The sequence below is a fragment of the Choloepus didactylus genome, chromosome 20 (genome assembly GCF_015220235.1).
Source record: "Choloepus didactylus isolate mChoDid1 chromosome 20, mChoDid1.pri, whole genome shotgun sequence".
NCBI lineage: Eukaryota > Metazoa > Chordata > Mammalia > Pilosa > Megalonychidae > Choloepus > Choloepus didactylus.
In genome coordinates this window covers 30,715,124-31,003,481 of record NC_051326.1, presented here as the reverse complement: position 1 = coordinate 31,003,481, position 288,358 = coordinate 30,715,124, and the positions used below count along the sequence as shown (strand labels likewise).

The 288,358-nt window shown below is 40.9% G+C and overlaps 1 protein-coding gene across 8 annotated transcripts; it reads left to right on the top strand.

The window, feature by feature from the left end:
* The first annotated feature begins 84,706 nt into the window (after positions 1 to 84,706).
* EBF2 (EBF transcription factor 2) lies at positions 84,707 to 268,764 on the top strand. 8 transcript variants are annotated; one of them, XM_037812900.1, is made up of 17 exons: positions 84,707 to 84,915; positions 87,477 to 87,633; positions 88,756 to 88,819; positions 89,145 to 89,200; positions 89,727 to 89,800; positions 95,920 to 95,988; positions 213,194 to 213,275; positions 229,190 to 229,331; positions 230,847 to 230,977; positions 231,925 to 232,051; positions 250,945 to 251,033; positions 252,390 to 252,455; positions 252,530 to 252,707; positions 253,548 to 253,550; positions 254,361 to 254,546; positions 262,623 to 262,790; positions 268,405 to 268,764. In XM_037812900.1, exons 1-17 carry the CDS (start codon positions 84,785 to 84,787, stop codon positions 268,434 to 268,436), a joined length of 1,755 nt encoding a protein of 584 aa, XP_037668828.1. In that variant the 5' UTR covers positions 84,707 to 84,784; the 3' UTR covers positions 268,437 to 268,764. The 8 variants fall into 8 exon arrangements, with proteins under 8 accessions (XP_037668828.1, XP_037668831.1, XP_037668830.1 ...); XM_037812903.1 differs by having other exon boundaries at positions 229,190 to 229,307; positions 262,689 to 262,790; positions 268,405 to 268,436; XM_037812902.1 differs by having other exon boundaries at positions 262,689 to 262,790; positions 268,405 to 268,436.
* The last annotated feature ends 19,594 nt before the right edge of the window (positions 268,765 to 288,358 follow it).

Genomic DNA, 288,358 nt, shown 5'->3' with positions numbered 1-288,358 from the left:
ATTAAAGAGATTCTGGGGACTGCCCAGTCTGTGGGCTGTGATGTTGATGGACACCACCCTTATGACATCATAGATGACATCAGCAGTGGTGCAATAGAATGCCCAGCTAGTTGAGAACTTCAAAGGAAAATATTTCAATAAAACATTATTTGACAGCCAAAAAGATAAAAAAAAAAATGAAATGAACCCTTGAGTTTGTCTTCAGGGTCAGTAATAAAGAAGGTGAAGGCGGCGGTGCGGTTCGGGGGATAGTCCTGGGTTGAGAGGAACCCCAGGGAGGTAGAGTGGCAGCATTACTAGACAGAACATGAAAATAGCTGAGTCCTTGGGACTGTGGCAGGGAAGGAAAACAAAGAACATGGGTAAGTGGCATGGGCCTGAGAACTGGCTCTGGGAATTCCACAGGAAAAGAAAAAGCTTTGATGGCTTGTAACCCAGTAATCCTGCTTCTGGGAATCTATCCTGGGAAATTATTCCAAAAGGAAAAAAAATCTAAATCACTTGAATCTCCCCACCCTGAAAGGCCTGGCCTGTGCATACAGATGTGACCCGACCGATGGTGATAGCCGTATCCTTGGACCCACTGGCCCCACCTGTGTAACTGGGGGCCCTCTAGCACCTGCCTTGGAGCCTTCCCAATTGTTTCTATGAGTTCCCTGCAAGTGTCTCACATGTGCTAAGGAACAAATCTGCTTCTGTTCTGCTCTAGCTTCCTTGGGGGGAGTCCTTGACCTGTGAGCCATTGGAAGGTGGTAACTTGTGTCTGCACCTCCTGCTCCGGCCCCATGAAAATGCTGCATCTGGGCATTTTCGTGGGCAAGGCAAGCTGTGCTGGTGCTCCCCTGCTTCCCTGAGCTCCTCCAGCTGCTGCTGCAGCAGGTTTACATCTGGACCAGGAAGTGGCCCTGCTCTGCTCTGGGTCTTGTAAGACCTTTAATAAACAAGATGCTTCTGCTTCTGCCTGTTCACCTTCTCTATAGAAGGTCAGAACCAGTGCCTCTGACCAGCTGTGGCCATTTTTCTTGTCTTCCCATCTATCTCCCCACTAGGCCAGAACAGGTATACTCCATGTTGCCTGTCATCTCATGCAAATAGTTGCTTGAAAAATTGCCAGCACTTTACCCTCAGTTTTTCAGGTTTCTTGGCTCTGAGTGATGCACTAATATATTCATCACAATATTTGGTACAGTAATGAAAAACCACAAGCAATCCAAAAGTACCCTAGTGGAGAGATGGTTGGGTAAATTATGTGGTATAGCCTCTCATGAGATACACAGAGCCAGTAACAATTATAAAGACCCATAACAAAATAAAAATTGCTATGATTTAATTTGAAATAAAAAAATGTATTACACTTTGCTATGATTTCAACTACATAACAATGACCTATGCCAATAAAGGAACTTGAGCAAAGGAAAAACAGTTCAACTTATTGGAGTGGTGAGAGGGTGGGTAAATGTTTCCCTTTTTAAAGAGTTCTATTAATTTATCTATAATATCATTTATTTAATAAAGCATTAAAATTATTAGATCAAAGTAATAAAATGCTCAATCCCACTTTGAGATCCCAGCTAACCCTCATGTGGGTGGAGCTCTCCTTTGCATGCACCCCAGGTTGCCTCTGGTCCAACCCTTGGGCTCCAGGGGACTCATCCTCCCCAGAAATACTGGGTTGGCCATACTGACCTCCCAGGGAGCATTTCCAGCTTGAAATTCTAGAAGCTGTCCAAAGGCCCTTGTTGTCTATAGTGGATCATGTAATCCCAAGGCTTCAGGAGACAAGACGTGGAATGTCTTATCCTCCCTATGGGATCAGAACATTGCCATCTGATAATTGGCTTCTTCCAAATCATCTGATTTCCTGCAACTTGAGGGTGTCTAGAAGAGAAAACATTTTGATTGATTGTTAAGAGATGAGAACTCTTTTGTTGGCACTTTCACCTATTTGCTGTGTGAGCTTAGCATCCCTTTCCTGTTGGCTACTAAAACTACTTCTCCCTGCTGCTGGCCCTTTAGGGCGGGCTTACACACTGGTACCCCATGAACAGTAGGACAAACGAGATAAGATGTCCCCACTACCCTTTGGGAATCGCCTTTCTCAGAATCTGCTTTTTTCCAGTTGATCTCGCAGCTGGGTTTTCTGCTTGCCAGGCCTCTTTGCCCTCATGTTTCACTTTAGACTTTCTCCCTAGCTCTGTGTGTTGCCCCTCCATTTCTGCACACCAAGATCCTGGCAGCAGTGTGGCAAGCCAAGCCGGCCGGGCCCTTGAGACCACCGAGCCTCAGCTGGAGAGGGTAGGAATCACCCTCCTGGAGTCCCACTTCCGAACTCATGGCCTTTGGCTCCAGGAATTCCCATGGGATTATACAGATAGAGTCGTGCATCCGTTCACAGTGATTTCCAACATGCTGGGCATTTGTGTTTTGGTGCACCTTTCCTGTACGGCCTGTTTGGACCCGTGGCTGCCTCTGGACTCTACCTTGTACATTTTATAATTGCCCGTTGGCTCTGAATGCTATGCTGGGGGCCTGAGGAGCTGGGCCAACACTGGCTGGGATCCCTGTGTCCCACCCCTGTCCAGGGGGGGACTGGGCACTCGGACTGCAAGTGACCCTCTCTGCTGCTCCTGTTGTGAATCAGTATTTACTTTGTGGGTCTTACTGAAAGCTTGTGGTTTTAAACTGGTTCGTGGGGGTGAAGTTGTTTAAAGCCTTTGGAAGAAAGTGCAGAGTCTTGCTATTTTTATAAAGGGACTGCTTGTATAATTTGGACACTGTGCTTTCAAACAGTATGATTTTACAGGAGATGCACTCAGGGATGTTGCCGACAAGCGCATCAGTTCCTCGCCGTCAGCACTGTGGTTTTGAGCAGAGGGCCTTGTTTCAAGAGCCAGTTCTGCTGCATTCCAGGCGTGTGATGTGGGCCTCGTGTTTCCTCACCTGTAGAATGGAAATAACAACACCTGCCTGACAAGCTTGTTGTGAGGATCAGATGAGGTGCTGTGAAAGTAGAGTAAAAAGGTAGCTACCCTAATTATCCGTGCTGTGTCCTAAGCATGGTAGTCATTACACGGAGACTACAGCTAGGGTTAAAGGGCCATACATGACTTGACCCCATGCCTGCAAAGATCTTCTCGCAGAAAGAAAATAACTGTGGAAAGCACCAGTGCTCACTAACAGGTATTGGGGGTGGGGTTGGGGGATGCCGCAGGAAAAGGGTTAAAGATACAAGATAATATCCAAAGAGTCCTGGCTCAGAGAGGATTTTCTGGAAAGGGGAGGGGAAAATAGGGATACTCCGTCCTGCTCATGTGCCCCAGGACATCTCAAGCAAGAGCTTACAGCAGAGCTGATGAGGCAAACATGCTTCATATAGGAAGTTCCATAAGCAGCGGAAGGGACCAATCCCCTGGCAACTAACCATATTTGTTCTAGCAGCATCACCACTGGCGATTACAGGTTTGAAGCTAGGATCTCCAAACATCTTGTGAGAAGAAGCTACTTCCCATAATGTTAAACCCTTGAGATCACATCGTGGGGATGGGCTGAGTCCACCTCTTTCATTTAGATCCTTGTGGTGGTGGGGAAACAGGGAGCACAAGTCACCGGCACTCTTTTTGGCTGGTAGGGGAAGAGGCCGAACCCACCTCATGGTTGACTGTACTCACCTCTGCAGCTGAAGAACCCCCCCTTGCCCCCAAACAACAGGGAGGGGAGAAGGAGCTCCGTGGCAGCCCCACTTGGAGGTCTGGCGAGTGAGCCATCAGAGTGAGCAGATTTGAATTTGTTGGTTGCAAGTCTTTGTAACAGTGCCCTGCCTTGTTTTAATGATTTTTGATCTACTGAGCTCCTTGCAACTCGCTGAACTTGTTTTCTCACCTGTAAAAGGTTGTGAAAATTTAATTTAAAAATATATGTAAAGAACTTGGTAATGATTTGAGATACAGTAGCTGTTCATCATTATCACTGGCAGCAGCTGCTGTTTCTGTACCATCTATGAGATAACTGAGTCATCTCAGCCTAATCCTGAGCCAAATGGTGGGACCTGGAAGTGTGTGAGGCTCTTTAGTGCCACCATCTGGGAGGGGACTGGAATAAGTCTTGCTGCCCAAGATAGCAGGATCCAGTGTACAGGGGATCAGAACTGACAGCTGCTTTCAAGTTATAGTTCCTGCACCTTCTTTCCCTTACCTCCCATCCTCCATGTTGATACATCAAAGAACTGGACTTCTGCTTGGTTTCCTCGTTGAATATTCTCGTCCCCCAGGAGTACTGCAGGCACTCACTTGGCAGGAACCCTACTTCTTACTTCTTGTTTCCCAGGGGTTCTCATGAAGGGGTGATACTACCCTCTTAGGGGCAACTGGAACTTTGTGGGGGCATTTTGTCCCAATAAAGGGGAGCCATACTGGCATGTAGTGGGGTAGGTCAGCTATGTAAGGCATCCTGGAAAGGATGGGACCATTTTGCACAACAGAGAACTAATAAGCTGAGCTCAGACCTAACTCCTTTTTAGGTAAAAACAAAAGATTTTTTTCTCAAGGTTTTAATTGACTGTGAAGTTTTTTGAATGATACTAGCATGCAAATAGAGGAAAGATTGCACTTTGTTTCATCGAAAGCTTTACTAAGAGTTATTCATCATGTTGGAAAATTGCCATCACCAATGACAAGACTACTCATGGTATTTGAGACATCAGTAAAGTTTACATGTATCAGTCTGTGATTTATAACAGCTGCATTCACGAAAGCTGCAAGCATATGACACTTTAATGTCTCCTAATGTAATTGTGTGTGAACATTCACATATTAAAGTTATATTATTTTATATTTTACCTTCCTTTTTACTCTCAAGACATTATGTTGACTTTTAAAAAATCATGTGTAGGTAGTTTATATAAGCTATTAATTTCATTTTAGATTAGTAAAGGGAGAATTTTAAAATATTTATTATAAAAGGGGGATTGGGCCTAACGGGACTGAGAATCAGCAGTTCATTTCCTATAGTCACTGACAAGCAACCAGCCACAAGACAACATATCTCTGGAAGTAAGGTGTTATTGGCTGACTTCAGGTACTGCTTGTCTTTAGAACTTTGTGTGGCCATCTCTACCTACATCAAATGGTAAATCCTCATATCACACCTAAATCTGTTGACTCCTTGGACACAACCTGAATGTGATCTGGCCAGTGCAGCCAGGTAGAGATTTGTACTACTGTTCTAAAGGTTGGGAAATTCTATTACTAGTATCCCTATCTTTCATGAGGGGCATAGGCATAAACAAATGAAGATTGAGATCATTCCTAAGTGTTCTGGTTTGCTAAAGCTGCAGTTTATGCAAATACAAGAAATGGATTGGCTTTTATAAAGGGGATTTATTAAGTTACAAATTTACAGTTCTAAGATCATAAAAGTGTCCAAACTAAGGCATCAACAAGAGGATACCTTCACTGAAGAAAGGCCGATGGCATCTGGAGTACCACTGTCAGCTGGGAAGGCAGGTAACAGGTGTCTGCTGGTCCTTTGCTCCTGGGTTCTGGTTTCAAAACGGCTTCCTTCAAGATGTCTCTGGGCTTCTGTCTCTCTTAGCTTCCCTCTCTCAGTTCCTTTGCCTCCTTGCTTGTTCTCCCAGGGCGTTTCTCTCTAAGCATCTGGGGGTCCTCTCTTAGCTTCTCCAGGGCAAACTCTGGGCTTCATCTCTTGGCTTAGCATCTTGAAATGTCCTTCTGTCTGCATCTCCCAATGTTTCCAAGTGTCTGGGTCTATATGGGCTCTCAGTTCTCTTAAGGACTCCAGTGGTCTAATTAAGACCCACCCTGAATGGATGGGGCCACACCTCCATGGAAATAATCTAATCAAAAGATCTCACCCACAGTTGGGTGGGTCATATCTCCATGGAAACAACCTAATCAAAAGATCCCACCCATAATAAGTCTGCACTTACAAGACTGGATTAAAAGAATATGGCTTTTGCGGGGGACGTAATAGATTCAAACCAGCACACTAAGCAATAATGTAAAATTGAAGCTATATTTTCAGCATTCAACAAAAAACGATTGATTACAGCAAAAGTCCTGGGCATCTCATGAGTAGATATTTGGGACTGCACTGTTTTTACTTCACAGTCTTGCTTCTGACTGACCTACATCTGTTTGAGAACATGCACATATCAGATTTCTTCTAAATAAGGAGGGCAGGAAGCATTATAGTGTATAGGGTCTCCTCAGCAAATATTCCTTTATTACTCAAACTTCTTTAGATCAGCCCCAAAGTCTTTCTTGATAGTGTATAATATTATAAAATTGTAAATGAGCTCAAACTTGGTTGCTAAAAATCAATATAAAAAATAGTATGTGTAATGTGAGACCTTGGAGATGGCTAGTTTTCACTTGGATAATATAGTCTTTACATTTCCCCCCATGCCAATATTCCATCACTCAAAGTCTTTCTAGCTCTGTGCTCAGAACTGATGCCACATGGATGAATAAGATCCTTGGCCGCAAGGAAATCTCACAGGGTAGATGTATCAGCAAACAAAAATGGCAGTGCAGTGTTGTGCTGGTTTGAAACTGTTATGGAACTTCAGAAGAGCCATGATCTTTTAATCCAATCTTGTTGGGTGAAACTTTTGATTGAGTGTTTCCATGGAGATGTGACTCAATCAACTGTGGGTGATACCTCTGATTAAATTATTTCCATGGAGGTGTGGACCCTACCCATTCAGGGTGGGTCTTGATTGGTTCACTGGAGTACTTAACTGAATTCAAGAGCTGACACAGATATTTGTTTAGAGATGTTTGGAGACATTTGGAGATGCTAACCCAGAGTTTGCCCTGGAGAAGCTAAGAGAGGATGCCCAGATGCTTAGAGAGAAATGCCCTGGGAGAAAGAAGCAAGGATGCCCAGGAGCTGAGAGAAAGGAGCAAAAACAGAAGCCCAAGCAAGGATGCAGAGAAGCTAAGAGAGACATTTTGGAGAAAGTCATTTTGAAACACAACCCAAAAGCAAAGGACCAGCAGACGCCAGCCACGTGACTTCCCAGCTGACAGTGGTTTTCTGGATGCCATCAGCTTTTCTTCAATGAAGGCACCCTCTTTTTGATGCCTTAGTTTGGACACTTTCGGCCTTAGAACTGTAATGGTGACCTAATAAATCCACTTTTATAAAAGCCAATTCAATTCTGGTATTTTGCATAATGGCAGCATTAGCTAACCAGAACAAGTATGATGGATATTTTCTTAGAAGAACTGTGGACCACAAGAAACTGACTCCAGAAAGGATGCCCAGGAAGGCTTCTCAGAGTAGGAGCATATGGCAACCTATGAATGGGAAGGGCTTGCGAGGGCTCTCTCTCTCTCTCTCTCTCTCTCTCTCTCTCTCTCTCTCTCTCTCTCTCTCTCTCTGTCTCTCTCTCTCTCTGTCTCTCTCACACACACACACCCACACCCACACACACACTCACACACCTCTCTATCTACTCTAGTTCTTGAAACCCTAGAGCTCTGTGTTATAAAACATGAAAGAGATGGTTTGGGGCAGAGAAATTTCATGAGCTAAGCAACTATTGTAAACAGACCTAAGCCAATTTGGTTGTCTTCAATTATGAATAAGTCTTTTTGGTAGATACCAGCAGCCTCAAAAGTTGAAAGTAAGTGAGAGCTACAAGTGTCCTTGCCTTTACCATCAAGTAGTACACAAGTATTAGACTGAATTCTGCAATACATATAAATGTTTCTTAGCAAGTAGGTACAAAAATAGTCATACCCATCTACTCTGTAAATTTGAAGTTCCAGCTCTCTATCCCTTTCTACATCCCAACAAGTACCTTGCATGAAGTTTTACTTGAGGCAAATGTGATGCTGTTTGAGTGACAGGTTTCAACCGATGTTCTAATTGTGAGGAGACAGAGTCTCCTGCTAATGGCCTGTCCCAGATCTGTCAGATTAGGAAGTTGCGGGTGCTGCTCTGAAGGATATAGTCTTAGGGGCTGAAAAAATTCTTACATCTGTTCATGCCGAGGTGGAAGTGCCTATCTAATATATCCAACCAATCCATGTATCTTGAATACTACCTATTCTCTGATTTAAAATACTTTTTAACATTATGATGCTAATTAATAAACTCACTAGTGCTGACTGAAGTTAAGAAAACAGTAGTAGCTGCTTTGGGTGTGTGGTCTCCTGGTTCTTTAACATGTTAACTAAAAGATCTGGAGGGTATATTCTTGACTAGGGTAACTCAGATGTTAACTGACTGTCCCCAAGCTGTAAAATAAATCCAGTGAACACACATATATCACATACATCACACTTGCCATGCCAAAATATTTTTAGAGTAAACACAACAGCTCTCAAACCTTAAGAGAGCCTAGTTAAGACTCTTAAAGAATATCTGATTAAGGGGGAACTAAGTTGTGATATGTCCACAGGAATCAGCTCTACTCCCATGTAGCTGAAAGATGGAACAAATGCATTATATTATAATTAAACACTGGAGAATGTAGGTTGCAATCATTCTGTTTTTTTTGTTTTAAATCATTTTGAAGTAATTATAGATTCACAGGAAGTTGCAAAGATAGTACAGAGAGGTCACAGGCACCTTTTATCCAGTTTCTCCCAATGGTTACGTCTTATGACTAGCACGATAGCAAAGCCGGGAAATTGGCATGAGTACAACGTGCACATGTAGTTCTGTATTAGTCTGCACTCTCCAGAGAAACAGAATCCCCCCCCCCTTCTATATGCACGTATAGGAATTGGCTCACGTGACCATAGGAATTGGCAAGGCCACAAGTTGGGAACTCCAGTGAAGGTTTGAATAATTTCCCCAGGAGAAGCTGGTTGGGTGAAGTAGAGATGGAAATTCTTCTGACTGCTGAAATCATCAATTCTCCCTTTAAGTCCTTCAACTGATTGGATGATACGTCTCTCATTGTTGAAGGCAATCTCCTTATTTGATGGTAGATGTCATCAGTCATGAATGCGATCAACTTACTGATGGTTTAAGTCCACAAAATACCTTCACCGTAGCAATCAGACCAGTGCTTGCTGGACCAAACCACTGGACACTGTGGCCCAGACAACTGATGCATGAACTTAACCATCACAAGTTCTGTGCCAAGGTCAAGATACGGAACTATTCCATCACCATAAACATCTTCCTCCTACTTCCCCTTTATAGGCACCCTCACTCGTCATCCCTACCCTCTGGCAACCAGTAATCTTTTTTATTTTTTAATCCCTGTAATTTTGTCATTTTGAGAAGTTTATATAGATAGAATAAGCTTATTCATATATAAGTTTATATAAATAGAATAAGGTGAGCAAGTTGAGTTGTTTTTAAAGCTAGTCATCTTCTCAGTAACATGAAACATTATAGAAATGCTTCAGTAGGGAAAGAGTTGTATCTAAAACCCACTTGAATCCTCTGGCAAGATGATTATTGAGATACCTCTTGATCAGAAAAAGAGCTGGTGTAGATTTCAAAAGACATGACTTTTGTCCCCCGTATAATTCATGTATAATTTTGGAGAGACAGAGGGCTGCCCACCTACCAAGGGGAATGTCCTCCCTTGGCCATGTTTTTCTTCGGGCTCCACTCCCCTCTCCTGTCACTTGGCCACTGTCTTTTGCCTCCATCCCCCTTTCCCTCTCCTCTCCTCTGTTCTCCTCTTGCCCCTCCCCCCTCTCGCTTATTTCTCGTGCAGAACACGTAGTTGTTTCTTCGCTTCCTAGTCTCCTAACCTCTGCCCTCAGAACCTGCTCCTTTTGAACCCCTTAGTCCCTCAGGATACTTTTATAATCCAAAAGTTCTTGTTCCTGAGAGGAGCTCTGGTGGCAGTTGCCAAGATAATGCCTTTTCCACCTGCTACAAGAAATTTTTTTCAAATCTCTCTAGGTAATTCTGAGGTGCAGCCAGGGATGGGAACCACTGCCCTATAATGAATTGCGTCACTGGTGCTCAGTCTGGGAGAAAACTCTGGACCTAAAAAATATCAAGAGCCTCCCATGGGAGCAGAAAATTCACGTGATCAACTTGCATTCAACTGAAATTTATATTCCTGTGATCCATTTGTAGAAACCGTACTAGCAGCAACAATATAAAATAGTCCTTGGATATTGGCTTTGGCAGCTGAGTCCGAAGAATTCTGCTGAAGTGTAAAGTAATTTTTATTTTTAAAGAATGCAAATGTTTATAAAGGGTTTTCACTTAGCAAGGGTAGTGGGAATAATATTTTGAAAATACTAAACTGACATGGTTTTCTTTCCCCTATAAGTCATGTTCCCTCACAGCCTTCCACCACTGAGGCTAAGCCACAGCCTGCAGGGAAGGTGAAGGTGGGCAGTCCCTGGAATAAAGAGGCCGTTGATGGGTGCTGATTTTCAAAGCTGACTTTGTTGATTCCACATTAAAGTAATCGTCTTGAAAGCCAGACCTTATGGAGAGAGAAAATGTTTATTTTCTGAATTTTATAAGCTCTCTTTATATATTGGGAATTAGAGCTGGCATTCAAATATGTAAGCCTTCGCTAGAGAAGACTAGGGTTATTTCATGTATTCTGGTTTGCTAGTGTTGCCGTTATGCAAAACACCAGAAATGGATTGGCTTTTATAAAGGGGATTTATTAAGTTACAGATTTACAGTTCTACAGCCATAAAAGTGTCCAAATTAAGGCATCATACAAGAAGATACCTTCACTGAAGAATGGCCGTTGGTGTTCGGAAAACCTCTGTCAGCTGGGAAGGCACGTGGCTGGCATCTGCTGTTCCTTTGCTCCCGGGTTGCATTTCAAAATGGCATCTCCAAGTGTCAGCAAGCAGCTCTGTTGGCTTCCAAGCCTCTAAGGCCGGTGTATCCTGGCTTAGCATATCCCAGGGCATTTTCCTCTCTCTGCTCTCTGTGTGAGCTCCTTTTAAAGGACTCCAGTAAACTAATCAAATCTCCGTGGAAACATTCAATCCAGAGGTTACATCCTAATCAAAAAGATTAATCAATCTGCCCCCACAAGATTGCTTTAAAGAATATGGCTTTTTCTGGGAGACATAATATATGCAAACGGGCACAATAAGGAAGGTGCTGACTGGATAGGAAGAAGAAGATAGGAAGTAAAATAACCATGCACCTGTGTCCTGGCTTTTCCCCTGAAAAAGGGGCCCTGTTAGAGAGCTCCAGGTAGTTTGGAGGAAATTCCAGAGAAGTGGCTTTGTTCCTTGTTTTTCCAGCTATAGACTGGGAAAAGGTTATGCCCAGAGAACTGCTGCATCCAACATGGGGCCACCCAGTTGGTGAGTTAGAAAGGGCTGAATGAAGGACCTTGACAAAGACAGGGCTAGAGACCGCACCATCCGGCTGGCATTCCCAGGCTCCCATGTGGCACAGAAAGGGCCCAGACTTCCCTGTGTGCTCCTGGTGGAGCAGGTAGAAGGTGGCCAGGAGACAGGTTATGGGGTCATCCAGGGCAGCCGCCACACCCTAGCAGAGGCTGTGGGAGGACAGCAGGCCAGGCGATGGAGGACATTGGTGAGATTCAGAGCGTCTACAGCAGCAGCCAGAGTTAGATCAAGCCAAGTGGGTGGAGTGGAAATGGGGGATGGGGAGGAGGAAGACGCAAGCAGGGCACCCAGGACCAGGCGGGATAAGAAACTTTGATAAAGAGACCACCGAGGAACCAGAGGATTGCCTAAGGATCTGCTCTTGAATCTGAGATCTCTCCTCCTGCAGCTAAGCTTCAGCAAAGCTCCTGTCAGCTTTTCCCTGCACCCACAGAAGGGCAGAAGTCCTGAAAGACATTTGACCTGAAAGAGACCAAAGTAACCCAATCAACACAGTGTTAAACTGTGAGATACTGAGATGTATTTCATTGGCACATTTGTAAACCTTTGTCCTCCAACTTTCAAACTTTCTTCTTCAAGAAAAAATGGAATAACATTATAGAAAATAGAAAAGTAACCACTTTGGGCACCTCTGAATTCCCTGGATGTTTTCCAGCTCCCTATACCATGCGGGTGATTTCTTCTGACTTCTATATGGCATCAGCTCACCAACTTTGCCAGACTTTTCTGAGCTTCTCTGCAGTGCTCATTCCTTGGAATGCCTGGCTTATGATTGTTTTTGCTTTTTGACGTTTAGTTACTTCCCTCACATGTTTCCCAATAATATCATGCAAGCAACATTTCCACTTTTTGTTTTTGTTTATTTTAATGGGCTAACATAGGGGTTAGCAAACTCTTTCTGTAAATGGCCAGATAGTAAATATTTTAGGCTTTGTGGGCCATACACTCTCTATCGCAACTATCCAATTTTGCCGTGGTAGTGCAAAAGTACCCACAGTCAACAGGCATGGCTGCATTTAAATAAACTTTATTTATGGACTCTGAAATTTGAATTTCATGTATAAAATTTTCAAAATGCATTATTCTTTTTCCTCCTAAGGCAGCCATACATTGTAAACCTTAAGAACACGACAGTCACATTACTTCTTTAGAAAGCCCCAAGTTTTCCAGGAGCATTCCCGGAGCTTAGGCTGAAGGAGGAGTCCTGAGGTGTCAAATATTAAAGCTTTCTCCACAGCCACAAGTTCCTTTGATGTCTGGGTTATTGAACACAAACTCACTGGATAACTTGTCTCGTACATAGTCTATTTCTGTTGCTTAAAGTGTTGGCTGTGCCTTCTATTCGACGAACGCTCTGACTCTTCTTTATCAGAATCTCTTTCTGTCTTCATATGTTCTGGAGTATAAGAAAGGCCATTGTGAACCCGGTGGGGACACCCACTTTCACAGCTGCTCGTTCAGGCTCGCCTGTAAGAAGTCGTTATTCTGTGTCAGGGTGAGGGCAGCCTGGGTGGATGGCAGCTTCCTCTTGCTCAAATCAGCAGGCCAGCGGGGGCCGGACAGGGGCCTGGCCTAACCGAAGCTAATCCTGGCCGTCCTGGTGCCCCTCCCACCGGGGCTTGGTCACTTCAGCCTCTCTCCACCGACACAGTGGGCATTGGATTTCATATGATTTTCACATGTCATGAAATATTATTATTCTTTTGTTTTTTTTCCCCAACCATTTGGAAACATAAGCACTTTTCTTAGCTCGTGGGCAGTACAAAAACAGGCAGCCAGCCAGATTTGGCCCATGGAGCATAGTTTTCCAATTCCTGGGCCAATGTATAGCTGCAAATGTTTTCTATAAACTAACGCACTTTACCACATCCCTAATTTCTTCCAAAATAAGATGGGAGATAGGATTTTTAGGCGGAGGCAAGGGCATGAAAAAAATCTATCACTTTTGGTCTAAGTCCTAATATTTGATTAAGAAATAAATCAGATGTTGTGGGATTAGTGCTATTTCCTCTTTTTTTTTTAAATCCTGTTTCTGCCAATGGTGATGTTAGAAAAAGTCTATGTTGATTAGGAAATAATGAGATCATTGCAGTTATCACTGACACATGATGCCTGTGAGAGTGACCTTCGCCAGCCGCCAGGGCCTTGGAGGGAATGGAAAGTTGGAGGATTGATTGGTTTCCTGTAATGCTCTTTTACAACATGTGCTGCTGTTTGTACCATGGAAAGCTTGTGTGACTTTGTGTGTGTGTGCATGGATGATTGTGTGTGTGCGTGTGTGTGAGAGAGAGAAAGAGAGCGCGTGCAGAAAGTTGTTCTAGGGGTGCGTTTTCTTTCCTGCAGAAACTAAACCAATCTTTGCTTTGTTTCAGTTCACCATTGGGCAATGCGCAGATCACCACTATTTATTACTCACCATTACTCACTCTTGGCCTGTGGACTTCTCCACCAGAAGTTAAGTTGGCTGCTGTGGTCAGTAATTAGGAGACAAGGCTGACAGTAATAGCATCCCAGAGTGTCAAGATATTACAGAGATAAAAATTGGGGAGTATCCATCTGCAATGGCTGGGAAGGGAGGAACAGTTTAAGAAGAGAGAAGAAAATACCATTTGGCTAGGAGCCTTTGGTACAGTTCCCACTTTATCACAGAAATGCATCTAAATCTTATTCTTTTCTGAAGATGTGCCGAATAGCAAGTTTTTAGGGGTTGGGAGCCTTATTCTTTAAATGGGAAAAATAATGTTTCCTTGGCCACCCTAAACACCAACTATTATTTTTTCTGAAAATTAAAAAAAAAACAAAATCACTAAAATACTCTTAGGCACCTATATAAAAGCCCACTAAGAATTTCTGAATGAAATAAAGCATTTTAAAGCATCAGTTATGTAACAATTACTCATTAGTGGGTTTCTTTGTGGGAAGAATACATATTACTGAGTGATATCACTTACAAATTATGTTTTCCCTTTACATGGCTGTGAACATGTACTGCAATGTAAGTCAATAATGAAATAATGTATGAAAGCATTGAAAGTTCTACCTACACTGCATCCAGGTTGGGTAGTGCCCTCTGGTACTCAGGGGAAGCTAACGTGGGGACCACAGAGGGCTAAATTGCTAGGAGAGGGTGGGGAAGGTTATAGCTCTCTACCAAGTATAGCCTGGGCACTGGGGTTACCTAATGTGCTCCCTGGTTAAGGCATAAAATTCCTTGTAGTGGATTTCAGATTTGGCTAGTAAATTTTGGGTGAATATTTTTGCAAAAAGTAGTATATTTTGTGAATATGAAAGTTCAGTTACTAATACCTTTTCTAAGAAAATACATAAAAAGACTAATCCTTGTTAATTATCGTAAACTAGTATTGACAGTCAGCTTAATGGCTGCATTTGGAAGGAATTCTATTAAGAATAGGGCCAATGGTATTACTTTGAAAGTTATTACAAGTAATGAACTACCCCTGCTCAGCCTACTGACATTTTGAAATAAGGTAGAATGCCTCTTAGAATACAGGTAGTAACAAATCCGTACTATGATTGCAGAGCCTGGAGATGGAAAGGATGTGTGTGTGTGTGTGTGTGAGAATGAGAGAGAAAATGAGAGAATAAGAGAGAGAATGAGAGAGAGAATGAGAGAGAGAGAATGAGAGAGAGAGAATGAGAGAGAGAGAGAGAGAGAGAGCCAGGGAGGACTACATCCTGGAAAGCACAATCGTTCCCCACAAGTGAAACAACCATAAGTAGAGCCAGAGACACGGAAAGCGAAAAGCCCTGGTAGCAGGTCTTCAGGATTATATATTTTTATGTATTTCAATTGTTAATTAAATCAAAGAAATAGGCTGTGACAGAGTGGATGAAAACTTCCTAGATAATGGGAATTGGCAGTGGCCAAGTACCTCATGCTAACATCCAACTGAGAGTCCAAGAAATCCTTGTCATGGAGAAAAACATATTTCCTTACTAAGTTGAATTGAGTCAAGGTTTTCTGTTAATAGCTGTCCATGACAGCTTAAGATAGGGAAAGTAATCACAGCAACAGGAAAATCAAAACCTTTATTTAAGGCTGAAATGTGTATATCTGAATAATCTAAATCGGTGGTGTGAGAAACAAATATAAGAAGTTCTTGTAAAACATAAAGGAAAAAAAAACCCATGAGGAATGACTAAAGTGGTAAATACAGAGGACAGAATTTATATATCCAATCTGTGGTTTATAGGAGCTTCTGAAGAAACAAAAGCAATATTCCAAGACAAAATTTAGGAAAGATTTCCTTGGTTGAAACAAAAATTGTGTGCAAATAGAAAAGGATCACTGTATTTCAAAATGTGTCTATAAACAGCATCTCACATTTTGGAAAAAGATTTGAATTACAAGGATAAAGAACAGTATTTTATATTCCTTCAGATTTAAAAACTGGTATCTTAAAAAGGAACAACACCAGACTGGTCACAGACTTCTCTTTTGCAAAACTGAATGTCAGGAAAAAAAGAATTTCATAATACATAGTAAAGCTGTATTTCATTGGAGAAGGCAACACAAAGACATTCTTTGATAGTCAGAACTCACGAAATATACCATTTATGTATTCCTTTTGAAAAAAATTGCTCAGTACTGCCAAGTTAAAGATAAATTAAAACTAAAAACTTAAGAATGGGTAAATCACCCTGTTAAAAAAAAAGGTCACCAGGTGAAAACTTTGCTCTAAAACACATTTGTGAATTCAGATATCTGTCTCTTAAATAATTTTTGTTTTTATTAATTAATACTCATGGAAAATTTGGAAACTTTTGACATATAAAAAGAAGAAGTAAAAAACATTTATATGCCTTCCACCAAGAGAAAACCATTGTTTATCTTTTAGTTGAGGCACTTTCATACGTTTTTTCTTATATTAAATCCCTATTTATGTTGTCATCCATCTAAGACTCGTGAATGCTCCTATGTTAACTGCTTAAAAACAAGTACATGTATCATTAAAATAGATTTTAAGGGAAGGATATTCTGTATTCATGGATTGGAGGGCTATACACACACACACACACACACACACATACACACACACACACACACACACATATATATATTTAAATTCATTTTATTGAGATATATTCATATAACATGCAGTCATACAAAACAAAGCGTACATTCAATTGTTCACAGTACCATTACATAGTTGTGCATTCATCACCAAAATCAATCCCTGACACCTTCATTACCACACACACAAAAATAACAAGAAGAATAATTAAAGTGAAAAAGAGCAATTAAAGTAAAAAAGAACACCGGTTTCCTTTGTTTGTTTGTTTGTTTGTTTCCTTCCCCCATTTTTCTACTCATCCATCCATAAACTAGACAAAGGGGTGTGTGGTCCATATGGCTTTCCCAGTCACATTGTCACCCCTCATAAGCTACATTTTTATACAATTGCCTTCAAGATTCATGGGTTCTGGGTTGTAGTTTGATAGTTTCAGGTATTTACTGCTAGCTACTCCAATTCACTAGAACCTAAAAAGGTTGTCTATATTGTGCATAAGAGTGCCCACCAGAGTGACCTCCCGGCTCCTTTTGGAATCTCTCTGCCACTGTAGCTTATTTCATTTCCTTTCACATCCTCCTTTTTGTCAAGATGTTCTCCATCCCGTGATGCCGGGTCTACATTCCTCCCCAGGAGTCATATTCCATGTTGCCAGGGAGATTCACTCCCCTGGGTGTCTGATCCTACCTAGGGGGGAGGGCAGTGATTTCACCTGCCAAGCTGGCTTAGCTAGAGAGAGAGGGCCACATCTCAGCAACAAAGAGGCATTCAGGAGGAGCCTCTTAGGCACAATTACAGGGAGGCCTAGCCTCTCCTTTGCAGCAACAGTCTTCCCAAGGGCAAGTCCTGTGATAGAGGGCTCAACCCATCAAACCACCAGTCCCCTGTGTCTGTGAGCACATCAGCAACCATCGAGGTGGGGCAGCCCAATACCCCTGCATTCTCCACCAGCTCCTCAAGGGGGTTCTGCATATTTTTTTTTCATTTTTTTAAATTAATTCTTGTGCCAGTTTGAATGTATTATGTCTCCCAAACGCCATTATCTTTGATGTAATCTTGTATGGGCAGGCATTACCAGGGTTGATCAGATTGTAACTCTTTGAGTGTTTCTTTGGAATGCGCCCCACCCAGCTGTGGGTGATGACTCTGGTTGGATGGTTTCCATGGAGGTGTTGCTCCACCCATCCAGGGTGGGTTTAAGTTGATCAGTGGAGCCATATAAATGAGCTGACATAATGGAAGGAACTCAGTGCAGCTGTGAGTGATGTTTTGAAGAGGAGCAAGCTTGCTAGAGAGGAACGTCCTGGGAGAAAGCCATTTTGAAACCAGAACTTTGGAGCAGACACCAGCCACGTGACTTCCCAGCTAACAGAGGTTTTCCGGACGCCATTGGCCATCCTCCAGTGAAGGTACCCGATTACTGATATGTTACCTTGGACCCTTTATGGCCTTAAGACTGTAACTGTGTAGCCAAATAAACCCCCTTTTTATAAAAGCCACTCCATCTCTGGTGTTTTGCATTCTGCAGCATTAGCAAACTAGGACAACTCTTTTTTTAAAAAATTCAACTGTATATAAAAAAACAAATTTGACAAAACATACCATAAAAAACCATTTCAAACAAACGATAACAAGGGAGTAAGAAAAAGACAACTAACCTAAGATAACTACTTTACTTCCAACATGTTCCTACTCTACCCCAAGAAAGTAAACTAATATAGCAACATTTCTGTGAAATTGTTCCTACTATACCCAGAAATTCTGTTAATTAATCAGAAATTAACAGATCATAGTCACTCCTGGGCATTCCCAGAATGTTAAATTTACCCACAATAGCTTATCTGTTCTTATTGGATTATTATTCCCCCTTCCTTAATTGCTCTCTATCACTAGTTCCCCTACATTCTACATTATAAACCATTTGTTTTACATTTTTCAATGTTCACACTAGTGGTAGCATATAATATTTCTCTTTTTGTGCCTGGCTTATTTCGCCCAGCATTGTCTTCAAGGTTCATCCATGTTGTCATATGTTTCATGACATCGTTCCTTCTTACTGCTGCATAGTATTCCATTGTGTGTATATACCACATTTTATTTATCCATTCATCTGTTGAAGGACATTTGGGTTGTTTCCATCTCTTGGCAATTGTGAATAATGCTGCTATGAACATTGGCATGCAGATATCTGTTTGTGTCACTGCTTTCAGATCTTCCGAGTATATACCGAGAAGTGCAATTGCTGGATCAAAGGGTAATTCTATATCTAGTTTTCTAAGGAATTGCCAGACTGACTTCCGGAGTGGCTAAACCATTATACAGTCCCATCAACAATGAATAAGAGTCCCAATTTCTCCACATCCTCTCCAGCATTTGTAGTTTCCTGTTTGTTTAATGGCAGCCATTCTAATTGGTGTGAGATGGTATCTCATTGTGGTCTTAATTTGCATCTCTCCAATACCTAGTGAAGCTGAATATTTTTTCATGTGTTTCTTGGCCATTTGCATTTCCTCTTCAGAGAACTATCTTTTCATGTCTTTTGCCCATTTTGTGCTTGGGCTGTCTGTACTATTGTCATTGAATTGTAGGATTTCTTTACATATGCAAGATATCAGTCTTTTGTCAGATACATGGTTTCCAAAAATTTTTCCCATTGAGTTACATTTTTAACAAATTCCTTTGAGGGACAGAAACTTCTAAGCTTGAGGAGTTCCCATCTATCTATTTTTTCTTTTGTTGCTTGTGCTTTGGGTGTAAAGTCTAGTAAGTGGCCATAAAGGCTATATATTTTTAAGATGTCAATTCCACCCAAAGTGATTTACAGGTTCAATGCAATCCCAATAAAAATTCCAGCAGCCTTCTTTGCTAAAATGGAAACACCAATCATCAAATTTATATGGAAGTGTAAGGGGCCACTCATTGCCAAAGCCATCTTGAAAAGGAAGAATGAAGTTAGAGAACTCATGCTTCCTGATATTAAAACTTATTACAAAGGTACTGTAATGAAAACAGCATGGTACTGTGACAAGGACAGATGTATTGACCAATGGAATCAAATTGAGAATTCAGAAGTAAACTTTCACATCTATGGCTAATTGATCTTTGACAGGGTGCCAAGTCCATTCAACTGGGAAAGAATAATATCTTCAACAAATATTGCTGGGAGAACTGGATATCCATATGTAAAAGAATGAAGGTGGACCCCTACCTCACACTTTATACAAAAATTGACTCCAAATGGATCAAACACCTAAATATAAGAACCAAAATGACAAAACTCTTAAAAGAAAATGTAAGGAAGCATCTACAGGACCTTACGTTAAGCAATGGTTTCTTAAACTTTACACCAAAAACACAATTAACAAAAATAAAAACAGATAAGTAGGACTTCATTAAAATTAAAAAGTTTTGTGTATCAAAGGATTTCATCATGAAAATAAAAGACAACCTAAGGAATGGAAGAAAATATTTGGAAACCACATACCCAATAAGGGTTTAATATCCAAAATATGTAAAGAAGTCATATAACCCAATAAAAAAAAGACAAACAACCAAATTTAAAAATGGGCAAAAGACCTGAATAGACATTTCTCTAAAGAAGGTATATGAATGGTCAAAAAGCACAGGAAATGATGCTCAACATCATTAACTATCAGGGAAATGCAAATCAAAATCACCATGAGCTATCATTTCACACCCACCGCATGACTGCTATTAAAAAAAAGATAACTACAAGTGTTGAAGCATGTGGAGAAATAGAAACACTCATTCATTATTGGTAGGAATGTAAAATTGTGTACCTGCAGTGAAAAACATTTTGGCAGTTCCTTCAAAAGTTAATATAGAATTACCATATAACACAGCTAATGACATTTGTATGTATAAACCTCAAAGAATTGAAAGCAGGGGCTTAAACAGATGTTTTCACACTGATGTTCATAACAACATAATGAACAGTTGCCAAAAGATGGCAGCAACCTAAGTATCCATCAACAGATGAATGGATGAACAAAATGTGGCGTATACATACAATGGAATATTATTTAGCCATAAAAAGGAATGGAGTTCTGATACATGTGACAGCATGAATGAACTTTGAAAACATCATGTGAGTGAATAAGCCAGACACCAAAAAGTCAAATATTGTATGATCTCACTCTAATGCAATAATTACAATAAGCAAATTCATAAAGTCGGATACTAGAATATGGGTGAACACGGGTTGGGGTGGGGGTAGGGAATGGGGAATCAATACTTAATTGTTAGAGAGTTTCTGTTTGGGATTATGGGAAATTTAGGTAATGTATGGTGGTGATGGTGGCACAATATTTTGAATGTAATTAATACCACTGAAGAATATATGTGACTGTGGATAAAGGGGAAATTTTAGGTTGTATGTACAATACTAGAAAAAAATTTTTAAAAAACATGACTGTGCAATACAGTGAACCCTAATGTAACATATGGACTAGAATTAATATTCTTTCATTAATTGTAACAAATGTACCATACTAATGCAAATTGTTAATAATAGGGAAAACCGTGCATGTTTGTGGCAGGGGGTGGGGGTGGGTGGAGTGGGGTATACGGCAATCTGTATTTTCTGCATAAATCTACAATTTCTCTAATGAAAATATTTTGAAAAACAAAAGTACCCAGTAAAACAACTTGAAAGACCTGAACTTTAGGGCTATCAGCAGTTGTTTCTGCATGGTGAGATTATGAAGGTTTTTTCCTTCCTTCTGCTTTTTTTTTTTTTTTTTTAATATTTTTCAAGTTGTTTAACAAAAAAATATTAAGAACAGGTAGTGAAAGAGTTTAGTTATCTGTAGATGAAATACTCATAACAAAGAGGGATAAGGTGGTCTAGCACTCAGAGACTCCAATTAAGCTGATTTAACCAGTCATGGTCTGTGGGCTGGGAGCTCCTGGATTTGCCAGCCTCAGAATGATCAGCTTCTCCACTTTCAGCTTGGGTTCTAAATGGATGCTGCAGCATTTACACATGGGGGTTCGTTTTTTTGCCCTTGTCTAGTGGTAGAGGAGCAGACCTTCTAATTATGCCACAACATTACATGATTCTATCAGCTCCTACAGGGGAGGTAGAATCACAGATTCTATGCTTGGTCAGCACCTCTGACACCATGCCCCAACTCCCAGATGTGACCTGCAGTGGGCAACTCCCAAACCACTCTCCCATTAGGTGGATGTTTGAAAGGAAAGGCCCTGCATGGGTCCTTCTCTGGGCTTGAGCTGTCTTCCTACCCCTGTCACCACCAGCCTGCATGTGCTTTTAGTGGTCAGAGTAGGAGATAAGGGGTGGTGGAGCGTGTTGGGGGGAGGGGGGTGTTTCTGTTTACTAAAGCTGCTGGAAAGCAATATACCACAAATGAGTTGGCTTTTACAATGGGAACTTATTAGCTTACAAATTTATAGTTCTAAGTCCATGAAAATGTCCAAATTAAGGCATCAACAGGATGATACCTTCTCTGAAGAAAGGCTGCCTGCATCTGGGACACCTCTGTCACATGGGAAGGCATATGGCCGGCATCTGCCCTGGGTTTCATTGCTTTCAGCTTCCGGCTTCAGTGGCTTCCTCTCTCAGCTTCTGTGGATATGTCCTTGTCTCTCTCCTTCTCTGGGGCTTCTCTCTATGAGCGTCTCTTAATTTCATCGCTTATAAAGGACTTCAAGTGAGAGGATTAAGACCCATCTTGAATGGGGTGGGTCACATCTCAATTGAAATAACCTAATCAAAAAGTCCTACCCACATTAGGTCTGCACCTCCAGGAATGGAGTAAAAGAACATGGCCTTTTCTGGGTATATAAATTCTCCAAAGTAGCACAAGGGAGTTGAGTAGAAGAAGCGAGAGACATGCATCAGGAGCTGGTGGAGGCATTAGCGAACATGGGGACTGAGAAACTGGTCCTAAATTGAGGGTGCAAGGTAATCAGTTGAGAGAAATCTTATCATCTTAATTAGCCACAAATGTGTAATAAGAACATATTGTGTGCAGGGTTCTCTACCAGGATCTCATGCTATGTGGAGGTGAAGGGAGAATGTTGTAGCAACAAGGAGGAAATGATACAGATGAGAAGGCAGGGCACATGCTTAAAAAAGGAAAGGTATCCTTTCTGCACCTTCCCACCGTGCCGCCTGGCATCTCACAACATCATCCAGCAATGGGAATGGCAGGAGTAACATGAATTCCGGGTTCTAGGAGAAAGAAACTGAGGCATTGCCAGGGAGAATGGCTTGCTCAGAACCCTGAACAGCAGAGCAGAGAACCCAGAGCCTGAGACTTTCACCTTAGCAGTCTCTGTGCATCCATTTATGCTTCTGTGAATATCAAATGTTGTGCAATGTTGGATGGAAGGAAGGCTCAAGTAAAACAGGAACCAGTGAGAAAGAAAGAGCTTAATTATTCACCCACTCTGAGCTCATGATAATCACTGCCACCTGGTGTTACAAAGGATTCCACAGAAAAACCTCTAGTTGCTTGCAAAATGGAGCACAACAGCAATTCAAATTCCTGGCCTTATCTCTCACTGCCACGCTGCTCATTGGAAATGGCACTAACTTGCAAAATTAGAAGGCCTGGCATATCTTCATTATTTCTCTGGTTTCTCCTTCTCATTACAATGCTTTCCCCAGCCCTGCAGGAAAATAGCATTGCCTGCAGCACTGCCCGAGGGTGCCCAACATGAGGCTGCTGCCCTGGGAAGATTGCTGGCTTTGCACAGTAGGCTTCCACGGGATTCTGGAAATACAGGGCCACAGTGACTCAGGAGGTCAAAATAAAACTCTTGGGTCTGCCCTAGCTGGCCTTAGAAGGGAAATGGGAAGAAAGAGGAGTTCAAAGTTCCCATTCCAAGGCCTAGAGTGAGATGATTGTCTCCAGTCAGGACCAATTGTTCAATGTACGTGTTTTAGATTCCTGGGCCACTCAAGCAAATACCATGCAATGGGTTGGCTTAAATAATAGGAATTTATTTGCTCATGGTTTTAAGGCTAAGAGAAAATCTAAAGGCATCATTAAGGAGATGATTTCTTCCCAAAGACCAGTATTCTGGGGCTGGCTGTCGGTCATCCTTGGTCCTAGGTTCTTCTGTCACGTGGCAATGCACATGGTGGTCTCTCCCTCTTCCTTCTCTTCTAGGTTCTGTTGATTTTTTCACTATGTCTGAGTTTCATTCCACTTATAAAGAACTCCAGTAATAGGATTAAGACCTGTGCTGATTAAGGTGGGCAACACCCCAACTGAAATAACCTCATTAAAAAGGCCTACTTACAATGGGTTCACACCCACAGAAATGGATTAAGAATAAGAACTTGTCTTTCTGGGGTATTTCTGGCTCCAAACCACCACAGTATACTCATTGGAATTATTCAATAAACATTTATTGAGCACCTACCATGTGGGAGGCACCGAGCTATGTGTCAGAGATACAAAAAATAAAAAGTCATGGTCCCTCTTCTCAATGAACTAGTCTCTGGTCCTAATGTAAAATTGGCTTCTGACCTCCTTGCTCTCCCACCACCTCTTTCCACCCACATTCCAAATCAACTCTGAAAGTGTATAAGAAAAGGGCTTTGCCGAATATTAGCTAATATTTATTGAGTTCTTAATATGTGCCAGGCACTGTGCTGAGTGTTTTACAGCTATCTTTCAAATTCTCACAGAAATATGAGGTAGATGCTATTTATTACTATTCCTATTTTACAAATGAGGAAACTGGGGCCCAGAGATATTCAGAAACTGGCCAAAAGACAGTAGTGATCTGGTACATAGCCCTCTCTTATCTGTCTTGCAAGGTTGGGAGTTCATAGATCAATAGGCTCTAGGGCTGGTCAGCAGGAGGCACTCAGACACGTAAATAAGCTGCCCCTCCTGCAGTCCGAGTGGGGACAGACCTAAAGGAGCAGACCCAACTGATGTTCATGGAAGGAATTCCAGTGTAGCGTTTCCGAGTTAGGGGTCCTGTGATAGGCTGTGGTTCAGGCAGGCAATTCTGTTAGGGAAATCCAACCATAGGTGACGGGCAGGCATTGGGGCATATGGAAAGTTTAGGAACAGAGAAAATGTGAACATTGAGCTGGACTATCAGATGTTCACCAACAGAGATATCTGGGACAGGTAATCCCTGGGGGCACTGGTGAGCAAAGCAAGGACCCTGCCCTAGAAGGCCTGCAGTAGCAGGCAGAGTATTGAAGCAGGAGCTCAGGTCTTAGAGATTTAGGGTTCCAATAAATGGCACCGCTTTTCCCCACATGAGTTTGAGTATAGTTGACAAATAGATAGGAATCAGGCAGACAGAGGTCGAAATATTACCTTTCCCATTGGTAAAGCCAATATTGAAGAATGTGGCGTGTGCCTGCAGGTAACCGAGTGTCCTAATACTGAACCCCAGAAGAAAGTGAACTTACCCCCTAGCCACAGCAGCACTTGACCACCACTGGCCTCTTCCATAGGGGACAGGTCCATTTTACCACACAGAAGAAAGTGGAGCAGAACTCATGCTGGTACCCAAGAAGAGGGACTAGCCATGCCAACTATGCCCAACACATCTATTAGTCCCAAATTAATTACCTTCCTCCTGAAAAGAGAGGGCAGCAATGCCACACAGTGGGTTTTTCTACATATACAGAATGATCAGAATTGGGGAAAGATTTTCCCTCCTTCCTGTCTCTTGTTAGCATAGAACACTGAGGAACAAGATATAGACACCATCGCCAGAACTGAGTTGCAAAGTAAGGGATAAGTTATAGAAATAAGCCAGGGGTCCAGTTACTTGACCTGGAACAAAGCTCAGGAAGTTGATGACAGTGTTGCAAAGTAAGTTTTTACATACTGGACCAAATTCCCAACCAGGAAAATCACTAATTACAGCAGCCTCATGACTTGTTGCTCTTTGTTCACTCTTGCCCCACATTGATCTGTTTGCCACAGAGCAGCCAGAAAGAACTTTCAAAAATTAGATCCCATCACTCACTTGCTTAAAGCCCTTCAATAGCCATCTGCTTCGTGGCCCACGAGACACCACACAATCTTCCCCTGCTCAACTCTTCTAACTCATTTCCTACCCTTCTCTATCCTTTTGTTAACTTCAGCCATTGTGGTGGGTTGGATTAGGTACCCCCATTTAGGCACGTCCCTGGTCTTGATCTACATTCCTGTGGGTGTGAACCCAGCATAAATAGGATCTCTTGAAGAAGTCGTTTTAGTTAAGGTGTGACCAGGCTGAATGAGGTTGGGCCTTAATCTAGACTACTGGAATCCTTTATAAGCAAAAGAAAATCAGACATGGAGAGAGAAAAAGCCACTGGGATGGGATAGAATCAGGAAGTCAACAGAACCTGGAAGAGAAAGGAGAGAACATTGCCATGTGATGGGAAAGCCAAGGACCCCAAGGATTGCTGACCATCCAGGATGCTACTGACCGTGGGAGGAAGCAAGCCTTCCAGCCTCTGAGATTGTGAGTCAGTAAATTCCTGTTGTTTAAGCCAAAACCAATTTGTGGTATTTGTGATAGCAGCCTAGCAGACCTAAAACAGCCACTCTGGCCTTATTATGCACAATATATTCCTGTCTCAGGACTTTTGCAGGAGTTGTTCTCTTGGGCTCTGTTCTAGTTATCTGTTGCTGCATAGCAGGTTACTCCCCAATTGAGTGGCTTAAAACAACACACATTTTATTGTCTATCATGATTTTGTGGTCAGGAATTTGGCCAGGGCTCAGCTGGGCAGTCCTTCTGTTCCAGGTGGTGTTGATTTGGGTCAGAAGCTGCTATTCAGCTGGTGACTGGTCCAGTCCCCAGGGTCTAGGATGGCTTCACTGACATGTCTATGACCCAGCAGTGATGTCTGGAAGGCTGGGCCCAGCTGGGCCCCTCTCCCTTCCTGTGACGTCTCAGGGCCTCTTCACGTGGTCTCTCCAGCACGGTACTTCTTACGGCTCAGGGCTCTCCGAGGAGGGTTCCCAGAGACAGGAAGTGGAAGTCACCAGTAGACCCTTCCCTGTTCCACTGGTCAAGGCAGTCACGGAGCCCAGCCAGATTCAGGGGAGGGGCATAGACCCCCTCTCTCCATGGGAGAGAGACAGAAGACTTGTGGCCCTCTTTAATTTGTCACAGCTGAAAACGCTCTTCTCCCAAATCTCCACTTGGTTCTTTTTTACAATTCAGGCTTCAGCTCAGCATCATCCTTGACCATGGCAGATAAAGCAGCACACCAAACTGCCCACCTCGCCCACTCATGCTCTCATGCTGTATACCAATTATCCTCTTTGATTACCTTCATTGCTCTCATCCCCATTAGAAATCAGTTTGGTTATTTGTCTTTCTCCACTACAAGTTGAGCTGCATGTGAGCTGGGATGACGTCTTGTGCACTATTTTATCTGAGGATCTGGAATAGTGTCCAGCACATAGTTGGCACTCAAAAACATCTGCCGAGCGAAAGAGTGGTTATGGAAATGAGCAGAGGGATGGGTTGATTGGGATGTTTGCTTAGCAACCCTTTTCTCTGAGATCTGAAGAGTGCTGGCATTAAAGTCACCCCACACCCTACAGCCATTCCCCAGTGAGGGGAAAACCCCTTCAGCTGACCTGACTGTGCAGCCTGCTGAGAGCAAGCAGAAGACGCTTGCTAGCAGGAGCTGGCAGGAGCTAAGATAAAAAAGAGGAAGTGGGGGTATTTCTCTGCACCACCTACCACCAAGGCTGAGTCTAAACAGTAACTTTAAACCAAAGTCAGGCAGAGAAAGGGGAGACACTAGGGAGATGAACAGAGGAATATCTGAAAGAAAAGGAAAAGGAAATGACACTGAAAATTTAAGAAATCAGCTGTGACTGATTTGACAATTAAATGAATAGATTAAAATATCAGAGGCTTCATAGCCAGAAGCCACCCTAAAGCCATACACTGAACTGTTTGGAAACTGGTGCTGCCCTGGCTGCTGCAGACGCGATCCCATAGCTTGAACCACTGAGCCCGCTGGCACTGGACACTGGACCCTGCCAGTAGAACGACGACCACCGAGACCCCAGCAACTGCCCCCTGGGAGGCTTCCCTGCTGTCCTTGCTTATCTGCATCACTAGCTCTTTTCAAAGTCTGAAGTGGGTACCTCTTTTGGCCAAGCCAAGGCACATTCCCGTGCCCTACGGGCCAAGGTGAGTACCTGGCATTTTCAGCTTCTATAGGGAGATCTTTGCCTCTCATCTGGACTCACAAGGTCAGAATTCCTGAGGGGAAAGGGTTAGACACAGCACAGTTAGAAATGGCAAATGGCGGAGAGGGTATGAGAAGGGACTGCAAATCCTGGTTATTGTAAGAATTCAGCATAGGAAGACTTACAGGGCATGATCTCCCCCAACCTTGTGGAAGGGGGCAGCTGCCAAAAAGCACGCTACAGCTGACTGGGGATGGCAGAGGAGAGACTCCTTGGACATCAACCGCTTGAAGAGGGAATAGTAAACCCCGGAGAACCCAGGGAACTAAGACCAATGGCCCCAAATGTCCTCAAAACAGGATGCTGCCTTGACACTTCTAGGCACCAAACACTACCCATTCCAAATCCCACTGAGATTCTGGGTAGGGCTAAACATCTACCAGCCAGCAACTCTCTAGGCTGGTGGCTCTTAACCTAGCCTGTGTGCTGATACCAACTGGAGAGCTTGAAAACATACTGATGCCTGGGGCCCACCCTGGAAATTCGGATTCAATAAGTCTGGGGTGGGGCACTGGGATTTTTGAAAGCTTCTGTGATAATTCTAATGGCAGCCAAGGCTGAGACTCACTTCTCTGAGTGAGGAAGGGCTGGAGCAAGGGCTGGAGGATACCTGTAGATGTATATTTGGGGCAGGGGTGATGGGATTGGGCTAATGCAAGAGCTGATACTCTCTGATTTGGTCACTTCACATTGGAGAGAATTGAGTGTTTTCATCCGGCCTTAGGGAGATATTTAAAGAAGTCAGGAGACCTCACTCTTGCTGCCAGTGCTTAGGGGACTCTGTTGAGGGTGGCTGGAGCTTGCTTCACCTTGGTCTTGGAGCATGGGGCTGAACCTGCAGATGGGGGCAGTTCCTCCATCTCTCTCGAGAGGCAGACTGTAGGGAGAGGAAACCAGAACACACATGTTCTGAAGTTTTGTCCCTTTATGCCTCTGTTCCCCAGTGGGATTACTGAATCCAGAACCTGCTTCTGACACGCAGGACTGAGTTACCTCTTAACCGATGTGCTCAGGCAGTTAAATGTTCTGTTTTAGCAAATATTCTGATTACAGAGAGCTATTGCAGGTGACTCACATAGGGATTGCTTGCTTTTCAAGCCTTAAAAGCTATTTGGATAAAAATGATTTCAACCTTCTTTAATGGTTCTGAAGGAACTGTGGCATTTTACAGTGCCTTGAATTATCTTAGAATGATTTGGTGTGCTTGTTAAAAATCTAGATATCAAACCTCAATTCAGACCAGTGAATCTGAATCACTGGGATTAGAGACCAGGGATCTGGATTTAAAAACACACTCCCCATGTGGTTCTTACGTGCCCTACCTGAGCACCACTGCTTTAGGTTCATCAGTTTGGACATTAATAATCAGTGAATTGAAGCTAGAGAAAGTAGGAGATTGAGCCTAAATTGTTCTGATTCTCTGGTATATGCTGGAAATGATTTCCTTCAATAAATATTATCAATTTTTTAACTTGTAATTTGGACATTTACCAAAAAATGGGGAATACAAAGTTCAATTACATCGTGTCGTAACAAAGTACATGCTTGTCTACCTGAAATTATATTTGTATTCCACAAAAGCTCCAAAATATTTTCACCCAAATGATTTCATATCTTCAAGAAATTCACCTTCTTACCTGATTTTAGCAGAGTCATCTGTCCCTGTAGGGTTCCAAATATTTTCTAATATCAGTATAGACGTCATTCCCTTCTCTATTTTGTTTTTTTCACCTCCATGATAGGCAGCTTATTCCCCACCAGGTGGCCAATGAACTGGGCAGAGATGAAATCAAGAGTGCCACCCAGCAGAAAAAAAATTGACAGCTCTATCAATTGCATTCGTTTATTTTTCTGAGGATATTTTTTTATCCTCAGAAATGACTATTAAATTGGAAACGCTCTGTACTATTCAGATTGTTTTAAAGAAAAACATGTTTTCAAATGTAACGGTGCAAGACAGCAGAGGTGGGGGCAAATGGTATTGATGGAGCCCCATTTCCTGAGGTGTGGGTTACTGGTCGGGTAGAAGCACTGGCCCAGTTGCAGTGGCCCTTCCACAAAGTACAGCCAGGCAGTGTACAGCACAATATCCCCAGATGCATGGCAAGCTCAGGCCTGATTCTGCTAACAGTCAAAACTTGGCTATTCCAGTCAGCAGGAGATTTCACACCTTTCTTCTCATCTAAATAAGCATTTAAAGTTATAAAATTCCTTCTGAGTATTGCTTTAACTGTTTTTATGTTACATCTTATGTTTTTATGTTTAACTTATTTTCCCAATATTTGGGGATTTAGCAGATATCTTTCTGTCATTGATTTTTGTGGAAGCTGAGTGCAGCTTGTTGCCTTTCCCTGGAAGCCACAAATAAATTATACGCTTGGGACCAGATATAGTGGCTGGCTCCTAGGGCAGGATGATAAATGTTGGCTGACTCCCTTCTTGGAGCATCTCAGATAGTGGGCTGCCCGGGCATTCCTCTCCTTTTGTCTTGAGCACATGTGAACATTCCCAGACTCAGTAATGTGAGTTTATGGCACCTGGCCCACCCCCCAATGCTATATCTGTTCTTGTTAGGGAGAGAGCAACATTATTCCACTACGAGGTGTGCACAGATCAGATCTTTTCCCTGTGTCGGCGGTGAATCAGGAACCGCTGGCCATGGGGGACTGATGGCCATGAATAGAACTGAGCTTGCTTTGTTTCTCCTTTATGTGAGTGAGATCTTTCCATCAGCGGTTGAGAGTCATACATTTGCTGGCGACCACGACATCTGCAAACCATAGAGTGGAGTGGGATCCCAGAACTGTGGCAGACCTTGTTGTGCTCTTACTACTCACCATGGGATGAAACCCCTCTCTTGGAGGTGATAATGGGTGTCCCTCCAACTGATGGTTTGGCACAGTGAGCAGGGTGCTGGCAGCCTGACAATTATATTTTTATCTTTAAAAATTTTTTAATTTTTTAAAATTAAGTTTTATTGAAATATATTCACATACGATACAATCATCCAAAGTGTACAATCGCTTGTTCACAGTATCATCATATAGTTGTGCATTCATCATCACAATCAATCTCATCTTACTTTTGGGAGCTAGAAAAATCTGGGTTGAAATTCTACGCAGAATTTCCACTGGTTAGATCATCCAGATTATTAGGTACATTTTATGTTTGCCACTTTACCACAGGAAACATTGTTGCAAAACTTTCTGCCACTACATAACAAAGTCCCTTTTCTTCAATTATCAGTAATATTTCCTTCACTTTTCTTTAAGCCCTTACTGACAATTTCCTCATTTACCTCAAGATATTTCATATTTCCCTTGTGACTTCTTCATTGTCCCATTGGTCCTTTAAGAGTTGGTGAATTTTCCAGTTCTTTCTTAATATTGACTACAAGCTTCATTCCATTGTGATTGGAGATACATTGTGTGATTTCAATATCATCTAATTTACTAAGACCCGTTTTGTGGCCTAACATATGCTTTATCCTGGAGAATTACCCACATGCACCAAAATTTTTGCTATTGGTAAATGTGCTTTCTATATATCTGTTAGCTCTAGTTTGTTTATAATATCGTTCAAGTCTTGTATTTCTATGTTAATCTTCTGTTTTGATCTTCTATTTGTTATTGGAAGTGGTGTATTGTTGTCTCCTACTATTAATATAGAACTTTCAAGTTGGTTAATATTTGCTTCTTATATTTGGGTCTTTGCCATTAGATACATATATATTTATAATTGTTACATCTTCTTGTTAAATTGACTCCTTTAACAATATACAGTGAACTTCTTTGTCCCTTGTGACTGTTTTTGAGTTAAAGTCTGTTTTATCTGATATTAGTATAGCCACCCCGGATCTCTTTTGGTTGCTATTTGCATGGTATAATTTTTTTCATCCTTTCACTTCCAACCTGTTTGTGTCTTTAAATTCATGGCTAGTCTCTTGTAAACAGCATATGGTTAGGTCATACTTTGTTATCCATTCTGCCAATCTCTGCTTTTTCATTGGAGAATTTAATACATTTACATTTAAAGTAACTACTGATAAAGCAGGGCTTTCTTGTGGCATTTTGCTATCTGGTCTTTGTAATTCTTAGAACTTTATAGTCCCTCAATTCTTCCATGTCTACTTTCATATTTATTGGATTTTTTTATTGTACCACTTTAAGTCCTTCTCATTTACTTCTGTATATATTTCTCAAATATTTTCTTTGTGACTACCATGGAGCCTAAATTTAAATTCCTAAATATATAACAATCACATTATATTTGATACCAATTTAACTTCAATAGCATATACATACACTGTTCTTATATCCCTCTGTCCCTCTACCTTTTTGTTGTAATTGTTACAAATTATATTTTTATACATTGTATGCCTGAAACCATAGATTTATCATTACTGTTTTGTAGATTACTTTGCATTTTTATGGTATTCTTTTTTAATTTTTAATTTTTTTACTGTGGAATATAACATATTTACATAGACATGATACATTTCCAAGAAAAATTTAACAAGTGGTTAGAAAATTTCAAAGAATGTTATGGGTTACAGTTCCACAGTTTAAGTTATTTCCTTATTGTGAAATATAACATATGCAAAAAGGTGATAAGTTTCAAAGTATTATTTAACAAGTAGTTATATAGGAAATTTCCAAGAATGGGTTATGGGCCACAGCACCATAGTTTCAGTTCTTTCTTATTGTGAAATATAACATATATACAAAAAAGTGATAACTTTCAAATTACAATTGAATAAGTAACAATATAGCAAATTTCAAAAAATGTTATGGGTTACAGTTTTTTTTTTTTTTTTTTAAATCATCATTTTATTGAGATATATTCACATACCACGCAGTCATACAAAACAAATTGTACTTTCGATTGTTTACAGTACCATTACATAGTTGTACATTCATCACCTAAATCAATCCCTGACACCTTCATTAGCACACACACAAAAATAACAAGAATAATAATTAGAGTGAAAAAGAGCAATTGAAGTAAAAAAGAACACTGGGTACCTTTGTCTGTCTGTTTCCCTCCCCTACTTTTCTACACATCCATCCATAAACTAGACAAAGTGGTGTTTGGTCCTTATGGCTTTCCCAATCCCATTGTCACCCCTCATAAGCTACATTTTTATACAACTGTCTTCGAGATTCATGGGTTCTGGGTTGTAGTTTGATAGTTTCAGGTATCCACCACCAGCTACCCCAATTCTTTAGAACCTAAAAAGGGTTGTCTAAAGTGTGCATAAGAGTGCCCACCAGAGTGACCTCTCGGCTCCTTTTGGAATCTCTCTGCCACTGAAGCTTATTTCATTTCCTGTCACATCCCCCTTTTGGTCAAGAAGATGTTCTCCGTCCCACGGTGCCAGGTCTACATTCCTCCCTGGGAGTCATATTCCACGTTGCCAGGGAGATTCACTTCCCTGGGTGTCTGATCCCACGTAGGGGGGAGGGCAGTGATTTCACCTTTCAAGTTGGCTTAGCCAGAGAGAGAGGGCCACATCTGAGCAACAAAGAGGCATTCAGGAGGAGACTCTTAGGCACAAATACAGGGAGGCCTAGCCTCTCCTTTGCAGCAACCGTCTTCCCAAGGGTAAAACTTATGGTAGAGGGCTCAACCCATCAAACCACCAGTCCCCTATGTCTGTGGTCATGTTAGCAATCATGGAGGTGGGGTAGGCGAATACCCCTGCATTCTCCACAGGCTCCTCAAGGGGGCACTACATCTTTTTTTTTTTTTTTTTTTTTTTAACTTTCCCTTCTTTTTTCAAATCACCTGTATGAAAAAAAAAGTTAAAAAGAAAACAAACATACAATAAAAGAGCATTTCAAAGAGACCATAGCAAGGGAGTAAGAAAAAGACAACTAACCTAAGATAACTGCTTAACTTCCAACATGTTCCTACTTTACCCCAAGAAAGTTACATAATATAGCAACATTTCAGTGAACTTGTTCCTACTACAACCATCAGAAATTAACAGACCATAGTCATTTCTGGGCATCCCCAGAACGTTAAATAGCTTATCTGTTCTTCCTGGATTATTGTTCCCCCTTCCTTAATTGCTCTCTACTGCTAGTTCCCCTACATTCTACATTATAAACCATTTGTTTTACATTTTTCAAAGTTCACATTAGTGGTAGCATATAATATTTCTCTTTTTGTGCCTGGCTTATTTCGCTCAGCATTATGTCTTCAAGGTTCATCCATGTTGTCATATGTTTCACCAGATCGTTCCTTCTTACTGCCGCGTAGTATTCCATCGTGTGTATATACCACATTTTATTTATCCACTCATCTGTTGAAGGACATTTGGGTTGTTTCCATCTCTTGGCAATTGTGAATAATGCTGCTATGAACATTGGCGTGCAGATATCTGTTCGTGTCACTGCTTTCCGATCTTCCGGGTATATACCGAGGAGTGCAATCGCTGGATCGAATGGTAGCTCTATATCTAGTTTTCTAAGGAACTGCCAGACTGACTTCCAGAGTGGCTGAACCATTATACAGTCCCACCAACAATGAATAAGAGTTCCAATTTCTCCACATCCCCTCCAGCATTTGTAGTTTCCTGTTTGTTTAATGGCAGCCATTCTAACCGGTGTTAGATGGTATCTCATTGTGGTCTTAATTTGCATCTCTCTAATAGCTAGTGAAGCTGAACATTTTTTCATGTGTTTCTTGGTCATTTGTATTTCCTCTTCAGAGAACTGTCTTTTCATATCTTTTGCCCATTTTATAATTGGGCTGTCTGTACTATTGTCATTGAGTTGTAGGATTTCTTTGTATATGCAAGATATCAGTCTTTTGTCAGATACATGGTTTCCAAAAATTTTTTCCCATTGAGTTGGCTGCCTCTTTACCTTTTTGAGAAATTCCTTTGAGGTGCAGAAACTTCTAAGCTTGAGGAGTTCCCATTTATCTATTTTCTCTTTTGTTGCTTGTGCTTTGGGTGTAAAGTCTAGGAAGTGGCCTCCTAATACAAGGTCTTGAAGATGTTTTCCTACATTATCTTCTAGGAGTTTTATGGTACTTTCTTTTATATTGAGATCTTTGGTCCATTTTGAGTTAATTTTTGTGTAGGGGGTGAGGTAGGGGTCCTCTTTCATTCTTTTGGATATGGATATCCAACTCTCCCAGCCCCATTTGTTGAAAAGACCATTATGGCTCAGTTCGGTGACTTTGGGGGCCTTATCAAAGATCAGTCGGCCATAGATCTGAGGGTCTATCTCTGAATTCTCAATTCGATTCCATTGATCTATATGTCTATCTTTGTGCCAGTACCATGCTGTCTTGGCAACTGTGGCTTTATAATAAGCTTCAAAGTCAGGGAGTGTAAGTCCTCCCACTTCGTTTTTCTTTTTTAGAGTGTCTTTAGCAATTCGAGGCATCTTCCCTTTCCAAATAAATTTGATAACTAGCTTTTCCAAGTCTGCAAAGTAGGTTGTTGGAATTTTGATTGGGATTGCATTGAATCTGTAGATGAGTTTGGGTAGAATTGACATCTTAATGACATTTAGCCTTCCTATCCATGAACATGGAATATTTTTCCATCTTTTAAGGTCCCCTTCTATTTCTTTTAGTAGAGTTATGTAGTTTTCTTTGTATAGGTCTTTTACATCTTTGGTTAAGTTGATTCCTAGGTACTTGATTTTTTTAGTTGCTATTGAAAATGGTATCTTTTTCTTGAGTGTCTCTTCAGTTTGTTCATTTCTAGCATATAGAAACATTACTGACTTATGTGCATTAATCTTGTATCCCGCTACTTTGCTAAATTTGTTTATTAGCTCTAGTAGGTGTATCGTTGATTTCTCAGGGTTTTCTAGATATAAGATCATATCATCTGCAAACAATGACAGTTTTACTTCTTCTTTTCCAATTTGGATGCCTTTTATTTCTTTGTCTTGCCGGATTGCCCTGGCTAGCACTTCCAGCACAATGTTGAATAACAGTGGTGACAGCGGGCATCCTTGTCTTGTTCCTGATCTTAGAGGGAAGGCTTTCAGTCTCTCACCATTGAGTACTATGCTGGCTGTGGGTTTTTCATATATGCTCTTTATCATGTTGAGGAAGTTTCCTTCAATTCCTACCTTTTGAAGTGTTTTTATCAAAAAGGGATGTTGGATTTTGTCAAATGCTTTTTCAGCATCTATTGAGATAGGGTTACAGTTTTATACATTTCAGTTATTTCCTTCTAGTTATTCTAGTACCCTAGCAAGTAAGAAAAAGAAAATTATATACAGATTCAGTATTCATAATCCTTTGTTAAATTCTATCTTGTCTGTTGTTACCCCTTCCTCTAGTTTAATCACTTTCCTGATCTTCAGGTATGGCTTGGCAGTGACCACCCTAACTTGTTTATGTTGAAAAGGGGTGTCAACATTATGGGAAAAGGGGATGCAACTGGTTGATGTTCTTGAAGAGGCTGTTACCTCTGGATTTTGGGACTTAGCTAGCATAGGAGCTCTCTGGAGGATTTAATTTTCTGAAAAATAAACTTAGTGAGTGAAACTTTTATAGAATCTTAGATAGCGACCCAGGTATTCTTTAGGCTTTTCGGGACTACTGTTGATTTGGGCTTATCATACTGTGGCCATTTGGGATATCTAGCCAAAACTTGCATAAGAGAAACCTCCAGAACAGCTTCTTGACTCTATTTGAAATTGCTTAGCCACCAAAACCTTATTTTGTTGCCTTTCCTTTCCCCCTTGTGGTCAAAAAGGCATTTTCAATCTCTTGATGCCAGGGTCAGGCTCATTTTTGGAATCTGTGTCCCACATTGCCAGAGAGATTCACTCACCTGGGGGTCCCTGTCCAAGTCAGGGCGATGATGATGAACTTATTTGCAGAGTTGAGCTTAGAAAGTCCACATATAAGCAACAAAAGAGGTTCTCTGGAGGTGACTCCTAGGCATAATTATAGGTGGGCTTATAACCAAAAGTTTCATAAGAGCAAGCCTCATAGCATATATTCTGTCTACGATAATCAATCAGTATCTCCGATTATCATCATTTAGTTGTACAATCCTCATCACTCTCCATTTTTAAAAATTCTCATGACTGAAAATACCCTATATCTCTTTTCAGCCCTTAATTATTTGTCCCTGGTATTTGTGTTGTACTAGTAAGGTATTCCTTTTAATTATAGTCCCTAGTATGCAACAGGTAGATTTTTCTTATATACCACTCTGTTGTCCACTCTTTGTACCAGTGTCAAACCTTAGAAGTATATCATGCAAGCACCTATCTATATTTGTAGTGCTGATCTGTGGGATACATGCTTTTAAACAACCCTTTTCAATCCTGTTCACCTTCAATGCAGCTCTGATACTTATAAGTCTATTAACAATCATCACCCCTATCCATTACCATACTTTTAAATTCACCCTCATTACATATCTGAATATTAGGTATTGTTCCCCCTTCACTAGCTTCTGTCTATCTCTAGGTCCCCATTATTCCACATTATAAGACATTGATTTTACATTGTTCAGGGAGTTCATAGTAGTGGTAACATACAATCTCTCTCCTTTTGTGTCGGACTTATTTCACTCAGCATTATGTTTTCAAGGTTCATCCATGTTGCCATATGTTTCAGAACCGTGTTCCTTTCTATTCCTGCATTGTATTCCATTGTATGTATATGCCACATTTTGTTTATCCACTTGTCTGTTGCAGGACACTTGGATTGTTTCTATCTCTTGGCAATTGTGAACAATGCCGCTATGAATATTGATGTACAAATGTCTGTTCATTCCACTGCTTTCAGATCTTCTGGGTATATACCAAGAAGTGAAATTGCTGGATTGTAGGGTAATTCCATATCTAATTTTCTGAGAAATTGCCAAACTGTCTTCCACAGTAGCTGTATCATACATTCCCACCAGCAATGAATAAGTGTTCCAATTTCTCCACATCCTCTCCAGTATTTGTTTCCTGTTTGTTTAATGGCAGCCATCCTTATTGGTGTGAGATGGTATCTTATTGTGGTTTTGACTTGCATTTCCCTAATAGCTAGTAAAAATGAACATTTTTAAATGTGTTTTGTAGCCATTTGTACTTCCTCTTCAGAAAAATGCCTTTTCATATCTTTTGCCCATTTTATAATTGGGCTGTTTGTACTACTGTTGTTGAATTGTAGGATTTCTTTATGTAAGCGGGACATCAGTCTCTTATCAGATATGTGGCTTCCAAATATTTTGTCTCATTAAGTTGGTTGCCTCTTCACCTTTTTTTGACAAAGCCTTTTGAGGCACAGAAGCTTTTTATTTTGAGGAGTTCCCATTTATCTATTTTTTATTTCATTGCTTGTGCTTTGGGTGTAAGGTCTAAGAAGCTACAGCCTATTACTAGGTCTTGAAGATGTTTCCCTACATGTCCTTCTAAGAGTTTTATTTTGCTGTCTCTTATATTGAGGTCTTTGATCCACTTTGAATTACTTTTTGTATAGGGTGTGAGGTAGGGGTCCTCTTTTATTCTTTTGTATACGGATATCCAGTTCTCCCAGCCCCATTTATTGACGAGACTGTTCTGTCCCAGTTCAGTGGATTTGGGGGCCTTATCCAAATCAGTCAACCATAGATCTGGGGGTCTATTTCCAAACTCTCAATTTGATTCCATTGATCAATGTGTCTATTTTTGTGCCAATACCATGCTGTTTTGACCACTGTTGCTTTGTAGTAGGCTTCAAAGTCTGGAAGTGTGAGTCCTCCCACTTCATTCTTCTTTTTTAGAATGTTTTTGGCCATTTGAGGCTCCTTTCCCTTCCAAATAAATATTATAACTAGCTTTTCCATGTCTGCAAAGTAGGTTGTTGGAATTTTTATTGAATTGCTTAGTTGGGTAGAATTGATATCTTAATGACATTTAGCTTTCCTATCCATGAACATGGAATAACTTCCCACCTCTTTAGGTCCCCTTTGATTTGGTATCCATTTAAGTCTCAGTCCTACAGCAACTGTTCTTTGGCAAGCCCTGTGGAATAAATATTTTGCCTATGCATAATATAGCTCTTTGCCATGGACCCATGGGGAACCTCCCCTGCAAACTTCTGGTGCCTCTTTCTCCCTGGACTCTGTCCTGAAAACTGCAGCCACTTCCACAGTCCTACACTCAAATCTCTACTTCCTCAACTCAGTGAGACTAACAGGCTTTGCTCAGGTGTCTCTCCTTGCACCATGGTCAGGAATGTTCTCCTAAGCAAAAAGCCAAGGAAAATGTGGGACTTGCCCTGTGTTTTCTTTCTCTCAAGGATCAGAGACCTTCCCTGAAAATTGGCAATTATCCTAGTTTTATAGTTGTTTATGTTAGGAAAGCAATTCCACCTCCAGCTGCTTCATTTTTGTCTAAAGTGGAAGTCTTTAGTTGAAAAAGCATTTGAGTCTCTTTTAATGTAGGAGTGTTTCCTCCAACTTTTTATCTGCCCCCTTCCCCGGCAATTTGTTTGTTGAAGGAACCATATTATTTTTCTGATATTTTTCACATTTTGGATTTTAATATCTGCATCTCCATGGTGTGGTTTAGTGCAGTTTCTGGTTTCTTTAAAGTTGTAGGTGTCCTTAGAGACTTTATGGGATTCAGTTTTGACGTTTTTGGCAAGATTACTTCATAGTGGTGGTATATTATTCTAGAAAGGTGCACAATGTCTGGTTTTCTCTCAGTAATGTTATCAACTGTTTTATTTAATGTTAAGTTCATTGGCTCCTTAGAAGTATACCCAAGCATACCCTCTTTTTTTTTTTTAGTTTACAAAGTTGATACCAAAATATATATACAGATTTGGTATACTGAGTTTTGGATTTAACAATATGGAGTAAGACTTTTACTTGTTTTGGGATCTAAACCATTTAAACAAATTCTTTTTATTACAATGACACAGAAAACACCAACATATCAAGGGACTTGTCTTTTATTTCCTATTATTTATCATGCTAGATATTACCTACACTTCTCCTGGTCTTTTGTAAATGATAGTGATCCTTCATTCAAATAGTCTCATAGCCCCAGAACTGGTGTGGAAACTAAATAGAGAAGGATTTTACACCAAACCTTTATCTGGACCTCTGCAAGTACATTGGGATGATTGTTGTGAGTTAAGAAAAAACATGTATTATTTCACTTATAGTAAAACTTAAGGGTCTACCATGATATCTAATTATGGTCTTTTATCTTATTTGAGATGCTGATGAATAAATATTTCCTCTAATTTCTCATATGTATATAAAACTATATGTATATATCTGTCTTAGTTGACAAATACCATTCATTGGGTTGGCTTATATAACAGGAATTTATTGACTCATCGTTTTGGAGGCTTGAAGTCCAAAATCAAAGTTTCCACAGGTCATCCTTTTGCCCATTCTGAAGCATTCTGATGGTATCCTGCCAGCGATCCTTGGGGTTCCTTGTCTTGCACCTCTGCCTCCAACACAGGGCAATCAGCTTCATTTTCTGGCTTATTTTTATTTCTGGCTTCTACTGTCTTTTGGCTTCTACTGACCAATTGTGTCTGGATTTCCTCTCTTTATAAGGCTCCCAGTCATACAGATTAAGACCCATCCTGATTCAAATTTGGCCACCTTAACTAATAATAACATCTTCAAAAGGTCTTCTTTAAAAATGGGTTCATACCTACAGCAACACAGATTAAATTTGGACATGTCTTTTGTGGGGGACATGATTCAATCCCCAAAAATAAATATCCCTAATATTTTATTAGATATCTGTAGCTATCTATTTGTATGTTCCTATCTATCTATCTATCTATCTATCTATCTATCTATCTATCTATGGGTCTGTCTATCTGTATTAGTTTCCTATTACTACTGTAATGTAATTGTGACTTAAAACAACATAAATTTATTATCTGACAATTCTGGAGGTCACATGTCCAAAATGGATTTTGCTGGCTGAACAGGACCACAGCAAACAGGACCTTGGAGACTCTAAGGGGGGATTTGTTTCTTTGCCTGTTCCTGTTTCTAGAGGCTGCCTACATTCCTTGGCTCATGGATGCATCCTCTGTCTTGGAAGTCAGCAGCGTAGCATCTTCTCTTCTCTCTCCTTCTCTTCTACACCTTCTGTCATCCAAACTCTGCCTTTGATCCCACCCCTAATAAGGACCCTTGTGATTATATTAGGCCCACATGTATAATCCAGGATAATCTCTCTCATCATAAGACCCTTAACTCAACCACATCTGCAAAGTCCTTTTCACCATGTAAGGTAACATATTTATAGGTTCTATGGAGTAGGATATGGACATCTTTTGAGGGCCATTATTCAGCCTACCACACCATCTAGCATCTGTCTACCTATCTTTTCATCTATCCCTATATTTATCTATATAGCATATTTCATGGAAAGGGGCCTGGATATTGGCTTGTCTGGTTTAAGAAGAAAGGGTGATAATTTTGATTATTGATTGGCCATGCCTCTTCTTTCCCCTCCAATGTCTTAGCCGTGAAACTCCAAAGAGCATGATCTGGATTTCTTATTCCTTCCCACTTCACATCAATTATAATAAATACATTTCCCTTACCACTTGTATACAAAGTGAATTGGTCTCTTGAAAATGAATGCTTTCTTTCTAAATAAATAAATGATTTTCCTCTGAGGAGAAACTCAATAAATAAAGAGAGATGTGGAGAACAAAAGATTATACTCACAGTCTATTAATGTTAACATCAATTTTGTTTGATTTTCATGAGAAAGATAGATGGTTATGCTTTGGAATTGGGTTTAGGGAAGGTCATAGAGTCCATGGAGGTAATTTTCCTGAGGCTTCCTTAACAACAGGTTATTAAAAACCTTTCTTAAACATCATAGGAAGTGACTGTATAATAGTCTCTATAGATTCACATAGGTTCCTTAACTATCTCATTAATGGTGGACATTTAGGATAAGTGGAATTACTGGCCCCGAAGTTATGAACCTATAAAAACATGATACCTATTATCAAACTGGTTTCCAAAGAGGTTATTCTAAGGCACACTCAGTCAAATGGGTTAGGTGTGTCCATCACCACCCAGCCATGCCTGCACTGAGTACTGTCACTGAAGAAAGGATTAATGTATAACATGGGCTAATACACATACCAAATGCTTTCTAGATCAGTGTGGGACACAGGCACATTCTAGAGCTTTGGCTTTTCTTGTGAGCACAGTATATCAGAAAGATAATGGGAAGCCATTAGAGAAGCCATTAAAGTGTTCTAGCTAGGTTGAGGATATTTTTTCATTCTCAATTTTTCTTTTAATCATTTGTCTTTCTTAGTCTATCAAATTGCCTATTGGATCAATGGGAGTCCACTTACAGCAATCACTCTATTTTATTTTGAAAGAAATTTAGTGGTGGGAATTCCATGCTTACTGAATCATTGGAAGGACTGGGAGAGTGAACCCCAGGGAGCTGTCACTAGAAACTCTGAGTTCAATAATAGTTTGTCATGGCTGGTCAGGAGGTCACCAATGTCAGAGCCAAACTGCTTTTGGTGCCAGGATGCTGGGGACAGGACACTGCAGTGGAAAACTCAGCCTCTCTACAACTATACTGGTGAGGATTTACAGGTAACACAGCAGAAAAATGTCCTCTATTTCATTTACTCTTTCCAAATCTCCCTGAGTGCAACCAAATGGTAGAAACGAATTCCCATCTAGCTGCAAGGAAATGTAGCACAGGAAGGCATGCAAGGAGGCAGAAGTCCATGCTGGGCTGGTTAAATCTCAGTGTCTGCCACCCTGTTCATCTCCTTTGCCTGATTAACTTTTCTGTCTGTGATATATTTTTATCCTTTGATTAAAGTAATCCAATATTTGCCTTTTTTTTTTTTTTTTTTTGGTAAATATAGTTCCTAGTTTGCCACTTACATTTTAAAGTTTTTAGGTTGAATTTTTTCATTGGCATATTTTACTTGTTTTTACACTTAGAAAGTCTCTCCTCACTCAGAAATCATATATTCATTTACGTATATATATTAACCCCCCTCCCTCCCTCCCTCCATCCCTCTCTCCCACCCTCCGTCTCTCTATCCCTCTCTCTTTCTTCTTTCTTTCTTTTAAAACTCTTTAACCCATCCTGAATTCATTCTGGTTTATGACATGAGAGGAGGATTTATATGATTTTTTTCTTTTGTTAACCAAACATCTTAGTAATTTTATTAAATAAACTAATTCTTCAAGAGGGAAAGAGAGAGGACATCATCAACATGGCAATGTAAACAGCTATTAAAAACTTCTCTCCAGAGATTCAATGAAAAAAAGGATAATTCTGAATTGTTTGAAACTCTGGAGGAGGATATAAACTGGAGAAAGACCCTGCAAATGCTGATTTGAAGAAAGAGAAGAAATATCAGGTAGGAATCTTCTGTCCTCCATCAGCCAGTCCTCTCCCCTCCCCCTCACTTGGTCTCAGGGTGGGAAAGGCACAGAATCAGCAGACAGAACACCTCCCACCATGGATATAGACTATAAAATCTCTCATAGCAGTGAGACATACCCTCCCTGTTTGAAATCCAGGGACAGGTGAGGATATTTCAAGGCCCAGATAGTGAGGGACAAAGAGACTGCAAAAATGTGAACAGAGACTGTTTCCAGCCCTGGGTCTGAAAGTCTTTCCCCCACCCTTGAGGGAAGCAGCAGCTGGCATCCATTTCTTTGCCTTGGAGACAGCTGGAGTACTGGGTCAGCTGAGGGCGTGCTTTGCCACAGGTGGAGCCCCACATAAAGCCAGGTTTTGGCTGCCAAAGTGAGGACAAAGTGATCCCATAGTTTCAGTTCACCTGTGTAGACACAGCCTGTGCTTGGGGGCAAAGTAGTTCTGAGGAGGATTAAGTTACTGAACAGCACCAACAGACAGCCTGGAAGGTGCAGGAGAATTAAAACACTTTTAAAAGGATGCTCCAGACGCTTTCTTAGGAGCACAGGAGCTGGTCTACACACTCTGTACAGAAACCCATCCCTTTTTGGCTGAGAAATACAGAAGACCCAACTGTTAAAGCAGGGCTCTAAAACAAACTGAGGTCTTGCTAGCCAATGGAAAACACAGAACCACTGGAAGCCAGCAGATTTGTATTACCACATACAGTGAACTTGATGGGGTGCCCAGTGCCTACTTCCCATCCCTGTGGCAGGCCATAGTGAGCACCTGATTTTGGGGGGAAGTCTGGGGGCAGAGCCAATCTGACAACTGGCCATGGAGAGAAACAAAGAAAAGATAGAGATCAAACACAAACCAACAAGAAAAACTTAGGCAAAAGAGAGAAAATAACCTCCAGAATAAAACAATCAAGAAAATCAATGCCTAGACAGCAAAAAGTCATGAGCCACATTGGAAACACGAAGATACGACCCAGTCAAAGGAAGAAACTAACATCTCAACTGAGATTCTGGAGTTGAAACAACTAATTAAAGATGTTCGAACAAATCTTCTAAATCAAGTTAAAAGGAGTTAAAAGAAAATGTGACAAAAGAGATGAAGGATCTAAAGAAGACACTGGGTGACAATAAGGAATAATTTCATAAGCTTAAGAAAACAAATGGCAGAACTTATGGGAATGAAAGTCACAATAGAAGGGATGAAAAACACAATGGAGACATACAACAGCAGACTTGGAGAGGCAGAAGAAAGGATAAATGAATTAGAGGATGGGACTATCTGAAATCCTACACACAAAAGAACAGATAGGGAAAAGAATGGAAAAATATGAGCAGGGTCTCAGGGAACTGAATGACAACATAAAGTGCAGGAATATATATGTTATAGGTGTCCCAGAAGGAGAAAAGAAGGGAAAAGGGGGAGAAAGAATAATAGAGGAAATAATCAATGAAAATTTCCCAACTCTTATGAAAGACATAAAATTACAGGTCCAGGAAGCACAGTGTACCCCAAACAGAATTGATCCAAATAGACCTACTCCAAGACACTTACTAATCAGATTTTCAAATGTCAAAGACAAAGAGAATTCTGAAAGCAGCAAGAGAAAAGCAATCCATCACATACAAGGGAAGCTCGATAAGACTAAGTGTGGATGTCTCAGCAGAAATCATGGAGGCAAGAAGGCAGTGGTATGATATATGAGATACTGAAAGAGAATAACTGCCAACCAAGACTCCTATACCCACCAAAACTGTCCTTCAAAAATGAGGGAGAACTTAAAATATTTACAGATAAACAGATAAACAGACACTGAGAGAGTTCGTGAACAGGAGACCTCCTCTACAAGAAATACTAAAGGGAGTGCTACAGACAGATAGGAAAAGACAGGAGAGAGAGGTTTGGAGAAGAGTGTAGAAATGAAGTTATCAGGTGATAGAAAGAGGACAGAGATGGGGCATTTGATGTTGAAGGAGTAGAGAATGATCAAGAGGATTGATTGTATAGATCCAGAAAAGGATAGCAGAATACTGTGTGATGGTAACACAATATTGGAAGTACACTGAAAAAAGATGACTGTGAGTATGGTTGAAAGAGGAAGGTTAGGGGTATATATGACACCAGAAGGAAAGATAGAATATAACTGAATGAAACCTAGAGTGCCCAATGAGTGTGATTAAATGTACAAATATAAGAATGTTGTTACATGAGGGAGCGGCAAGGAGGAATGAAGTTGTGAGGTATGCAACCAGGTGAATGGACCCTGAAGACAGTAGTTGAGTGAAATAGGTCAGAAATGAAAAGACAAACATTGTAATGCCTCACTAATATGGACTAACAATAATGTGCAAACTCTGAGAATTCAATCTGGGAGCATGGGTTATCAGGTTCCTAGATTGTAAGCTCTTACAGCAGTCACATCTATTTATGAGTTGTAAGTTATTTCTAAATTCTGAGATGTTGAGCTGCTTGTGTGTGATGTGGTCAGTTCCTGGGGCATTGAATGTCTGTGTGGCACCTGGGACTTTGAGCCAGAGTGTGGCAGCTGTGAGTGTTGGCACTGCCCCATGCAGCAATTGTTAAAGAGGCTGAAAAGGAGATCAGACTTCAATTGGAGATATGAAGGAAATGGATTGGTTGAGATTAGAGTAGATTAGATTAAAGGGTAGAAGATGATATTAACCGTGTTTTAAAACTTCTGTGTGTGACCAAAGGAAGAGATGTTTATTTGGTGCAAAATCTATATTTTCTGTAGCATACTATATTAATTTAACTTGTATGGTCAGTTTATGCAAACATGATAATTACATGGAAACTTGAATAGGAGTGAGATCTTGTTGGTTTGTACAGGTTAGCATGAAGCCCCGATACAACCCAGAGTAACTTGAGCAGAGAATAAAAAGTATTTTTTATTTTCTTGAGGGACTGGGGGGAAATGTGGAAGTACTAAACTTCCCCTGCCAAGGAATTCTTGATATTCTCACAAGCATGGGGACTACCAGTTTAGTAGGTCGAGCCCCCGATCTTGGGGCTTGCCATTATGAAGCTTGTTACTGAAAAGGAGAGGCTAAGCCTACTTATAATTGTGCCTGAGAGTCACCCCCAGAGAACCTCTTCTGAAACTCAGATGTGGCCTCTTTCTCTAAACCCACTTAGCAGGTAAACCCACTGCCCTCCCCCACTACATGGGACATGACTCCCAGGGGTGTGAATCTCCCTGGCAACGTGGGACATGCTCCCTGGGATGAGCCTGGACCCTGCATCGTGGGATTGAGAAAGCCATCTTGAACAAAAAAGGGATGAGAAATGAAACAAAATAAAGTTTCAGTGGCTGAGAGATTTCAAATGGAGTTGAGAAATCATTCTGGAGGTAACTCTTATGCATTATATAGATATCCCTTTTTAGTTTTGGGGTATTAGAATAGCTAGAAGGAAATACCTGAAACTGTTGAACTGCAACCCAGTATCCTTGATTCTTGAAGACAATCGTATAACTATATAGCTTACATGGTGTGACCGTGGGATTGTGAAAAACCTTATGGCTCACACTCCCTTTACCCAGTGTATGGACAAATGAGTAGAAAAATGGGGACAAAAAGTAAATGAATAATAGAGGGGAAGAGGGGTATGGGATGTGTTTGGTGTTCTTTTTTACTTTTATTTTTATTTTTGGAGTAATGAAAATGTTCAAAAATTGATTGTGGTGATGAATGCACAACTATATGATTATACTGGGAACAATTGTTCTACACGTTGGATGATTGTATGGTATGTGAATATATTTCAATAAAATTGCATTTAAAAAAAAAAAAAAAGAGAAGCACTGTTCCAAAGAAGCAGATTCTGTGTCTCTAGTCGCTCTTGGCAACTAGTTATTCTTAAACAGGGTATTCAGAGAGAGAGTCTCAATATTTCAAAAGACCTATGAGAAATCAGTTTATCCATTACAAAAAGTTTATCCATCGTAAAACTCAAAATATTAATAATTTTTTTACTTTTCATTTGAATTTTTTCAACTCAATTCATTGTAATTTGGCAAACATTTATTGAACATCTGTATAAAAGGTTCTGTGCAAGGCTGTGGATCCTTCAGGATGGTATCTAATATTGGCTATCACATGGAAAAGCAAATAGAGTATAACCAGTATTTAACGATTGATGAATAAATTATTTCAAAGTATGAAATCTGTGAAAGAAAAGTGATCACATGAGAAAAGGTTGCCAGATTTCTTGAAAGCATTCTCAGACGTCAGGAACATAGTCCTATTTATTTTTATATACTTAGCACCTAAGCAGTGCCTGGCATCGGGCAAGCCTTCCAGTAGTTTATTGAATAAAATTGAATTGAAAAGAAATTCTTGATGATGAACAAGGTTATGAACCACAGTATTGCATACTCCCTTTTCTAGGGATGGAGTTTTTAAGCCCCTTTGGGGAGGCGGTGAACCAAAATGTTTTGTATTTGAGAATATTTTTCTAGGGAGAAGATCTGTTTGTTTTTGTTTTTTGTTTTTTGTGTTTTACAAAATTCTCAGAAGATTCTGTATAGGATTTTGCAAAAGAAAATTTTATTCACCTAATCACTCCTTAAAACCTGGATTTCAGGAAGGCAGGAGATACTATATATGTCACTAACAGAGAAACATCACTTGGTTCCCGTGAGGAGCTTGAAAAAATGCTTTCTCCCATCCTAAGTGCTTCAGAGGTTGTGGTACAAAAAGGACCCCAGATGGAGGATAAGTGCTAACAAAACTTGCCAAATTGATTAGCGAGCTGGAAGCATCACCTGGTCTCGTGTGTTCTGTAACAGTAGCTGCATTATCTGCCATTTTAGGCTAGAAATGTCCAGGAAACTTCTCTTTGGGATGTCACCCCTCTGACAGCCACATGTCACCCACAGAGACATGTGCTTCTGAGAAAGGTCAATCTCGGTACGTGTCGGTCCTGGCTTGAGAAAACCGAGCATGTCCCAGCATTGCGAGCTCCGGGTGCCCGAGCCGCCGTCCGGGGTGCGCAGGCTTAGGGTGGTCCAGTTTACAATTGCTGCTCTGGCGCGGTGGTCTGGTCACGCTGCAAACGCGTCTGTCGACACATCCACACCCAGACCTGCCCGGCAACTGTTGCAGTGGGAACAATGGGAACTTCTCTTAAAAAATAAAAACAAAACAAAAAAATAAATAAAAAAATAAATAAAATAAATAAAAAAATAAAATAAAAACAAAACCGAATCAGAACTCGCAACTAAAGTTTTGAAGAAGATAAAGCCAAACGGTCTTTGATATGCAGTTGTATCTTCAGAATAAAGGAAAGGAATATCCGAATAGATTTTTCCTACTAAAATCACTTGCCCCACAAAGGCAGCTCCTAGAGAAACCTCAGAGAACACAAGCAGGCTATCTTGTGTTCAGTGACCCGCCAGGCTCTGCTGTGCTTAGAGCAGAAAGGGTGTGGAAATGTCCACTAGATGGCGCTCCAATCCAGGCGAATTGTCTCCAGTCTCGGCAAAGAGGCAGATTTTGGTATTAATGCCAATATCCTGGAGGCAAATTAGCACAGGGCCAATTGATTCCTCACCTAGATATTTCCGTTTCTACTAGAATAATCCCCTTCTCTCTGCTACCCCACGCTCACCTTTTAAAAAACAAGCTACCGAAAAGAAATACCAGTGTTCCCTCATTTATGTAACATGTAACTGTGTTTCTAAAAAGGTGCATGTAAACCGTACTGTTTCCACATAATGATTTTGTCTTGTTAATTACATTGCACATTTAAGGAAATTATCTTAAAATTATTGGCAGCGATCCCTACCGCCTCAGCTGTGTAGTGGAAGGAGCTCTGGATTTAGAGCTGGGAAAGGCAGTTTAGGAACCGTCCTGTGGTGTGATATTAACCAGGTCTTGGGGTCACAGTTTCCTCCCCAAGGTTAACAATAATACTTAACTTACTACTTATGAAAAAAACAATAATCACAAAAAAAGATCTCTCCTTTATCAGCTGGAAGTGCAGGCTGAAATATTCATTGGTGAAAGGACATGTGGAATTTATTTTAAAATATTCCAGGGTGAAAAAAGGGGATAGATGAAAGAAAGATGAGCCAAGTTCTGGAGATGAGTGAGGGCTCATTGGACTATTGTGTCTACTTTTGTGTATATTTTAAATGTTCCGAAGTGAAAAGTGAAAACAAATCCTTCGGTTACGAGGTTGTTTGGTGTAATGGTGAAGCAAAATGTTCTAAGTACTAAACAATTATAAGATAGTTGTATTTTCTGGGCTTCAGTGTCTGTAAAAGGAGGGATCTGGCCTGGCTGAACTACTGACAGGTGCTTTCACCAAGTACATTTCATGAAAGGCCAACCCCAGCCTATTTGCAGAGGCCTTCCCCCCACTCTATCTAAACTACCCCCTCACTCTTATATTTATTTTCTTCATGGTATTTATCACTATCAGAAATATTTCTCTTTTATTTGTAAGTTAATCATCTGACTCCTCATCTAGAATGTGATTACTGTGGGGCAACGGCTGGTATGTGGTGGAGCATCAGTAAACATATGTCAAATGCACAAGTGAATGCATTTTTTTAAATGCTATTTTTTTAAATTAAAGAAGCTGTAGGTTTACAGAAAAATCATACAGAAAATACAGAGTTTCCATCCTGCTCCCCTGTTGTTAACTCCTTTCATTAATGTGGTGCATTTGTTACACTGGATGAAAGAATATGATTATAATTGTACTACTGACTCCAGGCCATAGTCTACATTAGGGTTCACTGTGCAGCACAGTCCTATGTTTGTTTGTTTTTAAATTTTTTATTCTGGGAACATACATACAACCTAAAATTTCCACTTTTAACCACATTCAAATATATAATTTGGTAGTGTTAATTACATTAACAATGTCTTGCTACTGTCACCAGCATCCATCACCAAAACTTTTCCATCACCCCCAAACAGAAACTCTGTGCCATTTAAGTGTTAACTCCCCATTCCCGACCCCCACCCCAGCCCCTGGTAATCTGAGGTCTAGTTTCTGACTCTATGACATTGCTTTGAATGCACTTTTAAATGCATTAGACACACTCATCCTACAGTGGTTTATTTTGTAAAGGAAAGAAATCCTCTGTCAATTACAATTATCCCTATGAGCTATAAATATTATAAATGTAGAATAGAAAGTTTTCAGCCAGAAGGCACATGCAGCGATGGAGGGGCAGTGCCATTACACACACACATTGCCAGCCATCCTTGCCTTCTTGGCCACTTCTCACATACATGTGTTGGCACCTATTAAAGAGTTCGATTGGCTTTAGGAACCTGGTTGTTTTCACTGGGTGACAATGCTTGGCAGATTTAAAGGTCCGGTTGCATATACATGCTCCAGCCATGATCAAGCTACCCAGTGCTGTTAAGATCTTCTACATAAATTTCACCAAGAACTTACATCATCTGAAAGATTAAAGACTCAAAAAAATAGAACAATCTTGTTCATAGTATGGTGCCAGGTAAGAGTAGAGAATTCTCCTGGATTTTAGAATTGTCTCTTCTAAAGAAAAAGACACTAATCAGAAATATTTGCCATTGCCACAATAAAAAAAAATTAGTGTCATACTGTGTTTATTTATGTTTTCTTCTACATTTTTTTCAAACAAACTTTTTATATTAGATTAATTTTAGATTTACAGAAAAGTTGCAAAGATATACCCTTCTGCCTGTTTTCCCTAATGTTTTCATCCTACATTACCATGGTACATTTGTCAAAACCAAGGAACCAACATTGTGGTACATTACTGTTAACTACACTCCAGGCTTTATTTAGATTTCACTAGTTTTCCCATTTGTGTGCTCTTTCTGTTCCAGGATCCCACCCATTACATTTAGTCATTGTGACTTCTCAGTCTCCTCTGGTCTGTGACAGATTCTCAGTCTTTCCTTGTTTTTCATGGTCTTAATGGCTTTGAGAAATACGGGTCAGATATTTTGTAGAATTTCCCCCAATCTGGGTTTGTATGGTGTTTTTCTCATGATTAGACTGGGGTTATGGGATTTTGGAAAGGACACCACAGAGGGGAAGTTTGCTTCTTATCACATCCTCTCAGGGGGCCATGAGCTCCTCACGGTGTCAGTGGAGATGTTAACTCTCATCCCTTGGTGAAGTTGCTGTTTGCCAGGCTTCTTCACTGCAAAGTTCCTCTTTTGCCCATTCTCCATTCTTTGGAAATGAATCACCAAGTCCAGCCACACTCAATAGAGGGGAGGATTGACAGGGGGTGGTATCTACATATATTATTTGGAATTCTTCCATAAGGGAGATGCGTCCCTTCTCCGATTCGTTTATTATTCAATCATTTATTTATATCAGTATAGACTCATGTATATTTATTTTATACCATTGTCACAATTTTGCCCACATGTAAACAGACGCTGGGATGCTAAGTTGTTAAGTTGTTAATTTCAAGCGTTAATGGAAATGCTTCTTAAGGCAAGAACTGGATTGGTCCAGCTGCTCTGAATGGGTTCCAGGCACATAGCAGCGCCATCCTCCTTCATCTCGACCTTTGGCTCCTTGCCTTCTGGGGGCTGAGCTCTTAGCAGTTCCTTTCGGACATACCCTGGCCCGGGGTATCTTACTGGGCTCTGTCTCCTTTAGCACTGCCCTCATGCGTGGTTCCCCTTTGGCTCTCTCCCTGCTCCCCCCACAGACTCCACGTTGAAGGAGGGTCCCTGCTCTTGACACACATGGACAGTGTTTCTCCACTGGCCTGAGCCCCAGGGGATGAATCTACCCACTTTCCTGTTCCCCAGCCTGGAGTCCACAGCCCATGTTCAGACAGAACGTCGCTCCGAGATCTCTGTCTCAAAGGGTTAACTAATTTACCCCAAACACCCTTTAGGTTTTGGGGAGTGATTCCTAGATTTTAATATTTTAATGAACAAATACATTAATTTGATTTATTGTTGCCCCTCTTGGTTTTATAAACTATAGTCATAGAATCTTAGATTTCTCCTTTCAGAATATCTGTAGTAGTAACGACAGATATTTTATTTCCTGCATGCATTTCTTTAAGCATTTATTAATTACTGTACTTACTCTGCCCTACCCCTTAGGCCAGATATTATGGTGGTTACACTGGCATAGACCTGAGTGCAAGAAAGTTGAAATCCAATGGGGGGGAGTGGCAAACCCATAAAAATAACCATAACAAAGATGAACATAAGAGTGATGTTTCAAAAATGATAAACTGATCAGGTCACTTTTCAGGAAAATCTTATGGTGGTTTCCATTATCTTCAGGAAGAAAAATTATACTTCACATGCCCTCCAAAGTCCTCCAAGGTTTCTCACTGCTTTCCCTCTCACCTTCTGAGTACAGGCCAGGGAGAACTTCTTTCAGAGGGTGAAAGGCAGCACGACCTTGTGCCTGCAGTTCCTGACACCACAAACACCCTCAGCTCTTTCCTGGCCAAGTGCCAAGCACACATCCTCCGTGGCTCAGTCAGCATCCTTCCTCAGAGCTGCTCCCCACCTGGACCAGGTTAGATCCCCTGCCTTGTCCTCCCAGAGCATCCTGACTTGGTCTTTTTCTAACACTCATCCCACTTCATGGTGACCAGCATTAAAGCCCATATGTCATCCCTCACACAGAGTCTAGGCCAGAGTATGAGTTCCATAAATGTTGTGGAATGAATAAATGAATGAAAAGAATGAGAGATAAGAGGATCAGAAATTTGAACAAAATGTTGCTAAAGTTTCAAGAAAAGAGAAAGGGCATTTAGTTGGAGGGATCAGGAAAACGTTCCTGGAGGGGCACTGGTCCCCACACTGTGAGATGGATGGTAAGGCTGAATGAAAGAGTCAAGACATTTCTGATAAGAACCAGCACAAGAAAGAGGGTAGAAGCAGGAAAGAAGGGATGAGTTAGGGCAATAGTGAGTGAGCCAAGAGGTGAGGGAGTAGAGGAAAACAAGACGTTATGCCAAGGGAGCCAATTTTATGGGACCAGTGGTGTTTCAGTTTGCTAAAGCTGCTGAAATGCAATATACCAGAAATGGGTTGGCTTTTAACAATGGGAATTTATTAAGTTACAGGTTACAGTTCTAAGGCCATGAAAATGTCCAAATGAAGGCATCAAGAAGAGGATACCTCCTCTGAAGAAAGGCTGCTATCAACCAGGGTTCCTCTGTCACATGGGAAGTCATGTGACCAGTGTCCGCTGGTCCTTTGCTCCTGGGTTTCGTCACTTCAGCTTCTGATTCCAGTGGCTTTCTCTGTGAGCATCGGTGGGTTATCACTTAGCATTTCTGGGGCATTTCTCTCTCTCTGTTCTCTCCAAATGTCTGTGTTTTATCCTGTCATAAAGGATTAAGACCCATCTTGAATGGGGTGGGTCACATCTCAATTGAAACAACCTGATCTAAAGGTCCCACCCGCAATAGGTCTGCACCCGCAGGAATGGATTAAAAGAACATGGTGTTTTCTGGGGTGCGTAATAGCTCCAAACCAGCACAAGTGGCTAGATGAACTTAATAACCATTTAATACTATTTAAAAGTGGAACAAGTTACCTCATAAATAGTGAGCGTCCCGTCACTGCAAACATTTAATCAGAAACCAGGTAACAACCTATCCAAAAACGCTGTGATAGGAATTCCTATAGTAGATTGGAGTTTGGACAAGACAATAACGTTAAAGTCTCCTTTCAATTTAAGACTCTGTGACTCTATGATCTCACTTTATTCTGAGGTCAAACAGGAAGATCAGCTGTAGGAAGACTGAAGTAGTGGCTTCACTTCCCACAGGAGCTAACCTGCAGGCAACCACCATTTGGACATGCGAGACAGAGGTCAGGCAGGAGATACAAATGGGACATCATTTTCTTAGAGAGAAGTGATGGTTGAGACTGGGCATGAACGAATTCACTTCACATGGAAAGAGAGGAGAAGAGGACGGAGGGCAGCAGCAGGGGGATGCTTGCTTTGGGGCCCAAGATGAGGAAGAGGAGTAGGTAGGAAGAGCAGGGAGCATGGATGGAGGGCAGGACACCGCAGTTTCATGAAGGCACAGGGGAGATGCAGGGTCAGGTCCACTGAGAACAAGTTGGTGTTTGTGCTGAGTGCATCATGGCTGAACTTTGCAAAAATGGTTTCAGGAGAGCCGTGGGAGAGAGGCCAGATTGAGGACAGTGAGGGAAGTGAGTAAGGAAGTAGGGACCATGAGGGCGACTGTGGTTTCTGGATGTTTCTTAGTGAAAAGCAGAGAATAGAGCAGACGCTTGTGGAAGAAGCCAAGTGAAGGGAAAGGTTACTTTTTGTTTCATTTTAGTAGAGCGTAAACACAGTCAGAGGGATACATGCGGGAAAGAGGTTGAATCAGGAGAGGAGAGGCTATAGAAGGACAGTGGAAAGGGGACGGTTGACAGCTCGTGGTCCCAGGAGAGGTGAGAAGAGCTGGTTGAGAGTGTAGCATTGGCAAAGAGGACAGCTGCTGTCTTTTGCAGAGTCTGGAACTTTAGAAAGGAGGGAAGTGAGGATTCAGAGACTTTACGGTTGATGAGAGTAAAACAGGACTGTTATCTTCATGAAACAGAAGTTATCTATGAGGGTTGGGAATGGAGGGGTGCCAGGCATCTTGAGACGAGTGGACAAGATCTGGAAGATCTTAATTGAGTTGTCAGGAAATGAATTCAAGAATTATCAAGTGTCAGTGAGAGCTCAGCTGAAGTTAGCAGGAACTGGTAAAGAACACAGGCAGCAGGAAAGGAGGAGAGGAAATGAGTCCACAGAGGCCACCCTGGGATGGAACCATCCACAAGGAAGGTGGAGCAGAGGCTTGAGTGAGTCCCACTATGAGTGATGGACTAGAAGCTACAAGAAGGAAGACAGCATGTTCTTAAAAATGAGAAAGGGGAGAAAGTGTGTCTGCAGTCCTTGTGTCTGGGGCTTCAGCAGTGACTCAGGACAATGCCAGGGGATTCAGCAGCAACACCAGATGGTGTTCTCCATCCCAGAAAGCATCTGCAGCAGAGGGACAGTCTGACAGGCCCTGGCAGTCGGCTGACTCTCCAGTCTTTCATGGTGCCAGGAACCAACATCCTAGTGAGAGGAGGATGAAGGTGGCATGCCAGGGGTGAGCCAGGAGGACGGTTTGCAGAGCACAGGTGAGCCACACCTTGGGGGATCACAGAACTATCTGTGTGTTGGAGGGGAGGTGGGAGTTATCTGAGAAGGTCTGTAATTCCCCTATAAGGTTGAAGCCAGAGAATATGGTCTTTTAAGATTCCTATCATGACCGTTTCTACTCTCAAGTTGGTATGGCCTGAGGTACAGGAAACAACCTCATAGAATTGCAGTGAGAGGCAAATGTGATAAGATGGGCAAAGCATGAGCATGAGTCTGGCATGTGGTGGGTGCTTTTTCACTATTAGTCCCCTTCCTACTAAACACTCGGAATCATGCTAGGTCTTGTAGAGAAACAAAAGAAAAATAACAGATGGTCTCTGCTTTCAAAGAGCTTCCACTCTAGTGGAAGAGGAAGCAAGCATGCAACACACTGACCTATCCCATATTGCTGAGAAGATGGTGCAGAGTCCAACCTCCACAACTGTCTACAGCAGCCCTGACTGGCACAATTACATGATAGTTACAAACAAAACCACATAATACCAAGACACTGAAATGGATACAACAAGAATTCACTGGAGAGAGATTGGAAAGGGCTCAATAACTTTCAAGGGCTTCAGAAGAGGTCAGGTTTGAGGTGGGCCTTGAAAGAGGAAAGTGGGATTTCGAAAGCTGAAGAATACGATGGTATATATTCACAGCGTGAGGATTAGAATTGGTCCAGATGCAGTTTGTTTTAATGCATCTGGCATATATCTAATAATAATAATGATAGTAGACATGTACTGGGTGTTTCCAGGGTAGCAGATACAGTGCTAAGTGCTTTACATGTACAATCTCACCTCAGCAATCCTAGTAGGTAAATTGCAGGATTCTTTTGGCTGAAAGTAACATAAATCTGACCCAAACCTGCTTTAAAAATAAGGAATTTTCCTATCTTGTGTAACTGGATACCTAGAAGTAGGGTGGGTTTCAGGCAAGGTTTCATCAAGGCTCTGGTTCTACTTCTTGTTTCCCAGTGCAAATGAGTACTGCCCTTCCAATCCATCAGCTTTGCCTTCAGGCTGGCTTCCCTCAAGATTGCAGCATATTTCCTCTCCAGGAGAACAGGGAAACCAGCTTTCCGTGGTTTTGTCCTAAAAGCCAAGAAGCATCTTTCATATAAGCCTCAAGCAAGTTTTTCCTTGAGTCTCATTGGCCTTAAGAGTTTGGTCTTAGCCATCCTTAAACCAGTTAGAGTATCTGATGTAGTAGTTTGGGTGGGTCTGAGATTTTGCATTTCTAACAAGTTTCTGGGACCACCCTTTGAGATCTGCTGGTTTAGACTAGTCTACAGTGATGGCAAGAATACTGAGGAGTCAATTACAATGCTTTCCATGGACCATCATCATCTCCTTTTTACACATGAAGAAACTGAGGCTTGGAGAGTTCAGGTATCCTGTCTAAAGTCATCTAGCCAGTTGGTGGCAGAGCTAGTCAGATGCAAAAGCCTGTGCAATTTACCACCAAGCCATACTACCGTCAAGGAGGAGACCCTTCAAGTCACAGAAGACATAAGCAGTAGAGCATGAGACAGGCTAGGTAGGCTGTCATTATATTATGGAGTTTCTAAAAAGCCAGACAAAGGAGCTTAAACTCAAAACTGTGGGCAGTAGGGAGTCAACATAGGCTCTTGAGGAGGAGTGGTTTCTAAAGAATGCTTTGAGGTGAAACTTTTACTTTTTTATGCAATTAAGTTAATAGTGACATTAAAAGTCTTTTTTGTTCCTGAATTATAATAAAACTTTACCACATTCTCTATTTTAGTGGAGATCTGACTGTGAAATGAAAGGTTTATCCTTCTGTATGAATTAATTTTCACTCGCAAGCAATAGGAAATGGCTCTAGCTACTTTTAGCAAAAAAGGATCCAGACATGTGGAATCATGGGGAGGGCTACAGAGAACCAGAGCTTGAAGCTAGGCAGCCAGGAATGGTGCCCAAAACCACACTGTGAAACTGGTCTGGGAAGGAAACCACTTTTGCTGCCACTGAGCACCAGCCATTGCCATGTGCATGGCTGCTACATTCTGTGCCAGGAGCACAGACTTACTGACATGCTGCCACTGGCAGCCACATTGCCTCTTCTGCAGCAGAGACATGATCAGTCTCTCTTGCCATGCTACCACTATGGACAGACCCTCTGTCCTGTGCCTGGGTCATGTGCCCCAGTGCCCAAGTCCAAAGCACGTGCATCCATTGGCAGAGCCCAGGCCAATGACCTGCCCTAGCTGCAAGGGAGGCTGGGAAAGGGGGTAGGGCATCTTTAGCTTCTACTATGGAAAACAGATTCTGTCTCCAACCAACTCTTTTAAGAAGTGAAATTCCCAAGTGGAGGAAGGGGATCAGATGTTGAAGAGCCAAAATAGATGACAGGCATGCCTGGTGCTCTCCCCCCACAGCTTGCCTGCAGTCCTTTGGTGTCACTCACCAGAGCAGGTAAAGACTTCCAAAGGGGGGGCTTCCCCAGGAAGAAAGACCGAGGGATGAGGAAGAACAGTGCTTTAAGTAGGAAGATATTGAAGGCCCCCTGTAGATGACCTTACTATATGCTCTTTTCAGTCCACATTGAGAAGCCTGTGAATCCTGGGTCTGTGTATTCTTGGGAACCTCCAAAACTGGCACGGGCGAGTTGGATTTGGCAAACGTGCATGCCTCTGGCAGCCGCAACTCACAAGCTCAGCGGCATGCACCAAGTGTCTGGGCTCCTTCCCAGGACACACCCGACACCAACACACACTTGCTGCCTTGCCAGTTGTAAATCTCCCTGGGAGAGTTGGGCATAAACACAGGCTTTGGCTAAGGGTCCTACTTTCTGAGCTGAGGTCTGTGGCCTTTGGTTTTTGTATTTCCCCAGCTTGCATGTCTGTGATCTTGGCATTGCCCTATGCTTTTATTTCCATTCTACAAGTAGCCACCAGCCTCTAGTTATGTCCAGCCATGTGCAAGGAGCTGGGTGACTGAGGAGGAGGGACATGTGGTGGACAACATCATGTCCCCTACTCTTTGCTGGGAAAGGCAAACGATTCATTTGGATTGGTGTGTGCATTCCAGCATCAGAGAATAAACCAAGGCAGAATATGATCCAGTTTCTTTTTTGCTCTGCCTTTGGTCTCTGTAGCTGATGACTTCAGAAGGTGCCGTAGCTACCGAAGTTCTTTGTAAGTCATCATCTAGCTACATTTGGGCAGTTGGTGTCCTTTCCCCCAGCTATTTCCATTAGTCTCCAGTAGTTTTGCATGGAAACATTCTTTGGGGCAAGAGGAAGGTGGGGGCTGGTGGTGGAAGGCAGGGCAGAGTAGGTGAGGGGTGGAAGGTGAGGTGTCATGCAACAGTGACAATTTTGGAGTTAGCCCCAACCCATCTCTGATTACCAAAGATCTGAGTTTCAGGATTTTAAGGGTGGACTCCTTAGAGGCCCGTGTCTCAAATCCTCCTTGTACCTTGACCCAAGAATCTGAATGGCTCAGGAAAATAAGTAACAGGCAGGCTGGGGCTAATTGTCTTACCTCTGCCCTGCACATGCTGTGTGACCTTGAGGGAAGCATTTGACCTCTCTGGGTCTGTTTCCCTCTCTGTAAAAATGGGGTTAATAGCATTGACCTATCTCAGAGAGTTAGCACAGGAGGCATCTCTAATAAAACTTGTCATAAAAGCCTTTATTCCCCCAAGGCTCAGTGGTCCAGGAAAGAGCGTGTCTGGAGACTGAACACCAGCCTGGGAAGGCAGGGGCTGCTTGGAGAGTGAAGATGGCTCTGTGAGCTCCACAGCAGGGAACAGGTCGCCCCCACACTGGGCAGGCTGCCCTAAGGCCCTCACAGAGCACCAGTGCAGAGTGCAGGAAGGGTGGCGTGGGCCTCTAATGCCCAGCCCTCCCTGATCACCAGAACGTCTATATCGACTCACAGGAGAAGTGAAATCAGCTTCTTCCATTCTCTGTTTACCAAGTCCAAGAGTCTTTCCAACACACGGAAGCTGATGCAAGTAACAAAAGAAAGTCCAAACTTGCTGGGAGGTTGTCTTTGTACAGAGAACAATGGTCAGAGAAAGAGCCATGCAAACTGAGCTGACCACAGCTCCCCAGGAAGAACGGCCTCTGCCAGAGCTGTGCGTGTGTGTGTGCATGTGTGCATGTGTACATGTGTGGATGCGTATGTATAGGTGAGTGTATGTGTGTATGTGCACACATGTGGAGTGGATGTGTGTGCATACATGTGGATGTGGATGTGTGTGCATGTATGTGTATGTGAATGTATGTGGATGTGTGTGTGGATGTGTGTGTGCCTGTGTGTGCACTTGGGGAGAGTTGGAGGAGAAGCGCATGTTCACATGCCTTATCTCAGGTCTTCACAGGGTTGTGTCCAAGTCAAAAAAGTCATCAGTCCAGGACGAGCAAACTTGGCTGAGCACTGAGGCTGGCCGTGTGCTTGTACATGTGTGCTGGGATGGATGTGAAGATGATGTGTGAGATGTGGGTCAGAGACCTGCAGCCGCTTCCCTGGAAGCTACTGGGCCAACCATCCCATTCTCATAATCCAAAATTGTCCAGCCTGGTTACTTTTTTGTGCTTAAAATCTTAGAGATGCCATTAATGTGCTGCTACCTGTCTCAGTGTGTTTTTTATTTTTGAAAATTAACCATGGTTTACTTATGAAAATCAATTAAATATTTTTTAGTTCATCTTATCACGGTAGTTGTTAAAAATATGTTTTTCAGAGAAACCTTCTGAATTTTGTGACCTTTTTACAGCTGTGAGATACATTTTTTTCTAGTAGTAATAATTGAGGTTCATCAGATAAATCCAAAGACAAAAAGTTGGCAGACTTAAGAGCTCAGTCTCTGAGCCAGACAGGTGTGCTTGAATCTAGTGGCTCACTAGAGCTGTTTCGGCCTTTGGGAGGTTACTTGGCCATTCTAAACCTTCATTTTCTCATTTATAAAATGGGCATGTGAATAGTAACTGGCTCCTGGGATTGTTGTGAGGATTGAATGAGATACTGCAGAGCTCCCCCTGTGTGCCAATGTACAGTTTGCTCTGTGTGTCCCAGGCGACTCCAGCCACCAACATTAGACCATAAGCAATGTCTGGAGGGCCAGTTATATAATTTGCACACACAGTGTGAAAAGAAAATGTGGGATCCCTTGTTAAAATAATATTATGAATTTCAAGACAGAAATAGCAGAGCATTAAACCAAGTGTGGGGTGCCCTGCGGAGGGTGCCCTGTGGGGCTGCATGGGTCTCCTGCCCCCAAAGCGGGCGTGGATGTGAGTGAAGGGGCACCTGCTGCACTGTTGTGTGCTGAGTGCCGTCACGTGGTCTGAAACCCTGAAATTGCTGGCATCAGCCAGCCCCCAAATGGGCAAGGGGCCCGTGGGGCCACAGACAGTGGTCATGCTCCGTGTCCCCCAGGTGCCGGAGTGTGGATGGCCTGGTGTGGGAAGATGGGAGAGGCGGGGCGGGGACAAGTGCTACTGATGTGCCCAGATTCAGGTGGGTCAAAATCTGTGTTTACCCAAATCGAGTTCTTCTGTCTGCGGCTGCTGGGCCCTTTCACTGCCCCCTGAGCTGGCAGCAAGGCAACCTCTCTAACACGCAGGTACTTTCTAAGACAAATTCGAATTTTATCCTAGTTTGAAATATTTGCTATGAAAAAAAGTTTGATTGAGTTCAAAATATATAATTATGAGAAAACTTGACCTTGACCTTTATATTTGTCAATGAAAGACATTATAGATGCTTTAAATATAATTTCAACCACTGTACATTTTTCGGTGGTTGTAAAAGTTGTTTAAAAATTTTGTTGCCTATTTGTGTGAACAAAATTTCTCTTCAGTGATGGATAGCAAGAATTTGAGAGCTCACTTTTATAAAAAAAGGTTTTGTCAGGAATTGCGCATAGCCATGTCAAGCATAAAACTTGATATTTAAAAGATACGGTCAATGAAAACAAGCTCAGGTTTGTCATTAAATATTTTGTGAAGATTTCATTTTGGAGTTTTATAAAAAATCAGTATTTAATATCTATCAAATTACTCTGCATTTTATTTTTATCTTAATTATGAAATGAAAATTAAGTGTAATGGATGGTTTCGATACCATACCAGGCAGGGGTGGTGGTGGAATTGTTTACCCCAGTTTACCCCAGTGTGTCATATCTACATTGTCATTTTCTTTGGGTGTCATAGAGTGCAAAGAGATGCATAAAAAGAACTTATGGGCACAGTCCATAATATTAGTAATGTCATAAATATATTTTTCAAACTTTTTATTGTAGTAGCATATACACAACTCAAAATTTCCCATTTTAACCACTTTCAGATGTACAGTTCAGTAGTATCAATTACTGCTAGTGTTAATCACCAATATCCACTACCCCAACTTTATCATCATCATTAGTGTGTTATTGTCATCATTAATATACAGATATCATGGATAAAGTTCTGAACCAGTTGTCAGAAACTGTGAGCCCATGCTTCTGTCATAAATGACCTAACGACTCCAAATGAGTCAGTTTATTTTTTTTTTAATGTCTGCTTAAAATGAATACTATTATGTGCTCATCCTGCCCAACATGCAATATTCAGAGACTCAAATAAGAAACTCGACATCAAAGCTCTGTGAGAAATTTGGACACTGTGCAGGGTCCTGTCATTTCACTTCCTCTAACTCAGTGCTGTCCCCTCCCCATGTGGCTATTTAAAATTTAAATTAATTAAATGGAAATAAAATTAAAAACCCACTTTCTAGCCACTTTCCGAGTGCTCAGCAGCCACCTGTGGCTAACAGCCATGATGGGACAGCACAGCTTAGCTACGCACTGCTCCTTAGCACTAAATGTTCACCCTTGCTCTTCCTGCCTCCTGCCCTACTTGGGTATTACATAAGCAAGAGTAAGTTTTTCTATAGTGTTATAGAAATATAAATAAATATTATAATGAATATAGAACACTGAAAATGCTGAGCTCTGCTTCCCTTGGTAAGGGAAGATGTCCTTGCTAATGGGATATGCACCTCAACAGGTTTGCCCTGACCTACCCACAGGCTCTTGCCAGATCTCCAGGCATTTTCAGATGGTGGGAAGGGCTGGGATATTATAAGCAATAATGGAGGAACAGAGAGCGAACAAGGATGAAATCCAGAACTATAGTTTCACGAATGTGATGATCCTGCCACACTGGCTGACATCTTGATTTTTCTCAACTAACTAAATGCAAATATCAAACTTTTTAATTTAAATCATTCCCATGGACCCTCTGCTTCTATTATACTGGTTAAATAAGTCCTGAGTGGTAGGAATCTAAAACTTTTACCATAGCCATCTAACCCCCATAATTGGGCTTCTTCTACCCAAACTATAGCTAAGAACTCCATAGCTGGAGGTTCTGGACACAGTGTGGCTAGCAAATAAAGTTTAGGCATCTGTTAGAGTCATTACTGTTGCTACAAGGATGCCTTGGTGAAGAAATATAGTACTAGTACTGTGCAGTGTTTTCAATTATTGTTAAAATAAACCCATGCTACTTCCCTGTTTCATATAGGATATAAGATTATAGGCCAGGGTTTATTTGCATGGATGCCTTAAGGGGAGAATCTTCTCCTTGATCCATTCTGGAACAAAATAGTATTTCTTTTGGCTGTTATTATACAATGAAATCATTTGGGGGCAGTTTAAGGAAACCCTGGCTTTCTCCATTACCTCTGGGAAAGATTCAAAATAGATTCATATACTCTGTGACCTCCCAATGATTACATTTTCTTTTTTTTTTGTAGACAGAAGTTGCAAGGACAAAAGCTGATAAAGTGTAGTTAACTACATAACTAAAAGTTCTTTTACACCCTTTTTAAAGATCATGGTGTTAGAAACACTTGCTGACAAAATTATGACACACAAGGTGTGCCAGTTTGGATGTATCATGTCCCCCAAAACACATCTTCTTTGATGCAGTCTTGTGGGAACAGATGTATTAGTGTTGATTAAGTTGGAATTCTTTGAGCGTTTCCGTGGAGATGTGACTCAATCAACTGTGAGTGAAACGTTTGATTGGATTATTTCCATGGAGATATGGACCCTGCCCATTCAGGGTGGGTATTGATTTAATCACTGGAGTCCTATAAAAGAGCTCTTAAACAGAAGGACCTCAGAGCAGCAGCTGAGAGTGACATTTTGGAGAGTAACTCAGAGAGACATTTTGGAGACAGCCGCTGAAAGCAGACTTTTGCTGATGTTTTGGGGATGCTAGCCCAGTGTTTTTTCTGGAGAAGTTACAAGAGGACAAAAAGTCCCAAGAGCAACATTTTGAAGAAAGCACAGGAGCTGAGAGAGGAGCTGGAACATAACCTTGGTTCAGTAGATGCCAGCCATGTGCCTTCCAGCTAACAGAGGTTTTCCGGATGCCATTGGCCTTCCTTCGGTGAAGGTATACTCATGTTGATGCCTTAATTTGGACATTTTTATGGCCTTCAGACTGTAAATTTGTAATCAAATAAACCTCCTTATAAAAGCCAATCCATTTCTGGTATTTTGCATAATGGCAGCATTAGCAAACTGGAATACAAGGCTTATAAAAACTTAGAAATATTTAGAAATAACATTGACTTGGGTATATCTTTTAAAAACCATAAATATACTTTAAGTGAATAACAGACTTAGAAAAAGCACCAGTTTTCCTCTTACTTCCCTATCTGATATCTACTAGGTTGAAGTAAAGCACAAGTATTTTAACATAAATCCAGGGAGCCAATATTTCATAATGTACTATTTCTGACCCTTTCTTGGTCTATAGAATTACTGGTCTAACAAAAAGTCCAACTTTTAAAACCTACCTCTGCTAATTGCTTAGCTTCAACATACCCCTTTGTCTTCTTTATGACATGGGTTTTCATTAGATAAATGGGAATAATTTATTTTTCCATATCTTACATCAAGGTTGTGAAGTCAAATATGGCATATAATAGATGAAAAACTGCCCTGAAAACACTAGAACATGCAACACAAATGCAACTTAAATTTGTTCTCAGTTTTCTTTGCTTTGTAATACTACCTATTCTTCTTGGTTACTTAACAGATAGAAATTCAGCCAGTGGTTCCTGCTGCTACTTGAATGTGGTTATGTACTTTGTCTGGAAAACTGGCAGAGGGTAGAAAGAACAGTAGCTGAGGCGGTGAGGTTGCCTTTCTCATATGTACAGATGAAGAGCTCACACTCGCTCTCAACTTCATAGAACTACTCCCCCAGAATGTCACACACAAAATGAGTCCCTGTGAGGAGAATGGAACTCCAGGGCACGTGTGCAAACTCCACCCTTCACAGCTGTCTGAGGACCTGGTTCTTCAGGGCAGCAACACTGCTGGCAGTGGAGGCAGTGGAGGTCTTGGCAAAGGGGACGTGGAGACATGAGCATGAGATTTTTCTTTTTCTTTCTTTATTTTTCTTGTTTTTTTTTTGCATAAATCCTTACATCCCTTTGAGGGGTGTCCCAGTTCTCATGTAACACTCAAAAGGAGCACTTGAGTGTCCAAGAGTGATCCCTCACATATCACCAGAACCAACCAACTTGATCAAACACACCCTAGGCACAGTTAGGTCATCTTTGCTCAGCAATTTGGATCACACAAAAGAAACTGAGGAAGACACGCTGTTTCTCTCTGCTCTTCAGTTTTGACAGGGTCACTTGCTGTGAGGACACTTGAATCTGCCAAACTTCTTATTCCCTAGACTATCTTTACTTACTTGGTGCAATCTTGCCTTTAAGCAAAAGAGAGTATGAGAAGCTAAAAAAGGGAAGAGGTGAGAGAAAAGGCCAAGGGGTATACATCCCTAAGGAAAGCTGGGAAAAGAGGGGCAAACAGGCCAACAGCTTAAGAGCAGAGCTCAGGCATCCTTTTTAATAGAGCGGATGCAATTCCCAATGGAACATCTGAGGGTAAAGAACTTGAGATGTCTTTGCAGTTTGCCGAAGAGCTGGTGATCCAGTGTGCAGTATATATCGTTCTGTGCTGTCCTTCAGGACCAACATATTAACTCTCCAAGTTGCTTTGATGGTTGGCTTATGATAGCTCATAGCTATGTCCTTCTCAGTTAATTATTCTTGGCAAGAGGAAGAAACCTTACCCAAGGTGGTACCCTTTCCAGGGGAGACCCACAACCCATGACTGGCTGATGCAGGGGTACAAAGGCCTGGCCCCTCATTTTGATTTACGACATCTCTGAAGGGCCATCCCAGCTGCAGCACACCCTGAGGCAGGTCGCTTCTCACCCTCTGCTCAATTCTACTTCCTTGACTCCTTCACAAGTTTTGTTTCTGAGGGTACTCTCCAATAAAAGTTTTACATACTAATCTTAGCATCTCAGAGTATGTTTTTCTGGGAACCCAACCCATAATAGTAGATACTGGGAGTGGTCCTAGGAAGCAGCTTCTAAAAATGGGAATTTTGAGGTGGATCACCTGTTGGCAAGCTGCCAGTTAGGGCCATGTCTTTGTTGGCAGGTGGGACATGGCAAGACCACCCTCCTGGCATGCTGCAGCTATGCAGTTGTTAGAAATTTCACTGGTAGTGAAAATGTTTAAAGAATATTACTGGTGAGTGCAATAACTCAGGCCTTTGAGAGGTACCAGGGAAGTAGTAATTCCAAGCTCTTTGGAATTGGATCACTGTGGCCAGAGACAATTGATGAAAGGCAGATTAATCACTAATTAAAGGCCAAGTATGGAGCCAGAGAGCCTCCGTGGCAGTATGTCCTGCATATAGAGGAGAGAAAAGGCTAAGGATCAGACCTAGGACTTAAGTATAAGAGTAGCAGAGCTCCAGAAGTCAAGAGTCCTGGTTGTGAAGGAATGGAACCCTGAGAAATGGATGGTGATATCTACACTTGAACATCTTGAATTCCTAGAATCATTGAACATTCTGGGCCTGAAGAAGTGTTATAGGCGACCACTTGCCAATTGCTTGAAAACAATATAGAGGCTCCTCCCCTTCAAGACCCCACATGCTCCTCTAAGATCTCATCCCACCTTCAGTCCTGGCCACCAAACCATTAACTATGGCGGGCTTCCAAAAAACCTAGCCAGGGAACTTCTGAGCCTGCTATGAGAGGAAAGGACTATGCCTCAAAGGAGTTGCAGGGCCTAGCCATGTTGATGAAGTAGCAGGAGCCAGGAGAGTTTATAGAGGAATGCATCCAGAGGGTACTGTATCAAGGGGAGTGGAACATAAACTTAGATAAAGGAGAATTTGTAGACATAGGGGCACACTGTAGTATTGAATACCTTGCAAAGGACTTAAGACTCTGGGATTCTCCTGGGAGACAGTGCTGACACACTTAGGGTAAGTTTTGAAAGTTTGTAGAAAGTAATGGCTGATGTTAAATGAATTGGAAATGCCAGCAATGCCATGAATGATAGTGGAAGAAGGAATCAAAAGCCTCAGCAAATGGATGTGCTAGGTAAGGCCGGAGAGTGTGCCAGCCAACTATATTCTGTAGGAGGGCCCAGAGGATATTCTGTTCACTAAGTAAAGAAAATGAGCTGAGATGTTCACCAGCATCACTGAGAAATTCAGGGGAGGCTGTGTCCTGTAGGCCAGGGCAGATGGTAGGAGATGCTGTTAGGTAACTGGGCTCCCATAGTAAAGGGGATGCTAGGATCCCTAAATAACAGAGGCCAAGTGGTGGCACTTAAACATCAGAGAGTTAGAGGCAATTATCATAATTAGCAGCAAAGTCAGACTGGCCACCAGAGAGCCTGATCCATGGAGAACTACAGAGATAGTTAATAGAAGTTGGCATCTCTAGGGACAAATACATAAGCATCCAACAAAGGTATTGTTCAATACATAGAATAAATAGAAACACCAAGGATGGATGGTCAGAAGGCTGAGGTGGGGCCAACCAAATAAAAGTCATGATCCCTTACCTGGTTTCCAGGCCTGAGCCAGTTTTCAGACCTAGAACTCAGTTAGGCATTAGCCCAACAGTTTAAAGTGCCCACTCACCGAGGCTGACCTGGCTACTGCCACTGCCAAATGTCCAAACTGCCAGCAACAGAGACCAACACTGAGCCTCCAGCACAGCAGCTTCCCTCAAGGAGACAAAGGTACTGCTTGGTGGAAAGTGGCCAGTAATTCATCTTGACTGGAACGGACACATAATTGGGGTATTGATTTGCCTTTCCTGCTTGCAGTGCTAAAGCCATCACAACTCTGTTATGGTTTACACAGCATTGATCCACCATCACGGGATCCTGCAAAACATCACCCCAGACTAGAGGACCTGCTTTTCAACACAGCAGGAGTGCAGTGGGCACATTAGCATGGGATCTACTGGTTCTTTCATATACTCCACCACCCAGAAAGCTGCTGGCCAGATAGAGGGATTGAATGGCCTTTTGAAGTCACAGCTGAGGTGTCAGCTTGGAGCTGATGTCTTGTGAGGATGGGGTGCCATTCTCCAGGAATCAGTATACACTCTTTTTTTTTTGAATGGAGAGAATATTATTAGCATGTTATACATCTTAAATTATAACACACACACACACACACAGATGAATGGTGTGTCATTTCCATTTACCAGTCCTCACTCGCTGTGTATTTTTTAGCAGCTGTCTTCCCCATTTTAATCTGGTTTGCACTGTTGCAGATAAATGCAGAGCAAGTTGCCTTGTCGCTCTCTATTTCTTCCTCCTCCAAGTGATCAATATCGTTTTAATTCACAACCTAGAAACTTTAGGAAATGAGTCAGTTTGACCTGTGAGTCACAGACGCTTGATCAAAAATGCCTGAAGTCGTGGGGGTGAGGTGGGGGTAAAGTCAGAAATAAAGTTTCTGATCTTCAAATTCAAGTTCAGCAAACTAGAGGAGGGGTGTTACCCTGTGGTTGGTGGGGTGGTTCCTGTCCGGAAGGAGCTCCATGGTGGGTGAGGGGTGGGGATTTAGGATGACCACACAACCAGGGTTGCCTGGAACAGTTCAAGTTTATGTCTTTTGTTCTGGCTTCTTACTTGGTCCGTGTGCCTGTGCCTTTTCACCCTGAGAAGGGTCATGGTTAGACAATATAGGATCCTGGGGAGTTCTTAGGGGCCAGAGATTGCATTTTATTTATCTGTGTTTCCCCAGTGCCTGCTTCTACTAGGTCAAAATTAAATTTCATAAATGGCTGCTGCTGGGTGATTGGGTTGGGGAGTGAGTGAATAAGTGGACTCTGAACTTCCTCTCCTGGTCTCCGAATTTCTACTTCCTGTTCATCTTTTTTTTTTTTTTTTAATTTTCATTTTATTGAGATATATTCACATACCACGCAGTCATACAAAACAAATCGTACATTCCATTGTTCACAGTACCATTACATAGTTGTACATTCATCACCTAATCAATCCCTGACACCTTCATTAGCACACACCCAAAAATAACAAGAATAATAATTAAAGTGAAAAAGAGCAATTGAAGTAAAAAAGAACACTGGGTACCTTTGTCTGTTTGTTTGTTTGTTTCCTTCCCCTATTTTTCTACTCATCCATCCATAAACTAGACAAAGTGGAGTGTGGTCCTTATGGCTTTCCCAATCCCATGGTCACCCCTCATAAGCTACATTTTTATACAATTGTCTTCGAGATTCATGGGTTCTGGGTTGTAGTTTGATAGTTTCAGGTATCCACCACCAGCTACCCCAATTCTTTAGAACCTAAAAAGGGTTGTCTAAATTGTGCGTAAGAGCGCCCACCAGAGTGACCTCTGGCTCCTTTTGGAATCTCTCTGCCACTGAAGCTTATTTCATTTCCTTTCACATCCCCCTTTTGGTCAAGAAGATGTTCTCTGTCCCACGATGCCAGCTCTACATTCCTCCCCGGGAGTCATATTCCACGTTGCCAGGGAGATTCATTCCCCTGGGTGTCTGATCCCATGTAGGGGGGAGGGCAGTGATTTCACCTTTCAAGTTGGCTTAGCTAGAGAAGAGGGCCACATCTGAGCAACAAAGAGGCATTTGGGAGGAGGCTCTTAGGCACAATTATAGGGAGGCCTAGCCTCTCCTTTGCAGCAACCGTCTTCCCAAGGGTAAAACCTAGTATACACTCTTAATCAATGACTATTATGTTGTGCTGTGTTGCCAAAAGATAAAACACATAGGGCTGGGAAATAAGGTATGGAAGTAGGAGTGGCTCTGTTTTCTTCATTCTCGGTGACCCAGTTAGGGAATGTATGCTTCTTTTCCCCACAATGCTAGGTGGGCTTAGAGATCCTGGTTTCTAGAGGGGAAATGCTTCCACCAGGGACCTGGCAAGAGTACCTTTAAACTTTAGGGTATGGCTACTGTTTGGCCATTTTAAACTCCTTGCACTACAAGACCAGCAGCCAAAGAAAGTAGTCACTACACAAGTTGGGGTAATTGACCCTTATCATGATGAGGAGATGGGGCTGCTGTTACATGATCTGGGCAGGGAAGAATGTGCTTGGCTCCAGGTGATCCAGTGGCAGTCTCTTTGTACCTTCCTGCCCAATTCTGTGATAAATGGAAAAGTTCAGCAGCCATAGCCTGAGAAAGGCATGCTCACCAGAGACACAGACTTCTTATGAATAAAGTTCTGGATCACCCACCAGGCAAGTTTTCCAGGCCAGCAAAAGCCACTGTTTGGGAATGAGAATCTAGAATGGGTGGTAGAGGAGGGAGTTGATAAGTATCAATTGTGGCCTTGAGACCAGCTGCTACTTCTTCTTGTAAGTTTTCCCAGTAAAAGAGACCATCCATAAACCTGTAAAGCTTTCCCAAATCGGGTCAATGTACTCTATGAAGGAGATGATTCGAGTGGCACAAGTAGAAGACTGTAGTGGATGCTATGTTGAGCTACCCCTATGCAAGCTCTCATCTTCCTGGCTGCTGGGCATGTGTTGGCTGTTGAAGTTTCACAGCAGCATCTTTCTGAGGGAATTGACCTCAGAGGAAGGGAGCTGCCTCACTCAGGGTTAGCCTCCTTCCCACGGTCAGCATACACCCCATGACCAGTTGATGAAGGAATACAAAGGCCTCGTTTCTGTGCCTAGATTTGGCACATCTCTGAATGGCCATCCTAATTTTAGAGGTCCCCATGGACTATTGCAGTTCATGTCTCCCTCTGCCCAGTCCTGCTTTTCTCACTTACCCTCATTTACTGTTTCCAAGAGTGATCCTTAGTAAACTTCCTGCTCACCAGTCTCCATCTCAGAGTTAGCTTCACAGGGAATCCCAGCCTACTACCTAGACATATTATTTTGTCCATCAATCTTACACCCCACCACTTTTCTTCTTTCTTTCTCCTCTTTCTTTCCCATTTCACTTATTCATAGGGTGATCATACATCCAGGTTTGCTGAGGAAAGTCCCATTTTACTCCTATTCATCTGGTGACCCATATGGCCAGTATCACCTTTCATTCTCAAATGGATCCTGATTTAGACTATAAATTATGTGGCCATCTTACTCATCTCTTCTTCATCACATACACACTCTTTCACTTAATACATTTTGCTAGATGTTGGGAATACCAAACTGAATAAGAAATTCCAGCCATCTGATCCCATGCTCCAAATTTCTATTGAAATTGCCAAAAGACTATAATAATAATAATAATAAATACATTGCCGGAAACTAGAGAAAGGTGCCATTCTCATACAATAAATTTCAAGGAATAGCTCTAAGATATATTACAGGGAAGACAGGATTGAGGAAAGGGTCTGCCTAGACAAGTGCTTCCTTTGCGTTCATTTCATGCATTTTCTTCAGATAAGAAGTCATCTAGGGACTAGTGGAAGGTCACCCCACCAGCCCTCCCTAACTCAGAGCCGCCAGGCCTGGAGGTGATGGTGGGGGAGCTCTCAGTCCTACCTGTGCCTCAGAGCCGTGCACCCGGCACAGCAAGACTCTCAGGTGAGAGGGCTGTTTCACACGGTATTCATCTGCTTGGGGATGCAGCCTAAACATGGTGTGGGCACTGCAGAGATTGGCCCTAATGAGGGTGGAGCAGTCTCTAAAGGAAAGGTCACTGCCCTGGTTAACAGTGAGTTGTCATAACAAACATGAAAATAAAACTCTCAGGCTGCCTCTAGCTGCAGTGCCTTCTATTCTCTGGACTATTGGAGCTTGAATCTAGAAAAGGCAAATGTACAATAATTCTAAATATTTTCTTTCTTTCCTCATTGAAGGCTGGTGGACATGAACAAACATCCATACAAGACTCCATGACAACTCCTGTTACCTGAGAACATAATGGAAATACCTAAAATGTGTCATTATCACATTTTATAGATGAAGAAACTGAAGTATAGAGACGTTAAATAGCTTGCCCAGGAAACTCAAATTGATTCCCCTCTGTAAGAAGAAGCAACACTGGGTATGCAAAGTCCTTACACATATAAAGAGAAATGGTACTTTAAAAGGAAGAGATCAATCTGATGAGCCAGCATAGAATTACCAGGGGAAGGGGAGATCTTTTAAATGACTATTTGTCATCTCAGTTAGAGTAGAGAAAGCATTGGGGGATAAATACTTAATGCCAACATTCTGTAAAAGGATTCTAAACAATTCTTATGATTATTACTAAACAGAAATGCAATGGAGGCAGTGACAACTGTTGTAAAAAAATGATAATATCCATATTATCATTTCCAAAAAAATTTACTCAAAGAGATACTTTGGTCAACTGAGAAAGGTGTCTAAATGAAGAACTCAAGAGTGTTTAGGATATTGTTAAAGCAAGTTTTCTGAAAAAATGGTTGCAAACCAATGCCAAAATTCTATTCACACTTGCCCGAGGAAGTTTCCTGAGCTAACCATTTCAAGACATTTCTCTTGGAAGAGAAGTTTATAGAAGAAGTGGTACAATAATGGGAACTAGTTAATATTTTAAGGCTCTTCTCAAGACTGTTGACTTCTCAGCAAGAACTCTTTATCCCAGTAATGTCTATCAGAAAATTGCTCAAGAATGCTAATTATTTCCTAGGAATTGTAAATTACATCACACACATAATGAAAATTCTGTCCTAGACTAGAAATGGCAAAATTTTTTTTCTTCCCTTGTTACAAAAGATTTGGTGATGTGATGGCTAAATTGGCTCACTCTGTAGGGAAGATAAAATCTGAATCACTACCTTAGAGCATGTTACAAGTTAAACTCAAGATAGATTAAGTGCATGAATATGAAAGATAAAACTATAATTTAAAGATAGGGGGATTTCTCTGTGATCTTGAGGTGATGAAAGATTTCTTAAAATAAGACCCCAAAGCACAAAAATGGATTGAATTGACAATATAAAAATTAAGCATTTCTGATCAACAAAAGATGACACTAATAAAGTTATGGACAGACACCAGATTAAGAGATACTATCTGTAACAATTGGCCATGGATTAATATCTAAACATACAAGGTACTCTTGCAAATTATCAACATCAACAACAGCCACAGCTAAAACAGCGATAGCAACCTCAAAGGCCCGCAACGCAGTGGAAAAATGAGAAAGGCTATGAATAGGGGGTTAGCTGGAAGGGAGCCCAGATGGCTAAAAAAGTGTCTGGAGAGATGTGCAACCTCACTAGCAGTAAAAAGCATGCAAATAACACAACAGCAAAATATAACTTTATACCTGGCAGATTGGCTGATATTAGAGAGTTAGATAATACCAAGTTATTGGTGAGAAAATGGGGGAACAAGGATATTCATGCACTTTTGGTGGAAGGGTAAGCTGGTATCATTTTGAGGAATAAAAACAAAGCACAAAATGCAATATTCAACATTGGTAATGAAAAGAGAAATTATTTCAGATATAGAAAAGAAAACTTATAGCAGAAAACCGAGCACAGCTTTATGGTAATACATTTTTTTTAATTATTAAATTCAGTTTTATTGAAATACATTCACACACCATACAATCATCCATGGTATACAATCCACTGTCCACAGTATGATAACATAGTTATGCGTTCATCACCACAATCTATCTCTGAACATTTTCCTTACATCAGAAAGAACCAGAGCAAGAATAAAAAATAAAAGTGAAAAAAGAACACCCAAATCATCCCCCCCATCCCACCCCATTTGTCCTTTAGTTTTTATCCCCATTTTTCTACTCATCCATACACTAGATAAAGGCAGTGTGATCCACAAGGTCTTCACAATCACACTGTCACCCCTTGTAATCTACATTATTATGTAATTGTCTTCAGGAGTCTAGACTGCTGGGTTGGAGTTCGGTAGTTTCAGGTATTTACTTCTAGCTATTCCAATACATTAAAACCTAAGACGTGTTATCTATATAGTGCATAAGAATGTCCTCCAGAGTGACCTCTCGACTCCATTTGAAATCTCTCAGCCACTGAAACTATTTCGTCTCATTGTGCATCCCCCTTTTGGTCAAGAAGATACTCTCAGTTCCATGATGCCGGGTCCACATTCATCCCCGGGAGTCATATTCTGCATTGCCAGGGAGATTTACAACCCTGGGAGTTGGGTCCCACGTAGTGGGGAGGGCAGCAAGTTCACCTGTCGAGATGGTTCAGTTAGAGAGAGAGAGGGCCACCTCTGAGCAACAAAGAGGTACTCAGGAGGAGACTCTTAGGCACAATTATATGCAAGTTTAGCCTCTCCTTTGCAGTAACGAGCTTCATAAGGGCAAGTCCCATGATCGAGGGCTCAGCACATCAAACCACCAGTCCCAATGTCTGTGACAACATCAACACCAGTCCAGGTGAGGATGTCCAACACATCCGCACCTTCCCCCAGATCCTCAGGGCTGGGGAGGGGGAGGCTGTAAATATATTTTTATTATCTGCCCAAATTACTCTGGGATGTGTCACTATTTCACTCCAGCCTATACTAATCTACCGTATCTCATTTCCTATTCAAAGTTCCATGCAATTGTGGTGTTTGAACAAATCGACTGTAGAGTTGTACTGTTGAGAAAATTTAGATCCTGTACCAAATAGATATCTCTTCCCTTGGTCTCATATGGAAGTTGAAGTTTTAAAACACAGTCAGTTTCAACCTTTACCCTTTGGCCTGGCTTGCCCTGGTCTTAACCAGACCTGCTTCATTCATATCACTAATTGAAGTCTGGGCTCTTTTTCAGCTTTTTTTTTTTTTTTTTTTTTTTTAACAGTGGCTGTATGCACTAATACTGACATTCACATCTGTATGGTAATACATTTTTGAATGAGAGTGATATCATTAAACTTCCATGAAAATAAAAATAACCCAAATATATGCAACAAGAGATAAAAAATCTCAATAAACCAATAATGATCAAACAAATTAGATAAATTATCAAATGCTCCTTGCCTAAGGGCAAGTTCTATTAATTAATGAAAAACATAAATCTATGCTATTTATACTAATCCTGAATAAAGAAAAGGATAGAATTATTTTACAGAGCTTGTATAACCCTGAGATTAAAACCTGATGAGCCAGTTAGGTTTGGGTATAGGAAATGTAAACTGCTCTAAATATCATCAGCAGAAAATAATTTAATAGAGGAAATTTGGTGTTTGCAAAATGGTCAAAAGTTGGAGAGGCTCTAAGCAGGGCCTTTAGGAATCACCCACAGAACACTAAAGAAGTAAATGTACAGAACAGGGAGGCACAAAAGAAGGGGTGGGAATAAATAACGGGCATCAAGCAATCAAATATATCACATGCCTGCAAAGACAGAAATAACAAGAGAAAACTGTAGATCAATCTCCAACTTCCTCACTGGGATATAAATTTCATGAAGGCATGGATTTGGGGTTGCTTCCCACAGTGCCCCAGCATGATAGGTGCTCAATAACTTTATATTGAATGAAGAAATGATTAAATGATAGACTACTTTGGGTTTATTATAGAAATGCAGGGATAGCTTAACATTAGTAAATGCATGCATATAATTCATCACAACAGAAAGAAGAAAAATCCTATAATCATTCTAATAAATGCTAAAAAATGTATTTCATACAATTCAGCATCTATTTATGATCAAAATTTTTAGTAACTTAAGAATAGTGAAATGTACTTATTTGATAATATCTGACACCAATAGTCACATCATACTTAATAATGGCACATTGAAATACTACTGGTAATATTCAGGTATAAGACAAGGTTTGTTTCCAACACCTCCAATATTTGCCTTTGTATTGGGGTCCTAGACAATGCAATAAAACAAGTAAAATAAATAATATTTTGTATGATATATGAATAATAGAATATGATAATATATACATACAATGGAAAGAAAGAGATAAAAATTTAATTATGTAGATGATATAATGTCTACTTGGAAAGCCTAACTGAATTAACTGAGAAGCTATAAAAACTAATAAGAGGTAAGTACGATGACTGATTGCATAATAAATAAACAACTTCCCTATATTTCATCAATCATCAATTAGGTACTATAATAGAAAAAATATATCCACAAATACTTAAAAATAATTTAAACAAAAGTTGTGCAGGGCTTACATGAAGATACTATAAAGTTTTATTGCAGAACATAAAAGGAAATGAGTACATTGAAAACCATGCTATTTTCCTAGTTTCTAAATTAATAACAAATTTTCAAAACCAATAAAAATCTCAGTATTTACTTAAGATATACACACATATATATATATAGCGACATTCCAAATTTCAGGGGAAATTATGGATTACTTAACAAATGCCAAAGCATTTGGTGACAGAAGTTTGATTTCCACCTCATAACATCAACCAAAATAAATTCCATATGGCATATCACAGACACATAAAAATTAAAACATATTTTGAAAAAAAAGAATGAATTAATTAAACATTTAAATGTGCCTATAACTAACCTTCTACTCAAATTAGTTTTCTAAAATATGGGGCTTATTGTTCAAAGTGGAGCCAAGACCATAACAAGCAAATCTATTTTTTTTTTCAGGAAAAAAACTTTAAATGTAAACACGGAAAGCATAAGAAAATATAGGTCAATATTCAAATTCTCTGGATACGGGAAAGGATTACTTAAGAATGACACAGAAGGAGTATATTATAAAGGAAAAGATGGATGAATTTAACTAGATACAATTTGTGTATGTTTTGTGACTTGTTTTGTGTTAGGCTTGATTGATTGCTTGACCGAACTGCTATTCTCAAGCCCCCTCTCTGAGGCCTCTCACCATAGATGATCCAAAGCTGGGTACTTGCTTTCTCAGCTACTTTTTGGCTATAGATGACCATGTTACTTACGGCAAAGCAGACATAAAGGCTGTTTCTGGAAAAGCTTTTATTTTGTTGAAGAAAGGAACCAAAGCTGCTTGTACCTCCGGTCCTTTTGCTCTCTGTCTTGAATGTATGCTTTGATGCCTACCACTGCATCAACTATCTTACCACTATGAGACAGTAAGGATGAGTTTGAAAGCTCAACAAGCAAAAGAAGGTGGATGAAGAGGGAAAGAACCAGATAAATATGGCATCGGTGAGTGCTAAGCCTAATCTGGAACCATCTATCCCTAGATTTACCATTATGCCAAGTAATTAAGTATCTTGTTTGCTTAAGCTATTGTTAGTTGCTTATTTTGTACCTGCAGATGAAAACATTCTAAATGATATACAAATATCTGGCGCTAAAAAACTGCCATAAATGAAATTAAAGGCCAACAAAGAATTGGGAAAATACTTGCAACATTTCATGTATTGCTGGTGGGAGTGTAAATTAATTTAGTTTTATTCCAGGGCAATTTGTCAATTTTGTATGCAAGTCTTCATCACATGCATACACCTTGATTTTACAATTCTAATTCTAGGAATTTCTGTCAAGGAAATAGTTATAATTGCATGCAAATCCTACAACTACAAAGATGTTCATCATAGTTTTGTTTATCTTAGTGAAGACTTAGAAACAACTTAAATGTCAAACAGATTAACAAATTATGGTATATCTTTTCTGGATAATGAACTACTATGATAATATTAAATGTTACTGTAAAAAAATAATGATATGGAAAAAATGCTGTATCAAGTGGGCCAAAGTTTACAAATCAGTATATAGTCTATGCCCTCATTTATGATATATAGAAATATGCATAAAAGAAATATTGGGGGGAAACCCACCCAAATACTAACAATGGCTATTTCTGGTGATGCAATTAGGGGTGGTTATGCATTTCTTTTGTTGTTATTGTTTGTTTATTATATTTTCTACAATATGCATGCATTTTGCCTTTGTATGCAGGGTGCAGTTTAAAAAGGGTTTCTAAGAGATTTCGGTCCTGTGGGAATAGAAAATTTTGGAACGTACTTTCCCACTCCGCCCCCCTCCCTTACCCTTTTCCCGCCCTTCTCCAGGTTCACTTCCTCTAGCTTGCCTTCCCTTCAGCTTCGTTTAATGCAGACTCTGGAAAGTACTACCCCGGGAGTTCAGCTCTGGGGAGACCGAGACCAGTAGCGCCTACTTTCGCAAAGGGCACAACACGAGGAGGTGCTCTCTGCTCTCTCTGAAAACCATTAATTGACTGGAGTTTGTCGCACAAACCAAAGGGCCTTTCAGAACTCCTCGCGATTTCCTTCAATTGTCTGGCGATTCCGTCGATCCCAGCACGCCCGCCCGCCTGTAGCAGCTGCTCAGCTATTCGCATTCGCTTTCTGGACGGGACCTGTCACCGGCCGTGCGGATAAAGCGTTGATGAGCCCCGGGAAGTGGAATCCTAGGCCCCGCTCGGTTGTCTTCCGTGTCTTCTAATATCTACGGCCACTGAATAGGTTTCAAAGTACTTTTCCAGATACAATTCCATGTAAAAATAGAGTGCCGCATTATCCTTGTGCCAGGCCAAGGAGCTGCAGAGTAAATCAGGATCCCTGCCTCAAGATGCTCCCCGGCAGTGGGGAAGAGAATCACCCCCAGGAGGCACAACGACCCAGTGAGGTCCAATAAGCTCATTTTACAGATGCAGATACTGGAGGGAAATTATCATGCTCATTTTACAGATGCAGATACTGAAGGAAAAAAAAACATTCATTGAACTTCTACTTCGTGCCAGATACTTTCACTTAAGCTATCTTTTTTGCGGGTAAGGCAAGTGACGCGCTGGGTAATGTCTATTTTAACAGTAAGGGAACCGAGGTTCAGAGGAGTAATTTCAAATGCCCAAGACCATGCCAGTACATGCTAGGCTCTTACCTGGCTCTGGGGACACCAAAGCCACGCTGCCCTGCGGTGTGGAGAGAACTGAAGCGACTAAACGTGCGCTGGGTCAGACCTGTGGAAAGTGCAGGAGTTGTTGAGGGTTTCGCGGAGTTTAGTCCAGCGCCCCCTACGTGGCGCGGCCAGCATTGCCCTAAAAGCTGCTCAAAGCTTTTCTTACCCTCTCTCCCCTGGGATAGTCCTGTCCAGGGCAACCCCAAGCCTCGTGACCCAGTCTCCTCTGCCCTCTCCTTGGGGAAACCAGAGTAATGGAAGATGCGTCGCCCCTTCGAAGGTGAGACGGAGCTGCCCAGCCCGGCGAGCAAGCTCTGTTTTCCCACCTGGCTCTGAGTTTTCCGTGGGTGCCATGTCCCGTGCAACCTTGGCCCAACGCCGGGAAATGCTTGTCCCTTTCTTGGGAGGGGTGGAGGTAGGCGCTGTTTAATTAGCCAGAAGTGGTATTTCTAGACCATGGGACGTATTACTTGAGGCGATCCCACAGTTAGAAGTTCAGTTTACACCGTTAAAGACAACTAGATAACATGCATTTCACTCAAGTGCGTATTCCCGATTTTCTCTTTTGCCATCTGAAACGTGTGGCGTAGGTGTAGGTGACGGCGATGTGTGTGTGTGCGCAAGTGTGTATATGTGCAGGGATCGCCTGGTACCAAATGGAATGAAATTCTAGCTGGTGTCATATTTTTATCTGCTCTCCCCAACCCACCCCCCACAACCTGGGAGGAGGTGACTGGGGAGACAAGTGTATTACAGAGAAAAAAGTGGGATCTGGAAGCTGGGAGTGTGTTTCTGGAGATTGGAGAAAGAGGTGACTTGAGGAGGGGTGAGTAGGAACCTTTTGTCACCCTTCCCCATCAGGAAAGGACAGCCCCTGAGCCCAAGGGTCGCGAGTCTGCGCGCCAGGCCTGGATGAGCGGTGTGTGTACATGTGTGTACGTGTGAAATGTGGCAGCGCCGGCCGCGGTGGAGTGTGCGCTCGGCAAAAATATGAATAATCAACACATCGCTCACACCTCCGTCGCAAGCCGGGAGGGAGCTGGGAGGTCCCGCGGGCTTTACTCTGCCGGCTGGCGGGGGTGGGGGCCACCAGGAAAAAGGAGGCATTTCACAGTAACTTCAGATATCTTTTCCTTTGATTGATGTGTAAAACTGAAATAGGAGAGAAGAAAAAGTCACATTTAACTTTTTTTAAAAGGCCTTATACTGCATGCCATTGCCTCATGTTACAAGTTGGAAGACTGGCGTGTATCTTTGTTCTCTACTCATCAGCTGAGACGCCACTTACGGTCTCCGGTCTTCATTTTGCTCATCTGTAAAATGGGGGCAAATAAGTCCCAGGTGGTGTGTTGTCACGGTTATGAATGAGAAAATCTGTTGTAGTGCCTGGCACCGAGGAAGTGCGCGATAAACATCCTGCCTCATTTATACATCCCTCTGTCTTGCCTTGCGACGAGACCTGTTCGATTGGGCCTCTTAATGAGGGCCCATTTGTCTCTAGATCGCTGCGACTTAAGTACTGAGATGCCACCGCCTTGATGCCTGGGCTCCTGGAAGGGGCTGCAACCGTCCATTAACCCCAACATGGTCCCAGCCGGAGGTTTGAAGCACACGCCATCCCCACCCAGCCGGGAAATATCCAGGTTCGAGTGGAGGCTGCACCAGGCACTTGGCTCTCTCCCGACCACCTGCCCCCCCAATACACACCCCTCCCCGTCAGCCATTCACTCGCTGCCCACCCGCCTAGCGCGCACGCCCGCGCTCCAAATGCGCTCCAAGCGCTTCTAGAATTGGTTCTCTTGACCTTTCCGCTTCTCCGCTTCTGCTTGGGCTTCCTCGCTCCCTGTACACAGGGAATACGGGAATGGAAAGGAAGGAATTTCCAAGGGGTAGTACTGAGGTGAGGAAAAGGAGAAAGGAGAAGAGAAAGAAGATAAAAGAGGAGGAAAAGGAGGAGGAAGAGACTTTCTCGAGATGCCAAGTGTTAGAGTCGAGTCGACTCTGGTTCTTTCAGTCCATTTTGAGGAAACTCCCTCTACAGGGACCCAAGTGGCCTGAGTGTAACAGCATGTGTCTACAAAATGTTCTCCCACATCTCAGTATTTCTGCTGCTGTTCCCGCTCGAATTCTCTTCACTATAAAAATAAAACCAAGAGTGAACCCACTTCTTACGGAACTGTCCTAAAAGGGAACTGTTCGGTGTCGGTAGCAGAGTTCCCATGAGATATTTGTTGTCCATTTATGAATAGTTTCTTTTTTCCCCCTTCCTCTCTAGGGAATCCCCATTTATGGAGCTCACAAGTTTAGTTTCCGTAGGAAAGATGCCAAAGTTGAAACTTGGAGTGGGAGTTAATAAAGTTGGATATCATTTCATGAAGAATTGTGAGCTAAATATTCGAATGGACTCTGAGCTAGCTAGCAAAGCCATTTATTTCTACTCCAGCAAATAAAAAGTAAAGTTCCAGCCAAAAAAGGAACAACAACAACAACAAAAAAGGGAAATACATGCCCAAAAAGTGGCCAGTGGGACCTCCATTCATTTCATTTGCAAAATCCAGATTTGCTGTCCCTGTGGATCGAATTCCCGGGTACTAGCTGGACTCTGTACTTCCCGCTGCGTAGATTGAGCTGCCACCGGTGTGTGTCTCTGCGGGTGAGAGTGATGGTCTTGGCGAGGGGGGTGTGGTTCTCACACCGACGAATTCATCCCAGGGCCCCGCCTAACGAGAACCCGGTCCTGTAAGCGATTTCTAAGAAAAAATTCCGAAATTCTGACCCAGAGAGACGCGCGGCTCCTGGGACAACTGGACCGGACGAGATTAGAGAAACCCGTTCTTAAACCCAATTAGGAGAAAATTAAGCATTTCTCACCGCGGGGCAGATGTGAAACTTGCAAAAGAAAAAAACCGAGGGATTCATTTTTGGGAAAAGAGTGAACAAAGGAAGGGACAGTGTAAAAGACGGAATACCACCAACCCTACCACCCTCCGTTTTGTGTAAATAGATTTTCGTGAAGAGTTTTAATTCTCATCTTGGATTTTTTTCGACCTCAGCGAGACACGGAACGAAACTTGCGGAAACGAGCCCGGGAGGCGTGCGCGGGTTCTGCGCCCCTGCGGAGCTAGGCTTCCCCGGGCTGCAGCCGCGCCTGAGAGACCCCGTGCGACTCTGGGCGGATTTTGTGTTGCACGGACGAAAAGGAGATTTGTTCCGATGTAGCCCGAGGCAATAGAAATGGGAGCGACCCTCCGGGCGCAGCCGCCTCGGTTCACTCCATCACTAACTAACGCTCTTTTGGCACGGGTGGCCAATTCTGCGTCCACTCCCTCCCAAAAACCTTCACACACAAAAATTAAGTCTAACCGGGCTGGCAGAAATGCTTCCCGCTCCCCGAAAGCCTAAGCCCCGCCTCGCGGAGGCCGAAGCTGGTCCCCACCCCAGCGCTCGCAGGGGATCTTCATCTCGGCCCAGAGGAAACTTAGACGCCCCCGCTTGCGACCAAAGGGGGCCCGCATAAGCTCCGCGGCGGTTCTCCTTGAGCACCCCGCGCTGCGGCGGGGAGGGCGCCCCTAGCGCAGCCGGGGAGCAGAGGCACCACCCCCGGCAGGATCAAAATTTCGGGGCCGCAGCAACTCAAACTGCCTCCCGGCGAGGGCGCCCACTGTGCGCGGCCGTCTGCTTTGGGGACGGCCGCAGGGAGTCCAGAGAAAGGACCAATTCATTCGCTTCCTGAGGGGCATCATTTGGGTGGCAGCTGTTGAGGGCGAGAAGAGCCGTCGTCTCCGACCCGTGCTCTGCCCTTTAACCCCCGCCAACACCCGCCTGAGGGGCAGAAGGTCCGGAACAGGCCTGGGTCCACTGATGTCTGACGACCCCTCTGATTGCACTCTCCACCTTTCCCCGGCAGCGCCAAACTCCAGCCGACCGGAGGCCCCTTGAAAAAAAATGACTGTGCTCATTGCCACGTCCTGAGGAGCTCACCCTGGGCGCCCACCCCAGACAAGGATTGGGAGGAAAGCTACTCCAGGTTCGGAGAGAAAAGGGCGAGGGCCGGGGTGGAAGACTTGGGTGGTTAATTTATACAGGGGCCAAAATTATCCATAAAACGTACATATAACAGAGAATTGCAGAGTGCAACAGGGTAGTAAGTTTCGTCCCTACAAATTTCTTTCCACCCTCCCTCCTCTTTCTTTGGACAACTCCTATCTACTTGGCGTTCACCACGGACCCTTTCCCTTTTTGACGCCCGATTGTCCTGCATTGCTCCCCGCCCCTTTCTTGCCCATCTGGGCGGACCAAGCCAGAGCCCTGGGGTCCGGGTGCCCCATTCAACACAATCTAAAGGCGTGGGTTTCACGTTCTCCTCCCCCTAAATCAACCATCCCAGTCCCTAGGCTTCGGATCTGCGCAGAGGCGGACCGCGCACTGAGGTGCGGTTTTCAAGCGAATCTCAGCAGTAAGACCTGAGCATCCTGGGCGCGACTCCGGCCGCGCAGTCTGGAATCGCGGTTTGAACCCGGGGTGGGGTGGAGGCGCCGACGGGTCCCTTTCTCAAAAGAGCGGCATTTTCTGAAAGTGTGAGCTTCCTGTACGGCCAGGCAAGTTGCAAGGCGCTGTGTCCTCTAGCGGCAGACGCTCGCAGTTCATTGTGAACGCTCACCTACACGTAAGGGGATCTGGTCCGGAGTCAAATCACGCTCAGATTTGAGTCCTAAGTGGGGGGAAAGTCTCCGGAACGTAATCCAGGCTTTCGCAACGGCCCTTTCCGTAATGAGGCCGGGAGATTCTGGCGCAGTCGCTCTAACTACTGAACAGCTGATTGTCTCCTCCCGGCAGATGGTCTTTGAGCACAGATTTGCATTCATTGTCTTCAAATCTGTTTTCGCGCTGGTGTTCTAGATTTCAGCAGCAGATCTATGTACAGATCAGAATACAAAAGGAGAAGCAAGAAAATAACACCCAGCTAGGAGGATTTTTAATAGGCACGGCGAGCTGCCTGGCGTAGTTAAAAAGCCGTCTACGGTTTCAGCTGTTTGGCCGAGCTGCTGCCGCCTCCCGGCCACCAGCCCGCGGCGGGCACCGCGGCAACCGCGCGCCGTGGGCGAAGTTTACGCGACTCCCCCGCTGTTCCCCCTCCCCTCCTCTGCCCCCTCCCCGGGACTTTGGGAACTCCGGGTGGCGCGGAGGAGGAGGAGGAGGAAGCGGGGGCGGCTCCCGGGAAAACGCCCCGGAGGATCTCGCACTCAGCCTGCCATGATCCGTCAGCAACCTCTCATCTGCACTGGTAAGACTCCCACTCGTTCCTGCTCCGGGGCATTTTCCTTAGCTCCGTGACCGTTTTATTTATTTGAACAGCACTTGAGCCTCGTTCTTTCTCCCCCCGCCATCCCACTCTGCTTTCATTCGTTTTATATCCTTTCAACAACTTGCAAACTGCACACAAAAACTGTGTCACCATGTAACTCCAGGTGGCTGGGGAGAGCCGTTCAGGGTACTGGGTTGCTCTGAGGAACGTTTGCACAAACATGTGGCCACACTTCCCGTTTCTTCACGAACAGGTCGATTTGCAAACAGACCTAAACCCGGAGAATGAATATGCTTCGCGGCAGACTGCATAAACCTGCAACTAGAGGCAGGACCAACGGGGACTTCCGGCTCTCGCGTTCAGGCAGAGCAGGTGGGATCCCAACTCGGAGATCCCACTACCTCGCTTCACTGCAGGGTTTGGGGGGTCCCCCATCCCGCGCACGCACATGGGGTCCAAAAAAAGGCGCCGCACCCGCAGCTTTCTGTCCCCTTTCACCTCCCAGACTCGGAGCAACGCCGAGCGTGGTGCGCGCAGCGGGAGGACGTCGGCCCGGCCTGCTCAGCGCTGGCCAATCCCGAGCGTCCATGCAAATGAGGCTCCTTTTCGGGCCGCGGCTCCGCCTCCGGCGGTCGGGGCCGTAGTAACCCATTCATGGGGCCCGGGCTCGGCTGCAGCCCGGCTCTGCGGCGCTCGCAGCCACCGCCTCCTCTCCGCTCCGGGTCTTCCCCTTCCTTTTACAACTGATCCTGTTGGGATTTTTTTTTTCCTTCTAAATTGGAGCGGTGGGGAGGAGTAGGGAGGGGGGAGGCAGAAGGTAGGGGAGAGATTAGGCAGCCATCAATCTCTTCCTGTTTCTCCCAGAACAGGTGATGCTTCTAAATTGTGATCACTTTCTGGATGCAGAGCTGAGGCTGGAAGGATGCGAGCGACTTAGGGCAGAGGGACTGAGGAGACTGATCTGAACTTGCGGAGGATAAAACACAAACTTTGCCTACATCAGTCCGCCACCTTGCGTGTGAAGCAAAGGACGGGTTATCATTTTTTTTTTTTTTTTCCAAGAGAGACTCAAACTTCAGCACTCGATCCCATTTCTTGGATTGCTTTGGAGGGAGACGGTTTTTTGGCCGCGTTGGAAACAGTCAGGACTGTGTTATTGTAACTCATTTTTAAAGCGACAGTAGAGGATTAGACTTTTTAAATGTTTGGGATTCAAGATACTTTAGGAAGAGGACCAGCTCTGAAAGAGAAATCGCTGGGCGCCGAGATGGATTCGGTCAGGTCCTGGGTCCGGAATGTCGGCGTGGTGGATGCTAATGTCGCGGCGCAGAGGTAACGAGACGACCGCACAATTATTATGCTCTCCGAGTCTCTCCCTCAATCTCACTGTCCCTCTTTCTGCCTCTCTCTGTCCCCCTCCCAAGCCTCTACCCTGCTCCCCATCATTCTCTCCCCCCACTCCTCCCCATCTGTCACCCTGGCCCCACACGTTGGGACTTGCCCTCGGGCAGGCAGGTCGCTGCAGCCAGGGGAACACTTACCCGGCAGCCAACTGGAGATTTTGAACTGCCTGGGTCGTTTGTGTTTCTCCCCACTCCTTCCCTACAGACCACTCTTCCGGAGGAAAAATAACAAGATTGCATCCAACATCTCGCAGCTCAGCCCCTAGTCCTCCGAGACCCGCCTGGCCCCAAGCGGGGTGTGAGGACAGGAGCTGGGCGCCACGGCCTCGGGAAGGGAGCCGGCTTCCCGGGGACTACCGGTTTCACCACGCCGCTTGTGAGCGCCTCTCCTCCGGCATCTTGACGGGCGATTCCTGGAGGCGGGGAGACCCGCGGCCAGATGGTGGCGGCGGCGAGAGGAGCGGGAGAGGCCGGGGCGGCTCCCCGGGAAGGCGAGGAGGCCCGGAGCTCAGGGAGGAGGGGGAGTGGGAAACAGGCTGGGAGGGTCGGACATAAAACAGTGGGTCAGGCGCAGGGGGCCAGGGAGGAGGCGAGAAAAGAGATTAAAGAAAAAAGAAAAGACGAAGAAGTAATCGTGGAAGGAGCCTTAGAAGAAGAAAGAGGCAACGGAAGAGGACAGGGAGTCCTAGGGAACATCAGCCATTAGTTTTGCGGGTCTGTGAAGTTGACTTTGTTTCTAGAGCGTCTGCGTACTGGGATAGTGAAAGCCTTGTACATGGGGCCACCCCAGGAAGACATCTGTCCCCTCCCCCGCCCCCCACCATAGAAATGGGATTTATGGCCTACATAGCCTTCTCTGCGAGTCAGCCCCCTTACCCCTAAGAACCCACAAACTTCTTCCCACGACCGTCGCCTCCCCGTCCACTATCCTTGCCCTCCACCAACATCACACGGAGAAATTACCCCTTTCCCAGACAAGCCACGGCTCCAGGTGTCCCGGGTAGAACGAACACGCCGCCAACCTTGTAGGAGAAGCAGCGGCAGTGGCATCGCTCCGGAGCCGGCGGCGGCTCCCGCCCCTCTGCTCTAGCCACGGACGCGCGGGTATCCCTCGCGCAGACTGCAGACTGCGACCTCCGGTTTGCGCAGCGGGTCTGGGAACTCCTGCCGGAGGCCCAGAGAAATTAGACAGCTCCGCGCAGCCGGCTTCACGGCGCATTTCCTTAGTCCGGCTCTTTAAAGACGTCTCCCTCACCTTCCTTCCCTAGATTAAATGGTTTGTTAAAGTTGTAACAGGTAGCCTGGGTGGGAAGATTCTAGCCAAAAAGCTATACTTCTCAGAAAAGTGAAAGTGCTCCCTACCCGGAGCGTAAAGCCGGGAGACCCCAGCGCTGCGTGGCAGCTCCGGCCATCGGTGTGCTCGCCTGGACCCGGAGTCTCGGGCTAAGTGTGGCCTGGCGGCCAGTTTGGCCGCGGCCGTGGCAGGTCGGTGGGGAGAAGTGTGTGCACACACTCGATACGCTCGAGGGTGCCTGCCTGGACCCCCAACTTTAGTTTTGCAGTCAGCAGGTTTGGCGGCCGCCGCCGCGAGACGCGGCTTGAGAGGGGATCCCCTCAGCCCCAGGCGAGGACGCTCTTTGCCTTTTAATAACATCTTCGCTTCTCCAAGCCCAGCGGCTCTCGGTTGTATGTGTGGGGTGGGGTGGGGTTGTTTCCACCGTATCAGGTCGTCCGCGGTGACCCGCTATCCCCATGCTGGTCGTGGGGATTTGCCCCACTGCTGTCCCGAGCGCAACTTTTCGGAAGAGCGAGGAAAGCGGGGATGGAGTCTCCGGATCTAGGACGGAGAGACCTGGGCTTTGGGCTTTCCGTCTCTCCTGCTTCTGGGCGGGGTGGGGGGTGGAGGGTTGGGGTCTGTCTCACCGCCTTTCAGAGTTTGCTTGGGGGGTTTTCGGGGGCGGTGGCACCAGGATAGGTAATCAAATGAAGATGAAGGAAAAGGGTCACGTCTTCAAAAGTAAACGAGATACTTAAAAACCCTAACCCGGGGTCCCAAATCCCGGTTCTGAATCAGCCGGCCGAGCCTCCTGAGGGAGAGGATGGAAGATGGAGGCGGCTGGAAGAGACAGGACACGGGTCGCTGCCTCGGGGAACCGCTCCGGGCCTCGGTCCACGGCCCAGGCCCTTCAATCTCCACTAAAGGCCGGCGGGTGAGCCGCCCGACGCTGGCACGCAAGGTGGCTGGTCTACGGGGCGGCGGTGCAGAACCGTCAGGGGACTCGGCTCCGCCACCAAAACCCTGCGGCCAGGGCGATTCCTCCCAGGAGTGCCCGCTTACTATTCTGAATTGGGAAAAGGCCTGACGGGACCAGGTGTCTGAACCCAGCACTGGCCCCTTACCCCTTTGTGGTGCTTTGTGGGCATGTTGATAACGTCGTGTTCTTTCTCCCCTTTCCGGTGTCCGGTGCTCCCGTGTCTCTTCCTGCGCAGCGGGGTCGCCCTGTCCCGGGCCCACTTTGAGAAGCAGCCTCCCTCCAACTTGAGAAAATCCAACTTTTTTCACTTTGTCCTGGCGCTCTACGACAGGCAGGGGCAGCCCGTGGAGATCGAGCGCACGGCCTTCGTGGACTTTGTGGAGAACGACAAAGTAAGCGGAGACCCCCCTCCCATTCCCCTCCGCGGCCTAATAACTCCCTCCTTGCAAAGCACTAAAGATTCCATCTGTCACTCGCGACACTTTTTCCGCTCACATCATCAGGGATGATAAATAGAGGCTTCTCACTTCCATCCTCTAAATCACTCAGGTTTTCTCGCATCTTCTCTTGCCGCTGCTTCCGCACCCGGCGCTGCGAAGAGCTGGAGCCGCTCTGCCCACCGAGCGTCCGGGTCGTTAGTAGCTCCCGGTTATAGACTGACCACGGAGCAAAAGCCTTTCCGACCAGAGCATAGTTAAAAAGTGTACCCAAAGCCACCCTGCCCTTTTCTCAGTTACCTCTATTATTTTGCACCTGCTGGCATCGGCAAAGTGAGGTGAAATGGCACTCGGTGGAAACCCACAGCCCAGCTTCTGCCCGCCTTCCCAACCCAGCCTCCCCCTCCCCAACTCTCACTTTCCAAGGCAGCGCCTGCTCAATCCCAAGCCCAAGTTTTGGGGGCTGGAACCGAACTCAAATGAAGGACAATTAACTAAGCCAATGTGTGACCAAAGGAAAGCCCCTTGCCCTCTCTGGGCCTCAGTCTCCACATCTCTAAAATGCAAGCGTTAGAGCAGAGGCTTTCCGAGGTTCCTTCTGCCGGTGTCTTCTTGAACACTGGGTCTCTGAGTTGGTGGTCCCCCCAATTCCGATTCTGGTGGGATAGAGACTGAATGCTGCCCTTTAAATGATGGGTCCCTTCCCCTTTTTGCCAAGAGATACAGTGGGACCTCATAAGCACAGACTAAGGCCGAATGGGTTGGGTGGGGGGCTGTTTAAAAGCAGCATTGGCTACTGTCCTAGTCGTTGCAGCTTGGGGGTCCTACTTCTGAAGACAGTTTTGAGGGTGAGGGACATGGGCAGGGAAGGTCAAGTGGCCGGGAGCCATGGCAAGTTTCCAGAGTCAGCCAGAGGCGGGCAGATGCTCTTTGACCCTGGGCCTGGGCAGGGGTTGTTCAAAGCTGCTGTTCTGGCAGGAGCAAGGAGGTGGGAGGTGGTGTGAAGACCAGCTCTCTCCTTTTTCCCTTCTTTGGGGGGCTGGCAAGCTGGGGAATAGAAAGCCGCTGTCTTTTCAGGAACAAGGCAATGAGAAGACCAACAACGGCACCCACTACAAGTTACAGCTCCTCTACAGCAACGGTGAGCCCCCGGCCCTGATTCCACCTGGTGGTGAGCCGGCTGCCGGCTGAGCGACTGTAATTTTCAGTGACAAGGAAGGCAGTTGACCTTGTCGGGGTCGCTGGCCGGGGGCCTTAAGGGTGGAGCCCGGGAGCACAGGGCTGCGGGAAGCTTGGTTAGCGCAGGGGGGAGTGGGAATGTGTGATCTCTGCCCCCAGCACCGCTCGGCCTGAGCGCTCGCAGCCGGCAGCGGCTGCCTGGGCCTCGGTCCCATGGCGACCACAGGTTTGGGGGACCCGGGAGGGGCTCCGCAGCCCTTGACTTGTGCACCCCCTTCCCCCTGCAGGCGTCCGCACGGAGCAGGACCTCTACGTCAGGCTTATTGACTCGGTCACCAAGCAGGTGAGCCCGGCGGGTCACTGGGCTCCTCTTCCCGCACGGGGCCCGTCGCCCTTCTCCCCACTGCCCCCCAACCTTTTTCTCCCTCCTTCCTTCCTCCCTTTTTCCTCCGCTTTCCACGATCTCTAGGGTCCGACTTTACAACCCCCTCCACACCAACTCGCACATTATCCGCTTTGGAAAAAAAATTTTCCCCTGTCTGCCAAATGTCCTTTTTCTATCCGACTGAGAGATACTGGGGGGTGGCAGGAGGCGAACGAAGGGATGAACTGAGGCAACAATTATTGGGAATTTCAGCCTTTTCAAACATTCCCTTTTGCTAAGAAATATTTCCTCCCCGGGACAAATGTATTATTATTGCGCTTGAATTAACCCGTCAGCCGTTCGGTTTTATGCTGTGCCCTGGAACTCAAAGTGGTAGCAGAAAATGAGGGGAAAAATGATTTTGTGCTTGCTCTAAAGTGCTCTCTTTCTTTGCCCCTCCACCCCTTTCTATATCTTCCGTTCCTGCCTCCCACCTCTTTCGCAGCCCATAGCTTATGAGGGACAGAATAAGAATCCAGAAATGTGCCGAGTTCTTCTTACGCACGAAGTGATGTGCAGGTAAGAGCCGCCTTTTCCTCCGGGCTTTGCTGGAAAGCCAGGCAGGTGAGCGGCGCCCGCCCAGCTCGCGTGCGCTCCCGGGGCTGACTTTCCTGTGCGCAGGGAGGAAGGCCGCGCCGGCGGACTGGCCCTGGGGGCCGAAGTCACTAGAATCCTCCTCCCTTTAAGGCAAGTTTCTTAAGTCGCATCGATTAGGACTCGGAAAGCTAACACAGACCGACTCAGGATTCTACCCCCTCCGGTGTCGCAGGAGTTTCCTCCGCCTAGTGGAGAGCCTCCGCGGCCCTTCGGTCGGCGGCACAGCCTGGGGCCAGGTCGCCCCAGGCCAGGTTTGGAATCGGGGACTTTCCCCAAAACTATGTTGGCTGGGGCCCCGCGGCTGCTCGGTTCCCGCGGGATCTGCCCGCCCGGAGTAGATTCCTAGGCGGGGCCACTTGTGGAGTTACCGATTCACGTCGATTCAAAGTACTGGAACGACTCGCAATCCCCGCGAGCGACCACCCGACGGTCCCGCCGCATTTTTCCGAGGCGCTTCCCACCCCCCGCCATGTCTGTGATTCGGGATCCTTTCCTTCCTGCCGCGCAGTTGCCTAAGATTCCGGGTGTCAGAGGAGTTTCTGAGGTCAGGCAGAACTACTGGGTAGAAAGATCAGTGGGGTCCCCACCAGGGGGTGGGAGGGACAGGGAGGGGATCCCGTCAGACAATCTAGTGTCTGCAGCAATAGCTGGGTTCTGAGGACAAGTTGTGAAGGGTGCAGCCTACTCTCCTTTCTACGCCTTCCCCCCATCTTCCTTTCCCCTTCCTTTCAGAGACACAGTCCTGCTATTTTCAGCCTGCAGATTGTCCTGTTTTGCTTGACTAGGAAAAATTTTAAAAAATTAGAAGGAATTCACCTACACACTTATTCATTCTTTCAGCAAATGTTTATTGAATGCTAATATGTGCCAGGAATAGGACTGGGTGTCGGGGATCCCACAGCAAATGAGAAAGAATATAAAAAAAGAAACTCTTTGAAGAGCGTGGCTATTTTACTATAAAAATTTAAATGTCTAGTCCACACCCGTTTTTCTTCTTCCAAAATCTCTGACTGGAGGGAGAGCTTCAGTTCTTCCTTACCCTGTTATTGCTTCAGTGAATCCTTCCAACTTTAGACTTGCTAGTTTTGGGTAACTGCAGACAGTCTGATTTGATACAGATTGTTTTATGGGCAGCTCCCAACAGGCAGCCCCTATCCCTTCCCCAATCTCACCAGAAAGAAACCATAACAATCAGACATGTTTGTCTTGGTTTTGACCAAGTATTAGAAAAACAAACTTGCCAAATGTAAAGTTCAACTTTGCCAGTGGCCTCAGCTGAGAGCAATTGAGGCTTCTTTTGCCTGAGTAGCTGGGGTGAAGCATTGGGGGTGGAGTAAGCAGACTGGTACTCTCTTATCCCAGGGACACGCAGGGATGCCCCTCGGTAGATCACCTCAGAAAGAAAATACATTTTCAAGAGGTACTTCCATGTAATACCTAGATTAAATAGACAGAACGCTTTGATTTGGTTGGTTAATCTAAGGGCAGGTTTTCCTTCCTCTCTACACTTTTAAATATATGTGCTTGGAGAGATTATCTTCTTAAAACAAAACAAAAAACTGGCCCGTTGTCTGACAAATATGCCTATCATTTTAAACAATATTTACACACCCCATCCAGCTGTAGTTAAGGCTGACATTTTTATTTTTTTAGCCCAATCAAATCCTCCTCACTTTACGCTGTTTAAGTAGCAGCATCAATTTTTAAAGCCTCTAGTTTAGTCTGCATTAGTAACACAATATAAAAATTTAATGTACTGTAACTTCTCTGCATTTGAGACCTGCTATTTTCTTCCCAAACTAGAATTTAAAACAAATATTAATTATGTGTAAATAAATGATCCACTGGATGGTACTATATTTGCAGTGTGTGCGTGTGTGTGTGTGTGTGTGTGTGTGTGTGTGTGTGTGTGTGTGTGTCATGGGAGATGAGGTAGGCTGTGCGGCAAATACTAGATGCATCTAAAAGGGAAGTTTTCATTCAATCTGTCAGTTAGAGCTGGTTGATTCTCTAGTAAGGAGAAAAGTTCCTTCTCCCACATTTTTAGAGGCAGTTTTGGCAGTCGATGTTTGAGAGATGAAGCAGATGCCCAGTTCCTCAGCAGCTATTGCATATACTTAGTCTCATTTACATGGCTCTCTTGGGCATACCTGGAGACTTCCCCCAATGTTTTTTTGTCCTGTGATCTTTAGTAAAAGGCTCATCATTTGGTGTTTAGCTTTGAGGGGCGAACCCAGAAAGGGGACAAAACAAATCAAAAGAAGATAAATAACTTTTCTCTCCCTTTCCCAAAGGTCTTTGCTCCTCTCTTCCCTGCTTTAGTTCATTTTGCCAATTATTTGCAAGGAGAAATCTAGTTGTTATGTCGCTGCCAGCCACCTCTGCGCCCTCAATGCTCAGAGGGTTAAAAGATATTATAATTTGAACAGAAGTCGTCTCAAGGCCTACAGCTGGCTAATAACAGAGTTGTATTGAGCGCGAGCAAACCCCACAGCTGTGACTTTTCGCCACAAGGCGCAGGCTAGACAGGGCCCTAATCAGATGGACCAGCCGGGCAGTGGGGCCAGTGTCTTTATCAGCCAGATGGTGTGAATTTAGACACTTTTGTTATGCAATCGCAGGGAGGAGTTGGGGAGAAGAAAACAAAACAAAAGCCACCATGCTGTGCGCTTATTTGAGTTTGAAATTAGAGACAGATTTTTGAAAGTTGAGGGTTGAATTTTAAAAGCCATTTTGAGAGGAAAGGGACACATTAGCTTGTCTTGAACAGGCGTTGGGCTGACCGGACACCCCCGTGTTCATGGCTGGGGCTTTCCTCCCCCACCAGGCCATCTCTCATCCCTCTTCTTTTTCCCTTTCTGAAAAATCCAGGTAAGAGTCAGGATTGTGATAAAATTCCTTCCTCTTTCTTTCCCCAATTGTTTTATTCTCTGTCTTTCCCTCTTAAAGACTCAGTGTGGAAATAGGGAAGATGAAAGGGGCCTGTAAATAAATTGAAAGCATGTCAGGTAAAAGGTTCTCCAAAAAGTACTGGAATAAAATACACTAAACCAAGTCAAACAGAGAAACAGAGGGACAGCCTTCATTTTCATTCATTAGAATAAAAGGGCACTTCTGCGCATTCTCTGTGGTAGTTAGGAACACAATCTTAACCCATTGCCAAGTTCACTTTGTTTTATTATTCTTTTCCTATTTTACAGTCATTTTCATTAAAAAAAAAACACACTGATCAGGAACTTCAGTCTTAGAGATTTGCTTGTTAGAAAATAACAAAAAGCCTTTCAACTAAAGTAGCCAAATCTGAGGTTGGCCGCTTGGGCTTTGTCTAAACAGCAAAAGGAAGGGAGAAATGAGTTTGTAATACGAGTAATTCAGGGACCCAATTCCTTAGCATCAAGTGTCCCCATACCTGGTCCCAAAGTGACTGTTTGGGAGTGTGGATTCATGAATACTTTTAACTCGGCACTTCGCTTTGCTCATTTTAATATTGCTAGTTTGAGCACTGAATGCCATTTAAGGAATAAAATAACAACTAGGACATACAGATGAGACCTTTTCTTTAAAAAGTTGAAGAGAAAATAATTAGCTTTGGCTAACCAAGAGACAAAGAAATTTTAAGAAAGGTTGAAATGTGGCAAATACAGCCAAGTCCTGTTTTTATACCTTTTCTACTATATAGTTCAACAGTCAAGTGAACATCCCCTACTACTGTTCTATGCTGAATATTAACATTAGAGATTATATTTAAATGTTACTGTTGGAAAATGAAAGATTAGGTCCTGAAGTTTCTCTGCATTTTTCTTTGAATACCATTTCCTTCCTTGAGTTGATTCCCCCACATTGTGTTACACTGGCTCCAGGCTTACATTTTTATCTGTTTTTCTTCTCCAGAGGAAATCCCCATGGATAGCAGCTAAATTCAGCTGAGCAATTTTGCAAACTTACTTGGCTTTCTCAGAATCATTCCTACCCAAACTAAACAGATTGGCACATTCTGACAGTGTGGTCTCTTCTAATTAAATTGTACCCAGCATCTCACCCGTATTTGGAGTTAGGTTGACATGCTAGGGATGTAAAAGGAGAGTCTAGCTTGAACGTCTAGAGGTAACTAGTATGTATAGCTTTTTTGAAATTGTGTTGCTAATAAAAGAGGTTTGCCTGAGCTGCAGAGGTGTTGCATTGACATAAGCAGTGCACCAGAAATAGGAGAGGTAGGAGATGGAAATAGGTGGGGGTAGGGAGTAGGGAAGAGAGACAAGCACTCTGGGAGGTGGGAGAGCAGCTGGCCAGCATTTTTATTGGTGTTAATCTTGGGTTGGATTGAAATTTTAAAACTTAAGACCTCATATAATTTCAAAGGCAAAATATTATTTCAGAAAGTCTTGGAGGCTGACTCTAGTGTTTAAGAAAGTTCAGACAATTTTTCTTTGACTTCCTACTAATTTGATTAAGTTTCTTGAAACCTCATCATGCCCATTTGGTGAAAAGTTTTAACATCTCTCAAATATATTTTACTTTCTGAGAATGTTAAATTGTTCACTGAATAATCCACACATCTCTGCATGTGAGTGATGGGCTCTTTAAATATTTTAAATCTTTATTAAAATTTTTAATTCTGTGGAGGATCAGAGAGTACAAATGGACAGCAGACAGCCACAAAGCACATCTATTACTGGGCTGGTGTTAGGCCTTTGGGTTCTTGCTGCCACAGAGTGTGCTGGGAATCTCATAGCCTCACAGACTTCTTAAACCTGGCTTGGACTCTTGAGATGATCTAGCCCAGCTGTTTCATTTAACATATAAGGGAGGCAAAGGCCACAGGCATTAAAGAGACTTGCCTAGATTCACATTGCTTGTTAGCTACAGAGTCGAGTTAGCTGCTAGAGCCCTGTTTAGAAGTTAAGCAACTTTCTATTGCACTGCGTCGGTCTTTAGCAAGAGAAACCATCATTGCAGGAATAGTGCTCACATATAGTTTGGTTATTGTTGACATTTATTAGACATGTTCTCCAATTAGTATAGAGAGTAATATTTTTCTTATAAACCATCTCAAAGTTACATCCTTATTTAACTTCAGTTGATAGTGGACCACACACTTGACTTGAACTGTGAGGTTTTCAGTAGTCTGTGGTCTGGACAGGCAGCAGTCCAGCAACTCAGGGAGGTGATTCCCCAGGGTTTCTCCACCACCAAGTTTCCTTTGTCCTTTCCACATTTGTCTAGGTATTTTGCACCTACTCTTTTGGATTGTAGTGTTTTGCTCTCTGCTCAGGCCCTTCTGAGTGTTTCCTTTCTGTTATTGCTCTAGGGGCTTCTCTATTTCTTCCTTTCAGATAATCCTACTAACATTTATTGAGCTTCTGTTGGGTACTCAGCATCCCACAAGGTAGAGTTTTCAAGACTGGGACTCCCAAGCTGCATCCCATTTCTGTTCTGAACTTGGTGAAAATGACTGGAGACACCATTCTATGACTTCCTGCCTCATTTTCTTTCTCTTTTAAAATGTATATCTTGGTCTGGTCTTCCTTCCTCTTTAGTAAATGACGGAAATGAATGAATGAATATATGTTTATAAAGCACACTGTGTTATCTGGAGAAAGACGTTTTGTAAATAAGGTTTATAATAATCAAGGCAGCTACTTGTGGTCTATTTTATACATTTTCCTTCCCTCTCTTACTTCAAATATTTATTGAGACCAAAGACCTAAAATAAACAATCTTATGGCTTTATAATCATTGATCACCGAGCTTGAAGTGACCTTGTAGATCTTAAAATCCAAGTGTTCATGGTTCAGATTATAAATACTGCTGTTGGGAAAGTTGTGATTTGCTGAGAATTAGCCAACTCGTAAGTCATAGAATGAGAATTTGAATGAGTATCTTTTGGCTCTAAGTTCAGAGACAATTTTTTTTTTTTTTAAATGTGGCCACAAATTCTGTTCTCAGCTTATAATTGGGAGGCTATGCTCTTGCGTTGTATGCTCATTGTATTTTCTTGCCTTAATAAATCCATTTTACTCTTTTGGTTCCTTCTTCTACAGTCGATGTTGTGAAAAGAAAAGTTGTGGAAACCGAAATGAGACTCCATCAGACCCTGTCATCATCGACAGGTAGGGGGAAAATGTGATTTTTATCATTTTTGTTTTTTTTCCCTTTGCGAATCTCAGCTCTGAGTACTAATCATTTGTGGCTTTGTCATAAAGTTGGTTTCATGTTATCTTCAAGGCGTCAAGTTAGTCCAACATGTGTTATCTCTCTCTGGTTGGTCTTTCTTGGAAGAAGTCAGAACCTTCTTTTTTGAACATGTGCCTCTAAAGTTATGATGGCATTTTATTTCCAGGTTCAGTAATTTCAGCTTAATGAGGAGACTGTGGATGGTAAAGGAGGCCATCTTTCCTATCTGGCAGGGCACGGGCATGATCGGGTGCCTAGAAGGAGCCGTTGTCCCAGTTTAAGCGTCAACTCCCATTGTCAGTGATTGCTGCTGGGCTTGAAGAGTATCCATTTAGGGGATTATGACAAACTCTCCATCGTGTTGAGTGAAATTCCTTTCTACCATGAAGGATTGCATTCTGGGTTCTATGTTATACTCAGAGTGGTCAAGATTCTTTGGGAAAGGATACTAATTCATTGAAATATGTTTTAAGCATCCTCAGCTGTCTGTTTTTGTGATTGGAAACAGAACTTACAAACTATCTAAGAAATACCAAATTAACTTCCAATAATCATGTAATTTTAAAGAAACCTCATATTCCCACCCCTAATTTTTTCTCTTTCATTAAAAAACGGAATAATTCCCTGTTGCTTCTTTCTGTGGGTTTTTGGGTTTCTAGCCAGGTTCTGAAATGGATTCAAGAGACCACAGTCTCCAAAGTTGTTATTCCAATATTCCAATGAATTCTCAATTGGGAGAATGGAACATCTGGCATTGTTCCCAGAAAGTCAGCCTGGTTTCTTCATGGAGAGTATAGAATAGTCCTAGGAAGGAGGAGTCTGAAATTCTGACCCTGTCCTAGCTACTGACCTTGGACAGAGCACTCCGCATCTCGGTTCTTCAAAGGTGTAATGGTAGGTTGGAGGGTATTGAAGGCTGCTGTATGTTTCAGGGGGCTACTGAAATAGCAATGGCAGGTTTGTAGTATTCTCTGAGATGCTCAGAAGAGGATGATAACCAAATATGAAATGTTTGTTAGATGTGTTTAGTTTCTTTGCCATTTTAGGAGGTTTAGGAGAGTGCAATTTTAGGGAGTCATTTGGAGTTTCTCCAGTTTTTCTGAAAGTGCATAGAAGCTTAAAATTAGAGCACTGCAAGAACTTTTTGGGATCAGCCATCCTCTTCATTTTATAAATGAAAAAACTGAACCCTAGAATGGTGACACGACTACTCATAGTTACACAACTGATTGGGGCAGAGCTGGCACTAGAATACACTGCCTCAGCATCTCTTCTCCAGCACTCTATCGTAATAACGTGAGTTGGATGTGCTGATTGACACATGACATTATTTACCTACTTTCAAGGATAATCTTGGCATCCTCTGGAGAATTTGAGGGTAGCCTAGATGTAGTTCCAGATTTCTAGTCCTTCCTAGTGTGTAGACTGAGCTCACTAATCTTCATCTAGTCTTTTTCACTAACTTTAACTCCCCTTTCAAGAAACTGCTCTAACTTCTTGATTGTTACATCTTTTCTTGTAATAAACACCCCATAAACCAGCTTTAGAAATGTGTGCAAACCCTTAAATGCTAACCTGCACCTTATAACTCATCAGCACACATCTTAATGGCTCTGCGTTTACCAACAGTTCTTAGTTTAAGAAGCTGCCTATAATCTGCATCCACGGATAATGTTGAATATGCTTCTGTTTTCTTCCTGTGCAATAGAAATGTTACATGTGTAAAAGAAAGTACAGTCTTTTTGCATCTTTGGAGAGAAAAGATTTTCATGTTAGGTGCCTTCATTGTTAGTGCTAGAATGCCTTTAATTCTTCCGAGGAGGTGGAAATTGTATCTTGGCTATGTACTATGGAGTTTTATGTGACTGTGGCATTTATTTTTACTATTTTATGCACAATAAAACAGCCCAGTGATGTCTCTGCATCCCCTGAAATATGTGTTACTTCCGAAATGTTGCACGTCTACACATGGAAACATACATACCAAAGGGTACTGTAAATTGACCAGTATCAGGTTTTAAGAGAACGTATTTTATTATAAACAGATGCATTTGTTCAGTTTATTCATTGTAGGGCTTTTGTTTGAAAAATTTGTTCCCTCACTGAAACCTTGACTTATTGCTCCTGAATGTTTTGGGGGCTACCTTGGCTTTCTTGCCTTTATTCACAGAAGTAAAAGGGGACAAAGTCAGGTTTTTATTTGTTGCAGGTAGGATGGGTGGTTTGTGTCACCCAGGAGTTTGGCTGAGCTGTGCATCTGGTCCCTGGGTTCAACATCTGCCAACTTGGTGGTGGCAAGTTTTCCATGAGCACCAAAAGGGTGCAAAGTAGTCTATTTTGGATTTCCTCTGAGTAAATCTAGAACTCTCTTCTTTGTCCTTGTTCCTATAATGCCAGCTAATTGTCTCTTCCCCCGTCTCACCTTGTCTAACCAGATGCAGTTAATTTACACAGTCTCTCTTCAGTTTTCTGACACGACAGGCACGCTCCACTCTGGCTCTAGGGAAGCCTGCTTATTCCTTTGGAATAGTGCATGTTCAGGGAAGGCTCAAGAGTAGTTTCCAAACTTTGTACCACCAAAGACCCCTTTTATTTTTTTTCCTTGGTTAACCAAGGGCTTGGCAAGATTTCGCCTGCCAAACTGTGGTTCACAAGTAATAACTCAGTTGCAATTCCATTTTTATTTATCAAAGACATAGATTGGGAAAGAAAATTGTCATGCCAGAAATGCCTTGGATGTCATCAATGGCCAATCAGAGTTTCTCGTTAAAATGAGACAACCAGTATCACCATACAGACTTGATAGACTTCTAGCTAAAAAACAAAACAACTTGACTTTTCAGTTAGCCTATGTGATCACATCTCAGGCAGATATCCGATTTCCAATGGGCTGCTTAAAATATTAAGGATAGCTTTTACTACCTTGTGGCCTCTTAATTGAAAACCAGTGGATTCTACAATTTAGCGTTCCCTATCAGTGACTTAGTTCTCCATTTCCCAAGAATTAGCCCTTTTGGATTTTTTTTTTTCTGCTAAATTGCTCCTTGCCTTGATATCTCTAGAGACATAATTTTATTTATTTATTTATTTTTTTATTTTCAGTTATCTTTTCAGCGTGCTTTTGTGAATTCTTGTGCAGCCACACCCATCTCCACAAAGCCAGGCCAACACACAACCCAGCAGGACATGCTGCTGATTCATGGGCCTCCAGCAGTGCCTTCCTTCTATGTAAAAATATGTATGTGTGTGTAGTGGAAGTAGCATTTATTAACTTTTAGTTTAAAAATCCAAAGTCCCTGTCAGAAAAAAATGAAACAGAATGAAACATAACTTAAAACAACAATAAAAAAATCCTTACTGTGGTCTTTAGCCTAAATCCTTTCTACAAAGACTGGTATGGTAAATAAAAATAAAAAGGCTCAAACAGATTTACATTTTGTGGTTTCAACCTTGTTTGTCTTGGTCTGTGCTCTCTTCAAACTCTCTTCTTTATGTGAAAGCTCCTTCTGATTATCTGCTGAGTCTTTGGAGTTCAGGATAGTCTGGTGGTATGTGGGAAGAGTGTTTTAGGGATATGTGGAAGAAGGAAAAAGGCTCTTATGGGTCCTGTCCTTTCAGCTCCATAGAAAGTCAGATGGTTAGAGAGGGGAAAATTTTCTTTTGAGTCTATATAGGCTGCCCCTGCCCCTGTGCACATTGGTAGGGTATTTTGTATGAAAGGGCAGACCCTGTCTGTTTCTCACATGGTAAATAGCCCAGTCTTTTGTCTTGGGACATTGGTTTCACATATTTCTGAGCCGTGTTCCCAGAATGACCATTTTAAGTGTTTGGCTGATGGGTTTTGTTTATTTTCTTTTCCAAGAAGTCAAACAAACAATGTTTACTCAAAAATATCTGGGTGCTTAGTTGCCAGTGAGGGGTTTCCTGACTCCTCCTCCTCCTCTCCCTCCTCCTTTCCCTTCTCCTTTCTCCCCTCCTCCCTCCCCTCCTCATTAATGACGCTTTCTACTGCCTCCATCTTGGAAGGCATCTTCACCTGCTGCTCTCGCCTCTGGCCCTGGCTTCTTGTTTGCACATCCTCTGCCATCTGGCACAGCCTCTTCCTGCCTCTCTCTGCCTCACGGACTAACTTGTTCCATTGAAGCATATGTTTGCATCCTCTTTCTTCTGAGTCATACATGTTATTCTTCTCTCAAGTTTATCACTTAACTTCAGTGAAGTGTTATTTGTGGGATGGGAAATTTCGGAGCCTAGCTATGGGCATAATGTCCTTACGCACATGCTGTGCAAGCTAGAGAGTAGTTCATGAATCCTGAACACTGGAGTTTTTTCTTTTTGTTAATTTATCAAACTACTTCCATATTAATCCATTCTTGATCTGTGGTGTAGACTCTCCTTTTAATCCCACTATCCCTTCCAGCATACAGTTAGTGTTTGGGTAGTAGTTGGAGTTGAACTCTAGGTGAGATATATGTCCACAAAGCACAGTGGATCCCTGTGGTCCTTGGCCATGCAAGAAGGTTTTCAGATTGTGACCACTCCCTCCCTTTCCCTGGAAATGGGCAAGCTAGACATATCAGTAGTGACATCTCCTGAATACAAAATTCTGGCTCTGAGAAGGATGGGTAAGACTGATGATAAATATTTATCTAACATTTACTTTGTACTTGTGTGCAGGGACATTATGCTAAGCAATTTGTATTAATCAAATAATTTTCTTAATTAACCTTTAGTGATGATAAAAGTCTCCATTTTATGGGGGAAAATTAATCTTAAGGAGTTGGCTAAGGTCACATAGCCAGATGCAGTGGTGAAACTGGAGTTTAATACATGGAGGAAATTATAGGGAGATTTTGGTATATTAGAAGGAAAACCATTCCAGAATTTAGAGCAGTTGAAAAGTGGCAAGGAAGAGTGTAATGTCAGTGAAATTATTTGAGCATGGTCTAGAAGAAATCTTTGTGGGAACATTAGGGAGGGTATTTGTTCTCTGGGAAGTGGTGAGCACTGTTTGCCCCTTAAAATTTGTGACATTGTACAAGTTACATTCAGCTGAGTGACTGGTTTGAGGGAGTATCAATCCCCTGTGTGACTGAGAGACAGTGTGGTACAGCAGACAGAGCCTTGGATTGACATCAGGACTCCTGCTTCTGGACCCAGATCATTCACTAACTAGCTGTCTAATGTTACACTGGTCGTGTAGCCGCCTCTCTGGACCTCAGTTTCCCTTTCTGTAAATGAAGGGCATTTGGTTAACAGCTGACCTTTACATTACGTTCCAGCTTTAATTTCTCTAATTCTAGCTGAGGGCCCAGATTTGGGCATGCTAATTCATCATCTTGCTCATCAATAATTTACAGGAGCTATTAATATATGCCTTCTCTGCCCAGACTCCCCATCTCTGAGCTTAGGGAGCGTACTGTTGTGAAGAGTCTACAAAAGCCTAGCCTGGGGCTTTTTTTTTTTTTTCCTTTAGTGAAAATTCCATTCCCATAGGGAGGATCCAGATTTTCTCATTGAAAACCACAGAGTATCTATCCAATGTGAATGCATCATTCTTTCATGTTCTCCTTCCTTTGTTTTCTACCAATATCTTTGCTAGTTTCTTGATCATTCCAGGGGAGATAAAGGTAGGAGAAGGGGCTCTGCTACTTGCTGGTCTAGACAAAATGTCCCTTTGGATTGAAGAATGTTACTGGACAACAGCCTGAGCCAAACAGTAAAAAAAAACAAACTCAATTTCCTTAGGGAAAGTCACTTTCCTCCTCATGGTTAAAAGGACGATACTGCAGAGTTATGATGTTGACTGCCATAGTTGGGTTAGTTTGTAAGAATTATATGTATTCCATTCAACTGGCCAGTCTATCTGGATTTGAAGAGCTTTAAGATATGACACAAGCTAGCTTAGTTTTCTATAAAATTGTTTCATTCAATCATTTGTTCATTTATTAATTCCTTCTTTTGTTCAGTTATTAAGCAAATATTTGTGAACTCCTGGCACTGAGATACCAGCAGGGAATACAACAGGCATGATTCCTATTCTCATTAGTTCACAGCTTAAAAAAATCACAGAAATAACAAGATATTTACAAATTGCAAAGTGCCATGAAGACTAAGTAAGTGGATGGTAGGTAGGTTCCAAATTTCTAGCCTCATCATGGCTCTTCTGTTCCATCAAACAGACCTTGACTATTTCTTCTTTTCCTCCCTTGCATACATCATTTCTACATGGAATACCTTCCCCAAACTCTCAGCCAATATAAATCCTATCCCCCTCTTAAGGCCCGGTTCAGATTCTGCCTCATCAAAGATATCAGCTCTTACAACCAAAGTCTTTTCACTTGACATTTATCACATAAACTCATTCCGTTTAGGATATATGTCTATCATTATCTTTTTACCTGTTGGTGCTTATCTTACATGCCCAACCATATTATAACTCTTGGATGTCAGGCAACATACACCATTTAATTTTTGATTGCAGTATTTATTAGCTATACGATGCATTAATAATACTATCTCTCTCATTGAGTTGTTGCATTAAATACATTAATGTATGTAAGGCTCCCACACAGTGCATGGCACAAAGTAGAGGCTTACAAAATCATAGTAATTACTATTCTGTAACTTCCGCTGTGTCTATTAAGTGGCTTGGATACTATAGAAGCTCAGAGAATATTGATAGATCAATCTCTGACTGCCAAGCATAGTCACTTAAAGAATTTGAATGACTGAGTCCTTTGCCAGTTCATATAAGACCTTTCCTGTGGCTACCTGGATTTGACAACTGCTTAGTAATCTTGCCCACAGGCAGACAGGTATAAAACAGTGCCAAGAGCAGAATATCTAGGGTTGTAAAGCAGGTTGAATACTTATTAATTCAGTGCATATTTGTTGGGGGCCTCTTATCATGGACTTCATAAGGTGCTGTTAGGGATAATAAAATTAAATAGACACAGATTACTATAAAGAACTTATAGTTTTGAAGGAAAAACAAAGGATGTGCAGAAATAATGATGATGAAATGTAGAATATAAAATGTGCCATAAAAGAGGTAGAGACTAAAACCATGGGAGATCTGACTAAGGGATGCTTTCTGGAGGTGGTAAATAATTGAGCTGAGCATTGAAAGATGGCTGTAACTTGGACATACACAGGTGAGATCAAAGGTCATTATAAGAGGAGGTAAAGTATGTAGGAAAAGGCCATGGGAAAAAAGGGACTGTGAATGTGTTATTAGTCTACAGGGAAGAATTTCCTAAATCTCTTTGTAGTTTTACAGGTGCATGGATAGGTGTGAAGGGGGAGAGGAGGAGAAGTTGGAAAGATTATTTGAGTCTGGATTTTGGAGGACTTTATATGCCCATACAAAAGCATTCTGACATTATTTCTTGGCCATGGGAAGACTTCAAAGGATTTTGAGTAGTGCAATTTCATGGTCAGGGCAATATTTTGGAGAGATAAGTTTGAGGAAAGATCAGAAAACAGAGAATAGAAGTAGGGGAATCTATTAGGAAGACATTATAATAGTCCATGAATGCTTTTATTTTTGTGACTTATTTTCCTGCCAAGGCTTGGGTATTATTTCCATCAGTCTTGGGTATTATTTCCATCAGGAATTGGAAAAATGGGGACAGAATTCCAAAATTTTGTGACTTTCTATAAAAATATCCCAGTGTCTAATTTAGTTTCTTTTAACTTCTCCTGGACATCCCCTCTTCTGCCACCACCAGCAGTTTGGAGTCAGTTTTAACCTGCCAAATACACCAGAATCAGTTATTGGAGGTGAAAGGCCTGGTTTCTCACCTTTCTGCATTGTGTTTCCCCTTGCCCAGTACACCCACCTCGCCAAAGCGTTTGCTGATGTTGCCACTTGTCCCCATGAGTACTTGTCCTTTGTTCACTCGGAGGCTCAGCTCCTTTGCAAAGAGCTGCTGTTGTACCATCTGGCAATCTGTGAATTTTTTAGTAGCCTGGATGTTTGTGAGAAAGCAGAAAGTCTGAGTCAGAATCCAAACCATTTACAAGCAATTCTTTAGAAAAGAGGGAGAAAGACCAAACACCAGTTTACCATTACTAGCATTCTCTCATTCCAAGTGCTTACCTTGGTTCCCCTGGATCAATTCCAATGAAAATCAGGAGATATGGACTTATTCAGAACAGATAATGGTATGCTTCAACTTCCAGCTTCTTCCTTATAAAACTGTGTGATGTGATTAAATAGCAAATTTGCCAGGAAGTGGATGAGCCAAGAGGCATAGAAAAACAATACTCTGAAATTGTGCTGTACTAGAAATAAGAAATAGATATTTGTTTCTAAGGAAGGCACGGCTTTCCAAACTTCTTTAGCTGGCTTTGGGGGAACAAAAGATCTGGTGGTAGGGAAAGGTATGACAAGGCTACATGTTCAACCAAAGAGCACCCTTTAGAACTTCCAGCTGTTCTCACTCTTTTCTATTTGAATAAACTGGGCTGGATAAATTCTTTTGGGTCCATTTCTGATCCAACCAAGCAAGAGGCTAACTGGCCAAATGATTGGGAAATGGGGTTGCATATCCCAGGGATTTGAGAAGGAGATTTTCCAAGGATGATTTGGAGATTTAGTGTTCTACCCACTAGGACTTGATTAGATTGTTCATTGAAATCTTGTAAGGTTTTTAATTTGTTGCTCTCTTCTTCACATTGACCAACATTGCCGTTGAATGGGGCATCTGATCACAAAGGAAAGTAGTTGAGTGATGAGGGGCTCAAAGCATGTCAGTCATCCTAGACCCAAGTTTACACAGAGGCAGCATTTCATCAGTTTGGGCTGAGTAATTAATTAAATGATTGTCCAGCAGGAAGGTTTTGTCCTAAAAAATGTTTTCAATGAGAGCAAGCATTCCCAGCCCCCTCAAAATCATCAATGAGCCAGAGATAGTGGGAAACACTGCAGCTGCTACCAAGCAAGAGGAGCTTTTAAGAAGGAAATAAGGGAGAAATTCCTAATCCTACCAATATGATGGTAGGAATTGAGGAATTTGCAGGTTGGAACCATTGGATTAAGATTAGCATCTTGGGGTTAACACCTCTGTTTTAAAGACTCATATGAAGCCAGGACTTTTTTTTTAAATTAAATTCAGTTTTATTGAGATATAGTCATATACCACACAGTCATCCATGGTGTACAATCAACTGTTCACAGTACCATTGTATAGTTATATATTCATCACTCCAATCTATTTTCTTAGAGTGTTAACTCATAATTGCCTTTATTAAAAATTTTTTAAAAAATAGTCTATTTCCCAAAGGTTCTGGATAGCCAAGTTTTTTATACAAAAGACATGATACATTCCTTCCTTTTATGGAGTATACATTTTTTTTTAAATAGTTATCTTCTTTCTAGACCAATCAGAGGCTATAAGTGACATGGAACATGTCTGCAGTGATAAACACTTGAGAATATATGAGAGACTATGGGTCAAATTCAAGTCCCAGTATGCTCACTGTTATTTTATCCTTTTTATTTTCTCCCTCACTAGAAAGAGCATATTAGACAGTGATGATGTTATAGGGGTAAATTTGCTCAAATATATTTTAAAACAGTAAATCATTACAACTTGGAAACTTTATTTTTTATTACAAACATGGCTTATGGTAGCTAATTCGATGATTGTTGTCTCTGTTTAGATGGAGAGCTGCTCTTATGCCATTTACCTTTTTTTAAAAAAATTCAGTTTTACTGAGATATATTCACATACTATACGATCATCCATGGTGTACAATCAGCTCTTCACAATAGCATCTTATAGTTGTGCATTCATCACCCCAATCTATTTTTGAACATTTTCCTTACACCACAAAGAATAAGAATAAAAAAAGTAAAAAAGAACACCCAAATCATCCCCCCATGCCACCCTATTTTTCATTTAGTTTTTTTCCCCATTTTTCTTCTCATCCATCTATACACTGGATAAAAAGAGTGTGATCCACAAGGTTTTCACAGTCACACTGTCACCCCTTGTAATCTACATTGTTATATAATCGTCTTCAAGAGTCAAGACAGCTGGATTGCAGTTTGATAGTTTCAGGTATTTGCTTCTAGTTATTCCAGTACATTAAAACCTAAAAAGTGTTATCTATATAGTGTGTAAGAATGTCCACCAGAATGACCTCTCGACTCCATTTGAAATCTCTCAACCACTGAAACTTTATTTCTTTTTATTTCACATCCCCCTTTTGGTCTAGAAGATGTTCTCAATCCCACGATGCTGGATCCAGATTCATCCCCGGGAGTCATATCCTGCGTTGCCAGGGAGATTTACATCTCTGAGAGTCAGATCCCATGTAGTGGGGAGGGCAGTGAGTTCACCTGTAGAATTTGAAGCCAGGACTTTTTAAAAACAGTTTTGTTGAGATATAATTCACCTACCACGCAATTCAGCTATTTAAGGTGTATGATTAAATGGGTTTTCATATATTTAGACATGTGCACACATTACAGACATTTACAGATATCACATCAGTCAAATTTAGAATGCTTCTCACCTCATAAAGAAACTCTATACCCTTTAGCTAACACTTCCCTAACCCCTTAGGTTGCCCTAAGCAACCACTAACCTAATTTCTGAATTCTATAAATTTCCTCATTTTGGAAATTCACATAAATGGAAAATATATGGTCTTTTGTGACTGGCTTCTTTCACTTAGCATAATGTTTGCAAGGTTCATCCATACTGTAGCATGTATTAGAACATCATTCCTTTTTATGGCTGAAAAATATGCCATTGTATGGGTATGCCACATTTGGTTTATCCATTCATCTGTTGATGGACATTTGGATTGTTTCCACCTTTTGGCTATTGTTAATAGTGTAGCCATAAACATTCATGTTTAACTTTTTGTTTGGATAGTTGTTTTCAGTTCTCTTGGATATGTACGTAGAAGTAGAATTGTTGGGTCATATGGCAATTTTGTGTTTAACTTTTTAAGAAACACCAAGCTGATTTCCACAGTGAAGCCACCATTTTACATTCCCACACTCAATGTACAAAGGTTACAATTTCTCCACATCCTTGTCAACACTTGTTGTTTTCCACTTTTTTTTTTAGATTATAGCCAGCCTAGTGGTTGTGAAGTGGTATCTCATTGTGGTTTTGATTTACTTTTCCCTATTGACTAATGATGTCAGGCTTCTCTTCATGTGCTTAAACCCAAGACTTTTTTAAAAACAGAACTCACAAAATGGTGGTGAATTTCAGGCAGCGGTCCTCATACTTCAGAATGCTACTGCTCACGTGTAGCTGCTCCAGTAAGCTCTGAGGTGGGTCTCTATGGAGACAAATGCTGAGGGTTTTTTGTTGTTGTTGGTGTGTTTTTTTTAGTTTAGTTTAGTTTTGTTTTAGTTATACACAATTCACAGGACATTTTCCTAACTAATTTGAAGCTATGCACTTGGCTCATTTAGCTACATACTTGGGCTCTCATCTCATATATCAGATGAGAATACAATTGAAGAAAAACTACTTCAGGGGCTGTTTAGCACGTCAAAGATTCAACTGAGTTTAGAGCCAAGGTCTCTGTCTCCCAGGGCAAAACTGACGTGGTCTATGCCAGGAGGAGCACAGGGGAGATGCTGGGTCTCCTGTGGAACATGTTTTTACTGAACTGCAGGACTTCTAACTGGATTGAAAGTTTGGAGTTTTCATCATTTTTCAAGAACTCTGTCATGGGTCAGACTGATTTTTTTTTTTTTTTTTGCTCCACTATAACCAGTAATTTTGTATGTGGCCCATTTCTATGCTGGGTTTTTCCTGCTTCAGAAGAAGTAAGGTTGCACACAGAACACAGATTTATGACAAGATGACTGAATACTTGAAGTAGCTGTTATTCTTGAGGCATGATAATGACTGTACTAAAAACTGGAGTCAGAATTAGGTTGAATACTCCTCTGCAATTCATTCTTCCATCCATCCATCCATCCATCCATCCTTCCATTTCCTCCCTCTCCCTGAATTTAGAGTTGCCTGTTTTAGCAAATAAAAATACAGGATGCCCAGTTCAATTTGAATTTCAGATAAACAGCAAGTAATTTTTGAGTATAAGTATGTTCCAGTTAAATTTGAATTTCAGATAAATAGGGAATAAGTTTTAGTATAAGTATGTCCCATGCAATATTTAGGACATACTTATGGAGTGGTGACACATGTGAAAGTGTGCTGTACCACAACTGGCTCCAGAGACAATTGGCACATGCTACTGTTCCTTCCTTTTAATGGTTTTCTTACTTTTATGTAGTGCTCATGATCTTTGCCTGCTGGTCTATGTGGAAGTTGATTTTCACTCAGAAATTTCCGTTAGGAGGCTGACAGTGAGCAGAGAGCATTATTGGAAACCATCAGTGTTTCCCCCTCTCTCTCAGTTTCTCCTCTCCTAGGCCCCCCTCCTCAGTGTTCTGTCTCTTCACTCCTTTTTTGTCACCTTTCAGTCCCGTGGTCTCATGCTTTGTCTAGACCCTGCTTTATGGACTTGTCACCTCCTCTGGATTGTTTTTGCTTAGTGTCCACTGTCCATCTCCTGTTCACTTTCATTCCGACTTCCCTAAAAGCCTTTGTTCAGCATTCCCTGAGACTCCTTCTTCAGCTCTTAAAACATGTGGGATTGTTTAGGCTCGGGTGATAAATTGCATGCAGTTAAAGGTAAAGGAGAAGCTCCACTCTCCCCTGTTAGGTAGTGGCTGATGTTTGAATGAGAGCCAGACTTTACTTCAGTTTAACTCTAACAGTCCACTTGATTCCTGCTCACGTAAATGTAGAGTGGCTAATACATTTTATCATCCAGATGTTGAGTCACAGGATGAAGAATAATCACCATTTAGAAATATATTTGTATAATTTAGTGATCTTTTAAAAAATTTAACTTCAAAAATTCAATGACATGTAGGTTCAACCTCCATAGAAAAAGAGATGGCAGATTTAAAATTTCTCCTTCTGTCTCCCTCACTTCTTTTACCATCACCTTTGCCTCAGTTCCTCTTTCTTCCTGCCTTCTGTTTGCGGGTCTCCCTTGCCTTTTCCCTATTGCCTTGCATTTTTTTAGTGGGGTGTCTAACCTCAATTCCAACTCAGGCAGTCAGGGACATTCCCATTAGCAACTTGTACCCTAATGCCTTTCTTTTAATCCCACCCCTTTTCTTCTTTTTGTTCCCTGATGAAGAGTGAAATGCTGCTTTCACCGTAGGTGTTCCGTTTATAACTCTGAGTTAGTGGTTTTCACTTTGAGTGGAGTCCATTGAGCTTGTAAATTGTACTGAATCAGTGAGCCCATAATGAGACCTCTAAGCCCAAACAGTGGAAGTCTGCGGGGATTTTATTGTTCATAAAGCTTCTTCCCTGGGGATGGATAGAGTCATTAGGTGTGCACTGTGTCTAATATTTGGTCATGGCAGGAAGCAATGATTTTCTATTTTTATGGTGGCTTCTGAGTTTTTAAAGCAATTGTCTAATTCATACCACTGAGACTGGAAGAAAATTAACTAGACAGTGAGGAAAGCTTCTCTATGATTTTGGTTGAGGCACATCTTGTTTAGCATCTTTCTTTATTCTGTGCCTGACTTCCACTTCCCCTGATGGCCAGCACCTGCCTGCACTTAGGCATATCTTATCAATTGGAGCCCTCTGAATTCTTCCTGTCAGGTAGAAACTGTTCCTTCTCTAAAGAGGAAGTGGAACTGTGGGCAAATGAGGACCCCTTTGATTTTTAAAATAGTCCCTTCCTTGGATAAGAGGAGCCCTTGGTGCTGCCCTGCAAGAGGCTGCCTTTCTATTTATTAGCCACTGTTAAAGCAGGTGGTTTTGGGGGTGATACCATCCTAAGGATTTCCAACCTAATCCAGCATAAATGAAGCCCAAAGTCGAGGTGTATGAATCACCATCTACCTCATGGAGAGGGAGGTGGCCTTGGCCTAGAAACTTCTGAAACAGAGCCCAGGACCTTTAGGAAATCTAAATACCTAGAGACCATGTGAGAAAGAACTGTTGATGACTGTGCCATTATCGGTTGGGCTGGGCAGACTTGTGACACCAGAATGCCAGGGAGGAATTTCCTGGGGAATAGGTGACCTGCCCAAATCTGTGAAGAGGCATAACTGGCAAATTACCCCGTAGGTCACTGAGGCCACTGGTCTGTTAACTTCTGGTTGCTCGTCTTCCCTGACAACCAGACTTGTAGTTCTAGGATGTATTTCTGAGGGCAAAGAGGAATGAGGAAAGGGAAGTTTTTTTGATTGAGACCCATTCTATCTGTTGAATATTTTGGTCTCTTCCACCACCGTCCCCCATCCCCCATCCCACTTCTCCCCAGAAGGAAACCAAACATGAGGCTTCAGAGGAATGCTTGCTTGGAAAGTCACAGCCTACTTTTTTGAGTTTTACAGAGCTTAGTGGGGAGCAGCTGGGCAAAATTGTGTCAGAAAAAATTTTCATGCTGGACCTGACCTGCAAAGCTGTGGAACTAACTCTCGGCTGTTAATCAAATGTGATGACCTTGAGAATAGTTCCTGAAAGCTCTTTGACATTGGAAGCCTAAACTTGTTGCACATTATAGCGTTCCAGGGAAGGTTAGGGAACTTCGGCCCAAAGACAAAGCCCAACCCAGGGAGTAAATGAAGGGATCTCCTTTTCAAACCAAAAAACATGTACACCTATCTTATGAAATATTATATTGCTGCAAAGTGAGAGGATGCCAAATACCTTTCCAGTGTTTTGGGGTTCTTAACCTTTTTTTTGGTGCCATGGACCCAGTGAATCCTGTGGATCAATACTACTATGTGGCTTATTGTCTACATTTAGAATGGAAGGAAATGCTGAATTCCAGTTAGAGGTCAGTGAAAATAAAGATCTAACTTTTATTCATTCAAGTTCATGGACCTCTTCAATTTCCAAACACATGGGAAGTGCTACCCATGGCATATTATGCCCTTTCTTGTCTGCTATTCTGTCTTCCCTTTTTTCTCCTCCCTTCTTTACTTTCGCTCCCCTCTCTTCTATTATTCTCCTTTTTTCTTTTCCCTTTCCTCTCATTTTTATGCCTGTTCCTTTTTTGTCTCTGTCCTACCTCTCGCTGCTCATCTTCCCCTCCCTCAGTTATCAAGGACTTCTACAAGAGCCAACAGGCAGTGTGTTTGTCGGCAACTTAGCCTTAGATGTTCTGTTGCTCTCAATGGCCCATTTGTTTGCTCCTGTAAAGGGAAAAAAAAAAAAAAAAAAAAAAAAATTTTCCAACCTACGAGTTCCGTTGTCTCCCTAGGGATCCTTGTTTGACTCTTTGCTGTAAGATATTTTTTCTATGAAGTACCAAAGAAATAATTGCCTTATCGTTAACAAACAGAACCTGGCTCTTATCACCCCATACCCTAGAGCCTTGGTGCAAAAGTTGGGCCGTGCCAAGTGCATGCATTAACCTGATACGCAAAACCCCTTTTCAAAGCCAGTCCTTGGAGGATGCTCATTGAGGGCGTTTTTGTCGAGAGGTGGCAGAGTGAAAGCATTTCTTATAGCACCGGGAGCCAAAAGAGGTTGGCTGGCGTTTACGCCCCTGTTACAACAAAAAAGAGTATATTTTTTTTTCTGAGAGGAACATTTTCAGATTGTTCTAATTGTCACTGGCAACGAGCAATACTTGGAACTCAGTTCTTGCAGTGGCCTCACTAGAGTTTTAAAGCATCCCTTGGCACAAGAGACGTTTTGGTTCTGCGGGTGAGCAGTGGCCTGTAAAAGCAAATGGATCATGAAAAGGACCAGGCCTCGCTGCCCATTTTGCCATGTGAAAGGATGTGGCACAATCTGGAACACAGACCCAGCTGTCAGCATGGGTTCTGAGTTTGTTTTTGGAACCACAAAGGTTTCCCCTGAGAGGATATTTGCATCTAGTTACTAGACTCTTAGCTTTGACCTGTTCATGCTCTCTTTTGTAAAAAACAGTCATCTTTCTTTGGAAGCTGGATAGATTGTATCTTCTCCTTATTTCATATAATGGTATCATTTTCAGAAAAGCTGAATGTGAGGCTGGCTCTTTTCTACTCCAATCTAGCTTTGGAGCAGTATAATTTCTGGAGTCTTATGGATCTTTACACGGGCTGATGTACAAGAGACCAGGCAAAATTTACTCTTTGGGGTCAACTTGAACTGCCAGTTTTTAAAAAAGTTTTCCCTGTTGCCTTCTTTGTTAAAATAAAATAAATAAGAAAACCTCACAGCAGAAACACAAAAAAGATATATGATGTTGCGTCAGTATCAGATACTGACAGTGAGCCTCAAAAGATCCTTGGGGAAGCTTTTGTTTGGGGGGAAAGAAATCTTCCTCTTAAGCATTTCCCAGCATTCCTTCAAGACATCTGTTTCTCTCATTTTCTCTCTGATTTGGTGCCTTTTTTTTTTTCTTAAATAACTCCACCACTGTCTTACTTTTATTATTTTTAACCGTTTAACTAAATGTGCTGAATGATGATCCCACATGACATCTTGTCTAAAACTTGTTTGACCTTCAGAAGTGATGACCTTAACCAAATTTTACTGGCAAGTGTTTTGACTTTATTACTTGGGAGACAGTTTATTTTTGTTCCTTGAAGAGAGAGTGAGCTAGAGAGAGTGAGCTTTTATTAAGATCAAAGAAAAGGATAAGAGCAAGGGGGTTATACCCACCCATTTCTTTGCTGGAGCAAAAATTTTCTCTTTCCCATCCTGTTTTATTATTCTTCTCAGTGTCCTTATAAAAGCATAAATAAACAAGGTGAAATCTCACCCATGCCTCCTGTAGCCACATTTCCCTCTTAAAGCATTTGGAAGCTCCTCTATTTGAACTTTGAAATTGGGTTGCTGAGTTGGAGCATTGTCTAATGTAACCATTGTGTTATTTCTTTTGCCCAGTATAAGTAGAGGTCAAATCAGTTAAATACAAAGGAAAAAAAAAAGCAGAGGGTGTGGGGGGAGACACGCAAACTTGGTTGATCAGGTCCACGCTCTGACTTTCGAAGAGAAATTCACTTTGCTATTATCTGTCCACTGCTATCTATAGTCTGTATTGCCCAAACCAGATATAATAGGCAGAATGGTGTGCTTTTGGCAGACACTGGGCAAGGAGGCCCCCAAGTGGAATGAGTACAGTAAATAAATCTCTGTTCTACCATGGGACGGGGTGGAGTAAGAAGATAGAAGAGACGAGAGCCTGTGCTGCTTTGTCTTCACTGCACTAAAGATCTGTTTCAGGTTTTGGCATCTCAAAAACCTGCAGACTGTTGGAAGAAAAGAACATTTAAGTGGCAACGTCCTACACGGAAATGGAAAACCCCTTTCTAGGTTATTTGTATTGGTGTGCTGGGAAGATTATTTGGGCCTTTATGTAGAGCGTTTCTTCTGGTGTAGGAGCCTGGTAGGGCCAGAGAAAAGGGCTTGTTTAGACGGAGGAGGTCTGAAGGACAATGTGGTCAGCGCTAAGTTGATGCTGTCTACTGTCACCCAGCATCTGCCTCTCTTCTGTCTTGAAGAACTCAGCATGCATGCACCATTCGTTCAGTCTTTGCCACATGTCCGGAAGTTAAATGACTGGCCAAGGACTTGAGTAAAGCACCAGGAGTGCATGAAGTAGTCTTCATTGTTACATTGGCACAAGGAGAAAAATCCCCTTTTTATATGTACTTTAGACTTTGGATTGCTAGAGCATCAGTAAATACCATCAGTAATTAGAATGACCGGTGTTTAGCAATTAGAACCTCGTATTTATTTTCTGTGTCTCCGAACCCCGACACTTACTGCTTTCATAGTTTCCCAAGTTATCGGAGGCAAGCAGTCCTATTGATTCAGTTAATTAATCAAGCACTCGGCCAACCCACACAAGTCTAGTGAGCACCTAGTAGGCACTCAGAGCTATGGCAGTGTGGGAGATACAAGGACTTCCTGTTAGAGGAGGAAGGGTGTGGCTGGGGAGAAGTGAGCGTTTACGCATTATTAATTCTATCCTGGCTTATCTGGGTATCTAAGAACTCTTAAGTCTCATTCCATGTCTCTGGGGCTCAAACTTAGCAGTCAATTCTAGAAGTCATGTTGATATTGTTGCTAGATTATTTTTTCTTCTGTGGTCACTATTATTTTCTTGGCCCACCCATTACAAAACAGAGGTCACGGCGTCACGACCTTTCCCTGGTGGAATGGCCTGCTGAAGAAGTCACACGGCCAAGTTTGTATCGGGGGTCCACATTTGTTTCCTCCACTCTTTTAATCAGAATGCTCATTTAATTCTATTCCAGCACCTGTTCAGCAATTAACACCCTACGATTTGCATCTTACCCTGACATTTGCTATCTTTCCAATTAGTTTTTATATCAGTATAATTAGGTAGGGTTATTACAGTGCATCAAGCAGGGTCATGGTTATTCCCAAGCCTTTAAGCGTTTTCCCAGATTTGTTTAGGGAAGCCACTAAGGGCAAATGGTTGATTAGGATCACTGTTTTTCTTCTTCATTCAGATCAGGAGAAAACTGTTTCCCCATGTGGCTCATGAAAGATCAGGGAAATATGTCAACCTATAAGAATTAGTATTATGTAGTTCATGACTTTTGGGCAAATTTACAGAGGATTATAAATAAGGTACATAAGGTGGATGTACTGCTGGCATTTTCTACAGCAGGAGCCAAGGCAAGATCTTCACATTTCTTGCTTTGGGTTATCAGTAGCAAGGACAGGGGGAAAATATGAAGGGAAATCAAAACCTTCAAAGTGAACTTATTAAAGTGAGTGAGTGAAAGAGTGAGAGTATTTTCTATCTTATGGTGCAAGGGAATAGAGGAAAGACAATTTCATCCAGTATCTGTACTTAAGCTTAAGTGTAGTTTTGTAATTTTTAGCCACACAGGGAATGTCTAATGAAATGAAAAACAAAAATCTCTACCAACAACAACAACAAAAAAAGTCAGTTCAGAGGGCAGAGGCTTTGCTGGATTCATTGGTGTATATTCCGGATACTTGGAATAATGCCTAGATATTAGCTATAGATGTTCACTACTAGGGACTGGAGGGAATTGTTGCCTATCATTAAATAGTATGTCTGGACTAGGAACTAATCTTTGATAAGTTAAGCTTTATAGTATATGCCATCAATATATATTAATTACATTAATTATATATAATATATAAATAGCACACTTCCCCTTAATATGCCAAGGTCAGATTCAGAGGGTTTTCTCCCTTCATTCATTTCATTTCATCCAATATTAAGGGGTGTCTATATTTTAATTTTGAGGGCTGATAATTGTTAGAAACAAATGAGAGCTTTGAAATCTTTTGGAAGAGTTTAGATTTTTAAAGGCACGGTGTTTGTAACGGTATCTGACTTCCATAGTTTAAAGGGAAAAGTGCTGAATTTGTAGGATGACATAGCAATATCCGGATGCTGCATCTGATACAGTTGTTGGGGAAACAATACGATGATTGATGGGGGATGTAATAATGCCAGATTCCTCTGGGAGAGAATTTTACACTGTCTGATTTCATACCGACACGGTTTTCTTTTACCTGTGATACAAGATTGCACGGAGTCATCTTGTAGTGTTTTGCTTTGGTTTCTTAATAGTTGAGTAGAATGTGATTTTAGCTATTTTGTATCAGAAAGCCAGGGAATTAGAATTGTCAAAACTGGAGCACCTCTATGTACAATTTTGAGGGCACCTAAAATGAAAAAATTGCCAGTACTGAATTGGGATTCTTTGAATGCTTTATCCTTAAGAAGGAAATGAGAGTGAGTAGCAAGATGGTGAGGAAAAGAGTTATGTGACATAATAGATGCTGTTTCCCACACCATCTTGATATTCCTTCCTTAAAATGCTTGCCAGATAGTGGACTTTCAGCAAATACTACTTAAAAAAATGAAAGAACCTGTAGTTAAGACAGCAAGAATCAACTGGTACAAGTTCAGTGAGAAAAGAAGAGTATGGCAAAGCACTATTTGGTTTCTTGAAGAAAAATGGGGAGAAATACAGATGTTTTGCTATTGGTTGTTGGAAGAATCAAAACTGATGGAGAAGTCATTCTCATCAATTAATTCTCATTGACTTTTTAGCTGAGATGGGATGTTTCAGTGGAAAGTGTTTGTTCAAATGTTCTTTGAGTCTTTGCTTAAATGTCACCTCAGTGAAGCAGCCCCCTCCCAATCCAGCACTTTTAACTTCCCTACTTAATTTTTCTCATAACTCATGTTATTTTTATAACAAATTTATTTGTTGATTGTCTGTTTCCCCCTCCATGACTCCCACTGTTAAGCTACAGGAGGGCAGAGGTTTTGTCTTTCTGTTCAGTGGTTTATCCCCAATACCAAGAAAAATGCCTGATGCATAGTAAGTATCATTAAATATTTGTTTAATGAATGACTAAGAGAAGACCTGCTTCATGGAAGACTTTGTTTCATGTTTAACTTTTAGGGAAGGTCAGATGTGTTGGGGATATTTTGAGTGCACGAACCACACTCTGTGAGCAAGGAGACAGAGAGAACATTTTTTTTTTTTCCACTTGTGTGCCTTACTAGCGTCACCTGTTTGAAATCTGGCAAATACCACAAATATGGAAAGTGTCTAAAGGGCAGAGTATATATATGTAAGTCCAGAATAAAAACTGTGATTAAGTCCATTCATGGAAACATTAAGGACTTTAATGTACTCATTTTGGCTGCCCAGAAATCTCACACTTCGACTTAATAGATTTCATCTTGGAGTGCAAACACACCTTGTGTGAGTGGAAGGGGTTGTTTAATAAACGAGATACCCACTCTAAGAAGAGAGTGGGGGTGTAAATGAGAGCAAGACAGATAAGCTTGTATGCTTTAGGAATCACTTAGGTGGTTTTAAATTTTAGGTTAAGGCAAATTTCTCCAGCCTATTTCAAGTTAGTTATTTTTATTTGCATGTTTCTTTGAATAGTATTCCTATAAACCACTATTTTCATATGAATTAAAATACGCTTATCCTAATGTTCCATGTACTAGTAAGCATGATATTAATTTTCATGTGCATATTTATATACTAAGCAAAGGCAACCTCCCGTTCAAAGTCCTTCTGGTCCAGCTTACCTGTTGCTTCCTCTTCCCCAACCCCCGCCCCCACTTTTGGCTTTAAGGGCAAAAATTAAACCTCATTCCTTTAATCAAAATCTATGACACAAGAACTCTAGGAAAATGATATGCCTGCAATGAAGTGGAAAAATAAATGGGACATGATTTTTTCTTTTCTGTCTTGGAATAGGAGCAGACAGATTTGACTTCCTAAGGTGATGAGGTTGCTTTCCCTGCTTCGGTTTTCTGAACCTCCCGTTCTTTCAAGGCTTCCTTTGTTAAGTAACCACAATGAGATGGGAAAAGTTTAACCCGCTCTGGAGGAGGAGCTCCAAGATGGGGGTGCTGGCCTGGGGATCGGTTTATTATTGATACTATGCCATTTCTGGCTGCACATGTGTCCCAGAGCTTTGATAACATGTTGCTTTTGAAAATGTCCAAATAAACATCCAAATAAACACTGAAGCGTTCAAAATCATGCCAGGGAGGGTGCCAGAGTGGTACCAATAAATGTGGGTTTGATTCTGTAGAGATTCATTTCAGATTCTTGATCAGGGTCTTTTTAGTTAGGGTTTATTTAAGTGCCGGTTTACTGAAGACCTTTTGAGAAGCTGATCACTGTTTTAGGTGATGTGAGTCTGCCTTTGGAATCACTGCGTGGATATAGTTACAGCATTTGACTGAGGTCATTTATTATTTATTGATTGGCAAACTTTAAGAGTTGAGGGGGGACCTAAGGAGAAATGATCTGAAGTGATATGTTTATTAGGAATGCAATAAGTGAGACCAGCATTTAAAGTCATTTAAAATGGAATTTAAAACAAGAGTACCAGAGACTTGCTCCCATCACAGGAAATAGGAAAGGAAAATGTTCCTTGTCCTCCTTGTCCTCCTGCTCCTCTTCTTTTTCTCCTCCCTTTGCCAGAACAAGTTGGTTCCATAAACACAGCCTAAAAGCAGGAAACCATAGCATGTGTGAATGAGAGTGAGATTAGCAAAATAATCAATATGAACAGTATTACCAATTGTATGCAATGTCCTTGGGAACAACCCCAAGATAGCAGGGTGCAGTTTCAATTGCTGTAATAAATGCAGTTTGCCTTTATCCATAAACAGCTAAGCGGATCAACTGTTGAACAGTTGCTTGCAGTCTGAAGCAGTGGAAAGAGTTATTAACTTTTGCTACAAATCTGCAGCTGAATGCTACTGTAGAGAATTATGTACGTACATACACATTTATATCGATCAAAGTTTATGTGCTGATTTTGTCGGTCATACTGTGTTCATAGACATTTTCGTTAGTGTGGGTAGGGGGAGAGCAACGCATCCGTGCCTATTTTAGTAAATGCCTTTTAGATATACATTGTGGAATGCGTGCTGATAAGGGACAGCAAAAGCCACCCCCTCGGATGGAGGCATCGGCAGGCATCGGAGAGTATTTTCTTCAGCTTTCTGCCCTTGAGTCGAGGGAAGGCATACCAAGATGTCATAAATAAATAAATAACATTTGCCGTTGTTTATAAATCAATTAATTTGTAAGTTGAAAGGTCACGCAAAATATTTAGAAATTTCCGAGGCAGCTCTCAAGCTGAACGCGGTGGCGCGGCGGCAGCTGTCAGGCTGGTGCTCCCTGCCGCCGCTCAGCTGCGCGTCGCGGGGTATTTTCTGCCGGGAACGGGTGACCGCTTGATTAGTCGCTACTGGGTTTTGTTCAAGGGAGAGCTCTGCATGGTTGCATTTTAACACCTTCTCCACTAAGCAGGAGGCCAGCACAGGGTGCTAAATTCCTGTCTGTGGCTGTCTGTGAAATAAATCTGTGTGTTGTGCAGTTCCAAGCTGTCAGCAGCGGTTTGCCCTGATGGGCCCCTGAAAGGAGTTTCCTTTCGGTCTGTGGAGCAGTGAGCAGCCACTAGGGAGCTGTCTTTAGCTCATATTTCAGAGTTAGCTCATTAGACCAATAACAGCAGACACTCTCTTCAACATATTCACGAAGTTATATTATGAGAAGGGGAAAAAAAATGCCGTGGCCAGACAATGCTAATATTCGGTTTCCCCTTCCTAAGGCAGGCGACAAGAGGGCTGCCTTACCTTGGGCCCCTTCCCTTTGGGCTCTCCCCCCATTTTCCTTTCTGATGTGTGGCCTATCTTGGTGACAAGTTTATTTGTAAAAGCAAAGTTTCTTCCCTTCCCGGCCAGGCAGTATCTCTCATCCAGTTTCTCTGTTCCTTCTTAACAGGAGCCTTAGCCCTGAGTGTCTGAAGCGGAGGCCGTCCAGTGAAATGATTATTCCGTGCTCTGGCTTCCCTCGCTCGCTTTAAATGCATGTTTTTCCTCTTGGCTCTAGGATTGCGGCAATATTCTCATACATTCATGTGAGATTCATGAAATGCAGCCAGCAGCTAAATTTCTGAGTGGGGTGTTTCCCTGCAAAACTGTTTGTCCCCTACCCTCTGCTTAACTTGTTCAACCCGTCTACTTTAAACGTTCTAGAATTTCTGTACCTTTAGGTTCCAGCAGCTATTGGCACACGATTGCTAGACTTTACTAGATACCACATGGATGCCATTTGCAAAGAATCTCGGAAACCTTTAATTTGGAGGCCGTGTTTCTTAGAGAAGCAGAGCAAGGAACACAGCTGGGAGAAGCAAAACCTGGTAGATACCCAAAGTTGCCAGTCCTTCCTAGCAGCGTTTGCATTTCAGTAAATGATGTCTCTCTTTGAGATGATAATTTTGCGTTAAATACTTCACAATCATTTAAGAAATCTAATTCTTTTTGGAAGACAGATACTAAGTACATGCTTGCTTTATTTTTCTTGCAGTTATTTGTCATTATGATGTGCAATATGATTTGTGACTGGTAATGCTAGTTTTATGGTTACACACAGATCTGCCTCAAGAATTCCCTGGTGCTCACTTGTATGGAACATGCTGAAAATGTTCATACTTGGCTTAAGCACAAAGGTGATTCTCTTCTTTCTAAAAAATAAAAAAACTTGGGCAAAGTATGTTCAGCTATTGTTAAGTAACTCAAGGAAAGGGAAAGAAAGAGCAAAATAACTTTCTTCTTTTATGACAAATTCAAACTCCCACACCATGTATTTTTTTTCTTTCTTTCTTTTCACTCATGGATAACTTAAAAATGGCTCAACTTGAAATTTTCCATGTGTCCAGGAAAGCTCTTGGGACTTCTGAGGATATGTAGGCAGGAAACACTTCAGAATATAAAAGCCATCAAAAATTTGTTTTCAGTTTGTGAGTGCGCTGTGTAAAACAGCACAAACCCTTCGGCTTAACTACCTTCACCTACAATTTTATACAAACACAGTGTGGTGGTGTTTTCATTTTCATTTTTCTTTTTGTGAGAAGTTTGTAAATAGGACCAAGAGTGTTTTGGGCATTCTGGGGATGGATGGTTAGCCGTGTATTTCTCTATAGAGTAACGTTTTTTCTGTTGAGTTTCTAAGGAAACAATGTTTGAGATGTGAAAAGCAAAAACGATAAAATGCTGCTAATTTAATATCAGTATTGAAATTTCAGACAAAAGGGAAAAGTAAACTGTGAAGCCTTAACTCTCATTCCTCCCTGCACTTACCCACTTTAAAGCAGAAGATCTTTACCTATTAATTACAGTTATTTGAATGAGTATTTTGGTGGTCAACGGAGTAGGCTGGTGCTCTCAATGTCCATGTGTGTTCTTGGGTACCACCCCAGCCTAGCTCTCTGCCACCCCAAGAGGCTGGCTTTCCATTCTTGAACAGTAGTGGAAACAGTGATTTAACGAGCATAGAACGTGAACCCACCAGGTCCTTCTCACCCGAGGCTTCTCACAATGATAAAGCAGGAATGCATTTTGCAGTATTATTGGTCAAGTGCAGAATAGAAAGAGAGTGAAGGGAACTATGATAGAAGAAGGAGAAAATGTGTAAATGCAGATGTTCTGCACATGTAATTTTCTTGGTACTTCCTGAGGCCTGAGCCTTGTGCTCCCAGCTGAGGAGAAAGGCATTAAGATGGCCTCGCTGCCTGTTTGGTGCTGTAAATACTGCTTTGTAAAAACAGACCCACACCCATGTATCACTTAAGTCCATCTTGTATGCAATTTATGAAAACTAATATTGACCTCTAAGATCTCCCAGGCCCTGCTGGTAGTGATGATTGCCTTGGAATTGGGGACAGAGTCTCCCAAGTGGATTCAAATATTAGCCTCTGCGAATAGCCCGAATGTAGGACATTTAAAACTATTTCACTTGGAAACTATGCAGTGATATCTTCTTTATTCAGGGAAAAAGGCTGAGACGTCTGGTAAAATTATTTTTTAGGGAAACCGGTGGCGCCATACCTTTCAACTTACACAAAACTCAAAACTGGGATATGTGTGTGTGTGTGTGTGTGCTTGTGTGTGTGCGCACAATGATTTGCAAATATATGGGAAAGTGGTGGTCCCTTAGGGGCCAGGATCTGAGTCTGATCCAGGAATCCAGGGTGATCCCAGTCTTCCTGCCTGGCTCCTACTCCTCAGTTTGAAGGCCCAGCGTGAGCCAGGACCGTGATGTGGGGATGTGCACGTCTCAGTGTCATTTAGAGTTTTCTACACTCCAAGCGTAACCCTTCCCTAGCAGCCCGGACTTGTGCCTTTGTTTTCTAAATTGGGCTGTTTTGGTTTCTATCCATTTCTTTACATACCTGTTTTTAGAAAATTGCCCCTGGATTAGACGATTTTCAAAAAGCAACTCAAAATGAAGTAGAGGAGAACAAATGGTAAAGGACCACATTAGCAGGAAAACATTTTGAAGCAAATTGCATCTCTGGTTTCCCAAAGGGAACTACCACTAAAGTGACTCATATTTTGTCAATGGGGAAGGTCAGAGGCCATAGGCAGTGCTCAGGGACTCTCAGGGTCGCCGAGTGAGTTAGTGCAGAAGGCAGGACATGGACCCTGGCACCCTGTCAGCTCACCAAAAGGCCAAGCTTTCTCCCTGGGACTCAGTCATTGAAAACACCAATGATGTGAAATGATCAAATAGATCACGGAGGAAACCTTCATTGAAGAAAGGTGGCTCAAAAGAGCAAGGGGAAATGACATTTCTATTTAAATCATACTTCATTTCTCCTTGAGGATTTTTTTTTTTTTTTTTTTTTTTTGAGACTTCTGTATATTAACTCAATCAATTTCTTTGTACTCTGGCTTCCTGGAGAGGCTTGCTCCTTCAGTAACAAAGAGAAAAGTTTATTTATTCCTTCTGGTGAAGAAGACAGCATTCTCACCTCCATCCAAGAAAGAGGTGAGAACACAAAGATGGCGAGAGGAGTGCTTTCTGATGGTAATTCCATCAGATTGTGGGCCAAAAATTATCTGCTGAGTGGATAATAGTGTTCCTATTGCTGAGTCCCACAACCTCTAAAGGGAAAAAGAAATTACTCTGGTCCTGAAGAGTCACTACTCAGAAGTTAAAATACTATTTCCAGTCTCTTAGAAATGGTGGTAAGAGGACTTGGCAGGATGCCGTTTCCCAATAAAGCCAACATCAGCCTTGCTAGTGGATTTCGGATTTTCACTTTGAAAGAACCCCTGTTGGACCCAGCAATGAGATGGTATCAAGGAAGGATGATTAACTGGACAATGTAGCTTTCTCATCAGGAAGTATATGGGAGTTTATTTATTAAAAAACAAACAAACAAACAAAAAAACAAACCACAAAACTCATAGGGAATAATGTACCAGAAAAAAATCCTGCATCCATAAAGATGTTCATTTCATTGTTTGTTATCCAGAATAGCAAAGACCTGAGCCATTTGCACTATTTCACAGGAGGGGAATGACTCGCCAAAGGACAGCACAACAATTTGATGACCTACTCTACAGCCATTAAAAATAATTATGGAGGCTGTCTAGCCAGGTGGGGAAATGGTTAGTGAAAAAGTGAAATATATATTTTAGATACACCGATTACTACTCTGTAGAATGTATTGTATATTTATATGCAGGAAGCAAAGGGAATCAAATAGTGGTGAGGGCAATGTGGTTATAGCTCTGGATCTGATTTTACTTTTCTACTTCTATTTTCCTTTTCTAATGTGATTATAATTAATGCTCCCAAGAAGGATCACTTGGACAAGCTTTTTGATGACTTGCTTCAGAGCATGTTTTAATTTTTTATTTTTAGAGTAGTTTTAGGCTTACAAAAATATTACACGGAAAGTACAGAGCGTTCCCATATACCCCTCATAGCACACAGAGTTTCCCCTAGTTTTCACATCTTGCATTAGTGTGGTACATTTCTTACAACTGAACCAATATTGACAAATTATTGGTAATACAGGCCATAGTTTACATTAGGTTGCACTCTTTGTGTTCTACAGGCTTTGATAAATGGATAATGTCATGTAGCCACCATTATGGAATCATATAGAATTGTTTCACTACCCTAAAAATGCCCTGAGATATTTTAGCTTTTTATCCCCATTCTGGATTTGTCTATGCTCATGAATGCTTAGCCATTTTTGAAATGAGTCTTTATCTTGCAGAAAGGGAATTATTTTCTGGTGCTGGGGAGGAACAGGATGCCAATGTGGTCCTGCTGTAAGGAGGTTCTGACCATCTTAAGAGCCTCAGTAAATTTTAAAATAGCAAATTAAGGTTTGGGCTACTTTGGGTAAGACTCATGTTTTAAGGCCACTGCCTGTCCAGTTGTCCTGTTCCTAGTATCATTTCAAGCTCTTTCCATTAAAAAAAAATTACACAGCACACTCTATCTCAAAATAGTTATTGCTGTAGACATTGATACAAAAACACATCTTGTAAAAAATATCCCAGATATTCTCTAACATCCAAGTAAATTCTTAGCAGTGCTCCATGGGCTTTACCATGACTCTACCATAAAGCACAGGAGGTAAAGGAGAGGGAATCTGGGCTTTAATTTAGTTTTTGCCTCTTGTGTTTCTGAGCAGGTGATTCTTCCTCTCTGTGCCTCAATTATCTTCTTTGTATCTCTTGTCTACCACAAAGGAATACCGACAATCTCATGGGACTGTTGTGTATGATCCCATTGTTCTAGATAAATGGAGATAGTAAAGATAATTCTGTTTTACTCTTTAGGAATAGGCTGTAGGTTATGGAGTGAGACAGTTTGAAATATGACACTCATCTCTCAGCCCTGGTTTTGAAGCTACCATTTGATATTGAGGGCTTTTCAGTGCCTTTTAGGAGACCACAGTGTTCAAAAAATTATGTGTTTAATTTCAGTAGAATAGTTTTTATAGGCAACAAAATATAAGGGACTACATGGATTTTAGCCCTATGGCAATAGTTGAAGTAATTTGTACTTTGAGTACAATTTGCAAGTTGAGTATCAGTAAAAACTGGTAAAATTCTACCCTGTTCATTTTTCTTGGAATAATTTTACCACATGTGTGTCGTTTTACAGACAGGTCATTCTAGGGTGAAAATTATGTTTCAGGAAAAGCCAACTTATAAAGGATTTATAATCATTAAACCCAATAGTAGCAATGAACACTGCAGGTAGATTTCATTTTGAGTAGTTTTAATCCTTTTTTTATTAATATGTCGCCATTGTCCTAAGACCTTTGGACATGAGGAAAATACTAATTTAACAATTACATGACACCTAGAAGCTAAAGTCCTAGCACAGTGGGAGGAAAAAGCCTCTCCTAACAAGACAGAAAACAAAGATGAAGGAGTTCCAGAGACAAAGAGCTACACTACGAACTGCCTCTGTTCCCTTGAGATTCAAAACTCTTGCTGGCAAGAGCACTTCGGTTAATCCCTAATTGTTCTCTTGGTGCTTCGCCAGAAGAGATGATTTTTCAGAAGATGTAATGGTTCGGTTCAGAGGATCCGTGAGTTTGGTGGTGGGCATGGTCAGCAAATCTGTCCATCGCCTGGAGTCTCCTCCTGGAGGTCAGGTGTGATGTGAGGCAGGGGACATCCGTCTTCCAGCCCGCATGGTCTGCACAGAGTTCTAAGAACTGCTTCGTTACTGATCTCAGGCTCCTGTCTGAGTTGCCCTGCACACCTCCCAGGGCTGTTTCTTAGAGTGCTTTGGGGTGCAACCTGAGCTTGCCTCTGCTCAGGGAGAGGACTCCCCCAAGCCACAGGTGCTCACCCTAGAAACGACGGCTGCCAAAAGCCCATTTTCCTGAGGCCTAGTCTGATTCCAAAAGTTCAAATGCAGAGTTATTTACCTGTGGTTCTAACCATGTAGAAGGAATTATGAGCTAGGTTCATCCCCTTGTTTTGGGAGAGGGTTGGGAGTAGTGGGAAAAGACGGTGACACCACGGAAATTCTGAACATTCTGGCTCACAGAAAACAACTGAACAGCCACCATTGAGTCGTGGCAGGGAAAAAGAAGCAGCAGGACATTCAGCAACTTTCTAAAAGGGCCTGAAACTCTTCTGGCTACTTTTAGCAGGTTTGCCTAAAGGCTCAGTGCTGGAAGATAAACGATACCACTTATGTATGCATCGTATGTGTCACTCAGACCCGCACACCTCCATTTTTTATGCAAATCTCCAAGAGACTTGCAGAGTGGGAGAATGGGAATAATCAAAATTATCTCTTGGAGTCCAGACTAGGACCCTATTCTCCACCCCACCCCCCCACCCATCAGGGGCTTTCTTTGTTCTCTGAGCTCCTTGTCTGTAAAATGAGGAGGAGAACTGGGAAGAGGGCCTTGCTCCACCCCCCTCTGTGAGCGCTGCCTGGGAGCTGTCCCGGGGCACGGCTTCTTCAGCCACCTGCTCTCCTGACCAAGGCTGGCTTCTCCTGTTGGCTCCAAGATCAAACCCATAACTGAAAGCAGCCGCACTCTGACTTGAGAAGACGCTCCACACCCAGGGGGAGAGGCGCAGCCGGGAAGAATCGGGCCCATTATTACCCTCATTATTTATTTCTCACCCAGCACTCCAAAGCCTGCAAGGAAAAGAAGTATAATTCCCTCCGCATTTCAATCCTGCAATATTTACTCCAAGCCAGAGCCTCTGCCTGTTAATGTTCTCTCCGAGGAGCTCCACTTGCTTTGAGGCAAGTGCCATGGGGAAATATAACACAAAAGGGAAAAGGAGGCAGATACTGCTCAGACCTGGGGCTTGGCGGAAGGACTTGGGCTGTCATAATTTACACACCTTGCCTAATGCACAGCACATGTCTCAGCTACAAAAGGCGTTCGGTAGACACGGTGCTGTCTGCCTCGCAGTGGGCCTGCTGTGCGAGTGTCAGCAATACTGTTAACGATGACAAAGCAGTTCATCAATAATTTTTTTCTAACACCCTTATCCAAGACCTGAACAACAACATGAGATCCATCTCCCATCAAGCCCACCCCTCTGTGCCATCCTACCCCCACCCGCAGCAGACTTTTTCATGTAGCCTTAGGTGAGGAGGCCACAGGCTCAGCACTAGAAGGGGGCTCCTGGTGGTGGGCCCGTGCCATGAATGTAGCTTTCAGGAAAGAAATCCCGTATTGCTGTTTTCCCTTTTTCTGAACATTGTCTGCTTCGTTTATGCTAAAGGTGGGCGGGGCCAAGGTCCCTCTGGCTACCATGCCTTAGAAAGGGAAGCTTTCCTATTTTACATAATATTAGTTTGGTTTATTTCAGTTCGATTTTATCTGTCGTGCTTCATATTTCTGGTGCGCTCTTGTGAACTTCACCGTTAGTATCTGGAGGCTGCTTGGGGAAAGGAGGCAGGCATGGAAGAGGGAAAACAGGTAGCGTGGCTCTTTTTAAAATTTAAATAAACTTATTTTCTTTTATACACTTTCTGTTGATTGAGAATGATTATTCAAAATTACAGTTATTTTAAGGGGGAAAAAAAAAACTCACCTGTAAGCCCACTGGGTAGGAATGCCCATTAATAACATTTGTAATTATCCTTCCAGATATCTATCTAGCTAGATCTCTTTCTGTCAATCTCTTTTCCTTCTTCCCTTCCTTTTTCTCTCCTCCTCTTTCTTTCAATATATGTAAGTTTTTTTTTAAAGGCAAGAGCAAATTTTATAAGACACTAACCTACATTTGCTTCATCTTCCCCTTCCACTTCTGGGTGAAAATCTTGACTGCTAGGCAAGTCCTTTGGAGGCCCAATAAGCCACTGCATAGCACAGAGCTTATTATGTATTTAGTACTCAGTGAAACCAGGTTTTATTACCTATTTTGGGGAACCCCAATGCCATATGGTTGCTTCACATTCTGGAAATCATATGTTAAAGAAAGCACTATATCTTAAGTTTGTATTAGCAGTTAGGGCTACTCTCTGAGCTACGTCTGACTTTTGATCCAGCCTCCCTCCTCTTATTCAGATTCACTGCTTGCTTTCCACAGCATGACCATTTGCTGCTTATCCATAATACAAGTATTTTTCTTTGTATATTGGATTAGCAACTCGGCTGGCATTTCTATAGTTGTCTTGTGCCTGTTGATTGTTGTTGGCTAAAGAACAAACGCCTGGCTAATGTCCACAGGGAAGAACAATTTGCAGATTTATTTTATCCTTTTGTTTATATTTCAGTTCCAAAAGCTCAAGGTTAGTTTGCTTAACTAATGCATTATCCCTTGATCACAGGTGTTTCCATATGACTGTGCCGTCTGAGCTTGACTCCCTGGTGTGACATTCAAGACTGCTAGAATGTATATTTCCTTATGAAATACTGACAATTCCATTTATTAGGGGTTACAGAACCAAAGTACAGCCAGTTGATTAAAGAAACAAATGAAATGTGCAGTTATTTATGTGTCAACAGAGACTAGTGATTGAATTTGACTATCTTATTTTTCTCATACAATACAGCATTAAACACTGGTGTGCATTGCTGGTGCCCATTTCCAGGCTATACATGCTAAGATAGGAGGGACCACATCTCTCCATCTTTCACAAGATTTAGCACTAGACCCAAAATAGGTTTATGCTTCATAAATGCTAGTTACTGCTGCTGCTGCTGATGTTGTAGCTAGCATTTGTGTTTCCTTGTCAACTGGGCAAGCCAAAAATGTGGTGCCTGGTGACAAACCATATGCACCATCCCTTGTTTCTTTCCCTTGACAGCATAAAGCAGTGGTGCCAAACAGAAGGCTGGGCCTGTCCTAAGTCCCCACGGTAGCACTGATTTGGGAATAGGGACTCAAAATACCAAACTGTCATTTGATTGTAATTTAGGAGATTCCAGGACTTCAGAAATTTACTGAGACAGAAAAATTGTGATTTCCACAATTTTTCATGGCTTGGTTATGAGTTGCTGGCTGCTCAGCAGTTTTCTGCCACGGTGGGCAGAACCATTGCTTTTGAGTTTCTGGTGCTGCTGTTGGTTCTGAGGTCAAGTGAACTGGGGGAACTTCCGTTGCGGGGTCTTTGTTTAGACGTCGTGGTCCTAATGTCCCACATAGCTGGGACTTAGGTAAGTTAGTGGGAGGTGGGCAGTGAAGAAGATGAGAAAATAGACTTGCTGGAAAGTGGGATGGAAGAAGAACTAGAAAAAGAAGATCCTAGGGAGGCAGAAAGTGACAAAAAGGAAGAGGGGATTAAAGAGGAGGAACTCTCTTGGAAGAGAAAAAGTGAAGGCATTGGGGAAGCTTTGGGAAGATTGGAGACAAAGGAAAAAAAAAACTGAAAGATAAGAACCAGAGTGAGAATATGAAAGAAAGCAGAAAATATGTAGGGGAATAAAAGAGAAAATAAAAAACCCATATATAGAGAGACCAAGATAGCATAGGGGGAAAAAATCAAAGGGATGGAAAATGAGTATAGAAAAAAAAGAAAGCCCTCTTCATGGGAGGTAAATAGGACATTAGACGGATTTGATTGTATATGAGACATGCTACATTTGCTAGCTGACTCCAGAAAGAGGGCTGCTGGGAAATAAAAATATATCTTTATCTGATCGCTTTTTAAAAATACCATGTATTTATATCTTTATTGGCACCAAAACCTATGGATTGCAGACCAAATCCTCACGGAATGGTGTTTTGAGGAGGAGAAAATAGACAAAAATGATTGTTGCAATAGATAGTTCTTCATTTTCCATTTCAGAGACAATTTAATAACAATTTCGCTTTGACACTTTTGTTTATTTTGCTTCCTCTTCTCAAGGGCCTATTGTATACTTGTCTGTTTTGCCTGCCCCTTAGCATCATCTGTTTACGACTAAGAGGGAACTTAATCTTTTACTTGGGTGACATCAACTGAATTTACTGTGGGATACCGAGTTTCTTTCTTTCTCCTCCAGCTCTTCTATAAGAATTTGGCTGCATGTCAATCTTTCCTTTTCTTGAAAAGTTTTTTCTTCCCCTACTAGTTACTCAGTGGTGCTAAGTGGGACCTGCTATTTGTTTATTCAAGGAGAAATGGTGCATTTCCTGCATTGTGAAATCTGAACTCATCTGCACTCTTGTAATGAGATATCAATCTTTTGTGTAATGCCAGGTACTGCACTTAATTGCCCTCTTGTAATGTGTTATCCCTGAGATGATAATTTGAGTTATTTCTTTGTTAACCTTTACACAGCCAATAACAAATTAAACATCATTATCTGAGTTTAAAATAGGCTGTAAATCTCTAAGCCCTCGTAATACTCAGACACTTACAACCAGGGATCCATAAAATGAAATCAAATGACACTCTGAGACACAACTCAGAAAGTACTGTAAGTAAATGTGAAGAAGGAAGAACATCACCAAGAGGAGTTTATATGGAATGATCCATCGCTTATGCAGATATTACTCAAATTATTGCAGTTCTGCTCTAATATTACCCCTTAAGATGCGCTTCCTTACTCTTCCTTCTTTTTTCATGTGTCCCCTTCAAGGTTGGACATTCCTTCTTCACGTGGTGTTTGAAATTGCAAGGGAGCTCAAGTTTTGCTTCGGTTGTGAGATCAGCTGTCTCACTTCTCTTCACTCTGACATCCTTGTCTATCTCCTTTTACACTCACTGCCTGAACCACTTATTTGTCCACTCAATTCTCTTCTTTTTCCTTCCGTTGCCTGACATTGGAAGTCATGTCTCTCTCAAGAGATCATGAGCTTTTTGCAAATAGGATTATGTTTCATCCTTATTTTGCCTAGTAGGCACCCCACGATCTTTCTGAATGGAGAGTTTCTAGATTCTGTCCAGTCTTAGCAGTGATGGTGATGATGGTGAGGTGGGTGGGGATGGGTAAGAAAGGAGGTTTAAATAAGCAGGCTGAGGAAACTACTTTTGGAACCAATGTGGCTGTTCTTTCTCTCAGATTTATTTTAAAACTAGGTCTATGGAATCGCAGCCTATTAGAGCTGAACCTTATGACTCAGCTGAGAGCCATAGAGAGAAACTGCCTTCACCAAGGTGGAATTAAAATGGTAGTTGGCTGTAGAGCAAGACTAGAACTCTGGCTTCCGGTCGTCAATTTGAATGCTCTTTCTACTGTGTCCCATGTCTGATGGTGATCGTTAGAATGGTTCTGTTTGATTAAAAAATTGTTTTTTTTTGAATTATATAAACAATGGTGATAATCTGAGGAAATGTAGGTCTGCGATCTACCAGCCTCAGAGGAATGCAACCACGGCATGAAATAGAGTATACTTCACAGGTATACTGCACAGGATGAACTGGCAGGAGTAGCTGGCACAACACCTCCTGTGAATTCCATTCCAGCCACGCAGTCCCCAGAATTCCATGGAGACTCAGTGATGTCACCCATCTCCGTGGCCTCTTGTGTGATCCTAACCTGCCCAGAGTGCAAAATCTTTGTCTGCAGGATGCCTTTTGAAAATATTTTCAGCTTTATAGAAATTATTAGTCTGTTCACATTTTCTACTTCTTTTCAAAAATTTATTCTAAAATTTGGTATCTTCCTAAAAAGCGCATTTTGTCAATATTTTCATACATACTAGCACATAATTATACATAGTATTCTTCTATAATTTAAAAAATTGCCATATTGGCTGTGGTTAAACGTTTCTCAATCCTAATAAGGTGTATTTGGTTTCTCTTTCTCTCTCACTCTCTCACTTTCTTTTCCTCTGTGAATATCCTTGTTGGAAGTTTTTCTAATTTATGTTTAAATTCTTTATTTAAATTTGTCAATTCTGCTTAATTATATTCTGTTTTTATCTTTGTTAATTCCATCTCCTTGCTTTCTGTGACTTTATTTCATTTTCAATTTTCCTTGTTTGAGTTAATAGTTTATTTTTAGTCTTTTTTATGTCAATTAAAGCTTTTTGGGCCATGCATTTTTCTCTGTCCACCATTTTGGTCATGAGTTTCTGTGAGTTTTAATATTTTTTTCTGTTATTTATTTACAGGTACTTAAATTGCAGTTTTGATTTCTAAGTGATTGAATTGTTTTTGCTAAAATTAAAAACATCACCTCAAATTATTGCATTTTGGTTAGAAAATGTGTTTTGCACAAGGAACTGTGAAAAAAATCAACTTTATTAGTTTGTTATCTACATCTTCTCCAACGTTATTTATTTTTGAGTCTATTTTATCTGCCAGAGAGCAAGAGAGGTATATTACTATCTCTAGCGGATAATTATTTTTCTGCCAATTTATCTTTGGAATTCAAATTTATCTTTGGAATTCAAATACTTTAAAAACACGTATTTTGATGCAGCATATTTACATTCATGTTATGATATTATAAATATAAATGTTAGCAATTTGTATGGTTATAAAATTATATTTTTCATCCAGTTTACTGCTTTTTGCCTTTAATTTTACTTTGTCTACCATTAGTTTTGTGATTTCTGTTTTAATTTTGTTTCCATTTGCCTCTCAAACTTTTGCACATCCATTTACTTCTAATCTTTGGTTTGAATGTTGGGTTTATTTTAAAGCAGTTTTATTGAGATATAGTTTATGTATAAAATTCATTCATTTTAAACATACAAGTCAATGATTTATAAATAACTTTATAGTTATACAACATCTGAGTATTTTTCTTCTAAATATCATACAGTTGGATACATTTTTATCAAATCTGTATACCTATTAATAGGAGAATTTAACTTATTTACATTTATTGTTACAGCTAATATTTTTGGTCATCCATCTTGTTCCATTTTTATTGTTTTTTATTTACTTGCTGTTTCCTTTATCTGCTCTCTTTTTGTATATAGACCTTGTTTTCTTTGATTTTAATTGTCCTATAATATTTTGCAATGCATTTATCGTTTTAAAATTTTACTATTGGTTCTCTAAAAGGTTTTAAAAAATATTGCTTAGCCTATATTTCTGTTACTGTCAGAGTTATGAGTGAAATGACATCTTTCTCTCTATTTTACATGAGTAATTTAGTCCAGTTTTGCCTTCACATCATCTCTTTTTCTTCTTTCTTCTTACCCTATTCCTTAGACATTTAAAAATAATAATTTGGGTATTTATATCAGGTTAATATTATTATGTCAGTTTTTTCCATAATGTATTTTCCCTTTGGAGAAATACTTTTAACATTTACTCTTAAGTTTTGCAGCAATATTTATACCATGAGGCTACCCTCTATTTTAATTGGTTTCAGTGCCCCCCACTAGTCCCTTCATATTAATCACATCTGCATTTTTGAGCTTTTAATATTTTTCATATTTAAGGAATTGGATTACATCATCAATGATTTCATCAAGAACCGTGCATAGGTGCTGCATTTTCTTACCCTTTGCCTATCTAAGACTTTTTATGAGGCCTTCATTTATGAAATATTGGCTACAAAACTCTTGGGTCATACCCTTTTCTACTTAAAACCATCTAGACATTGCTCAGTGCATTCTGGCATTTAATGTTGCAGTAGAAAAGTCTAGTAATACCTAGAACATGATGAACTTTTACAATCTGCATACATTACTTTAACCCAGAAAAATATTCCTCTATTACATTTTCTGTTTTTCTTTCATTGTATTTCTTTGTCTTTTTCTTCTGTGTTCTAGGAGAGTATCTCAAGCATGTGCTCCATGTAGCAGTTTCAGGTTTCTCTCTGGTTGCCGTGTGGAGAATGGACTGCAGGGTGGGTTGGGATGGCAGTGGCAGAAGTGCAACTTGAAGACCAGTTCAGTCCAGGGTAGTGACGGCATATATAGGAAGAAGTGGATGAATTTGAGATATACTTTGGAAGTAATTTTTAGTGTCCCTGTGAACTTCTTTTTTGTCATCTCTATAGTTCTTGCAGTAGGAAGGCAGGAGAGATGGCATTGGGGGCTGTTGGCTGGAGGTCATTTTTAACCAGAAATCTGCTAGCAGATTGTAGATGTGTGTTTATAGAAAATTTATAGGGAAGTGGGGTTCTAAGAGTTGGGCACTTGCAGAGTGGTTTAAAATTTATACAGTTATCCTCATTTGATCATTGTAGCCTAGAGTGATTGACAGTGCAGATAGAGATAAAACTAAGATGCTGGGTGATTCAATGACTTACTCAAAATCACCAGTTAGCAGGAGAATCATGACCAGGATCTCATCTTTTGCTTTTTAGTGCAGTGGACTTTCTGCTTGGCCTTGTATCCGGAGCCTTACGGATCTGCTGAGACTCTGTAATTGTCATTGGTGTGGGGTGAGAGACAGTGAGAGGTGGGAGGGGGCAACTTAGCACACAGGACATGGCTCCCATTCCCTCCACATTGGCCACAATAGCTCCCCTCTTGCCTATTATATTCTTGAAATTTTATAAATATGAGATTTTTATCTAAAGAAATTTTGTTGTTAAACAATAAATTTTGGTTTTCGAAGTTCCAGAATGCCATATTGCCTCTAGCCTTTGGGCTTAAGGGGTTAGGGGCTTTAATACAAAAAGCTGGATCCTTTGCACCAAGTGCACGACCAACTGGAAGTGGCATGACAGCCATGAGGTGTACAGTCTATACCTCAGCTTCACGGAATTAGGTGCTTTGGAAAACACCCCCTTCCCCCCTGCCACTGGGCTGCATCTGCCATCGGCCTTAGGCTGCCTTTCTCCTCTCTTGTGCCTTTCTCTTCACCTGCACTTAGTTGACTCCTTTCTTATTACATGTGTTCTCCCTTTCTCTTCTTATTTATTGTTTCCCTCCTTTATATTTTCCTCCTATGATTTCTGTTCATGTTTTTTATATCATCCTCCAACCAGACTCTTCTACTTTTCCTTCCCTAGACTTCTCTTTAGTATTTTTCTTCCCTGTTCTTCCCTTTTCATATCCTTTTCTCTATTTCCCTTCATATTCTGGTTTCTGTTCCTGACTTCCCTTTATTTTCTAACACTTTATTAATTTTTTTATAATTCATTTTATTGAGATATATTCACATACCATGCAGTCATGCAAAACAAAGCGTACATTCGATTGTTCACAGTACCATTACATAGTTGCGCATTCATCACCAAAATTAATCCCTGACACCCTCATTACCACACACACACAAATAACAAGAAGAATAATTAAAGTGAAAAAGAGCAATTAAAGTAAAAAAGAACACTGGGTGCCTTTGTTTGTTTGTTTGTTTGTTTTTTCCTTCCCCCATTTTTCTACTCATCCATCCATAAACTAGACAAAGGGGAGTGTGGTCCGTATGGCTTTCCCAATCACATCGTCACCCCTCATAAGCTATATTTTTATACAATTGTCTTCAAGATTCATGGGTTCTGGGTTGTAGTTTGGTAGTTTCAGGTATCTACTGCCAGCTACCCCAATTCATTAGAACCTAAAAAGGGTTGTCTATATTGTATATAAGAGTGCCCACCAGAGTGACCTCTCGGCTCCTTTTGGAATCTCTCTGCCACTGAAGCTTATTTCATTTCCTTTCACTTCCCCTTTTTGGTCAAGAAGATGTTCTCCATCCCACGATGCCGGGTCTACATTCCTCCCTGGGAGTCATATTCCACGTCTAACACTTTATTAAGAAACTTCAAATATACAGAGAAGTTGAAAGGATTTTACAGTAATACCTGTATACTCATGATCCAGATTCCACAATTAACATTTTACTAAATTTGCTTTGTCACATAACTGCTTATCTCTTTATCCATCCATTGATTTGTATTTTTTTTGTGCTCTCAAAGTTTTAGATATCAGTTATCAGTGCACTCCCCCTAAGTATGTCACCATGCATATCATTAACTAGAGTCCAATATTTGTTTATAGTTCCTTTTTCTCTTTTGAGGAAAAATTTACAATGCATAAATTAATTGTACCATTTGATAAATTTTGACAGTTGGATACACCTGGGTAACCCAAACTGTTATCAAGATAGAGAACATTCCAGTCATTTCAGAGAATTCCATAATGCCTCCTCCCAGTCAGTCTCTGTCCCCACCCACCCTTCTGGAGATAAACAGTGTTGTTATTTTCCCACCATGGATTAGTTTTGCTTGTTCTAGAACTTCATATGAATGAATCAATCAGAATATATTCTGGTAAGGCTTCTTTGATTCAGAATCATCCTTTTAAGAGTCATCCATATTGATGCTTGTATCAGTCATTATTCCTTTTTTATTGCCAAGTAGTGCTGTACAAATATGCCGCAGTTTGTTCAGCTATTCCCCTGTTGTTGGACAGTATTTGCCATCATGAGTAAAGCTGCTGTGAACCTTCCCTCCCTTTTTTTTTTCTTCTCTGTTTTCTTCCCCCTTTCTCCTATCCTTTTTGGTTACTAGAGCACATTCTGCTCCAGATACCTAGTCACTGTAGTGTGGGGTGATGATCACAGACTCTAGATCCAGATTATCAGGGTATCGGTCTTGGTTTTCTCACTGCATTCTGTGCAATCTTGAGCAAGTTTCTCCAGTTCTCCATGGCTCGTGTCCTCCTCTGTAAAATGGAGATTTTACTCCCTATCTCATAGGGTTGCAGTGTGAAGAAAGCAAGATAATGTATAAAGGGCTCCCAGGTCAGTCTCTAGCAAATGGCAGGCACTCAGTAAGTGGTAGTTATGAGTATGCAGAAAACACACAAGGGTTTCTAGGTGGGGAACTGTTTACAATTGAATTTCTGCATTATTTTCTAGTTCTGTGGCTTTTGCCAAGTTTTGTCATAACTATGTGCCTTCATTTCTTCCTCTAAAATCTCCCTCTTTCCTCATGAGTATGGAAGGATAAAAATATAAAACTTCCAAGTTTTATTGGAAGAGAATGATGAAGAAAAATGATGGCAAAAGAGTTTGCAAAAGAAATAGCATCTACTTTTTTTTTTTTTTTCATACTACTCAAGTTTTGCAAGAAATTGCTTCGAGATCCTTGGATGAGAAAACCTTATTCAAAAGCCAAGAGCTACAGTTTGAGGGAAATCCTTTTCCCAGACCCATTAGCTGCCATTCAGCTAGGACTTAGCAGTTTCCACTGGAGCATAAAGAAGTTTATTTTACCATTTTAATTTGGTGCTGCTTTATTTACCCTGTTTGTGCTAACCTAAATTTGGCACCCACTCTGTACTCCAAGTGCTAATTTAAGTGACATATTTCCGTTCTGCCTGGGAAGAATACACAGAAGAGCTGAAAGACGTGTGTTTATAATTATAAGGTACTGAGTTGGCTCAGACAACATCTCATAGCATATGGGAACTATGTGGGCTAGTTAGCAAAAGTTTATGCTGAAGCCTGATGCTGTTTGGCTGAGTTTTGTAAACTCAGAGTTGTTAAGCTGTGTCTAATAAAACATGGGCTGAGTCAATTTAATGTTTCCAGGCTGGTGTGTTGTGGTGGTAAAGACAGCTCTTTATCTTTTGTTGGCCTAAAAACGGAGAGAATTTGGGTTCAGTTCTGAAGGTGGTAGATTTTGTTGGAATAATACTCACAGCACAGTATTCAAAAATCTGGACCTGAGCGTTTAGCTCCAAACTGATTTAATCTGGCTTTTTTATTTCTCATGCCTCATTGACATTGAGGAGGGTTCTTGGATTATTCTCAACATTGCACATTTTAAGCTTTCTGTTTAAAAGAATATCATATATGAAAAAAACTAAAAAGTAAACAACAAAAAAATGAAAAAAGAAAAAGAATATTTTATGTGATCTTATAAACTTTCTATTGTTAGACCTTTTCTATTATTATTTAATACAAAAATGCATGTAAATAGAATATTTTAAGCTCAGAGGAAATATGTGCAGTTGTAGAAATTAGTCTATTGATTGTGTGTGTGTGGTTATGTTCAGAATGCTTTATCATGGCATGGAAGTGTATAAGAACAATTGTTGATGCAATATGAGTAACTGTAAAACTGATATTTCGGTAAGATGTTACTGTGCACCTACTGTGTGTAGATGAATGTGGAGCTTCCTTCCTGACCTTGGGCTTCCTTTTCTATTTGCAACCTTGGGGGCTGGGAATAGGAGATGGCAGGAGAGAGCCGCCAGGGGCTGAATTCCCTTGCTAATCCTAATGCAGCTTTAGGCTCTAGAAGTTGACCCCTAGGCCAAGTGAACTGGTGGAGAGGAAAACCATTAACCCTCAGTGGAAAGCTTCCTGGCAAATCTGCTGCAGCTACTTACAACATTTACTTATCGGTAAGTATAGGAACAAGGCAGCCAACCCAGCACTTTTATCCAGAAAGCCAAGTAAACTAAGTTTGTAGAAGGTGACCCTCTTTTGCCCCTTTTCCAATTATTTACATGGAATAAAGAATGTCTTTCTATTACAGGAATCCTGGAAAGACACTGGGGTCAGAAATTTAAACTACTTGTACATGTAGGGAGAGTTCTTTTCAAACCATCTGGATTGTCATATATCTGAATTATCGTTATTACCAAATGTCTTACATATATGAGATACCAAACGGTATAATGTTTGTAGTCTCAGAAACCCTCTTTTTAGGTGGATATTTGTTTAAAGAATTGGAGTTTCATGTGCCAAATAATATGTTTTACAAATCCTGTATATATGTTTTAGAGTGCATTAGATGAAGTCCTGCTTTTTCACAAGTTTGTTACAACAGAGATCTTTAGAACCCAGATTTGAATGTGTTGCAAGCTGAAACTTTGCCCTGGATGCCTCTGTGGGGCATGGCGAGGCCTGCCGTAATGTGGCGTTGCTGTAATTTTCTCTCTCCACATCCTCAGCAGAGGGGGATCTCCTTCCTACTGCGCTATCACCCATACCGAACAGGTCACATTTAATTATTCCTTTTCTGTCTGTAAAGCATCTTCACGTACATTATTTCTTTTAAACCTTACAACAACCCTGTGGGGTAGCTGCTGTTATTCCCATTTTACAGAAAACTGAGGCTCAAAGAGGCTAAGAGATTTGGGTGTAGTCGCGTATTTTACCAGCAAGTGACAGAGCCTGGGTTGTCTGACTCTAAATTGAGTGTTCTTTCCTCTACATTCCAGCTGTCCCTCATAATTGGGTATCACACAATTAATTTAATATAATTGGATAATATGATGCTGTTTAGTTTAGTTTTCATGTATTAATCTTGTCTTGCAGAATCCTTGTAGCTTCCTGAAAAGAGCTGTGGATATTGAATTATGTTGAAGTTATTGCTCTTCCACTTATTAGTTTTGTGGCTTTGGGCTAAGCACTTTTTCCTTATAGTAGCTTTTTTTAAAATTCAGTTTTATTGAGATATATTCACATACCATAAAATCATCCATGGTGTACAATCAACTGTTCACAGTACCATCATATAGTTGTGCATTCATCACCCCAATCTATTTTTGAACATTTTCCTTATGCCAGAAAGAATCAGAATCAGGATAAAAAATAAAAATAAAAAAGAACACCCAAATCATCCCACCCATCCCACCCTATTTTTCATTTAGTTTTTGTGGGCCAAGCACTTTTAAGACTCAGTTTTATCATCTCCAAAATGAGGATAGCAATAGATGCTTTGTGAGCCGCATGGGGGATGGTGTTTGAGAAAGCATTTTGTAAAACACAAAATATTATGTAAAATGTAACATATTGTTATAATTCTCTCTCCAACTAGATTGTACATTCTTGCTAGACAATGTCACATTTCTGTAACTTAGCATAGTGCCAGCTACATAGAAATTACTTAATAAACATGAGCTGGCTGATTTATTGATTGATTGAAAGCTAAAAGCTTCCCTCCCATTTCTCTTGTTTCTCTCTCCTGGTGCTTAATGTGTCTCCATACAAATGGTGACATCCCAGAGATACTTTTTGCCAGATTGAAAAATGATTCTTAATACATACATACCAACATTCATATGTATATGTGCATGGCCTTGTAAAAATCATTTAAATGTGTGCATGGGTGATCATGTAGGCTATTTCAACAAGTGGGAGGTAGGGTTCCCCATTAGTGGGGTGTCACTAATGGCTGATACATAGGGACTAATGGAGCCTGTGCAAGATCAAAGCCAGCCTCAGGTTGTTGTGGCTCCATGGGCAGCTCTTTGATGTGTTGAGGATTGTCAGACTGTGGTAGGGATCCCAGGGTGAGAGTGTGTGTCCCACCCTCCCAATTTTCCCACCTATCCACACCCCCAACCCATTATCCAATGACTGGCCAAATGGGTGTATGGACAGAAAATGCCAGGCTTCAAGGGGCAGGCAATGCTGAGATATTAGGTCTTTCGCAAAACCCTTGGGCACCACTAAGCTGTCTTTGGAATCTACCCGTGGTTATGAAAGAATTTGGTGAATTATAAGATTCCCTAGGAAATACAAAAACCTAGCAAATTGGTAAATGTACTCAAAAGATTATTATTTGTTTTGGTGTATGACTGTAATGAATATTTGTGTGGTTGATGATATGTCTGTAGACCCATGGCTTTTTACCTGGTGTCCGAGTAATCCTTGGAAACCCCTGAGAAGAGAGGCTTCTAGAGAACACACTAAAATCTTTCTGGAGGGGCACTGGAGTGGGGGTGGGATTCATGTAAAGTTTGGTTTAGGGAGAAGTATGATATAAAAGCACTAAATTCAGGGGTCAGGAAACCTGGGTTTTGGTTTGGCTGTGTTATTCTGGTTAAACTTCTTTGCATGCCCTGGCTTCCTCAGCAATAGTCCTCATATATGATAGTTGAAAGGCTCAGATGCGATACCATGCATTAAAGTTCTTAGAAAACTCTAAATTAATGTTAAACAAGTAAAAAGTGGTATCACTGATGCTTTTCGAAGACTCGAATGGACCGGAGAAGCCGGCTATAGTAAAGTAATTAAGAGAAAGATCTTGAGACTGCATGGGTTCAAACCCAGCTCTACTGCTTGCCAAACTGTGTAACTGTGAGCAAATAACTGAGCCTCTCTGTGCCTCAATTTCCCCATCTGTAAAATAGGGAAAAATTGGTAACATTCTGTTTGATCATATAGTTTGAACACACAAAGTAGTCAATAAATGTTTTATTTATTAAAAAACATTTGTATTATAATGTACAGATGTATCATATTATACATATCATGTATAACATTATTATCTGGTGAGTATGAACTTTTAGTAAATTAGATTCCTACATTATTGCCCCCTCCCCCCACCTCTTTGGTCTTATCTTCCCCTTCTACTTTTATGAGAAAGACGTAAATTATCATGCATGTTTTCTTAAATTCTGGGAAAAGTCTAGGGCAATGGTTTTTGTGTTCTGGATAGCAGAGGTCAGTGGTTCCCAGGGAAGTGCCTAGGAGAGACAGTGGGTGGGAGGAGGGACGGCCAGTCAAGCCTGGGCTCCCCATTTTGGCTTTGGCAGAGTAGTCCCTTTTTCCACACTGGGCTTTCTTCTCTGTGAGATTTTATTTAACAGAAGAGTTCAGCTGTTTTACTTTTGAGAACCACTGGCCTAAAGGTGACATGGATCCGACCCCAACCCCCGGAACTTCCATCCATGTCTATTGCAGTTTCCAGAGAAATGCTAGTGACAATGACAGACCACCAAGTAATAGGCCATCCAAAAACCAAAAAGAGTTACTATTCTATCATACAGGACTTACCACATTAAGAAAGTGGATTAATCCAATTTAAAAGGATTAAAAGATAAGGGTTGAAATAAAAATGAACTCTTAGATAACCTGAAAACCAACTGTTGATCTTGAGATTTTTATACAGTCAAGTCAAGCAAGGAGTATATGTTAAGCTGCTGAGCTTGGTGCTGTGGTGGGCAGGACAGAAATGTGAGCACAGCCCCCGTCTCTGGGGAGTTTATAACCTAGTCTGGGTGACGATTTTTAGACACTTAACAGCAATTACCAATGATGTGATTTCATATTAAACAGTGCTCTTCTGAGTATGGTGGCCCAGAGAAGGGACAAGTCAGTGGAGACTGTGGTCATCATAGAGGAAGACTTCATGTAGAGCTTGGGAGTCGAAATATGGATAGAATTTAAATAGGTTGAGGACATGCCAGGTGGGGCTACAGCATGAACATAGGCAGAAGGTGGACCTTGCCTGGTGGGTGGAAGCAGCTGAGAGGGTGCTTGGTAGACTCAGAGACAACTGTCATGCTAAACCACAAGCTTCAGGAGAGCAAGAACGGTGATATTTTGCACTCTAGTGTATGCAGCACATTATAGGCCCTTAACAAATAAGTGTTGTATAAATTAAAGAATATTTAGGACCATGTAACTATAACTTTTGAGCTCATAAAACTTATCCAGCACCTCCTCTGGATTTTCAGTAGCAAAATTCCATTACTTTCTGTTCCCCTTAACTTCTGCCCTGGTTGGATTATGAATAGCACTTCAGAGAATGTCATGGACTTTTAAAAGATCTTTAATATATGCAAGGTCCAACCTCTTGCTTTACAGAGGAGGAAACTGAAACCTAGAGAGGTTAAGTGACTTGGCCAGGGACACACAGCTAGATAGCGGCAGCATTATAGCCTTGACTTCGGTTCAGAAATCCTGCTTCTCAAGTGAAGTATCTGGCTTTTTCATTAGCACCAAGTTGACTCTGGAAACCTCACATGTACCCTGCTCTCCAGAGGCCTCCCACCTGGGTTTACTGATGGAGTTTGCTGAAATTTTATGTGTATATCATGTGTGAAGAAATCTGCTATGGCACCATATATTTTATATGTAGCCACTGGGTATTTCAGAGAAGGCAGCAGCTAAATTCCCAGCCAATTTAAAGGGCACGAATTACACAGTCTTGGCAGAGAGGTAAGCAGGGGACTAGCTACACGGAGCCCTGGGAGGACATCGAGACCTCGTTGGAGGCTTGAATTGTACTGGTTAATTCCCAACTTGTTAACATTCCTCCTGATTGCAGCTCGTACTTGACTCAGTTCTGTTTTATCACTTTTCAAATATAAACCAATCCCCCCTCTTAAGAGCAGAGTTTACTGTCCCTGAGATCTGGAGGCAGAAGAAAGATACTTTTTGCTTTGCATATTGTAGTACAGTAATTTTTTTTTTTTTTTGGCAGAAGCTGAGTTTTTTGAGAAGTTTCTCAGTTTCAGGGGTGGGTGGATAAGAATCTTTGAGAACACCCAGGAAGGGTAGCTGCAGATCTAAAGTTTGCAGATCTCTTTCCATAAAAATCTAAAGGCCTTTGCTTGAAGAAAGAAACCTGGGCTGTTCCCAAAATGTAGACATCAAGGAACATTTGGGCAAATTTCATTACCTGGAAACTGGGGATTTCTGAGGTACAATCAGCCTTGATGGATCTCATTGATTTTTTCCAGGCTCTGTGCCTTGTTTGTTTGTAAATGTCGGCAAACCTGAAATTTTGGGTCTATTTACATACGCTTTTAATTATATGGTTAATGCAACTGTGTGTAAATCTGACACTCACATGGAGTTAGCCAATATTGTTCCAGGGAAGCACCATTTGCATGGCTCTGTGAAATGCTTAGTCTTCAAAAAATTGGGAGAACCAGCTCTTCCTAGATTTCATATTCCAGAAATAAATTTATTTAGATTCCAATTTATACCCACACACGTGCATAAATACACAGAGGTGTACACCTTCTTTTGGTTTCCTCTTTGTTCTTCTTGCCCCTGCTATCTACCACCATGCACGATTGGAGGACGTGATAAATGTTGTGTGAATGCATCCACCACTAAATAAACAGATTTATTTTTTTCTGAAGGAATCTTGAATTCCTTTATCTGGGGGTATCTTTTAAATACCACCACCAACCCCCACCATGACATAGAAGGATGAAGTTCACAAAGCAAAATTTTTGATTTTTAAATTGACTTCGATACCAAGGGGGAGTGGAATGCTTTGTTATGTCTCCGGCAGTTGGGTCTCAGCTGATCCACACGCACGGCGGGCACACCCAGCAAGCTTTCATAATTCATAAGCTGAGAGGCCCCTGATGAGCAGGAGCTACACACAGCCAGAGCCTTAGGCGGGGGTGGGGTGTGGGTGGAAGTTGGAGATGGGAACTCAGGAGCCTCAGCTTGTCCTTGCGTTCCAGTTTCCTGGGTAGTGTGAGGACCCAGGGCCTAATCCTCTGGGTCCCCATGGGTAGCTGAGGTCTGAGGGAGAAGGCAGGAGGGTGAGTGGTATCTTTCCACCAGAGGCAGCAGAGGATGGTGGAAAGAGCACTGAGCTTGAAGTCAGGAGACTTGATTTGAAAGATTTCTTTGAAAGTTTATTGTGAAACAGCAAAATGAAATAAAGTCTGGAAAAGAGGAGAAAGCATGCTAACTCAGCATTTTAGCATAATTCTTTTGACTTATGCATGTTCCCTTCAGTCATTTTTTAAGGCATATTTTATGCATGTTAGAGCACATGCAATGTGGTATCCTGCTATTTTAATTTTAATATTGTGTTGTGCACTTTCTATGCTCTTCTTTATGCTTCATCCTTTTTAAGAATGCTTAAATACTATTCCATTGAGTGGATGAATGTGATACAATTTACTTAACTATATCAATAGTATTTTTGTATGTAAGTTCTAACTTTTTATTTCTAAAAATGCTGTGATGAACATATTCATGAAGGTGGAGAAGATGGGAAGAGTCCTGGTTCTGCCAGGTATTTTCTTGGTGATTTGTGGGAAAATATTGAACCTCTTTGAGCTCCAGTTTTTCATCATAGAATTGAGATTATTATACCTATCTATCTATAAATATGAACCCTATAAATAGAAATACATAAATGTTTATATTTAGTAATCTATACCTACAACATATTTATATATTATGATATATTTATGTTTAATATATTCAGTATGTGTATTACAGTAAGAAATAATATAAATACAGAAAGTTTTGTGTATGTGTCACCCTGTGTGCTTCTGTTCAGTTTAATGACTGGCTCCATATTCTGAAAACCAAAATAATTTAAGTCAACCTTAATTTAAAATCAAGAACATAACCCTTTTATCACTATAGTGGTGGAGGGGAGAGATGGAAAGGTGCTGGTAAAATCAGACAACACTGGGGTGTTACCACTCTCAAAAAGTTAGGGGCCATTGAGCAGCCTTAATGGCCTTGGAGGGCAGTGTAAACACAGATCAATGAAACCTGCACACAATCCCCCAGCCTCCTTTTAGAGAGTAGCTCCAGTCTCCTCACCCATGGAGCCTTGCATTAAAACTCTCCCCCTGGGAATGATCTGGGAGTTTCACCTTTCACTTCCCATACCCACTTTTTGGTGGAAGGTCAAATACAGTGAGGAAGGGGCAAGAAGTGAGGAGAAGGGTGAAGGAAGGAAGACTCAGGCTCACGGGCTGACCGGATGGGGAGCCTGTGTTCCTGCAGCCGAGCTGCCAAACGCGTAGGCGCCGTCCCACCCAGCCTGTGACCTGGAACAGGGAGCCGGAGCAGAGCAGTGTGGGTGTTCTAGGCAGTTTTCTCGCCACTTACCATCGAGCAAATGTCTGAAGGAATAGCTCACAGAATTGGCAGTAGAGTTTAGAAAGTTAGAGTATGGGAAAGAAGAACTTCAACTGTTTTCGAAGCAAATATGGGAACTTAAGGCCAGGTGTCTGAGCAGGAGAGCTGAAACCTCCCATCCAAATCCAAACTAATTGGGTCAATTTTATATCTGATACAAGGGACTGGATCTACTGAAACTTCTCTCTGGGGCAACGACAGCTGAGTACATTTTTTTTTTTTTTTTTTAATTAAAGCTTGGTCCATGAGCTATATTAGACTCTACTGAAAAAGTGTTCTGGTCCATAGAAAATTTTGTTCTATTTTGTTCTATTCCATATACTGTTTACCGAATGAGAGCTCTGCACACATTTTTAAACTGGGAGTATGCAGGTACATGTTATCTGATCATGTCTGTTCACACTTTTTGGTCTACTTTCATTGCCCTACAAATGTCATTCTGGGGCCTAGACTCTTGGGTTTGCTTTGCAGTGATAGCATGGATCATGCAGCATGGCCTCAGCACCCCTGACACAGTGCTGGGTGAGGAGGGGTGTGGGGGGACAAGGATCTGGAGGAGGTATAGGAGAGTCTGGCTAGTTAGAAGTTGACAGTATAACTAGGGAGATGAAACAAATGCACATGCACAGGGAGTGATGCAAGACAACAAATCATCACTGAGGCTACATTTTGTGGCTGAACACAAGGCTGTGTCAGCCAGATGGAGTGTCGTCAGGGAGGGCTGGCTGCACAGAGGCAGGCTGGAAGGCTTGGGTTCATAGGCGGGAGAGGAGAGGGTTCCGTATGGGCAAGGCCTGGAGGAGGGACAGATAGGAAATGTTCTTTGAGTTTTAGGCAGAAGATGAGCCTTTCCTGGAGCAGGGAACCAAAAATATGTGGTAACAGAAATTCTCTGCTCATGGACTTTCTACCACTTGGTTGGCCCAATTTTCTCCAGGAAAAATCGCAGTTACTGAGTGGGTCAGGGGACCATTCCCACTGTAGGGCTGTTGTGGTCCCCAACTACACCCCACCCCCTACTTTTTTCCTTCAAGGAATTTGGCATCTTTTTTTGTGGTAGCCTCCCTGTGTCATTAAGCAAGTCAAAGGTCATCGGTCTAGAAATTGACACACTTGACCCGTTTCCTTTCTGGGCTGGACCTTGAGTCTGGAGCTAGCTCCCCCAGGGACCGTGAGGAGAGCTTGAAGCTGAGTCCTCAGTCCTTTCTTCCCATGAGGTGTATAATTTGATATTTATTGCCTCTCTTCCCAAGAAGGACTATGGTGCCATTGGGATCCATTTGGTAAAGAATGCTGATCCCTTTATGAATTTTTGATGGTGGAGGAGGAGCATTTGAGGCCACTGGGGGACCTTGTGAAATGGAAATTTTTTTATTTTTTATCTTTCCTTTCCTTTTCTTTCCTTGCCTTGCCTTGCCTTGCCTTGCCTTGCTTTTCCCTTCCTCCCTCCCTTCCTTCCTTCTTTTCTTTCTTCTAATTAAAGAGATGTACCCTCTGCAATGCCTGCACTTCTCTGAATTTAAGTGTTTAGTATCTTTGTAAGAAAGCAGAATCACAGCCCTTTAAAAACAGCATCTCCAAACACCCCCTTACATATCTATCTAATTGTGTTTATAACAACAGTGGAAACTTTATTCAGGAAAAGAGATGCTCAGGCCAAAAAAAAAATTAAAAATAAAACAAAGCAACAAACAAGATCCACTCTGTGAATGGGAAAGGATCGATGACCCCTCCCCCCTTCTGTTCCTTTTTTGGTGGTCTGTGGGGGTGGGACTCAGGGGACTGGGAGAGTCAAGATCTGTATTTCATTGCTGAGAATTTGACAGCTACAGTGCAAAGCACTACAGTCCTGCTTTTTATTAGCCTGTGTGAGTCCAGCACAAGACTAAGTTTTTGTTTTTTTTTCTTTCATTTTTCAGAGGTAGAAGTTTTAGCCAAAGTATGAGATGATTTAACCACAATTTCCTTCCTGAGATTTTTTTTCCAAAGGGGGGAGGGGATGGATGGGTGGGTGTTATTGTTTAATAAGATTTAAACAGGGTCTCTATTTTGTGGCCGGAACAGCTTTTCATGCCCTTTATCTGTATTGGGATTTCAGCTGGGTTTTTATTTTGGTGACATATGGCCCATCGTATAATAAAAAGAGACGAACCATTCAGATTTAATTTGAGCAGCTAAGGACGTCAGAAGGGCTGCAAGGGAAGGCTGTACCTGAGCTTTCATTTGTTTAAAAAAAAAATGTGCAGAGAAGTTGAGAAGGTGACTTTTGGAATTAGTTTGGTTTGGAGGCATTAAGTCCCAGATCAAGAGAGAAGGTCAATTTGAAAGTTTGGGATATATGCCAGCTTTGCTCGGTCTTTTATTGGAGAATTGCCTGTGGGGCCTTTCAAAGTATCTGCCCTTCAGGGGTTCTGCTTTCCACCTGCTTCCCCCTTGAACAGGGAAATGGGCTTTTAAAAATATTATGCAGCACACCACAGCCGTCTCCTGATCCAAATGCTGTGTGGCATGACACAATTTGACTTGAGGGCCAGGGGCAGGGCTTGGCTCTGCAGCTGGCACACTGAGCCTGTCCGGTGCAGGGACTGCTACTTAGCCCAGCACGCTTTTGCCTCCGAGGCCACGGCCCACCTGGTTGCCAAACATGCCTGGCAGCTTTCCCAAGTCACTTACTCTTGCTTCACCCCAAACACTGTCACGGAGGAAATGCTTTTTGCATCTGTGGGATATACAAGCAAGTTGCTGGTAATGATTCTGTGGGAAACGGGTGTTAAATGCAGAGTGAGCAAGGAAATTTGTTCAAAACCCGAAAGTCTCACTATTGTTTTCTAAAAAGATCCTTCATGTCTGTTCATATATATGGAGATAGGTACCGATATTCTGATATTCTTCCACAAGAAGAAGAGAGATGCTGCAAAGTTTAAAGCAGCCTGTTTTTCAGCCCAAAGCTTGCAAGTTGTAGAGTGAAATCACCCTCATGTCATATCCATTATTTGCCCTTTGTGTCTAACATGCATCTTTTGCATCATCTTTTAAAAAAGCTTTCATCACTACATGAATTTGTGCCCACTGTGCACCAAATTGCCCCTTCTTGTTGCTTCCAATAGCTGTAATTACAGCATTGGACTGCTGGAGAAGGTGCTTCGTTATGTTTCCTTGGGCAAAGTATATGTCGCAGGTGGGCAGCTACAGTTAGTAGGTTGCCCTCTTGTGCCAAACCTGGCGGTGAGAGGCTGAACTTCGCTCACCTTTTTGGGCCTCACGGGACTGTGTGTCCTGCTTCCTTTAGCTCTAAGATGCAGTTTACCTCGGACTGTTGCCACGCTGCCCCTCACGGCTCTCATGGAATGACCTGGTGACCATCCAGGCAACTCTCCAAGACAGCTGCCAATAGCTTTCTTGATTTATTTGCAGCAACTTGGAGATCCGCTGCTAACAGCCACCTTGATGGGAAACAGCACTGTAATTGCTTGGGGAGAAAGGCAGGCAGTTAGCAGTCATAAAAGAAAATCTGCCCACCACCAAACCAAATGTGCTGCTCCCCTTCCATGTGGCCAGCTGCGTTTTCCCCCACTTGAGCCCTCTGAGGCAGGTTTGGTGCTTCCTTGACTTTTTAATCCCCTCCATTTTGAATCTGGAGTGAGTGATTCTTTTCTGTTCCTCTTGGGGAGATGGAGCACGTGGGGAGGGGGTTGCAGTATTCAATGCATGTTTTCAGGGGCTTCCAGTGTGACGGGAGTTCAGTGACAGGAGCTTCTGATGGGCTCTGGGGCTGCCCAGCAGCCTGTGACCACAGCCCATCAGCCGGGAGTTCACGGTGCTCTTTACCTACTCCCTCAAAGTGACAATGGACAAGGCAAAAAAAAAAAAAAAAAAAAAAAAAAAGATTACAGTAAAACCCACACCAAACAAAAATCCTAGCTAGGCAGGAAAAGAATATTGACCCTTAATTTTTCTCCCCCTTCTGTGGACATCAGAAAGTAGCAGTCTCCCCACATATTCTCCATTATCTTTAGTTTCTACCCACAGTCCCCAACTCATATTTCTGCAGCCAGAAAAAATCTGTCTTTGATACGTTTTGTGGAAGAAACCATCAGCCAATAGCATTGGCATCTCTCCACTTAGGTAAGGAAGTAAAAACTGACTTGGAACGTTCGCTGGTCGTGCCAGAGGTCAGAAAGAACCATGCCTCCTTTTGCACAAGAACAAAGGCACGACTAGTTTGGTTGAATTTGGTGCTTTCTCTGTGCCCTGACCTCCTTTCCATTTCTTTCTCTCTCCCTTGCCCTTTTCCTTTCCTTCTTCAGTGGTCCGGATATAGCTGGGGGCAAGAGAGATGATTGAAGGGCTTGTGTACCTGGCAAATCAATCATCACTCATAATGCATTTATTGAGTGCCCCAGTGCATGTGGGGTGTTGTGTTAGACAATGAACAAAATCATAGGCTCTACCTTTTTTTAATTGTAGGGGAGAAAGCTTACGCTAGGTTAAGGAATTAGGTTCATCTGGGCTAAGATGTCTACTGCTCCGCCCAGGATTAAATGAGATAGCCTATGCAGAGGTACTTGGCACATCGTAGATATGCAATGAGCATTTAAACACTAGATCTGTGCTCCCACCCCCACCCCGCCCTACCCTTCGCCCGCACCTCTTAGCTGCCTCTCTGGCACAGAGGTGTCCGATAGTCAAGAGATCCATGCTGGGGAATGAGAATAGGCTCTGGGTTTGGAAATGCCTCTTTTCTATATTCCCTAATCAGATCTCAGTCAGATAACAGCTCAGACCTGGGAACATGAGATTTTAATGTGAAATGAATAAGTACCCTGAGACTGAAGCTTGTCACTGCAGCGCATCTGGAATCACTTACAGCTGGGTAAATTCACTGGAAGCTGCAACTCAAGTGAACATGGGGTTTAAAAGGAGGCACACAGCGCATTCCTTTTAATGTCTAAACAATCTGATGTTGACAAGCCTTTCACATTAACCCCAAAGTGGCAAAGTTTAAACCCTTTATTATCCTATTCGGTTTGGCAAATCATTTAGAGGCTTAAGAGTCCATATTTACAGGGAAAAGGCCAATTTTTTTTCTCTTTTTTTCTTTTTTTAAGCAAGCACCACTAATGTATGCACACACATGTTTACTTAGAAGGTTTAAGACCTTCAGCATTAAGTGAGACTCAGGCTAGAGAAAGTAAGTTGGTTTTTTTTTCTTCAGGAAGCCCCTATGTCTGTTCAGAGTGCAAAAGGCATGAACATTCCAAACTCTGGAAAATATATCAGATTAACAAATAAGTAGAGGAGAAATACAGGGAATCGTTTCCAAATATTATTAGTCTTCAGTTAAAATATATTGTATCTTGGCAGCAAACTCCAACTCTATGTCACTTTCCTAAAGTTTTGCCCAGAACATTATGAATGCTTCTAAAGATGGCGAATGGTAGTTTGGGTCCTATAGAGGGCCACAAAATATTATGGAAGTTAGAAAACTTAACACTCAAGTAGTGCTTAATAACCACCTATTGGACTGGCTGCCAAATTGGCAAAATTTTAGGGACCTCCATTATAACATTTGGAAGAACATGGTAAAAAGCTGCAAGTGGTTTTTCAGAACTAGGCTCAATAGTAATTTAATAATTCTAACCACATCCTTTAAAAGAAATGAAGACATAATTCTTCATAAAAAGCATGAGGCAACAGAGTTGAATTTTTAATTTTCATCTAAGGAGAGTTTTAATGAAATTTAATTTGCTATTATTATTTTAAAGAAGACCAAAAAAAAAGAAGAAGAAGAAGAACATGGTAAACCTGATTCATTCTGTGGAAGAAATATCTTTGGGAATGTTAAGCATTGGTTTGAATCTTATCGAGGAAGCTCATAAAAATTAACATTGCGGCATAATTTTGACCACAGCTGTTCATCTTTTAGATGTAATTTTAAACTTTCCTTTGGCAGCTGTGCAGATTCAGATTTGAAATCACCGGCTCTGTTTAAAGAGAATTTTCAGATTCTGTGATTATTTTTGGCCTGTTAATCCTGCTCAGTAATTGTGTACACAATACCAGTGTTTACAACTCAGGATAAGTTTGAATTCCTATAGAAATGAAGGGAAAACTTTTTAAAAAAAATGCTATTTGGGAAAATAAAAATTCTACTCACTTAACATAATCCTGCAGTTTTGGATTAGGCAGGAGAAGGACTGTAAAAAACCACATGTACAATTTTGTTTACATAAAAATATCTCCTATGGACCATTTTAAAAAATTAAAATAAAAAGCACTTCTGTATATTTCATATATTTCATTTAATAAAGCCAATGCATATTGTGATCACTGTATTAATAAAGTGAAAATCATATTACTCAATTTATGAATGCTTGGATGTCTGTTTTAACCCTGTCACCTTATTTAACCAGTAAAAATTTGCATCTGAATTTTAACATGAAATGGTGAGAGAGAGTATCTGATTGCTTTCATTGTTTGCCTATGTACGTTATATTATGTGTCTGTAGTGTGTTTTCCCGAGACTGCTGATTCTGTACCAACTATACTTCATCTAGAATGAAACCTCTAAGGCCCTTTCAGTTTTGCATGATGTAAACTGCTGTAAAATTTGAAACATGTATCGTTTCTTTCATTTTTCCCTGTAGTCGCTGCTCACAGGATTGAGCAGAGGATGTGATTTTCAATTCAGCTCAGTAGTTCCTATCTTAACAGATGCTTCTGTGAACGGGATGCAAAGTTTCATTTTATTTTTTCTAACTTGGGTACACAGAGTTTAATGGATGGAATTTACAGCTAAATCTGGAACTGCTCTATCTTGATAGTCTCTCTGATTAATCTTTTTTGCTTTGCATTTCTGGTAAAAACAACAACAAAAAAAGGTAACGCTTCTTTGAGAAATTGTTGTCAGCTTTGTAATGAGAGGGGCGGGGCAGCCGGTAGCTTGATTGTTCTGGATGAACTATCAGGGATCTGTTGGGAATACTGATGCCTTGACCCTGATGACCCTCAAAGTGCTGAGTGTGGAAAATGGGAAGTCTCCCTGGACCTCAAAATGCACAAGATGTCAGAAAAATGCAGTTCTTAGAAAACTGTATTTTTTTGGCTAGTGTGAGTATTGGGAAGGGAGAACAGAGGCTTGTATTATTTTGCAGTCCAAGTCTTAGTTTCCTTACTGTTAATATATTTGTATATTGTCAGGAAAATATTTTTGAAAATATTGATTAAAAATATTTAAGTCACTGTTGAGTAGCAGAATTCTGATTCAGTTGTTTGTTTAGTCCATACAACCATAAAAGTTGAGGCAAACTAACATTTTACCCAGTTCCTGGCTCTAGTCATGAACTAATATTTAAATCAGAGATTTTTCCCAAACAAGGATGAGAATAGAAGTTTATACTTTGATAACTGGGGTATCTCTCCAGCAATACTCTTAGCTTATAGTAAATCCAAGGGGATGCACTGAACTTTCACCAAACCTCTTATTTACTCTTGTTTTCTGGTGAAGATCAGGCCTGCAGAAGGAAGTCACTGGTTGTTCAGCTCTTCAGTGGGGTGATAGGGAGTCCGTGGGAGGTGGCGAGAGCACTGGGGAAGGAGTCCAGGGACCTGGATTCTAGCCTCAGTTCTCCCCACTCCATCTGTGACTTGAGCCAATTCACCTGGGTTTCCAGCTACCTCATCTTTAAAATCAGGGTTGACAACATAATCTCAACTGCCTCTTCCCGCTCCGAAATTCTTATCTTTGGTAAGAATTTAAAAATCTCTCTGATAGTTTCAGTTTGGAACTTTAATAGACAGAGATGTGGTACCCAGACCCAAGAATTTTTGGGAAAAGAGCGGAACCCTGTACATTTCCAGGTGCTAGCGAAAAACCCTAGACTAGCTTCAAGGGGGTAAAACAATCTAAACTAAGCAGACAGATTTGAGGATAGAAATATAATTATTTGAAAGTTTTTTTTTTAAAGCTGCTTCAATTAAAATATAGTTTGCATTTTAAAGAACTTAATCTTGTTTCATCAATGACTTTATGTACCTTTAGAAATAACACCTCCTCCTCCTAAGTAAATTTTCGAAGGGAGTAAAAATTAAAAGTGATGTTTCACAGAAACAGTAGCTTTTGTGCATTCAAGCCGCTCAAATGTGGTAGGGAACAGAGTTCTGTCCTGTAAAATGTTCTGGAGCAGAACAGTGTGGAAGGCACTGAAATTCAGTAAAGACTATTCAGTTTAAGGAACAGAAGTGGGGCAGGGGGAAAGGAAGGACTTAACTAAAGGATGGAATCGGCATTAAAAAATCACTAAATACATATTTTAATGTTTACTTTTTAGTTTTTTTAAAGTCTGCCCAAGTTCGTATTTACCTGAGAGACCAATTGGCACTGAAGGACGGCGTGGATCTCTCAGGTAAATAACAAAACACTTTGCAGACCGCCTAATTGTGTTCCATGCCCTGGAAACTGTTGGCCTCGTGGGTAAAGGCTGTGCTTTGGAAACGCGATGAAAAAAAGAGCACAAAGACGTGCCATCGAGTTAGAGCAGAGAGCCGGGGTGGAAGAGAGGAAGCCAGAAGCGCCAACCCTTGGGAGTGGGGGAGGGGGCATATTTTGAAACGTCAGGTAAGCTCAAACATGATTTATAAAGAAGGTGATTCGAAAAACAGTGCCAATATTGCATTCTACTCCATCTCGAAGGTTTGTTTTTATATAAAATATCATCTTCTCCCAATCTTTCTTTCAAACTCACTCACCTCGTGGATCCTGTGATTTTTGCATATTCCTGGCACCCTCAACCCACTCCAAGCACCTTTTAGTGCAGGCAGCTCAGGGGGTCAGAGGGACCCTGGCAACGTGCCTTGGTCCTGGCTCTGCTGCCTTGTTGTGTGACCTTGAGCAAATCACATTTCCTCTCTAAATGAGGCCAGGAGAGGGAAGCGGGTTTAGATAGTTCCTGACATTCTTTCTAGCTCTGACAGTCTGTGAAATAACCCATGAATTCTGTCTGAGTTAAAAGCATCATGTTCCCATTAGATGAGATTCCACGCTGCCCACCTGGATTCTAAAGTTTTGTTTCGCTCATGAGAGGGGTGGGTCATTTGACCCTTCCCAAACTGGTTCCCCTCTCCCCCAAAACCCCACCAAATCCACCCCTAAAGTAAGTCACTGTTTGTTGCAGGAAGAGGTGGCTCTTTTGATCTCCGACCATGGGGGAGGGCATGCTCCCTCAGTCCATGGCCTTGAGCTGGCCCAGGTGGGATTTTTCAGCTGCCCTTCGGCCCCATGAAGGAAGGGACCGTGAGATCCATGGTTCCAGTCATTTGGGGAGATCCTGTCTCACGTGAGTCCTGGGAAGCCTGGCATGAAGGGCTCTGTCAGATGAGGACTCTCCTCACTATTTATTTTTCCAGCCGAGCCCTAGTCCGTGCTTTCAGCATGTGGGAATTGGACGCATCAGCCGCTACATCCCGACAGACTGCTCCGGATCCTTGGCTCTTGTCAGCTGGAGCCCGCTTTGCCACCTCCTTGCAGAGTAGTAACCTTTTGATTTAACTTTATTTGCCACAGCAGGAATATCACCAAAAAGGGAACAATATGCCCTCGCCATCTGGCCCCAACTGCCAGAGGCCAGGGCTGCTGCAGAGAGTTCCTGGGGGTGGGGTGGAGGTGGTGGGCGCCGCGAGTGCAATCAGATTCCCCCCAGCCTCACCAGACGGGTGCCCTGTTTTTGTTTTTTTGCAAAGCAACCTTTTAAAATCCAGATGCGGGCTACAGCCAGTGACTCCGAAAACCATAAATAATACAGCAGGCTTTGCTTGAGGGAGAAAAACAAAAAGGTGTATCTATCATTAGACTTAAAGAGCTGGAAACAAGTCGAAGATAAAGTTTTTTTTTTTTTCTTCCATGACCCTTAAGCAAGTGTGACAGGCATTAACCTATCAATATTAGTGAGTGATTTAAAATACCAACCAACATTTGCCTGCAATAATTTCTGTTGTAAACGACTCCTTCTGGGCCCTCCTACCACATAATTCAGTGCTCATAAATCAGAATCCGGAGTGTGTTGCTTCTATCTTGCCCTGGGCAATTGGTGAAGTCTTTTTTTTTTTTTTTCTTTTTTTTTTTGAGGGTCTGGAATCCATTCGCGTTGTATTCCCCCCTCCTCCTGCTGCCATCTTTGAATATGGAACATTAAAAAAGAACACATGTCTGCAACACGGGACATGAACTCCATGTCCATGCTGCTCTGCCGCCTTGTTCTGCTGACAGGAGGCACTGGGCTCATTTTTTCATCACTCTTTCCGGACACATTGCCAAAGAGTAAGCTGGCTTTTGGTGGAGGGAATTCCATCTAGCTCCTTTCACATTAGCCTGCAGTGTTGGAAGTTACCCACCACATTGGGGATTTAATTCAGATGAGACTGATGAGAGGGGGAGGCATCAAATCTGAGGAGAGAAAAGGTGCTCAATAGAGGTGGTCAATGAGCCAGGAGTGAGGAAGGCAGGCATAGGGAAGTCACGGGCAAGAGAAAGTTCTAGATGACAAAGCCAGAACCAGCAGGCGTCTTCTGACCCACAGAGGCAGCTTGTATACACAAATGCAACCAAATAAAATACTGACTTCAAGAAAGGTTATTTCTTTAGAGTTAAAAGATTTATTAGGGGAGCCCAAAGAATGGGGAGAGGGTGTTGGGTAGGGACAGAGACCCATCTGGTTTGTTGTGGGTCTTTTTTTTATTAGAATAGGAAAAAAAAATCACGCTGTGGGTTTGTATGTCTAAGGAGAGCTCAATTAAAGTTATTTGCTGGAGCTTAAAATGTGCCTGCACCTGCTTCAGCGCCAGGCTCCGAGACCAACACACTGTCCCAGAAGGCAGAGCAGATGAGGTTTCCTGTCGAGGTGAGTGGAAGAGCAGGGTGCAGTTTTTCACAAATTCTTTGGGATAGTCAGCAACCCAATGTAGCCCCCTTGGAGGTGGCTTCCTTGTTTACCTTGAAACTGGAACTCCTGGCCTGGGACTGCCAGCTGCAGCTCTTATTCTACCTCGGTTTATCAAAGGGCCCTTTTCTTTTGAAAGCTGACTAGAATGAAAGGAGCTGGAAGGGGGACTGAGGCTTATGGGACTGCATCATCTCAACCTGGTCACTCACCTCTCCATGTGGCCACCCCCTCCTTGACAATAGAAAGATAATAAAATCCCTTTTTGAAGGTCTGTTGTGAGGATAATAAATAATGGCAAACATTCGTTGGGCATTTGCCTTGTACTAGGCACTGTACCAAGCCTGTTTTATACATTATTTCATTGAATTGTTACCGCAACCCTAAGAAGTAGGTATGTTGTCATCCATGTTTTACAGAGGAAGAAACTGGTGCCAGGAGAGATTAAATTCCTTGCCCAAGTTTACTCAGCAACCAAGATCCATCTGACTCCTTAAACCTGAGCTTTTAACCACCCTGTCTTCCAAGAGATTCATGGCTGAGAAAGAACTTCAAAATAATAAGATAGTAAAATAAATTTACTATGTCCTGAAATATGCTCTGGATGAGCAAACATGTTCTCATTAAACTTTTTTTTTTTTTTTTTTTTTTTTTTTTTGCCATTTTACAGCCTTGGTTTTCCAAGTACCTGCCTAAGATGGGTTCTCCACCTATCCTGGTACTGGCTTTCCTGTGTTCAGCCCAAAAGTCCCAATGGAACTCAGATGGGTTAGTCAACCCAAGCCCTTACTCTCAGAAGCATGGAGAGACCACTGGAGATAAGAGGCTCTGTTGTCTTCCATTTTCTGAAACAGATGATTGATTTCATTACCTCCCTTTTGAGCTCACAGAACTTGATGCATTCTTTTCTCCCCCAGCTCCCAGGCTGTGCACCAGAAACAAAGCCAGTTCTAGACACCAGAGGAGCAATTCACAGATGGGACAGAAGGGGAATTTGCCAACTTTCAGTGATTGATTCTGTTGTGAATCAGACCTGAACCTCAGTCTTTTTAGAGAATTTCTTATTCTACAAGATTTGACTTTGGGATGTTTGAGAGAAGGGGTCTCCAGGACAGGGAGACTTGAGAGACCGTTAATCTCCATTTGAGAGGGGAATTGTTTTTGTTTTGTTTTGTTTTGTGATTCACTAAGATTCTTACATAGCTCTCAAATGCCTCGTCCTTCGTTCAGTAGCCCACCAGTTCACAGAAAAAGTACCAACTATAGACTATATGTTTGGGATCTTTTAAAAGCTTTTACCCTGATTTCTTCATTAGGCTTCTAACTGTAAGGACCGTGTGTGCCAGAACTGTGTTAGGTGCTTTACCTGGTTATCTCATTTAGTCTTCACAATGAGACTCCTATGTGGCAGGTTCTATTATTGTTATCCTTATTTTACATACGAGTGTACTGAGGCTTATGGAGGTTGAAACATTTGCCCAAGTTAATCAGTGATGGAGCAAGAACTTAAACCCAGGCAGTGTGACTTCAGGGCCACAGTCTCAACAACTACTCTTTGCTGCCTCTCATAGAGAGTGGGGAAGGGTCCCAGTCATTAATTCTCCCATCCACATCCCCTAAAACATGCACAGTCACACACATCCCAATTCTCTACTTGTGAAACAGCTCTATTTTTCTGGGTGTCTTTACTTTTAAGGCTGAGCTACAGATCACCAAGTCCCTGCCTCTAGTCTCTAGCCTTAGCAATGGTTTAATAAATATAAATCATATTTTGCTTTCTAGCCTCCACCCAACATCAGCTGTCTCAGCAATCATGCAGTGTGTACCATTAATTGGAGATTTGGTTTCCCAAATACAAAGACCTGTCTGCATTATCTTGCATCATTATCGAAGATAAATTTATGGATTAGCCTCCTTCTCCCCATCTATTATACCTATATCCACTGTGGCCTATCCATTATAACTAATTCCTATCCACTGTTGATATAGGCTTAACATGTTATATATTCTCAGGGTTGGTGTCCGGACAGGCCATCTACTGACAATCTACAGAAAAAGATCTCTGGCCAGCCCTGTGTCAGGAAGGGCACCAAGGCTTGTTGTAATTGTAGCTTCATTGTCTTGGTCTCGAAAACTTCTCTTCTTGTACATACCCACCAGCGTGCTGACTATCAGGATCTGGGGAGGAAAGTCTGTGGATAGCCTTGCTTTCAACTACTATTCCCTTTCTTCCTGCCTAGATAGACATTTTGTTATTGTTGTTGTTTGGTAAAGGTTGAGGTAAGAGCAGGATCAAGAAAGTGATTTCCTTTAGGTCCTAGGGGTCCCTAGGGACAGGCTTGGGGATGGGTGGGAGAAGTATGGTGGGAAAGCAGAATCCTACACCACATTGCTGTACCGTCTTTCCTCTATCTTTTTGGGGCGAGGAGCAGGTTTGAGTGATTTGGGTCAAACACACATGTTTTTATGTTGCCAATCCCCTCATCAAAGTCTTTGGAAGCCTACGTAGCTTCCTCTTTGACTTGGAAAAGTGTTGCTGACACAGGATCTCAGGGCTTCTTTCCCTTTCAGAAGGAGCCAGCCTGAGCTGGTGTGGGGTAGAATATACACACCCACGGCTGGATTGCTGGAGGCAACCCATGCTTATTTCCCTTTGGCTTCTTCCTTCTTGCCTGTTTTAACCTATTCCTCAGATGATCAGTTAGGGAGCTGATACACCTCCTCAGTGTTTACTCATCCATGAGCAAGGTGCTCTGGCCAACTGCAGCCAGTATAATTGAGAGCAGAAAACACTTTGCTAATGCTCTGTCAGAGAAAACCCGGCCATCCTGTTCTTAATCAGGTAAGACCTCTTAAGAACTTCTCTCTGCTTCACTCGATCTGATGTTTGCTGTGCTAAATATTCTCCCTCCTCCACCCTGGGAGTCTGAGACAACAATCACCAAAGAGACGATGCTAGAATCCTACAATGAGTTTGTGGGTGGGATAGGGAAGGAGGTTCCCTGTGGCAGGGGTTCTAATCACCTTTAGTGACCCTACCCTACAGCAGTTGTCTGTCCTTCTGTTTTTAGTTGGAATGCTAGAAATCAAACTATCCACCGTCAGTTTTAATTGGGGAACATCTCTGCTTGTCTATCACCTCCCTGCTAAAAGTTGACAAATAGGATTCTCCCTTTCTTATTTTTTGTTGCATTCACCTTTCACTTCATGGACTATTTTTGGAAACTGTAAATAAATAGAATTCTCACTCTCCAAAGACTTAGCATTTCTATGCACATTGGAACTATTATCAGCATTGGCGTTATTGGTGAGCTAGATGAGATTAAAAGCACATAGAATCTGCATATAAGCAAAGCAATACAAGACAAGGTCTGTCAGTGAGTGATTTTAATGTTGCTTGACAAAATATGTTATACTAAATCTTCGTAGACTGAATAAGTACTCTGAGTTCCAACAAAGTAAACCAAAGTAAACATTGCTCTTATGGGAAATAAAATTCCATGTGGTTAGGGGCAGAGCTGTGATTAATTCAGTGGCAATGAAAAGACCATGAAAATATAGTAAGGTTATTGACTCTGTCTGAGAAACAATTTAATATCAGCCATATATATGTGTATATACACACACACACACATATATGATTTAATACCAAATGATGGGCGGTGGGAAAGGAACTGGTATTTCTCATCTTTATTTATAAATTAATGTACTGATGCTCTAGGTATCATCACTCCATCAATTATTGATATAACCTCACTAATAGGAATCAGTAAGGAAGACAGAGTGATAAAAGGCAGCAGTGCACAGATGAGGACTGAGTTTCTACAAGAGTCTCTGAGAGTATGTGGTATGTTGTTTGTGTGTCTGTACAGACAACTCATTTTACCCCTATGACCATTGTCAACTAAACTGGAGCTTTCTCAGAGCTCCCTTGGACTCCAGCCTTGTCCAAAGTGCATGCTTTCATAATGTGCATTTTAACGTTAAATGATTTTTAATATTCTACATATGGTTTCATGGTTTTAAGTCTCCGCTCTGGGAATGAACAGGGCTGTGGTATTATGATGAATAGTGGATTGTGTCCAGGACACCCACTTACTTCCCTACATATCAAACATGTGGTGCTCCCATTAAACATGGGACTGTCTCTAGGGATTACAGTTGCCCTATCTAATCCAGTCCTGTTTTGTTCCCTCGACCCGGATTGAGAAGGATACATTGTTCACATACATTCTTCTTTTAATTAAATGCAGTAGATATGTCACGTCCATGAGATATTCCAGGTCTGTTTTCACATCTGTGGCCATTTTCTCCTCCTCTATTTCCATTTGGCTTCTTGGAAAGAAAACCAACCTTAAGTGAATACTTGGATTAATTGATTGTATGCGATTTGCCAGGGCAGTTCAGATAGGATCTTAATTTTCTGTTCCTAATTGTAACAAAATGTTCTTTGTCACTACTCTTTGCAGACACTCACCAAAACCCTCATCATCCTTGTCCAATGATTGGTTTCAATACAGTATTCTCATTCAATCCAAGCTCATGTCTGTCTCCACTCCTGCTGAGGGTTGCAAGAGAACTTTTAGGTGTGGGTATATGCCTGTGTGTGTTTTAACTTTTAATTGCTGGGGTGATTTGCTAATTGATCCTATTGATACAAAGTACTGTCAGGAACCTTCTATGAGCGCTTCATCATCTGCAAGGAAACCTGATATCTCGTAAAATTCTCCATTCAATTATAAATTTAAAATACTGGAGTAAACTCCTAGCAATTCACAAGAGGCTAAACTAGAGCCCCATTAGAAGGGTACTACAAGTAAACATTATTAATTATAAAAAATTGCCTAAATTAGATTTTTTTCACACCTGCTTCTTGCTTAATTAGCTAGCAATCCACATATTCCATTCAGTTGAACTCTTACTATTTATTCAAGCATACTTGACATTAACATACTGTTTGATGTTTGATATCCTCAGTTTTAATACATGACAACAAATAGTGTTTATGAAATACCAGTGAGCTGGAAAAATATCCTGTGTTGGAGTCACACATGGGAGTGAACAGGGAATTTTTCTTTAGGAAGAGCTTGAAGGCAGTAAGAAAACAAGATACTTTTCTTTAATTTTCCTATGTTTTCATTCCTCTTCTCTATCATACCCCTCAAGAGACCTTTGGAAGGTCCTTAAAGGGCAGTATCAAGGCTATGAGGCAAAATAGCCTTAATAACATTAATGATGGAAAAGTACTGCTAACATGGTACTTGAGAAGGATCTTACAGAACTACCTTAATAGTAAGACTCTGTGGCCATTCTCCAAGGATTAAAGAAGAAAGCAGTTACATGAAGAACATGCAGGTAAATGGGCTGTCTGGTGTCAGGGAAGAGAAAAAATGAGAGTAAAGAGGTCAAAGACTGGACATCTTTGCCTCTATTAGCAAGTCATTTTTCCCAAGTTTTGGCCAAGCCAAGATGATCAGGTGATTCCTTCTAGGGCAGACACGGAACTAAGAATCTCACTTGTGTTGCTTCTGCACCTGAGAGTCCAAGTCATGACCTCACAAGGGGATATAAACAACAGAAATGGGCTAGACAACTTCAAAATAAACCTGCCAACCAAGGCCTTGGAATTGTTATTTTGCGACTCCCATGCCTAATTGGATTTATTCCTTAAACTTTTCCCCTACCCCTCCAAAAGAGCCACGTGAGGGAGTCGTGGTTGTGACTGCTCTCAGCCATGTTGTAATGCAAGTCCCTTGCAATCCAGTGATGCAACTCAACTCAGAAAATTCCCTGGGCCAAGAGACAAAAGAGAAAATTGTCTCCATAATGTATTGATTCTGACTAATGACATAACTTGTTGTAGGGGATTTGAATTGATAGCCACTGGCTTGTCTCCAGTAAGACACCATTTTACATCTGACTCTGATCAATCTGTCTGTAAATCATTTTTAACTTGGGTCCTGTAGATTTTGTGTTCACACCATGGAACTATGGCTTGGATTCATTATTCTTTGTTGGGCTGTCTTTGTTTAAGAGCCACTTAAAATTTTTGGCTGCTGGTGAATAGAGAAGCTTGTTAGCAGAGGAAAACATGTTGATGTCACACACTTGCAGGATTTTTTTTCTTTTTTTTGGTCAGGCTGTGTGGATCCAAGAAAGTGTGTGGTGTTACCCATGATAGATGGATGGCTCTAAGTTCAGAGGCTAGATTCAGATATGTCTGGATAATTGTTGGAAGCTGATCCGAAAGGGTTGCCCTCTCTTGGGACCCAGCATATTTACATTGGGGCCAATACTTCTTGCTGTTACCCTGGGACTAGCTTGTTATCCGAGACAGTGTTCTTACAAGTGGGGTCCAGGGGAAACCAGATGCATCAAATAGCTACCACCACGAACACAGTGTGCTCATATTGCTTACAATCCTCAAGGAAATGGGTCTTGGATATGATTTGGAATCAAGATTTGAGCTATCCTCTTATTTCTTTGTTTTCCCCTTTATGTTTAGGAATACATAAATACACAATATGTGTTTGAATGGAGAAGAAAACAAGTATGATTTGTATTTGGTTTCAGAATGCATGTCTTTCCTCCCTATTATTATTTGTGTTTAAATTTGGCTACTTCTATGAATGTGTACTCCTTTTGCCTAGGGCAGTTCAGCATGGTGGAAGGACATTCTAGAATTATGGCAAGCATGGTTTGGTTTGTAAATTTGCTAAGGACAGTTTAGAGGAGGTGTAATCTACAAAAAGGTAATTTAAAAAATGAGGAGGCATCTCCCTGTTGTTGATTATTTGAAATGTTCCATAAATAAATTTAAAAATTTATTTAAATTGCCACAGGGAAGTTGAAATCCTATTTTTTCATGATTATACACACAATTTTAATTATTGTATGTTTACAATATCTTTAACAATACAAAAGTACAAGCTTTGTGGTGTTATTCTTTTGTTTAATAATTTATATAGTCATTCCAGCTTAGGAGATGAACTGAGAAAAATTCTGGCAAGAAATCCTATTTTTTAAGTTTAAATTTAATTTATTTTTTTAAACTGTCCATTGTGGAAACTTTCAAAATACATCAAAGTAGAGAGAATGATATAATGAATCCCATGTATAATATCACCCAATGTTGTTTCACATATACCCTTTCTTTTTGAATTTTAATTGTAATTTTCTGCTGTTTTCCTTTTTCATATGGTAGTTTTTTTGCTTCTTTTTCTTTTCCATTTTATACATATGTAATGCATATAATATGTAATATATATGTATATATACCTCTTTCCCATCATGTTCCATACATATAATGAAATAAGTCTTTGGGTTGTGTTTTTATATTAGATTGATATAGTAATTTACACACATACTTAATACTTTTCTACATATGTAGATACACACACACGTACAAACCAGTGGCATTGTCCTCACCCATAGCTGTAAGAGTCTAAAATTGGGGAAATGAAAGAGATGGGGAAGATACCCTTAAGTGGACTTAATTACATATTAGAGTCTGGCTTTCTGAAGAAACTACCAGTGATTCTTCACTGGTAGAAAGAATTCTGAGAAGCTCAACAACTCTGCCCAATAACTTCATCTCTTGGGAGACCTTTGGATGATAATCTAGAGAAGAAATGGTGAAGTAAAGGCTTTTTAATATGCAAAATATTTTCACTGGACCATTTTCTTCTTTTACTAGTTCATGTAGTATGTGAGGAGCACCTGTGTATCCCCCCCACCCCATAAAATAGAAAATTTACAGTCAATGGAGTCTTCTGATGGTGTCCTTCTTGACTATTGCTGTGACAACACCCCCACAATTTTAATCTCACATCTATTTCTTTTACTGAGGAGATCTGATGAATATTTATCCTGGCCATCTATTTACTCATTTGTACGTGAAGTTTGTTTTCAAAGGCAGTGGTTGTGCTGTGCCCCACATTGCTGGAATAAAACGCAGTGCTGCCTGCTCCACAAGCTTGCTTTAGGAGCCTGCACTGACTTCTGTGAGGAGAGCCACAGCCGGCCCCAAGACAGGGAATCGGTACTTCCCAATCGGAACCCCACTTCTTTAAAAATAAACTACCCATCTGGCGACAGACTTGCCTTCACTTAGGAACTCAGATGCGACATGGTATCGAGTACTCTTACACCACTGAGCAAGTGCTAAATTTGCTTGTCACGCCTTGAGACCCCAGGGATGGAGGAAAAATGTGAGGGTGGATGCTAGTATTTTTTGTGTCACCAATGAAGTTCTCTTCACCGCCATTTAGACACCAGAATATCACTGCTTCACAGATGAGCTCAAACTAGGAAAGACCAATGGGCTGGGATTTGGAACGTTTGTGTTTACTCTGCCTTAGGCTTGCCTTTGGATGCAAGCCTGAGCTGTTTGTTGGTTTCTCATCTGCAGAATGGAGCGATTACCTAACTCTTGTTCCTGTTCTTGAGATGGATCAACCACATGCACACACACACACAAACACACACACTCACATAATTTTTTAAAAATCTGAGAAATGCTTTCAAGTTCTGGGTGTTATATAAGTATGACTTATACTACTTGAGAGACTATTGGTCTACTTTGGGTCATGAGGATAATCCATCGCTCCCCTACTGGAAGAATGACTTTGTTCTTAAAATGTGAATAAAGTAAATAAATAAAAATTAATATTTTTCAGGCACACTGCACATCTGTGCCATAAAACCACGTAAGAAGGCGCTTTTCCTTTGCTCGCCTGAGTTGTAATGTTGTTGCTAGGCAAGCTGGGGAAAGGGAGAATGTGTTTGAGAACATTTCACACTTTGTGGGATCAAAATTTCTTCTTGTTCTGAGGAACATTCCTGAATGTTCTGAATGCAGTTTCAGAGAAGGAACAGAGCCTAAGAGAATCTAGAGTCAGGAGGCCAAAGGCCCAAAGAGCAAAGAAATCTCTCTGCAGCTGGATTTTAGGGCAACTGCTTTACAGTTTAGGGTCTGCAGTGGAGACAAATGGAAGGAGAGACACTCAGGAATGCTATTATTCTTTAAGTCTTCGCAATGATTGTTTTTTTTCCTTACTCCTCAATAATATTTGCCTCTGAACATCTCCATTCCTGACTTTTTTTTAGCTTTTCCATTTTGGCTGACATGTTTTAGATGGAATCTGGAGATGTAATTTTAGATAGTGAAACTCAGAGGTAAAGGAAGAGGGACAGAGACTTGGGGGCAGAGGTGTGCTGGGACCTGGGGCAGGGATGTTTTCAGTGATGGCAAAATGGCCATGGTGCTTTGGATTTAGGGAAAACAAAGTCTCCCAGAACAATGGAACAAATCTCACTTTGAGAAGACAAGTTTCGCCTAACTTCCCATACCACATTTCATTTGCTATAAAAGGATATTTTAAACATGACTTGTTCTCCCGGGAAGTAGAACACCAACCCCAGGTTGCTCCCGGCTTTGCAGAACAGTCTAATGAATCTAAGACATCCTTGAGCCCAAGAAGTACTGAGTAGTCATCCCTCTACCTTTATAAAATTTTGCCTTAGTTTATCCTCCCCCCAGGGCCTTTTCCTCTGTCCTTTTCCCAAGCCTAGCTTGATGACATTCCCAAAGAGCCAGCTCTTCAAGGCAGTTTAACAGAAGCTAAGGCTGACTGTGCCACTAGGAGCAGAGTAAACAAAGCTTCCAGATCTATTTTATTTTATTTTTCCTCTAAAAAAAGAAATGGAAAGAGGCTACTTCAGATTCTACTGAAGTAATAATGAAACTAGACCTAATGGGTCACCATATGTAGGAAAAGGTTCTCTTGGGCCTTAGTATACACACTCAGCGAGTAAAACAAAGAAAGGGAAAGAAGCAGTACTATTGGCAACTGTTGTTAGGAAGAATAAACAATGGCCAGTCATTGGCATGGAGCAAAGGCTCAGATTCCAATAGCACTCGATGGGGAGCCTTCCTTAAAAAATTAGAAGAAGCTGGGCTGGAGCTGGTCCATGCTGCGAATGGCAGAAGAAGCAAAAACAAGAGTAAATGAATGGAAATTAAGCAGCAGGAAATGGGGATTTGGCACAAAGTTGGAATTTGAAACTGCAGAGAGGTGTCAGTGATAAGGTTGTATAGAATTTCTGGCCAAAAAAAGAGAGAGAAAGAATGCAGATGTGTTCATTGAATAAAGTGCAGATGGGGAAGGGGGCCAGCAGAAAAAATGCAGAGGAAATCGTAATGAGTGGAGGTGCATTTAGGTTTAGCAAGCTTTAAAAATTATGCTCCCTGCATGTCTGGATGAAATTACAGGTTGGTTCAGATTGTTCCAATCTACTGGAGAGATTAAGGCAGCATTTATTTACTTTTACCTTTTCCTGCTCTGGACAGACTGGCCTGTTTCTGCCCTTTGTGATGTTGGGTAGGCTGAATCCAGATGCAAGCTGGCAGTTTGGGGTCTGCTGGGGACTGCATCCATCAGTTCCTCTTTAGTTAGAAATGGCCGAAACGTCTCTGGAGAGCCCGTATCTGCACAGGTTAGTTATCTGTCTGGGGAGCTCATGGGAAGGCATGCACACAGCAGGAAGCGCTGACCATCTCTATAATCCCACCCTCTCTATTTGCTGTGGAGAGGAGCCTGACAGTTTGGTTCAGCCGCCCTTTCTCCTACCCTGTCTGGCAGTGCTGGATTTGACTCCTCTTGGCTGAAGACAGTACAATCCTGAGTTTAAACACGGTCTTATTTGGCGTAACTAATAGGAAAGCTGAAGTTGGCCTCTGTAATTGTACCCTGGAGTCCTCTGTATCTCGTCCAGTCTCGGGTGTAGTTAAATCATGCGAGGGACCCAGCCAAATACCAGTGTTCCTCACGCTGTGGGTTGGAAGGCAGTGGACGTGGTGAAGACCAGGCACGTGGCGGAGTGGAAAAGTGAGAATCTGGACAAAGTCACTTTCCTATCCTTCAATGTGGATTTCTCATTTTCCAAGTAGGATTAACAATAACTACCCAGTGTATTTTGTTTGGTGAGACTCTCATGAGAAAATATATGTGAAAGTGTTTTGCAGCAAATCCTGTATTATCTGCCTGCAAAGTATCACCATCACCATTATCATTATCTGTGGGGCAGATAGAGTTGGTCTTGGAGATGAAATGGCAGTTTTACAAAGAAGGGAAATGTCATGAGGCAGGCAGGCAGCCTGAACACGAAAATCCCACTGCCATCTTTCTTTCAAAAAGTCCAAGTGAGTGCCTTTTTAATGTGCACTTTGGAACCCTCTGTACCATTTTTATAAAAGCAGTGTAAGATATACTGCTTTATATATACTGTGAGATATACTGTATATATAAGCAGAGTATAAATGCAGTTCTCCCCAAATTTTTCCAGTCTATCAATATGGATATTGGTAAATGCACAGGAGTGGGCAATATGTCAATCTGGACCCCCCCGATTTCCTGCAAATGATGAGCAGTGTTTCCTTGGGGACAAGCACAAACTTCGTGTTTTCTACTTTGATGCTGCTGACATAATAGTCTGGATTACATTCAATTCTGATCGTAGGTCATATTGGGAAAGAATACGGTTTAAATGTTAGTACTTAAAAATGAAGAGTGAGAATTGGAGGGCGAGTGACCATTAAAGCTTGCCTGTCATAGCAGCACCACCTGCCGCTGTAGGACTCCGTCCCTGCCCTCTAAGTTTAACTGGTGTTCTAGGGCCAGAGAGGATGGTCCCCTCCCCCACCCATCTGGAGACCTGCACATCCTGCTCAGTCACTACCATGCTTGTTAGGGGAGAAGAAAACATGCTTTAATATCTCAAAATGTTCACTATACTCACCAGACACAGCGCTTAGATATAGCCAGAGTGGTAGCTTTTAAAGTGCACCAATCTAGATGCAAACACAGCCAGGGTAGAACCCTCTGCAAAAGTGGTCTGAGTGTGAAGGTTTTGGGACGATAAGCAGTTAACTTCCCCAAGCTCTCTCCTTCCTGCTTTCATATTCTTTTATTTCTTCTCCTTTTAAAAACATTGATAGATAATATGACAACATAGAAAATGTGTTAAAATAATGTTTTAAAAATATTTTTAAAAACATGTTTTCAATTTTACATGTTCCTGGACACGAGTGTATATATTTTACAAATGGCCAAGTATTTACTGAATCTCTATTATGTCCGTAATCTTTGAGGCCCCCTATAAAAGGTCAATATCATTTTTAGTCTATAATCCAGGTTTTTATTGGCTTCTTTTCTAAAGCTATCCCCTCTTATCTGTACTCTCCTGAACTCGAGATCAGGTACTAGACATCCCCCAAATCCAGTATAGTAGATATACTACTCCCCAAATGCTTACAGTCTCACAAAATCCATAATCCTACCCACCAAAGGTCTCTGGAACTCCCCTCCATCCCAAAGCCTCCACCAGAGTCCCTTATCGCTCACTTGTAGTGACTATAATGGCCTCCTAGCTGGTTTCCTGCCTCCAGGCCCTTCTGCGTCAGAGTTAACTTTCTAGAGCTCAAACTTGACGGCATTTGTCCTCTGCTCAAAGACCTCAAAGTGGCTCCAGATGCCTGCCAGGCAAGCCCGGCCCGGCTACCGCTCCCGGCTCACGGTGGAGCCGCGGCTCTCTCTGCCGCAGGAAATCAGCCCTCGTTTCTCCAGGCTGCTGCAGTCCCTCTTTTTCCCGGGGACTGCAGAGATGCCATCCCAGCTCCGGTTTTCCCGGCGTGGAGCCTCCCCTCCGGTGGGTTCCCGCCCCGCCTTGTTTACAGATGTACCACGGGCTGGCGCGCTGCGCCTGCGTTCTCAGCGTGGAGACCTCAGTTCTCAGAGCCAGCGCCGCAGTCGCCGCGGTGAACAAATTAGGCACAGCCCCTACCTTCGCAGAGGCAGCAATCCAGTCGGGGAAGACAGACACTGTATAATTAAAAGTGTAATGAGTGTTAGTAGCATCCAGAACTGCAGGGTGCTATGGCAGCAAATAACCAGGCGACCAAATGGAGGTAGTGAGCAGGGAGGGCTTCCTGAGGGAAGGGACGTGGAAAGGAGGCCTGCAGGAGGAGTAGGAGTTCCCCAGCGAAGGGGGCTGGGCTGGGACTGGGATGGGAGCATTTTTCATCCTGGGCTTCTCTGAGAAGTGAGATTTGAGGAGGCCTTGAACGGTGTGTGGAGAATCCAGAAAAGTGGGGCGTAAATGGCTGGGAAAACAGCATGACTTTTTTTTTTTTTTTTTTTTTATTCTATTGACTCCCTTCCCAGAAGGCTGTTGAAATATCTATATCTATATCTATATCTATATCTATATCTATATCTATATCTATCATCTATATCTATATCTATCTATATATATGTATATATTTTCCCTCTTAATGCTTCATCGTGAGATCCCTTTTGGGGATCTTGCTCCCTGGTCCAGGGCTATCTCTGCTGGTAGAGATGGCTGTGCTGAGTTTAAAGGATGCTTTTCCCCTGTGATCTGCACACTAAGGTGAGGTAGCTGAGCAGCAAGATGCTCAGTGGAACTCCAGACCCGGGAGGTCACATTTGGCAGCAGGAAACCACTGACTGCAACCCTCTGGGATGCTATGGATGCCAAAATGGAGGCTCCAGGAAAGCAGTTTGGGCTCCCACACTGCCTGATATCACTCTTCCTCCGCCTGAACTATTTTGAGACGCTCCTGCCATCTTTCTCTCTCCCACACATACCCTTAATATGACTAGAATATAGCTAGTTGGAGCTAACATATGTTCTTATAATTATTTTGCTAGCATGATAGATTATTTATTTTACTCACTTTTTTTTTTTTGAGAGCCAGTTCTGTGTACCAAGACCAAGGAGCTTGTTTAAATAAAGAGATACTAACACACCTTGACAGCAGCCTATTAAAAAAAAAAAAAGGAAAAACCCCAACCCTTAAGAGGTCTCAAATGTGCATCCCATCTGTTTAATATGCAACCTAATTTAAGGCTTACTTTCCCACCGGGAAGCAGCTAAAGGGAGAATCAGAGGCTCTCACCACTAAGCTGTCAATCCATGACTGGAGAATAGGAGTTATGGAGCATCCAGCCCTGCTGGGTGTGTCGCCCAACCCAGGGATCAGCATTCAGTGTGTGGGCTTTGGGGCCAGTGGGTACCGGGGCTGGAAGTGACCTTCACAGCCCTTGGAGCCAGCCCTCTCCTCTTACAGATGGGGAATCTGAAGCCCAGACGAGAGTGGCTTGCTCATGGTGACAGAGACTTAGTGAAGAGTCAGACCCCAAATCGTTTTTTCTGACTTTGAATTCAGTGCTTTTTTTCCCTCCATGTCACGTGGCTAGGAGGTTAATGGAAATAGGTTCTGCCAGCCAACCTGGGTGGCAAGAAAAAGCCAGGAATCAGCCATCCCTCTGCTTCCTTTGACTTGTCTAGGGAGAAGTTTCCTCCCTCCTTTCCTGACTGAATCTTAGAAATCCAATTAAATCCAATAAGTACCTATTATCTTTTTTTTTTTTTTTTAAGAAAGGCCACTTTTTATTCACTCCTTCAATCATTCATTCAACAAGCATTTACTGAGTGTCTGTTATGTGCCAGCCATAGGGGATATAATAATCAATCCAACAGAGTTCCTGTCCTCCAAGACTTTCCAATATAGTGATGGGCAGGTAGGTAAACAAGCCATTATAGTACAGATGTAAAGAAACACAACAGTGTGTGTCAAGCAGTGAAATGCACAAGGTGGCATGGAAGCCCAGAGCAGGGGACTCTATCCCAGGCTGTGTTACGGCGTGGGGTCCGCTTCTCTCTCTAGGCCTCAGGGTCTCGATCTGTAAGAGGACTAGTGCTCTGTAAGGCTTTTTATTCCCTCAGTCCTAAAATCCACATAAGGTGTGAGGCTGTCCTTTTGAGGATGTAAGAGAAGTCCAAGACATATTCTAGTCTTCCAGGAACTTCAATCCTAATTGGGAAAAGAACCTCATACTTAGAGAACAAGAAGGAAAAAAATTGGAAATATTCTGTAGTTCAGAGTTATGTTATATGATAAACCCAGTAAACACTAAAAAAAATCCGAGAGGGAAAGAATAAAGTGAGTTGGAGTAGGCAGTAAGCTACATGGGAGAGATGGACATTCATTCGGGTTTTAAATAAAGTATAGGATTTGCATGGATAAAGGGAAGGTGGAGGAGGATATCATGGGCCTGGAGGATGGGGGGAGATTAGCAAAGCCTGCAGGAAGGAGTGAACATGGCAGGTTGGGGAAGAGCCAAAACATTGCAATGATTTGCAGGAGCTCCTAACATAACACTGCTAAGCCAGTTTGCAAATTTCTACATATTCGGGGTGAGCACGTCTCCCAGCTGGACTTCGACAGTCCTGGGTACCTGACGGTTGTCCTGGTGTAATTATTAACAGAGCCCCTTTCACTCTTCAAAGGGTTCATATTAAACAAAGGTGTCATTTCTGATGAACTTTGACCATGAATGTTGACCTTGCCTTTTTCTCTTGGAGAGCACGCTTGAAGGCTTTGCATTTCCTTTCTGTGCTTGAGCTTACCCACCTAGGAAATGGGGAAACGTATTGTGCTTTCCTTTCTTCTTAGGAACGTGGAGTGCCAAAAGAGTTCTTCAATTTTGTTTTTTTTTTTTCTTCTTGGTATAATATAACAATTCACCCCTAGACGCTACAGAGAAGTAAAAACTCACTCACCTTTTTTCTAGCAAAGGGTATGGGTCCTCTCTCCCCTCAAGTGAATTTCCAGGTTTGCAGAGATCCATCTTTGTCTTAAGGGGGTTGGAGAACTGAACTGAATGGCTTGGAAAGTATTTAAAATTTCTTTGGATGGAGCCAGCATAGAAATACCAGGTGGCCACTGGGAAGTGAGGGGGTGGATTCCATCCAGTGGATGTGCCATTTATCATGTTCACTTGGATGGGCCAACCAGGGTTCTGGAGCAGAGAATAAAGGCTTGTATGATGTGGGACTGGATCTTGCTCTCACACCTGGCATTCCCTGCTTTGGTGAGCCTGGGGTGCAGCTTGCATAACCACTTGTCAGCCTCTCTCCCAGCCAGCAGGAAAGATTCTGGTCCCTGGCACTGTCAATCCAACACCTTTTTATGAGTACTAAATTTGCTAAAATAATAAATGAAAATGAGGTTGTGTGTCATTTCAGCATGTGTTCTATGTAATGAAATAAGATGGTGATATCAAATTACTGGCTAATTTAATTGCCTGGAAAAATTAATTTATAAAAATGCCAAATAATTTCTAAATCAGATGGATTATGGAAGCAGCATCTATTTTTGGTTTTCATGTGGGGAGAAAGCCATACAGCGTGCTCAGAGATTTTTATTTTTTCCCCTTGAAAAATCTATAAACATTACTTTGGGCTGGGCTGGGCTGTCATCTCAGGGGAAAAAAAAAAAAAAAAAGGAAATGGCTTTTATTTTTATTTCATTTTGAGTTGCACATATTTTATTTGGTTTCTTCTTATCAATTTGTGTTAAAACTGTGAAGACTGGCCTCATTTGTTAACAGCATCACTGGCCTGTAAATTAGACATTTCAGATACAATTTGGAGCACCAAGGCATTAAAAGATTGCCTGAAGGTTGCCCAAACCGGAAGATGTGGTTTTATGCCCGAGGCAAATGATGAACAATTAAGATGGCGTCTTTGACCCCAGGTCAATGGCTTAACCAACTTTAACCCATTCCTCCCTAAAAAGAGACCCAATCTTTTTGTTTTTTGTTTGGCTCCAGTAAATCTTACTCTTGTGGGTCAATGCTCAGGTGGCAGCAATGGATAAGGTGCCATGGATGGTTACCTTTGACCCTCTTGGAGCCACCTAGATAAGATGTTCAGGGCAGTGGCCAGCAGTGGCTCATTCACTTGCCTGACAGCCAGGAACCTTCAGGAACACAGAAGCGTTTGGAAAGTGGGGACCCCTTGTTGCCGAAGCATACCATTTATGCAAAACCCACCTGAGCTTTCTGACCTCTCAGAGTCTTTTATGACTGTAAAAATCCTGCTCAAGGGGCAGAGACAAATTACTGAGAGCGTGATTGAAACACCTGAAGCAGAAGGCCTTGAACTTTATTTCGCAATCAGCTCAACTTTTCGATTCCCAGGCCACATTTTATAGTGATTCATGAAAAATGAGGTCGGTTTTATTGCACATTTCTATTTCTCTTTTAAATAAAAGTGTGCACATCTGACGAGGGGCAGACATTGGTTATGGTAGCAATCTTGTTTTGGAAAAATCTGCATATGAAAGGCCATTACAGGAGTTGGAAGGAAGAGAGGTCTTTGCAAAAGTAATGGAAGCCCATGGGCATGTCAGTGAGGTAAGGGGAAAAGCCGCTTAGCGGGGTGGCTCATGTCAGATGCTCTCACGAAGGGGGCCACCCTCTTTTGAAGATGGTCTCCAGGTGATGTTCATTAATACATTTCTAGACTAAGCAATGCTGTGCTGTCTTCCTCAAGTAAAATCCCAGGTCTGCTTGACCTGTTGCTTATTGGTACAGTTTTTATTTTAAAAGGTGAAGAGGTTAATATTTCTAGAAATGATGATTTGGCCCTTAACTGATTTTAAAACAATTCACCAAAAATGTCATCCTGTGTGGTATTGATGAGTACCCCCCAGGCCAGCTCTAGGCAAAAATGTTAAATAGGCCAATTTTATTTTTGACTTTCCTGACTGCCTCCAAATGTGGCTACTTTCTGTCTTTTTCAGGACTATCTCTTTCTTTTCCTTTTTTCTTCATCTTCAATTATATCCTTCTAATGCCACCCCCCACCCCTTTTCTGAAAATGAAGAAATGACCAAGAAACCTCACTCATACTATGGTTCTGGTGATTACTTAAATTACCTTTTTCAGGGTTACTTGCATTTCAAAGGGACCTCATGAAGAGGGGCCACCTTTAAACCAATGGAAGGGATCTCTCATGGCCAACTTGCAGATGTTAGTAAGAAGGATGTTTTGTTAGGGACTACCCTTGGGACTTCTTTATTTAGCCCAACCAGTGGTTCCAAACCACGTGAAGACCTTTGTTAAATATACAAAATATTAAAAAAAAACAACAACCAATCCCCGTTGTGCTTTTAATAACTGCTAGTTGAGAAATGGAGGAGGCAGCATGATGTAGTCTGCTTGGGCAGACTGGCTGGCTTAAATCATAGTTCCATTATTTCTAGCTGTTTGACCACGGGCAAATTATTTGACCTCTCCGTACCTCAATTTTCTCATCTGAAAACAGGAACAACAATGGTAACGTACTCATTCAGTGGTTGTGAGGATTAGGTAAATTAATATGTAGACAGCATTTGGATTGTTGCTTGGCATGTGGTAAGCACGCAATAAATGGTAGCAATGATGGTGATGAAGATGAAGGTGAATGCAAACCTTTAAAAAGTAGAACACTGTATTTGTGCAAAGCCTATTATTTATTCAGCCCATGGTGTTTGGGGTGTGTTTAGATTCCTGGATCACTTGCACTAACCCCTAACCACCCAGTGGTCTGCAACCATAGTTGGAGTTTGGATTAAACTTAAATGCACACCTTCGCTAGCCTTATTTTGCAGAGATAAGGAAAAGCTGAGGCAGCCAGCTGCCAAGGTAGGATTAGACTCCAGAGCTCCCAGAGTTCCAAAACCCGGGAGTTCTGTGAGATATAATCATCTTTCAGCTAAGGCTCCATTTATTTCCCTTGTGTTCAGGGGCTCAAGGAGGGACCTGGTATTTCCTTTACTTTATGAGTCATGGTTGTGTTCTGTCATTTTGGGAAGGGCCTCAGGCCCCTCAACAGTGCTATCAGTGTACAATTATCTCTAGCGAAAGCATACAGCAAAGAGCATTTCCTTTTTAATGTAGTTATAAATGTCGCGTCAGTTTGAGATTTAGCAATGTGATCAGGAACTCTATTTCCTAGTCAAACAGGGTATAATTACAGTGGGACTCTGGGCCCATCCCTCACAAGGCCAAGTTGTAACTGGGGATGGTGAGGAAATGAGCTGGGTTGCTTCCCCTAGATGACAGGGATATCTGGAAAAGAACTTTCTCATCCAGTCATCTTCTAAGCTGCTCTACAAGTTTGCTTGCTCAAAGTTGTAGAATTGGTTTGTTTCTCCACAGTGAATAACAGTGCCTGCTCTTCAGAGAAATAACAAATGAGAGTTTTCCCTTACCCACAGGACCTTTGTGCTGGGGAAGGCGTGTGTGGGAGAGGAGCGCTGACTGCATGTTGTCATCTTTGGTTCCTTTGACACAGGCCAAGGAGAAACTGAGTCAATTAGTGAGCCAGTTCCCTCAAGATTAGCCTCTGGTCAGATCCTAAGTCCAAAGCAGAGGGGCTTGTAGAATGACTCTATGGATGAATGAATGAACAAACAAAGGAATGATTGAATGGCTTGGCCAAGTAGGCCGTTTGTCAGAACTCTCTGGCATCATTCATACCTTTAAGAAACACTTATTGTACATCTTCTGTGTAGCATCCTGTCTGCTCTAGGAATAAAGTTGGATGTCACAGTCCCTGCTCTCCAGTTCAGCTGGAGAAACAGATGAGGAAACCAAAAATTACAAAAGAATATCTAAGTTTGTATCAGAGGTCTGAACCAAATTTATAGGAAGGACACCTAACTCTGCCATGGGAAAAAGTAGAATCATGGATGATTTACCAGAGTGGATGATGCCAAGACTGGGTCTTGAAGAATGACGAGGGGATACCCAGGCAGGGGAAGGTAATGGCGTCCCAGGTAGAAGGAAAAAGATGTGCAAAAAAGAAGGGAAGTGTGACACATGGGAAAACTTCCACTAGGGCTCACTCACATGGGGGTAGGCAGAGCCCTGAGGCTGGGGAGGAAGGGTAGGTGCCAGATTATCAGGGGACTCTTAGATCAAGCCAAGAAATGTAGACTTTGGTCTGAATGCAGTGGTGTTTGTGGATGTTGGGCAGAATTAAAAGTTTTTAAGTAGGTATGTAACCTGATTTAATATGTCTTTGGCTAGCACTGGAGTGTGGAGCATGAACTGGGGATGAGCAGGGAGCCAGGAGGCAGGGCCAACAATTAGGGGATCACTGGCAGTAATTCAGGTGAGAAGTGTTGGTGGCTTGAAGGAAAGCAGTAGCAGCAGGCATAGAGAGTAGGGGACAAACATGAAAGATATTTTGAGCCACAATCACCAGGATTTGATTGGATGTTAAAGTGAGGCAGAGGAAGAAGTCTGGGACATTTACTAGGTTTCTGCCTTCGTTGATGGTGTAGACTTGGGGGTTGGTATCACTCATGGGGATAGTTTCAGAATAGGAGCTGGTTTGGGTAATGGAGATGAGGTGCACACAGGGCAGAGAAGGGTGAAAATGATGCCTCCTCGGTAGAATTTAGAAGAATAAATCTTTCCCACTGGCTTCAGTTGCCCCTCACCCTCCATCCCAGCTGACTGTTGGGAAATTGGGAAATCTTTCATATTTTTCCATTTCCTTTTCAGTTACTTTTCCCTCAGCAAACTTATTTATGTATAGTACCATATACCATCCTAGGAGTTGAAGATACTGTTGTAATAAAGCACAGGTCATGTTCACAAGGTGTATATATACACACTAGTCTCTTTCATATACACCCTTCTTGAGCTTGTCCCACCCCACTCTCACCTTCCCTGTATCTCTGTGTGCCACCACCAAGGGGATTTTGGTCCCAGCCAACTATTGCCTCATGCCAAATACAGCTGATAAAGGTTTAGGAAATGTGGCCTTCCTAGGTGGGTGCACTTTAATAGGAGATTCTGGAAGTTGAAGAATCCCTTATCAGAAATGATTGAGATTAACGGTGGCATTTCCCTTGTCGTGTTCGATAGTGGAAGAGATGGTTTTGTCTTTGAGAGCTTCCGGGTGCTTCTGCAGTCAAACCACTGAGTGGCAGACTGCCTGCTGCTGGCTCTACCATCAGTGTGGACTAGCCCTTCCAGTTACAACCTCCTGCTCATTCCGAAACTACACTTTGGCATTCTTTATTACTATTAGAAGGCTCTCCCACCTTTGGAATGAAAGAAAGACCATCATAGTCTGTTTAGGAGTCCTGAATCCTTATATAGTGTCAGGAATATAAAATCCCTTTCCCCCAATCAACTTAGCTACCCTTCAACAGCATTAAAAATTTAGCAGAGCTGGAATCAGATCCACCCTCCCTCCAACTCTACATTTTTTCCCCCCATAATCCCAGTTACAGACTCATTATTCAGGGGCCCTCAGAGGATTGCATTTTCAGAAACCAACTCCACAGGCTCTCACTGTACCATCAAAACCACACATAGCTCAAGCTGAAAGAGACATAAAGAAGGGAAAGAAAGAAATACTTGGTTCTATATAAATGATGCTACTCCTACCATGTCCTGTTACTCGGGACAAAAGATCCTCAGGATTGGGTGAACCTAGGCAGACTCATCTGGCTTCTCTATCAAGTGATGCAAGATTCATTTAAGCCCAGGGCCAGAGAAGAAAATGAAGGAAAAATGCAGAGGAGTGTGGCAACTGTGTCTGAGTCCCCTTACCCCAGCTCCTTCTGAAATTAGCAGCCAGCATAATTGAAGTGAGGAAGAAATGTTAGAAATTCTCTAGTCAGAAACACCCCATAAACATAGAATGGGGGAGACAAAGCCTAACAGAAACTCATGTGAAATAAAACATAGGTATTGGGTTCAATGTTGGGGCTACCACAGAAGAATATTGACAAGCCGGGTCTATGTCAAGAGAAGCAGCTGGAACTGTGTGGGACCAGAAACCGGGTCACAGCATCCCCCAGGTCACGGGACCTGGGAAAGCCCGGAGCCGAGGGGTCTGGAGTGAGGGCAAAAGAGGCACCATAACTCTTCACATGCTTGAAGGATTATCACATGGCATAAGGATGGGTATCAGCCTTTGGCTTTCAAATCTAGTCTAGCACTTTGTTTTGCATTTGAGAAACCTGAAGCCCAAAGGGTAAATAACATTCTCAAAAGCAGACCTGAACACAAGTGTCCTGCCTATCTTACCAAACAGAAGCTGCATGTCAGAATACCTCCACCGCTCACTCCTTAGCTAGATAAAACTGAGTCACCATATAGTTTTTTGAAGACCAGCCATGTACCAAGTCCTGTTGTAGATGCGAAGGGAAATTCAGACAGTACATTTTGACCTCAGCCTGCAAAAATCTTCTCATATTACCAGGGGAGAAAACACTGGCACCCACGAGGAATGAACTAGCTGCACCAGGCAATATACTAAAGGTCCAAAGAAGATGTAGGTGGTAGATGCTATCATGAGTTTAGAGGCGAGAAAGCTCAGCTGAATGCTGTGTGATCAAATTGTTTATAAACTTTAGGTTATAAATTTACTTAAAGAGTGCTGTCATCTATGTCTTTTTCTCAGATAAGATTGTAACTCCTTTGTGAGCTGAAATTCTGCCTTGTGCTTTCCCTTATCTCCATAGAGTACTTGGTATGAGCCGAGAAAGTAACAAGTGCTTAGCATAACTCAAATCGAAAATGATAAGGAGATGAAGTTTTTATCTTTTTAAAGCTGATCTGCTCAGTCAGACTTTTTCCAAAGGGAGAAAAGAGCCTGGTTGAGGGCATGGCCAGGGTCGCTGGGTTTCAAGAACATTGGGTCCCTGGTCTGTTTCCTCTGGCTAAAAGCTAATTCTGGACATTTGTGATCCCCTAGTATTCCAGGGAAATCGTGGGGATTCTCTAGTATCTTATTCTGCTCTGTATTAATGCCAACCGGGAATGGGAAGGAGAAGAATATTCCAGATCAAAAAAGACCTCTTTCATTGTGTTTTAGTGTTCCGGTTGGGATTATATCGGAAAGAATTAATACAGTCACCATATATATATTTTTTGAAGGCCAATCGTGCACAAGGTTCTGTGCTATCAGGATGATATAGAGGAAAGGACACAGAAACCTCAAAAAAGATTTGAAACCTCAGTTTCAAATGAGATGTTTTTCTGCCGTCTAAAGTCTTTTTACATTTAACAATTTTTTTTTTTTACATAGAAGAAATAAATATTTAACTATTTCAATGATTCAGACCCTAAAAAGTTGAGACAACAAGCTCAGGCTTGAACAAAAAAGAACTATGTAAAGTTCCTCAAGAAGATGGACATTAGTTTTCAGACAGATTTCATGGAGAAAAATCTTGTCCTCAAGGAAGTTACCATTTCACTGAGGTAGACTGACACAACTCATCGCATACACAGATACGAAATGTCCCATAACTCACACCACGCAAAAATAAGCAAAATGACCTGTGAACAATTGAAGAGCATATAAAATAGTCGTTAAATTCTGTGGTGCCAAAGGGGAAGCAGCCCCCTCGACTGGGAAGTGGATAGAGCCGGGCAGGGATGAAGGGGGCATTCCAATTCTCGTACAGCCTCTCTGGGCCTTGGCTGACCCAAACTCCTCACTTAATTATTAAGGAAAGGAAATATGTGTAGAATCTCCAATTTAGGCTTAGGACAAGTTAGAAAAGTGTCCATGTCAAGAGCCACTTTGCCATATCTGTATCTTGGCAGCCACTTGAGGAGGGTGCTGGTGCTAGATAGTAGTTAATCTCCATGGAACCTCTCTAAAAGGAGAATAAACCCTTTGCCATGTTGCCTCGGTTTACTAATGACTGTAAAAAATGCTTTGAAAACACCCAAGTACTAGAGGAATGCTGCTCACAGCAAAGCAAAAAGGAAAACACTGTATTTCCAGGACACTCTTGCCCAAAGCTTCCTTTTCACTCAGTGGAGGAATTTGCAGCTTCTCGCAATTCTGAACCAAATTTAGATGGACCAGCCTGTGCCTTCTTAAGTCCAGTTTTCAGACTATTTAAGGATCTAGGAATTTCCAGGTAATAGAGGGCTCAGTCTTGGAAGGGGGAGAAGAATTCAGAATAGGGTTTTTGGGGAACTTTGAGAACACATGAAAGAAAGCAAAGGGAGAAGATAGTTTTAAATCCTTTTACTATGTTAGAGCTGCTGCCAAAATCTGAGGGTGTTGGAAAGGGACAGCTGCAATCAGTTAATATATTGATAAATTTATTAACCCAACAACTATGTATGGAATCTAATATATAAATATATATATATATATATATATATATATATATATATATATATACACACACACACACACACACACACACACATTTATATATATACACACACACACATATTTGTATTCTCATGTCAGGCACTAGGACACAGTAAATGAAGATACGCCTCAGAAGAATCCTTCAACATTTCCTGAGATTAAAGTGTGTGTGCTTTAAAGGACGTAAATGCAGAAGCCTTTGCAGAACCAAATTACATGGGGTGCACACACTCAAGTGTCCAGGGCAACTGCAGAGCAGTGACTCCACCAGCCTACCCTGTTCCGGTACCTGGTGGTCACCCCATGTGCCCAAATAATGCATTTTAATAACCAGTTCTCCAAACCGAAAATGCTTTTTTGCTGTCAGTTTTCAAAACTTCCAATTGCGAACATCTCCAGAAAGTATCCTACTAACTCGCCAAACAAATACATAACATCTGAACAAGTTACAGATAATTGGATTTATGCCCAGTCCTTCTGGGCTTCTTTCACTCCATAGATTGAGAGCCTGCAACGGGCCAAACATTGTATTGACGGCTACCCTATTGCACGTTCTTCCAAGAAAAAGGTACTTGCTGTAGCCCCCTTCCTCCAGGATACCAGCAGATTCCAATGAGAAAAGGTGATATTAGCATATTCATTGCTGGAGGTAGTTTTTAATCATCCATGTTTCAAACTGGCAGGTGTGCTCTGAGAACCATTCCATGTTACCTGACCGTTGTTCCTTCTAGGTGTTTCCAACGTGCATTTGGGGCTCACCACTGTCTTGAGATTTAAAATTCATCTGGCAATTTTCTCTTCAGTGTTTGTCTCTTCCATTGGACTGTGAGTTCCTTGAGGGCAGGGACATGCCTTTCTATTTCCAGCCTTTAGCACAGTGCTTAGCAAATAATAGATATTCAATATATATTTGTTTAATGAATGAGGAATCCAAAATTTAGCCACAGTTTGGACTAAAATGGACTAACCCCCCCAGGCCATGATGGGAATGGAAATGTTTCACTTTGGGTACCTACAGTACATTTTAAAAAATTTCTTGAGGTGTTATAAACACTGGTTTGATGAGAATGGGGAGTGTCTTAAAGAAGGGGAGGAAGAGGAGCGGTGGGTAGTTGCGGATGTGGGTTTGGCCAATGGTCCAGGACCATAGTTAGATCCCAATATTGCCTCCAAGGCACAGGAAACAGACCAAGAGGTCGGATGATGGAGGAGTCCTGATTTCTGTTCCCTCTTTTCTCTCCAGACTCCTTTGTTCTTCTGTAGTACTATTGTCTCATTCCTAAAAATGTCATATGGGAAAGGTGAGCAGAAAGGACAGTGAGTGGAAATACCTCCCCCAAACCAACCTCTTCTGTGGCTTCAGGGACGCCAGTGGCTGTCCTCCTCGGGAGCAGTGGACGCGTGGGGATGGGGAGGCCACGGGGACATCCAAGGAGCGGTCTCCACTCCTGCCGTTCTCGCTCTAGTCTTCACCCCCCTGTGGTTTGGTGTCGTAGCCCAGCAACTCACCAATGAAATAATGCATGAAAAATGTTTTAAAGATAAAGTGCTGCATAAATATAAAAGTTCATTATTGTTGTTATTGAATCTTGCCAGAGTAAAATATTTCCTTTAGGATGAAAGTTGTTTGGCATGTGGGAAAAATAATCCTGGCTGTCAGCCTTGCAAATAGCTAGCAAACATTTACTAGTCCACTGTGTGCGTGGAGGGAGGGGAAGGCAATGGTAGTTGGGTGTTTTTCTCTTTCTATACATATTCTGCATGCATTCCCTCAAGAGGCACATGGAAAATGCAATGAATGAAATCATTCTTGCACTCACCTGGTTTAAATCATTACTTGCCTGGTCATGTGGGTGGATGCCTATTTAAGATCCTTGAGGAACCAAGCAGAAATCAAGGTTTTCATTTCAGAGGGCTGCTAAGTCACAACTTCTCCAAGCCTCGGTTTCCATTTTTGGAAAATGAAGGAACTGAGGGGAAATAACTGTACAGGTTCTTTTTCATCTCTGGAAATTAATGTGTCTCTAAAGCTAACAATACTAAATGCATATCTCTGGGAGGCTGCAGGGAGTAATGAGACTAAGAACTGTCCAGAGGTCCTCGAAAGAAAAATGAGAAGGAAACAAGGGAGCAGCTTGGGAAGTGGAGCTTGGGTTCCAGCCCTAACTCTCCCACTTGCTTACTGAAGGGACGCAGGCAAATCACCTAACCTCCCTGTGTCTCGGTTTCTACTTCAGTGAAATGTGTGGCTAGTATTTCCCAACTCGGAAGGTTGCTGAAAGTTTCAAAAGAAGTATGTGAAAAACCATCTTGTGAAACAGTCTTCAAGCATAAGTCATTGCTAACCCCAGCTGTGCCACCAGCTTCCAAAGAATGTAGGAGTGCCCACATTTTTGTTTTCCTAAGGTCTCTTCTAGTTCTAACAGCCTATTCTTCATGATGGTATTGCCAAATGTTATTGTGAGACAACCTATTAGCTAAGCTATGTATCTTATAATAATTGAATTTTTTTTTTTTTTTAATTATTGGAAAAGGCTTAGATACCATCTAGTCCAACCTAAGTCATGCAAAAATTCTCTTCATGGCTTATTTGATATCATGATGGGGAGATCACACCTAACAAGGCAGTCTGTTTTGATTTTGAGCAGCGTTATACTTTAGCAAGTTTTTTTTTTTTATTGAGCCAGATCTATTCCCTGGTAAGGACTGCTCACCAGTCCCAGTTTCTGTCTTCTGGAACCCTACACAATCTAAATCTGCATGTATTCATTCTATTTCAAACTCCTCTCTTGCCTAGGTAAATAATTCTCTCCCAGTCTCCCAGATAAGGAGAAGGAACAAAAATTAAGTGACTGGCCTCTGGCTAAGTGTCAGATGATGAAAACTTACTGCTTTAGGGTTTCAAGACCACTGCTCAGCCTTCCTGAACCACATAGAAATGGTCTTTCAACGTATGCAGGGAAGCCCCTGTTTCATTTTACTAACAAACCACAGTCCATTCTTCGTTTTGGATTCCGGTTGTTTGGCTAAAAGTTTTCATTACATTAAATGCAAAAGGTTTTTCTGGCAGCCCAGACTAACTCATGCACACACACATGCCCTCTACACTCACTCAGAGCCACACCAAAAGCCATCATGTAACCAAGGTGATATGCCAGGAAACTCTGGGAAAAGCTGTCATATGTTAATGTTTTTATGTTAAACTTGAAACACATAGGAGCAATATCTCTGCGTTTTAAAGTAGTACTCTCAACCTGAACAAATCCAGTGATGTAAAATAAAGGAACTAGGAGGAAAATTCAGAGAACAGAAAAGTTAGAAGAATTTGAGCTTTATTTTATTAGAATATGGAATGTCATCCTTGGTCATTGAATTCTTAGATTTTTGTCTTAAGAGTGAAGTCGACACAACAGAAAAATGCAAGTAGTTAAGTTTGCGCAGAGCAGCAGGGAAGAAACAATACCAAGAGGTCGGTAGGAAGACTGTCCCACTTCCTAAGATTCCATGGAGGGATAGTCTATGTCTCTGAGAAGTTAATCGGTGATGGGGAGAAGAGAACCAGCCCTTGGTTTCTAGATATGAATAGACTTCTAAGCTTTGCACTTAGAAGTTTTTGTAGCATCAGTTAGAACTCCCTGTCCTCCTCCCAAGACCAATCATATTTTATAGATAAGGAAATTGAGGCCCAGAAAATTGTAGTGACTTGTGTAACACCACTCAGCTACCCAGGCAGAGCCAAGACTAGAACTCAGACCTTTGGGTCTTAGCCCACTGCTCTTTCTACTGCCGTCAGTGAACACAGAATAGATGACTTAATTCTCACTGTCCAGAAGATGGACACTCTAAAAACAATTTTCCCTTCCATCCTTTGGAAGGCATGAAGAGTTATGCCTTTCATTTAGTCACAGAGAAAATCTTGTTATTACCCCCTTCAATTTTCAAAGCTCAAAGTCACAATTGCTTCAGATGCATTTCTCATATTTAGATTTAGCATCATATAAGATTAAGATATTTGTCTATATTTTCTGTAAATGAAGGAAGAATTTTAACATCTGTACAACTAGAGCAAAAGAAAGAAACTGGGCTTTTTTCTTTTTTCTTTTTTTTCAAAGTAAGGGAGAAAAATAACATTAACACAAAGGAACACTCTTACTAAGAGTAGGTGGAGAAAGGCATCTGAAAAATAATACCTCAAGATGCATTGAAACATTTTAGGGAATTAGGGAATTCTGATCTCCAGAAAAAAAAAGAAAATTAATATTAAAGACAAGCTGTGAGTTTCCATCTGGCCTTGCCGCTTTCGACTAACGCTTCCATGACGGAATTCATCTGTCCATCAACTGTCAAAAATTCTCCTGTCAGTAAATCCCACGATACCCCAGCAAGCCCACCCCGCTCAAAATATTCCCTGCCACAAACTATTGCGAATTCTGAATTCTTTTTTCCATATCTCTGTACTATAAGATATAAAAGTTGTTGTTTTTTACCCCTTTTCTCCCCCCCCCCAAATCTCTCTCACCCACACCCTCAAGTACATGGGGTGTGGGGAACTTGGGTGGAAAATTGGGGGAGCCCTCAATCATTTGGAGATTGCATTCCCACTAAGATCCTTCTAAGCTTTTCCACTAAGTCTGACAACAGACAGCCCACATCTGTTTTAAAACACTGAGTGGTTGTGAAGTGTGAACTCCCCACTGTTTAATGTAACTACATGACTATTTAATGTACACAGTGGTAGAGCCGCTCAGAATGCCAAACTGTTGTGACATGCCTGAAGGACACATATAAACATAATATACTGTGGTTTATTGTGACAAAGAACATCTATGCCACAAATAGGTAGATCTGTTTGTTCACCAGGACAGTCAAATGAGGAAGGTAAAACACTCATAGTGCCTTTTCCTCCACCCCACAACCATGTCATCAGTGAAATTGATACGGGGCTAAGGAACAGATGAATCCAGAATGGGCCCTTCAGAATGTCCTATTCTAATGAATTTAAATCCAGAAATTTGAAATGAGTTATTTCTTAAATAAATCTGAATATATAATGACAACAGCTGAGGGAATGGGTTAGAGGACCGAGAAAAACTGAAGCAGGGACTTCTGAAGGTTTAGTGCTCTTCTTAGCGACATTGATAACTTTTATGGGTGTCATAAGCAGGGGTACTTTTAAGAGAGCAAGAACTTGGGTGATATTTTGGTGCTGTTTTTGATAGATTTGGGGGTTGTAATCTTCTGTACATTGTCATCAGTGGGAAAACCTCTAAAGCTGCTAGCATTAATAAAATAAGAGGGAAGACGTTATGGCTTTGCAAATATATTTCATTTTTAATATGTGTCTCCCAAAAGGTAAATTCTTGTACTTTCTGACATTTCATTAATCAATTGATCAGAATCTGGTATTGTACATCTCATAGCTAAAATTCTAATTAACCTTTGCTAGTTAAATACTTACCAAAAATCAGCTCCCAATGTAACCCCCTTTCTTCTAATCCAAACATTTCGGTAAAAGCTTTTCTTTTATCAGTCTTTAATTAGGAATTAACTGGAAAAGGACTATATTGTGTGATATCTATTGCTCTTTAAGGGATTTTGAAAACGTAGAATAAAATTTGAAGGCACAGAAAAACACACAAAGATTATACTCTTAGTAAGTCTCCTAAGTGTAGACTAGACTATTCTTGTGCATACGTTTAGGAAAGTATTATTCTTCTTTTATTAATTCAAAGTTGCAGTTTCTCAGAAAATAACTCTCCATGGAAAAGAAAACAAAACATCCTGAAACAACAATAAAAAAAATCCTCTTGTAATTGATACTAAGAAAGAGAAAAGAGATTTATTTTAAAAAGAAATTGTAAACTGCTATTGTTGTTGGTCTCTAGGTTGCACAATTTTAGTTCAGACTAAGATTCAACTTTATCCATGATTTCTAGATTGAACGTACCATTGACAAGGCCCCGTCATTAGGAAAACCTACACCCGTCTCTGACTCTCGCGTTTTGTATGTTACTGTATCTTGCGGCTCACACAAGTTCCCCTAATAACATTCACTGGGGGAACAAATCTAAGAAGGCCTTTTAAAAAATTGGGAATGCTTTTCTGTTTGCCTTAGAAATGCACCTAACTTCCTGGCTGTAGATGAAATGTCCCAGACCCTGAGGACTTTTCTTATATTGCGAATTTTAAAAGGACAATTTAAGGAAAGCTTGAGAGAGGAGCAAATGACGGTGAAATTGAGCAACACAGAAGTAAGGTGTAAAACCACTCTTTTTAGAGCGGGGAAATTGTGAGTTTTGTTAGGTCTTTAAGAAGACGATTGTCATTAAAAATAAGGTGAATTAGCTATTTTTGCTTCTACATGATTTCTTATCATTTTCTTCCCCACTTTCTGCAACGTTACCATTACCGAGTGAGTTAACACCTCACGTTAGCTCCTAACATGCATAAGTTTCTGGCTGCAGGACTGCAGATGCTGTCTAACATTACTGCCCTTCCCCAGCCAAGTGGACTTTAACGGGCTTTTATTTTAATTTCCTTTCTCCCACTGGTTGCAACTTTGGAAACAAACGGAACCCTTGCCACACAAACAGGGTTAGTTCCTCTTTAAGGAATATTTAAATTGCATTTCCTACTGTCAGTTAAGTCTCATCAATCATGTTTTTAATTAAAAAGAAGGACATCTACATCCCACTTTCGACTCAAAGTGCATAATGAAATTGTAGATTGGGGCTGGGTTGGAGAGTTTCAGCCCTGCTCAATGCATTCGGCGGAGAGGCAGGGAGGTCAGGAACACTGGTGCATATGCAAGTGGCAAACTAATAACACTCCTGATAGGGCCGGGTGACATGTGTCAACCCTTGTCATCGAGAAACAAGAAAGGCAATGTGCCCAGACAAAAGATAGGGTGGAATCTCTACACACTGGCAGAACCTGACCCACGCGCAAGGGCTTTATGTAGCAGATGCCGTCTCTCATTGTTCTGTGCCTCCCTCCCCAGTACCCCTGACAACAGCCACTGCCGCTGGCATTCCACCCTGACATCTGTTCAGCTTTATTGATGCGGCCCTGGAGGAATTCCCAGTGTAAACAGGGAATTCTCTAAGGGAACCCCATGTTGTAAAGGGATGAGCTGCATAATGCAAAGATTTAACCACTATTTAAAGGTGTGACACTTGATTGAAAGTGACTTGATTTTTTTCCCCCTTTCCAAACCCACCTCCCTCTCTACCCTTAACTGTATTTGGCACAAACTGGCTTCAGCAACACCATACCAACCCCTTCCTCATTGCTTTGTCTTCCGGATGCATAACTGTTAGAAAGAATGAAGGATGGGGACCTGGATACCACCATCCAAAAAAGCCACTTAAAGAAAAAATTCTGGGTCACAGTCAATTGAGTCTAGTTGTCACGTTGGGACCCTGCCCACTGCCCACCCACACTCCTGGGGAGAAACAGCTTGAAAGTCACTTGGTTCTTTGATTGAAGCTAATGGGGTGAGCTTTGTGCTCCTTGCTAGAAGCAACTGTGGCAGTTTAGAATCCCAGGGCAAAGCCTAGTAGTACCAGTTCTGGCAGTGCTAGATCTTAGGGGATTTGCCTTTGGAATTTTATTTTATTTTATTTTGTCAGTGGTGCCATAGGATGTTAATAGGAATTTTTTTTTTTAAAAGCAGATACAATAGGAAACTCAGTGCATCCAGTTTCACCCCAGCGTATGTACATTGCACTGGAAGGCCGGCTCTGAAATTGTGCAGCCTCACTCAGCTACTTGGCTGATATTCAAGTACAAAGAATGGTGTGAGAGCTCAGGCCATGAACGTTTTATTAAATGTGCGGGGATTTGTAAACAGGGCACTATATGCATTACTGTATAAGTTAGGAATAAACCTTACTCGTTATAATAAAGTATGTATTGTGAGGCTGTGGGCTGGATTTGTAGTTGTGTGGTTCTAACCCCTGCTCTCCTCCAATTGACTAGTGGATGGATAAAATTTGAACATTGCAGTGACTCTCCTGCATTAATTCAAATTAAATGAGGTTCTGTGTTGTTATTGTCAGGGCAAAAGACAATGGCAAAATCACCAGAGCACAGAGGCTGAACTCATATAAGGAAAACCATCTCTATAAGGGACTTCAGGGGTTCCTGACCAGTGATTCCAGAGAACAGATATCAAAAAGAAGATATATGTGTGTGCAGACTGGCTCATCTGGAGTTTTAAGATTTGCTTTCAGCAGGCCCTTTTCTTTCTCTTGACTGAAAGAGAACGTATATTGCAGAGCTTTAAGTGAAGGAAGGCAACTTGCCATTTAGGAATGCTTTTCTTCCCATTGACACTGACTAAGTTTTTACTTAAAACAACAACAGAAATCCTCTAGAGATTTTTTTTTTTTAATTTCTAAAAATAATTTATGTATTTTCTTATTACCAAAACAATGCATGGCCATTTTAGAAAATTTAGAAAATATGGACAAGCAAAAGAGAATAAAATGAAAACAACTCAGTAACCCACCAATTAGAAATAACCCTTGGTTAACCCACACCCAGTCTTGTCTTTTTTTCTCTCTCTTTCTCTATTTTTTTTTAAGTGATCATCTATTCCTTTTTTTTTAAAACTCACTAGTATATCTTTCAGTATTATTAAATATTATTCTACAACATGTTTTAAATAATTATGTAGAACTCCTTTGTATATGATAGTCAGTTATCTATTTCAGAAACTTTAAGTGGTTTCCACTATTTTATTTATTATAAACAATGCTGCAAGGAACATCTGTGTAAGTAAAGCTTTAGGCATATAGATGCCTATTTCTTTGGGACAAATTCTTTAAATGGAATTACTGGGGCAAGGGCTATATGCAGTTTTAAAACTTTTGATACACATTGCCATACACTAGAAAGATTGTACCAGTTTATACTTCCACCAACTGTAAATCAGAGTACCCCAACATGGAAGTCTTCTGGATGTATTCATGCATGTCCACATAATGTGGAAGTACGTGTGCTGATGTTACACTCCCTTACCCATAGAATCACTGTACTATTTCTAATTAGTATGGCCATTTCCAATCCCTTCCATCTGTATTTCTCTGCCTGCAGTTGCTGAAAAATAGTAAGTACAAGCAGCCAAGTGTTGATAGAAGCCTCTGAGTCTGGCAACATCCTACTTTCCTTCCCATCCACTTTAAAATAAAAAGAAGTATGTTAACTCTGACATTTTTACCAGTCACAGATTTAAAGCAAACTGGAAATAGAATTCAGGCCTAGTTCTAAAAAGGAAACATTAACACTCCATCACATCTACCAAGACCTCTTGGAAGGTGGTGAAAACAAAACAACTCATAGCTTTTTAAGCTAATACACTTTCATTAGAACGTGACTATTGATGGACTGCCCCTTTAAGCACAGTTTTCCTTCACGGAGTCTGAATATACCTTTTGGGACTCAAAATAATTTTGCAACAGTGGATACAGACCTTCTTTATGTGTTATTGGTCTGGGAACAGCAACAGATTAAAAAAAATATTACCAGGTCAAATAACAGCTGTTATTATTAAGTTCAGCTTTTATTATCAATTTGCCAGTAGAATCCGGCAGTAAAAAAAAAAAGTCTGCATCTGAGCTTTTTACTAATCAGTACTCTCATTTTGCTAATATTCTAACGACTGTCAATTTACTTCAGTGCTGCCATTTGCAGAATTTTCCAATTAGCAGCAAACCTGTTCCACCTTCTCTTGTAATTACGGGGGACTCGGTTCAGATCAGCTGCGGCCAGACAGCATATGATGTACTTGCCAAAATCTGTGCAATGTTGTTTTTAACCTTTGCATGTGCTGGCACAGTTTTAACATCTCTGTTTGTAGGCAGGAGGCTCCCACAGTAGTGGCATGTGTCAAAATATCAAAATTATTTTTAATAAACACACAAGGATGAAAACACAAATATGCACATATTTGGTTCTCAGATCAATTTAACGTCTGCTCCAGATTCAGTAGCATTCCCTTGCTCTGCCCCCTTCCTTTTTTTAAACTTGAGTCTTTTGAAAAGGAACAATTGGGAGTTGTTGGGTTGTATAAATTTCTACCTGTTTCTTTTGATGGTAAAGCAACAGTTATTTCAAGAATCCTAAAATTGGGAATGGAAGGGACCTTGGTGATCACATAGGCTAACCCTCACATTTTTATAAATGGGGAACCTAAGGCTCAGAATGGAGATGAGACTTACCTAAAGTCACACAGCTAGATAACGTGCAGAGCTGGGATTAGAACCCAAGTCTTCTGCCTCCAATCCAAGGTTTATTCCACTCCAGCAAGCATTTTCCCCCTTCAGTTGATGGCTTCTAAACATGTCAAAAGACAGAACAGGAAAGCCTCACCCAGATCCGTTCGTTTTAATAGAATGCCTTACTAGCAAGATCAAAACCAATCAAACTCTCTGAAAGCTGCCTAAACAGTTGACATTGCAGTAATAACAATAGTGCAGCAATAACTATTATTGCTACATGAAAAAAATATATTTAATAATAAGCTCATTGATTTTTAACAACAGCTCTGTGTTGCCTAATTGATGGGAAGTTGTATGTTTGTGTAGCCGATGGGGGTTATGAATTAAATATGGCCGTCTTTCCTTGAGGGATGCATGCCAATGCAAGAAAGACACAGGATCTACACTTCCCCCAAGCAAAATAGTCCCCTTGTAACAGAAGCAGGGAAGACTGAAATGTGAACAAAAATAAAAACCATCCATCACTGTTTATTAAGTGCTGCTACTTGAAGGTAAAAGGGATATTGAACTGTTTTTAAATTGGAAGGAATGTAGCTGGACAAAATATTGATGGTAATATTAGCTGGGTGACAAATTTTATTCTTTTGTCCACATTCATCAAAGGAGCAATTTGGAGTGAATTATTCTCTCTATGCCCATAAGCCAATTTTTCTTCCCTTTTTATTTTTTAAGCACACATGTTTATTAAGGGACATGGTATAGGAAGGATGATACCTTATGGTTCAAGTTGTCCAGACCTTGCTGAATGAGTCAAAAATCCCACAACTGCTTTAGACCAAGCCAATGCATTGATCTCCAATGTGCTTATGTAAAATTTAATACGGGCTTAAAAATTGAGGCAGACTGAATCTGTTCCCACAATTTGAAAGAAAAGGGGTGGGTCAGATTTGATTTCATTTTTAGCTGTGGTTTTCAAGTGGAAGTTCTGAAGCATTTATTTATTTTTCCAAATTTACAGTGTGCCCCTTCAGTCCAATGTTCACTGGCCGCTGTTCAATGAAAACATCCAAGTTTCTATGGCAAAATGGTCTGAGACAGGGAAATGAAAATTGAAAATGTCGGCTGACAATGGGGAGAATTTAAATAAAAATTTAGTTTGAAGTTTCATTCTCTTCAACACTATTCAACTGCAGGTCAGTGTGTTTACATGAGGTCATAAAGCCCTGAGATGTTTCATGAAAACCTTATTAGGTACTCCAGTGTGCTCAGCAATATACGGATTGCTAGATTTAAGACCCAATAAAATTCCCAATGTTTTTAGAAATACCTACTATGTGCCCAGAGCTGGCCCAGGGGTTTGGCATCCTTGAATCCTTCACTTAGATTTTTGGAATCCAGATTTTTCCAACTTCAAAGTGCATTTAGCTACAATAATAGTCTCATTTCTTCTGACAGATTTCATCATCCCAATCAAAGTCCAGTTCATTGAGGAAGAGAAAGAGATTTGTTTGCAAACAAATTTATATACTTAAACATCCCTTGGACTTGGTTGTTATTTGGATGTCACTTGATTTATAGAGCCATCCCCATTCTCAATTAAATAAGCAAACTTTAAGGAAGCTAGCCCAGAGTTAATCAATCAATCAATCAATCAATCAACAAGTTTTTAATGAGTTCCTGCTAGGCACTGAGGGATGATAACATTTATATAGCACTTTATAGCATACTTACACATATACCATCTTATTTGCTTCTTATAATAACCAAGGAGGCATGTATTATTGGTAGTACAGTGGCTTCCTTAAAGTCCACAGCTTTGAAGTAATGCTCTAGTCCAGGTCTACCAGAATTGCTTTACCTACGCTATAAGAAATGGTGTAAGTCAGTGTAATACCAACTAAGTAGTACAATCAAGAAATATAAAATATGATCCTGGCTGAGCTTTGAAAATATAATCTGAATAAAACTAAAAGCTCATGTGTCTCACCATGGTGCTACTCGGAAACATTCCAGTAGCCAAAAGTAATGGAAAGTTATTCTCATTTTCTATCTATCTTCCAAAGTACGTTAAAACCATTAAAGGGAATTCAGTTTGTAGGATTTCACTTCATTATTGTGTTCTCCATCCCTCTCTCATCCCCAGCTACCATGAAGTCTATGTCCCCACTCCTCACTTGCACTTATTCTCTCCCAGTTCTTCCCCCTCTTACTTCTTTCCCTTCTTTTTCATCGCAGGGGCAAATCTTAGCCCTTTCTAACATAGTCCTACAATTATTATCCTGCTTCCTATTGGTTATCGGGATTGAACAAAGCCTGGGAGCTTAGTTGGTGGGGAGGGACAGAAGGTGTGAAGACTCACCCAGCACCAAGAATGCCTTCACCACTAGTGTGTAGATATTCCCGGGGGGGGGGTCGTTGTGGACCAAAGTATCAAGCCTCATAAGGGGATGAGATTTGTGTGTGTCCTGAAAGACGGGTTGGAGCTTATAAGATTTGAAAAGCAGGAAAAGATAAAACTGCCCATCAGAAAAACATGGTGGGACAAAGTGAATACATATTAAAACAGGGAAGTTCTCTGCCTTAAAAACAGAATAATCACACAATAAAAAACCTTGCTGAGTGCCTGTTCACAGTATCATATTAGGCACCATAGACCCTGATCAAATGTCCCAACACAAACGATTGCACTGACGCTAGGATTCTGCTCTTTCAGGTCACTTCTCCCTAATAGGTGGTGGGCTGGTGCAGTGGGCAAACCAGCAGGCTCTGGAGCCAGTGCCAAATCCCATCATGTCTCATCTCTGTCATCTGATAGCCATGTGACCTTGGGCAAGTTCCGTCACCTCTTTGTCCCTTAGTTTCCCCGTCTCTGTAACATGGGGATAATAGTGCTGTATGTCCCACAGGATTTTGTGAGTATATAAATGAATTAGTACACGTAGATCACTGGTCTGCACTCAGTAAGCATTAGTTAGTTGTATTATTTTCAATTGAACACTCTCTGCACAGTTCTCTTTAAACTTATAACAATAATATAATACTGACAACTACCATTACTAAATAGGTAATTAATACCCAAGATTTTATTTAATCCTTGTAAGTGCTCTGCATAGTAGGGGCCTCCCATGTAGCTGTTTCATCTTGGAAGGTGAAGAATATTTCCTAGTCCATTTGTAGTTGGGCCAAGTCTTGTCCACCTCCTGGACTACTTCGCTTCCATCCTCCATCCCCACAGTGGAATGTGTCAGAGGAGATTAAATGAAATATCTGTGTGTTCTACTATTTTTTCACAGTGAACCAGACACAGATAAAGGCTTCAGCTCAGAGAGTACATGATCATAAGGTGGTCTTCTCTTCCAGTAGCAAGCGGAAATTCAGGGTGTACATCTCAGATGCCAAGTGGCCCTAAGAAAGCAGGGTAAAAGTTTCAGGAATCCATGCTGGCTGTGCCTTTTTTTTTTTAACCAGACGAATTCAGCCTAAAGTAAAACCTTTACCATACCAGATTCTAACCCATCTCTTTGCTCTTAATTAGGGGAAACCCCTTTCTTATAGTTTCTGAAAGTTTGGCTATAGTTGTATTGAGGGAATGAGGTAGAGAAGGATATAAGACTTGATATGGTGGGCCTGACTCCTTACATTTCCATTTTCACAGATGGAATGAATACATTTTGGGCTTATCCCGAGGCAATGTAGGCCAGGTTTTATTCTTGACAAGGTTTTCTTATCAGTTACGTAATCCCTCTGGAAAAATAGGGGATTTCTCAGAGAAGAAAAAAAAAACTTGATATGCTTTAATTATAGTTGGACTGTAGTAATAAAAATATCATGTAAATTCAATCAGTTTAGGAATTAAGTTCCGGTTGAGTACACTTCAGTCTAACATGTAAAAATAAGTGTTTTACGGTCGTAGTAGCACTAATCTCAGTAATACTCCATCTTTCCCTCCCTGCTCCCTTATCCAGTTCCTCCATCTTCAGGAGGAAGGTCCCATAAAGCTTAATGGGCACAAGGAACAGGACAACTGAGAGTTGCCCATCCAGACAGAAACATACCCACTATTCAATGCTGCTAGGTTTTTTTGAGTCTTCAAGTTTCTACAATGATAGAAATTCTCCCTTGAGAGGAAATTTCCAATTGGTTCTGAAACTCTCTTTAGTTTCTTGGCTTCTGGGGCTTCTAAGTCTTCTCACTGGCCCACAATGATCTGACAGAATTCTTCAGTTCTGGGACGTAAACTGATCTGTCGGCAATCCTCTGCTCGAAACTCCAGGTGTTGTTTGAATTTAATTTGCTTCAGAGGAGATGAACAGAACTTTCTAATATTCTTCCCAAGTCTTGTTAAGAAATAATAAACCATTGCTTGGGTTGCATGGTGATAACTTCTCTTAAGAAGAAGTCTGAAAAGGTGGAAAGAACTGTGCCTCACGGAGTGGAACATCAGTTTTTATTAATGAGGAACATATTTTTTTCACTGTCACCTTCTCTGATTCAGAATGTTCCATATTGAAGGTTTTCATTTAGTAAGAAAACTGTATTAGTCCCACTCTCCATGGTGTACCTTTAGTTCTCCCATTTCCAGGAAAATCAGAATTCCTAAGGGATGAAAGAGTTCTGCTGTGCTGTGTGACTGGGGCTGGGGAGGAGGTTGAGACTCCTTAGAACCCCGCTCTCTCCTTTTACAGGCGAGGATACCAGAGGACAGTGAGGTATGTGGGGCACTGTGGGGACATATAAAGCAGTGGTAACGTATGACTACTGGCTTATGTTACAAGGCAATGCCATACAGTGCAATGCCATGGGCTGAAATAAGTGGAGAAATGAATCATGTGGCTCTGTGGAACGTGACTGTCAACTCTGCGAGGATGGGAGCCAGTCCTGCCTGTTCACAGTGCTTGCCACGTGCCAGGTGCTGTTCCAGATGCCTTCGGCTGGTTGACTTGTTGAATGCCCACAATAGGCACTTCTGCTGGGTCATAGTATTATCCACATTTTATAGACAAGAAAAATGAAGCCGGTGAAGATTAGTACCCTGCCTAAAGTCACCTGGTTAATAAGTGGCAGAGCTGATATTTGAATCCATGGTCTCTTATCATAAAGTGCATACATGAATCTCATTATACGTGAATTAATGACTTATATAAGTGATACCATCTCAAAACTACAATAAAAGAGATGCCACAAAGCAGAATGTAATTTCTTAGTGAGTGATACAGGCAATAAATTATTTTTGTCCCTGTCGCTCATCACTCTCTGACATTATTCATTTATTCAGTGCCAGTTTGTCTTATTAGGACAGAAGCTTCATGAAAGTAGTGGTCTTTTGATCATTTTTATCACCTATCTCAAGATTTCAGGACAGTGCTTGACTCACTGTAAGCAGTCAATAAATAGCTACTGTTAAATGAATGAATTCTGTGGATTTGAAAGAAGATGATTTCAATATCAGAAAGTTATCAGAGAAGGCTTCATGGAGGAAGTATGAATTGAAATGGACCTCAATTCCTCCATGGGAAGAATTAATGAGTATCATGGAGAGTGAGGCCAATGCTGATTTCTCACTGAGTGAAAACCCTCCATATGGAAGACTCTGGACCACAGAAGGTGATAGCTAGAGGGAAAAAAAAAAAAGCCATATGCTTCTCTTTGTGAAAATACAGGAATAAAAATGGATGTTTGTCTCACAGAGGCACGAGTTGTCTCCATCTTTCCAAGGTCTTTCCTAAGAGACTTTATCACCATGCAACCCAAGCAATAGTTTATTATTTTTAAGCAAGGCTTACAAAGAACACAGTAAAGACAGGAGTTAAAACAAAGGTGGGGGTAATAGGAGAGACTTCCTAGGCCAGACATGATGCTTCCTAAAAGCCTTCTTTTTGCAATGGTGTCTATGATTGATGATGCCTGCTTGTCTTTGATTGATTCCCAGAGAATACACAGATAAACCTTGACTTCTCACAAGGCCCCATAGGGAGGATGGTGAGAAGAGGAACTCCTCACACACTGCATTGTGACCCATTGGTACCTGGGGACGTGGAGCCCTCACCTGGTGGACCTGCCTCACAGTAGCATTCCTGGCACCTGTTTAACGCCTCTGAGCTGCTGGCATGTTTGAGTCAAGACTCCTTAGGACACCTGTTGGGGTTGAGGGTTTGAGGGTTAGTTGGCAATCATGTAGATTGGGAAGTAAGAACCATTATCTCACACACAGATAGCAAAGGACAGTAGAGGCTGCAAAGTACTGGATAAGAATGGAAGGTGGGGGGACTTCCAAGGAATTGGCTGATACTTGCAGGTATCAGTTGCACTTCAGGAACTTTTATAACCAGAGTCTGTGAATTTCAAAATCAAAGTATAGGAATAGTCACACTTGACCTTTAAAATGTGTTCTCCATATGGACTTACATAAGGGCTTTGCAAAAAAAAAAAAAAAAAAAAAATATATATATATATATATATATTCTTTCCTATCATGGAAAGAAAAGCTGAGCACTTTTCCCCTTTTCCCATATCAGCTATGAAGGGATTTGGGGCCCCTTAGCCCATCATGACTCAGAGGCAGCTGCTCTGACCTGAGGCTTGCACAGACCTCCAAAGGAGACTGCCCAGAGACTTGGCCACCCTGTGATTAGGCCCTTAAGAGCTATTCTTTGTTTCTGGCAGTTCACACACACACATACACACAGACACACACACACACACACACACATTTCAAAAAACAGCTGATGGAGTATATTCACAAGGACTTGCTGAGGTGATGTAATGGTGGTTGGGGGGTGAATTAGAAAAACAGAAGCTGAACAAATGATAAAGTCCGTAAGGCCCCCTCTCATAAGAGTCCAAGTACTCGGCCAATATTTCTTGCACATCCACATGCTTTGCTGTGAAGTTCCCAAAGTTCATGGTGGATCCCAGAGCTCCTGACAATTCACCAGTTTCCACCCCCCTGAGCCATTCTGTTCACTTTTCTTGGCCCATTTTCACCACTAGTTGTTTTGAAAAGACCGTTCTTTTTTCAGTTAATACAGCCTAAAAGAAATTCTGAAATCCATAGGGCTGTTTAGGGATAAAGTTGTCGTTAATATAGTTTTTCAAAATTAAAAGCATTACAAGAGGAGAAGTTATGCCAGAATTTCCAAATAAGGGCCCCTTAGGCCAGGGGAAATATTCTCGGGGGGCTGAAGTGAAAACACCACCCACCCTCAGACTTGCAGGACCCCATTCAGTCCCATGAAAGCAACAATATGAAAATGACTGAGATCCCAAGCATGCTGAGGAGCTATGAAAACCGGTCTGGTTTTTGAAACCACTGTTAATATTGTCTTCCCAAGACCAAAACAGGTGTTTCCAAAGCACCCTAAAAACAGGTCTGGAAAAAGCCTTAGCCCTGTATCGAAGAGCAAGCTCTCATTTTCTATACATCATGTGTGTTTCCTTGTACCCACTGTTCGGTTATAGCTAATACAAGCATGTTGAAGGTCACCTTGCTGATTTGATATGCAGCAAGTATGTTAAAGACACACAATAGCTGTATTTAGAATAGCTTGTGCCAAACCATATATTTCAAGAGTCAAAAATTCAGGCTTACACATCTGATTATCGAACCACAAAACTTTGGGATTAGTCATGCTAATGAAAGCCATTTGGTCCTGTTTTCTCTGTGAACAAAGCTATCTGCGTTGGCTCATTTAATCTAGCATATATCTGGCAATTATTGATATTAAATTGATCTAGTGTTTCAAAATATGCTGCAAACAGCAAACATAAAACTCTTAGTTTGTTTTACACCTGAATAAAGAACATGAATTCCTTCCTGACATAATCAGCTTTTAGTTTAACTCCTAAAGTGTGGCATTGATCCTTTCTTAACTTTGGTATTTAATTACTATCAATCATGCCCTCCTTCTGTGTAATTTAGTCTCTCTGGAAATAAATGGAATCCTTTGGGTGGAGAGTCACCTATGTGAGCTCATGAGGGTATCAATTTTACTGAATAGAAAGACAATTTGCTGTATGTGCATTGGTTATTTACCAGAAGGCTGATTCTATGGTAAGAATATTAATAATATCTGCTCTTTCAAAGGAAAGTTCTAAAAGGTGTTTCAAGTTGCTTCCCATATGAGGGGCGAGAGTAGGCAAGTAAAACACAGAGAGGTGAAAACATTGTCAGTAATATAGGCAATAATTGAGCATAATCTCCTTACTTTTAAGATTATCCTCTAGGTCGCACTGCCTCCTACATTACATTATCGGTTATAGCATAAACATGGGAGATTAATTTTATAGATCACATGAAAAGTAGATGACATTTATCTTCACTTTTCGATGAGTCATCTCATTAGGAGACGGGTAAACATTCAGTCTAAGTTAAGATAGTTGAGCTAGGAGCAAAGTTAATCCACTAATTGTTTTATCACTTGTTTAAAAAAAATTGTTCTATACAAATCATTCTGCCCAGCTTTGTTCACCAAAAAGGTCTCTGTCAGTTCAATCTTGGCCAGCCTCTAGATGGAATATATTCCTAACAAAACAATAAACTTCAAGATTAGTACAAATTATAAAGTCTGTGAAGCAAACTTCAGTGGGCCAGTCAGTTGAATTATATCAACCTTGAACGAAAAAGTAACATCCTCCTCTGAAAAGATTCTGGCTACCAGAGCACAGAATGGGAACACCTTTTGAGCAAAAACTCCTTTTTTTTTTTTTTAAAAAAAAAAGAACTTTAGACATGGAATAGATGCCTAGCTGTTTGTTCAGCATGATTTTCCTGTAATCTCCTTAGCAAGCTGAGAAATGGTGGGAAAAAAAAATGGGCCTGATGTTTTAGGTTCTCTCATATTTCAAGGGAGGGCTCTACCAGGGGAAATGGACTTGTAGCTTCAATTCAGGTCAAATGAGCAGCCAATAAATTCTGACTCACACATGAGGCAAGATGACTTCCTTGTTGTGGTGTTGGGCTGGAGCCATTTCTGGCTCATTTCTGGATGTGGGATTCTGCTGATAGGTTTGCCGGGGAGAGCCTGGCATCGAATCCACGTTGTCTGAGTTAGCAGAGAACATTTCAGTGGCCTTTTCTCCAAGCATGGCCTTGCCGACTTTCTGTGCCTTTTCCCAAGGGAGCAGTGGCTGTGTCTTTCCCATGCTGCTGGATCCAGTCCTGCTGCTCCGGGGAGTCCTTGCAGCCCCCTGAGAAATCAGAACGGGCTTTGTGGCCTCTGAGTGAAGGGCTGAGATGTTTTACTTCCAGGTCAGCTGCTGACTCCTCAAGGGAAGTAATTTTTTTTTTTTACTTTTCTTTAATGACTGTTCCATTATCCACTGCAGAGGAAGAAGCCACTAACCCAACTCTAAACTTTGGGGCCAGGAAGACTTATGTTGGTAAAACCATTCTCTGTTTTTGGCAGATTACTAAGTGTTAACCTGGTTGATTATCCAGGCTTTGTTGTTGTTTTTTTTTTTTTCCACTGATGCTAAAATTTTAGTTGTTTATTTAATTCTCTGCCTCATTTCAAAAAGAATTTGTGATGGTTCATCTTGGCTTATCAGCACTTCTTTCAAAGGCAGTTCAGAGGGAGAGAAAGGCATTGGCACTAAAAGTCTCAACTGAGTCTTGGGGACTACTTTTATACCTTTTTGTGTTGCCCTGTCTCTTAAGTTAAAAAATATATTTGTTGACTCAATAATGATTCTTACTCTGGCAAAGCAAATGAGGGGCTGAACCATTTTAAGGTTTAGGATCTGTGTCCATATCTAATGCCCCCACTTTGTTTTTCTCAGGAAAGGTTTTCATTATCTGAGTCATCCTGCTGATATCACCCCAAGACGACGTACTGTGTAGACATTATACTGCACCAGGCATTGAGAATGGGTCTCATTTAATGAAGGGCAGGAATAGTACCCAAAATGAGCTCTAATCTCTAGAAATGGTTAGGGCTTATAAAACATTGCGTAACCTCAAACCAGGTTAAAAAAAGAGAAAAGAACCTCATCAGTTTGGAAGTTACTTAGAAAACTGGCATTCAGGCAAGGCTCAGTCAAGGGCTTTCGAAACCTTGAAATGAACCCAGAATCTTGTTTTAAGCAAACTGGAGCTGGTTTATGAACTCACATTAATCTGCCCCATTCACAGTTGGCCTTCCTTTGAACCTGGGGTGAGAAATCCCAGTAACTGAAATAGGGTGGGGATTTTATGGTTAACCTCCTTTTTTTTTTTTTTTTTTTAGAAAAAAAAGGCTCAGTTTCACCTTGTTCTCTTCCAGCATATGTCTGAGCAACAATGTGGTATGTTATGGACGAGAAAGATCAGGCATTCAGGGTGGCCCAGAAGAAATGCCCAGGGACTGTTGCAGTTCCCAGCAGAGAGTGCTCAGGTCTGGAGTAGGCTGGCATGAGGCTTTTCATCTCTGCCTCAGTTTTTAAAAAAGAAAATGAAAGAAGAGATTCTGGTCATCCACTTACAGGAGAAATGAAAACTGACTAGTTAGTGGTCTCTGTGAGATGACCAGAATTAGTACAAAATACTATATTATTACAGACGATGAAGAAAAGTGGAACAAATGAAAATCTCTTTGGGCATTTAAAAGAAAGGGGGCATTTTGGGGTACTAATCTTTGGAAATGACCCATAGAGTTAATAGAGGCTTTAGAATAAAAAAATTTGAACGAGAAAAGCAACTGAGAAGAATTTCTGATTCCTGTAACCTAATGTAGAAATAGGGGTTAGTTGAAATTAGACAAATGTGATGATAGTCGGCTAAACTGACAACACTCTAGAATATTATTAGCCTTATCTGAATGCCTTTTGTATCAAGTTCTTGACCTGATTTTTGTCCCAGTTTCTCTTTTCTATCATCTAGGTTTTGTTCTCCCTTTAAGAAAAAAAAAGTTAAAAAAATTCTAATGAAAGCTGGCTGACTCTACCCTGAGTAATATAAGAAAATCTGTTTTGCTAAAGGAGCGACAGAATATTGAAATACCTGGTTTTATATTTTTATGTGGGTTTGGCAAATGCAGCCTGAAAGTGGCTAATATGATACCCGACCTGGTGTTAATAGCCAATGATAATTGCATATGTACCACCTGCTACCTGTCAGGTTACACGTTCTTTTTTTCCTTTTTTGGCATGAAGTTTACATTAACTGTGAATATGGGTCTTGATGGCAAGAGTGGAGGCAAGCCATCATATTTTTCAGCTGAAATAGAGCTTTGATGTAATTAACATCTTGGTTTCTTGTTTTCAGTTACAGCATCTTCCCACTTTACCTGCCCCTCCCCCAACTCTTAGGTAGCACTTAAAAGCACAAAGTATCGTGCTGATTTTGGGAACTGGGGAGAGAGAAAAGAAAGGAGAAAGAGTGAGTCGGAGAGAATGAAGCAAAAGAATAAACTAGAAGTGGTGTTCGTGGAGGAAAATCCTCCTGCCAAAATAAAATTAGAGAAATGTCCTGGAGTGTGTATACATAGCGGCCAAACCGATTAGCCAAAGATATGGATCTGCTAACTAATTGCTTTGCACCTGAATATTTAAAAGCCCCAAAGTTATTTCCCTTTCTCCCTAGTAACTTGTGAGGAGAAAGCTTTTGCAAAAAGCTAACTTCACATGGACCATGATTACTTCCTCTCTGCCCTCTTCCACTAGCACATACTTGGAAATTGGCTGGACTAAACTGCAGAAAACATCCAAACCAAAACAAAAATACTTGCCTGTCAATAGACGGGACTTCGCTGTTGACCCGCCCAGCTCTTTCCAACTCTGAGTTCTGCTTCATTCAGTTCACAGGGCTGCTCAGTCCAACACTTTATGGGAGGGAGGGGAAGGTCTTTCCTTTTTCTCTCTACAATGGGATAGCTTAACCATTAAACACTGTTTTTTAAAAAACTTTAGCAAGACCCACATACATTCCCGACCACAGAGAAACCAGATTTCCTATTATATCCATTCAGAATGGGATATGGGGAGTTCAAAAGAAAAGCACAATACATTAAAATGATTTTTCCTGTAAGGTGAGGATGTTATTAAAGATTTCCATGGCCATTCTTTTTTTTTTTTCTTTTTTGAAGGAAAGGTAATTTCAGCCTCTTATTAGTATTGTTAACCCAGCCGTTGTTGTTCCTTCTGATTAACTCCTGAAAGCACAGGAAGCTCCCTTTCATTTTAGGCTTTTAAAAATCTTCCCAAACCATTTAATCTCTTCAGATGAGAACGGATGGCAAGGACTATGTTTTGGCTTAGAAAAACTGTCCAATGCCCTATGTTTCCAAACTGTCCAAGTAATAACATTGCTTACTTCAGAAAAGTGGTTACAGCCTTTGCCACGTGCTTTCAAAATAATTTTATCCCTTGAGTTAGTCACTGCAAGAGCTCCACGAGGCAGCTGTCCTGGACTCTCCTTCCAGATAGGGAAAAGAGAAGTAGTCCAGGGTGTTAAGCTTTGCAGGGAAGAAGCGGCTTCTCCGGTTAGCGTGCTGTCATCTGCTTCCCAACTTTGGCCTTGGACCTCTGAGGTGCTGTACACTTTATAACTCTCTTCTTAACGCCCAAGCTAGCTTATGTCCTAGCTTTGTTAAAAAAAAAAAATGTTGGCCAATTGGTAGTGACAGGGCATATTTGGCATGGTAATGGACCTGGGAAGACTGTTTCCCATTTTTCACAAGTGTCTATTATGTACAGAGTCACTTTAAAAAACTAAATTGCAGTGTTGGAAAGGTAGATACATTTCAAGGGGTTCTATATTTTTGGCCTAACAATCTTTGGCCATGGATATTCGTGATTTAGCCGAGAGGGAGGGTCAAGGAGCTCTCTCTTCTCTCTAAAATGATATTTCTCCTCTCTGTCAAGTTCTAATAACTTCCCCTGCCAGAAAATGCATCCTGCCTTCATCTTTCTAGATTCTTTCTCAACTTACATGATTATTTATTCAACTTACCTTGGCCTTCCAGATTCCTGCTCTTTAACAAGTTATCTACCCATTCTTTGAGAGCTGATTCTGGTTTATTTTTTGGGTCAAAATTAAGGTTCCTGTTCGGTTGTAAAACTTTATAACTCTACATTTTCAAGCTCGGGGATGCATATATTTCTTTGAGAAGCTACTCTTCAGCATTAAAGAGGGACCCCTCATTGTAATCATTATGGAATGGATACAGTACTAATGGAACTTAATTGTTTCCACTAGATGGTTCTCGGGCGTTTTTGGCAGCCAAAATGAAAATGATTCCAAATACCATCAAAGGGATTTATAAGCACCCAGCATGCACAGAGTGTTTTGATATACAGTGGAGTGTTAATATCATTATCTCTCCTAATACAACATACGGTTACTTTAATCCTTTCCTGCTTCTGTGATCTTGGAAGATCCGATGGGTAGAAGGCAAAGAATAAAACACTATATACAAGGAGACAAAGGGAGAATTAGTCCCCATCCAATGAACGCAATTTTTTTTTTGTTTGAATTTTGGCTTCAAATACCTACCTTTATCACTACTGACTTCTGTATCTTCCACGCTAGTTTGAGTTTGTATGCGACATCAAACATACCTTTTCACACATGTTCTTTCCAGATTTTTTTTAACACTTACTTAGCAGTTTATAGAAGGAAGTGAATGATCTCCTCAAGCTGCTTACAAATTAAAAAAAAATCTGTGCTTATTAATTATGCAGGATTAGTCTAATTATAATTCAGCAAATTAATTAGCGACAGAAGGTGTTCTGAAACATTGGAGTACATTTGCATGTTAAATGGAGAGGCTAGTCTGTAATATATGTAAATTTATGCATGGCTTCATAGTTTAATTTAAAAATTTGCAGCTGCATATGGTATGGGAGCAGGTGAAAAGTCAGTTTTAGTTTAATGATGCTAACAAACATTGGATGGTGTCCTGTCTTAACAGGAGAATGCACTCATATCTGCTAATCTATGGATCTGTCATAAGAATATAACATTACATAGATGCTCAGACTCAAGGTCATTAGTGAATGGACCCATTGGTGCAATAGGTAGAAAGCTGAAAACTACAGAGAGGAAGCGATGATAAGGGGAGCTCAAACTCTGAACGTTGTTCACCACCTTATCCAATAATGCGTGTTTATTCATTCGGCTTTAGTTTAAGGAAAGTAACATTTGAGACTGTGTAATAGAGGGTATCTTTTCATCTGACTGGTATCTATTTTGGCAGGTGTAAAATGGTTCTCCAACCTTGATTTCCTTTCCAAATATTCACATTTGCACTTCATTTCAATTTCCTGGAGTCGTGGGAAAGTTATTACCGAATTATGAATTAATGGTAGGGTAGAGAGTTTTCCACATTGGCCTCAACCATCTGGCAAAACAGTAAAACCAGCGGACCAGGCAACAGCAAAGGGCTCTTGGTGTAATTGGTGTTCACTGCTCAGCCTAGCATAGATGAGCTTCACAGGGAGGGCAGGAAAATGGGAGGGGTCAGGGGGGAGAAGGGGTGCTATGGAAATATGACGGTAAGGACCCATTAGGCTGATGGCTGACTAATAACTTCATTTCTCTCCTTCACCCGAGTAGTCACAGTATTACAAAAGGAAATAGATTTGTGTTGTAATTCTGAAGTCTCACTGATGTAATTTTTTTTGAAGTAATTCCATAACATGATTCAGTTTTACTCAGTCATTTTATCCTTTTCTTGAAGAGAAGGGCGAGGAAGGGATAGAGCAAAGAAGAGGATATGGTTAAAAAAAAAAAAAAAACAGAAAGAAAAGGAAAAGAGGAAACTGTGTGCGTTATGAAGAGCCCTCTGAAGACATTTTATGAGAACAATTGGAATTACAAACATGCTCTTAGTGATGTCTTTCATTCCAATTCAAGCCCAAAGAGTTCAATTATTATTTTCATTAATGGTGTCAGATTTTTATCCGAGTGCAAAAACAAGGAGTTTTCCTTAGAGAATTTTTCCCTATGAGCCCCATGGTACCAAGTAATGGAATTCAGGAGAGTGAAGACATGTCTGAATGTAGAAGAAAAATAAAAACATATAACTCTAGATCCTCAGAAACTGTGGTGTTACTGGTCAGAAATAAGTGGAGAATTGAAGTGGCTCCCCTGTTTTTGCACCTCAGTCGCTGTGTACAGTCAATTGCCTGATGCTTGAGCTATAGGAGACATTCACTTCAGAAGAAATCAGGAAATGGCTTTGGAACAAAGTCTATCAATACAGGTCAGAATTACACAGTGGGGAAAGGAGCGCCCTCCTGGTGCCTAAATGAATGCAGCGGATCCTACTTGTGAGGCCGTGTGTAATAGTAATGAAGGATCTATTGCTAAACTGAAATGCCACTTCCAGGGGCTTGTGATTGGACTGAACAACAAATAGAAAATGATTCAAAGGGGCCTGTTGCCAGTTAGGAACAAGCATATGTGTGTGCTTCTCTGAATTCTTTTGCCTGACCACAGTTTACTGAAAACAGTGATGAGGACTTGGACCACCATTTTTTGTTGTTCTTTTCCTGCAATCTGTCGGAATGGATTACTTATGTCTTTCTCTTCTCTCTTCTCCCTCCCTCCCTTCCTTTCTTTCTTCCTTCCTTCCTCTCATCTCTCTCTCCCTCTCTTCTCTCTCCCTCTTTCTTTCATTCGTTATTTCCACCTCTCTCTCTTTCTCTCTCCCTTTCTTTCATTCTTTTGTTCATTCATTCGTTATTTCTCCCCCCCCCCCTTTTTCTTTCCTTCCTTCCCTGCCACCCTCTCTTCCTTCCTCTCTCTCTCTCCTTAAATCTACTAAAGGGAACTCCTCAAGGGGTGTACATATTAACATTGGAGACATCAGCAGTTCAGAGAGGACCAGATTTCAACTTGTAGCAATAGTAACCCCATCCAGAATAACTTTGTTTAGAAATGGGCCATTTTAAAATGTGGTGGGAAAGAAAGAGGCAATAGAGGGGAGAGGGGAATAGAGTAGGGCGAGCAAGAGCTGAAGAAGCTAACTTACTATGTATATACCAGGCATTTTCCCAAGCCCTTTTCCCGGATATCTGACCCTCACTACTGGCCTAACAGATCATGTTAAAGAGAAAGAAACTGAGGCTTCCTAATTTTTACAATAAATATTAAGCAAGCAAAATCAGCAATTGCAGAAGGCTTGGAATCATATGGAATGGCTCATAGCAATAACCAGATTAGCAGCCACATATAGGACTGAAATTATCTGCTGCCAAAGGAATTAGTTGCTGGTCTATTTAAAAATCTCTAATGTTGGAGAATCTCCTCTGTCCCTTGGGTAACGGTTTCAAAATTTAGCTTTGGTGACTTATTTTCAAAAAATGTTTTCCAAGATTTAATTCAACTTTTTGTTACACACTTGACTTCCTGCTTTATTTCTCCATGGTCTTCAAGGACAAATGACCCTGATCTTTCCTCATCCACTGGGCAATCTTTGACATTTATTGTAGAGGGCTGCAGCTATTTGTGATGTGTCATCCTTGGATCTTTTGGGTTCTTCTCAGAAGTCTTGTTTTTCAAATTTCTAATAGACCTTCCTTATCTTCCTCTGCACACTCAAAAATAGCCATGGAATTTCTAGAGAATGCAGTCCCTGATAGGAATGATAGATATTTTTGTTTCTTTGCTTGTTTTGTTTTGTAATACAAAGAACAACCCCATTCTCATTTCCAGAAAGACAAAGGAAGTGACATGACCCCCCCATGTGGATCAGTGAGGGCACTTGTCCCCTGAAACAGCTCTCATGTGCTGCTTGACCATGTATCCCATCCAACTTTTCCTTCAAAAGAAGCTTGGACAAGCTCCCACCAGAGCTGCACTTTGCTAAAAGTCAGACAAATTTGAGTTCCATGCCTAGCTCTTCCACTTACTAGCTCATTGTCCTTGGGAAAGTAATTTAACCTTTCTGAGTCTTGGTTATCTCCTCTATAAAATGGGGATATTATATTAATATGCCTAATCCCAGAGTTAGGAGGATTAAATGAAATCATGCATGGCAAATAATATGAGTTTAATGAATATAGACTATTATAATTTACTATTTATTATAATCACCATCATATTTAGTTTTTTAATTCAAGGGATGTTGGAAGTGGTTGAGTGTAGTTGGAAGAAAGAAAATGAATTGTTTAAAAAATTTCTGTAAACTTACATTTTTCCAATATGAAATGGTCTTTCATTAAAATAGCTGAGGTGAGTAAGCTTGAATGGTAAAATGTCCTTTCCATAGGCAGCTCTGTGGAGATCAAAAATATTCTGTACTTACTCTGCTCATGTATTTACATTTTAAGGGATTATTTAAATGAATGGGTTAGATACAAAATCAGCTTACAAAAAGAGTATTTGATTTAAGCCTAAAAAATCCAGTTGGTCAAGACTTTCAAATCATGTCCTACTTCTGTGGTTCTTCTCAGGCCTTTGTGTGGCTGCACCTTACCTAGCAGGTATCGAGTACAAGCCTTCTGGGAACCTTCATTGCCAAATTACTTTAGGATGTCATAAGAGCCAGTTGGGGGCTTGATCTCCCAGAGTCTTTCCATCTTTGTGGACTTGATTCAGAGTCGCCACAAGACCCTAAAAAACTTTAGAATCCTTTCTAGTCTGGGCTGACCCCTCAGATATTCAGCAGATTTCTTCGATTCATTGCTGGGACCCACTGCTGCTCTGTCCTTTACTTGGGCTGCCTGGGTTTGGATTCTCTGGATTAGGAGACTTTGGGGGGAGGAAAACGTGTTCTCTCTGTGTTGGAAGGTTCAAAGAGGATATTACAATTAAAACCTAGATTAAAGCTAGAATACTATCATTGTGTTTTCCATTGGGCTCAAGTGAAACCAACTGTTTCCTACCATGGAGAGCGTATGAGCTACCATGACATCTCTTCTCAGAGTGAGAACGTTGCACCATGGATGTGTCCATTCTGTGCAGCCCCTCACTCTGGTGTAAGAGTTTGGATTACCTAGAGCCCAAGAGGAGTTAAATTTGAGGGATCCTGGGAGAAGAGAGGGAGCTGATCATTCTTTTCAAATGTGATTTTATGATCTAGCCTTTCCCTACATTTGGTAGTTCTCAGAAATGATATGCAAGTATTTTAGAGGCAGGGGTTATCCTCTTTTATAGAAGCACACACAAACTTTGGAAGCTGATTGTATTTTAATTTATTGGACTCTAAAAAAGAAGATTTAGCTGATCCAGATAAAACAGGTCTCCCAAAAATCAATGGTCACAAACCTTTAAGTACCTCCATGGTTTGGGAGGCTATATCAACTATCTACTAGGCTCAGACTTTGGTGATCCAGCCTGTTTATGTGGTTCCTCAAGGCAGAGAGGAAGAACCTGATACAGCGACTCTACTCTTGGCTCACGGAAAGTATGGGTGTCCTCATCTCCATGGTGTATAAGATGTGGCCATGTCATAGCCGAGGCTGGTTCTAGGGTAGACAGAATTACATTTTTTCCCCCAAAAGAGTAATGAACTAAGATTTAAAGTGAAGTGTGTATTATATATTATTTTTCTATAGAGTGAGGCTCTGTATATTGGTAGCTGTTATTAGTGCAGTCATTTCTTTGCTATGTATCTCTAATCTTTTTCTGGAAAATAGCTTTGGTATCCTTCACAGTACTTTCCTAAAGATTTTTTTGTAACCATCCCATATATTAAAGTTTTTTAGAAGGGACTAGATCTTGGATCTCAAATTGGAGGCAAATTCACCTCATCCACAAATGTGGAGAAATAGTAATAGTCGTACGATTCATCAAAGTTCCAGGGCATGGCATGCATATTAAGTAGCTGGCCCTGTGATTTAGAGGCACCCCCCCTCCCCAACGTTACCTCTGTTCCCTCTTTGTGCATCTAGCTTGAAATTCAGTTTCTTTTTGGCATGGGCTCAGAACATGTTTAGAGCCACCTAGACTCTCATTCTTTTCCTGAACAGTATAGAGTATCCTTCCGATATTCCAGAGATTGGGGTGAAGGGATTTCTTAGGTATGGGTGATCTCCCTGGGATTATACTCAGACCCATATTCAGGGGTCTCCAGAACCATCTCCAAATCTGGAGAAGCATATTTTGAATAGCTTGCTTTTGCACTCCATAAGGGCAAGAGCTTTAGTCTGTCTTGTTTCCTGCTGTGCCTGAACCCTTCATGGCACATGGTACACACTTAATGCATGTTAGCAAGGTGTGAAGCCAAATGAGTAAATAAGTGAATTCAGCAGGAGTTTCCAGACCATGTTTTCCGAAGTGTTTTTTTTTTAACAGCTTTCTTGAGATATAATTTAGATACCATAAGGTTTCCATGTTTAAAGGGTACAATTCAATGATTTTTAGTATATTCACAGAGTTGTGCAAGCATTACCCTAATCTAATTGGTGCAGAAAATGTGGAACCCCAGATGGAGCATGTTGCTAGAAAGACCTAGATCCAAATCCTGGTTTCTGCCACTTACAAGCTATGTGATCTTCAGCGAATTTCTTAAATTCTTGGAGTCTTAGTTTTTCCCAGCTGTAAGATGATTCCTCACTCATAGGGTCATTGTGAGAATTAAATGAAACATTGTGTAAAAAGCACATTGCTCAGTCCATGGCACAGAATAGATACTCCCTAAGGGTTCTTTCCTTCTCCTTTATGTCCCCTCTGCCCTTCAGCTTCCAGACACACAGGATGGTAAGAAGGGACAAAGAGGGCTTGGATCTGTGATATTTCTGGGATACCTTCTCCTGCCTCTGAAACATTAGAGAAGGAATCCTAATGGAATGACACATCCTTCCAAAAACCTGCCCATCAACCTTGGGACACTCATGCTTCTCGCCAAGGCATCATCCAAGGGGCCCCATTTTTCACCAATCAACTGTCCTTTCTTAGTTTTCTTTTACAGTTTCATCTCAGTGAGTTTGATTCATCTCTTAGGAAAACCCCTGCCCCCAACCAACACACAAACATACATCCCTTGGACTTTAGGAAGTCCTGGGCTTTCTGTCTTCAGTGGTTTCTTCTCCCAAAGTAGCCCTTTCTGGAGGATTCTTTGTGCATTTTTCTTGGCAATCATAGAATATTAATGTTGGAAGGAACCTTAGAGATAGTCCAGGTTAAACCTTCTTTTAACAGATGAAGAAACTGAGGCCCAGAGAGGTAAGGTGATTAGGCTACATCATTAGTTGGTAGCAGGGCCAAGAGTAGCACACAGTAGGCATTTAATAAATATTTTTGGAGTGAAGAAATACCTTTTTCATACATTATACTGCCTCGATGACCTAGGAACCAGACTGAAATCTGAGGGCCTGAGTTCACATTTTGACGCCACCTGTCCACTCCTCTTAGTCTGTAAAAGAAGGATACACCTGTAGTTGTTAGCGTTGACTCTTAAGAAATGAGATCAGAAGCCTTGCAAGACGTGCATGTTAACTGGTTATAATATTTATGTAGTCAACATTGTTTGGAGAAAGTGGAAATAACAACTTCCATCCTGATGAGAATCTGCACATTTGGTCTGAATCTTGTAATTCATTTTGGTTTCCCGTTTCTGAGTGGAGAGAGCTGACATTTTCCAGGCAGCTCTGGCTTCGGAGGGATCCAACCCCAGGGGGAACTCAGAGAAAATTCTTTCCCTGAATGTTAGCCTGTGGTTAATGAATGGAATAGTTGGTAAAGGATTCTCTCCCAAGAACTTGAGTATGGTGGTTGGAAGGATGGAGGTGGGGCATGACTGAAGACATCAATATAAGGAAGAGAAAAAATTGGAGATGTCAGGAAGCCCCGTAATTTCTTTTAATTAGTATTTAGGTCTACTTATAAAATATCCAGGCCATAATTTCTGGTGCTGGCCATTTAGAAGTAGCTGTTCCTCCTTCTAGAAGGTACTATACAATGTGAAAGAACTCTCTTTCTCTACCCTTCCCATCACCCCTCCTCTCTCCCTGTCTCCACCACTCCTGCCCAATTGTGAACCGAATGCTAAATCCTTAGTGTGCTAGGGGCAGTGCAGATTACAAATTCAGACCCCAGGCAAACAGAAAGAGTCGAAACTGGGTAATTTCCATCCAAAGAACTGTTAAAGGTCCTAATTTAAAGTGAATAAAGCCTTTCAGCAGGCACCCTGTTCCCCTAAATCAATTGGAGTTTGTGTAAACATTTATCTCCTTTGCACTTTTCCACCTCCAAGACCCTTCATATAATCATGCCTTCACAAACATTGATGGTTTCACCAGATGCATTTTGGAGAAGGGGTGGGGGCGGGTAAGGGGAAGTGTGATGGCATGCAGAGTGCACTGTGAGGAGGCCAGTTGTGGCAAAACTTTTCCCAAATCCAGGAATAAGCAAGAAAAAGCACTCTAACTTTGATAGGGGAAAAGATGTAAATAGGCAAGAGAGTGTTGAGGGAAAATGTAGTGTGAGGATGGGGGCTATTGTTTGGAGAGACTCGAGCGAGAGAAAGGCCAGTTTAAGAACATCTACTCCATGGAGCATCTGTATTTATTGTAAGAGGCCCTGACTGACTGATGTGAATGCACAAATGGGGGAGTGTGTGTGTTCCCCTTAAAAAAATATAAAAAAAAGTGTTTCAATTCCGAGCAATCTTTTCTTAAATAAAAGCAGTCTCCTTTCTAATACGCTCAGGTTACTGTGGGTAGACATTTCATTGCACTTTGGAAACCCGAGGAAGGTTGTGAATTTGAACATTGCATAAAGCATTAGGGAGCATCTTCCCGACCTCATCCTGCTGGAGGTTCCTTGTATGAGAACCCGGGACATCTTCACGGCACACGAGGCCATGCTAATCCCCTACCCATCCCCCCAAAAAGAGATTTCATAAAATAATGAAAAAATAGACAGCTGTTATTTCCAAATTCACACCTATCCTTATTCATAGATAGGGTCAGGAGCACTTTGCCAAATATTTTTAGCAAACGAAGAGTAAAAGAACATCTTGGATATGAAAATGCTCTGAAGAGTGTGATTCTCCTTCTCCCCTTCTCTGTCGCTTGCTGTTTATCTTCCCATCAGGTTTTTTTAAGTGATAAATACAATTAACTGGAACACTAGGTAATTCTTTTGTGTGATTGTGAAAATATAAAAATAAACAGAAGGTCATAATTATGAGAAGCAAGTGTTGTTCAAAGTGTTGTTTTAAAATAGAATTTTTTGGAAGCATTGTTGATTTCTGCTGATTTTTGTTGGTAAATCATGGAAAAAATGTATATCTTTTCCTTTAAAGTTCTAATTCAAGGCATGGATGTGAGAGTTCTGAAGGGACTTTGGGACTGCGGTAAAATTTCGTTGTCATAGTAACAGAAAGGGAAATAGGCCTCACTCACCTGGGACTTTAGCACTGCAAAAGCTGGATTTTTTTTTTTTTTTTTTTTTTTTACGAAAGAGTCTGCAAGTGAAATAAATGAAAAACTTATTGTATTTTGAAACAAAATTTCAAACATTAAATACTTAAATTTTTGAAAGGACACTTCTGCCAGTTCTAGTTGATACAGTTGTCTGATCAAAGATACCCAATTTAAAAATTGCATAGGTGTGTTATTTAGGAGAATATTGGCTTAAAAATGTGTCTTACAAATGATAACCTCAAACCATTATTTTGTGCCTTGGTGGTATTTTTTTTTTTTTTTTAAACAATCTATAGATGGTCTGAAAGGAGATACACACTTGTTAGTTTAAAAACCCCAGCATATACCTGTGAAGACTGATTTTTGTCTTTGGGTAGTAACATCCATATAAATCGGTTGAAAATACCAGCCAACCTTTGTGTGTGTGTGAGGGCATCTGTGTGAGGTGTATGAACATGAGCCTGTGTGTGGCCAGCGGAAAGCCACATGCATGATAAACCAGGGGATTCTGGGCTAAGTCATGCCATTTTTAACTCCAGGAGCAAGACATTTTTGCACGGCAGGGGTCACTGCTGCTCTTGAAGCCCTTTTTGGGGAGTGCATGCCCTAGTAACGACGGGGCCAGTGCACAATCCAGAGCCCAGCTTGTGAACCACTTAACAATCCCTGACAGTGATGGAGAAGGGGGAGTATGACTTGCGATTGAAAACATCCAAATTTGCAAATTGCAAAGGGTCAGCAATGTTCTTTCACAGGCAAGGCTGGTTGAAATTCCCCAGACCTGAAATACAATCACTTTCAAATCAAATCTAATATAATGCAGATATATTCTCCCTTAAAAAATGTTTACTTAAAAATGTAACACATTGCTTTCTCTTCACAGATTCTTTTTAAAATTTTTCCTCAAGTGCAATCAGAATTGTTTGAAAACAGCAGGAAACCCAAGGGACATGAGACGGTTTCAGGTAAGAGACCTGCAGTTCTTTCCTGTTAAATAAGTTATCCCGTTTCCTTTTTCCTCCTCACTCTTTTTCTTTTTTTTTTTTTCCTTAAAAATAAATTTATTCACTGATATTGCTAACAATAAAATAGATAATGGTAAATGATAACCCTTCTCCGATAGTATTGAGGCTTTCCTCATTTTGTAGAGTTTAGGCCTCTGCCTCCATCACCAAATCCCCACACGGAAAGGCACCAACCCATGCTGGAGATTTGATTTTAAGCCCTCGGGCTGTCCTTTGCACACACAGCTGCCCACAGCAGGAACTGTGTTCTTGATATTCAGCCACCTTGGGATTTTTCAAAGCAGCTTCTCTGTGCTTTCTGCAAGCAACACCCTCTGCCTCTCCTTTTTCTTCGATTAACTATTCAGTGGTCTCCCTCTGAAGTCTTTTTGGAAAGCAGCAGCCCAAACGGCCGTGGTCACTTTAAGATGGCAGCAAGGCAACAAGCCCCAGGGGAGTGACCCAGCTGCCTGGCAGTTCAATCTGCCACTGGTTTCATCACCCTCGCCACTGAGGTACCGAGAATGTGAGCTAATAAAAAACACAGAGCCAGGCAAAGTGTGTCAGGTTGGAGACAAGAGGAAGAGCCCCCTTCCTTAATCTTTGAAGGACCCATATTTAATTTGCCAAATGGCTTTGCTGCCATTTGTACTTAATCTAAAACACAGCGTCTTTTTCTCCACAGGAATATTACAAACACTTAAAATATAATATTCAATCTCAAGACTTTTTAAACAATCCTCTAAGCAGTGCAAGAGATAGGGAGTATTAGCCTCAGGTTTCATGTGAGGAAACTGAGATTCTGGGAGTTTGAGTAACTTGTTCCTAATTACAGTAAGAAGGTGGTGGTGGAGCTGGGAGCCGGGAGGTTCTGTCTGTTCAAACTCGTTCCACCAGACTGTGGGTGTGTGACCTGTGCTTGGCTTAATGCTTGGCCATGGCTGTCTTAGAATTCTTACTGATTTTTCAATAAAAGGCCATGCATTTTCGTTCCTCACTGGACCCCACAAATTATGTAGTGGTCCTGCCCGTCTCTCGGAGAGCTTCTGTGGTTTAGCCCTAGTTAGACAGATGGTTAGGCACAGAGCCATTAAAGAGTTAATGGCGGGTGGGAGGGGAGGTGGAGGGACCCCTGGGAGGGCGGCACACACAAGGCCCAGTGACAGCTACTCTGAAAAAAATATTCCTGGCATTTTCCCACTATATCGTGGTTATCAAACAATCTTGCTGTGACTGGGACATGTTTTGTTGCAATATTTAAGTTATCACTTTTACCAGCCTTTCTTTAAAAAGTTAAACCACTCCTCTCCATTATGCGGATTCTCCCCCTGGCTCTATGATGCAAAGGCGAACAGAAGTAAAATGAGCCTTCTTGGGGATCTAACAGGAACGTCATGCCCAGTAGAAGTTCATTTTACTCAGTTTTCCAAATGGAAATGCAAGTAATTTCAGTCCAGAAGGATTCTAAAGTGTCTTGATGACCAAATCTTAGCTTTCGTTTCTGGAAGAATCGGATGCAGGGAAAAGAAATTAGAAGTATGGATTCTAGTTCCACCTTGTCCCCTACCACCACTTCCAAAGAGGTTTTAAATTTAAGGGTACTCTTGTAAATTTGAAGAGGCTTCTAATAGAATGCTTTGTCATTTTGTTTATCCCAAATTTTAGAAATATACTCACAAAGCAAATGTATGCTAAGATTTCCTCTACTTCTTTGGTTGTTTACTAAGGGAGGTTTTTAATGTGCCCAGAGTTTTTGACAGGGTTAGAATATATATTGCTGATCTCAAAATTATAAGGGATTCTCATTCTGTGTGAAAGTATTTGACTTTTGCAAAGATAAGAGAATTTTTTTTTTTTTTTAATTTGTTCATTCTATGATTCTCTTATTTCTGGGATAGAACTAAAGTCACTTGGCAAATAGTTTTTGCATATTTTTGAGATAAAATTCACTTAACATAAAATTCATCATTTTAACTGTTTTAAAGTGTATACTTCAGTAGTTTTCAGCTCATTCACAATGTTGTGCAACCATCATCACTAATTCCAGAACATTTCTATCATCCCCAAAAGAAACTCATATCTCTCAATTCCTTCCCCCTCCTCCTATCCCCTGGCAACCACTAATTTACTTTCAGTCTCCTTGAATTTTCCTATTCCAGATATTTCCTATAGATGGAATCATACAATATGTGGCCTTCTTTGTCTGACTTCTTTCGCTTAGCACAATATTTTCTAAGTTCGTCTGTGTTGTAACATGTATCAGTATTTCGATCTTTTTATGGATGAATAATATTCCATTGTATGTATATACCACATTTTGTTTATTCATTCATCAGTTGCTGAACATTTGGGTGTTTCCACTTTGGGGCTATTACATATTATATATTATTATATAACATACTGTTATATATAATGTGGTTATGCACATTCACAGTCACATAAGTTTTTATGTGAACATAGATTTTTCAGTTCTCTTGGATAGATATGTAGGAGTTAGAATTACTAGGTCATATGGTAACTCTATCTTTAACTTTTTGAGGAGCTGCCAAACTGTTTCTCACAGCATCCACATCATTTTGCATTCCCACCAGCAATGTATGAGGGTTCCAATTTCTCCACATCCTGGCTTTTTTTTTAATTTTTTTAATTATTATAGTCATCCTAATTGTTATGATGTGGCATTTATTGTGGTTTTGAACTGCATTTCCCCAATGACGAATGATGTTGAGTGTCTTTTCATGTGCATATTGGCCATTTGTATATCTTCCTTGGAGAAATGTCTATTCAAATCTTTTGCCCATTTTTAAATTGGGTTATTTATCTTTTTATCGCTTAGTTGTAACAGTTCTTGATAGATTAAAGTACTTGGTCCTTATCAGATATACAATTTGCAAATACAGTTTTCCATTCTTCCATTCTGTGAATTGTCTTTCCCTTTCTTGATAGTGTTCTTTGATGTACAAAAGAATTGGCAGTTTTTATACTGTGCTTAGATTCTGTTAAGAATATAACCTTCAGTGAACAGTCTTTTAAATACAGAAGACTGTTACAGAGAAAGGCTTGAATATGTGCTATAATGGCCACATCAGAAACTTGGATTAAGTAATAAAGCAAAATCGGAGATCATTGCTAATGGTGGTAATGGGGAGGGAGATCTAAAGATATGGTAACTTTTAGGAATTCCTGGAGCATATATCTCATTCAGAATGAAAATGGTCTTCATAATAGTTTGGCTCTCAATACGCAAAAAGTGGTAGAAAATTGAGACAATTGCCCAGATAATTTAGGGAACCTTTCCAAATACCCACACCACAGTTTGTTCTCAGTTGTCTGAATAGTTCAGGTAAAAATTTTCAAAACTTTCATTTGACTGAAACCATATAGACAATTACTTCAATTCTCCACTCTTGTTATATGATCAAACATAGATTTAATCTGACAGATTCTTTTGTGGGTATTTATCTGAGCAGAATATAAATACAAAACATTTCTAACCAACTCATGAATCCAACCAAATCCTCTCTCCTCTCTCACTGCTCCTCCTTCCACTATCCCCAAAGCTCTGGTGGAAACTGAATTCTTTTCTCAAAATTGATTGAATGAGAATAAAATCATTATATCAAATTTATTTTCCAGCTTGAACCACTCAGTTCAAGTCCTAAATATCATGGGACATACCAAATATTTATCTAAGCACATGGGTTTTGACCCCTTTTTGGCCCAGATCCCTTTGATAACCTGGTAAAATCTATAGCTTCTTTCACAACAAAAAAGTACATTTAATAAAAATTTTGCTTAAAATTTTAAGGGTTACCAGACCTCTTGAAAACATCTCTTAGGTGGACCCCAAATTGAGAAACTTAGATCTTAAGAAATTGAATGCCTCTAACACCATCTAATACTAAATAGACAACCTCAATGTAATTTAATCCTTATTCTAGGGATCTGTCCTCTTAGGACTCTTCCTGGTGATCTTTTCACTCTCTTGGCTTCAAATGCCCTCTGTTCCTGGATGCATATATGTAGCCTTCACCCCTCTCTAGTGCCACAGACATATAGCTGCACCTCCCTACTGGGCATCTTCACTTGGATGACTAATGAGCACATTGTCTCAGTTTGCTAAAGCTGCTGGAATGCAAAATACCGGAAATAGATTGGCTTTTACAATGGGGGTTTATTAGTTCACAAATTTACAGTTCTAAGGCCAAGAAAAGTCCCAGTTAAGGCATCAACAGGACAATACCTTCTCTGAAGAAAGGCTGATGGCATCTGGGGTTCCTCTGTCACATGGGAAGGCACATGGCTGGAGTCTGCTGGTCCTCTCCCAGGTTTAGCTTCTGGTTTCTTTGGCTTTCTTCAACATGTCTCTGGGTTTCTGTCTCTAGGCATCGCTGAACATCTGTCTTAGCTTCTGTCTTAGCTTCTGTCTTAGCTTCTCCCTGGGGCACACTCTGGATTACATAGCTTAGCTTCTCTCCAAAATGTCTCAGCATCTCTGAGCTCTCTCTACAATGTCTCTCTCAGCATGTCTGAGCTCTCTCTCTCTCTCTCTGAGCTCTCTTAAAAGACTCCAGTAAAGGATTAAGACCCACCTTGAATGGGTGGGGTCACATCTCCACAGAACAATCTAATCAAAAGGTGCCACCCACAATACATCTGCCCCCACAAGATTGGATTAAAAGAACATATAGTCTTTTATAAGGTACGTAACAAATTCAAACCAGCACACACATGTTCAGAACAGAATTCAATACTTACTCCCCCATCTACAGCCTTTCTTGGAGACCATTATTGTTAAAGTGTCACTTCCCCTCCTAAGTATCTGTTAGATACAGCTCTATCCCAAAAAACTGCAACAGAACTGTGCCTCTACTTCATCCTTATCTAAGCCATCCTCAGCACCTCTGCCAGAGTTATCTTTTAAAACACAAATCTAATCATGTCACTCCCCTGTTTAAAATGTACTGTATCTACTATCCATAGAAAAATGATGAGACTTTTTAGCATGACTGATGAGACCTACTCAATAGTCTTACATCGGGCATCTTTCCTGCCATGCTCATATCCCGATGTTTTCAGATGCCCACCACTCACCAGGAACATCTCATTGATTTCCTATTACTTCTTGAAACCTTTCCACATGCCTATCCTTCTGCTCAGAACCCTTTGCCTATCTCCAGTTCATGACTCCTACTCACATGTCAAGATTAAACCTGAATGCCACTTCTTTCATAAGTTATTTCCTGACCCTTCTAGGCAGAGCAATTGGTTCCCTCTTCTGTGCCAAAATCATGTTCCCCACAAGCTGTTATTATACCATTTATCGCATTGCATTGCAATTATTGTTTGTGTCTCCAACAGACTGTGAGCTGCTTGAGGGTAATTGGTATGTTTTATTTATTTTTGTATTTCTCCCCAATGCCTAGCACAATGTCAGGTACTTTGTAGGGCTTAATAAATTGTTAGCAAATGAATTTTTAAGAGAGAGAAAATGAAAAAAAGAAAAGGAAGAGAAAGGAAAGGAAAGGAAAGAAAGCAAAAGAAAAGGAAGAGTTCCAGGGCCCCAGTCTAAATCTATGGACCATACGTGCAGAAAATCACTTTTGCACTCCTTGAAACAGAAGAAATAGAAGAAACACCCAGATTAACAACTTAATGAAGGAAAGGAAGTTTATGTCTAGTTTAAGCTGACAGGCCTGTTAAGACTAAATGAATCCCATTCTTTATTTCTCTGCATTGTGGATGGATACCAAACAGTTATAAAATCCAGAAGGAAACCAAGCCAAGAAAATGAAGTCAGTCACACTATCATTTCTCACATTCAAATTCTAAAACCCAGTGGAAGTTGACAACAGTGCTTATTGTTGCCAGATCACACTCGTACTCATATATATGCTGACTGTGTGCACTCCAAGTCATAGTGAAAAATAGGTGCAATCATTCTCTTATTTACTGTGCCATTTGGATCATTTGTGTACCCTAAAAAAGCCATATTCTTTAATGCAATCTTGTGGGGGCATACCAATTAGTGTGTTGGTTAGGGTGGAACCTCTGATTTAATTACTCACATGGAGGTGTGGACCCTGTCCATTCAGGGTGGGGCTTGATTACTTCACTAGAGTATTTAAGAGAGAAGCTAAGAGCCGACACAGACCCAGATGCTTGCTGACGCTTAGAGATGCTTGGAGATGCAGACAGAAGGATGTTTGGAGATGCTAAGCTAAGAGATGAAGCCCAGCGTTTAATGCAGAGAAGCTACAAGAGGACTTCCAGACACTTAGAAAGCCGCTGGAATCAGAAGATAAAAGCAACACAACCCGGGAGCAAAGGACCACCAGATGCCAGCCACATGCCTTCCCAGCTAACAGCCATTGTCCATTCTTCATTGATGGTATCCTCTTGTTGATGCCTTAGTTTGGATACTTTTATGGCCTTAGGACTTTAAATTTGTAACCAAATAAACCTCCTTTATAAAAGCCAATCCATTTCTGGTAGTTTGCATAATGGCAGCATTAGCAAACTGGAACACTCACCCAACAAATATTATAGGGCAAATTCTATGTGCCAGGCACTCTCCTAGATGCTGGAGATACATCAGTGACCAAAAACAGACAAAAATCCATGCCCTCACATAGCTTACAGCCTGATGGGGAGATACAGAAAATAAAATAAATGGGTGATTTCTATAGCTTAGGTATGCTTCTCTATGGTCTTCAAGTGACTTCCCTAGAAGCAGAGAACATGTGATCAGGTTTGGATGATATGGGAGGTACATATTATAATAATAACAAGGGTGGATGCTATTTGGAATATTTTTCAAAGTTTTTACAGTATCATCTGTAATACAATCCTAATCCATAGACTATTTTCTTGATATTGGGAAGTTTAGAGATCTGGGTGCCATTTTTTTTTTTTCCCCTGCAGAAAAGGACTAGGTTTTAAGAAGAAATGATCACGTATAGTGCTGGGACATTTTCTATCATATGGATAGCATCAGTTTGTACCTTAGGTAACTTGGAGTTGGTAGCAGGTGCCTCAACACATCTCCAACCCCCAAATCATCTTTAATTTCTTCCATTCAAACTTGTAGCTTTCTTGTCATTAGGATAAAGATTCTAACTGCCATTTGCTAAACTTTTCTATTTCTTGGGTGTCTCAAATTCACTTCCCAAATTACTCTCAGTTTAGAGTAAGTAAATTCCAGGTCCACCACCATAATCATTTTAACTTATAAACTTATGCTAGGAAGAGAACCATATACAGATCTTGCTCTCCTTTGATTCAAGAGAGAAGATGTTGGTGTGTATAAAAAGGTGCATATATTTCTAGTGAAAGAAAAGTCATTTCAGGGACCAGGTTGAAAAAGGCTTCAATGCTGAGATGATTCCAGTTTGTTTTTAGGGATCTGCACAGAAACCTAGGATGGGTCTATCAGAAGGGCATCTTGAGGGGGATTTGAAGGGAATGAGGGGAAAGCTTGGTGCTTTTTTTGGACACATCTGGGAGGTCTTTAAGACCCCTGAGAAGTGGAAAGAAACACACAGTGGTTGGGAAGAAGTGAACTGAGGACACAAAACTCCACTTGATGAGAATGAAGAAAGGAAGTGAGACTGAATGTGTGAGGGTTGATGCCAACAGCATGGTTCAATAATGCTAGAGGCCTAAGGTCTGTTAGAGCACCATGCTGGATGCAACAACTGCCCAAGAACAGTGGGAAAATAAATGCATATGACAAAGATTCCTAGTCCACACAGCTGGGCATTAGCCATTAGTCTGTTTTACTAAACAATATAAGAGCAAAGGGCAGGGCTACTCATGTTTTGGAAGAGAGCCAAGATCCAACCAACCACTTATGATTTTTTAAACCCCAGCTCTTATATAAAACTTTTTAATAGCACCACCATCTATTTTTGTTAAATAAAAAATGTTGAATGTTTCTCTCACACCAGTTTAAGAGGGAAACGAGAGTTTAAATTAACTCCAAATGGTAAAAATTTAATACAGCTCCAGCTGCCTGCAGGTTTCTTCAGTTCAAATCTTTTAGTTCAAGAGATACTCCAGCTGCTTTGTGATCTCATCCACCATTTGAAATTTGCCGTGCTACTGAGCAGCAGTTTTAAAGCACATAATGAAAATCATTTGACTTATGGCTTCTCTGATTAACAGGTGAGTCCATTATCTGGTGGTAAAACAAACCAGATATTTCAAGTCAAGAAATAATAATTATCTCTTTGGAGTCAAAGAAATCCTGGCGAGTTTGAGGATTTTTCACTCAGTCTAATGCTTTAAGCTTGGGGATGGTTTTCTGTGGGTGATTTCAATCTGTTCTCTGTTTGGCAGTATAACCTTGTGCTGTATCTGACTTTTGATGTTCATTTGGAGACAAAAAAACAGGGTGATAAGAGTTTTGGCCAACTTTTACAGGAAATATGCTCTTTGTGGAAAGAAATGAGTTCTTTGTGGGAGAAAAAAGAGAGAAGTAAAAATAACTGGTTGCCTAAATACTTTGGGAAAAGAATATATCAGACTTCGGTGAGGTGGAAATGAGGCCTAAATGCTAAAATATTTTGGGTACTCAAATTTGGGCACTAAAACTTACCTCTAAACACATTCCAGAGCAATCAGATACAGATCTTCCTGGAAAGCAAAGCTCTCTTAGTTCTGCTTTAAAACTGTGTAGGTTCCTTAGCTGCTTAAGGAGCCTGTCATGCTCCTGACTTTGGATAGATGGTAGGCGATTCACAATGTCCGTGGTGACAGAGTTCGGTGGAAGAGAATGGCTGAGCTAAACCAGGAACTGCATCAAATATGCTATGACTCCCCTGTGGCTCTCACTACTTTTCTTGTAAAATACCACCCATTGACCATAACCATCCCCACTTGGCATAAGTTTTAATTGGGAAAAGCAATGGATTCAATGGATTCAAAAGAGGTAGGGTGGAAGTAGCAAGTGTCCATGATCTTTGAGATGAAGGGAAATTCAGTGTCAAGCAGATGAACAATCTTCAGGCTCCCTGATAACATGAAAGCCTGGTTTAAAACATTGCCACTTGATTCTACATATTCAATCAATTTTTAAAAAGCACACTCTAAAAAGTGTCCATCTGAAGCCAAATTTGTCAAGATAAGCCAGCAGAGATGCTCTACTACTCCATTCATGCCAACTAGAATTTTTAAAAAGTATCAAATAATCATTTCATAAATTTTTTCAATTGTTCAAGGTCTGTCTCATATCTCACTTCCTTGATGGAAACATCTTTTACTCCTTTCAGTATGGGCTAGTTTTTCTCACCTTCGTACTCCTAGAGTATATGATGGCAACACAATTTGATCCTTAATCATATTTTATGGTATAGTAATATTTTCTATTTCTATTTCTAATATCTGTTATGCTTTACCAAATACATGGTAAGCGCCTCAGGTCTTATAGATTTTTCTGTTACCCTCTACTGCATTTAGCCCAGTGCCTGGGAATCTCAATAAATACCTGTTGACTGATTGAAACATAGCACTGTCTGTTACTGAAGAAAGTATCTTCTTGGGAATTATGTCATTAATGCCAAGTTCCCCCCACTCCCTCAGTGTGAACAATCCAAGAATGTCCCACATCTGTCTCAATGCCACTCAACTCTGTATTCTCCTGTTTGATACTTGATACTTAACTGTACAGAAAATTTAGCCTTAGAGAATATAAAAAAACAGCCATTGCTAAGAATTCTGGGGATTCCTTCAAAAAAGAAGGGGAAAAAATCCATGCTTGTGGGGTAGGTATTTAAAGGTAATTTTGGAAACTCTGGAGTCCAGTAACCAAGAATTTGGGCTTTAAATCTGGTTGGAAAATATGGTGTGTGCCAAGAATAAAATGGTAGGAGGAAACAATTTGCAGTAGTTGTTTGTTGTTAACCTGGGATGGACTAATGGAAGTTTAGGCAAAATTGTTTCGTAAGATTCACTTTGTTGCCTTGTTGATTGTGAAAATTAGCCAGTACATAAAAACACTAACTTAGTATTTCTTGTCATGATGAGGACTATGAACTCAATTGACTGCCATAACTGGAAGTCTGTCTTGCTTTCCCCTTTTTAATGGTCTCTGTGTCCCTTTCCTCCTTTCACAGGTGGAAAATAAAATCCCACATAACAATTATGCTTTGCAAAAGCTGAAATAACATATATAGCAACTGAATAGTTATAAGGGAAAAGCACATCATGAATTTAATTCCATTTCCAGATGTAAAATGTCACGAAGAATTTTTTTTCCATACTTGGCAAAATAACAGGAATTTGGGGGACCATTTTCATTTAGTTTGGTGTATGCATGTTCATAAATAGGTTTCAGAGAGTCTTTGGTGTTGAATGTGTTATAAATGCTATGTGTTGTGGCTTTAGTAAGATTAAACTTCCAAAGGCCCCACATTCAGCTAGGAGGTGCATGACCTGCATTAAAATGGAGGGGAAATGTGTCTGACTAATGGTAGAATTTGGTGTGTTTTCAGAGCAAGAACTCTGATCCATATGGGGAGGTTTCTAACCAATGTAATTATTCTCCAGTGAATACAGACATTGGAATTGTCTGCTTCAAAGTGCAGATCATTTAGTCATTCCACACATTTTTCATTTTGACTTCTCTTTTTCTTTTACCCTCCTGTGTGAGACTTAGGGTCTTTGTAGGAACACCTGGGTATGAGCTAAGAAAGGCTAGCTGGGAGTAGGGGTCAAGCTGGCCCTTCCTCTGGCTTATGTAACTGAACTAAATCATGCAATTAGAGCTTTGAATAGGATAGGTATTAAAAATAGTCCATAAAAACAAAAGCATGACGCTCCAAAAAGTCAAGGACATTTCAGAGTGAAATAAGTCAGTTTGGTGAAAGTCCTGATGCCCCATACTACTGTTCTTCCACCAAAGAAACAGTTCCACTTTTGAACAATAAGTTATACAGGCAGATGAACGTATGTGTCCACCTAAAGTGTAATTCCCACAGTGGCCTTTCATGGCAGGAAAGAGCTCTTTACAACTCAGCTCCTGCTTTGTATAAATTATTAGAGTGAAGGGTGTGGGAGAACTTTTGGATAATGAGAAGAAAAATATAATTTGAGAAAGCCAATCAGTTTTCTTGAGTGCTTTTAACAGATTGTTAGCATTTTTGTAGATTTTGTTCTTAAAGCTTTCTTGTAATTTTTCAAGGGGAGATACAAACTTTTTATTCATGTTTCTGTTTCTGTATAATCATCTAAAACTGCCATTTAATTTAATGATTCAGCATTTCACCTACCATTGTCATTCTCCATTTGGTCTATGTTTACTGATCTGACCCGACTAGAAATTATGGATCTCATCAAAGCACAATACAGAATGATGAAAAGTGAAAACCACCTTTTCTTTAAACATGCAAGTAATTTCTATAGGTCCCCACTTCTCTTTCTTGGAAACTTGGCTTCATGGTACCACATCATAAATAATATTTTCATGAAAATAATTAGTTGTTGCTTTTGTGTTGAATAGAAATGCATCATTTGAGGAAAGTTATCATCCATAATGGCTTAGTTATTAGATTTCCAAACTTTCCTGTTCGAGCTTTGAGCTGAAATACAGATACATAACTATGAGAATAAATGCAAGCTGTCACCAGTGTCAGCAGCAGAAACTGGGGGTCCATCCCACACAAATTATGGACATCTGTATTCCTAATTGGCATCCTTTAGGACCATGCCAGCCGAATGGCAGAGCCAAGAGAGTCTGACAGCCTCAGAAAGGAACAGGTATCACGTTTAGGTGATAGGAGACATTTATGAGGCAGCAGAGTTCTTTTGTATGGAATATCTGCCTATGTTTGCCATAACACTGGTAATTTTTAGTTTCAGATACCTTCAGATGGCACCTTTTATCAATATTAAAGTGGCTAATTTTTAAGTAAATGGATTTATAATCTTAGGAGAACAAGTGGTATTGATTGTTACGTGTTTCAAATATCATTGGCAAAGATGCATACAAACAGTTAACAAGGTAATGGTAAGAAATGTTGACCTTGATTTGTTTAGCTAAGATGTAAAGATTTTTGAAGGTCAAAGGTGTCCTTGTGTAGTGTTTTGGAGTCTAACTGTGTCTGACCCTCTAACATTAAGCTGCTGTGGCCTGCAGTTTTGAAGAGTGAAGCAAACCAGGGGGAAAGAGTGAAGGGGGAGAGAACAGGAAATGGAGTGAGGTGTTTCAGGAAGTTGTCAGGGGTTGACTGATTGATTCCAGATGGAAAGGGTCAGCCGTTGTGACCCAGGAAATACTCACTAGGGGAAAGAAGTTGGCTTGTGGAAGGGGAAGGCCTGGGAGTGAGACGATGCTGGAATGCACATACCACTTCCTTTAGTCTTAAAACATTCAGAGATTTTAACTTCTCTGAATAGAATAATATCAGTGTTGTCATCATTCATCAGCAAACAGTGAAGGAAGTTAAATTTGGAGCTTTGAATGTACCAAATGTATGTCCACCTCCATACTGTCACTCATTCTTTCAGAGTGGAGTGAATATATGCAAGGGTCAACAGGCAAGCCTGTGTCTCAATATATAAGAAGAAAAACCAAATATATCTGATTTCACATAGTGGACTTTGCGAATTAAATCTTTTACATTTTGCAAATTCAGTTTAATTGGCAGGCTATTCTAGGTTCCTCATAGTCTAAGAAATATTAAAAACTGGAACTTGCCTCATCTCTATATGCACATATGCACATACATTTGGACATAATTTAAAATCTTGTAATAAATTTTGCAGACACTGAAATAATTCAGGTTAATTCCCTTGCTGTCATGAGAGGCTAGTGCTAGCCAGTGAAAGATTAAAATTTATTTCCATTGTTAATGGAAAATAATGAAGTGCATCTGAACCATCAGGGTATGTCATTCGGGAAATGTTCACTTTGGAACTAAGTCTCACTCCACCCAAATGGACAATGATGAAATCAGCTGGCTCATGAAAACCCCATAGTCTGTGACAGGAATGCACGAGGAGCTTTAATATACAGTATGACAAGAACCTTGTGGAATGAATTAAAATGGTCTCAAAGAGAACACTCTTTACATGTACATAATCCTCGGACAGTCCAAGGGTTCCCCTCAATGTGCCCAGTACAGCTCAATAACAATTTAAGCCTGAAGCCCTCTCCTGTTTTTCTCCAGAGGTGGCAGCGATGTCCTTGAAAATCCATTGACACATGCCGTTTGTAACCGCGGTCTGTGTTCCTCTTTTCTCCCCCCTTCTCCTATTATTTTCCTACACAGAAGCATGTACAGAGGTGATCGCTTTCAACTTCCACGTTTATCTTAACCCTGTGACCATGAGCCACAGCCTTTCCCTCTGACTATGACTCAATCTTTTGCTTTGCTGAGATCCCTCTGATAAGAACTGGTGCCTCGTAGCGCTTTCAGAGTGATTGATGTCTCTGTCTTATGGTTGCCACCAAATGATAGGAACTTTCTGGAAGGACTTTCCCAGACACCAACATGTTAACATGTGCACAATTGAAAACAGACAGAGAGCTAGACAGGCTGCATCTCTGAATTGTGAGCAATTATATTGATAACAATTTTCTGAATGACAACTTAGGTTCCTGTTATAGGGAGGCAGAGACAGACAACAACCCTAGTTGTATCTGTAGTGTCTTCACAGTGAGACATTGAAGCATGGAAGAGACATGTAGCAGACTGGCGACACGTGATTCTTCATCTTTGAATCCCCAAAGCCTGTCATAATACCTGACATATACTGGGTGCCCAATGAATATCTGCTGGGTTGAATGAGTGCTACCTACCTACTTCCATGCAAAATTCCATGTATGCTACCATCTTGCCTATGGCAGCTGGGGCATAAGGACAGGTTAAATACTTCATGCACTTGTGGGTTTAGGGATTCTCTCAAATCTATTAAGTTTTAAAAATTATCAAACATTCAAAGATACCATCTAGAAATCTATTTAAGATGGAAAAAAATCAGAGGAGTTTTGCCTGGGGGTAGCGGTGTGATCCACTGGGAAAGGGACACAAGATAACTTTCTAGGGAGATGAAAATGTTCTAAATTGTTTTAGTGGCATTAGTTACCCAGGTGGATCCAATTGTCAAAATTGTGCAGCTAAGATCTGTGCATTTCAATGTAGTAAATTTTACCTAAAAAACAACCAACCATGCAACAAAATGCTGTGATCATCATCATCATCATTGAGTAGGAGTGGAGAGTATGTGGTAGTATCGATGAAACAAAATTTGCAATATTTTGACAATTCTTGAAGTTGGGTGATGGGTACCTAGAAATTCATTTTGCTATTCTGTTTGTTTCTTTGAAAATTTTCATGCTAAGAGATTTTAAAAAATCCATCTCATGAATCCACTTCCATTTTAGGAACTAAGGCAGGGTTAAGGATTTTCTCCTTCATTTACTAAGTAGGGAAGAGGTGGCAGAGAAATTACCAGTAGGTTTTCAGAAAATTGAATTTGGGAGTAGTCAGAAAGAGCCATTTTTAAACACCACCTCTCATATTCACTGCCTTTCCCCAAAAGGTCTCTACATATGCATGAGTAGGCAAAGAACAGGTTCCTTTTCCACACACACACACACACACACACACACACACACACACACACACACACAGCTATGTATAACTGACTTAAACTGAGAAGTAGACTTCAATCTAGGATGGCTCATCTTCATGGATCAAGCAAGTCTAGTGTCTTTCACCACCACTCCCTGATCTCCACCTCCTTTGAACTTGGCCTGCAGCCCACGTGGCAGGACTCAGTCAGATGGCATTTTGTGTGCTATTTGTTTTATGTGTTCGCCATGTTTCTCCAGCTCACAAGGGTAGGGAACATGTCTTACAACTTTTGGTACGTAGCTTCAGCAATCTCCATCTCTAGAACCTCACTCAGGCTTAGAATATAGGAGAGGTTCAATGAGTAATGCTGTCTGTTTTACTGATAGAGTAAACTAGGCAGGTGCGTGGCAAATAGGACATGAACTCATCTTAATTTGGCCCCAACCAGGCCCTGCACTAAATGCTTTACATATGTTATCTCATTTTATGCTCATAAAAGCCCTGTGATGTAGGTATGGTTGCTTAGGTTTTACAGATAAGAAAACTGAAATGCAGAAGGTTAATTCATTTGTTCAAGGTTACAAGTCAGGAAGAAGTCAGCCTGGGATTTGAATTCAGCTCTATCTGACTCCAAATCCATGCTCTGTCCTACTCCATCCTATCTCTTCCCTTTCTTCAGGTTATATACTAAATGCCCTACATTTTCAAACTGAATTCTTGCAACCTCATATTCTTACTAAAAGTCTGTGCCTCTTTGCTATGCTCCCTAATGAGCAGGGACACAACAAACAGTGGATCAGCCAATATCTTGATACCCAGCCTTTTGTTAGGACATGTCAGAAGTGCAAGAACCCATTCCTAAGCTTGGAGAAGTGACCTCCCCAGCTGGATTGTAGATCTTAGCTTTCTAATTACACACAGCCAGCTCGTGATGGTGGCTACAGCTTGAGGTTCAGCTGGGAATGATTGTCCAGGACACCTCTGATAGAGAACAAGGTTTCTGGAACCAAGAGGCAGATGGCCAGTTTCCCCACTTCATTACATGGGCATGGTTTGAACACAAATATGTGACAACACATGGTTGAAGGGCAGCCTCTTTTTCCATAAAGTTCTGCCATAATTGCAGGAGGAGGATAACCTGTTGAGATGCCAAGAACATGGCTCTGTCCCAAAGTTCTGTTCCATATCTCATTCACCATATGGGAGTCTGGCAAAACAGAATTCCAGTGCATTGACAACTTTATGTGAAACTAACCCTTCCAAAATTACCTCCCTCCCTTTTCTTTAAATACGCAGGTGGTGTTGTCAACAACAGTGAATGTGGATGGACATGTGTTGGCTGTTTCTGACAACATGTTTGTTCATAACAATTCTAAGCATGGACGGAGAGCAAGAAGACTTGATCCATCTGAAGGTAGGTCTGTCTGGTTTAGGAGTGGTAGACAAATGAAGTTCTCCACAAGTTTCCTTGTTGGAACTTCAAATTTATGTCTATGAGTAGGAGTGGAGAAAGTGCACAAAACCATGTGGGTTTTTTAATGAAGTTGTAAACACTGGCTCCAGCCTGCATTAGTGTAACCTCCACACATCTCTCAGCCAGTACTGAAGTCCTTGGGCCTCACTTTCTCTTCCTTTCAGTTCTGTGTTTTTCTTTTTGCTAGACAAGCATTTTAGGCAAATGTAGGCCTATGACATCTTAGTTAAACAGGAACATTACAGTGCCAGACATGTATGAATAAGTGTCAGATGTGCCCTTAAACAAATTGTGGGCAAAACAAAACAATGTGCGGAATGAAACTGACACTAATTGATTTTTGTTTGCTTGGACAAGAAGAAATCGTGGTCTGCTCTGGGTAGTTTTCCAAGTGCATTAAAGTAATTGGAAATCCCGGTGACTGCTAAACTTCAAGTTGTCCAAAAAATTAAAGTATGTCAATGAAGATAACTGCCAAACCTAAGTAAAATCCATCTTAGTTCTTCTCCTTCCTTCTGCACTCCTTGACTCTCTGGTATAGGAAAACCATATAGGATAGAATGAATGGGTAAACTGGGCTACTATTTTAGCGTGATGACTTGCTATATCTTGCCCAGCAGACCCCCAACCCCAACAGAGCATTTAAAATGTGTCTTGTATCATTTTAAATAAGAATTAATGAACTGAAAGAAAATGATTGAATCAGTAAAGAATTCAGAATGGTGTTAATTCTCCCACAGTGGGCACTGAAAGGGGAGAAGAAAATCCCAGGGTTCAGAACTAGGAACCCATCCAGTTTTCCCTTGACTGATTGGATGTGATTGACTGGCTGTTCAAAGGAGGCTCATGTTTTTGGAGTCCTGCCAAAGTTCTCCTCCACCTTTGACCCTGTCAACTTTGGAAATGGAGTGATGGATTGACTTTAGTTATGGCCTGAAAACCATATTGGGTTCCTGTTGGGATGTAAAGTCCAGAGGCCTTGAACATATGGAAGAAAGAGGGAAAATCCTTCCTACAAAGTTGATAAAGTGATTAGAAATTGCCTCTTGATAGAGCTGAAAACTAATCCTAAACTACAGTAGATTTTGCCTTCTCCTTCTCTCTCTGGCACATTGAAAAGCCTTGTAAATCTTAACATCTTGTCATCTGTGGCAGAGGAGGTGGGAGGGATGGGGGAAGAAAAGGGATTTACACATTTCCAGTGTGATCAACTTATAAAAATATGGGGAAAACAACAGAGTTTTAAAAACACCCTTTGACAATTATCTAAGTGTTTCATTTTGCCAGAGCTAATGGTCAACTTTAAGTTTTAATGACCTGGTGAAAACCAACCACCAAAGAGGGAATGATAGCAAGTCAGCAAAGCTCAGCTTGAATTTCTTGGAATGACAAACAACTTTCAAAAGCAGCCCATCCCAGACACTCCAAACTTCAACCACCAAAGGACAGACCTGACTTTTTTCTTTCCTATCTTCTTAGCTACCCCCTGCATCAAAGCCATTAGCCCGAGTGAAGGCTGGACCACAGGAGGAGCTATGGTCATCATCATTGGGGACAACTTCTTTGACGGGCTCCAAGTGGTGTTCGGGACCATGCTTGTATGGAGCGAGGTAGGCAAAGGCACGGATTGCTTTGGTCTGGGGAAGCTAGTAATTCCTGGAGCATCCGCAGCGTGAGCACACTTTACTGAGTACCTACTTTGAGCAGGGCACCAAGGATAAAATCACATATATGTCATGAGCTATTGCAGGGACAGATTTCTTAAAATGATAAATATTCATTGTAGTTTTACTTAGAAAAATTAGGAATGAGCTAAATATGGAACAATAGGATAATGGTTAAATAAATGATGGAATGATATTCCATCATTAAAAATGATGTTTTGAAAAAAATTCTAATGATACAGGAGAAGGGAGAATGCTTATGCTATAATGCTAAGTGAAAAAAAAAATCAGGACAACAATGTTCATGGATGTAGAATCTAATTGTGTAACACACATCCACAGAAAAATTGCGGGGAATTCTCCAAATGTTAACATTGCTTGTCTCTGGATTATGCAGTGTTTATATTTTTCTTTGTATTTTTCTGTATACTCAAAATTTTATAATTTGGAGTTGTTTTCTTTCATAATCAGTAAAACAACAAAACACATACAGAAGAATAAGTATGGTGCTAAGTTGGGTTTGGAAATTGCCAAATCAGTCTGTGCAGTCATAAGCAGCATAGGAATTCAGTGGAGGGAGTGATTGCAGGAATGAAGTGGTGGACAGCAGGATGTGGGAGGGATTTGAGCTGGGCTCAAGTAGGAAACATGGACCTGGATAGCTTGGGTTGACTGGAAATTCCAGAGACAGAAAGAGAGAGAGAGAGAGAGAGGCAGAGGGAGAGGGGCAATGTGAGACATAGGAACAGGGACATTTAGATGCACTTGGAGCACAGTGGAGGTGCCAGTTTGCCTATAGCAAAGGGAAGACCTTGAAGGTTAATTGTGGGAGAGTCTTAGTGTCTCGATGGTTTGTATAATGGGTATTTTCCCCCTACCTGTTCATTCCTCAGCTAATAACTCCTCATGCCATCAGAGTGCAGACTCCTCCTCGGCACATCCCTGGAGTGGTGGAAGTTACATTATCTTATAAATCCAAACAGTTCTGCAAAGGAGCTCCAGGGAGGTTCATTTATACAGGTAGGTGATAAAATGGTTCCAAGGGAGTCAGGTTCCTGGCTTACCTTTGCCCTAGTTCCCAGTGAGATATTCTCTTCATTTTATAAGCATTCTCATTTCTCTGGATCTTTCTACTGATGGGGAAGAGTGGCCTAGGGGAAAAAACATTGAGTAGGGAAATATAAACTCCATCTAAATTTGTTTTTTATTTAAGCGATTTTTGCATGGTTTGGGAGATGGTCATGGCATCTTATTTCAGGAGTTCAACCTGACAAATTAACCTTTGCTGGAACCATTCTAGAACAGTCTTTTGTCTAAGCATTCAGACAAAAAAATTAGACAAAGTTGATGGCTGTAACTAAACTTTCTTGGAAAGATTCATGATGTATATGCCTTATCCCAAATTATGCTGCAGAATGATTCACATAATTTAAATAGTCTATGAAAGTAGAAATAATCTATTAGTTCAACTTTTATTGACTTTCTACTTTGTGTCTACTGCTTTTTCTAGGTGGAAGGTACAGTTGACATATTAGACATGGTCCCTAATTGGAAGTTTAGAAACTTTGGGAGGAGACAATAATATATTGATCTAGAACAGAGGGAGAAATAATAAATTCAAAATGTTTGGTATTTCCAGTGAATGGAGAAAGAGTTTCAGGAAGAGAGAGTTTAGTAGGGACTAGAGCAGTGGGAAGGGGTTTCAAGGAAGAGATGGACATTGAAGAATGTAAAGATGGGTAGGATTTGGATAGACAAAGAAAACAAGGAAGAATGTTTTGACTTTGGGGGGGGGTCACAAGTGCAAGGATAAGGATGAAATGAGCATGGCATGGAGGAGAGAGGAGCTGGTTCAACAGTGATGGCAAGACTGGAGGAGAGAGGGGCTGGTTCAACAGTGATGGCAAGACCAGAACTTAGACTAGATGAGCTAGACATGGGAGGGAAGGAAATTATGAAACAGATATTATAAATCAAAAGCCTTTTGTGGGAATTTGGATTTGATTTGGCAAGAATAAGAAGACATTGAGGGAGAGTGACTCAAAGTTGTTATTTTAGGAAAAATAAATGCTGTTGTTATAAAGACTGGGTTAGTGAAGGCAGAGAACTGAAGGCAGAGAGATCAACTAGGATAGTGTACTTTGAATAAGAAAATAAGGGGTATATCATAAAAAATACATAAGGCAAGAAAATGTATTAGGCACATTACAAATTTTAGTACATATATATATTATATTCTTTCATTTGGACTCCTATTCTCATTAAAGTGTCAATGTCTGGTAGGATAGCAAGTAGTAGACGGAAGAGGGTCATTTTTAAGCATATGCATTTAAAACTTTGTCTTTGAATTTTCTTTCCTGATATGATAGGCACATCTCGATTGAGGGTTTTTTTGGTGGCTCTGTGAAGATTCTATTTCAGTCCCTATAAACAATGTGGAACAATTGACTGTTCTAGATTCCAAGATATAGTTTGCTTATTGTTTTATTCATTCATTCAAACTAGAATTTATTACATTCTAACCATGGGCTGGCACAGCTTTAGGCTCTGGGATATAAAAGTGGGCAAGATGAAGTCCCCACCTTTACGAAGTTTACTTTCTAAAGGAGGAGACAGACAACAAAGAAAATAAATGATATAATTTCAGACAGTAGTGATTTAAAGAAGGGATGGAGAATGAGAGAGAGCTTTGGATAGGGTGGTCAGGGACAGTCTCTCTGAGAAGGGACGTGGAGCAGAGACCTGAATCACATGAAAGATGTCAGCCATGGGAATCTGTCCCCCTTTCCTCATTACCAGTTTGACTTCCTCTCTGGCCCCTCTCCCCTCACTCCACTCCTTTCTCAGTGCCTTCCCTTCTGTCCCTGGAAGACCTCAGGGCTGCTTTTTCTGTTTTGTTGACTGATGTTCGCTAGAACAGTACCCGGCAGTAAATGAATCTGTGGAAAGAGTATTCCAGGCAGAGAACACAGCAAGATTAAATACCCTGAAATGGGAGAGAATAAAAATGCCAGCAGGCTGGAGTGGAGCAGGTGGGGTGGGGGATGATAGGAGATGAGGTAGGAAAGGCAGGTAGGGGCAAGGAGTTTGGACTGGAAGACATAGGGGATGTTGAATAAGGGAGCACTCAGCATAAAGACAAGATTTGTAGCCATGGGCTGCATGAAATCACCATGGAAGGGAGTGTAGCTAAGAGAACAGAAGTCTGAAGACGGTGCTCTGGGACTTAGGAAGATAAGGAGGAGCGTGTGAAGGAGCCTGAGAAGGAGTGGTCAGCCCCGGCCTCACTCCAGGACACTTTCCAGATATAGGGCTCTATGTATGGTGACAGGTCTGGCCTGAGAGAAGATGGGCAGGTATAGTGACAATCATGTTGTAACCAATCCTCAACTCTCTATGGCAGGCCAGGTGTTCCTGATACTTATTTAGTGTGACTATAGATAGACTTTTGGAACCAGGGGTTGTATGCATTTTGTGTACGTGGGTAAACTTCATCTGAAAACAGAGGCTCTCAACCTTGCTGTACTTTCAATCACCAGTGCCTAGGCTGGATCCCAGAACAATTAAATCTGAACCTCTGGATGTAGAACTCAGGTATCAGTGTAATCCATATATTTATTGAACAAACATGTGCTAGAAATTATGCTCAAGGCACAAAAATCAATAATATCAGTATTCCTCTAGCAGCTTATAGTCCTAGGTTGGGAGACAAAACCTCCTACAAAATTACAAAATTACAGAAAATAAGTTAAGGCTTGTAACAGACGTAAAAGCAAAAAGTGTTGTAGGGGCACTGAGCAGGGTGTGACCAACTTCGGGAATTCAGGGCAGGCTCCCCAGAGGACATAACAATCAAGTTACACGTTAAAAGCAAAGTAAAGGATAAAGATTGACCCATATCTTAATATTCAAAAAGTATTCATTATTAATATTATTGTTATTATTATCACTATCATTACTTTCCTTATGAGAGACTGATTTGGGCAAGGAATTACAAGTGTGATGAATACTAAAAAAAAAATAGAAAGTATGGGGGGCTGAGAGTATCTACCAGGGGAACCTAACCTTCTCAAATTGAAGTGACAGGAAAGGCTAATAACAGTTGAGGCCAGAGGAAGCAGTATGTACAAATGCCCTGAGATAGGATATATCATGAGCTTATTTGATGGTCGCTAGGAAAATGCCAGAAAGAGTGAGTTGAATAGAGGCCTGAGTTCAAGTTGGAAGGGAGAGCAAGAACCAGATTATGTTAAGGGCTATTTTTTTCACTCTATCTCATGTGCCATGGGGGAGATACTCAAATATTTTTAAGCTGGGAGTATCATGATCAGATTTGCCTTTTAAAGGGTCACTCTGGCTGCAGTGTAGAGAATGGTTTGGAAACAAGGTTGTAGGTGGGGAGGTCAGTTGGAGGCCAGGAGAGTGGTCCAGGTCAGAAGTGATGGCAGCTTGGACTCAAGTGTCAGTACTGGGGAGAAGCAGAATGGATGAAATTTAGGAGGTAGCATTGACGGGACTTGATGATTAATTAGAAGGGGTGAAGGTTGGGGAGGGGAGAGAAGGGGATGACTCTCAGGTTTCAGGTTTGAAAAATTGGGTGGGTATAGTTTAGAAAGTGATTTTTTAAAAAGGTATAAAGTGCTCAGGGAGTTCAGGGGAAGGACAAAATACTTCCAGCTGGCGGAGAGGTGGGAAGATTTAATATTGTAAAGATGTCAATTGATGAATAAATTTAACTCAGTGCCAATCAAAACACCAACAAAATGTTTGGAGGAAACTTTTCAAAAGTTCACCTGGAAAATAAAAGGTGCTAAAATAGGACCCCTGGTTTTGAAAAATGTGAGGGCTTGCCCTATGAGACATTAAAACCTATTATAAGCTTCAATAATTTAAAAAATATGGGGCTTTGTAGGAACATATAGAAATGTCATGCAACAGAAGAAAAAATAAAAGAAAAAACATTTTCATACACATTAAGCATATAAATACATAAGTATTAGTATAGGTGAGAAAGCCATATCTGGTCAATGTGGAAAAGATCAAATGTTTACCAAGTGGTGTTGGTCCACCTAGTTAAGCATTGAAAAAAGTTCGATTTCCAACTTAACGTAAACTGAAATATATTCAAATTAAACAATTTTCATTAAAAACATAGACATTCCTAAAGATAATAGCTCTAAAAATTATATGATCTTGAGCCTTGCTAACCTTGACAACAAAGGCAAAGATTTGATTGACTAAAAATAAATTGTTTGCATGTCAAAGTACTTTGCATTAAATCAAAAGGAAAAGGACAAACTGGGAAAATATTTGTTACATTTGACACTTTACCTTATGTATATAAAGATTTCTTTATTTGTCCGGCAAAAAGCAATTTTATGCCTACTGTTTGTCAGCCAATATGTAATGCATTGGGGATAAAGAGGCAAATGTTATTCTCTTACAAATTAAGAAGAAAAAGACAAGTACGCAGACAAAGTTAACAAGAAACATCAGGAGTTCATTCAGGAAAGACACAACTAAGCAATAGACATGTAAAAAATCCCTACCACCTTAAAAATCAAATAAATAAAATTAGGGCCAAAAAGGAAAACATATTCTCCTATCAATTTGGCAATTAAAAAAAAAGATCAGATTACCTAGATCGGCAAAAACAAAAGGAAGTGGGCACTTTCTAACATGCTGCTGTAAAAATGTGAATTGTTACAGGGAGAGCATGTTACTTTGATGGTACTACTTTTAAAAATGCATATATCCTTTGACCAAGCACTTCTACTTTTAGGAATGTATACTTAAGAAATAACTGAATTTTCCTGAGGGCTGTTAAGTGGAGCACTGTTTATAGTAGTGAAAAATGGAAAACATCCTTAGTGTCCATTAGGGGACCCATTAAATAATGCAACATCCTCACACTGGAACACGTTAGACTGTCAGTGGATATTTATTGGTATGAAAGATACCCATGCTATAGGTAAAAAACAGAAAAAAGCTTAAGAACAATATGCACAGTATGATCCAATTATATATATCATACAGAAATATATATTTATATATAGTTACCATATAATATATATATTTATATATTTATTATGTATATTTATCATATATGTCAGATATATATTTTAAGAGGATAACTCTGCCAAGAAATCAATTAAGGCATGGAAGCCCATATACTAAGGCGTTAACAACAGAGGTTTCTGGATGTGTATTATTTAAAATATTATTTTTCATTTTGCTAATTTATATCGATTGTTTTCTAATAAATTAAGTAGTTTTTAATTAAAAATTAATAGAAGAAAAAATATAAAATTAATGTCACACATTTAAATACTGAAAGAGCATACCTAAGTAAACTTAATTTTTCAGGTACAAAAAAGTATTTCCAGCCAGGGAGTCAGTGAAGCTTCTTCAAAAAGACTCCCTTTGAGAAGGACCTTGGGAGATTTAGGGATGAGAAGGATAGGGACTCAGAGGCGTGCCCTTTCACATTCAGAGAAGAAACGGATGTCCAGGATGGCTCAGGAGGCTGGTCATTCTTTAAAACATCTATTGTGAGGTTAGGGGCCAAACTTAACACAGGTTGGTGGAAACTAGAAGCTGACATCATCCATGGAGGGCTTCAGACCCAACAGGACATGGATTGGTGTGCCCTCTTGTCTTTTCCATCTGAATGGGCAACCACTGACATGAGAAGCTAATCTACAATCAGTCGAGAGTTTTAGTCTGATGGCTGACCAGGTGGTGGCTTCTGCAGATGACTGAAGAAGGGACTTCTCCACCTCTGCGCTGAGTTCTAACTCCAGTTAGCCTTGAAAATCAGGACTTTTTCCCTCGGAGGAGGTAGACAGAGGGAGGCCTCTTGTATTTCCTGCCAGCCTGGTCTCCAGGAGAGCTGGAATTGAATCACTGAACCATACACTCTGAGAACCTTGGGAATCAGCCCCTCCGATCCATAGCCAATGCTTAACTGCTTTACAGAGCTTTCAGGTCACTGTAGGTAGAAACCAAACACTCAGCTCAAATGGTGAGGAGGGAAAAATCATCTTGATTTCATAGGAAAAGAAAAGCTTGAAACTCAGAAATAGAGAGCTTTAGTTGTGGCTGAGTGAGCATCCTGGGCAGGCTGGAGTCCAAGAGGAGACGCATGGGACTCAGAGCCAGAAGCCCTGCGTTCTGACCCTGGCTGTGTCATCCATCAGTTGTTTGTCCTTTGTCTTTTATCCTAGGTCAAGTCACCTAGGTCAAGGAGCTTCATTTCCTTCATCTGTAAATCTCTGGTGCTAATTATACTATTACCCATAGGTGTTTCTCTAGTTTGGCTCCATTCCAGACATACCGAATCATGCTTTTCTGGAAGAGTCTGGGAATCTGGATATTAAACATATAAACGAGTTTGAGAGACTCTGAAACCTGTTCATGAGGCTCTTGCAGAGACTTTCTGGCTTGTAAAGTACTCTGCACTGGGGGAGTCATTATGAGATTGGGTCACTTGTGCCATGAACACAATAATAAGTGTTTCTTAGGTGGAGCCTTTCTAAAAGGAGACTCAAAAAGTGGGAGACACAAAAGTAGGCTCTAGTGAACCTCTCCTCCTTCAGCCCCCACCCCAACACACAACTCCTATGGTCCATGGTCCAGCCATCGATAATTCCTGTATCCAAGGAGGCACCACTGTTAACCCAAGACCATTAGATTTCAACTTACTTGGTGTAATTAGCCAAAATAGAGTAATGAACTCCCCTAGGTTGCTGCTGCCAAGTGCTACACAAACAACATCAGGGCTCTGAAAAACAACATGTTTTCTTCACACGTGTGACTTCACAGGTCTATTTTTCTCCATCCATGGTTTGCTAAACTGCAGCTTGCTACTGCAGAATTAAGAGACCAGCAATGGGAATGTAGCTCAACAAGAAAAGTCCAATTTCCTCTGTCTGTTTTGAGACCTAGAGGCAGTGTGCTAGCTAGGCTTAGAGGGGAGGAAATCCTTCCTCTGGTCCCCTCACAGAGTTTTCACAGAACTGGTAGTGCAGAAAAAAAAATCCTAGGAGGAATGTCCAGTGGGACCGTGGTTATCGGTTTTGCAGGTACTTCTTTGTGGCAGTGAGCAGGTAAGTAGAGAATGCCTGGAGAATGGCATTTGGGAATGGGGTTGACTTTGTTTAGAATTGTAAAACCTGCACCATTCACAGAAAAGCAGTGAAACACCATCAAGAAAATTTCCTATGATGCTCAGCGACGTTGTCTTTGTGACTGACTAGGTAGACCCAGACAGGACTTTTGAGCTGACGGCAGATCACTGAGATATGGGGGTAGATGAACAAAGCTTTTCAGTCACTGTTCCTATGGTTCTTTGCAGAATCTGGGCTAAACATTTGACCAACATTTATTAAAAAGGCTCCCTTAGAACTAGTAAGAAAAAAATGAAAATGCAGTAACCGCATCTGTCATTTGTTGGGCACTTTAGGGCCACGTCCTGCCTTGTGAGGTTGTTTAAGCACCACCATTTCCCATGATGAAGGTTCTGTTGGTATCTCAACTTTAAAGATGACAATCCAGCTGCCTAGAGAAGTTGCTACCCATCAAAGACCACCGAGCTGGATGCAATCCTAGCTGTCTTACTCCAGTGTTCTGTCCTTAACCACTACCCCATATTATTTCCCAATACTGTACAGCTTAATAGAAGAAATTAAACTGAGGCCACCTGTTTGGCCTCAACTGGTTTATTTGGCAAATACCAGTTGCCTTGTCTCTCTGGCTGTTACTCTGGGAAGTACACAGGGAGTAGGCAGTGGCCAGTCAGCAGAGAATAGGATCTCAGAAGATGCCTCACCTGTGCCCTGTTTTCCAGATCACAGAATGGGGATACTTCTCATGATCTCAGTGTGATGCTATAGGCTTCGAGCCCATGAAGTGCTTTGAATTCCTTACAAGTAATAGAAATTATCCTCCCCTTAAATTACTGAAGTTACAGAAGGCAAAGAACTGTGGCTCCACTCTGTTGTTCAACTTGAAAGAACTCAGTTCTGCTGCAGGAGGCAGCTGTGGTTGTTGCTCTTACACAGTAGAAAGAACCCTGGACCCAGTTTAGAAGCCTGGATTTGAGCGCCAACTTTCTGGCAAATCACTTAGCCAATCATTGCCTCAGTTTTCTAAACCTAAAATAATGAGGATAATGCTTATCTTCATGGGAAGATAAAATTATAATATATATGTAAAATAAATATACAAATGTAACAACAGTCGCAGTTGTGGGCATTTGGTAGAGAGCTACATGGTATTGTGTGATGCATTCTAGGTGGCCTCTCTGCTGTCTGGTAAATGGTGGATTTCTTAGTGTGAAACACTGTCTTTTCTGTGAAATATGGATTCTTCTCGAAAGACCTGCCACATCATGCCCCTAATATCTTGGTCTAGATTAGCAAATTTTTGCACCCTGAGAACATGAACTCTGTAGATGGGAGATGAAGTGGAAACAGGTGTTAAAAGAAGGAAGAAAGGAATGAAGAGGCTCCCGTGCTCCCGCTGGCCAGGTGCATACCAGGTAGATGCTTCGCAAGGTGTGCGGTTGAATCCTAAAGTAGACAAAGGCACTCTGGGTAATTGAAACACTCTAAGAAACCCAAGAACTCGTGTAAACTAACCTCCTCCTCCAGCACATTTCATTATCTTTTACTTTAGCAAAAACAAATGCGCTTGACTGAATACCCCTGTTCATTATTTGGGAGAAAGTGTTCATCGACAGGAGAATGGCCAAGAACAGGAAGCAGTTAGGAAGAAAAATGGGAGACCTAGATTTTCCACAAACTCAAATTCATATGCCAAACAGTCTCACCCCCAAGGCTCGGCATGGGGCATGAGTGTGTCTTCCCTTCATAAAGCTGCATTGCACAGATGTGCATGCTGGATTTCAAATGTTAATAGCTCATCCACTTCGCATTTCTTCTTTTTTCTTCTTACAGCATTACCCAGGGGAAAAAAATTTCCATTTAAGAAATGAATCTGATTTTTAGTTAAAAATACCCAATTCAAACATCAGAAACTAGCCTGAGTACAGTTGTTCCCTGCTTATGATGGAAACAGGTTGAACCAATAGCTCTCCGGGTAGCCTGCAGTTTTACGGCAGTTACCACCACTCTCACTTATGAAATCCAGATACATCACTCAGCAGAGTCCGAGCAATGATGTCTCCTTTGGATGCCCCAGAATAGGGGGCTGTTCTTTCACTGGAGACATCCCAGCCCCTTAATGGTCTGGTGCTCTCAGCTATAATATTCTAAATACACATTACAGAGAGCACAAGCATATTCATAACTGCTCCATTGTGGCATTTAGATTTACCCTTGAAATTTATCTTTAATTTTTACAGTTGTCTCCTTAACCATGTATATTACTCCCTTCTTCAAACAATCTGTCTTGCTGCTGCAGTTTTTCTTGAAACCAAAGCATAATTAAATATTAAATTAATATTTCATTTAAAATTAAATATCAAAGGCTTCAATGTAATCTTTCACTTGTGCACTGTTGGTTTTCAACATGTATTCTTTTTCTTGCGTCCACAAAGACAGGTACCACTTCTTAATAATGTGTTCCTATATTTTCTTTGTTCATTTTTTTTCTTTAATTGGTGACAGAACTTTTGCCACATTGGAACAAATGGATATGGGGAGAGAGTTCAGTGTAGCAAAAATTAAAGACAACTTAATTCAACAGCATATGACTTCAACCTCACCCATCTCCACTCCTCAGAGAAGAATTTCCCGATGCACCAAATAGATAATAGTTTTGGAATAACAAAACACAAGAATTTGCAAGAGGTCTTAGAGGCCATTTTGTCCAACCCTTCCTTTTTGTGGAGAAATAAACCAAAGCCCACTTGGCCAAGTGACTGGACAAAGAAGGTCAGGGTTAGAATCAAAGGCAGACCTGAGCCAGGGTCCAGCTTTCTTTCCATCACACCATCAAATCCTGATTTAACAAAGCCTTTGAATGCTGGACACATTAGGAGTGGGGACAGAAGGTAGGTAATTGGATGAGGAAATTGGGGAGAGGAGAAGAGAGAGGGAGTGGCAGTCAGAAACAAAAATCATAGCAAGAGGAAGGCAGACTTCATGGGAATCGACACATAAGTTCAAAGCAAGATGAAGATTTAGATACTGCAGGGCAAGAGAAGAAGTCCTGCAGGTGGCAGGACAGGAGGTTGTCTGTGTCTGTCTAAATTCCTCCCAACAGAGAATGACTGTCTTTGACCAAAGCTGCATGGAGGTACTCCTGATGTATATGTTCTGCTCTGTTTGCATATCAAACTCCATCTTCTAACCTAGCAATCACATTAAATGGATTTTAGGTTTTCTTTTGCTTTGTTTTTTTCAGAATGCAAAGAGTAGGATTCCCTTACTCCTGAAGAATGGGATTTAGCATAAGGTCCATGGGGATCCTTGATTCTGTCTTTTTGGACATGGGTTCTGTGAACATCTCATAAAAGCAAAGATCCTTTTCTGAAGATAAATGCACACATGCACACACAGTTAAGCTCTGAATTTATAGACATTCATTGGCCTCTCAAATGCTATCCATCGACTCCACAGTGATCTCTGGACCCAAGCGAAGACTCACTAATGAATAAAGCAGGAACCCCAGCCAGGGGTGTGACTTGCCAAAATCCCAAGAGTGGCAGAGCACGACTGAGCACCTGGCTCACCCCTCATGCCATGATCACATTCTTCTCTCAAATTCCTGCAAAGGAAACCCATCAGCTTCTAATATTGTCGTCTTTGTGACTAACGCCCCTATTCATCAGCAGCATGCAATGCCAGTGCGTGTTTGTTGAAACTCTAACAAAGAGCTCCTTTCCCTATTAGGCAGCATCTTTTCTATATTGAGGAAGCAGAAATAGAAGCAAACGGGTAAACATAATCTGGGCTTGGTACCTCCTCTTAAGGAAGGAAGATAAAAAGCATGTAGAATTTATACGTCTCATCAACCCTTTGGGAAAATTAATATTGGGCACCAGCCAGCTTTTTTTTTAAAATAAATGGTTCCCATTAAATATTTTTACTTAAATACTGTTTACTTAAAAAAGAAACCCTTTGCACATTGCTTATAGTTTATATCCATTTGCTGGACCCAAGATATGTAAGCAAGCTAATATATTATACTGCAATCAAAATGAGAAATGACATATAAGATCCAGGCTCTCAGGAGAAATATTATGAAATCTCAAGGTATTGATGAAAGTTCTTCAAGGCTGATCCAAATGGGATTTAGATCCTGTGGCAGTTGAAATGTGTATTATTAAACTCCTTAAGCAAACCCGAATGACTCCCAGTGGAGGATTAAGACATTCTATGTATAGCAAAGACGAAATTCTCATGTCTGAGTTTTCTCTATTGAATTCCCCCTTGATTAGCTTCTGTAATATTTAACTTCATGCCATGCCATAATTATTTAATAAAAGGTAAATATAAATTATATTTCAGTGGGGATATGACCTTTTACCTTAATGTTATGTTACTAAAGAAAGACATAGATAAATAGAGCCTATAGATTGAAGCATATTTTTAATTTACTCTGATTTTGCCTTGCCAGCATTTCTCTGTGTACCTCTCAGCCAAAGGGTTGGCAGGACTTCACAGCATCCCCACACTCCATGTGGCAGGAGAGGTAGTAAATTTACACTGATGATGTTGGTTAATGACTTGGTTGGCCCTTAGAGACGGTCTTGGTGCTGGTCTTGGGCACCTCATTAGCTAATTGAGGTTTACTTGGCTCACATCGGGCCAGAAAATTCAGAGAACACCCTGAGCAGTGGGGAGGGGAGCTGAGTTTCAAGACGAGGCTGAGTCTATAGGATGCAAAAGCAACTGGTCAGTTGGCTTACCCATTCGAACCAAAGTAAAAGTTGCCAAACACTTGTCCTTGATGTTTAGAAGGCTGGGTACTTGAGGGGTTGACTGCCTTTTCATCTCATGGCTTGGACTTAACTAAACAGAGCCTGAGTATTTTCTGCTTCATGATTTTCTACTTCAGAAGTGTACTTGATCAAATGAAATTGTGTGTGTGTGGGTGTAGGCATGTGATACTGTTCCCTGTCCATATAGATGAAGGATGTTTCACTATAGTCTGTCTCGTCTTGCATGTATATATAACCCATCCTAGAATTCATGCCTTGTGAAGTCTGGCAGAGACCTGTCAAAAAGCTATCAACACAAAAAATAGACGATTGTGCCTAAACTACTTATTCAGATGAAAATATGAATTGCTCACCTGGTGTGGTCAAGATATTCTGCCTGTTTCTAAGTGGCATGGGTGAGGGGAGAGGTGGGAAGGGATGTATTATAAACCAGACACTGCCCTTGTGCCCTGGTGCTTTTCAATATAATAGGGGAGAGAAATGGGTACAAATGTGCAAGAAATACTATTAAAGTGAAACCATCAACCTACATCCCATCTCTGTGTACTGATTAAAGCTGAGCTTTAGATAATTCGTCTGTAAACAGCAGGGAGGTCTGAGGAACGAGGGGGTTGGTGTCTGGGAGCTGTGAGTGGAGCACAACAGGGAAGGAGCACTTGCCTGGGGGAGTCACCACGCACATGGAAAGGAACAAGGGCAGTAATGGAGACTGTAAGGGCAGGACCCTTTGATTTTCTACCTTGTGGGATATTTCTTTAATTTGTAGTCAGCACGTCATGAGCGTGTGCGAATCTATAATTCCAGGTTTCTCCATTTAAGAAAAACTGCACTTTGGGTAGTGAAATGGTGTATATTTGAAAAGAGATGGGGCAACAACTGATTTAGAGTATTTTGTCACTAAGTCTGTTGGCAGCGCCGGGCAGCTGTGCGTGTTTGCTGATGGATACCAAATGGGGCCTTCCCCTGCTCTTAGCAACTGAGAATTTTAAGGCAACCTGGGCAGAGTTTTATTCTCCAACTCTGAAGCCCTTTGCTTGAAGCTGAGGAGGAAGTATGTGGGTGGATGGAAAGAGGAATGGGAAGTGGGTCAGCAGGAGCACAGGGCGGCTCATTTTTTGAGCACTTGCTCTGCTCTTCACCAACTTCGTCCAGGGGCTGGTTACAGAGGTAGACTTTGCCTTCAGAGGATGGCTGCTGGCATAACTTGCTGAGGCTTGGAACAGTATCTGTAATTCCACAGCAGAGAAGGCTTTGGAGTTATGGAAGATAGGATTCGGATTCCATCTTTACCACCTGGAACTGTGTTTTAAATGAAGATAATACCAAAGTCATAGGGTAGACATGAGGATTAAATGAGCTAATGTGTGTAAAATGCTTAGCAGAGTGCCTGTTCCAGAATAAGCCTTCAGTAATAATGGTGGTAATGGTGGTAATTTAGTAATGGTGGTAATAGTGATTTTCATTAATGAATATTATAGCCACTAAAACTCCTGTTACTAAAGAAAAAACCTTCAGAAATTGCTGACATTATAATGCTAACTGAAAAAAAAGTTTACAGAATGATTCCAATTATACACACAGCTATTCTTACATGCGTTTCTTGGTAAGATGGTAATTTGGTACAAGTGTTTAATTTCCCCTCACCCCCATGATATATCTGGGGATGTTTTCAAGAAAACATAAAAATAATGGAAACCCAGGTTAGTGCTAGAAGTTAGGCAGGCATCATCAATATGCCAGAAATTTGGGCAGTTGTCCTGGTGTGCACAGACAGGAGGACATGTGGAATCCTGGACTCCCCATTCCCCTCCTGGGGAAGGATAGCAGGACCAGGAAGTAATGGGGGACACCCAGACAGTAACCCCCTGCCACCACTCACACACACCTTGAGGGTTGAAAACAAGTGACACAAACAGAAGCTTGGTCTTGAACGGAAATGTGTGTGCTTAGCAATTCTATATCCAGAGAAGTTGTCATTTCTGTATAAGGAAGACAGGAAGATTCTCTGACTTCAAGGGCCCCGACAGAATGGAACTCTTCTTGTTGATGTAATCTAACTGCTGGAAAATTGAATCAATGAAGGATGCAAGAATGGAAAAGTTGTGGTTCAAAGGACTGGTGGTCAGCAGAGAAAGCAGTTAACTATAATTTTTATCTACAAAAATTAGTTCTTAAAAGACACAGAGCATAGAAACCCTAATAATAATAATGTTAGCTCAAAATAATAAATTGTCAACCAAAATTAAATGTGGAGAGAATGTGGTGGGGAAATTAAAAGTGAGCAAGATTCCTTATTGGAGGGGCTCAACAGACTCAAATAATTGGAAAAAATTAAAATATTTTTAGAGAAATCTAAAGGTACTTCTTGTAAAGCAAAATAGAATGCGTAGCTTACAAATGACTAGAAAAATAGATACATTTAAAAGTTTTAGAAATACAAGGGGAAAGTGGAAAGACAAATGTATAATAGCAAAAATGGATAAAATGCTTTAAGTATGTGATTGATAAGATATATGAAATAATAATTTAACATGGTCTTCTCTGGAACACAGATAAGACTAAGAAGTATTAATTCATCAAAATATCCTGAAGAAATCCCAAAAGGTAGATATTATGCAGGCCACCTTCTTTGAACCCAATGAAATTAACTAGAATAAACAATTAGCAATTTAGCACCCAAGCACCTGGAAATTTTAGATCATTCTCCTTGGAACAAAAGGGGGTCAAAATTAGGAATATGACTGTTCATAAAATGAAAACAAAGAGAGGGACAGAGAAAGAATCATAGATGGGAGGTTAAAGTTTTAAACAAATTCTATGTAGAATCTATGCTAAAACATTAAAAAATCTTGATGAAATGGGTGATTTTTCTAGGAAAAGCTGAGATTGAGAAACAAGGAATGAATCCAAGATTTCTGTTGGCATTCAAATGGACAATGATGCTAGTCACTGAGAACCACTTGAGTTTTGGGCATCTTGAATAGGTGAAATCTATGGAACAACCAAGTAGAAATTACCAGCGGGCAGTTGGATATATGACTGAATTTTGGGCAAGATTTCTGAGCTGCAAATAAAGATTTGTGATGGTCAGCATGTAGCTTGACATGGAAATCATGGGCGTTGGAGGTTGCCCAGGGAGAGTGTGTAGCAAAGCAGAACACTGCCTTGGCAAAAGTCTGGAGGAGCATCCATATTTATAAGACAAGCCGAGGAAGAGGGGTTCTCAAAGGTGGCTGAGGTGAAATGGCCAGAGAGGTAGGAGGAAAACAGGACAGTGTGGGTCCAGGAAAGCCAATAGGTGGGAGTATTTCCAGAAGGAGAGAATGGGACTGTTGCAAATGTTAACTTGAGGTTAAGGTAAGAGTAGAAAAGTTCCTCTTGGTTTGGTTAATATTAAAATATCATTAATGACCCTGATGAGAGCAATTTCAGTGGGGTTTTTTCAAACGTTTAGTAAACAGATAATATCCATGCTATGCAAGTTTTACAGAGCATAGGATAAAGCAGAGACAGCTTCTCAGTTTATTTTTCACAGCTGGTGTAAAACAAAAGTCCATTCTCAGTGTGGTTTGGGGCAGTTTTTCAGTCTGTGGACTCCAAACCTGGACTTCCCGCCCTCATAGAGATTCTGATTACCAAGCTATATCCTTTTAATAAATTCCTTTCCTGATTAAAAAACCAATCAGAAGTTGGACAAAACCATGCATGCAATCCCAATTATCAATATGAAACATGAATCCTTAACAGTAGCTAATGCTCGTTGAGTGCTCACTATATGCCAGACACTAATCTTAATAACTTACTTTGTTTCAATCCTCACAACTGTAGATTTAAGAAAATATTAACAAATTGAATTTAAAAATATACTAAGAAAATATGTATCACATCCATGTGTAGACATTTAATTTTGAATTATAGGATATCTATTTTAAAATACAGTTATCAATTGATCAAAGGAGAAAATTCAAAAGATAGTAATTTTCAAAATTTCAATGAGTCCTCATAAAAAACTTATTGCAGCATAATAAATAATATCTATCTCAAATAACCAACACCACGTTTAGTAGTGAAATGTTAGTGTCATACCTCTTTAGAGGAAAACAAGTAAGAATATCCACCATCATCCTCCTTTTGGAATGTTGGTAAATTTCAGCAAACCCAGAAGGGGATTAAGAGAACTAATAAGTATACCAATCAAAAGGAGAAAAAAAGATCATTATATGTAGATATTTGAATGTACAAGCCAAAAAAAAGGAATAGAAAAAAATTACTCTCTCAGGGGTTTGGTCACAAAATAACACAGATAGTTGCCATTGGTTAAGATTTTTTACATGCCAAACACTTTGCTGGAGCCATTAGATAAATTGTTTCATGAGATGCAACCCCATGAGATGGATTTGAAATAGAAGCATACAGAAATTAAATGCTCTTCTCCAGTTATTGAGCTAGTTAATAGTTGTACTGGAAATCAAACCAAATCTTATTCTAACTGGTATACCATGTACTGTCACATACAATGATCACACACGCTACCTATACTGCCTACACTGATATATTAGCACCCAAAGTGAGTCTAGGCAGTAGGAACACTATCTCAGAAAATATGAAGGGAGAAATAATCTTACTCAAAATTAAAATAAAAAGCAGTGAAATAATAGCTAAAAAGAAAAAAGAAAAAAAAAAAACCTAACACCCATCATGAATAGTACACATTTTACTGAGGGACCTAAAATAGATGTGGTTTTGATAGTACAAAGCCATCAGTTTTCTCTCTAATGAGTTATGGGCTTAACACTGCTGAAATATTTTTGAAACTTCTCTACAATTCATCTGGAAAAATAAATGAATGAAAATAGTTGAGAAAATGTACTTTTAAAAGATTAATCATGTATTTGTGGAGGATTGCTTATACTATCAGATATTAAGCATATGTTATAACTGCAACAGTGAGATTCTTAACCCAGAATAGAAACATAGATCAATGAAACAGAATAGAATGCCTAGAAGCCATTCAATAAATTGTGTTATACAGTTGGGAAAGTATAAATGCTTAATTGTTATACTACAAAATAAAGCCCAGATAAGTTGAGAATTCATATATATAGTCAAACATTGTATTCATACACACACACGCACACGCGCGCGCGCATACACACACACATACATGCATACACACACACACCGTCAGATCTTGAAGTTGGGATGGTCTTTACACATAATAACTAAGGAGAAATTGGGATATAATATTGCAACATGGATGACAGTCAGTGTTAAAATCTCAATATATAAAGTGTTTTTACCAGGAAAGAAAAGAAGAACATTAATCCCCAATAGAAAAAAGGTACAGAATGTATTAATAGGCAGATCATAAAAGAACTTCAAATGAACAGTAAAAATAAGAAAAAAAATTCTTCAGACTCACTGGTGAACAATCACATGCATTGCTCGAGGGAGTACAAATTCTTACATTCTTCTGAGGAGTGATTTGACAATGTTTCTGAAAGGCCTTACATATAATCACAATTTTTGGTCCAGTAATTCTAATTCTTGGAATTTTCCAATTGAAATAATTAGAGTTATTCACAATGGATAATTATTGCTCTGATTTTTATAGTAGTGGGAAATTACAGTCATATTACAAGTCCAACACTAGGAAACCATTTAAATAAACTATAAAACATACAGTGGAAAATATGCCTCAATTTTAAATAATGCTATAAAAGAATATTTAATAACCTGGGAAATACTTTATGCTATATTTTTAAATGGATAAAATGTAGGTTTTGTAGCAGGGTGAATAGCATGTCTCCAAATAATTTTAAGTATGTGTGTGTGTTTAAATCTGGAAAGACATAAGAAAAAAACACGTTAATCTGGGTCATCTCTAAAGTGGTGGGACTATGAGTAATTTTATTTTTACTTTAAAAAATTTTATAGTTTCTTTTTCAAAAAAGTGTTGCCTATTATATTTAGAACAATAGTGATATATTTTTATAAAACATGTTTGCAAAAAGGAAGAGAAAAAGGAAATACACACTCCTGTGTTTATTGCTGCATAATGGGAGTTCAGGTGCTTATGATTGTATTCTTTGTATCTTTTTTTCTTTATTTTGATCATGTTTTTAATTTTAAAACCATAAAGTTAAAGCAACAAACTTTTTAAAAATAAAGAAAGGGAAGAAGACAGAGAAAAGGATAAAGGAATCAATTTCAAAACATTATAGAATAGCAGATTGCTGAAGTATATTATTCACTTGTTCATGTACTCATTTTTCAATTGCTGATGCTAAGTGCGTACTGTGTGTCAGGCACTGGCTTAAACAACAGGAACACAGTGGGGAAACCAACTAAGTATTAGCTCTGCTCTCATGGAACTTGTAATCTAATGGGAGAGCCTGACATTAAAGAAACGGATTCTGTAGGATAAAACTAAATATAATCGCAAACTGTGGAAAGTGTATTAAGCATAAGAACAGGGTTTCTATGAGAAAACAACTCATAAAATGTTTATATATGTAAACATTTAAGAGAATAATTATGAAAAAAAGGTATTTAGGAGAAGAATTAATAGATGAGGTAAAACATACCTCATGAAACAGAAGAGAGAAAGGAGAGAAGGGAAAAGAATATAAAAGTAGTTTATTGTCTTCATAAGAAATTGTATGGTTGATTATGTAATATTTTCATGTAACTTCTTTTATTATTTGACTACTAGTAGAGAATTATAAGTGCATACATTTGAGGAAGAAATGATAAAATAATTGTAATAATACAAAAAATTTGAAATGCTATTCTAATGGAAAACATAAAATTACTATAAAATTCAAATTTTAAGTGTGGTTTAACCAACATCAATAACAAAAACCACAATTGATTGCATTCATTATGTATCAATTCTTGGATAGATAATATCAGAACCTCTCTATTATTGATGGAGGACTTAATTAGAAGATTTGCTATTTAGCCAGGAGACACATTCAAAAAGAGGACTTCTATTTTTTAGCATTAAATGAACCCACCATAGACTATGGCTTCCAGAGACTGCAGAAAGTCATCCCAAGGCATCCTGGAGATCCTGAGAGATTAGCTAAGGTAAGGTGCTTTGGAAATTGACATGTAAAAACGTTTCTTGAATGTTTTGGAAAATTTAGACATAGCCTGAATTTTAACTAGGCTTTGAAAAATTTGGCTATAAGTCTTGTGGAAGTTTTTACTAACGTTATATACAAGATCCATGTAAAATATCTACTGACTATGAAATGTATTATGCCTTATTTCTGAAGAAATATAAAATCTAAAATTTGGGCCTACCAAACAGATAATCTGCAAGAGTATTCTGCTTATAAAATTTCGCTAATTCTATGAAAATAAATAAATAATTGTATAATTTCTTATAAGCATAAGTCACCACTCCATTGTGTTTATATGATTTTGTTTACCCATCCTTGGAGGGACATATTTATTCACAATCAAGTATTTATTGAGGACTTGCTGTTTACATAGGAATTTATGAAGTGAAAACACCTCCATATAAAATTTCTACAAAATACATATCTTTTAAATGAACTTGCTTATGAAAAATAATTAGGAAGTTGGCCCATGATTTTGACTTTCTTTATTAAAAAAAAAACTCAGTTTATTAGCTGTCATTCAATTAATGAGAAATTGTTAAATTTTAATTTAATTTATATTTGCATTTTAAATGCAATTTATAAAATGCAATGCTTTCTTTTCTGTGCAGTAAGTAAAATTCAAGTATTACAGTTGCTTCTACATCACACCTTTGTTTTCCTCTTGGAAAAATCCCCAGCCCCACCATTAAATTAGATGATATCTGCAAAGTAGGTTAATAGCAATTTAAAAAGCTGTAAAAAACAGGAGGTGGAAAAGACAAAATGAGAGGAAAGGGATTACTGATTACTAATTCTCTCTGGTTAAAATGAACAGGGGGAAATATTATTGAATGAATTCATCTTTATTAGAATAAAATTTTACACAAGGCGTTGCCAAGATAATTTCAGTACTCTGGACAGCTCCTTGGCAAGCAGCTAAACTCAGATCACTCAATCATTTTAATAATATTTGGGTAATTAGAATACCAGATTTTTTAGTAGAATGGTTTGAAAGTACTTTTCAGTAGAACTTCCATGACATTATTGTTTTTAACCAGCTCCACCCTCAGTTTGGTTGGTGGTTTTTTGTTTCAGTAGCACAACCGTTTATGGAGGCATTTTATTGACAGGAATGACATTTAGATATATATTTATAGAGGGATTTATATGTATGATTATAGCGTACCTGTCAAACCAAATATAGGACCCCTTGGCTAAATGCTTACATTGGGAGGGATATGTATGGACTTTTTTATTTTGACATGCAGTTTTCCTTTGTTTTGCCATTTTGGATTTTGCCATTTGATGATCACACATCCTTTCTTGTCTTCACCAGGAAATGCTGTTGAAAAGAGCTGCAGATCTAGTGGAGGCCCTCTATGGCACACCACACAATAACCAGGTTAGAAGCACGTCTTATACTCTACTGAATTTAGACGCTGCATAAAATGCTCACCTCAACCTGTCATTTTGTAGGACATTATTTTGAAGCGAGCCGCAGACATTGCTGAAGCTCTCTACAGTGTCCCCAGGAATCCCAGCCAGATCCCAGCTCTCTCCAGCTCTCCAGCTCACAGTGGCATGATGGGAATCAATTCGTATGGCAGCCAGCTTGGGGTCAGCATCTCAGAGTCAACACAGGGAAATAATCAAGGTACTACCTTTCTCTGAATCAAACTTCATGTGTTTTTACTCCATGCTCGAGTGGAAGGAGGTAAAGCTTGAGTCATATGCCTTCAAACAGAGTGTTTGATATAAAATAATATATTGGATTATCACAACATTAATGAGGTATATTGTTAGATTTTGAGTTTTTTAGGTACCAGGTAGAATGCCTTTAACTGGAAATACTTAAGGTCAGAATTGAGTATTATGAATTTAGAAGGTGTAGCCTTACTGAAATGAGATTTATAGGTATGCATTGAATAAAATTTATACTTCTGCTATTTTAATAACCAGATTGAATAGTGGAAAGAGGCTGAGTTATTGCCTTTATTATATGCCCAACTCTCTATTCCTGGTAACCAAGAGTGAACAGCTTGGTTTTATTTGGTAACTTCCACTTATGTATTATCTCATATATAAATATATAGCAACAAAGTTACAGAGATAAATATGCTTTCACATGTCAAGTATATGGTGTAAAGGTTTTTTCTTTGAAGTTTATTTTGTTATTCAGGTGCCTGTATAAATTTATCAAAAAAGCATTTTTAAAAAGAGTAAATGTTCCTAATGATGTCCCCAATCTTCAGATAGTTTTATTTCTAAATCATTCAGAGGGCTAAATGACATGAAAGTTTATTTCTTGCCAAAATCAACTGGATTCATCCTTTGGAAGAGAATTCCTCACTCTTATGCTCCAGGTGGAATCAGTTAGTTCTTACAAAAGGGTGAATGGGGCACAGTACCCCACCATGGACCACATGTTAAGTTCTTTACGTTTGGTAACAAATTTGGTTCATTTCCTAATAGTTTTAGGGACAGTTGCCTAAAGTGGGTTATTTCAGGTTAGATTAGGCTATGCCTCTGTGCTGGAGTTTTTGCAGTATGGGGAGGACTTATTGTACCTTCCCTCATTCCACCCACAGACCAGATCTCCTCACACTCATTTGCCAATGATTCAAGGATAGTCAAAGAACAGTGCAATTAGATGAATACATCAACAGTTTTTGAATGAAAATGCCCCACCTCAGTCCCAGTCTTGGTAACAACTTTGAACTAACATTTCTAAAACTGTATTCTGCAGAATATTAGTGGCCCCTGAGATGTCATTAGCATGACTTTACCCTCACCACCCCCAAAAAAGATGCTATGGTCTGTTTCATTTGGGGAACATTAGGTTAACAAAATTAAACTGGCTTATTTGTTCTATAAGCCCTTCATATGTGGATCTTCAAGAAGTGGCTATAGTATGCAACATACAATATACTTTATTTGATCGTGGAATGCTTTTCTCAGTGATACCAATTAATATATCATAGGACTCTAGTGTTATATGAAATATGATTTGAAAGCTGTTACTCCACACTGCAATTAATCACTTACTCCTAGGTGTGAGTTGGAGATGCTGCATGCAGGTTTGCAAGAAAGAGGAGGGAAAGAATAGCAGGGACGTGGCCTTGCATAGGGTGAGAAAGGGAGATTAAGGGATAAAAGGTTGAAGACAAACTAACCGCATGCACTCCACCACTGCCCGCGGCCAGCTTGGTGGTTTTCTGTCATCTGGGGGCCAATGGACCTGTGCTATCCGTATGCAGCCTGCACTGTGAAGAGGTTGATTTACATGGGCTTTTTCTTTGTTGTCAAGGATACATCCGCAATACGAGCAGCATCTCTCCACGGGGATACTCTTCCAGCTCGACACCTCAGCAGTCTAATTACAGTACCTCCAGTAACAGTATGAATGGCTACAGCAATGTCCCCATGGCCAACCTGGGTGTTCCAGGATCACCAGGATTTCTAAACGGCTCACCCACAGGCTCCCCTTATGGAAGTAAGTGCCCTCTCCATCTGTCTTTGGGTTTTACTAGTCAACCCTTTTGGAAAAAGTTGACTTCCCAAATCTTAGTCATTCATGAATGAGTAACTCAATTTCCTGATGAAATGTTCTCCCTACTTCCTGTTCCTTTCCCTTAGCCGGATTTTGGTTCATTTGAGACCTTACTCAAGGTCTCCTGAGGTGAATAAAAGGGACGGAACTATTCCCTTTTATAGAGGAAGAGTATATGTGGCTTGTGAGAATGAGCACAAGAAATTAAGATCCCATTTCAGTTACTGTTCTGTGTACTTTTTGTTAGGCACTTTCATGTGTAATATTTTATTCAACTTTATAAGAACTTTCCAAGGTTGGTTTGCTTATGTCCATTTTATAGATGAATGTATTGAAGTACACAGAGGCTAACTGACTTGCCTAAAATCACACAGAAGATAGCAGGTCAATAAGTTGAACACAGAATTTATGACTTCAAGTCATTTTGTGCATCACACCATGCTCCCTTCCTATTTTGTTACATGACTATGTCCTCCCCTAGAAACCTCTAGAGAGTTGGGAGTTGACTGCTTCTAGTAATGTAATATATTGAGACAGAGCCTCTTAAGCTTTGGGGACTAAATTGGAAACTTTCACAATGGTCCCAGGGGCCTGAGAGAATTCAGACGTACTTAGGGAAAACTTAAGACCAGAGGAGAAGCTGTCAGGGAGAGCTTGTAGGGATTGAGTAGAGTGCCCTTGGATTGCTGGATCTTGTTGCAAGGCTCTGCATTATGCCCTCTTTCCACCCTGAGTGGTTCCTTCAGGCCAGGAACAAGGTCAAGTCGAGGACAGAACACAGCCATGTCTACCATGGCTCAGAAAACAGCATAACATGGATCTGGAGGCTGCCCATCACAGCTTTTGGGACACACATCCATCAGTTATTTTTGGCTTCTCTGCTTTATTCATACACACAACATTCTATACAGTGTGACAAGGACACAGTTACCAAAGATACCAAGTAGCAGAGGGTAGGAGAGGTTGACTCTTCTGGTACAACTAAAATCTTGTTACTGCAAAATGTGAGTTCTGTACTGTGTCATGTCAGATGACCCAGACTTATTAGATTTAACTGATTTAGGAAGCAGTTACTTGATTTATTTATTCCTTTGCTTCATTTTAACTTTTTTTGTTCCAAAATGTTTGGGGGGAATATTTATAGTCAACTGGGTAATATAAAAGCATAAAATAAAAACTAATAAGAAACTGAGATTAAAGAAAAAAAATATGGTTAGGAAGATAAATCCGAGGACAAATAGGGTGACTTTTGGTCTATTCAAAGGACAATTGATTTGGTTCAGAGCTAATGAGATGCTAAAGCAAAGAGAGAAACATTATAGGTTGTAAGATTTTATGTCTACACGTTATTTTTTAAGTAGCTCAGGAGAAACCCTAATTCTTGTTTCTGACACCTTGGAGAGGTTTCTCGCATGAATAATAAAGAAGATACTCTGTGTGGTGTGGTAAAGATACGTCATTCTCAACAACTCCCTATGTTAATCAAGGGTGAGTCATTGTGTAAATAATGTGGTGATGACAATAAGAGTAATTAACAACTGCATTCCACTTTGCATCTTAAAAAGTACAGTTTGTATGTGGAGTCCAGTCATATCATCGTAACACCTTGTAAAATGGATATATTAATTAATGTTTTTATTGTTTTTCCATTCTAAGATATGAAGGGTTACTGACTAACTTATTCAAGGATTCATAGCCAAATAATATTAAGAAGTGGAACCAGAACATATTTAATCTGACTCAGAATACCATGTTTTAAAATTATACCATGCTAAGAAAATTATACCATAATAAGAAATATCTAATATATTTATAATGTATTATGAAGCTGATCCATATGAAATTGCCTCTATTTTGCCTTTTTTGATCTACAAAAATGACAGTTTTATGTAGTTCAGCCATAAATTTTCATATATAATATCTGTAATAGGTTGAACCATGTGAAATTATTGTTTTTGGAGATCAAAACTGGTCAACCTAATAATACAGTTAAGTGTTGTGAGTAAGTGAGCAGTGAGAGAGAGACAGAGAATGAGAATAGATTAATGAAAATGCACATTTGGGTATTAATTGCTTAATGTTTCTTAGTAGGTAATTTATTTGGTAGGACAGACCGTTCCCTTGTTTTGGTGCACTCCAGCCAGTGACAATTTCCTTCTACTACCTTTTGCCTTACCTTTTCATGGTCACCCATACCTGCTGCTGCAAGAGAAATAATAACACCTCAAATCTTCAAATCACTCATTAATAAGAGACAGCATATACATAGTAGGAAAATGAAGAAGCTGCCTTTCCAACCAGGAGGGAGAAATTCTGAACTGAGGATCTCCTCTTTTCTCCTAATGCATCCCGTGTGATCCTTTACACCTTTGTTTTCTGAGGAGGGTCTGAAGGAGTTGCAGACTGAGAATGGGATTCCAAACAGTGTATTCAATACAATAAAATTCCCCCACTGCAAAAATATTGAATACCCAATGGAGTTCATTACAATAGTATCTGACCTGTATTTCTAACCAGCTAAATTTTAACTTCTCTGGGAAAAATAAAAAAGCCCAAGGGAAAACATAGTTCATAAATTCAGTTGCTTATGTCTGAAAACACAATTCTATGATTTTTCATTTTATTTTTTTAAACTAGTCTGATGTGGCTAGACAATGCCATGGAGAAATCAGTTGCCAGAGACATTAAAAAGAAATAAAGCCAAGCCTCTCAGTTGAGTTTGCCTTGCATTACAGCTAATGCAGAGTATCAAAAATCTGCATCTTTACTGCTTTTGCTCCCACACTACTTCAAAAATGGCCAAACAGATGTTTTTTCAATTTTACATACAAACTTCACTTCCTGGCGGTAGCAGTGTGTGCCAAGTTCCAGCTCAGTGCAAGTTTTTATGGCTGAATTCTAAACCCCTGACAATAGGGGGTTATAATGAAATGCTGACAGACCCCTTAGCGCCAGCAAATGCAGTGGCTCATTGCAAAGGAGGATATGTGCCCGGTGAGTTCCAGCTGGGGCTGTGCAAGCCAATCAATCCTTATAAGAAGAAAAGTGTTTTTTCCTGAACTCCCCATGTTCACATAGATTTCTGGACCTGACGTGCTCGTCTTTGCTTTGGCCTCCATCCATAGATAGACATCCAGAGAAATTCTCAGTTGTGAGTGTGTATGATCAGCTCTCCTAAAACGGTGCTCTCTGGTGTCCCAAAAGATGGGTTTCCCAACACTCCTGCAATGCCCACAGGGACCACTTCTCCCAAAGCAGAATAACCGTCAAAAGAGTCCAAAATTTGGGAAAGAATCCATACAGGCAGGAATCCAACCTGTCCTCAGGGAATCCTACTTCACTTACAGAGTCTTAGACTATGCCTCTGTATTCAATATTTTTTATTTTCAAAAATAAATATTAAGCCATTTTCTATTGTAAAGTTTTAAATAATTACCATGGACAATTTAGAACATCTGAAAATAATTTAAAAAAAAATCATACTCCCCCTGTAGGAAACAATCTCTTCTAACATTTTTATGTATTTCTATTGTCTTTTTCATCAGAAAAGCATAAAAATTCCTAATACAATAGCAACATTCTCATTATGGGCAATTTGAAAATCATGTATCTGTGAAAAGAAGAAAAGAATATGACACCTCTGCATTTCTATGCAGCGATAACCACTGGCAACCTTTAAAATACAGCCTTCCTCATGGATAGAAACATTTTGAAAATTACAACGTCTGCACTGATGCACAACTATTGAGATTCTGCTGTAAGATCAATGCAAGAGAGAGTGGAAGAAAAGTGACAAAATTGCCAATGTCACAGATATGAAGCCAGGCTCCATAAAGTCCTTCCATGGTGCAGAACTATGTCCCCAGACATGGAGGACAGATAATAAGAGGAATGTTTGCTTTGAAAAGTTAACTATAATCAATGAGCTTCTCCCAGGAATTAGAGATTTCATTTTATTTTTGTTTCAGAGAGGTTAACAAACAACTTTGTTTACAGATAGTAAAGCCTTAAATCAAAGAAGAGAATTAACAACTTTTAGGAAAGGTATTGTGCTGATTGCTAAGGATTGTGTTATTTCTTACCAAAGAAATAAAAACTTTCGATTTTTAGATTTTAATATATTTGTTGGTTTCTTCTAATTCAGAAGTGATACATGTTTATTGTAAAAAATCTTGAAAATATGGACAAGTAAAAGAGATAAATTTAAAGATGGTCATAGTCCCGTCAGCCAGAGATACACCGTTATGGGTTGGGATGTGAATCACATCCCTCTAGACTTCTGCTGCGTGTATTTTTTTAGAAGTGGAGTCCGATGTATATTTTATTATGTCATCTGCTTTTTTTCACCTGAGGAAACATATCTTTCCATGTCATTAAATATTCTTCTCCAACATTGGTTTTAATGTTTATACAGCATTCCATTGTATGGACTTAAAATAGTCTGCCCTATTGCTGGCCATTTAAGTTAATTCTCAATGTTTTATTATTATAGGAACAGCATGAGAAGCATCCTTGGACCTGTTTTTTTTTTTTTTTTTTTTGGATTCATTATTATTTCCTTGGGATTAATTTCTAGAAATTAAATTACTGAGTAAAAGGATATGCACATTTTAAAATACTTTGATATCTATCATTGAAGTCCCTCTAGAAGGTTAAGTCTCTCCACAAAAAAGGAAGAGTATCTGTTTCCCTGTTCTGATAATTTTTCTTAATATTTATCAATTTAGTTAGTGAAAATAACATTGTGTTACTGTTTTAATTGGCATTTTATTACTAATAAGTTTGAATGTTTCAATATAGGTCTCTTGGCCATTTTCATTTCTCCTTTTGTGACTTTCCTTTTTATGTCCTTTGACCATGTTTCTATTGGGATGTTCTTCTTATTCTAACTAATTTATAAGAACTTATTGTCTATTAAGGATATTGGCAATATATCCAAATAAGTATTGCAAATATTTTTCATAAGTTATCATTTACCATTTTTTGTATGTTGTGGAAGTTTTCATTGTATAGTCGAATCTGTTTTTGAATTTCCATTCAGGCTTTGGAGTCAGATTTTGAAAGGCTTATACAAATTACAGAGCTTTTCTCATTTTTCCCACCAGCACTTTTATAATTTAGTCTTTACTTTTAACTCTTTAATCTATTTACATTATTTTGATGTTTAGCATGAAGTGATCAAATTAATTTTAGTATCCAAATGATTAATTTCTTGTTTCCATGCATTTAATTTCCCCCCTAACTTGGAATGTCGCCTTTATCAGGTATTAATTCTTACATATAAACAGGTCTGTTTCTGGACTTTACTATGTTCCAAGGATTTGTCTGCCTATTTTTGTGCTAGTACACTAGTAAAACACTAACTTCACTTATGTGGTTATTTCGAAAGTCTTAATACTTTTGTCCCCCTTGCTACTTTAAGAAAAAAACAATTAAAATTTTCTGGCTTTTTACAGTATTTTTGACTTAGTTTTGTGTGTGTGTGTGTTTTCATGTAAGAATGCAAGAATTATTTCATCAAAATACACAAATTTTTAAATCTGTTTAGGAACTTTTTTGTAGTCCTATAAAATTCTAAATTGATTTGGAAATAATTTGACATTTCACAAATTTTTTGCAGAAATATTTTTAAATGGGCTTTTCCAGTCCAGCAGCATGTTACAGCTTTGTGCTTATTTGTCCCTTAGAAAAGCTTAGGGTGATTCCTTTTCCAGCAAGAGGCAGTCATAACTGATATAGTGAGCCCCACATTAGGATGAGACCTTATACTAGAAAGAAAACTTTGTAAAAGTGAATCAGATTCTGAATATAAGTGGAAATGAGTGTGCTGTATGGGCACCTGTGTGTGTCTACCTAATTGACATTGTAAGAAACCTTCTTTATCATGGAGTATGAGGGGAGTTTCTGATACTGCAGGTATAGTTGGTGCCGGCCTGAATCCAGGTAGAATGACAGACTGCATGGAGGCTGGAATTCAGGGCCTCCTGAGCATCAGTTTTTCTTTGGCCTCTAGTTCTGTGCCTCAGAGAAAGGGGAGAATATTTTTTTAAAATCTCTATTTCATTGATGTGGAAACAAAGGCTAGAAGAGAGTTTGCTTGGAACTGTGAATAAGACTCACTCGTGGTGCTCAACCCTGTATCTTATTATAGTGAATCACCCCAATTTCTTATCCATTTACTTCTTCAAGTATTCCATGTGATTCTTCCAGAGCTCTGCCTCCCTTTCCAACTTTGTTCTTTTGATTCATTTTACTTGAGGAAAGACAGAGGTATATAAAAATGCTTCCTTCTGCATAGCCCCTTAAATATAAGGATAATTAGTTTTTAGATAAAGTTGTTTTGAAGCCTTTGGTTTGTATTTCTGCTGTAAAAGCCATCACAGTAGAGGTGGGCTATATGATTTCTTTGTCTGCTCAACTGAGTAAACATTGCCCAAAGTATATTTTTACAGGGAGAGAGGGAAAATGGAGGTAGAGTCTGACACAGGACGTCAGAACACGTAACCTTCAGTGCACTTTGAACTTGGTCATTAGACCATAAGTCACACTCAGGTCCTCACTTTCCAAATTTACTTTGTGGGGTAGCTGGTCCATGGAAAATATGAACCAGAAGTTAGTATGGCACCATGGGCTTTGGTATTAGGCTCCAACAATTCTTTTACCAAGTCCTGTGACTTGGACGGTTGAGAATTTTGAGGATTGCATTACACTGAGTACTTAAAACATGGCCTTATTGGTAGATACCTGAAACTATCAAACTACAACCCAGAACCTATGAATCTTGATGACGAACGTATAAAAATGTAGCTTATGAGGGGTGACAGTGGGATTGGGAAAGCCATAAGGACCACACTCCCCTTTGTCTAGTTTACGGATGGATGAGTAGAAAAATGGAGGAAGGAAACAAACAAACAGACAAAGGCACCCAGTGTTCTTTTTTACTGTAATTGCTCTTTTTCACTTTAATTATTATTCTTGTTATTTTTGTGTGTGTGGTAATGAAGGTGTCAGGGATTGATTTAGGTGATGAATGTACAACTATGTAATGGTACTGTGAACAATCGAATGTATGATTTGTTTTGTATGACTGCGTGGTATGTGAATATATCTCAATAAAATGAATAAAAAAAAAAAAACAAAAAAAACATGGCCTTATACTATAAGGCGCTATACCTAAGAATTTTACCCTTATGAATTCTAATTTACCTGTTTCTTAACACAAGCTGACATAGAAGACAAAGTGATCTTCTTGTATGATGTAACTTGGAATATCTGACATTGTGAGGTGGGGCACTTCATTGTGTAAATTGCCTTTCTTTTTCTTGGAAATCACAACACTTAGCTTTTGGCTTCCTTTAGGTAACTTTAATGTTAATATTTTAATATTAGTGTTTTTTTCTAAACATTACATCAGAGGAGGCTGACTTGCAGCTTTTATTTCCCAGGAGCTCTGAAAGTACAGGGAGAGGGAGGTAATCTGCTGAATGTTAATAAACTTTTACATTTAATGAGGAAGTGGCCCATGGAGATGGCATTCTCAGAGAAGATGTAATCTCCGTAGATCACCGCTCCGGAGCCTTGGGAGTCTCTAGGGAAGCACGTAATTCCCAGGCAGGACTTCTTTTTAGGATGAAGAAAGAGTTTTCCATTCTTGGGACGATTGGTTACTTTTAAGGTGCCTTGGTCTGTCACTGTAGCAGCTCCCCTGTGATGCCTCTTCTGACTCTCCCATGCAGAAGAGAATTTCATCCTCTGTGTCTCCTTAGCATTCTGCATTCTGTACGTTCCTCTAATAGAATAATAATAATTACCATATTATTTTTTATTTGTCTCCCGCCGGTCAGGGTAGGAGCTGTGTCACATTCAACTTTTTTTTTTTTTTAATCCCTGAAATCTCGTACAATGCCTGGGCAAATCAGTAATTTATCAATAAATGTGTGTAGAATATAAGTATTGAGAGAAGAACCTAATTCCTAGCTGAGTCATTTTCTAAAAGAGGATTGTGCATTTGCTTTCCAGTCATGTCATCAAGTCCCACTGTTGGATCTTCCAGCACATCCTCCATCCTCCCATTTTCCTCTTCAGTTTTTCCTGCTGTTAAACAGAAGAGTGCCTTCGCTCCTGTCATCAGGCCCCAAGGCTCCCCTTCACCAGCCTGCTCTAGTGGCAATGGAAATGGATTCAGAGGTAAGCAAGGTGCCACTTTGGGAATAAGTAGGATGCATGGGCCATAGGCCATCAAAGTAAGAGTCAAAATCACATCGTCTCATATCTCTAGACTTCTACCTACAAAATACTTTGGTGTTTTCATCATGGTACTGAAATGGTTTACACAACTGGGCTAGTAGTCCATCTAAAAACAAAATGGGAGAAGACAAAGAAGTCTGCAAATTCTGCAAGGTCGTTGAATTAGCTATGGTAGAGCTATACATACAATCCAGGAGTTCCTGGACTCCCAGCACTATGCTTTCTACAAGCCCATCCCACTTTCTCCCAGGAGGTGCCTGGATCACCACATCTGATGCCACGTGGTGATTACTGCTTACCAAATCCGCTCGCCATCTGCAGTGCATGTGTGTTCCCATGGCACAAATGGACAGGATCCATCAGCAAGTTCTGAGAATTCTGATTACATGTTAGTTGAATTGATAGCAGGTGCCTGATCAGGGAAGGGATAGCAAAGAAAGGAAAAAGAAAACACTGTTTTTAAGAACAAAAATTAATACCACCCATCAAACCCACTTTTGAGCAAAGTCCTAAAATGTAATATGACATACGTAATCCAAACGTGATGAGTACATGAGAATCTAATCATCTCATGTTCACTCATCTGAATGGGAGGCAGCTAACGGGAGGCAAAAGAGAAAATTGGAAACTGCTGAGCACCGTGGCTCATTGACAGCCCACATTATTTTTAGGCTGCTCCACACATCTTGATAAAAGCAAAGAGGGCAGAGGTTCAGTGGACCCCTCGTCGGTCAAAGCCTCTGAGGTCTGACGAGCTTTTGTGGGGAGCCTTGGAGGAGCTGTGCTGCCCATGGGGAAGCATCTATCTTGTGGGCTTATAATCATGTGTGGGTTTCTAACACTTTTGAAAAATAAGGGTTTATTCGCCAGTTGTGGCTGAGCAGAGCTCTGGGAGTTATGTTAGGTTACTGTCCTGTCCTGCCATTAGAGGTGATGACATCTCCTCCAAATCAAGTGATGTGACAGGGAAACTGTCAAAACTGGAACCAAAAACCCGGTGCCCAGAGGAGTGAAGTCACTGAAATCCTTTTCCTTCTAGCCAGACAAAGCAGGCTTGGCCTGCATGCCACCCAGCATGTGGGTAGTTGGGAACACCTGTACATTTGATGGAAGTCTTTTCATTGTTTTGCTTTCATCCAGAAGCCTGACCCATAGAGAAACAGGCTTAGCCTGTAGCAAAGTGTTTCCACCTGTACTCTCTCTTGGCAAAGACCAGGGTGTCCCTTCCCCTTCTCAGGGGATGTGCCCAGAACTTTTTCTATCATGGCTTCATCTCCAGACTGGGAAATGAAAACAATTGCTGAGCATCCTCTTCATCTTCCTCTCCTCCACAACCGCTTTAGTCATGATGCTTCCCCTTCTCCAAGTTTAGTTTTTATTCATGTACTTCAAGCCAAATGGGGGCTAAACAGGTCTCAGGAAAATGTGGAGCGTAAGGCACAGCAAAGCTCCAGGAGGAGAGCAGGTTTTCCTCCACATTGGCACAGGAGGTTACAGGAAAGGTAGGGCCCTGTTCTCATTACAGGCAGCTCCTACAAGTATTTTTAGCTTTACTTTAAAGAAAAAATAAACGTGTCACTTGACCTCCACCTGCCACCCTTCCCCCAGCCTCTCACACACTTACACTGAATTTGGGAGACTAGAGCTGGTTGTCTCAGATCTCCTGAGTCTGTATTGCCCTGGGAGCTCACCTATGGGCCTGGCTGGTGAGATGCCAGGACCAGGTTTCCCACTCGCTCCCATGGAGTGTAATTCCCACCCTGCCTCTTGCTGAGGGCCCAGAGCTCCCTGAGTGTCATTGCTATCAGGTTTGAGTCAGCCCAAAGAACTGAAACGGGTCTTGTGTGGTCTTAGCAAGGTTTCCCTTGGTGGTAGCAGCAGCGGAAAAGCCAGAAGACCCTCACTAGGGTCCTCAGACATATTGACCGGAGGGTCACCACCGGTCGGGATGCTTGGGCATGAGAGGTGGCTGAGCCACACAGTGTAGCCTGGGCCTGTAGGAGGGATGATTTCATGGCTACATGAAGACACAGGCTCTAAGTTCTAGCTTCATTACCATATGGTGTCACTGGGAAGCCCCAGACCTCTCTTAGGTCCTACAATTAACTGCAAATTGAAGAGGAATTACGTTCCTTGACAATTTGAACCTTAGAAAGGAAAAGGAGGAGAAGAACTTGTCAATTTAGAGTTAGATCCTAAAAGGTATTGCAAAGAACTATGAAAATATAAAGTGATATGTGAAGAAATGAGAGTATTCTGAGGAGAAACACAAAGATGATTAACGATTGCCACAGCCCTAGACTTGACCTTACCAGACGCGGTTTGGAGCTTTCCCTTGGCTCCTCCCATGCTGTGCAAATCTGTGCAAGTCATTCTCATCTCAGAGCCTCAATTTCCTAGGCTGTTAGGTAGGAAAAGGGAGAGTTACCTCCAAAGATTATTGTGAATTAATTTGTGTGAAGAATGAAGAAAGGTAAAGGATTAATCATGAAATACCACAGTATCTCATACAGCCTGGCAGAGAGAAGGCTGGGGTTGACCGTGGGGGCCTTTCAGAGGCCCTGCCTTCTGTTCTTAGGTCCCCAGTTTGGGTGGCAGGAACCAGGGGAATAGAAGATCAATTCCCAAAATTACCAGGTACCCCATAGACGGAAAGAGGGAGAAACCCATGCCAACATTTAATACAATATCCACAGTCTCCAAAGGAATCCTGGGTTTGCAGGGGCTGATAAGCAGAAAGCTCCACTCTTTAGAAGCAGTCAGAGAGTGAAAATGTAAGCTGAGCCTTTGGTGGTCACAGGCTCACGGAGAGGCCCTTCTCTAGATCTATTGTAAGGCAGGATTGTCTTGCTCAACTGCAACGAGTGTGTGCAGCAAACACTCTCTAAGATTTGCTAACAGTTATAGAGCATGACGTATGAAGGAACTGAACTGAGGACTTTATGTGAATTATTTTGTTCAAGCTTCTCACATGACGCTTAGGAGAAGGCCATGTCATTATAACCATTTTTTTAAGTAGCTTGCCCAAGGCCACACAGTAAGTGACAGATGACTTGAACCCAGATTTTTTTTTTTAATTCATTTTATTGAGATATATTCACATACCATGCAGTCCTACAAAACAAAGCATACATTCGATTGTTCACTGTACCATTACATACTTGTGCATTCATCACCAAAATCAATCCCTGACACCTTCATTACCACACACACAAAAATAACAAGAATAATAATTAAAGTGAAAAAGAGCAATTAAAGTAAAAGAGAACACTGGGTGCCTTTGTTTGTTTGTTTGTTTTTCCTTCCCCCATTTTTCTACTCATCCATCCATAAACTAGACAAAGGGAATGTGGTCCATATGGCTTTCCCAATCCCATTGTCACCCCTCATAAGCTATGTTTTTATACAATCATCTTCAAGATTCATGGGTTCTGGGTTGTAGTTTGATAGTTTCAGGTATCTACTGCCAGCTACCCCAATTCATTAGAACCTAAAAAGGGTTATCTATATTGTGCATAAGAGTGCCCACCAGAGTAACCTCTCTGCTCCTTTTGGAATCTCTCTGCCACTGAAACTTGTTTCATTTCCTTTCACTTCCCCCTTTTGGTCAAGAAGATGTTCTCCAGAACCCAGATGTTTTTAAATCCAAAGCCTGAGCACTCACCCATAGCCCGCTATCTCTCTCGGCAGTGTAATAACGTGATTTCTCTCTTCACTCAGGACCTTCCACCTGGACAAAAGAGCAATTATTGTCTTCCTATAAAATGCTAAAAGTAAAAAGGAACTGGACAAAGTTCAGTGAAGCAACTCCCCTCCCACCCATAAAAATGCTTACTTTTTCTGCTTTCTGTCTGTTGGCTCTGGCTTCTATAAGCAAAAAGCCAGGGTCACCATCTAGCAGAGACCCAACCCACCCCGGGTTCTATGTGGGACAAGGAAGAAGAAGAATATGTGCAATTCTCTTGTTCTGACATGCAGTGATTCCTGTGCTTTGAGAAGCTCTGCGCTTTCAATAAGCTCCTTAGGTAACTTTCCGAGGATTCAGTAAAGGAGCAGGCTAGATGAGTTAATGTAATAGATGGGTTAAAGTTGTATAAGTGAGTCAGAATTCTACTGCCAGAGATTTATACATACAGCATTCATTGTCCCACCCTGTACCGCATTTATCAGGCATTTACAGTTGATGTGTGTTGATTGTCAAGGTAATATTATATACTTACGTGTCTGATGCCTTTTCCAGTTCCCTCCAGGAAAAAAAAATAAAATAAAAATTTAAAAATCTCCTACACTCTCAGATAATTACCAGGGTTGCTATATCTCCAAATCATCAGGGAGTGTCCAGAATTGAACCACCTTTATTGAAAAGTTACATCGATTCAATATATAGTAATACAGGCAAAAATAATTAAGGCTTTGCTAGCTGTGTAAGACCTTAATCCAGATCTCACAAACATTCAATAAAGCCTGAATGGTCAGGGAAATAGATGGCTGGCAATTTTGCCCTAGAGGACTAGCTGGTATGGAGAGAAGGGGTGGGGAGTAGAAAATGAGCGAGAGTGAGAGAGAGAGAGAAAGAGAGGTGGGTTGATGAAAGCAAGAGGAATTTGGCCATTTGCTTGTAAAGCTTAGTAAGTACCACTCAGCAAAATGTTCTATGACAATAAGCCCCTTATGAGATGTAAACATTAAAACTCAAAGAATCAAAATCTAGATGTGGTTTGAATTTTTGATGTAAGGAAAATATTCTATCAGTTTCTAAGGATATTAAAATTCTATTGGTTCATCATCCGAAATCTGAAGCCAGAGGAATATGTTTTGCTGTGTGATTTTTCCACATTTGCTGCTGCTTTATTTCTGGTGTCAGGGGAAGCCTGGGGGGTGATTCCACACAGACAGGCATTGTCCACATCCTCATTGGACATGGCCAGGGGATGCAGCCTGGGGATTGGGATGACTCCCAAATTAGGAACTAAACTGAATCTTCTATTCCAGTGGATCAGCATTCATTAGTGAGTGCACAGAGAGCACGAAAGGAAGTTGTGTTAGTTAGGAAAAATAGCTAATCAAATTTCAGCTAGAATGGATAGTAACCTAGGATGAATAGAAAGTTTGGTTTGTTGTAAATGATTCCTAGTAACTCAGGCTCAGCAACTGGAGTTTTCTCTTCTCTTCTAAGTAAATTGGAGAGATATATCAGGAAATTATTTTAGTCTAATAATAATAAAACCTATCACATATATTATAATTTCATTTACATATTTACATCTATTATCTCATTTGTAACACCTGTTAATATAAAACAAAACATAACTCTTGGTCTCCCAGACAAAATTTCTCCAACAAGCCTTGGAAATACAAAATGCAGTGATTAAATAAAGCTTCAGTGCTTCTAATGGGCCGTCTGCTAGACCAGTTGGTTCACACATCAGCTGAGGGCATCATCTCCCTGGAATGTGTCAGACTCTGTCACCCTCCTCCCTGGCTCCTCTCTGGGTTATGTCCTTTAACGTGAAACATCTCCAAGGCTCATTCTTCTGCCACTCTTTCCTTGCAGCCATGACTGGCCTCGTTGTACCCCCGATGTAAAGAAGAGGAAGATCTGCTTTCTTATAGCACAAAACTACTTACTCTGATGGAACAATAATAAGGAAAGCACTATGAGCTCTTTTGGGGGATTTGTGCCCCAAAATGAACATGGTGGACAGATTTGAGTATGTGAGGAGCCTGCATCCTACTTGGTCTCGCATTTCTCCTGTAGCTGTGATGGTAGCTACACAAACTGACCCACTTATGGACAAGGACAAAAGATGTCATTGACATGGTCAGCACCAAGAGCAGAAATGCAATTCTTTGTTATGAACATTATGAAAACCACCTTCCTATGTTTGTAAAATATTTAAGAAAAAATTGGCAAACAATTCATGCTTAATATTTTGGATACTATTTGTTTTTCTTTGTAGGAAAAAAAAGTTGAAAGTTTCTATTTTCTATGAAGCCTTTCAGATACCAATTTAGTTTATGCAGAAAAAAATTGAACAAAACAGGGTACCAGCATGGAAGAATTTCTTAAAACAAAACCTGAATTGAATGATGAAATGTTGTATGTGTGTTTGCTTATAGTTTAATCTCTTAAAAAAAAAAACAAAAAAAGGGAAAAAATTTAAAATGTTTTACAATTATTTAAATAAATAAACGTGTAACTTATTGTATGTAGAGGTAGAAATTAAGATCTTTTTTGGAAGAGGGGGAAATTTCTCTTCCTGATGTAAAATGAATATGATGCAAACATGTAGTAACAAGTTTAAAAGGTGTGTGATTATTATTGCAGTTATTTACTAGACTCCTACCCCCCACCTATGTCCCCCTCTTTTTCCATTATTTTTTTGAGCCATGGGCAAGAACATGTAACTTATCTGGAGTTCTACAGAACAACCCGAAACAGAAACAAAGACTCCATTACATGCACATCACACAAATACTCAAACCCATCAATTCATCCCCAGCTCTGTCTGATTTCTAAATAGTCTCTACATGCCCCTTTTGGGATTCACTTTTTGTGAATATTTTTTTTTAAATGCGTATTAGCTTTCAACCTTCTCCCTTGAGCAATGCAGAGAATTCCTATGTTTTAGTGTGTCCCAGGCTTTGAGCTTTGAGCATCCCAGGCAAAGAAGTGTCTCACCTTAAAGAAGAGCCACAAGACTTTCTTGACCATGGGGTCCCTTTGGAATTCTTCCTTCCCAGAGCCACACACTCCTTCCCCCCCACCTTGGGTTGCTTGTTTCAGCACAGAGGTATAAATCCCAGAGAGCTCCAGAAACAGGGCTTTAAAAAGATGGCTTCTGTTTCTTGGACTCTTAAGAATCTTAGAACCTCCAAGTCCTTACCTCTCTTTGCAGAGTTCCCTTTTCAAGGCATTAAACCCTCTTTAAAACTGTATCCAACTTAACACTGTTCCTAGGCAAGAGCGGGATGAGGCGTGGATCCCTCTCCTGATGTCCAAAAAATGGACATCTAGATTCTCGGCGGATTTGGAGACTAGGGGAACCTGTGTTCTAAACTGCGCAGTTATCCAGCCCCCTGTGGGCTCCCTGTAGTCCTGTGATTAGTTTTTAGTGAGAGAAACCTTGCAGTAGCTGCCAACAGTAGCAGATTCATCAAGAGGTATCCTTAAAAGCCTGTGTGATCCTGGAGATGTACCCAGACTTATCTGGACTCCCAATAAGGATGGCTTCCCCACCCCCCTGGCCGGGGTTCTCCTGTTGCTTCGCTGGCATTACAGTGTAGACTATACACAGACTTCAGTCTGGGGTTCTTGGGTAGGGTTCTAACATTAGAAATTGGTGCAGCTCTCATGGAAAAAACACTGTTAGTGTATCTGAGCCACTTTTAGATGACTTACACATTTTGCGTCCCCTCCTTTTTCTCCTTTGATACATCCCCACACCTATCCAATCCCCAACTGTCTTATTTGCCTTTAATCTGTTCTGGAATTACCCAGTATGACCCAAATATTATTTCTATGCACATGAGAATCCAAGGTTTTGAAAACCTGGTGTGCTTGTAACTACTGCTGACAGCCCCTCACGGTTAGGGTTGGAAGCGCCAAAATACACAGAAACACGTGAGAGAAAGTTCCCCAGTGAAAAATCTTACGGGAGGGGAATAGTGTGTGGAATACAAACATTACTGTCCAAAAAATGGAGGCAGAACAAAATTAAGCATGTTTAGACCTGGATTTGAGCCAATCCAACATAAGGAAATTTTTTTTTTTAAGTAGCATTGCATTTAGAATCTGTGAATTTTGCTCTTGCATGAAGATGAGTGCAGTACTGTCTTCAGAATGATGGTAGAATTTGTTGGTAGCTTTACACCGAAAAATGTGTGTAACTAAATACCAGACATCCCTGACCATTCAGCTAGAACCTTGGCAGCAACAGATCTATTTAATTGTACAAATGTGTGTAAGGATTATTTTTAGTGTAATAATAAATTAAAAACAAAGCTACTCTGTCCTCTTTAGTCATTGCTGTTGAATCATCCTGGTCCCAGGTTATTTTCGTGCCACTTGGAATACAAGTATTTCTGTAGGTAATGACAAATTCTATCCTATCTTTGTAAGAGGAGCTGTGTAAGATTTTTCATTTAAAGGGACAATTTACTTCATTATTTATCTCATTTTTTTGTTATAGCATCATAATTCTTCCCAGTTTTTCTTTGCACATTTCAATATGCATGGTTTAAAAACCATTATCTTCTCTACCTTTTGTACAGTAAGGTCTCATTTTCAAGCTGTATAGTTTCATTTTATCATTTTGCTTTGTCAGTTATATACAGTATAAAGTTGCTATGCACAGAGCTTTTTGTAAAGACAGCTTTTTTGTTTATTGTTTTTAATGGTCTTACTTATGAAAAAATATCTTGTTTGTAAAATGAATATGTCTACTTCAGTTTTAAACTTTAAATTAACCTAACAAAAAATAAAATTTTTGTACTGTAAAAATGATTGGAACTTGGCTTTTTTCTTGAAGTGGAAGAAATTTAGTTTAGGGGTTGTTCTTCTTAAATTGGGGAATTTTCTCATAATTTATGGTCCCTAAGCTCTGCTTGAGGAAATCTTACTACACCTTTTGCTTACATGGAAAGTGTACTGAGATACTTATTTGGAGGAGAGAGTATGTAAGATTTTAGGTCATTTCTCCATATGTATTTATCTTTACACCCATCTAGTCTAATTGCCCTCATAAAAAATCAAAGGGTCCAATTTTGCTATATTGGATTTTGTAACTGCTTGTTGCACAAACATTGTAAGTTGATGCATAGGACACTGCTGAAGAATTGGAGGCTGAGAACACAGAGACTTGGTACCTATTCTTAAATCAGGAAGGGAGACAAGACACCTGCCCATAGAAAGAAATAATACTTAGAAAACAGATCATACAGGAAGACAGAAGGGCTGTAGAATTTCAGAAAAGACAGAGATCACAGAGTGTTGGAGCAATTGGAGGAGAATCCATGGAAGAGGTGGGTTTGGACTGGTCTTCAAAAGAACGAGTAGTTATTTTGAGGTAAGGAGTACTCCAGAGGAGAATGACAGCATGAACAAAGACTGTAAAGGAAAATTCACAAAACCCATTGAGGAGAACTTGGGCCTAAAAGTGATTCTCAGAATACTCACAAATATACTCATAACTGGATTAACCCATTTCTCTATGGGGTACAGATCTATTCAATCTGCCTTCCTTACACAGATGGGCAAGGGGATGTATCTGAACTTCAAACTAAGAAAAACACTCTGTTTTTAAATTCTAGACTAGCCTTCTACCTGGAATGCCCTTCTACTTGACCTTTGCATCATTGGTGACTTCTAATCCACAGGCCTCAGTTTAAACATCATCTACTCAGGGAGGCCTAACTGGTGACACACATAGGTTTCCCGCTTATTCTCTTTAACTGAGCTCTGTTTGTGTCCTTTTCACAATTTGTATTCATTTGCTTGTTTTTCGTTTATTTTTTTAAATTGGCTGTCTGCTCACACTAGACTGAAGGCTCCATAAGGACAGGGACCGAATCTGTCTCAACATAGTGTGTGGAACACTGAGCTATGAGGTGCTCCACAAACACTTGTTGAATGAGTGAATGAGCAGACTAAATTCTGATCCCTAGAGACAGCTCTACATAGTCATGTGGGAGAGGTAGCTGATCTGTCACAAATTATAGGAAATAGCATCACTTGGAGAATTTACTCCTTAGGGATTATCTTGTTAGTCAACTCATTTGTGTGGTTGTTTAACAAACATAGGAAACTCAAAATGAAAGGGAAAATAAGGAAGAAGAGAACTCTGGCCAGTGGCCTGTTGAACAGGTTGCTTTGCCCCTGGACCCTGGAACTTACCCCGTGTGGATTCCTGTGATGCACAGATATAATTCCAGAACAAGAATCTGGACCTTTTAGGGGAGTGCACATTCCATCCTATTCCAGATATGACCCTTAATTTGTTGACCACACACTCAAACTTCAAAAAGCTGATGGTACATTACCAAACCACAAAATGTTCAAAGTGGCGCTAGGGTACTGAATGGAGAGAGTGAAGAGATTTGAAGCTTTAGGAGATGGGCAGGGAGTAGGTACTAAAGGACCTTGTTCATCATGCCAAAGAGTTTAGGCTTCATTATGTAAACTACATGGTAGAGAAGGAAAGTTATGAGAGAAATTTAAGTCAAGGAATGAGATGATCATCTTTACTTTTTAAAAAGATCACAGTGATACAGTATAGATTGTGGATTGGAGAGAATGGATCATGGAGACCAATTAGGCAGGGTCAAAAGACCATACCCATGTGCTGGACTATGTTTTATGACTGGCATTTATTATAATTGGTGAGTGGCTGTGCCATGCTTGTTTGTTAAATGCTTTAAAATTATACCTGCAATTAAGAGACATTGAAATAGCCTGGACAAGAATGATTCATACCTGAACCAAGGCCATGGCAATGGACAAGGAGAGTAGAGGAAAGATTTGAAAGAAATCTTTACGGTTTGAAAGGAATTATAGAAAATTTAAATGTGAAAATGAGGGAGATGGGGCAAATAAGATAATGGCTGGTTTTCTAGTGGGGCAACTTGATTTTCTGATATAATTAGCTGAAGCAGGGAATGCAGAGGGAAAGATGTTGTTGGGAATGGAAAGAGATGATTTTCATTTGGGGCACATCTGCTACAATTTTCCTTTCCTTTCTTGGTTGGCTGGGAAATGTTTTCCAGCAGTTTATTCAAGAAGATCTTAGAAGAATTATATTCCTTGGTTCATGCATATCAAAAAGTGATTTCTTTAAGGACTTCATAGGAGGTTTTATTTTAGCTATCTTATAGTGTTGAAAGTTGTGGAGATGTCTGAAGTCATGACTTTCCTTTCCATTCTCCTTTTTTTTTCTCCTTATGAGTAGGGTTATCTTATGATTTATTGTCTAAATTATGAAACAAATTTTGAGAGTGAAAAAGGCACACAATAAATAATGTCTGGAAAAAAGATGTAAACCAGAACTATCCCATGGTTACCCGACTTATAAGCCACTTGGTCTTCCTGTTTGCCTGTCCAAAGGAGTCTTTCTTGTTGAATTTGGTAACTTTACTAGGATATGTCTTGGTGTTGATTTTTCTGTATCTTTTTTTTTTTCCCCTGGGATGCAGTGTTCCCTTTCAATGTGCAGATTCAAGCCTTCTTTTATTTCTGGAAACTTTTGAAAGATATAACATTAAAATATATTTTCTATTACTTCATTTTGGTTCTTCTTGCCAGAGACACCAGTTATGCATACGTTAGATCTCTATTCTCCATTATTCATTTCTATCATATTCTGTCTAAATGCTCTTAACTCTTAGTATACTTGTATGCTTGCTTTTCTCACTCTTCTGCTCCTTTCTGTTCCTTCTAATATGTCTTTAGTTTCTCAGATTGTTTTATTTTTCTCTTCTACTTCTTTCATAAACTATGCCAGCTTATGTCCCATTTCTTTCTATTGCACTGCTTATTTTCCTTGAGATATTGCATCTCTGCTTTGAGATATTTGTTTTATAGAGATATTGGTTTATTATGATGGCAATAAGCTTCATCAGAATTACCAACTGTTTCATGACAATTTTTTTTCTGGTGAGTGTTCCTCACCTATCATTTGTTTTCCTCTTTCTTTTCCTTTTTGTTCCCTCAATGAATTTGTATATAGATCACATTTTGATAACTTTTTGATAATACTCATCTCTGACTGAGGTGAGTATTTCCTGGACCAGCTGTTTGCCAGAAGTTTGAGAGGGGAAGGTCCACAGCTATGTAGTAGGTTAGCAGGAATTTTTATTTCAGATAGTTGTGTGTATATGTGTATGAGAGAGAAAGAGAGAGAGGGAGATGGAAAGGGAGAGAGAGTGGGTTCTTTTAGCTTTTACTTTTTCTTGGACAAAATAAATCAGCATTTGTAGAATTGCTCACAATGTAGACTTCTCCTACTCAGCAACTGACTGCTTCTTACAGATATGGCCTATTTTAGTACTTCTCTCATTCATTTGTGCCTACTGTGCTTCATCTGTCTGCCAAATGGAGTCCAGAGATATGCTTGCAATCAGACTATGTACTTGTTCCAATTGTTTCAAACACGAGACTATTGGTTTTGACCGTCAGGGTAGTCATGATGTATCCCATAAGCTTTGTCTGACATTAGCAACTGACACATCTTTTCTGGGTCTTCATACATTCCTCTTTGAATTTGATAACCATTGCCAGCCCTTCCCAATAAATTGTGATTTGGAGTTACTTATTTTCCTAATTTCACCAAAGGTTAAATGCATGTTTCTCTTTCTCATTCTATTTTCTTTTGAGTGATTCTGAAAGGGGTTGGTGTTAAAAGTCTTATAATAGGATTTTAATCTAGAGTCTTCGTCACGCTAACTCAAGAAAAAGGGAGAGCTACATAGTGCTATGAATTCCTGCATTCTACCATCATGAGTCAGCTTACCTTTGACTTTGTAGGTTACACTTGATAACCAGCCCTCAGGGATCAGCTCAAAGTCTACCTTCTTCACTTTCCCCATTGGATTCTATCAAATACAAATTGTGAGATACACATAATTCCCAAACAACAAATAAAAGTGATCATCCAGCTGGAATTTGTTACAAAAAGAGACTGATTGCCTGACCATTGAAAATCTGTTGGACTGGAACATGAACTGTCTTACCACTGGTAGTATCAAAGGGCATGTTTTGTGTTATTCTCCTGAAGCTCATCCCACATTGGCCAGAAAAGCCTTATTTTCCATAAATTATATGCACAGAAGACCATATGGTAAAATGGAAATAACTAGAATTCAGAGATCTTGGTTCAAATTAAAGTCTACCGTCCTTAGACATGTAATCTTGAATAAATTGCTGCAAGTCTTAGTCTTCTCTGACTCAAAACAAGAACAATTATATATATTCAAATGCAAAACAAAAACAATGGTATAACTAAATATGTAGTTTTTATTAGAAGAAATGGAAAACATGTGTATCTTAGAGAATGTAAGCTCCATGAAGATTGAGTCTTTTTGTCTGTTTACTTCACTGCTATATTCTCAGCACCTAGGATAGAACTTGTCACAGAGCAGGTACTCAATTAAAAATTAATGATCAGATGAATATGTAAAATACCTTTACGTGATAGAGACTCAGTAAATTAAACAACAGCTTCATAATGGGACTTTGAATCCCAGCTTTCCCACTTACTAGTACAGCCATGGAATAATCACTGAAACTCAGTGTTCTCTGGCTTATCATATTTGAAAGAGCAGAACCATATTATCTGGTCCTGCCTTGGCATAAGTCAGAAACTTCCTCTCACAGTCCTATCTTCTTCTCATCCAGGTGCTAAGAAGGGAAGCAGTCAGAGAGCAGGATTCACTCCAGTCCATTTTGTGCATAAAAGAATGAGCAGCAATGGGATCACTGTTTGGCCATGGATACCCTTTGACTCAACAGTGAAAATTAAGAAAGAACAGCAGGCCACATGCCTAGGAAATAATTCTCCAGCACTCAGCATACTTGAAAGTGAGTGGTGCACTCAGGATAAGCCACAGTTCTGTTCTTTGTAAGTGACAATAAAAAAAGAGTGAAGGATGTGTCCTAACCACCAATCTGTTTTTTTCCATTAAAAGCTAATAAGAAGTTTTCTCATGGACCAGAACATCTGGTTTGTCATAGCTACGATTTTTGAGGACAAAGCAACATTGTTTTTTATTCCAAATTTTCACAATCCAAGAGTTTGAACCTATGAAAAATTGCTTTTAAAACAGGAATGATCTCAGAATAACTTCTAATATCAAAGCCAAATATTTACCAATCTTGAATTGAGCAAGAACAGAATAGTTGCCTATAACTCTTAAGTATCTCAAAGACTGGGGGCACATAAATTCAAATATTGTGGCATTAAATATTAATAACACATGTCATTGACAATAATAACTAATACAGTGAAAATGTTAAACTTTTAGTCAATGCCCTGTGGAGTAGGAGAAAAAATATGAGCATCAGAAGTCAGCAGACCTGAGTTCAAATCTCATCTCCACCCTTGACTATAATAATGATCATCAGTAAATTATCTTGCTGAGATACAATTTCCCCATCTGCAAAATGGTGATGAGATCTTAAAGACAAGATTCTTTTCTTGCCAAGGTTATTGTGGAGTTTAAATAAAATAATGAATGTACAAGTGGCAGACACAGAAAGTGTTCAGCTTTGTATAAACTTTTGTTTCTTTCCCTTTAGCCTTGAATAAAAATTAACATGTGTTTTTCTGGAAAACCACCCATCATCTCTCCTTACAACTCCCCCCCCTCCCCCGGTAACACTGAAAAGAGGATTATTAATTAGTCAGTGTTTGCGAAATACTTAGAAAATGAAAGTTCTGGGCGTGGAAGGGCAACATTTACATCACAATGCTGGAGTTGGCTGCTCCTTCCAGTGGCTCTACTTACACTGTAAAGAAGTCCTAATAGATGTGTTCCTGCCACTAGAGAATTAATGCGGGAATCTTAGGAAAAAGCACCTATCTGCCTGCCATGCTACAGCCAGTCCTGTGCAGTAGGCAGGCATTATTAGGGAAAATCCTCCAATGGCCATGGCAATGAAAAACCAAAGAAGGGATGTCGAAGGTTTATCTAAATGAAATATACAAATAACCCTAAATTCCATTTACTAACAACTTTTACCAACAGGAAAGGTATCTGACCCATTTTGGTTTCTCGTTTTCTCCCTGCCCTGGCAGATCTTGGAATGCAAGAACAGAAAAAGATCAATTCCACAAGGATAAAATAAGTATTCTTCAAGCCAGGGTTTGCAGATCCCTCAGGAAGGATTGTGAGGTCCTGGAGGATGAGTTGGGAGTTGTGGCTCTCCAACACTGATCTCCAATATTTGGTTTTCCTCTGCTTCTGGTCACGTGGGAAAATTGTACTCCTTTACGTTGTTTCAGCAAAACATCATCCATCACTGTAAATTAATGTTGTTAATATTGAATTTATTGATTTTTTGTAGTTCATTTGTTTTTGCTTTGTGAATTATTTTTTGTGAACTTAAATATACAAAATCATAAGAAATTTAATCTCAAGTTTTAAATCTATGCAAATTTTAATATAATTACAATATAAGTAATTTAAGTATTTGAGCATTTAAGGATTTTTTCCTTCATTTTTTTTCTTAATTTATATATTACTTAAATTTGAGAGGGAAAGAAAAGGCTACAAATTGGGTCATGATTCCTTTAATTATCAAGACCTGGCTAAATGGTAATTCCTGTGTGCTATAATTTACCATCAATAAAAGAAATCTCTATGTATTATTCCAATATTTCATTTTTGCCTCTGAATTATGTTCATATCCATAAATCCCAGTCAAGGGCCTATTGAATAATTGTCCCCACATGTAACATTTTCCTGATGATGTTTTCCTTTTCTTGGTCCTATGAAATACAGAAATGTGTTTCTAATTATTAGCAGAACCACCTGGTAACTGTACTATTTCATCTCAACAATATGACTCATTTGCTCTACAGTTTGGTAGAACTCAGACTCATCTTTGACACCATGCAAAAAATTAATTACTCTAATGACCTCACATAGCACAGGCTCACCTATAATGAAGGTAATTATATTTTGTAGGCTGACAATCAAAACCATGACTTGACAAGTATAAATATATATGAAAGTGGGGTTTCCCTGGAAAATACAGGACATACAGAGTTTTATGGCATAAAGCCACAAAAATCACCTACTAAGTGATGCTCTGGTGCTTTTGCTTTCTTATTTTTGAGAACTTAAACAACTGGTACTTGTCTCTCATCCTTAAATCCGTATGGGGATGAAGAGGCCCAAGAATCTATTGCTTTCCTGTGTTCACTGAGTGTGCGAGAGGTGAGTACAGAAATCTGAGAAATTCGCACCCAGCTATGCACGGAAACCAAAAAGAAATCTCCTCCTGTACAAGCCTTTTTAAAAACCGGTATTTCTCCAGACTGAGCAGGGTTGGCACATTGATGGTAGAGCAGGCAGAGTGCCCAGAAGCCTGGGGAAATGTTCATGTGTGAGAATAAATTTTTCTTCAATGTTGGATCATAGCTTACTGGCTGAAGGCCCCAAGTTTTGTAAGCTTATGCTAATTTGCATGGGTAGTTTCCATACTGGTTGCCACTCTCTTTCCTTCTTAATGGTTTGGCCTTTTCCTTTTCCTTTTTTTTTTTTTTTTTTTTAAGTAGGAATGTCAGATAGTGGAAGAAGAGATGAAATAAGTGAGAGCATGGTATCTGATCTTAAAACAAGGAAAAGCAGAATGATTTCCTAGAGTGGAAGTCTGTGTGGGCATGGAACTGAGTACCATGCTGAAGAAAAGATCCGTTCAGTAAATTCTCAGAGGCCTTAGGCACAGGAAGGAGAAGTCAAAGAGAAATATGAAGTAGCACCAAGATTCTATCCTGTAGGACATATTTTGAAGTGGGGAGTGAAGGGGGGGCTGCTCCTTTGTGAGAACACAGGAGACATGATTGATGGCATCAGCTCCTGGGAAATGAAAGCAGAATGTGGAGCCTCACCTTGACATCCATCAGAGTGGCAGAAGAGAAGGAGCCTACGGCAGAGGCAGCAGCTGGAGGAGTCAGGGAAGGAGCAAAGGAGAGTCAAGGCCTTAGGCAAAATGCCCCAGGACCTTCGTGTAAGCACTGTGTTGCTTTCTGCCTGATAGAGGACCATGTTGGCAAGAGAAAGACAAGAGGGAATAAATCTGCAGAGGATGCTTCTCCCAACATGTTCTAACCTAATTTTCTAAAAATCAAGCAAGGATTTCAACAATGGTAACAAAGAAAACTACATAAATACTTGAGTGCCCTTTTATGGGGCCCTTTCTGAACCGTGGGTGGAAATTCCAGGTGATCCTGCCTGTTGATTCTCTCATCCCAGCCAAGGACCTTTGCACACTATTCCTTCCCCCTGGCAAGGTTTAGTCATGTGCACCTGATGCTATATCAGGCCCTCTGGTGAATTTAGTGCCGATAATCTCCAAAGCAGGCAGCTGGCCACAATGGAAGCACTAAGAACTTTCAAATTTTCAAATCTTAGTTTGCTTGTTGAATGTGTCAGCTTGCAGACTCTCTGACTCTATTCCCTATTCTATAAAATGGGCATCCTTCTACTTACCTTGTGGGGTTGTTTAAGAATTGAATGAGATGACTCCTGTGAAAGTACATAGCACAGAGCAGGAATCAATACACACTAGTAGAATGAAGTGTACTTCAGATTGAATCAAGGACTTGAAAGTGGTTCTTGGTGTGAATCAAGGAACCAGCTCTCGTTAGGGAGTGATTTTTTCCAATTCTAGTATATAATATATTTTTTTCCAATTCTAATAATATATATAGTTGGCAATTGTGGAAAAACCTTGTTAAAGTTGTTAGACCAGAAGATATAAAGAATTAGACTAGTGGCAGCTCTGGTTCCTTTTCCTCTGATCCTAAGACATGACCTTGGTGGCAAAAAAGAGACATAGAAAGATAAATCCAAGGGGGAAAATGTTTAAGGCCTTGGGATAATGGAAATATTTTAAAATTAGATTGTGACAATGGTGGCACAACTCTAGTAAATATAGGAAGACTGTTGAATTGCGTACTTAAGTCAAGTGGATTTTGCTGTATTAAATTATATCTCAATAAATTGTTTTTAAAAAAACTATGTACTGTATAATTCCATTTATATAAAACTCTAGAAACTGCAAGCTAATCTTACAGAGACATAAAGCAGCTCAGTGGTTGTCAGGGAAAAGAGAAGATTACAAGGAGGACAGGGAAACTTGAGGGTGTGGATACATTCACCACCTTGATTGTGGTGATGATTTCACAGGTATTACATGTGTCAAAACTTCCCAGGATGTATGCATGCTGGTTTGGGGCTGTTATGTACCCCACAAAAGGCCATGTTCTGTTAATCCATCCCTGTGAAGGCAGACCTATTGTGGGTGGGAACTTATGGTTCAATTGAGATGTGATCCAGTCCATTCAGGGTGGCTCTTAATCCCTTTACTGTGGTCCCTTATGAGGATAAGAGAGCAAAACACCCAGAGACTTCGGGAGACAGCCATTGAAACTGGGAGAGAAGGACCAGCTGATGTCATCATTGACCAGCTGATGTCGCTGTGTGCCTTCCCATGTGACAGAGTAACCCCAGATGCCACCAGCCTTTCCTCAGAGAGGGTATCTTCTTCTTATGCCTTAATTTGGACATTGTTGCAGTTTGCTAATGATGCTGTTATGCAAAATACCAGAAGTGGATTGGCTTTTTATAAAGAAGATTTATTAAGTTACAGATTTGCAGTTCTAAGGCCATAAAAGTGTCCAAACATTCTCCAAAATGTTTCTCTCAGCTGCTCTGAGCTCCTTCTGTCTGTGAGCTCTCTTACAGGACTCCAATGATTTAATTAAGGCCACCCTGAATGGGTGTGGTCCACATCTCCATGGAAATAATTTAATCAGATGTTTCCACCCCAATCAATAGATGAATCAGTCTGTCCCCACAAGATTGCATTAAAGAATATGGCTTTTCTGGGGGGCATAATATATCTAAACCAGTACCAGGGACCCTAAAAAGACATGTTCTTTCCAAATGTAAAAATACTTTCATCCTATCACAATGTAGATAAATACAAAGTCCATATATACTTTTCTGGCTGTGGACTTGTGAAACTCAGAACAAGTTATCTGCTTCCAATATACAAAGGAGGGACAGTCATAGGATAAATGTTCCCATTGCCATAGGGAGAAACTGAAAGGAAAACAGGATTCACAGGAATGAAACAGTTCCTAAAACTTGCAGGGCATACTTCATTAGATTTCAAAGTCTAAGAGTCATTTACAGAATGACATTGTATCCTTAGGGTTTGAGAAAGCAGGAGTCCAACCCTTTCCAAGGGCCTTCATGGCAGCCCTTTTCTCTCCATATGCTGGGGTGAGTGTTCCAGCATATCCATGCACTGGGCAGACTACTTTCTTCTCAGCCCCACCCTCCTCAAACATCAGGGCGCCACCTGGACACTGCCTTTCCAGGGCAAAGATTCTCCCCTCTCCAAACAGTGGGGTGGTGGTCAGGCTTTCCCCAATCTCCAGGGAATGTGTTCCACCCCCTCTGACACTTGGGGCGGCAGCACTCTTCCTGAGCATTGAGGCAAAAATGTTTACTCTCTTCCTCTGGGGCAAACTCACCCTTTCCACATTCATAGGTTGGTCTGCTCTCCTTGCCCAAGATTTCTTGACTCCATACCTCAATTTCCATGGTTCTGTCTTCGATGAAATTTTTCCTTCAATTTGTCCCTTTTCCATCCCCTTCAGTCCAGACTAGCAGTGGTTCCATTTATACAGATATCACAAAAAATTTGTTGGCTTGGCATGCAGCTTAGAGGGATCAAAGCCATTAGACAGTAGGATTTTCCACAAATCCTTTCTGGATAACTCCATCTCCAATTCTGGCTTGAACTGAAATGGCTGGCTGTTTCCAAATTTTGTTAAATTCTCATATGGGGCTATAGTCTCTGGAGTTTCACTTTCTGGAAGCCCAGAATTTTCCAGACCATCAATTTCTGGTTTCTTTGTACCTAAAAGCTCACTTCTCAGCTTATCTCTTTCCCCTTGCATTTTACTATGAGCTGTAAGGAGAAGCCAAGCTATATTTTCCACATTTAGCTTAGAGATCTCTTCAGCTAAGTATTACAGCTCATTGCTTTCAAATTCTGCCTTCCATCCAACATCAGGACTCAATTTTGCCAAATTCTCCCCCACTTTAAAACAAGGATCGCCTTTCTTCCAGTTGGCAATGACACATACTTCATTTCTGTTTAAGGCCTCATCAGAAGTATCTTTAGACTCCATATTCATCACTTCTGTTAAAGGATTTCTGTTTAAGAAATAGAGTCCATATTTCTACCAACAGTCTCTTCAAAGCAGTCTAGGCCTTTTCTATCAAGCTCCTCATAATTCTTCCAAAATCTTCCGCTTATCCATTTAAAAAGCTGTTCCAACAAGTTTGGTATTTGCAAACTCAGCAGCACCCCACTCCTGGTACCAAAATCTGTTGCAGTTTGCTAATACTGCTGTTATGAAAAATACCAGAAATGGATTGGCTTTTATAAAGGGGATTTATTAAGTTACAAATTTACAGTGTCCAGACTAAGGCAATCAACAAGTGGAGACCTTCACTGAAGAATGACTGATGGTGTCCGGAATACTTCTGTCAGCTGGGAAGGCATGTGGCTTGTGTCTGCTGGCCCTTTGCTCCTGGGCTATGTTTCAAAATAACTTTTTCCAAAATATCTCTCTCAGCTGCTCCGAGCTCCTTCTGTCTGTGAGCTCTCTTATAGGATTCCAGTGATTTAAATAAGACCCACCCTGAATACGTGGGGTCCACATCTCCATGGAAATAATTTAATCAAACATTTCCACCCTAATCAATGGGCTAATCAGTCTGTCCTCACAAGATTGCATTAAAGAATATGGCTTTTCTGGGGGACATAATATATCCAAACCGGCACAGACATTTTCATGGCCTTAGAATGGTAAATTTGTAGCCTAATAAATCCCCATTGAAAAAACCAACCCATTTCTGGTATATTGCATTCTGGCAGCTTTAGAAAACTGAAACAGTACACTTTAAATATGTTCACTGTTATTATACATCAATTATACCTCAACAAAGTGGTTTTTAAAAAAGAGGTAAAAGAGACACTAGAAGATAATTCCAAGGGGAAAACATGTCTAAGGCTTATAGCAGAAGGGGCTTTTGTTGTCTTTTTGTTCCCTCTTCATCCTGTGCCCCACCCTGGTGTCCTCAGGCCATAGGAGAAGCATGAGAGGATGAAAACGAATGACCCCTCCTTTGGTAGAAGGCAGCCCAAGCCCACCCTCAAGAACTCAGGAGGAAGCCCATTCCTCTTCTAATTCAGGTGAAGATGCTAGCCATCCAGCCACCAAGGATCTGTTCCTTGGACACACAGAGAGCCCATACCATGTTGGAGATAAAAAAAGGGAAACAGTAAAACTCCAATCTGCTGCAAGCAGAAAGATGGGGAAAGTATCACAGTGCCTGTCTTAGTTTGCCAGAGCTGCTATCACAAATAACACAAGCTGGTACCTTGAGCAACAAGAAATGTATTGCCTCAAAGTTTTGGAGGCTAGAACTCCAAAATCAAGGTGTTGCAGGATCATGCTTTCTTTGGAGTCAGTCGTGTTCTGATGCTAGCAATCAATAACTCAATCCCTACCTCTGACACATGTCTGCCTGTCTCCTATCTCTTCCTCCTGCCTATGTCCAAATTTCCTCTGCTTATACGGACTCCAGCCATATTGGATTAAGGCACACCCTGATTCAGTTTTGCCTCACCCTAATTAATGATATCTTTAAAGATGCTATTTACAAATGGGTTCACATCCACGGGACCAGAGGTGAGGACTTGTGCATGTCTTTGTAGGGGACATGATTCAATCCATAGCAGTGCCCTTGCTTTTGCATACTGGAGAATCGATTTTTTTTTTATCTTGGAACCAAAGTTGTGGCCCAGAGGAGTAAAATGTAGAGCAACTCTTCTCTCAGTATAGCACAGCAGAAACAAAGACAACCAGTCAGGGAACACAGAGCTTCCAGAGTCAAGTGACACATAAAACTACAGAGTCAAGGAAAGAGAAAGACCAAACGATGAGCAAGCAAAAAGTATTTTTTTTTTTTTTTTTTTTTTTTTAAATTCAGTTTTATTGAAATACATTCACACATCATACAATCATCCATGATATGCAATCCACTGTCCACAGTATGATAACATAGTTATGCGTTCATCACCACAATCTATCTCTGAACATTTTCCTTACATCAGAAAGAACCAGAACAAGAATAAAAAATAAAAGTGAAAAAAAAACACCCAAATCATCCCCCCATCCCACCCCATTTGTCCTTTAGTTTTTATCCCCATTCCTCCACTCATCCATACACTAGATAAAGGGGGTGTGATCCACAAGGTCTTCAAAATCACACTGTCACCCCTTGTAATCTACATTATTATATAATTGTCTTCAGGAGTCCAGGCTGCTGGGTTGGAGTTTGGTAGTGTCAGGTATTTACTTCTAGCTATTCCAATACATTAAATCCTAAGAGGTGTTATCTATATAGTGCATAAGAATGTCCACCAGAGTGACCTCTCGACTCCATTTGGAATCTCTCAGCCACTGAAACCATTTTGTCTCATTTTGCATCCCCCTTTTGGTCAAGAAGATACTCTCAGTCCCACGATGCCGGGTCTACATTCATCCCCGGGAGTCATACTCTGCGTTGCCAGGGAGATTTACACCCCTGGGAGTTGGGTCCCATGTAGGGGGGAGGGCAGCGAGTTCACCTGTCGAGATGGCTCAGTTAGAGAGAGAGAGGGCCACATCTGAGCAACAAAGAGATACTCAGGGGGAGACTCTTAGGCACCATTACATACAACTTTAGACTCTCCTTTGTGGTAATGAGCTTCATAAGGGCAAGGTCCCATGCTCAAGGGCTCAGCACATCAAACCACCAGTCTCAATGTTTGTGACAACATACGCTAGGGGATCAGCATCTCAAAGTTTAGAGATAGGCCTTACAATTCAGGGATAGAGTTAACTGCTGTAAGAGCTTACAATCTAGGTACTATTACAATTATTGTGTCCACGTTAGGCTATGTTCTAAGATTCAATTCTGAGTTTACACATTGTAGTTAGTCCATATTGGTGAGGCATCATTGCTCTCACCATGTTTTCTCCAACACTTTTACTCCTATATATATATTTTCCTACAATTTTATAGACTTATATTCACATACCATACATTTATCCACAGTGTACAATCAGTTGTTCATGGTATCATCATAAAGTTGTACATTTATCACTACAATCAGCATTGAACATATTGATTACTACAGGAAAAATTGTTTTTTTTTTTTTTAGCAATAAGAAAAAATGTTAAAAAGAAAAATAACATGTCATACAATACAATATACTACTAAGGACAGCAAATAACACCACTACCAAGAATCCCATATTACTCCCCTATATCCCTTTCTCATATACATTTAGCAATGGCATATTGCCTTTGTTACATTTAATGGAGGTATATTACAATGTTACTGTTGACCATAGACTCCAGTTTGCTTTGATTATGTTTTTTCCTGAATACCATCCCTTTTTCAAATTTCTACATGGTTGACATTCATTAAGCAAAAAGTATTTTACAGAGCATATAAGGGTCAGCAAAGCTTCTGTAACAATTCGGGCCATAAACTTAAGCTTAGACAGAATGTTGAGGAAGTACATTGGCAAAGGCTGAGGAAAAGCGCCTGATAATTTCCCCGGATAGACAAAGAGGACAACAAAGGGTCCACAGAAGAGGAAGGGTAGAAAACAGAAACCCAGGAAAAGAAATTTCGTCAGGATCAGCACAAAGAACACTGTTTTCTTTACACTTGGCTAAGAGTCTTGGTGAAGAGGAACTAGGACTTTGTGTCAGAAGCCGCTGGTCGGTCTTCCTAGTTCATTGACTAGAAATCATCTGTTCTGTCATGCAGGTTCAGCCTTTCTCAGCTACACCTGTCTTGTCCCCCTGAGGTGAAAACCACTGAAGGGGTTTTGTAGATATTACAGAAATATTTCAGACAAGATTCTGGTGCACAGAGTAAGCAAACAAGGCAGACTGACTAGGTTCCCAAGGGCCATCTGGTTTTCTCGGGGTGGGTCATGGCCACCGTCTATCCCTCCATCAAAGAGGGTGAGCCAGCATGGGCAGCATTCCTGGAATTCACGAACACTTGTGCTACTTGAGGCTTTAGTCTTTCTGTGGTGCGATTTAAGCCCCAGGTAGCAGAGGGAGGTGTTGAGTGTGTGTAAAAGGGATGGCTCTGAAAGCAGGGCACAGAGAAGCCCAGAGCAGTACGGCTCAGAGGCAGCCAGAGCACCGGGCTTACAGTCAAAAGACAGATCCGTCTTCAATCTCACTAGCAAATTGATTGTGGAGAAATGATTTGATATTTCTGAGCACATTTTATCATCTGTAAAAGGGGTCCAAATAACTACCCCATTTTATTGTTCTGAGAATTAAATGAGATAATATGATAGCAGACGTAAGAGGGCTTTATAAGCTGCAGAGTGCAAATGTGCTGAGGACACAAAGATGAGCAGACCTGTGCCATTGCCCTGAGGGTGTTGCTACTTCCAGGAGAGGCAGGTTGACAACTCACAATGACAAAATGACTCAGGTGGTAGTAGAGGTACGGACCACGCACTGTGGAGCTGGAAGGGCAGGCCCCGCTGTGTCTGAGGAGATCAGGAAGGCATCCTGGAGGAGGTGCCGTGGGGATTGCTGCTTTTGTGAGAGCCATGGGCCTGTTTTATTTTCATTCATGAAATGACAATCAAATTTGGATATTTTTCATTTTTCAATTTGAGGAGAAAAGAAACAAAGCAGTTCTATCCTCAGCCTCTACTACTCCTATGAAGCTGGAGCTGCTATGACTCCACATTTCATCCATGATGTAGCTGAGGCTGGGGCAGGCTGGGGACTTTGCCAGAAGGCAACAGCCAGGCAGTGGCAGAGCTAGAATCCAGCCCTGTCTCTAATTCCCCTGATTTCCCATTTGAATTTTAAAATAATATAACCAAGACATTATATTTTTTAAATATAAAATCTTTAAAAATAAGATTATTGTTTTCCTGTACCATATTCAAGCTGGGCCTTGGAAATGAAGAAAGAATTGGGAGAACTTGGAAAGGGTTGGGAATGGCATGGCCAAGATGAATAAAAGCTTGGGAGCAAATAAAGGAAAGTTTTCTTGAACAGGGAAGAATTCAAGAATTTGTTCACTAGATGCTAGGTTCCAATGGGGCCAGGAACTCTATCTTATAACTTCCCGTAGTGGCCTCCCCCTATCCCTGTCAGCTTCCAGCTGGAAACTTAGCATATTCCAGTCAATCTATTGATCATCAGAGTCTGAAAAAGGAAAGACTAAAGAGGGTGGAATTAATTACAACCTCCAAAAAACTATGCATAAAGGAATCAGAGGAGAGGGGTAGTTCAAAACAGTTTATGGCCCATGATGTCAGAACAAGAAATCTGACTTTTAAAAAAAGGGAAATTTTAGAATGCATTTGAAAACTAATTATCTGTGTTTTTCTGAATGAAATAGATTCAGAAATTGAACACACCACCAATGATGAAGTTCTCAAAAAGTATATGCGTGCTCAAGGGCTGCAGTTCTGAATGAAGAGATTGCAGTGCTGTGGCCCTGGAGACACCCTCTCAATGTAACTTAAGTGTCTGTAAAGCCAATGATACCTGTAACGGTGCCAATATCAAAAGGCTAATTCCAACAAGACTTCACAGGCTAAAATGACTTCTCCAACCACGACAAGTCTTAAGAGCACCCAGAGGATTCCAGAGACGTGGCTAAG

What these genes read in the sequence shown, in the direction of transcription:
- EBF2 (XM_037812900.1), top strand. Translation starts at nt 84,785, where the DNA reads ATGTTTGGGATTCAAGATACTTTAGGAAGAGGACCAGCTCTGAAAGAG. An exon ending in ATCCTGAGAGATTAGCTAAG is followed by an intron (nt 251,034 to 252,389) that starts GTAAGGTGCTTT and finishes TGTCTTCACCAG; the next exon opens with GAAATGCTGTTGAAAAGAGC. An exon ending in CACAGGCTCCCCTTATGGAA is followed by an intron (nt 254,547 to 262,622) that starts GTAAGTGCCCTC and finishes TTTGCTTTCCAG; the next exon opens with TCATGTCATCAAGTCCCACT.